Consider the following 272,305-nt stretch of genomic DNA (forward strand, 5'->3'; position numbering starts at 1 on the left):
CATATATTCTCAGAAAGCTGGCTGTCCAAAGGCATGGAGGTGGGTGGGAAATCACCACGAAAACCTCAACTTTATGAATCCGGATGGAATCACTCTTGTCAAGATGGTTCTTTCTTGATGCCCAGGGGCCTGAGTGTCTCAACAGTGGTAGTGTTTCCCTCATCCAGGTCAGCAAATCAGTCCAGTCATTAGACTACACAGCTCCGAGGACTGGTGGTGGCTTTATAGGAATCTCTGCAGAGAGGATGTTGCCAGAAGCAAAATGCTGAAGGCAGGCCGACCAGGTCAAATCCCCACCTGGGCCATGGTTTTCCTTCACGCCTCTGGGTCCCCATGTCCTCATCCCTGAAGTGGGGATCCTCGCCCGATCCTTGTCCACCTAATCTACTGCAAAGAGTGATGGTGATTAAATACACTGAAAATAGAGTCTCTGGCACATATTAGGTGCCATGGGACCGTCAGCTGTCACCTGGAAATTCATAATCAAATGGGGAGGTGCAGTCTTCCTGGTGCTCCCAGGAGCCACGTGGCCAGCTGTGAGCATCTCTGGTTCACCAGGCTGTTCATTACTTGTTGGGGCAACCATGCACAGGGGCAGAGAACACACAAGCCTCACGCATGAGGGCTTTCTAGGACAGAGAGGACTTGAAATCCCTGTTTCTGTATGCGAGACACACTCCTGCTCGGTCCCCCCAAACATCCAGGCTTGCTTCACAGCATCACATTCAATGGAAAGTATTTTCCCAAATATGGGCAAATGCCTGAAGTGAGAATCTGGTGCATCTTTAACCAGAAACCTCGTTGAAAACAAATATCAGACAGGAGAGCCTCTGGTATCCAAGAGCCTCGAGGTTGCTGGCTTTGAGAGTTTGTGGACACAGCGGACATGCAAGAGTGCAAGCCGGGGCCCTGAGCCCAGGAACCGGCATCTCTGACCCATGTGATGAGCAGAAAGGTGGATAGCGCCAGCCAGGGGTGTTTCAACACCTGTTTAAATGTTGGCTTCGAGCAAGATCCTTCAGCTTTTCCCCCTTGTAACAGTTCTGTGCTTTAGAAAACTGTTTCTGAGCCAGGGAGTCTGCGGTGACCCCAGCAGAGATGGGCAGGATCTCCCCTCCCTCCCCACCTGATATGTGTCCCTGTGTGTCCACATGGGGAGTACCCTACCCCCCGCACCTACTCAAACAGGAGCGCCCTTATCTGACATTTGGGCAATAGCCCCCTTGCCACTCTCAGCACCTGGATGAGCTGCTTTGTCTCAGAACCTTAGCCAAACTCCTCGGAGTTCCATTGCCCTCCCAGGGATTACGGAGTCAACTCAGATAAAGCATTAGTCTTTTGGTTGAAGGGCAATTGAATTCCCAACGTGATATATGGCCTAAGAAAGAACAATTCTGAGGGGCTTTAGTGATGTGTTTTGTGTTAAGCCCCAGTTACTCAGTGATGAGACCGGTCACTGGAACACTGAGAAATTCCACGGGGGTCAGGAGTAAGTAACGTGAAGGGTGAGGTATTAACCGAGGTGGAGAGGCAGGCGGGCTAAGTAGAGTGGGACTCCAGGGACATCACGTCCTCCAACCAAAACCAGCGTCAGGCGGAAGGAACTTCACAGGACCCAGTGCCCTTCATCATAGGAAAGGAGCGGTGATTAGCTTGTCCCCGTGTCTCTATTACACCCGCACTGTCTCTTCCACTCATCTGCACACTGGATGGAGACATTGCACTAAATATAATTGTGCCCAATGGACATGGACGCTTCCATCTGCAGGCTGAGCACCCACATTCCAGTGTTCCGTGCCCAAGAAAAACAGCTGTAATTTCCTGATGCCCAGCAAAGTAACAGTCGTTCAAGCCGGCTAGCCAATTGTGGCAAAAGAACTCAGGAAACTCATCAGTTCATAAAACGTTATTTACACAAGAATGCTAACAAAAATGAAGGTAAATATATTGCTTTGATTTTAATCATTAACTCAGGTTCAAAGGGCGAATATTAATTCCTTCTTAAACCATTTCAGGATGTTATTGTTTCTTTTGTTTCCTGAAATGCCTACACTTTCCTCATTCTCATCTCTTTCTTATAGATAACTAGGTGTCACTCTGGACCTGAGTCAGTCTCCTAACGTGGGAGTGACATAAAGAACAGTCCTTCATTACCGCTGTCCCTCCAAGAAGTAGGTCTGGGTGAAACAGGGTCGACGTGTGTTTCTCCCGCATGAAAGAGGAGTCCGGGAAGCCAGTAGGGGAGCTTGAGGGCTGCACAGGGTTACAGAGGCCCCTGCAATCTGAGTGCAACCCATCCTTGGACACAACACAGAGCCATCTTAGTGTCCAAGATCATCACTGGAGCTCCAGCCACTGCATCCACGTTCCAGCCAGCAGGAAGGAGGCAGACAGGAGCACACCCTCCTTCGAGGACACTCCCTGGAAGGAGAACTTGCCACCTGCGCTGACACTCCACCAGCCAGAACTGCTCTCCTGATCTCACCAAGCTTCACAGAAAACTGGGAAACAGTCTTTATTCAGGGTGGCCATAGGCCCAAATGGGAATAAAGATCAGGGTCCTGTTAGGAAGGAGGGAAGACAACTTGCTGGCTCCCCCATATTCGTTCTTCCTATGACAAGAGAAGAACATTTAAGTGACCACAAAGGTGACGTTTATCATGCGATTCAAGTTCCTTTCATGTTTCTGGTTACTGGAGCCAGGACTGGATACTTGCTTCCTGTTTTTCTGACACCTGAACTGTCCCCAAGAATACCACACCTTAGCATGCATTGAAGTCTCCATTCTCCCACAGGGGCTTCATCCAAATGCATTGTGAAAGTGCAACTAAAACTTTTGTCCAAAGGAGCATTGCCATTCCCACCTGGATTACACCGTCTAGCCGCCCCTTAGGAGTCCCCCTTTAGGAATAGGCTTCCGACCAGCTCCTGAGGAACTCCAGAATTGAAAGCCCACACCTCCACATCCCAGGGCTTCCTCAGCTCCGGAGAAGCCAGGAAGCTGACGAAGGCTGCACTCTGCTTGCTGTGCTATCCCGTGAGAAGGATGACCATCCGTATGTCAGGCGACGCTGAAGATCACTTCCCTTCAGGTACCGCTTTTGACAGTCCCCACTGTGACAGGTGTGTTGCTAAGGACTTTGCATCTTATGGATTATTTTTTCTTTGTATTAATTTACTTTTTAAACATTTAAAAAAATGTAACTTTTATTTTATATTGGAATATAGTTGATTAACACTGTTGTGTTAGTTTCAGGTGAACAGCAAAGTGATTCAGTTATACATATACGTGGATCTATTCTTTTTCAAACTCTTCTCTCATTTAGGTTATTATAGAGTATTGAGCAGAATTCCCTGTGCTATACAGTAGGTCCTTGTTGGTTATCCATTTTAAATATAGCAGTGTGTACATGTCAGTCCCAAACTCCCTAAAGATCCCTTCCACCCTTCCCCACTGGTAACCGTAAGTTCGTTCTCAAAGTCTGTGAGTCTGTTTGCTCTTTTGTAAGTAAGTTCATTTGTATCATTTCTTTTTAGATATCATATATTTCTCTTTCTCTGTCTGACTTACTTCACTCACTGTGACAATCTCTAGGTTATTTTTTTCTTGAGACTCTAGAAATAGACTTCTTACCCTAGCCTCATTTTCCAGGTGAGAAACTAAGGCTTGGAGAAGGAAAGTGACAGTCCCTGGTCCATGCAGGTTGATGAGTGAGGGAGCTTGGGCCAGGTGACCTCAGAGCCACAGTCCCACCCCCATTCTAGACACAGTCCACTGCAGCGTCCGGTTAGGCCAGGTGGGGCCTCACGCTCTATCTTTGAAATGTAGTTAAACGAAAATGCATTTTTAGATGAGTAGGCAGCAAATGCTGCAGACTTTGCTTGCACAAGATTCTCCGGAGACTAAGTCAAGCCAGTTTATCGTGGCTTCCAACCAAATTTAGTTGCCACTTTTCATTAGTATTGTTTCAAAGCCAATGATGGATTTGGTAATGTGATTTTTATATGTCTAGCTTCTCATCGGCTGCCTCCCCAGAGACGGATTTTTGTGTTGAGAGTCTCAGCACTCACATGTGTCTTTTATTGCCAGTGGTATTAACCAATACCTATTGATTTCCTGCTTATGGCCACTGGGACCCAGGTCTGGGAGCTGTCCCAGAACCAACTTGGCCCTCGCTGCTGTGATTCATTTTGTTAGGGTAAAACCTGTCATAATCCTGTGCTTTCTAAAAGAGCGATTGAGCCCTAGGCTGAAGCAAGCTGGTGGGTGAGATACCAACCACGTGGCTGAGCCTTTCCTGCTCTCTCTCTTTCTTCTTTCTGCCTGTTCCTAGACCATGTCCCTTGCCACATTATTTTCCATTATTGATAAAGCTCCATCTAGGAAAACGGTGATATAAAATTCCATGGTAGACCTAGAGAACACTGCAGTTATCAACAGCATTGTATTGAATCATTTAATAGCTTGTAGTGTGGTACAGTTTGACCTATATCATTTCATGATTTTCACAGTAAAGTGTAAAATGAGCAAAAAAAGGATTATTCTCACGTAGAGATTAGGATATTGGTTCAAAGCAATATGATTCACCCCAGTTCCTTTAGCTAGCTATTCAGAATTGCAAACTCACACCAAAGTCTTATCTCTACCCCGCTGCTTTCTCCATACATAACACAGCACTTTAGCTTATGAATTTGACCTTCATTTTATTTTATCAGCATGTCAGTTACTCAGTGCAGCCCAAAGTGGAAGTGGGAATATTTTTCCAAATGCTATCGATGGTGGGTTTTTTTTTAATGAGTGCAACTAATAAGTCTTTGAAGCTTTGATGACTGGAAGAGTAAATTCCAGTTGAAGTTGTAAACCACTTAAATAAGGAGTGAATAGTGCTCTAAGGAAAATCTTCACCAGTGGTTCCTGCCAAACCTGTGTGTAAAATATGAACAAATCTTGGAGTTGAAAAAAATAGAATCATTAAAATTAGCGATAGCTAGGAGGGGCTCTAGACTGACCACAAACAAAGAGTTAATACATTGAATAGTTGTGCTAAAGACTTTTCTTAAGATTAAGCCGAGTGGAAAAAAATATATAAAAAAAAAAAACAACAGAAAAGCAATAAACAGGAGCAGAAGCTAAATAGGAAGTAAAGAGATTACAAAATAAAATAGAAAAAGGAGTTAAGAGGTATGGAAGACAGATTGGAAGAACAGAACACATCTAAGTAGGACTTCCAGAAGAGGGCAGGATGACCCCCTGTCTGGAGGCAGGTCCCACCCTCACCCTACAGGCCTCCCCTGCCAACTGTCCCAGTGGTCCCAGTCCCTCCCCTGGTGCCCAGCTCACCCTCCCCCAGCTCCAGTGACTTAAGCTCCAGGCATGTCCCCCTCCGTCGCTGCCCTGCCTGCCCTCAGCCCCTCCCAGTTGCTTGTTCTCCTTGGGAACATTTTGCCAATTCGTGGGCTGTCACCTCAAACCTTCCCTGCCTCAACTCTGCCCTTCAGAAACACTTCCAAGTTTCTTGTCCATGATGGCATCTTTGTTTCGTTCCCAGGTGCCAGTGCCAATGCTGTTTTCTTCCCATTTTCCTTATCGCTTTTGTTATCTGGTAGAAATTCGGGAAGCAGCGATGGTGGGGCTCCTTCACATCTTTATGGTGAACCTGAATTGAAACACCAGTGGGAAAGATGTAGCAGACAATCAATCTTAGAGGCACATATGACTGTCTAATCAACACTTCATCTGTGGCAAGAGAGTTGATTGAAGCTGGAAAATGTGGATGCAAGTTAAATTACACCAGACAGAACTCAGGATCTGCTTGGAAATCTTGAAGGTACTGCTGGATGTTATATTGAGTACATTTAATACATCAAAGAAAAAACTTTTTGTTTTTCTTGTGTTGCTAAAAAAAGCAACCATTCTTTTTTTTTTTTTTTTTGTGGTATGCGGGCCTTTCATCGTCATGGCCTCTCCCGCCACGGAACATACGTTCTGGACGCGCAGGCCCAGCAGCCATAGGCTCACGGGCCTAGCCACTCCACAGCATGTGGGAGCCTCCCAGACCGGGGCACGAACCCGTGTCTCCTGCATCGGCAGGCGGGCTCTCAACCACTGCGCCACCAGGAAAGCCCAAAGCAATCATTCTTTATGTAACTAAGTAGTTGATTCATGAAAGAAAATGAAACAGTTACGTCTGGTATAAAGTCTAATTTTAAATCGATGTCTGGGAATATTTGTTAAATCCCTAAAACCCTTTATTTTCTGATTAAGTTTTGTTGCAAGCATTATAAGTTTGGTTATAAAAGTTCTCACTTGATATATTAAAATTCCTCATTAAGTATGTTTGTCGTTGTTGCTGTTTACTGAAAGAGTCTTTCTCCCCAGTAACCTTGAATAGAGACAATGGAACTCAACAAAGGTGATGAGAAGCACATGTTTGTTTTCTCCCTCAGGTAAGAGGATAGGAGAAGGATATGAGTTTTCATCACAAAGGCAGTGGAAGGTGAGGAGAGAGCTGAGGTCTGGCAATGTCCCTTGAAACACTGTCTTGGGCACAGGATAGGTGTCTGAGAACCAGAACATGTGCCTTTCCAAGTAGCTTTCTCCCACGGAAATTCTTCTCTTTATTTTTCATCTCTTCTTTTTTAGTTATCATGGAGATTCAAACTCTTTCTTCTACTGAATCATGATAAAATGAAATTAGAAGATCTGAGTTCAAGTGCTACATTTGCCACTCCCTAAAAAAATAAATTGATGCGCTCCAGTTTTGGATTTTTAAGTTTTCCTCTATGTGAAATGGGAAATAATAGCGACTGAACTGGATTGATATGCGATTTTTAAGAAATATCACTGGGAAATGGGAGTCTGAAATCTCTGGGAGGCCCTCATGTGCTGCTTGGATTTAAATCCAAGGTCTTATTTGTGCACAACAGCAAATGGTGGGATTGGACACCCTCTCCTCTACCCCTAGACCAATGGCCCAACCCTAGGTCCACTTCAGACCACATGCCAAGCTACAAGCTTTCCCCCATTCTTGCCAGCGGTTCCTGATGTGCTCAGAAACTCAACACAGGACAGGACAGCTGGTGACAAAGTGTGATCAAGAATGTTCATCCCTTTGCAGGGAGGTCCAGAAAACCACAGGCCAGGATCCTACAGAAAGCTTGTGTCTAACATCGAAAGACCAGCATCAGTGTTTGGACAGAGTACAGTAGAGGCAACAGGACTAATAACACATAACGAACACACACATGACTAGTGCATCTGGAAACCACTCACAACCCTTTTCATATATCAGCACATCCAATCCTAAAAGCAGTCCCATGAGCGGCACCATCATCAGCCTCCTTCTGGAGATGGGCACATTGTGCTGGGTGGTGGTGACTCACCCTATCTCTCGGGCAGTGGCTCTGGCGTCTGTGCTGTTGACCTCGCTCTCCACTGGACAGACATGTGCTTCCACTACTCTGGATTTAGGCACCCTCTGCTGAGAAAAAGAAAACATACAGTTTAGGACCTACCCTAAAAGAACAAGAATGTGAAAGGAAGCAGCCTGGCTAGAAAAGTTAAGAAAGGCTGTTGTAGTTGGCAATCAAGACAACCCGGGAGACATTCACAGAGAAGTTTCAGGAGGTCATTTGGGGGATGCAGCACGAGGAAGGGGACATGCTCAGGCTTTGGAGAGCAAAGAGAAAGACGTTATGACAGTAGTTTAAGCATGTGACAAATTCAGAAGATCCTCCTTATGGGAGGTGAGACCTGCGTGTGTTTTAGTTAAAGGAGCAGAGCCATGAAAGGGGAAGATGTGGGAGATTCAAAGCCGATGTAGATATTGATGGAGCGAGGGTCCGGAGGAAGCTGGGAGAGGAAGGGGATTGACTTGTAGAGCACAGATGGAAGAGATGGCATTGCCAAAGAGGAGGTCTGCTTGTCCGTCTAAGACGGAAGCTTGTGAGAGAAGCTTAGAACCCATGACACCACCGGCACCACCTCCCTGGTTCTGTCACGGATGTCACAGGTGTGCCCTGGGGTGTGCCTGTGCAGAGACATTTATACAAAGTTCACTGTGTTCATCAGTAAGGCAAGAGGACCGCTCCAGTAAACTGTGCTGCTGTATGAAAACATCCTCCTTGGCTTCATCAGCCCTGTAGTCTGGACAGTTCCACCGAGAGCTGCCACTGTACTTATTCCTGATATCCTGTGCTCAAAGAGAAAAGTTGAAAGATATCTCTCTGGATTATGTCAAGTCAGAGCATAGACAACCACTTTCCAAAAGCAACTTGTAGTCAAGGCTTGGTGTTAAAATCACCTGGCCAGATGTATGCCTCACTTGTAAGTATTAATGAGTGTCTTGTGTTTATTTTGCTTTGAAGTTGTTAAATGGAGAAGATCATTAGATTAACACATACTGTACAAATAGTCCCTTATCCTCCGAATCCCCCACTGAGGAAAAGAGGCATCTGCAAATCTAATCTGAAAGGTTAGTTTGAAGTAAAACTGTGGCAAACTTCCCAGAGGCTCATGGCTTTCTGGGTCCCTGACCCTGCATTTGTGTCCTGAAACCATCTCAGCAGTGTGAGCCCTGCCACCAACCTCAGGCCATTCCCCAAATACCCAAGAGGGAGGGAATTTAGTAAGCATAAATACTCACACCCACACCTGTAAAATAAACGTGCATTTCATGTGCAATCTACTTAATCAAAAAAGCCTCATGTGCTTGTACAGTAATCAACTTATAATTGTTTTTTCTAGGAGGTGCTAAAAATGAGGACGTGAAAATAAATACCAGGTGAAGGAAAGGTAGAAGGGTTTATCCTTTTTAGCTCTTTTATGACTTACTAATACTTTTGCATTTTGTGAAGTTTTCTTTAGAGATTCAGTACACTAGACGATTACTAATAAATCATTCATTTACAGGTCAAATGGTGAGTCTTGCAGACCAAATACACACATACTATTTACTTTGAGTTATCAGTCCCCCTGGGCCTGAGACACTTTATAATCACTCTCTTCTTCTCTGCTGCTCTCTCCTCTCTGCCACATCCCAAGGAAAATGTCTGTTGTGCTGTATTTTGGTGAACAAATATCATTGAATATTTATAATAAGCATTCAACAGTAGAGGATGTTGCAAAATACACAAAATTAAACAAGAAAGCATCCCTTTATTAAGGAGGTTAGTGAATTAGCTAAGTTAACAACCAAGACTCTATAGCAGGTCTCCAAAACAATAGAAATAAAAGCAAAAATAAATAAATGGGACCTAATCAGACTTATAAGCTTTTGCACAGCAAAGGAAACCAGAAATTAAACAAAAAGACAACCTACAGACTGGGAGAAAATAGTTGCAAATGATGCAACTGACGAGGGCTGAATTTCCAAAATATACAAACGGTTCATACAACTCAATAACAAAAAAACAAACAACCTAATAAAAAAATGGACATTTCTCCAAAGAAGACACATAGATGGCCAATAAGCACATGAAAAGATGCTCCACATTGCTAATTTTTAGAGAAATGCAAACCAAAACTACAATGAGGTATCACCTCACACTGGTCAGAATGGTCATTAACAAAATGTCTACAAATAATAAATGCTGGAGCGGGTGTGGCGAAAAGCAAACCCTCCTACACTGTTGATGGGAATGTAAATTGGTGCATCCACTATGGAAAACAGTATGGAGGTTTCTCAAAAAACTAAGAATAGAGCTACCATATGACCCAGCAATCCCACTCCTGGGCATATATCTGGAAAAGATGAAAGCTCTAATTCGAAAAGATACATGCATCCCAATGTTCATATTGGCAGTATTTATAATAGCCAAGATATGGAAGCAACCTAAATGTCCATTGACAAATAAATGAATGAAGAAGCTGTGATACATATATACAATGGAATATTATTCAGCCATAAAGAAAAGAATGAAATAATGCCATTTGCAGCAATATGGATGAACCTATAGAGATTATCATACTAAGTGAAGTAAGTTAGACAAAGACAAATATCCCATTATATCACTTATATGTGGAATTTTAAAAAAATGATACAAATTAACTTATTTACAAAACAGAAATAGACTCACAGACATAGAAAACAAACTTACAGTTACCAAAGAGGAAAGAGGGAGGGATACATTGGGCGTACAGGATTAACAGATGTACACTGCTATCTAAAATAGGTGAACACCAAGGGCTTACTGTAGAGCACAGGGAACTATATTCAGTATCTTGTAAAAAACTATAATGGAAAATATTTTTTTTTTAAAATATAGATGTATACATATGTGTATAACTGAATCATTTTGCTGTACACCTTAAACTAACACAATATTGTAAATCAACTGTTCTTCAATTAAAAAAAAAGAATTTATGGCAGGATAAGTGCCATGAGAAAAGAGGGTATATTAACCGTGACTTTTCATTTTCTGTATGTTTGGTGCTTTGACATTCAGGTCTTGCTAACCCTGGAGACACTGCCCCTTACAGGGCCAACCAATTCCAAGAGATAGTGACGGCACACCTGCAAGCAGGCCCTTCATATGCAAACCAACCCACTCAGAGCCCATGCCCCAGCTGCCCCCTGTATGGGGCACTTACACTTGGGATGCTTTTCCCTGCCCTAGACACACCAGGTACCAGATGACTACAAACAGAGCCCCCTGAACTTATTCAAATTAGCCCAATCCTAAAACTGCCTACAGAGCCTAGCTTGTTTCTTCCTGTGGAAACCACAATAAAGACTCTTGTCCACGTTGACCCCTCACTTCCTCTGCCTCCTGACTGACCCTGGTGTTTCCCCGTGTGGCCCCCCATCGTGTGTTGCGTCCTCCTCTCGGGATCTGTGAGTCACAAACTCTAATTACAATGACTGTCATCTCCTGATCTGTTGGCCTCGCCAACCACCCTTATCCGAATTCTCTAAAATCTTCTAACTGACAATGAGAGCGCCATGGACAGAAACCTGTTCTGTCTGGTTTACTCTTGTCCTGCAGCTTCCAGCACCATAATTGGTGCACAGTAAGCATGTAATAAATGTTTTTTTGGATGAATAAATAAGTGAATTATCCAAATGCACTCTTCAGTTCCCCATGCTTGAAAACAAGAACTGTTTATCTTCTAACAATGGCAGTTTCTCCAAATTCAAACAATAATAATACTGAAATTTCATGCAGGCATTTCATGGTCATTGTATCTTTTCTATCACGTCTCCTAATCCATGTTGCATTTTCAAAGCTGTAAGATACACGTGACATGAGCCTCACACATTGCTTCTACTCAAGCGGAAAGTGAGAATCAATGGATGAGAGGATGTGGAATAACAATCACCACTCCACCTCCACTGTGCTGCTTCTGCCTGGGAAATGGTCCACAGGCATCAGGGACTTGCTTGTTCTTTTTTTCAGGGGGGATTTGCCCTTTAGCTCAAACTGAATGCTTTAGGGTATAACTACGTATGGCTTCAGCGGAGTAAAGGGGTGACATATGGACACTTGCACTTAACAAAGAACACTTACTGTGCTCATTCCTTTAAAAGACACTGTGTCGTGTGGTTATTACCTTCCCAGGTCCTCTGTTCTGAGGCTGTGCTCACTAAGAACAATTCTGCAATGATCTTTGCCTCAAACCACTAGCCTTCTAGCATTGAGATAAGAACCCAGGTTTCATAGCCAAAGGTTTTTTTGGCTTTTTTTTTGGCTTTTGAGATGATATAAAAACGAACTAGGTGTTGACCAGGTGGAACAAATGACTGCTTAGCCTCTCATGAAGTTCAAAAAGAATTTTACCAAATCTGCCTTTGGACCATATCCAGTGTTTGACTTTTCAATTAGGGGAAGGATATCAATTATCGCTCTAGCTGTCAGGTGGGTAGAATGGAGCACAGAGTGAATTTTCTTTTCTGTATGTTCACCCAGGATGCTGTGAATTTCCTGAGGCAACTAATACTATTAGTTAGGTGAAGCCTCCCTACGTCAAAGAGCATATGTGCATTGGCTTTTCAACGCACCCAGGGCATGGACACATGAGCAATTGACTGATGTTAACAGCCATGGCTCTGAGGCTGTCAACCACATCCCTAGCCCTGGCTCTCTGAGTCTACTTGGGGTCCTTCATGCTGCCTCTTCCTTAACTTGTGGTCAAGGCTTGGGCTTTGCTTCCAAAAACACCTGGTGGAGCCCTTCAGTGACCGAAGGACTTGGATCCAGCTGGGTGTCTTGCTAGGTTTCTCTCCAGGATTATTTTTTTTTTCCCTCTGATCAAATTCTGCATTTTGGCTCAATAAAGGCTACAGAGAAAATTCCTCTATCACCTTAAACCCAGCCCCAGATTCCTAGAAACCAAGCTTAGTTCAGGTCAGTGCCCAAGTCTCACTTTCCTGGAAGAGGGAATTGCACCCAAAAGACGCACAGAGGAGACAAAATGTAACCAAAAAGAAGAGAGATCCAGGCCATACCAGGAAGTTTCTCGGTTCCAGGAGCAAATCATCCCCCATAAGAAGGAGCAGGACCCGTCTGTCCATAGACCAAGATTTACCTCTCATGACTTACTATACACAATTGTAGCTAAACTAAGGAAATAATAAATAATGTGAAACTTTTATTTAATAGTTAACTTTTATTTATTTTTTAAATTTTTTATTATTATTATTATTTTGCGGTACACGGGCCTCTCACTGTTGTGGCCTCTCTCGTTGCGGAGCACAGGCTCCGGACGCACAGGCTCTGTGGCCATGGCTCACGGGCCCAGCCGCTCCGTGGCATGTGGGATCTTCCCGGACCGGGGCATGAACTCGCATCCCCTGAATTGGCAAGCGGACTCTCAACCACTGCGCCCCCAAGGAAGCCCTATAGTTAACTTTTATTTAATTCCAGCTGATTATTTTGTGGGTTTAACAATCTGGGTTAAAGAAACCTTAATCATTGCTATCCTCAGATTTCCAGGCTGTTCGGGAAACTGAGTGCCGTTCCTTCAAATATGCTGCTTTCACAAGCTTACTTCTGTCTGGCAATGCTCCACATTAAAAAATGACACTGAGCTCACAATAATTTTAATTAGACGATTTGAAATGGTGTTAATTTTTTTAAAAAAAATGTATTCTCAGAGAAATCTGAAATTTATTGACTTATGCCAAATAATTAAATTTTTAAAACTACATTAAAGCTTAAAGTCTACAGCACAGTAATAATCTAGGGTAAATGTGTGATATTCCAATTTTGGAAACTAGTTTATTACATATATTCACTGAGCAATGTGAAGTTCTTTTTACTCTAGAACCAAAAGTAAAATTTTAAGACAGCTGGTAAGCTTGATACCAAAAAAAGCAATTCAAGAGGTAGAATTTATACAACAGAATCTCCCATATGGGACAGTTATAAACCCAGGGAAGCAGATCATGCTAGGAGGACTGCATTTTCTGGAAAGACATATAGACACCATTACAGAGGATACAGAGGATACAGAGGATAAAGGACAGCCATACTTTATATTTAACTCACTTGGCAAGCTAGGCACATGGCAGCAGAAGCATGCTGCAAAATTCTAGAAAAGATCTGTTGAAATATACCAAGTCTTAGTGAGAATGTTGTCCTTACCAATAATCCACAGTTCAGCCTACTGCAGAGATAAAAGAATCATAGAATTATATGCCGACTCTGCAAATTGTTGAAAGGGGAAGACCAGTACCCAAGGGCCAGGTCCCCAAGAAGAAAGGCATTTCCACAGATCATGTTTTCACAACCTCTCTTTACTGCACCAAAACGCAGAAAAGCATGTAATGTCCCAATGGGTGTCCTTGGGAACATTCCTTTTTCAAATATGTGCTCTGGGAAGTCAACAGAGATCAGAAATAGGAGATAAGATGGAAAAGGAGAGAAAGTCAGTGAGCAGCCAAACTGTGCACCTCCCCACCGTGTCTTTTAATACTCTACAGGTACAAAAGGACATTCCAGAGGAAAATGTCCAAAGGGGCCGTATAGACAACCACAGAGAGCATGGGCTCCACCAAGCGTCTGCTTGTCCAGTCCCAGGCCAGTAACAGAACAGGACTCTCTCCCTCTGACCCTGCCCTCGGGGGAGAGCACCCAGACTGGATGTCTGAAGGTCCTGAGATGGGGGCTCCAAGGGTGTCCAGGGGCTGTGTACCCACGGGTCAGCTGGACCTCTGCATAGCACGTTTAAAATGAACAGAAATAACCAAGATGTACAGAGGAAATGTGACTTTCTGGGTTTTTTTAGTATGTATTTACTCCATAAATTTTATTTTTCATATTTGTATTTCAGCAAAGTCACTAATTGTGTTGTTATACAATCAAGATATTCACATCAAGTAAGTTCTACATTTATTTTTTCACCTCCTTATTGGAGTATAATTGCTTTACAAAGTTGTGCTCATTTCTGCTGTACAACAAAGTGAATCAGCCATATGTATACATATATCCCCACATCCCCTCCCTCTTGAGCCTCCCTCCCACCCTCCCTACCCAACCCCTCTAGGATTTTTGTGTTTTTATTTAATTTTTATTGGAGTATAGTTGATTTACAGTGTTGTGTTAGTTTCAGGTATATAGGAAAGTGAATCAGTTATACATAAATATATACCTACTCTCTTTTAGATTATTTTCCCATATAGACCATTACAGAGTATTGAAGACCTACTGTGCTATATGGTAGGTCCTTATTACTTACCTATTTTACATAGAGTACTGTGTATATGTCAGTCCCAATCTCCCAGTTTATCCCTCCCCCCTTACCCCTTCGTAACCATAAATTCGTTTTCTACATCTATAACTCTATTTCTGTTTTGTAGATAAGTTCATTTGTACCCTTTTTAAGATTCCACATATAAGCAATATCATATGATATTTGTCTTTCTCTGTCTGACTTACTTCACTCAGTATGTGCCTTTCTTTTTTCTCTGAATCTGAGTTCACCTTCAGTACAAGCCCTCAGTTTCCCTGGTTAATAGCAAGGACAAAAGAAAACAAACACAAAACCAGAGTGAATTCTCGACCCGCATCGTAGGTGCCTTAGCAATGGAAGCTGGAAATAAGCCGCCGGCTCCTTTGGGGTCGCTCACTGTCTAGGGTGCCCCTCCCTCCTCCTGGGGTGGCATCTGCTCAGGAGTCTAGGAGCCACTGTGCAAGGCAGACCCCTCCCCGCACTGAGTTCCTGACGGAACCGGCAGGGAACCCCTTCTGCTCTGGAATCCTGGGCTTCTTGGGCACCCCTATTTCTCCTATGACCCTGGCAGCTTTGACTGCAAGGTGTCTCATAAAACCAGCCCAACTAGAGGTGAAGTTCCCTCCTGCCCCACCGGCCACTAGGCCACCCCCTCCGGCTTCCCCACTAACCAGGAAAGGTCCTTATCCCCTTCCAAGGTGTAGGAACTCTTCTTGATCAAATTCTGGATCCTCCCTGCTAGAGGCTTATAAGAAAGTCCAGGCTGAAGCCTCTATGTTCTGCTTTTAAATGATTACAGCCTAGGTTTCAGGTTCTGAGAAAAACCCTTTTCTCCCCCCAGAACTTGGCTCTCGCCTTTAACACAGGGGCTGGTGGCCACTGTCCCCAGAATGCCCTTTCAATGCTCACTCAAAACATCACTGCTCAGCGTGTGTGTCATGTTTCAGGTCCCAATGTGCGCGGTCCACCAAGCCGGCACTTTTCAGCTCCGAGGCCTGGATGGTCCCAACCAATTCGTTCAGAATTCCTGTGTCTGCCCACCGGGCCTGGAGGTGATCGGCAGAGGCTGACCACCAAAGTCCATCCCTGGTAAGGCTCTCAAATTCCTGCGGCTCCCAGCCAGTGCCACCAAGTTTTCCCTCAGGGGCCGGAGTCCAGACCTCAGGGGTGTGGCTGACCCTCCCTGGCTAGCCACCTCCTCCCCAGCCCCTCACCTCTTAGATCCCTCCTGGTGCTGATGCAGACAGCTTACAGAGAGCATGCTGGTGTGCTCTGTGCCCTCTTGGGGTTCCCTTTTCCAGAGTCGATTTCCTGTTCTGTCCCTTAGTGGGGTGGGCCCTGTCCCTGTTGGAGGGACAGAACAGCCTCTGAGGATGGCTGTGCGAGTGTGAGTATGTGTTGGACTCTCCATATAAGTAAGAATAAATCCTCACTGTGACCCCTCATCTGCACCCACCTACTCTGTAGAAAACCTAACTTTGGATCTCCAGCTGTCTCCCTCTGAGACCCAAGCTTGGGAGGAGAAAGGATGACCCAGGGGATGTTCCCCTAAAGTTCCAGGTTCCGTGTGGGGCCAACAGCACTCCGGTATGCAGACATCAGTGAGCAGCCCAGCGGGCCCCTGACCTCCTGTGAGCCCTGCGGGGACATGACTCAGCCTGTGCTGGCCTCACAGGTGTGCCCTTGGCTCTAACCCAGCGTGGGTCACATGCAGTACTGTCAGATGGCCCCGCCACCATCCTTTGCCTGAACAAGGCAGACAGGGAGTCTAAAGAAGCAGGTGTTGGGACGGGAATTACACTCCTTTAAAAAACACTTGTGGGGCTTCCCTGGTGGCACAGTGGTTGAGAGTCCACCTGCCGATGCAGGGGACACGGGTTCGTGCCCTGGTTCGGGAGGATCCCACATGCCGTGGAGTGGCTGGGTCCATAAGCCACGGCCACTGAGTCTGAGCATCTGGAGCCTGTGCACCACAACGGGAGAGGCCACAACGGTGAGAGGCCCGCATGCCGCAAAAAAAAAAAAAAAAAAAAAAAAAAAAAAAAAAAAAACACTTGTGCCCTGCTAAACCACAGGTAATACAAAGACTAAAGAAAACACATTTAGCACTCACGGCTTGTAGCAGGCTGAATAATGGCCCCAAAGATTTCTACTCCTAACCCCTGGAACCTGTGAATGTTACCTTGTAAGGATAAGGTCTTTGCAGATGTGATGAAGTTATGGATCTTGAAATGGGGAGATGATCCTGGATTATTCAGATGGGCCCTAAAGGCAAACACTGATGTCCTTAAAAGAGGGGGAAGTGAGGGATTTGACTAAACATGGAAGAAGAAAAGGCCATGCGACCAGAGGCCAACAGTGGAGGGATTTCAGTCCAGTGAACCTGACTTTGGATTTGTGGCCTCCAGAACTGTGAGAGAACGAATGTGTGTTGTTCTAGGTCACCCAGCTGGTCCTTTGTTACAGCAGCAACAGGAAACTTATCCACTGCTCTGATAGCTTGCCACCAGCCCAGAGAGGGACAGCTACTCTCCCATAGCCACAAATCCAGGAATCCCAGAGACAGGACCCCAGCCTGGCGGTCTGGTCCCTGAGCCTCCTGTCACCTGGTGTCTGGTGCAGGCATAGGTGAGGTACTGGGCAGGAGGCCCCAGCCTCCTTGTGAATGGCATTCAGTGCTACAGGAGCAAGCTGTGAGGACACTTACCTCCTATAAGGCCGTGACCCATCCATGGGCTCAAGAAACACACATACCCCTCCCTGCACCGGGACACGGTCTTCCACTGACTCTGGATTCACTGATCACTTCTGCACAGAGAAAGGCCTGGCACACAGTAAGGGCTCAGGAGATGCTGGTGAATGAATGAATCACAAATTGTTATACTTTCCGGCTTCCGCCTGCAGAGCCCCAGAATGTGGTGTCCCACACAGGCAGGTGGGAGACTGGGTGAGCGAACGCATCCACGGGAACTGGGGCCTCGTGCCATTATAGGGCCAGAGATGCAGCCTGGACAACACAGCAAACTCCCCGTCCCCCCAGGGCTGCAACCTCTCCTTCTCTGAGGAGGTTGGAACCCCAGCCTTGGGGGAAAAACCCCTTCCACGTTGCTCCTTCCTCGGCCCTAAGGTGCCACACGGAGTCCTCTTTACACCTGCAGCCACTCCATCAGGCTTCCACAGTTCCTTATATTACTCTCCTCCTGTTCAAATCACTGTGTGCTTTCCGTCTCATGATCGAATCCTGCCAGATAGGAAGGAAATCTAATTAAAGGGCTGCCTGACCTGCGTCAGAGTCCTTCTGGGGACAGTGGCCTCGGGGAGACCGGAGGAGAGATGGGGCACATCTGGAAATGGCTTCAAGCGGTGGACACAGACCTGTCCATTGCTCTCCAGGGGCAGCCACACCTCTGATGGCTGCCAGCCTCATCTGAAATCGACCAAATTGGGAGAACCAAAGCTGTGTGTTGCTGGGTAACCTGATGACCTATTCCTCGTATCTATAAGGAGGACAGGTGTGGACAAAACACACCCAGCTTCTCTCCACCCCTCCCTCTTCCTGCCCTGGGGAGGAGGGACAGCTCATCTACACGGTGACCTGGGGAGGAAACACTGCCATGGTCAAGCCACTGCTTCACGTCCTCGCCTGGGAAGCCACTCCCCGTGCTGCTCCTTGTGATAAGGATGGGGTGGGGAGGGGACGGGGCAGTGCCAGCGCTGCCCTCCTATGCCCGTCCCTGTGCAGAAAAATGATTCTCACATCCCTACTACAGCCACTGCAGTGATTTGCGTAGCCACCTCCCACTTGCAGGGGTTTTACGCAGCTCTGCATGTTAAAGAAGGTGCAGGCATTCTTGCTTGCAGGTGAGATAAAGAGAAAGAGCCTGGGGTGGGAGGGCTGCCATGGGAACTCCAGGAGGTGAGGGCTCACCTACAGACCTGGGCCACCTGGACTCCAGCACGTCAGGGAATTTGCCAGACAGCCCTGATCTATTGCACCATCTCTGCAGGCACACCTGGGGAGGACACTTCCTCTCCCTTGCCTTTGACTTCTGAGACCCGTTCTAGCAACTTGAATATTCATGAAAACCTGCGTGTCTGAGACCAGTGTGACCCTTCCCCAGGTCATGCTGTGAACAGTAGGACAATACATTGAGATTTGTCTAGAGTTCAAACTACTAGATGCCTTTCAGGCTAGATTGTGTCCCTGCTAATTCCTGAACCTGACCCCTGGCAGCGTCCACAGCCTCTGAGCCGCCCCCTTACCTGCCTCCCAAGATGCTCCAGAGACAAGGCAGTTCCTGCACCTCCGAGCTGGTGCAAGGGCAAGTACTGGGTGTTTCAAGTTTACACTTCCTGAGGCCCCTAGTCAGGCTTGTGCCAGAGAACACATCTGCAGTCCTGCAGGCTGTGGCAGGCAGGGCACGTGGCTAAATTTCAAGGCTGAGAGAGGGTGGAGGATGCAGGACTGAGTGGAGATGCAGGCCTGGAGCTAGGGGTGTCAGACGAGGGTGTCCTGTAGACCGCCGGCCACCTGGCACCACTGCAGAGGGTGCTCAGAGATCTGGCCACACATGTCCCCAGGACATGGCTGGAATGAAGCCCCTGAAGAATGGCGTGCCCTCTGGACATGAGTGATGTCATTGAGAAGTGAGGGACGCGGTTGTCAAGAACATGCATGAAGTTACTGCCTCTTGTGAGCTGTGCCCAAGGGAACTCCTCTGACCTGGACTGACCGGTCTGCTCTTCAATGTGTGGCCATCCTGTGGGGCCAGGTGGCAGCCTGCCTGCTCACTCCCGGGCAGTGGCAGGATCACCTGTAAAATGCACACCCAGTCTGGAAGGCTGCAGGGGGGCGAGGGAAAAATCAGGTCCCCATCTAAGCACCTTAGCTACTGTCAATAAATGGAATTGTTTTGATACAGAAAAGATCGCAACACTCATTGTTAAGTGGCATGAAGGAGAAACAATGGGGGGACAGGGGAGTTAAAGTCTCCGGGGTCAAGGGCATGCACTTTTTCCTCTGTCTCTTCAAGCTCACAAAATCAGATTACCTGGCATGCGGCTGGCGGGTGAGGGCTGGAATGAACCCAGGGGCCGAGAGGAGGTGCCTGGGGCTCAGGCAGGCTTGTGAGTCAGGCTGGACCTCATCATCTGGTAGTGATTGTTTGCGGGAGTCAGAGAGGACCTGGGCAGAGTGCAAAGAGAGGGATGAAGGAGGCTGTGTAGGGGCTGCTTCTGAGGATCCTGACCTGACCAGGGTCAGGAACCATGGGAGCCGGCTGAGAGTTAAGGCAGATGGCTTACACTTGAGCCTGGGAGTCACACGCAGGTCAGAAGCGTGGTATTTTGGATGGTGGCCATGTGTGCAGGGACTGGAGACCAATTAAAGGATCTGGGTGAGACCCCAGACACCCTTCACGCGTTGTTCTTCCAACTTCCTTCAGCTACGAGCTACGAGCTGCCATAACAGAGTTCAGTTTGGTAGGTTTCTCCCCCGTAAAGACAGTCTCTCTCTGTTTACTGCCTCTCTCTTAGCCCAAAGCTCATCACATGCACATTTCTTTCACTTTAGAGCAAACTCTAGGACATACAGAGGAACCTACTGTGCCTACTTTCCATGGGCTCCTAAGGAAGGTAAACCTGAACTGGCCGGGATAGCGTGACCAAGTACACGTCCAGATCCTTATAAACATAATGGGTTCACAGAACTGGGCAGGAATTCGTGACAACTGCACCCACGCTATTGTGTACTCTGTTATTCGGTGCCACATTTGTGGGTGAATCTAGGGAGGGAGATTTTATTATGGAATTGCAAACCTATCTTATTGTATGACTATGAGTCCCCAGCTTGTTGGCACTTGTATCAAAAAACGCACATGGGGGCTTCCCTGGTGGCGCAGTGGTTGAGAGTCCGCCTGCCGATGCAGGGGACACGGGTTCGTGCCCCGGTCCGGGAAGATCCCACATGCCGCGGAGCGGCTGGGCCCGTGAGCCATGGCCGCTGAGCCTGCGCGTCCGGAGCCTGTCCTCCACAACGGGAGAGGCCACAATGGTGAGAGGCCCGCGTGCCGCAAAAAAAACCTGCACATGGTGCTCAGATCAGGAGGCATACAACAGGAGGAGAAGTCACTAAGTGTAGAGGACGCCCAACTGCTGCTTCCTCAAAATCTCACAGCATCTCAAAGGGCAGAAACTCTCCCTTTCATAGCTATCATCTCCACCTGGCCACTGGGCTCTCTTGTTAAATCTGCCCTGTGCTCTGATCTTCCGATGGGCCTTTGCTCTTAGCATCTGCCTCTGTGCTCTTCGTTCCAGCCCTAGAGCCTGTCTTGGCTTTGCCAGGTTGCTCTGAATTGATCTGATGTCCGCGTGGCCCAGCTCTGAGTGCTGGTGTCCCCTTGCCAGGTGACCCCTGAGGTCTACCAGCCGCTGAGCCTCCCTGGTTTAGATCCTTTCCTGGAATCTGATCAACCTTTCTTCTCCTGTCTAGCCCGGAAGCATGACAAAGAAGAAGCCCAAATCTTTTAAAATATATGGGCAGATTTTGAATTGAGAGGCTTAAATCCGCTTCGTGTTCTAAAACACAAAGTTTCAGATTCTCCTCTCTGTGCTCGCTGCCGAGTGTATGGAGGAGAGAAAGGACACAGAGATTAAATGTCCACAGTTTATAAGCATTCCACCTGGGAAGACAACTTCTTCCATGCCAGCTGCTCTGTCTCTGGGCAGAAAAATAATGTCATTCTTCCAACAATTTGCATGCTGAAATATATACAGAAGGCTTGTACTTTCCGCCTATCACTGGGGCAGAGTTCGGAGTTTTTCAGGACAGGCTGGAAGATACCAGCTCTTCTTTGACTGTTCAGGAGGGAGAGAATAATGGGTTTTCCTGAGAACTATAAAAGGTAAAAGGAAACTTGAAAGTAGATCTGTTCCACCATCCAGGTAACTAACAGGCATTGAACCCTATGGCGTGCTTGGCCCCTCTGGGTGGGAGAGATAGCAGTGAGCATGGCATTCCAGAGGAAAGGTGATCAATAAGCAAGCCACCTGGCAAACAGAGGCTCTGGTACCAGGCGAAGGAAGAGGAAGAAGAGAATAAAGCCAGGTGAGCAGATAGGCCGTGATTATCTGTTCTGAGAAAGGTGTTTGTGAGCAAACCTTCTGACATGGAAAGCTAGGAAAACATGAGAACGGTGTTTCCCACAACTGATCAACAGTGCTTTTTTTCTACAAAGTGACTTTTCAGTGTCTAATCCCATGTTTGTCCCTGCTAAGAGGGGCCTGTCAAATGTTTGAGGCAGTTTGAAAAAGCACAATCTACATTTCCATTGATTTAACTGGGCTTAATTATTATATATTGAGTTTAATTTTGAATCCCAAATTGTGCTGAAGGATGCTATCAGATTTGTACGCTTATCACACTGGATGTGGCTTAAAGACATTTCAGAGACGTTAGCCAAATTCATCGGTCCTTTTGAGGAAACAGGTAGAGAAAGTTAGAGAGTGAGAAGCTTTCACTTGAATTACTAAGAAGTAACCATTGTAAACTCAAATTTCCCCAAAGATATTATTGTTTAGTTACTTTTGTGTCTTAGTGATTTTACAGACCCACAGCTAGTTTTGTTCATAAAAGCAACCTTAATAAAGTAATGATAAATACTCTGGTTTCTGTCTGTAAATTAGTGTCACGTGGTTACTGATTTGCAATTATGTAATTTGGGAACTTGGATTTTTTCATCTCGTGAAGATAGAATGAGACAACTGAAATAAAATTGCTCAATAACAGAATCATGATGTTAATTAGTTGTCCAAGGCATGGGTTCCCATTTGAATCTGACCCAGGGCATTAAGCACAGTACAAACTGTGGTGTTTGCAACATTGTAGATGAGATTCCTTTTCTCTGAAAATTATCCATACTTTTCTCTTTTGCAAAGATAAAAACTGGGTTCTCTTCGTCCGTAATTTGTGTGAGTTTGAGGGGCAGTTTTTCCAGTTATCCAAGTCTTTACAAATGAGATGTGATATGGGAAAAACAAATCCAATTTGTCACATCAGATTGGCTGTGCTGTTCTTGGTCTTGGGTCTGCAGAAACGCTGAACTCTATTCAAGAGATGCAATCTTTATTCTGGAAGGATCACTGCAACTATTTCCCATGTAAATCAACTGGATTTGGAAGCAAGACTTAAAGCAAAGGAAATGATATTCATGTTGAATTTGGTCTTTACTGATCTGATACTGCCAACTATTTTTTTCTTTTGTTTTATGTTTTTTTTCCAAAATAATATGCATTATTTTTCATTTGCATGCATTAAAATTCATTTAAATTAAAGTACTATTAAACTTACACATCAATTTCTACATTCCAGGCATTGTTCTAAGTTCTTTATAAATATTAACTTTGTCCTCATATCAACCTTCTGGAGTAGGTTCTGGTTTTATCATATCCATTACACAGATGGGAAAATAAAGTTTCATGTAGGATAGGAAACGCACTCTGGGATTCTCCATTTTATTATTCTTACCTGAAAAATATTTTAAGTTTATATTAATTTAATATTTAATTCATTATATCAATTTTCCTTTGCAGTATGTATGCACTTTTAAGAGCATGTGATTGAGTTTTCGGTCCATAACAAAATCTAAGATTTTGTTTTATAATAAGCAAATTTAATCTATTGTGTGTGTTGATATAATTTTTTTACATATTCTGTTGTCACACCTATATTTTCTTATTTTCATTTTTCTGTTGTTATTCTCTGGGTTTTTTTCCATGTTCTCAAAATCTCTTTACGTTTCTCTTCCCATGTATTCTCTTTATTTTTACCACCACTATTTACTTTTAACTTTTCAAAAGGATTTTAGCTTAATTCTCTGATATTCAAAGTCATGAAGAAAGCAGTATATGTTAATACTACCAGTAGAATAGAATTTTTATCCATCTTATTTTGTCAGACATACATATGCGGATACACTTTATTTTTCCATAATGGTCTTTGTCATTTTGTAATGTAAGCAGTTACCTAAGCTCTCTATTTACCTATTTTAATGGTAAACTCTACTCATGTAATATCATATCTCCCAAATAATAAATACATAAATATATAGATCTTTTCAAAGCTGAAAAAAATCTATACACTTATGATGTTCCAGGCAAAATTAATGACAAAATGCACAGCCAGCCACATCTTGAAAAAAACATAAGGACAAAGACGCGTGATGATTCTATGAGGATCCAGGCTGAAGAGCCCAACAGGTCACCAAGAAAATAAGACTGAATTTGCCTCTGGAACTCTCCTCTGCCAAGCAAATGCCAGATCACAGCGTGCCATGCTTGAAAGAAAAACTGCACCGTGGTTTGGACATTCTATCCAAGTCAACTTTGTCATAAGGTGGGGAACAGAAATACCTTGTCAAATGTGCACTATTTGCTCCTGGTATCCCTCCCCAAAGATAGTCTGACTTGAGTTCAATTCTTCTGTCGTCTTCCTTGAGGACACTTGCTCCGTGTTGTTTGCCTCCAGTCCTTGTGGTATCAGGGGGACAAAGAGGGGTGCAGGGATTCTGTGCCGTGTGTTTAGATTATTTCATGGAGCCCTCACACATATGCAAGCCGCTGCTGTCACTCTGGTTGCTATGTAAGAAAACTGAGTCCCAGAGAGCCGAGGTCAGCTGGAAAGAGGCTGAAGGAGCATCTTAACAGGCTGGTAAGGACAGAGGGCGATTCTCAGCATGGGAGGAAGGAATGGAGACAGCCCCTGTTAGGGCTGCAATCAGGAATTTACTGAAGGATCCCCAGCATGGTTAATATTGAAAGATAAAGGGAATGGCGGGGGGGGGAAGGAGGATGACATTAGAAAAGAATAAAACTGACTTTTACAGAAGGGAAACGAGCAAGAAGAGAGATAGGGTGGTGAGATGTTTGCTGCAGGTGCCTCACTCCAAGTGGCCCAGGTCAGGCACGGAGATGACAGACACGGGTCCATGGGTGGATCCTGGACCCCTCCCTAGCTGCACGGCGCACTTGGTATCTACTCCTCCTGTGCTGCTCTCCAGAACATTCAAGGGTGGCGGACTGATGTTCCCTGCTCTGTGATGCTGAAAATGCAGAGGTGGCAAGTGGCATCCAGGAGCCTTCAAAGCAATTCAGAGCCTTTTACTATCACTTGAATCAATGAATTTTAAAAAGGATTGGATACGGTATGTCTACTTCATTTCATTGCTCTAGTAATCCTTATATTTTTTATTAGAATATAAAATTTGTATTTGTGTGTCTGCTACAGTTTGAGAAGAGAAAAAGTGACTCATCACCTCATACTGTTTGAAAAGCCATGTTCTGGTTAACTTTCCTTTCTGTTTGTGTCTCCTCAAGACTCAGGTTGCTATGTTTTTTCCTAAATTTAATGGGAACGACCTCCCAGTTACTGTCATGCTTCATTGTCACAGTGACAGTCCACACACAGGGCATGTTAAACAACAAGAAATTCCTTGGAATAAGAGTAATTCTGAACTATATTCTCCTTCCCACACCTGTGAAAGGGGATACTCCTCTCCATCTCCTTCCACGTTGAGGGAAGCTCTGGGAAGCACAGCCTTCCTGACTCTCCACTCCCTCTGCACTCAATGCTTCCCAGGAGGAGGAGAGACATAGGTCTGGTGATTCTGGAAGAGCAGATGGGCGCCATAATCTCTCCCTTCCTCTTCCCTCTTGGGAGCTGCCAGACCTCCAAGGGCACGTGCCCTTAATTTTGTTTGTCCCCATGGCATTGTGTAGGTGCTGCCCCTTTCAAAAGGGCTGGAAGGCCAAAACTTTGGGGGGGGGGGGATAAATTTAATGTCTGGGAATGTTGACAATTACAAAATAGACCTCATTTGTGGGAGCAGTATATACTTGCAAGGAGGATTTGGGTGGACTTCGGGTTTGTATTATAATATTTGGTGGGTTTGGAGGCCTTTCAGGCTAGGCGGATGTTTTTGTGAGGCCATTCTATTTCTTCCACCAGTGCCAACTCATGTTTTACTGATCAAGTGAGAACAAGAGGTGCCAAGCTTCAGGCTCCTTCCTACTTAGAATTTGGGAGGTGGCTGCAGCTCTAGGGATATTTTTCCCAGATCCACAGAACATGAAAAGGAAGAGCTGAGCCGGAGGCAAAGGTGGGAGGTGCTGGGTCAAGGTGTAGACCCAGAATGTGTGCACCCTGCAAGGGCAGCCCTGCCTAGCAAACATGGCCAAGGCAAGAATTCTGTTCTAATTGTTTCTACCTCAGGAAGACTGGAGGGAAGATTCCAGGATGCAAACCAGGGAGATGCCTTCTGGAAGCAGGATCCAGGAGACCACTGAGAAGCACAGAGGCAGACCTGAGAGCCTTCATCAGTGATTCTTTTCCAGATGGAATTCATTCTAGTGTCTTTTCTTGCCTCCCAGATTCTCCTTGAACTTTATAGCCTCTGTCAAGTCAAAACACTACAGATATTCCCTTACTCAACACTTTCTGCTCATCATGATTTGATTTTTTTAAATTGTTTTACAGTCATGATGGTTAGTGGTGAATGAGAACAATCAGGTCAACATAATGGGCATTTCATTAAGTTAAAGTCATTCAATTTAGACAGAAGTCTTAATTCTGAGATAACACACTTACCGTATTTCATCTTACCTTAGGAAAATGAAAGGCTGGCAACCCCATGGTGGGTTTCTTTCAGAATTTTCATTTGGGAGTTTTACTAACCCATAAAATCTAACACTCTGCCCTACGTTCACTATTGTCTGTCCTATTCACAGAAGTTCTTACTTAAAATAACTTGATTACTCTCAACTTGTTTTCATTTGTGTGCATTGTCTAATTTCCAGCTTCTGCCAATCCTATTTCCTAAATAAACTTAACATCAGTCCATTTCTCCACAACCCCATTGTCACTGTGCTTGTCAAGGCCACCATCATTTCTCACCTGTTTTCTGATAAATTAGCCCATATTGGTCTCTCTCCACAGTGTTGGCATCTACCATCTATTTCCTGATTCTGATCCTGTGACTCTCTACGCAAACTCCTTCAAAAGTACACCATGACCCTTCTCATTCAGAGGGTCCATTCAGAAAAAGCAAACGAGCAGCATGCAGGAGGATGGTGTGAAGAAGAGGCTGGGACATGTGAGGTGAATTCCAGAGGCAGAGACGGAAAAGCCGGCAGCAGCAAAACATTGGGAATGAAAACTTTTATGTTCTAGAATGATTCAGAGTACTGGGGAGACATCACGGCAGTAAAGCAAAGGTACACTTGCTGAAAGCTTGTTAGAGGTGGGAGTCAGAGAAGAACCATCTGTACTTGTAGGAAGAGGATCACGGGTGACAGTGATGGCTAGAGGTGAGGGCACAGGTGATCCTATCAGCCTGGCCGCACACAACCCTGAGTGGCGGACAGCTCCCACTTGTGGATACACAGAGATCAAAGACATGACTGAAGCAGAACACAAAAGGCCCTGCACAGCAGTGGAAGGGAAACAGCATTTGGGAAACTCAGAGGTAGAGTGTCTATGTGGAAATAACCTCCCTTAGGAGTCAGAAGAAAGTTTCAACTCTAGTTGCCCCCTATCCAAGGGGAAACCTGCCTTCTCTGAAACAAAAACACAAAATCATGAAGAAATATGAGATCAACATGGAAGTAAAAGATATAGAGAATAATTTGCTCATTTAACAAATACTTATTGGTCATGAAAAAAAATTATGTAGTAATGAATCATAGACATAGCAAGTGGAACAAGTTAAAAGTCGAAGCAGCACCCTGAAAAAAATCAAAAAGTAAACTTTAACACATTTCACATAATACAGGAAATAGAAGAGAAAGATCAAATTGATGTCAGAAGATAGTCAACAAAGCATGTGGATGACTGGTTTGTGCATCAGATGGGACAGAATTGGGACTTGGAGGGGTGTCAGATAACCTCTGAGCTAGGATATCATGGGACCAGGAGTCCAACACTAATGATGGGAGAGAGGGTAAGGAGGAGGTTGGGAAGGTACTCTATAATGTTAAATATATGTTGAGGTGATAAGACACAATCCCAATTTAAGAAGCATGAAATTGGGAAAAATGGATTTCACAACTGAGGAAATGCAGATAAGAATAAAAAGTCTACTGATCAAAACTTGGGGGGAATTTAACCTACAAGCTTAGATAGGAAAAACCAATATATCTACCTTAACAGTATAATGATGTGTTGGCAAAATCATTCCAAAGAAGCCCACATTAATAGATGTACCCCTAAAAGATATCTCAAGCCTAAAATTACAGAAAAATAAGAGGTAACATCATCATTCACACAGCCTCTTTTACTTCTTCATAAAATGCAACCTCTCTTGAAAGTACTAGTTCAAAGTTTGTCTTTTCCCTGAGTTATAAGTTCAGTGAAGAAAGAAGCTCCATGATGGATTCTCAGCAAGTAGATAACTATTCACAACTAATCATGAGTAATGAGTGGCTAATTATAACAGGAAGGGGCAAAAGAAGCTATTCTAAAATGATTGAAAATCTTGATGAAGTTAACTATTTTCTAGGAACACATAAATTGAAAAATTGCTTCAAGAAGTAGGAGGAAAACAGAATAGTCCATGAACAATAAAACACATTTAATAATTAGGCAAAAGTTCCCTCCAGAACATAAATCAGACCCCAATAATTTTATAAGTGTGTATTTTCAGATCTTGGAGGCATGGATAATTGCTATTTACTTGAAATGCTCATTTGGAAATTTTTCTGGTTAATTTTACGAAGTTGCCAAAGACCAAACACTAAACCTGAAAAGGAGGTCTGCACATGTGCATTTCCTCACCTCCGCTTCGCTCCATCCCTGAGGGAGGGACTCCTGCCCCAGGGTTACAGGACAGCCAGACACAGGACGCCCAGCCTGGGCAGGTGAGATGGGCAGCATTTATCAGCCATTCCTACTCACAGCCCTGGGAGGAGGACACCACACACCACGTGGGGCCCCATCAGGAACAGAATCGACAATCAGGGCTGTGGGGAGGCAGGTGTCATAGTATCCACAGGGTGGGCTGTCCCCGGGTCCCAAGGGGGATCGTAATTGGATTGTTTGAATGAGTCATGCACTGGCCTGGAACTGAAACCCACTACTCAGGTAAGCAGGCCCCCTTCCTCCCCAGTGCCTCTGCTTCCCAAAGAGCTACAACCCACCCATTTTCTTTCTCTCTAGAATTTTTCTTAGAATTAAAGGTATCAAATAACAATATACACATTACTTGATAACTTACTTTAAATGATAGGTGGATGGATGAACATACACACACGCACGCACGCTCAAACCAGACTATCATTACACTCACAGACGTGTGCACACCCACTCTGGCTCACACACACATATAAAACATTTCTAGGTGGGATCACTTCCATGGCAGCAAGCTATCCCAGAGACTGGACACACCCTAGCCACACAGGCATCTCCCTCTGATGAACACTCGGGACTACCCCAGCTGTCGCCCTCCCATACCCCCTCCCTAGGGAGCAGGTGGTGAGATCCACCACCCTCGCTCCATCTCAGTCTGGGTTGCTTACAGAATCCTCTGGGAAGATTTTACAAACACAGATGTCCAGTCACCACCACACACCCATGATACTTCCCTGGTGGTGGGGCCTGGGAATCGAGGTCTGCAGCCTCTAGAGATTCTGTAGGCAGAGCAGATGGAGGACCACTGCCCTATGAGCCTTCGCAGGGCCAGGGTTCCATGGGCCTCCACAGAGAAGTCCACTGGGTGGGGAACACTGCAGGTGATGGGGAGAGCAGCAGGCTTGTTCCAGGTGGCATGAGATGGAAAGTCTTCCCTTGATGAGGGGCTAAACCTCTGTGTTCATAGGTCTCCTGGGTGCACAAGGAGGACAGTGGCAATCAGGTCCCCTCCCCAAGGTGGCACAGGGCAACTGAGAACTATCTCCCCCACGAGCTCAAAGATGTCCACCTGTGCCTCGCCCACTGTCCCGGACCCTCGGCTGAAAGGTCCCTGGTGGGATTCTTTGAGCTCCTCCAGCTGCTGGATTCAGTTGTTATCTTGTTACTTGGATCTTGCGATGGAAAGAGGGCCACGCCTGGATGCTCATGTTAGAATTTCAACTTGACATTCCTTCCTGGTCCATAGAGAACTTACTGATTGTACTAGTTCTGGGGCTGCTATTACAAAGCACACAGACTGGGCAGCTTAAACAGCAGAAACATATTGTCTCATGGTTATCAGGCCTGCAGTCCCAGATCTAGGTGTCCACAGGGTTGGTTCCTTCTGAGACTGTGAGGGAGATTACATTCCATGATCTTTCCCCTGGCTTCTGGTGGTTTTCTAGCCATCTTTGGCATTCCTTGGCATGTAAAGGTATCACCCAATCCTTGCCTTCCATGTTCACATGGCATCCTCCCTGTGTGTATGCCTGATCCACAATTCACTCAGCACTCATGAGCAAACCCAGCCAAGATCAGCAAGCCTGGTCTGCACCACCAGGTAACCAACCAGCATATAGTCCTTGAACAAAAAGAAATGGTTCTCATTTCAAGTTATGGGGTGTTTTCTTGTGCAGGGATAGCTAGCAGATATACCCACCTTCAACACTGATTTTCCCTGTGGAATCATTAGAAGCAAATATGTTTAGCAGAAGCCAGTGTAATTCTGGACCAGACGACACAAGGGAACAAATGCCGAGTCTTATTAATCAAGGTTTCCAAGTGATGGATCTTCTGGCACTGGTTACCTTACGAACAGCTTCAGCACTGGGGGGAATCAGGGGTCTCACTGCAGGAGGGGGTGTCAATTACCAACAATAGTAATAACAAACAGTTAATGAATACTAATGATTCTAATACATCTATCATATTATTTTAATACTAAGTGATTATATTTTATATAATGATAGAAAGTATTATTATTATTTGAGATAAATTTCTATGTGTTTAACGGGAAAGAGCTTACAAAAGCCACATTTTGAATTCAGGAATCCAGTATTGTTTGTCCTCCTTGGTTCCCAATTTTCCTTTCTTCCTTTTCCTAAGAAAAGTCAAGTCTCAACGTGGAGGAACCCAGGTTCTAGAGTGTAGCCAGGAACAGAACCAGCATCAGAATCAGTGAGCTGATTGCTGTCTGGTTAGGTCTGAGGCATCTGGGCCCACAGATTGAGGGCGTGTAACCCTGTTGGCCCTGGGAGCTGAGTGGCTCAGGTTCAGCCAGGACCATATGGGATGTCAAGGAAACACAGGGGCTGTGTTATGCCTAGCCAACAATTTCGGAAGAGCATTCTTCCAGGATGGCTTGATTCCTAAAGTTGTACTAAGTCAGGCTTCATGGCAAGTTCTAAGTTTCACATAATCCATAAGACACATTGCCCTGTCCTAACCTTTCCCTTTAGGAATTCAAATTTTCTTGCATCAAAAATTTCCTTTTTTTGTTTCTTAATATGCTATTTTTCACACTGTAGAGGTATTCTTTCCACTTTTAAGCCTGTCAACCACTTTTTGGGAAAGCGTTATGGGGCCTGGCCCAGTCTGACCTCCCATGGGTCAGGGAACGGTGCTCTTACCCCACTCACCTGGGAAGCCGAGGGCAAGTCCAGGTTGTCACCTGTGCCTATAAGCCACCAGCAATAGATGGGAGAGTCCTACAACCCCCTCCTTGGGTTACATTCATTTGATAGACTGGCTCACAGAACTCAGGGAAACATTTTACTTACCAGATTACTTATTACAGAAGGATATAACTCAGGAACAGCCATATGAAACAGATACTTAGGGCAGGTATGGGGAAGGGTGTGGGGTTTCCATGCCCTCTCCAGGCACCACTCTCCCCTAAACTCCACCTGTTCACCAACCCGGAAGCTCTGAGTCTGGTCCTTTTAGGTTTTTTATGGAGGTTTCATTACATAGGCCTGCTTGGTTAAATCATTGATCAACCTCCAACTGGTTCAACCTCCAGCCCCTCTTCCCTACCTGGAGGTCAGGGGATGGGAATGAAAGTTCCAACCCTCTAATAACACGGTTGAGTCCCTTGGCAACTGGTCTCAATTTTGGTGCAAAGTCAGCTCATTAACATAACAAAATACACCTTTATTGCTCTCTGCACTCAGGAAATTCCAAGTTTGGAGAGCTCTGTGCCAGAAATTGGAGGAAGACCAAATATATACATCTTATTATAAATCACAAATGGGTTCCACGTGTTCTATGGCCTTTATATACCTTGTCCACCAGTTTCCTTCACCTCAGCCCCCAACCTGGCCCCGGGGCTGGAGTTTGCCCTCTATCTGAGTCACTCAGAGCACTGAATTCAGTGAACAGCTAAAAAACTGGAAAACGTTCATCCCTGTAAAGGATATTGTTTCTTTCTTCACAATGGAAAGATTCATTTTGGTTGTATTCAAAAAGGGAAAAACATTCCTAAAAGTGAACCCTTTTATACCAGCTATCCTTCTTTCATTTCATCTGTTGAACTTATAAAAAGAGAGCCCCTGGGTGTCCTCATGTGATCGTAGGTAAGAGTTGGAAAATCTGATCCCCTTGCAGGCCACATTCAACACAATCAGCGATAATTAGAGACCCTCGTTTACCAAGCATGCAACGCCCTGAACTCAGGACACAAGGACCCTCTGCCTACTGCAGAACCTTTGCCAGCCTCCAGTCTGGCAGACACTAATCAGGAGCTGTGTGCCTGTGTGTGTGGAGCAGGGAGGGGGTTCTAAGGCCACACACACCCCCAGGCAAGCCTTTATGGAAAAATTTCTCCCACTTTTGAAGAGTGTTTTCAAGGCAACAAATATGACAGAGAGATGGAGCAGAAGGCCCTGCGCAGCCAGAGGGTCTCACTGTCCCTGCCCAGGCTGCCTGGCGCTGCAGGGCTGCCAGAAGCAAGCAGCACCTACAGGCTCAGGGCGAGCTGGGCAAAGGAGGCCTGAGACCGCTGCCACCAGTTTCCTCTCCATCCTTTACAAAATGTGCAAAACCGGCCAAGCTGGGCTAAACTGAATAGGAAGGACTCTGGAACCATGAAGCAGGAGCCCAGACTCCTCGGACCTGCAGGAGGGAAGAGGTCAAGGAGGCCAGGAACAGTCAGTGGAGCAGAGTGGTCTCAGGCGGGACACGTGCCTGAGAACACGCACTGGCACACGTGTGCACTCAAGCTCCAGCGCACACACATGCACGGGGGGGGGGACGTGCAAGCCGACACTGATGCGCATTCGCCTACACCCAGCTCGTGTCGCGCGTGCTCACACTGGAACGCGTGCACGTGCGTTCACACACACATGCTGTCAACAGGTGTAGAACACGAGCTGGGCTTGTAGCCGGGCCGGTGGACGCGCCTCTGCTGCGCCCTCAGACTCCTGGAGCTAGTAGCACAACGGCGCAGTCCCCGACCTGGGCCGGGACCAGCCGGCGACCGCAAAGCCTCCGCGATCGATGGCTACACCTAGGCCCCCAGAAGCCCCGGCACAGGCCAGTCAGCTGCTGCCCAGACCCCAGGGCCAGGAGCGCAGCTACATCCCAGGAGGACGAAGCTTCCTCGACCCCCCTCGTCTCCCATCACTTCACAGACTCGAGAGAAAAGCACATTCGTGTATACTCAGATCTGCGCATCCCTAAGGAAGTCCGGGCACCCCTGCTTCGCAGCTGATCTCCCCACGGGGCGGGAGGGCGGACCCAGCGGGACCCAGGCGCCGTTCTGCCGCATTCCGGCGGGCGGCAGGTGTCCGGCCATTGGATGCGCCGCTCCGGCCCTCGGGAGTGGGGATCGGGGCGCAGCGCGGCGAGGTGCCAGCCAGTGCAGCCGTGCGTGGACTGCAGGTCCGGAGAACAGAGCGGGTGGCCCGACCTGCTGACGCCGCCGCCCCGCGCTCGCGGTCCCCTCTCCACCCGCGTGCCCCCGGGACGGACGGCAAGGTGCCGACCGCGGGCCAGCGAACGCCCGGGTTCTCCCCGGTCCTCCTCCCCTCGCGCCTCACCCCGCCGCCCTCTCTCGCGTCTCTGTCGCCCCCCTCCTTTCTCCCCTCGCTTCGTCGCCCTCCCCTCCCCTGCCCTCGCCCTCCCCCTCCCCCGCTCTCCCACGGTGCGGGCGGGTTCTCCGCCACCGCCCCGCCGCCGCGGCCGCCACTCCGCCCCCAGCGCGGCGCGGAGCCGCAGTAATAACCCCGGCGCGGGCGGCGCAGTGACTGCGGGCATCGTCCTGCGCGCCGGTCGGGCTGGTCCTCGGTGCCCACTTGCACGGTCGCGGGGCTGGGTAGCATCCGCGGCCCCGGGCCCCTGCGAGCGCCCCTGGATGGAGCCGTGCGTCCTCCCCGCGGGGGCGCAGCGCCGGCTGCAGGCGCAGGGCGCGCGGGGCAGCCCGGCCATGCTGGCCCCCGGCTGCGCGGCGCTCTGCCTGCTGCTACTGGCGCAGGTGGGTGTGCAGGTGAGTCCCCGACTGCGGGGGCAGGGTCCCCCGAAGCTCCCCTCGCGCAGCCCCCGTCTCACCGAGGTGTCGCCGCTGTTTTCCAGCAGGCACCTGCGTGCGCCGTGGGACCCACAGCGGCCTCGCCGGGGAGCCCGAGCGTCCGGCGTCCTCCTGGCCCCGCGGAGTGGCCGGGCTGGGTGGAAAAGGGCGGTAAGTGCTGGAGGGGGGTTCGAATCCTTGCAGTGCAGCAGCTTGCAAACCCTCTAAGGCTAGTTTACCAGGCTTTGCAAATGTTCATAACTCTGGGAATTCTCTGTAAGGTGCTGTCGTGCTTCTTTCCAACCGTAAGAGCGAGCGCCTCTGAGTCAACTTTCACCAATATTTATATTGTTTCCCTGTAAAACAGAAATGGCTTACCAGCGTTATTACCATAAACATTAGGGAAGAAAGCAAGGGAATGTATTTATTTAAAAAACAAACACACACACACACACACAATTAAAGAAGGAGGAAATAATCTAGGAGTTGTATTAATGTATACACAGCAATTATAAAGAGCTTATTATGCCTTTCTCCATCCCCTCGTCCCCTCCCCCTCCTGTCACCCCTCTGGCCTTTTAAAATGAACATCCTTCACTGTCAGAGCACGGGACAAAAAGACAGTCATTTTGCTCAGTATTTCTCACCTTAGTTTCAAAAGGGAGGTCTTCAAGAGTTGGCAGAATGGGTAATTAGCGTTTTGTGACGTCACAAGCAATGTCCAAGTCCTGTGTCATGATTTGCCAAAAAACAAGTCTGATCTTTCTGCAGTGTGTGTTTTTCCTTTCACTGCTCACAAGCGGCATTTATCATTTCATGCCTCAGGGGATGGACCTCTCTGTTCTGAACTGCTTTTGGGTAAACCGGAAAGCAGGTGTGGAATGTCGGTAGCTACCGGGTTTTTAATCTGAACCCAGTCCACTGGCAGTTGCTAAATATGAGTACTTTGCATCAATTCCAACAATGCATTGCCATCTCAAATGTTATTAGTGACTTACAGAGGAAGAGCTAGGTTTTATTATCCCAACCTATTTTCAGAAAACCTAGAAAATTTGAGTTAATAATCAAGAATTTCTGAGTGTAGTTTCTTCATATTGATAAAATTCCATAAAGACAATCATTTAATATATGCATTAATTATTGAAATTCTCTCCTCCCGAGGGCTGTACGACGAGTCTATCAATAGCGATCAATCCGATGAACGCGGGAACATAGGAACTTTTCCGCGACCACCAGAGGGCGCTAGATGTAAATAATAGAAAACGTTTAAAAATTACTTGTCACTATGTATTTGCAAGAGAAAGTTATCTATTTAAAGCTCACTTCCTTGGTCTTGCCCTTGTCTTCTTTAATGTTTCTCTTACGACTCATTCTAGTATGTAGTTATTTATATTGTAGTTAGCTGTCTTCTTCCACTTAAAAAATTTTTTTTGTGAAAATTCTAGTTTTCTAAAATCATGAAAATTCCTGAAGGTCTCAGGAGAATTTTCAGAGTGTTTTCTAGTAGTTATGGGGTTTTCTGTGAGGTAAGAGCATTAGAGATAGAGAACCACTTCCAGGAGGAGAAGCCAAGACTTCCTGCCCGAGGGTGCCCTTCTCCTAGGGAGGAGCGTCCTGCAAGCTGGACCCCAGCCTGGCTGGCATGTGGCTGTAATCACCTGGCACCTCAGCTGGTGTCACAAGCCCAGCGTTCCCATGACAACCACTTAGCTCGCTTGGTCAGAACCTCAGGGGGAAGGTGGGAGCCATCATCATTGAGGTTCTCGCCTAGTGGACACACCACTCCCTCATCCCTCACGGTGCAGGTGTTTTAGGTCTTTAATTACAAAAGGCTAAGTTGAGAGAGTGGGTTTCAGTGGAAAGCTTTCACACGACCAGACAAAGACTCTTTATGCTTAGCAGTGTTACCTCTTTTGACCTAGGGTAGCAGATGTGGAATAGACTTTGTGTGATGCTGTGGTTAGTTTACTGTTGCATGTCTGGGTATCCCTTCACAACACAAAGGTGCCTTTGAAATAACTCTTTGGCCATAAAGTTTGTTTAACACATATTTCAACCTATATTGCCAATGTTCCTGGGAGTCTGGAGTAATTATGCAATAAGATAGGGAACTCCATGTATTCTGTGAGGCAACAATAGATAACTTCATTGAGGTCAATTCTATTTTCAGACCTTCAGTACACCCATTTCATTTTGGTGGATTCAACATAGCTTTTCCCTAATAGGAGCCTCGAATGCTTTCCCCACAAATTTACCTTTGTCATAATAATAGTGGGTCTTGTTAAGAGCAAACACATAGCACGAGTTTGTTAACTTTTAAAAATCTAGAGTGAATTAAGCTTCCAGGTCAAGAGTCAGAAGTTCTTTAGAACTTTGTTTCATTGGACATGAGAGATCTGTGTTTGTGTGTGTGAATCTAAAGTATATACTGATTTATATTCACACGTTCACGTGACTTGAGATGGGGCAGTTTGGCCCAGGGATCTGCTAGTAAATGTTTAACAACAGATTCTCCAGGCCTCTGATTTTGTAACATTTGCTGGTTCCCATGGGGTAAATACTCCCACCATGGCTGATTTCAAGCTGTGGATGTGAAGCCATTGAACACAGAGTTAGGACTTGATGTGCAAAATCTGTTCTCCGCAGCTGGTACCAGCAGACCTAGCATGCTCACAGGTGCTCCACACCTCATGCCCTCAGTTTGGAGCTGGAGTCTTCCTAGACTTGATGCTGTGGTCAAAACACCTTTTGAAATGAAGTAGATCAGGGTGCTGACTGAAGCAGCCATGTGTGAATCTCTCCTCCTTAGAAAAACCTGTGTAGGACCGAGGTCTTGTTTCAGGGATTCTCAAGGATCAGGAATCTCACTAAATTCTTTATTCTTGAAATCACAAGCCAGTAGTTTGGGGGATTACAATCTTAAAACATAAGCTCAAGAGTTAGTTTAAAATTGTCATTTTATAGCAATGATCTATTGCCTTCTGCATGGGGAGAAGCTATGCTTACTTTGTTCATTCATAGAATTCTTTAGCTATGACCCTTTTCACATTTATTTATACATAACCAACAGTGCATATCTGCACTAAGGACTGCTCTTTGATGAAATCAGGGTTTCTCTGCCTTGGCACTCTTGACCTTTTGTTATGGGAACCTGTTCTGTGCATGGAAGAATGTGTAACAGCCTCCCTGGATTCACCCACTACATTCCCAAAGCACCACTATCCCCTGCCCTTTCGTGAAAACCAAAATGTCTCCAGACATCCCAAGTGTCTCCTGTGGGCAGGGGTGTGGGGTAGCACTCCCGCTGAGAACCACTGGACTAAATTTTCACCCATGTGCACCCTCACTCTCAGAAGGGATCGTAACTGGTTACAAGAAGTGGCTTTGCAGCGGTTGGAGCTGGTGTTCTGGGCAGGCTCAGGGCAGTTCTCCAGAACTGATCATTACCTTGTCAGAAATTTTGTGAGCTGGTGTGCTGAAAATCAAAATAGGTAAACTTGGGTGAAATAAATAATATTAAAAGCAAGATTAAAACTCTGAAAACTCATCACTTCACAATTCTTTAAGTTTTGAGGTTACGTCTCCTCTTGAGGTTCTTCGTCTGTATTGCCTCTGTATGGTGGAAATACTTTATAATGGTGTGCTACCATGCAAACCTCTAAACTCCGTGTTCAGTGAGGTCACATGGTCATTGAAATTAGCCATGGTGGGAGTCTTTATACCAGGGAAACTGGCAAGTGCCTTCAACTAGGCTACCCCATGACCCCCACCCGTAGCTGGTTGTGAAAAATGTACCAGCACAACACGTGCGTTTCTGTACAACAGGCTTAAAAGTTGTCATTTTGAAAAATAGATATTATATGTCTCCCTACCAATAAAAGATAAAGAGTGTATGCCCTCCAAAGTAAAGGTCATAAAAATGGCCTTTTAATGGTAATCATCTTTTTATGTGCAATAAATCTGCTCACTAGCCAGTGTTTGGAACAGTCCACCTGCTTTGTCCTCATTCCACGGCCTCTGTTGGGATGGAAACAGGCTAGTGTGAGGTGCAGACACTCCCTGAGAGCCCGCAGGTCAAGAAGAAAGTTATTAACACGACCACGTCACACCAGCTTTTCCCCCGAGTCCGGAAGGCCGGGGATGAGGAAGGTGGTTTGGAAAAATGCAAACTAAATGAGCAAGTGCTTTTCACTTTTTTTTAGGAGTAGCTGGGAACAGACTGTGATCACATACTTGCACCAGGCACATTCATTCCTAATTTGTTTCCCCCTATGTTTTTTTTTATCATTGCATAGAATTTAAGCAAATTTATTTTACTTTCTCATTGTCCTAAGTAAAGTATGAAGTGATCCCAGTGTATTTTGCCTTGGCAGACACGAGTGCCCCACTTTGACATGTATTTCCAAGGCTGGTTGTCGAGTTGCCAGCCAGAACCTGCTTCCTGTCTAATCTGCATGGGCCACAGCTCACTAGGTACCTGCACTGGGCATGTGGGGCAGGCCTGTGGGCCCAGGAGGGGCCCTTTGACCTGAGGAAACAGGAAGCCTGGGCTCAAGCAGGCCATCGCTAAGCTTTTGGTTATCCTGCCGCCTGATGGGTTGGCAGCCGGGCCTCTGACTCTCACCTTGCCGTGGGCCTCAGCCCAGGGGACTCTGGACGGTGCCTTTCCATCCCTGGCTTTCTCTGTCTCTCCCAAAGCCAAACACATGCCTTTTAGGACCATACCTTGGCTGCCACCCTCTCTGTTCCAGTGTTACCTTTCAAATACCTGCCAGGATAGCCCAGGGACATGTGGGCAAGTACCTATACCAAAAGAGTTCTGGTTGTGAAGAAAACTTACTTTTTCCAGAAAAAAATAATTTACCTGAGGACAGTTCACTTATGACCAAATAGCACTTCTGTAGGACGCTGTTTTATTTTATCTCATAGCTCCAAGAAGCATGTCCAATTCATGCTAAAGGCCCGGTTATTAAGTATCTAACAGAAGAGTCTCCCAAAAGCATATATTGGCAATAAAAGGGGAATATATATAATTTCTTAGGATGTTAGAATCATGATGAGAATATGAGAATCAGGTCTTGTCATACACGTAAGAGGAAGTTGCATTTTGGATCGTTAGGGACTTTCCACCTCAGTGTAGGGCTAGCCCTCTGGGGCTTGGGTCTGACATCCATTTCAAAGACAGCTCAGAGGAAGCTTGGAGAAAGCCTGACATCCTATTCTGTTATTTTCTGGTGTTTAGACAAAATGCAGGCTAGGAAGCCGGCCCTCTCCAAAGGTCCATCGCTGGCATGCAGATGGAGACACTCACAAGATATGTTTAAATATTTGAAAGGTAGAAGCCAAGCTAAGAGATTGTTAACTAAAATATTTTGTAGCCTCTGCTTTGACAAATCTACCTTCGCATGATCTAAAAGTCCAGGTTCAAGTTTAGAACATGGCAGTGCAATAAGATCCTACCTCTGGCATAAAGCCCACCCCTAGGTCTCTAGTCCACGTCTGTCCTGCCCTCCCAGAAACAACCTCTCCCTGACCTCTGGATGGCAGAAATGATGTGTTAATGGTGGGAATGAAAGGAAGAATCCCTGTCAAAGCAATGAAAAATACATGATGCTAGAAGGGAAGACACCTCTTTGGAGAAGACAGTTATGATATTCGAGAAAGGCAGGTGAGGACCACCGCCCAGGATTCTGGTGGAGTTACAGTTGTTTTCTCCATACTTTGCACAGAGAAGGGAATGACACAAATGCTCCCCAAACTATAAGACAGTCTGTGACAGAAGCCTGGCAGATCATATGGGTGCCCCAAATCTGTTAGCTCCTTGGGATTTTCTTGACTTTTTAAAAATAAATCGTTTATTTGAATACATTTTTACCTGGTATAATACAAATTAGAATTGGAAGAAGAGTGTGGTGCATGTCTTTGAACAACCTTGAAGTGTGAAATGCCAAGAAGCCAGGCCAAAGGCTCAGCAGTGGTTTTCATTTGGAGAAAAGACACATCTGAGCATCTACCATACCTGCATTCTGCCTTTTCTGCTGTAATTCAATGATTTAATAATTAACTATTTAAAAATTAAATGCCAAAGAATGTCCATCGTATTTGTATTTTTAACTGTTTTCTGAAAAATGATCAGTATTTTTAAGCTAAACTTTCTTATCAATAGACTAAAGATGTTGGTAAAAGACAATATGACTAAAGGAATATTTAAAGCTATAAAAATAATGACATTATAATTACTCTACAGTAATTGCTCTGTAATCTGAAAAGCCCATTCTTAGTTTCATTTGCTCTGTAATATGTTTCTCCTTAGAAGTGTCATAGCATTTGCTGGTTTGGTAATAACACATTATAGGAACAACAGTGACTTTGCAAAAGGCCCCTTTTAAGATTTTGCCTTTTAACTCCGATTTTATTCTTTCTGTAGTTCGGATTTGAGGCTGGGTGGTCGTGGACGCTTCCTCCATCCTTTTTTCCTGGGTGAAAACACTATCCGGTAGTAAATGATATTCGAAGACTTCCTGATCCTTTTCAGAATCCTGAAATTACTCAGCCACACCCCCTCTCTCACTTTCAGAGTATGACCTGGTGTCTCCCTACGAGGTTGACCACAACGGAGACTACGTGTCCCACGAAATCATGCACCCCCAGAGGAGGAAAAGGGCGCTGGCCCAGCTCGGAGCTGACTCTCTGCACCTTCGGCTGAAAGGCTTCAGGCACGACTTCCACCTGGATCTGAAAACTTCCAGCAAGCTGGTGGCGCCTGGATTTCTCGTACAGACTTTGGGGAAGGGGGGCACTAAGTCGGTGCAGACTTTCCCACCCGAGGATTTCTGTTTTTATCAAGGCTCGTTACGATCCCACAAAAGTTCCTCAGTGGCTCTTTCGACCTGCCAAGGTTTGGTGAGTACTGTTGTTGCCGCCTGTTGTGAGGCCGTGGGGGCAGGGATGTAGGGAAGGGAGCAAGTGACAAGATTGGGCTCCTTCTCCCATTATTGCAGTACAGATTTCTTTGCTCTCTCAAAGCAGAAGGAAAATTGCCAAGCAATGCTTTCTAAGATATGCTGGGCGCTTCCTATCCCCAATTTGGAAACAGCATCCGGGTTCCGCCTTCTGTTGTCGTTGGTCTACAACGATTGTGGCAGAGCACTGCAGTTTGGAAACGGTGCGTGAGAACTTACGGACAAGTCTGAAGACTTTGACTTCTTTGGGGATGGTTTTACTCTGACTTACTGGCTACTCTAACTTGCTGGTCACTTACTAGCACTGAAGGAATGTTTTCATCTTGAATAGAACAACAGGTCAACTGATTGGCGATGTGCTTGAAAGCACTTTATTTCTGTCATCTGATGTTGATAATATATTTACAGATTAGAACATTCATTTCAGAAACAGTGGTGAATCCATGTCAGGGCAGTGCTGATCTTATGGGGCTAAAGAATCTATTAGTGCTTTCTTCATTTTCTTAATATCTGACTTAGACATTAAACATCCTTAGATGCTTCAGGTGGTCCCCTTTGCTTGGATCCTAGAGTGAGGAGCATCTGGCCAAGTTGAGAAGGTATCTAAATCCCTCAGGCTGACCTAAGCTGAAACTTTAATGGCTTACCTTTTACTTTTCTTAGAATATTTCCATAACTTTCGGGAAGGAAATCTTAGTAGATGCTTAGATTCTTGGACACAAATTGATTAGTCAGACACAGATGAGGGAGACATGACATAAGTAGCAGAGTAAAAAGGTGTGGTCCAAACAATAAGGTCTTGATCATGTTAAAGGTTTGGCAAATAGATTTTTGAACATTTGTTACATCTCCAGAAAATGATCTAAGCCTGTCTTATTCCTTTCCCTCGTTGAAAAGAGATAATTCAGACTCTACATCTCATAAGGATTTTGTGTACATGTATGTGAATACTGGATGCTGAAGGCACATTCATAACCAATTCCTTAAAATACTAAATATGTGGAAATGCTATGTCCTGTTATTTTTTTAAAAAATATTAACATTCTGCTTTTTAGGGGGAATTCAGTTTGGGCTGGGCTCATATCTACTTTCTTTGGAAAGACTTTTGTTTTGAGAATGGATACAATGGGGAATAGTCAAGGGTGGGGTGGTGGTTATTTGGCACACTTGTTAAGCATAAGGACAGTGTGGTTGATTTCTCCCATGCCGTCTCAACAAAAGTAGATCTTTCTTAATGAAAGAGCTAGAATTCTTCATGTAATGCACTAAAGGGAGATATCTCTTCCTTGGCTTTCTTCAACAAAGGCTTGCTCAGACCAGAAATGGAAGCCATCTGTGTGGTAAGGAGATGCGCCATGCCCTTCAGAGCACTCTTGGATTTGTGAAGACTGAGCAAGGTGCTTTCTTCCCATTAGCCCAGCAGGGGTGCAGGCTCGTGGATGCCCCTGGTCTCTGTGAGCCTAAGGCTTCCCAGTGATGGCGTGACAGCTGAGCTATGCCCTGGAGTCTGTCCCATGAATAGAGTTGGCTGACAGCAGCTTGAAATTTCTGGCTCTCTTTGAACTCAATGGGAGTTAACAGCGAAAGTTGTAAATGACAACTACATGAAAGATAAAGAAGTGAAAAGAACAGGAAAAAGACTCCTCTGGATAATAAACACTGGAATGTAATATTTTGGTGAATGCAATAGAAAGCTGTGTGCTTTCACCATTCATCTTCCAAATACATTAATTCCAACTAAAGTGATATTTTGTCTGTAGATGGTCACTACAAACATGACCTCAATTAGACTTATGAGTGTGAGATCCAGGGGCATTTGCCGTATGATAGGACAAATCAAAGGCATTCTAAAGAAGAAAAGGGGAGGATTAAGAAGTCCTCTCTCTTAGCCAGATAATAAAGTTATTGAATGGAAATGCCCCTCAAGTAGTTGCCAAGTCTGTTACTTATTTCCTGATTGATCGTTACCCCATCTGTCCTCTTTCAAATCTGTTAACACATGAAGAAAAGTAGCATACCTTTTGCATTAGATGACGGTTCCTTTTTTGTTATTTTGGTCCTTTCAGGTTCTAATTGAAGTTCCAGGTAGATCTCAGTTAAGCATTTTTTTAATTTGGTTTCTAGATGACTCAGCTATCTGATGGGAGTCAGGAGTGTGGTTCTAATTTATAGTAAATACATATTCTTAGTAAATACATATTCTTAAAGAAGAAAGACAAAACTAAAATGAGCATTGTACTTTGCATCTCTTGTGAATAATGAATGTCATGTGCTTCAGAAGTGTGTCTCACTGGAACCTGTCAAAGTTGCATCCAAGGAGTGTATTGTCTGATGAGACAAGCAGGGAATAGGCAATTTTACTGAAGAGTGATGAAATAAGGACAAATATGGGTGCTAGGAGAACTGAAATGAAGATGCCTCACCCTATCTTGGTGAGAGACAGCAGCATCGGGGTAGGTTTCTGGAGGAAATATTGTCCAAGACAAATCCTTATTGTAGGATTGGAATGTGATGCTCATGAATGGAAGAGTAACAAGCCATCTCAGGGAAGATGATGGAGACCCGTCAAGCTCATGGAATCCTTGATAACACCATCCATGACTGTTCAGAGATTAATATTTGTATGTGAAGCCCAAGTATAGTAAACTAAATAAGGTCTGTAAGCCCTAAAATGACTTCTAGAGTCACTCTGACATTGCCACCAAGTATATTGATTCAAGATATTTCTTATTTTGCTAAATAAGATTAATAAAAAAAAATAGTATCTGTTATACTTATGTCTCTACCAAAATGACATAACAAATCTGTTCTGATTACCAAACACAAGCACATAAACGTGTGTCACACAGCAGGTGCTTTTCAGTACTTGTTAAATAATGGATAGAATTACTGGGTGTCTTACAGTGTAAGAAACAATGATGACAATGACAGTAGCAGAGGGAACAGTAATAAGTTACTGAATGTTATTTGCCAAATACTTGCCTAATAGCTTCCCATTTGTTATCTCACTTAGCCTAATGATAACTCTAAGAGATAGGTACTATTTTTTTTAACAGCTTTATTAAGATATAATTTATATATCATAGAGTTTCACCCCTTGAAAATGTATAATTCAGTGTTTTTTTAGTCTATTCCCTGACTTCTGCAAACATCACCACAGTCTAATCTGAGACATTTACATCACCTCAAAAAAAAAAAAAAAAAAACCCAGTCCAGTCCGTCCCATTTCTCTCAAGCCCTCATCAGTCCTAGGCACCCATTAATCTGTCTTCTTTGCTTATAGATTTCCTAATCTGGCCATTTCTGATAAATGGAAGCATACGATACGTGGTCTTTTTTGACTAGCCTCTTTCACTTAGTATACTGTGTGTTTAAGGTTCACCCATGTTGTAACATGTTTAAAGATTTCATTATTTTTATTAGTAAATAATAATCCTTTGTATACATATGCCACTTTTTTTTTATTTTAATGCCTATCAATTGATAGACATTGTTTGTATTTTCTTTGGTTGTGTGAATAATGTTGCTATGAACATTTGTATACAAGTTTTTGTGTAGACATAAGTTTTCATTTTTCTTGAGTATTTACCTAGAAGTATAGTTAGTGGATCCTATGGAAACTCTAAGCTTAAACTTTTAGGAGATTCTAAACTGTTTTTCACAGTAGCTGCACCATTTTATGTCTACCCAGCAATGTATAAGGGTTCCAGTTTCTCCACATTCCAGACAACACTTGTTCTTGTCCACCTTTGTTTCTTATAGACATCCTAATGGACATAAAGTGGTATTTCACTGTGGTTTTTGTTTACCAGGTAGAGATTATTGGTTGGCAATTTTTCTTGTTGTTGTTGTTTTGTTTTGTTTTGTTTTTCCTTCAGCACTTTGAATATACCATCCTACTGCCTTCTGGTTTCCATTGTTTCTGATAAGAAGTCTGCTGTTTATCTCGTAGTTTTGTTATACTTAAAGCATCGTTTTCCTGTTGCTGTTTCCAATGTGTTATTGTCTTTCAACATTATTACTGTCAAGTGTATAGGTGTAAGTATCTTTGAATTTATCCTTCTTGGGATTATATGAGCATCCTGAATGTTCATATTAATATTTTTCCTCAATTTGAAAAGTACGTGACCATTGTTTCTTCAAATATATTTTTCTGCTCCTTTCTCTCTCTCCTCTCCTTTGGTACTCCCACTATTCATATGTCGGTGTGCTTAATGATGTAGCAGGTTTCTCTGAGGTTCCATTCATTTTTCTTCATTCTTTTTCCTCTGTGCTCTTTAGATTGTGTAATCTTGATTGATTGATCTGCAAGCTCACTGATTCTCTGCTGGCAGTTCAAATCTACTGTTAAGCTTCTGCAGTAAATTTTTCATTTCAGATATTGCACTTTTCAACTTCAATTTGGTTCTTTTTATAATTTCTCTTATTCTGTATTATATGAAATACTGCTATGAGGCCTTGCTTTAATTCTTTTGATATAGTTTCCTTTGGTTCTTTGAACATGTTTATAATAGTTGCTTTGCAACCTTCTCTTAATTGCTTGCAAGTAAGATACCCATTATTTTTGACAATACCATTAGACATGAACTTTCACACACTCTGTTCCAAATATAACCATTCATTTTAAGTGAGCTTCTTGTTCTTAGAGCTTGCTTCTTGCTTCTCTTCCTGGGAAAAATGTGTGTGCCACATTTTGGAGCTGGAACTAGTAGTATGCTTCTCCTCCCAAAGTGACACCCCTACTCTATGAGTGGAGCTCTGGGTGGAAATAGTAGCTCCTGGTCTTCTCTGCTTTTGCTTCCTGGCTTGAAATTTCTACCATACAAATGTTCCTGGTTGGGGATGTTCAAGGATCAATTATTCTCAACCTGCTGAGCCTGGAGTAGAGCTTCCATCTTATAAGCAGGGGCTGTTTAGCACAAGGGAAATCAGTTCTTATGGCCATGCCTGTCCAGAATAGAGCTTCTGCAATATAGAACTGAGGGGATAAGAGATGTTGGTGCCTTGTTTCTCCTGACTTGAAAATACAGCCCTAGAATGGGTGTTGGGCGGGATAGGGAGCCCTGGTCTTTTTAGAATATACCTAGAATAGAGCTCTGTCACATTGAGCAGGGGGAAAGGTGAGCATGTGACCATGCTCAAATGTCACCAAATTTTACCATTCTTTTACAGATTTACTAAATTTAATTAGATAGATGATTTTCCACTTTTTTTATTGGAATATGGGAGGGATAAATCAGAAGCTTTGGATGAACACACACACACTACTGTATATAAGATAGATAACCAAAAAGGACCTACTGTATAGCACAAGGAACTCTACACAATATTCTGTGATAACCTATACGAGAAAAGATTTTCCACTATTTATGCCCTTAGGACAATTTCCAGAGACTTCAAATGGGGTGTGTGTGTGTGTGTGTGTGTGTGTGTGTGTGTGCAATTTTCAGCAGGAAAATGGTTGTTTCACTTGAGAGAGGATCTTCCACATTCCTTACACTGCCATTCTGGAAGTCAGTCTCTGCTAAATGCTATTATTAACATATTTTGCAAATCACTGCCCAAAGCTATTTTATTATCCCCATTTTACAGATGATTCCCTAGGTAATTCTTGAAAGAGTGGGATTTTGACCTAAGTTGACTGACTTCAGAAACAACACTTTAAATCACAATACTATTTTGCTTCCCTTAATCATGAGGTCATTGCTGCACTATAGGGACCTACAAGATCATTTATGTGGATTTCCATTGCATCATCCTTGAATACTCTCTAAAGCCTAACGATGTTTGCATTTGGTTTCCACCTCAATACCACCTTCCTCAGTATCAAGCCCTCTCTGAACTTAGTAGGCCCATTTGTAATGTATCAGGCCCTTATATTAAAAAAAAACATGAATTCATTCCATAATCATTTATTTATAAGTTTGTTTTTTTATGCCAGACTGTGAGTTCTTGAAGAGACACTGTTTTATTCATCTTTGTATCCCCAAGTTCCTGTTAACACAGCCTAGTTCTCTTTTTTTTTGCAATGAATGATTGTATTTCAAATTAACAACCAAAAATACTACATCTTCTCAACCTCTATTTTGAGATATGAATAAACATAAAATTCATTTTATAATTCATTTCATATGATTTCCTTCTGTGACTAATGTCAAATAATCTAAATTGTCTTTTGAAGCACAGTTTATTCAGAAGTGGTCTAATCAATAAGATTTCTGACAAACTATTTTTAAAAACCCCCATTGTCAATACTTTAAATGAGGTTTCTTTGGAAATATTTTCTGTTACATGTAACAGGATTAGATTTTCTTAAAGGATTTCATGCACGTTCTGTACTTGGATTAGTACTTTACCAAAAAAATTAAATAAAGAACAGCATCAAATCTATCATCTGTCCTTGGCACAAAATCTGCCTGAATTTTAGCTCCTCTTGTGTAATTGTTAAGGCATTAATGCAAAGGATACATATCACTTCTCCTAAAATCTAATTATTCTCTTGCTTTCAATAGTGTTGGAAAACTTGTAAATGCCACAGTTCTCAGTTCAGTTTAAGAATTCCCTCATTTGGTTGCAGACTTACTTGTGGCCCTGGTTTGAATTGTACTAGGTTTTATTTCCAGATAAAAACTCCAGGGATTCTCTGGAAACTCTAGTCATTGAGAGTTTTCCTAAAGCACCCAATAAATCCTTGGAAACTGTCTGAAATGTTGCCAAGTTTTCAATGGACTTTGAAAAATGTTCTTGAGCCAGGAAAATAAAACAGGAGCAGAAAGGAAGAAGCAACACAGGAGATGGCTAGAAGGGCTAATATGAGTTTTAAAAGAAAAGTATCACTGTCTGAGGAGGCCAGTGATGGCATACCAGTTGAAAATACATCAGGCTTAGGAGACATGCAGGAAAATGGTAGAGAAAATAAGGTTTTTGGATAAAGTATCGCCAAAGTTATTGATTATTAGGAAATTTAAAAGGTGGGTGTGGGGAACTAATTGAAAGTACTGAATCATTACATGAATTTCTGCTAATTACTTAAGAATAAATATAGTATAACTCTTTAAATTGAAAAAATGGAATACAGTTCATTATTACAACTAGATCAAAGTAACATTTATGAGATAATATTTTGTACTTGTTATGACCAGATTTTCCTATTAGCTTACCATTAATTGTAAACAGAAATGAGATGATTAGAGAAATTTAAGTATAAAATGTATGGTTTTGTTCCATTTCCCTTATTTTTCAAGTGATGAACCTGAGAATCAAAGAGGTGGAGTGGCTTGGCCAATATTACAAAGTCAAGTAGAGTTTAGGAAGGTCTAAGGATGTATGTCTTTAGGTTCTCTGTCCTGCGATATTTTCACTGAAACAAACAGGATGCTATTACTTTTCATTATAGTGAGAGATCAGTTGAAGACTTTAAATGTTGGACTATGTGCCAGAGATTTTAAAGATAAAGCAAGGGAGTCCTTGCTCTGGAGGTGTGGGGCAGGTGGCAGTGGGAAAAGGACAGAGTGGCAGGCTTCCTTCTGGTTAGTGTTTAGTGTTCCTGATGCCCTTTGTTGGGAATCACATGTTTCCACTGTATGGCAGCTCTCGTATGGACAGTCTCTATGGCCAATAAAATATTTGCTGTGAGGGTCATCGGAATGGTGTTTATCTCCACAACCAGTATGACCAGGATTTTCTCCAAGGCCAAGATTAGCCTGAGAACAGCCATGTGATCCCCTTCGAGGGGCAAGAATGTGATTCCTGTGGCCAATTCCTCTGGGGGATTACTCAAGTCTAGGATTTTCCAAAGGACAAGGATACTGAAACCTACATTTTCGAGAGTGACTGTTTAAGAGAAAGTCCAGGCCAGAGAGAGTACAAGAGGAGCCCAGATGAAACCAGACTCTTAAAAGCACGGTCCTGCCTTTCCTGAGGCTCAACCAGAGCAGTCTGACTGTATCTGCTTAACACACAGGTAACATTTTTCTTCTTAAATATCACTTTCACCACGAGGACCTCCCTGATCCACCCCCATCTAAAATCACCTACTCTTCCCCCTCCACACATACTTCCTATCCCCTTCCCTATCATATCTGTATTAATCATAGCCCAGTTAGGAAACAGAAACTACACAAATTAATTGAAAAGAGAGAATTAATACAATGCATTAAGTAGGTATTAAAGAACTGAAACAAGAAAAAGAAAATACCCAGATATAACAGGGTAGCAAGTGCAGGAAGCTGCTACTGGACCTGGAGCTGAGGGACTGAGGGAAGAAGTTGGGAGTATTAAAATTTAAATGCTTGGAGCTGGGCTCAAACCCCTGAGTAGGAGGAGCTGGCCAACTGGTGCCAGGGCTGGGAGGGGCAACTTGCTGCTGGTTTTTTAAGTAACCTGTAAACTGCAGTCAGCGGTTGTTACTAGAATTAACTGCCACTGCCAGGATGAAGCCAGGCTGACAGGAACAGGAAGTAGACAGGAAGTCCATGTTGGGCACACAGGAAGTCCACAAGTCCACGGGGGCAAACAGGAAGTTCACAGGGTGAGGACAGGAAGTTCACAGGGTGCAGACAGGAAGTCCATAAATACCAGGCAGGAAGTCTATAAGGAGCAGATAGGAAGTGCACAAGTCCACAGGGGGCAGGCAGGAACAAGTTCTTCCACCTTCTTTGAAATCAGATTTGTAGAGTTCCAGACCCAGTATCTCAAAGCAGAGTTTAAAACGGGAGTTTAGAACTGAGAATGGTTTCCTAATACCAAGCAGGCTATCTATGCTAAATATTGAGAGTATAGCAGGGATTTATGTCTGACTTTTTCTTGCTTTGTCCCCAGCACTTTCAATAATGCCTGACACATATTAAAGCCTGCAATAAAAATGTATTCAATGAACAAATTATTTTTTTAATGGAGAAACTGGAATTCTGGTGCTTTGCAAAAATAATTTGCACAGCCACTGGTCTGAAGGAGTGGAAGGGAGGAGAAACGAAAAGCTGAAATAGTAGGGACATCCCAGCCCTAACTAGGGAAAGGGTTAGACCTCAAGAAATAGACCTCACCAGGCCTGGTGACAGGTTTATTCCTGTGAGGAGATAGAGCTGTCAGACCCATGAATGCAGACATTCCTCCCCTATGATGGACTATTCTTGCCCTTCTTCCTCCCTTGATTAAAATTAAGTCCCATGTGTAGCTTTCCTGGAGGGAGAAGCAGCACAGCATTTCCTCAGTAGGCTTGGAAGTGGTATTTCATGACTTATGACACAGGAATAAACTGGCATTCAGAGGCTCGTGTGTGCGTATGTGCGTGTGTTCAGTGTCTGTGAGTTTGGTTACTCTAAACCACTCCTGAAGGAGACATTGGAGTAGCATCATCTGTAGGCTGAGGCCAAGCTCTGTATCAGAGTGAAATTTTACACTCAGTGGATCTTCTCTTTGCTCATTCTGGATGACAGCCGTCCTCAGTAATCTCACCCCTACTCTTAGGTTCCCTGAGCCTCAAAACTCAACTGGAAGCCACTATTTGGATTTGCTCTTCTGTCTATATTCCAGTCCCCATTTATTCCAAGTATGTGTCATTTTTACTAATTTTGATTCCTTTGTCTAATGACAACATTCATCCTTTGTCCTCTATTGCACATATTTTTCACTGCTCAAGGATTTGTCTTTATTTTTTAAAGAAGAACAACATGTATTTTAAAGACATTAACTTAAGTAAATCCAGTATTTTTAATTAGTAGCAAAATCAGTGCTAATTTCATATTCTCTATTTCTGTGAAATTATAGGAAAACTAAATAAAATTATCTCCTTTGAAATTTTACAATCTAAAGAAATGTAGGCAGGATTCTTTTTTTTTTTTTTTTTTGTATAGTTAGTTTACAGTAAATAGGTGTATCTAGTAAGGCATGCACTGTCAATATATGAAAAGCTACCAGTTACAAAACAAAAATTAAACTGAGAACAACTAAAAACTACAACAACAAAAACTACACACTGTTACCAGATTTACAGTTACATTAAAATGATTGGTTGCGTTTAGCTTAAAAATGGTACTAAAATGATAGAAAACTTCAACAGGCAACGACAGATATCCAGTTCTTCCAGTTTTCTCTCATTGAATAGGTATATCTCCATCCCTTAAGACATTAGAAATTTGGAGTAAGACATGTAAAGTAACATGTAGTTTAGGTAATTGGTGATTTCTTTCAGTATGCAAAGCCTGAGAAAAATATTTGCCTTGATGACCTTAGGGTTATTTCATCATAGTTTCAATTTTCATGTGAATACATTGTATCTTTCTCTCTTAGATGAAAAAGCAGGAGCTATCCCTTAAACGTATTTAAGTTCATGCATGTTGGAGACACTTTGAAAGAAGATTCTTAGTTTTGATTGGGATTGCAGAAATAGCCAGGGCATCCATGCATGGTAGTTCAAGTTGGACCCTGGGAACTGTGAAGAGACATGGGGGAGGAGGGGGTCAGAGACTGTTCCATGAAAGGTGAGACCACCTACCTGCACTCCTACCCTTCTCCTGCTTCCCTCCAGAGAGCAGCCTCATTGGAGGTTGAAAAGCACAGTTCTGATGTTTTCATTTCCTTACTTGTCATGTGCCCATTGCACTCTGGGGAAAGTCCACATCTTCACTGTGGTTGATGATGCCCTTGGGGTCTGCCCTTGCTTGCAACGTCAGCCTCATGGAGGAAGCTCTCCAGGCTTGAGTGGCACCAACTCATTTCTTTCAAGATAAGGCTGAGCTCCTCACCCCCTCAAGGCCTTAGCAAATGCTGTTCCTTCTGCTGCCTGGAACACAATTCCCATCCTTCCTCCTCCAGTTATGCATCAGTTGGAAAGACACTCCCATGAGCCATACTTCTTTGCTGCTGCAGACTCCCTAACAATACACTCATGACTCACCTTAATTTTCTCTTTGAAAGGAATTATTCTTATTTTGGTTACTAGTTTAGTATTTACCCATTTCTCCCACTAGATAGTCAACATCCTAAGGGTAGCACTAAGGGTCAGGATCCCTTAAGGATCAGAGCACCCGCATTGTTCCTGGCCCTTGGAAGGAACAAGATAGATGAGTGGAGGGGTAGGTGGATGGATGGATGGATGGATGGATGGAGGATCCTAGTTTCAGACACTAGTTGGAGAAAGTTCCTGTTTCCAGAGAGAAGGTGCAGTGACTGAAAATCTCTGTCTAGAAATGGCTCTAAGTTGAGTTTGGACAGCATGCATTTCCAGGCACCACACAGATCCAAGCCTGTCTGTTAAGGCTCTGGGAGTGTATTTCCACAGCAAAGAAGAACAGAGCAAGTGCTGTTCACATTCAAGTAATTTCAGAAAAACCCATCTGCTAGTGAGCACTTTGCAATCCTAACCATATGAGTAATTTCTCTAATGACAGAGAGTATCTCTAAATAAATTCTAAATAAGAAACATTGCAACATACTTAGGCAAGAAGGTATGTATAATTTATATAAAGTACAATTTAAGAAACTAAATGGCATTCATCCACCTCTTAGCTTCTTATACCTTACTACACGAGCATAAAGACATAGTAATTTCTGTGTCTCAGTTTCTTGGAAATAATCTGTATTTATCAATCTTATGACCAGGATGGATTGCCTATTACACATGACAATTTCTGAGAAATGATACTCTTCCCTCCGTGAATCCTTCACAAAAGGTGATGCAGCAAGTCTTTTCTATACTAACTTTCAGCAATGTCAGAAAAGCTGACACTTCTCATAAAATAAGAAAAACATTTACTTTGTTTATTTAGTTAAGATACATTAAATATTAAGCAAATGTTTCATTTAGAAGCAAGCTGGTCAACAGCGTTTTAGAGCAGCTACAATTTAAGGGCTGTGATACTTTTCCAGACCAGCAAGGGGAGGGAAAAGCGTGAACTCTCCACATGTGAAGGAAGATACCTACTCAGACATTCAAATAAGAAACAGAGTAAAATGACTCCTTAAGATAAGCAAATGGGAAATTGAATGAAAAACATAGCCTTTGGAATCACACAAATCTTGTTCAAATCTAACTTCTCTTACTACTAGCCAAATTGTTCACTGCTATCTTTCAGTTTCCTTAGTTTGTAGATAACCTTGGCCTCACAAGGTCACATGAGGATTGGGTGAGCTGACATATATATGAAAGACCTTAGCACAGGACTCCTAGTAGGAGCTGAGCAAGTGTCTGTTCTCCTCAACAACCCCCATTACTAAACTATGAAATGTAGATTAAAACCTAACTAGAAGGTGACTGCACACATTGTCATGCAAGCAAATTCAAGTGAAGTTAAAGAACCCAGAGGTGGACTTCCCTGGTGGCACAGTGGTTAAGAATCCGCCTGCCAATGCAGGGGACCCGTGCACCGCAACAAAGAGTAGCCCCCGCTCACCACAACTAGAGAAAGCCGGCGCGCAACAACGAAGACCCAATGAAACCAAAAATAAATAAATAAATAAGTGATGTGTGATCACTACACGCTTATTAAAAAAAAAAAAAAAAAGAAGAAGAAGAACCCAGAGGTGGAGTTCCACTGACCTTCAGAGAAAGAAGACCTGCAGATGAGATGGCGATAGGATTAGAATACTTTGATATTTACACTAAAACCTTTTGGGTGATTTATTGAAAGCACTTAGGATGATTAAAATACATAGCATTTAATCAGGCAATTTAAAATGCGAGGGACTGTTTATGTACTTTTTAGAAGCATTGCTTATGCCCACACATTTGAAAGAAAGTTGTCCATTCCCAACACCTGGGAGATTACTTTGTGCTTACAAGGTATCATAAATGAGAAAAGTACCCAGAATAGCTGACATCTTGGCTTTGTATTCCCCCTGCAGCAGCCAAAGGAGCTATAAACCTTGTTTTATTTGCAGAGATTATCTCTAACTGAAGCTGGGGGAGTTTTGACTATTCCCTTTGCAGGTCATCATTAGGTAATAAAATAAAGGGTGATGGATTGCAGAATAATAAGCCAAAAGAGAAGCTAGGATATTTTATAGCACCAGTCTATGTCTAGATGAAATGTACAAGTATGTGTAGAAGACTTTGGAGAATAAACAGTAAATGTTTAAACATGTAAGGGCTGTGCTGTGTAAGCACGGCATATGTGGAAACAGAAGTCGTTATATGTTTCTTAAGAAGGTCAGTAATATAAGCTGGCCTTTTCTTAACCATTTAGTATCATTAGTCTGAATTTCTAATATTGACTTGACACATACCATAGTTATGTTTACCACTTCAATACATTTTTGTATTTAATATCAATCATAATTTCCTACCTCTGCCTCCAATAATCCAACATGCTGTCCACTGGAGAGTAGTTTATGGGCTATACATTCTAATAAAATTGAGCTTATTAATCCCCAACACTTTCAAATGTCCTGTTATTAACCCTCTGAAAAGATATAGCAATACGTGTGTCATACCTTCCAATCTACTGGAGGATTAAGAGATACTTTATTTATGAGAATTTTAGAGGAATGACTTATGCCCACATATTTGAAAGGGACCCACATCTAAAGTCTCAAAATGACTACAACCCCAAGCTGTGGTTGGTGCAGAGGCTTTATGGGACAACAGTTTTCTTTGAAAACAATGAAAATGCTCTCTACATTGATTTAAAACTTAAAGCAAAACAAGCCCCAGCTTCACTTCAGGCTTGCATTACACATGTGCACCAGCAGGGGGAGAATGGGCAAACCCAGCTTTCAGCCTCACCAGAAAGGCTGAGTGCCCCGGGAGCCCTGTGCCTCTCTATATGTATGAAGGAACACATGTGTTTGAAATGATTTGGCCACTTCTGTCTTAAAATGTGAAGTACACTAGGAAGAATAATTGACAGTTTCACAGATTGCAATTTTTTTTTAATTTTTTTATTTTATTTTATTTTTATTTATTTATTTTTGCCTGCATTGGGTCTTCGTTGCTGTGCATGGGCTTTCTCTAGTTGCGGCGAGGGGAGCTACTCTTTGTTGTGGTGCGCGGGCTTCTCATTGCGGTGGCTTTTCTTGTTGCAGAGCACAGACTGTAGGCGCACAGACTTCGGTAGTTGTGACTCACGGGCTCTAGAGCGCAGGCTCAGTAGTTGTGGCGTGTGGGCTTAGTTGCTCTGCGGCACCTGGTATCTTCCCGGACCAGGGCTCGAACCCATGTCCCCCGCATTGGCAGGCGGATTCTTAACCACTGCGCCACCAGGGAAGTCCCACAGATTGCAATCTAAATGTAAAAATCTCTTAAAATCCCATCATTTAAAATTCAACTGTTGAGTGGCAGTCTTCAGCCTTGTAGATCCTAGTATGTTACCTATATTCATATCCAGCTATGAAATCCAAGCACATTAATTACATTTTGACATTGTATCATGTTCCCCTGTATAGTTTGCAAATTAATGCTCTCATTTGGCAATTATTCACGGTTCAGATTTCTCCTTTATCTCGTATACTCTTTGTTTGATCTTGGTTTCAAAGTCAGCCCCAACCAACTTCTCCCTTCTCTGGTTTCAAGCCCTTTCATCTATGCTTTGTCAAAGGTGTGACTGCTCCAGGCTTTGTCAGGGCATGGAGTGGCCATGACACAGCTGTTGTAGAAACGATGCACATGTGGGTAAAGTTGTAGTATCCCTAAGCATAATAGGTAATGTATTCTTACATTTGCCAAACGTAGAGACAGCTGTATCAGAAAACTCTGGTCGCTATTGCCATCATGTTTAGTTGGATGCTGGTTGGAGAATTCCTTTCACGATGAGCTAACTTTCGAAATTCCTGTGGTGTTTTAATTATCTTCCATTCGCATGTTCTCCCTACTACATTTTTTTCATATTAATAATATCACATTCCACATTTCCAGCTCTTGCCCAGACGGGTAGCCCCTGGTAATATTGATACTTTTTCTATCATAGGAAAAGCAGACACATTGTTAGGCTTTGACCTGCTTCAATTTGGTGGTTCTTTGGAAATGGTGGTTCCACTCTTCCCTATAAACAGACAAATGGGGGTTGGGGGACCGTGATGCTTTCATGGAAAGGCTGTTTAACTCACTTTCTTCCTGTTTAACCTACCAAATGCTTTTCTCCAACTCCTAAACCAGAGCTTTGGAGAAAAAAATCTGAACATAATTCAATGTACCTGGGTACCAATGTGTCACCATTTTGAAAAGGCCTGCTTGCAACCTATGTTCCGTGTTTGGTTGTTATGGAACAAACATATGGTGAATTCTGCTTTTTTACCATAGGAACATGTACAATAAAGTACGTACCAATGATACAATTTAAATAGTTTCAAATAAAACATGAAAATGCACCATTATAGATAGGGAGGAATATTGATATTGAAGTGAGCACTTATTGTATACCAGGGCAGGCATTTCTGCACTCAGATTCATTGGTGCATTACTTTTGCATTTCATTATATCTACAATATAAGAAGAATCTTTATTTCCATTGTAAATAAGAGAAATATCAGGATCAGGAGGATTTTGTAGCCTGCCCAAATCTGCCATCCTACAAGGGACAGAGCCCAGATTCCAAGCCATGTCCACTGGAACCAAGAATAAATGGTGAGCTTCCCCACTAGCACTCTCCAAGGACATTCTTCCTCTGTCTTCTTGGAGTCTAACTGACTGTTTGGGCAGCACAAGAAGAACTTAGATATACAAAACCTGTGTCTTTAATCACTTTGATGTTTGCACGGGGGACAGCTGTACGATTATGCACGACCTCGCTCAGATGGCATGATTCCTCCAGAGAACTTTGGGGGGCTTCTGTGTCCTTTATGGCTCTAGTGGTTACCGGCTCACATGCTTATAAGATTTAGTGATGAAAGACCATAAAGACAGACAGACAGGCAGAGAACATATGTTTATAGCATTTTTAATCCAAAACTAATCAAGGAAGGCTACAGAGATTTCAAGTCATGAATAGTGGCTGGTCCCTGTAATTCAGCCTAATTCACAACTATTGGGCCCTGTGCCTTTCTTAAGGATGTGACAGCAGTGTTTCTAACAGCATTATTTCTTTCAGTGTGGTTGAGCTAAAAATGCATGTAGAGAATTGGCGAAAGGGCAGCCTGAGGGTGCACTGTGATCATAGCCGTAACAGGCTGATTGAGAGAAATGAATGTCTCACCTGGAAATAACTGAGAGAACTGGTCCTAGGCATTCTCTTTTTTAATTTCTTGTGTGAAGAAAAAAAAATACATAACTGGTCAGGAATCATCCTTGTCAATGCAATACACGCATACATACTCATATATACTGATTTCAAAAAAACTGTTCTTCCAGAAACGTTTTAACATTCTGGATTATATTTTTTGGTGGGTTGGGAGGTAACCTGAGCATGAATAACTTCACAGGTCCAAGAATTGCCCTATAGATACCAAGTCTATGATTTGACCAGAGTCATGGAGTTCTTGTGCACTGGTCATCTTCTATGTTTCATGCTCTTCCCTATATTTCTATCACAATATTTAATCATACTATTTGTGCAATATCTTACACTTCTGCAGAGCTTGACATGTGGATTTTGAGGACTCTCTTGGGGACCACACCCAAGGGTTTCAGTGTGCTGACCTGTAGAAGAGCTGGTTACTTGGGGTCAGGCCTCAGTCTTCAACAGTCATTGTTTTATGTGCATGACTTGTGTGAAAATGCCAGAAGTCAACAAGTCAGCAGATTCCATGGAGTCACTGGCTAATACATCCTTTAAGGCAGTTGGATGTTCCCCACCCTCCATTATCTGACAAACTCTTTAAGGGTACACCCATTCTAAAAAAATGTACAAAAAACAGATACATACTACTATATATAAAATAGATAACCAACAATGACCTACTATATAGCACAGGGAACTCTACTCAACACTCTGTAATGACCTATATGGGGAAAGAATCTGAAAAATGGGCTTCCCTGGTGAGGTAGTGGTTGAGAGTCCACCTGCCAATGCAGGGGACACGGGTTCGGTCCCTGGTCTGGGAGGATCCCACATGCTGCGGAGCAACTAAGCCCGTGCACCACAACTACTGAGCCTGTGTTCTAGAGCCCGCGAGCCACAACTACTGAAGCCAGTGAGTCACAGCTGCTGAGGCCCGCGCGCCTAGAGCCCGTGCTCTGCGGCGGGAGAGGCCACCACAATGAGAATCCCGTGCACAGCAACAAAGACCCAATGCAGCCAGAGATAAATAAATAAATAAATTTATTAAATAAAAAAAAAAAGAATCTGAAAAAGAGTGGATATATGTATATGTATAACTGATTCACTTTGTTGTACACATGAAACTAACACAACATTGTAAATTAACTATACTCCAATAAAAACTAAATTTAAAAAACACCAGTTTTTTTAATAAACAAGACTAAATTATGATGTATAGGCATGCACACTTGAATATTCAAAGTACAAGAAATTTTAAAAACTAGTTACTGTAAAAATAGTAGTAGTGGTTACTTCTATGGGGTCACTGGGGGTTCAGATTGAAACTGGGCACACAGGGGCTTGTGAGATGTATGGAAAATTTCTATTTCTTTGCCTGAGTGATAGTTGCTTTACCTTATAACTCATTATAAATGTATAATTTGTATGGGTTTTCTTTTCTATAGTTGTGTATTATTTTGCAATAAAATTTAAAAATATCAAAAAAAATAATAAAAAATGTACAAAAAATTCCCAGATAGATGAAAATCCAGCTGAGCCATGATACCCCTCTGCTGGGTTCTTACAGAAGGGACTCTGGAAGGATTTGAATCACAGTCAACAAATATTTATTTAACACAAACCATTATGGGAGAGATAATGTAGGTGAGCCTCATCTATTTGGGGGGCTCTTTGGAGGTTGAGAGAATTGAAATGGTAAGTCGTGGAGGAGGCTAAATCATCAGTAATGTCCAGTTAATGCAGAACAGTGTATCTGTGTGATCTAGAATAGCTGTCTGCCACTCTTAGGACCACAGGCTTAGTCCGTGTCGCTGGGCTGCTTTTGTGGCCATAGGAAAGGAGGATGGAGCTGATTCCAAGCTAATTTGGACTTGCTTTCTCTGAGCCATCATGGGAATTGAATCCTTTTCTCGCTGGTTGGCAAAGGTAACCTGCCATATGGTGGTTTAGAGAAACCAGCTGTGAATCACAGGAAGGAATCAGCCTTGGCCTGGATTCTTTTCCTTATTTGTTGTTTGTCTTGTTTTGGTTTATTTGTCTCTCTGGAAGTGATGGATCTGCCCATTTTCTGTAGTGAGCTGTCTCCTTGAGAAGATGCTATTTGGAAGACGCCTAGATTTGTATGGACTAATTTTGCCATAGTGTTTTCAATGCTCTATTTCTACCAAAAAAAAAAAAAAAAAAAAAAAAGAGGTGGTATTTGCCTAATATGTGCTTGATAACAGCTTATTAAGAAGGCATTCTATTTTGTTTTTACAAGTCATGGTGCTATTATTATTTATTTCCAATCTATAACGTAGGAATATGTAGCACGTATTTGTTCAATTCTATTATTCTTATGTGAACACTTAAAGTTTCTATTTGTATTTAAAATTCAAAACAGTGAAACAGAGTACAAACCACAAGGTGTAATATATTAGTTTGGTTAAGAGCAAATTCTATTTCATAGATGAAATGTTTTTACTAAATATGAATACTTTAAAATTGAAATGTATTTCTATTTTTAATGACTAACTGTTTCAAAACTAAAGAAGAAATCAAGAATTTTTTTTTTTAAAAAAGAAGGCATTCTAAAATAGACCATTTTGAATATGCATTGCCACATTACAATGATCATGCAATTTGAGCTAACAGTCTGGAAACAGGATTAGTCGTAACTTCCATAACCCCCTCGGGATTCTGACATGTGTATGAGAGTATATGCAGTCACATATATAACTAAGGCTGGAATCTGTGAATGGTCAAATTTGGTATCCATAGGGACGGATGTTTAAAGGAACTGCCTGGAAGGTTACATGTGTAACAGAAGTTGTGTCAAACACACAATGTTGGTACAAATGACCATTCCCCAGACCCCACGTTACAAAAGCCATTATGAGGCCATATTGATACTGGTGTCTGATGTCCACTTGCTTGAAAACAAGGAAACTTAGTTATAACAAACCTCACCCAAAGTTGAATTGTGTCTTAGCAAGCCATTCAATAAACGGTAAACATCTGACAAAACTGTATAACCCCACAGGGATCTTGCCTGTCCCATTCCCTGAGTGCAGGGCTGGAAAGGGAACGATGCCAGGTGAGCCCGGGGCCTTGGAGATACAGATGCTGGGTGCGTCTCCGTGTCAGGTCTGTGAATCTTATTAAACATGCACGACAAAACTGTATAACCCCACAGGGATCTTGCCTGTCCCATTCCCTGAGTGCAGGGCTGGAAAGGGAACGATGCCAGGTGAGCCCGGGGCCTTGGAGATACAGATGCTGGGTGCGTCTCTGTGTCAGGTCTGTGAATCTTATTAAATATGCACGACAAAACTGTATAACCCCACAGGGATCTTGCCTGTCCCATTCCCTGAGTGCAGGGCTGGAAAGGGAACGATGCCAGGTGAGCCCGGGGCCTTGGAGATACAGATGCTGGGTGCGTCTCCGTGTCAGGTCTGTGAATCTTATTAAACACGCACATTGTCACAGCCCCACCCAGACCCGCTGACTGAGCACTGAGCACTTCAGGATGGAGGAGGACAGCGTGGGTTTTGATGGACGGAAAGTTCTGAGGGTCATGGCTGGATATGCAGACTCCATAAGCAACACCCTCAACCTACCGGTCCCTCCTCAGGGAAAGTCCATGAAGTTCGTATTGTGTATCTACAGCAGGGAACCTGCAGATGAAAAGCTGGTGCCTCTCCCTGTGCTTTGCCTGGTCCAGGGGTAGTGGGGAGGAGACAGGTGAAGAACTGAATTCAGATGCTCATCACTTTTAGCAACAGCGTTAGTGAAAGTGGTTAAATGAAACGGGACAGATGCTTTGCATTCAGTTTTGCGATGTCCCACATGGATCTCTGGGAAAGCAGCTCCAGCACGTGCCGTGCTCCTGGCCCCTGAGCTGCCTGCAGTCTCTCGTCTTCATTGCCTGCCTCTGTGTTCTCTTATGAGGAATCTGACCCCTTAGAGGGCCCTGGAGTCCGGGCTATGCTTGTTCTTAGGCTGGTTGTTGCCGAGGGCACGTCTCTGAATGACTTCACCCCACTGTGCCCCCAGGAAGCCCCAAGGTGTGGAGGGAATGGCTAGCTGGGAGCCCAGCAGTCCTGGCTGCCACCCTTGTTCAGGTCACACTCCTGGAGCCTCAGGTTTGTTTAATTTTCTAAATACTTTACTGATGTATAATTCACAAAAGAAAACCTCACTGCTTCAAGTGGACAATTCAGTGATATTTTAGTTAACGTACGGCACTGTGCAACCATCTCCACGATCCAGTTTTAGACCATTCCCATCACCCCAGAGAGAACGCTTGTGCCCAGCAGTCACTCCCTGTTCCCACCCCAGCCTGGCAACAACTGCTCTGCTTCCTGCCTCTGTAGCTTAGCTTTCTCTGGACATTTCAGAGAAATGGAATCATACAAAATGATATGGCTTCCCTCACTCCACGTACTGTTTTTGGATCCATGCATGTTTATCCATACTGCATCCCTTTTAACTGCACAATGGTGTTCCATTGTAAGGATGTACCACATTTTGTTTATCCATTCACTCACTGATGGACGTTTGGGTTATGAGGGCCTCAGTTTCTTTATCTACAGAAATGTAGCTGCTGGTCCCTACCTTGCAATTCTGTTCTGAGGACTACTGGTAATCAGATGGTATCCAGTCCCTGGAACAGAGGCAGGGGCATGATAGGCAATCAGTAAATGAATGCCATCAATATTAATATGATTAACAGAAATAGGATGTCACAGTCCTAGAACCCGGAGCTTAAAGGACACTGTTGTGAGAGACTAGATATCAACACCAAAACCAGTGAGGAAGAGAAATATCCCCAGTGGCACAATTAAATAGCAAAAACAGCTGATTCATGAGCTAAGTGTGAACTTGATGAGCTCGTAACAGAATTCACCTAGAGCCAGCAGCTTGCCGACGCCGGGGGGACGGGTGCCTGAATCACCCACTGGGATGGATTGAGTGTGTGTGGAAAAACTTGCATGACTTCAGGAATGGCTAGTAGATGCAAATGACAGCACCTCAGGGAGCCATGGCCTCTGATGAGAAACACGTGTGCCCACCCCGCCTCGCGACGCTGGCCGACTTCTCTGCCCTGACCACGCGGCAATGGCTGTCCAGCTCTCCTGTGACCCTCCCGAGCTGCCGTTGGCCTTTTGGTCTTGGTTTCCCAACCTGCACAAAGTCCTGCACACACTTAACTTCCTCTCTCTGCAGATTTCCTTGTGCAGCCCTCAATCTCCAAAATATCTACTGGGCTCTTGATTGACATCATTAAAATATCTTTTTTTTTGCCACCTTTGAAGTGTATATATTTAATCTGCACCAGGTGACCTAGGAAACAGTGGTAGATTTTTTCCTCGATTTACAGAGACAGGAGCTAGGTCTCAGGACACATGCCCATGTGCACACACACATGCACTCACCCTCTGAAGAGAGGGAGAGTCAGGCCTTGAACCAGAGCTTTGGCCTCAGGAGCCATCACTGGCCATTGCATCGCTGCAGCACGTGTCACAAGGCTGGGTTTAACACCTGCTCTGCCCTTAAGAGCAACACAATGGCAAGCAAGTCCCCACACCTCACCCTGTCACTCCAAACGGAAAGGTAAAGGAGGAGCCAGGCCAGTGGAGGGCTGGGGGAGGTGTGCACAGGAAGCAGGACTAGTGGGCGCCAAGAGAGACCAAAGAGAGCCTGGGTGTTCCCGAGGCTGGAGGGTAGCAGAGGCATCCTGAGCGCCCCGGGGGGCGGCAGGAGCACAGCCCGGAAGGAAATTGAGGCAGGTCAGAGGGTAAGGCTCCAGGAATTGTGCTCTCAAATCAAGGGATGCAATTGCAGGGTTCTAAGTAGTTAGTGATCTGATTTATGCTTCTTTTTTCCTCCAAAAAAGTAGAGAAAACATTAGAAGGAGGGCGAGAGTGGAAGCGGCAGATAGTAAGCATAACCCTCTAGAGGAGAAGGTGGAGGTGGGATGCAAGGATAAGCCCAGAAGCTTCACGTGTCCCCTCTACCGGATGGGCTGGAAGAGATTTCCCAGAGCCTTTGCCCAATTTGAGCAAGGCCCTGCTGAATCAGTATTAATATTATTAGTAGGTGACTCTATCACAAGCGGATATTTTGCAGAGAACGTGTGAGCTGATGCCGTGTAGGGCCACAGGGCCACTGCCGTGGCTGTTCCCTCTGCCTAGCCCACAGCCTTCCCTCTGGAATCCACACAGCCAAATCCTCACCCATTTAGGGCTTTACTGAAATGCCACCTTCTCAATGAGGCCTAACTGTTTCCCTACCTAAAATTGAAACCCCCTTTCCTACACTCCCGGCGTCTTCATTCTGAGTTGTTTTTTTAATATAATTTATTTTTAGGGCATTTTTAGGAAAACACAGCAGAACTGGGTGTGGAAGTTTCCCATCTAGACCCTGCCCCCCCCACACGCACAGCCTTCCGCCACCAGACGGCACATATGTTACAACTAATGGACCTACACTGATACACCATAATCACCCAAAGCCCGTAGTTAGGGTTCACTCTTGGTGTTGTACACTCTATGGTTTTGAACAAATGTATAATGACATGCATTCATCATTATAATACCATATAAAATAGCTTCACCACCTTAAAAATCCTCTGTGCTCTGCCTATCCACACCTTCTGACCCCCTAACCCCCGGTAACCACTGTTTTTTTTTGTGGTTTCTTTTTCTTTTCTCCATAGTTTTGCCTTTTCCAGAATGTCATATCGTTCGCATCGTACAGTATGTAGCCTTTTCAGATTGGCATCTTTTACTTATTAATATGCATTTAAGCTTCCTCCCTGTCTTTGCATGGCTTGGTAGCTCATTTAGTGCTGAGTAATATTCCATTGCCCGTATACACCACAGTATTTATCCATTTACCTTCTGAAGGACGTCATGGTTGCATCCAAGTTTTAGCAACTATGAGGCTTCTATAAACATCCTTGTGCAGGTTTTGATGTGGATATAAAGTTTTCAACTCTTTTGGATAAATACCAAAGAGTACAATTGCTGGATCTTATAGTGAAAGTTTGTTTACTTTTATAATAAGCCTCCAAAATGTTTTCAGAAGTGGCTGCACCATTCTGGATTCCCACCAGCAATGAGTGCAAATTCCTGTTTCTCCACATGCTCACCAGTATTGCATGTTGTTGGTCTGGTAATTCTACTAGGTTTATAGTGGTATCTCATTGTTTTAACATATGATGACATATGATGTGGAACATCTTTTCATATGCTTATTTACCATCAGTCTATCGTCTTTGGTGAGAGACTGTTAATGACTTTGGCTTATTTTTTAACTGAGTTGTTTTCTTATTGCTGAGTTTTAAGAGTTCTTTGTGCATTTTGGATAGCAGTTCTTTATCAGGTGTGTCTTTTGCAATTTTTTTTTTTTCCCCAGTCTGTGGCTTGTCTTCTCATTCTCTTGACAGTGTCTTTCACAGAGCAGAAATTTTAAGTTTCAGTGAAGTCCAGCTTATCAATTCCTTCTTTCATGGATCCTCTGGTATTGTCTCCAAAAAGTCATTGCCAAACACAAGGTCATCTAGAGTTTCTCCTGTGTTATCTTCTAGGAGGTTATAGTTTGGCATTTTACATTTAGTTCTGTGATCCATTTTGAGTTAAATTTATGTGAAGCATGTAATGTCTGTGTCTAGATTTCATTTTTTCACATGTGGATGTCCAGTTGTTCCAGCACCATTTGTTGGAAAGACTATCTTTGCTCCATTGTCTTGCCTTTACTCCTTTGCCAAAGATCAGCTGACTGTATTTGTGTCTGTATCTCTTTCTGGACTGTCTATTCTCTTTGTCTCTTTGTTCTCCAGAACCACACTGTCTTGGTTACTGCAGATTTATAGCGAGTCAGGAAGTTTGGTAGTGTCAGTCCTAAGACTTTGTTCTTCTCTCTCAATATCGAGTTGGTTATTCTGGGACATTTGCCTCTCCCTATAAACTTTATAACCAGTTTGTTGATATTCACAAAATAATTTGCTAGAATTTTGATTGGGATTGCATTGAATCTATAGATAGAGTTGGAAAGAACTGACACACTGAATTTTAACTTTTTATGATTTACATATTATTACATCAATTGTTTACTACCTGTCCTCCACCCCCCAACTCCACAATGCAATTTAAGCTTCACAAGGGAAGCTGTGTTGTCTATTTTGTCCATTGTTGTATCTGGATTGACAAGAAGAGCACCCAGCTCATAATAGGCAGTTAATGAATATTCACTGAATACATGAATGAATGAACGAACATGCTACACATTCCCTGGATGAGAGGAACTGTGAATTTCCTCCACTATGGGATCAAATTCATGCCTAAATGTTACACAGCTCTGTAAATGAATCTATTGAGTATTAGAGTGTTTAATCCATGGTGTTCTGATTATATTAGGTAGCAGCAATATCTTCAATGCCTTGACTAGGTGACTGTTTGCTTAAACATTTCTCTTTGTGTCTTGGGAATGTGCAGAGAAATACAGGATCTGAGAATTTAAGTTCGAGCCGTTCCTAGTTCAGATAGTTTTGTGTCAACCAAAGGCAATCTTACTAAGCACTCAGTCTAGGACAACATGCTCTGATTATTTAGCTGGCGCAGTTTTATCAACATGCTAGTGGATGTGATTTATAAGAATGTTCGTAGGTGACATATACTATTTATTATGGACAAATACCACAGCCATGGATTTAGCAAACTAGTCTTAAGAGGTAAGCTCCCAAAGATTTGTTAGTTACCAGTTGTTCTAGAGCACTGTTCTTCCATAAAACTTTGTGCCATAATAGAAATATCTGTGCTGTCCAGTACGGGAGCAACTAGTCATGTGTGACTATTGAGCAATGTCAAGACTAAATTTTTTACTTTATTTGATACTAATTTAAACTTGAATCCCTGTGTGTGACTACTGAGCAGTTGGAGGACTGCATTCTTAATTTTCTTCAGTGTTAATTAAAATTAGTGGTCACCATTTTGAACAGCACACATCTAGAAGTTTTCCTCTAACAGAGATTTAAATCCTTGCCATAGATTGACCTGAAAGATGTCATAACATTGAAAAGCTCAAAAAAATTACTAATGAAAAATAAGAATACACACTGCAATATTTAAGCTCCGAGAGAAATTTGATCTCCCTTTATAAATAACAGCCATGTCCCATTAGGTTATCTATGTTCTTGACTTTTTTCACATTCATTGTTTTTTCATGAGGTATTCCCGTTTCAATCCAAAAACCAGATCTTGGCTTTATTAGAATTTTCAGCTTAATAAGCACATTCTTTTACTATTTACTGATTCATTTATTCTGAATTTATTTTTTAATAAGTCCTTTCTGGTTTCTAGGTGGTCATTCATGGCATTTTAAAAAACCTTTTGGGTTAATAGTTGGTTGGTTTGTTTTCTTTATTTTTTTTTAATTTCTCTAAGTGCAGTATGAGTACATCTCACCATTTTTAAAGAACCAGCTTTTGGTTTCTTTGTTTTTCCTCTATCGATTTCCTATTTTCTATTTTATTAATTTATACTCTAATTCTTATTATTTCTTTTCTTCTGCTTACATTACACTTAATTCAACCTTCTTTTTCTAGTTTCCTATGTTGGAAACTTAGATAATTGATTTTAGATCTGTCTTCTTTTCTAATATCTGCATTCAGTATTATAAATTACCCTCTTAGCATTCATTGCATCCTACAAATTTTGATAAGTTGTGTTTTCATTTTAATTTAGTCCAAAATATCTTAAAATTTCTATTGAATCTCTTTTTGACCCATGTGTTATTCAGAAGTGTGAATAATCTCTACTTATTTGGGGATTTTCCAGTTATCTTGTTTGTTATTGATTTCTAATGTAACTCTGTTGTAATCTGAGAGCAGACATTGTATAATTTCGATTCTTTCAAACTTGTTAAAGTGTGTTTTATGGCCCAGAATGTGGTCTGTTTGGATGAATGCCCTAAGCAAGCTTGAGAAAAAAGTGTATTCTACTACTGTTGGATGAAGTAATCTACAGATGTCAATTATATTCAGTTGACTGATGGCATTGTTGAGGTCATCTATGTCCTTAATGATTTTCTGCCTACTGAATCTGTCCATTTCTGAGAGAGGAGTGATGAAGTCTCCAACTACAACAGTGGATTCATCTGTTTCTCCTTTCAGTTCTATCAGACTTCACTTCATGCAGTTTGGCACTCTGTTGTTAGGTACATACGTGTTAAGAATTGTTGTGTCTTCTTAGAGCTCTGATCGTTATTTAATGCCTCTCAATCCCTGATAACTTTCCTTACTTTGACGTCTGCTCTATCTGAAATTAATATAGCTACTTTTGCTTTCTTTTGATTAGTGTTTTCATGGTATAGTTTTGTACCCATTTACTTTTAATTTATCTGTGCTTTATATTTAAAGTGGGTTTCTTGTAGACAGTGTATAGTTGGGTCATGTTTTCTGATCTATTACAATCTCTTTTAATTGGTGCATTGGACCACTGACATTCAAAGTTGATGTAATTGAATTAACATCTACTATATGTGTTACTGTATTTTATTTGTTGCCCTTGTTTGTTATTCCTGTTTTGGCCTTCTACTCTTTTTCTCCCTTTTGTGGTTTGAATTTAGCATTTTATATTGTTGTATTTTCTGTCCTTCTTTAGAATATCAGTTCTACTTCTTCTTTTCTTTTTTTCACCCAAGAGTTTACAATATACATTTACAACTAGTTCAAGTTCACTCTCAGCCCCCACCAGTATGGCAGTTATTTTCCAGGGTATACATGGTGGTAGAGAAATAACATGGTGTGCTGACAACAGTGTGTAAATCTGAGTAATTCTGAATTTTAATCTTAGCTACCCCACTTCCTAGCTCTACAATGTTGGGCAAATGTATGCATTTAATGTCCCATTACTTTAAATGGGAACATTAATTCCCACTTCATATGTTTGTTATTAGAATAAAAATAATAAATAGAGCAAAACACCTAGCATATTACCTGCCACATAGATGGTGCCCAAGACAAAGTAACTATAAAAGTTCTATAAAAGTTGCATCTGGGCTTCCCTGGTGGCGCAGTGGTTGAGAGTCCGCCTGCCAATGCAGGGGACGCGGGTTCGTGCCCCGGTCCGGGAAGATCCCACATGCCGCGGAGCGGCTGGGCCCGTGAGCCATGGCCGCTGGGCCTGCGCGTCCGGAGCCTGTGCTCCGCGGCGGGAGAAGCCACAGCATTGAGAGGCCCGCGTAACGCAAAAAAAAAAAAAAAAAAAAAAAAAAAGTTGCATCTGTCTTGTGTTTTAGAAACATCACTAAGGAGACTAGAATGAGTAGATTATTCCCAATACAAATCACACTTTTGGAGAAATGACAAAGAAGTACAGTAAAAATGAAATGAATTAAGAATTGAAATGCCTGTTTCTTCTAATGAGCTGGATCACTTTTTCACAGTGTTGATTGACACTTGTGGTGTCACCTGAGACAAGCTTGCAACCAGTTCAGTGAGGAATCCCTTATGCAGCAGGAAGGAATCTGATACACTGCCCAACCAGGCTCATCTCTTCCTAATTTACATTTTATATTTTGATTCATGCAACTTTTATAGACAGCCTTTCCAAATAGATATACATTAATAAAGATCTATCAGCATTTAAGTGTGAATAGCAACAAATATAATACAGTAAACATCCTACCTTCAACACTTTCTTACATTGCTCAGAACCAGCATTTTTTCTTTTTGTTTTCTTTTATTTTTTATCGAAGTATAGTTGCTGTCCAATATTATATGTTACAAGTGTACGGTATAGTGATTCACAATTTTTAAAAGTTATACTTCATTTATAGTTCTGGAATATTGGATACATTCCCCATGTTGTACAATATACCCTTGTAGCTTATTTTATACCTAACATCATAGTTTGTACCTCTTAATCCCCTAGCCCTTGATTTCTCCTCCCCCCTTTCCTCTCCCCACTGGTAAATACTACTTTGTTCTCTGTATCTGTGAGTCTGAGAAACAGCACTTTCTCATCACTGACAGGGCACCCACTCTTTCTCTCTTTATAAATGCAGTACAAGTGTTGAGTTTCCCAATGTCAAATGATTTACAGAACTGGCGACGAGAGATGCAGGTGTCTGGAGAGCTCCCCTGCAATGCCTGGGAGAAGCTGACCTTTTCTGAAGCTGGTTAATAATCCACCCAGCTTACCTCCCAGTGGTTACTGTGGGCAGGTGTACACCAGACATTTTATGAGCTACTAAGTAAATATTCTCGATTCAGTAAAGAAAAGCTCTGATAAAAAGAAAACATTAATCTTCCACAATTTACCTAATCATTTAAATAAGCTTGCAAACTAATAATACAGCAAGATTTATTGCAAGATTAATGCAGCAAGAAAAAAGGAGTAACTTTTTTCTTGTACTTTTCAGTATGTATTGATTATAGAGGAATATCAAAATATCAGTCTTATCAGTTATTGTGTCATTCTATGTAGTTAATGAAATAGGGGATTATTTAAATACAGAATACTGTAGCTCAGACTAAATTATAAATGAAACAAGCATAAACCCTTGACTACTGTGTTAGTGAAAATTCAGAAGTCCTCCAGAGGCAGTTCTCTCTTGCCTGCGGATCTGGTCCTCTGGGCCACCCAGGATGTAGCCTTAAACCCAGGGGAAAGCAGGAGATGGTTTTGAATCTGGAACAGCTGTCATAGAACACAAGTGTTTTAGGGGAGGAAGCCAGAAAGCTTGAGGCAGCAGGCCAGAAACAAAGATGTGTTTGGGGTGATGGTGTTGGGATATACCCACACACGGTCTTCAGAGGGATCTCGTACTGTAGAGTGAAAAATCCCCCAGAAACTCCTTGCATTACAGAAGGGAATCAGAGATCATCAGGGTGAAGTACGATATTTTACCCTCTTTGTTTCATTAATGCAGCAAATATTTTTGCTTAGGCCATGTATTTTGGAGGCCATGTATTTTAAATATATATTATTTGTTAAATCTTACAATCTCGTGGCAAGTAGCTGCCTTTGTATCCGCTCCCTAGAGGACAAAACAGCACAGAGGGGATGAGTAAATCATCCGAAGTCACAGAGATCATGTTAAAAAAAGGATAATAAATGCTGGGTGTCTGACCCATCAGTCTGTTCTCTGCGAGTCCACCCAGTTTTGCACCAGAGATACTGAACATCATCTACTCTAGAGCACCCACAGGAGCTTATCATCTTTTCAGGGTGATTTGAAAAGCAAGGGATTGTTTGCATGTCAGAAAAGATTTTTTTAAAAGCAAAAAATTACTATTTTATTTTTTTCAGTTTAACATTTCAACTAGTTACCTTAAGTAGTGTACAAAACCTCTCTGGGGAGTGTTATCACACAAGGTTGAACATATTCATGATTGCTCATGTGACTCCTGAGTTAGTTTAATTGCCAAAGGGATGAAACCCAACTAGCTTTAGCTATTATTTAATTTCATACTAGGCTCTTCCTTGATAGAACTGAAAACTTTAAAATATTGACTATCCTAGTTTAGTTGGTAGAGTTCTAGGACAAAAAGATTCCCAGGGCATCCATGGAGCTCACCAGTGAGAGCCCCCCACCTCCTCCACCTCAATCCAGAGCATAAATTCCAAGTATTTCACCTTTCCGCTGCTAGCTGGCATTTGGGCCCCGGGAGGTCTACACCCCATGGGGCTGATGGCTTCATTGATAGTTTACCAAGTTTACCTTCTCTTACCTCTTTCCCACCAGCAGGAACACCATGGCCAATGCTTAATCTCTGAATGTATGATAAGCCCGGTTGCCCCTCTCTTTTCTGTCTCCACCCCCAACCCTCCTGTCCCTGAGAGGTGTATTTGGCCCTTTCCCAAGATCTCAGAAGTGCTTCTCCATGTCTGTCATCCTGCACTGTGCAAATATTCAGACCCATGCAGGACAACTCAGTCCACCACAGAACTTTATTTGGTGTGCAGTGATGGGCCCTAAGCGCCCCCCAGATGAGAATCAGACTCAGGCATCTAAATCAGAGGCACTCTTAGAACAGGCAACCAAGCGTCAGTGTCTTTGAATACCCAATAAGGGTCTAATCAGTGCCCTAAATTATCAAAATAACTTGCAAAAAATCAGTACACATATAAATACTGTACTGGAGAGTTCTAAATTATAGCTGGATAATTCTGTAGGAGTAATTCTTTGTATTCTAAAATTATGAAGGTATTTTAAAACATTTAGAAGGATTTTAAAAATTAAACTGTAATCCCATGATCCAGCAATGCCATTGACACTTTTTTTTAAAGAAAGGATGCACACAGAGTTTAAAAACTTGAGTAGTGCCTAAAGATGTAAAAATGGAAGTGGAATCCCCCTCTTGCATCCCTCTTCCTCGATTTTCTTTCCCTGAACATAACCAGCATCAACAATTTCTCATCAGTCCTTCTTGGAAAATTCTTTAAGTGTAGATGCACACTTTTTAAAATGAACACATTTGGAATCCCACTATATACTTTATTATACACTTTTTTAAAATAACAACTTCTGGGACCCCTACAGTATAAGCCTTAAACTTACAGGTTTTTAATTTATTCTGATTTTGTTCCAATCCTCATACTTTGCTTCCCAGGTGACCTTGAAAATGTTGTTTTATCAGCCTGATTCTCTATTTCCTCATCCATAAAAGGAGGGGCATAACGATACCTACCTCACAGAATTGCTGTGAGTGATAAATAAGGTGTAATATAGAAAATGTTGGCCATAGTCTTGGGAGCTCACACACACACACACACACACACACACACACACACACACAATGTTTACTTAAGATTATTATCAGGACATAATTAGCTGGCCTTTTTAAATCATTATGTTCTTGCCAAATATGTAAATGTACTTTTAAAGATTACCTTGAATTAGTTGGTAAACATTTAAATTATTTCTTGTTTTGATTATTTTTTCATTTTGTTTGTATTTTTTATGCTATTACAAGCAAGGATTCAATTATACATTCACAAATACTTATCAATATTGGGGAAGTGCCTACAAGAAGTATTTGGCAAGAATTCCAAAAGGTTAAAGCAGAAACTAACACACCATTGTAAAGCAATTATACTCCAATAAAGATGTTTAAAAAAAAAAGAATTCCAAAAGGGTAAAATCCTAGAATTGAATTATACATTTTCAATGCTGATAGATGTGGCAGGTCTGGCCCCAGTCTACCCTTTCCCAGTGTCATTGCCTGTTTGTTCCCATTTCTCCTAACAGTTATCAAGTTTGAAAAATACTTGCCACTCTAAAAGGCAAGTCTCTCAATTTTCTCTCCTTTAAGATATTTTTGTCATTGTTTGTGCTTTCATTGTCTGTTATGCTGTACAGACATTTTTTGTGTTTTTATAATCAGTTCTTTCCTATTTCCCAAATACTTTGCTTAGAAAGACCTCCCTGATTGACTAAGAAATTCCTTGTGCTTTCTTCTGGATTAATTTTGTCAAGTTACACTTTTATAGAAAGTGTCACATTTTATTGAAGTCTGAATAGAATTTTGCTACTTACTATATTAGGATTATAATTTTACGTCTTTATTTGGGAACTCCCCTCACCACCTCCACCCATATTAATATCTAGGGTTGTGTGCTTTCTCCTCCAATTTTTGCTTTAAAGGACCTGACCTTAGTATGTTGTGCACTCTCTTTGCTCCTGGAGTCGAGTCAGGACACCTCCACACCAGTGTCTCTGCAAGGGTGTGGGTGGGGAAAGGGCTCAAGAGGGGGGCTGTCCCATCCCTAATTCTCAGCCCCCTGTGCGACCCCTTTCAACGTGTGCTCTCAGTGGCGGGAACAGCACGTTTGTGAGCAGATAACAAAACAGTGATGCACATTTCTTTCTCCCTCTCTATTTTGCAGTCAGGCATGATAAGAACCCAGGAAGCGGACTACTTCTTGAAGCCCCTCCCTGCACACCTGGCAGGGGCCCCCAAGGACTCTGCGGGGGCTGGGCCTCCCTCCCACATCCTGTACAAAAGATCCACCGAGCCTCGGGATCCAGGGTCTCACCAGGTCGCGATGATGAAGAGAAATTGGCGGCTGGAAAACCGCCACCTCTTCCACCACGAAGATCAACCCCCGCGCGGCGGCTCCAGTCTCAGGCAACCACAGAAGCTGCATTTCTGCGGAAGACGCAAGAAATGTATGTAAGGGCGATTCTTTTTAGTATTTAACGATTTGGACAATTCTGTAAGCCAACGGAGTATGTTTAATTTTCTTCAAAGTAGTCTGCCCTAGAGGTGAAATTTGTTGACTACCTTTGCTAAACTTAAGTGATGATTCCAAAGCAAACCCATCAACTGTATGTTCAGTTTAAAACATCTCTCCCTGGTAGGTGGATAGATAATGGTAGATGTTTTTCTTTTGTTTGTTTGTTTGTTGTTGTTGTTTTGTTTGTTTGTTTGCTTTTAAAGAGCTGTTCCCTGGGCAGATTAAATGACAAGGTGCTCAGAAATGCAGACTCCACCAGATGTCTTCAAAAGAACCCTGGCATGTCTGCCTGGTAATTCTGTACTTTTGAGGTCTAGATTTACTAAAGCTCACATGCTTTTCCTGCAGAGGTGATTTGTCCCTATGCAGGTTTTTATACTTCACTCACCACGTCAGAAGACAGAGTATGCATGACAAAATTTATCTGCAATTTATCACCAAGGCTCTATCGAAGTTCTTTTTGTTTGTGTCATGAACATTTAAGAATAGATGTGATATTTACATTTTATGAAGGAACGTCTCACAAACTCAGGAACAGGAGTTCAGTGTTTTCTGGACTTTTCCTCACTTCCTTCGGCTTTCCCCTCAAGCATTGCTTTATTTAGCAAACCTTCCCCAAGGAGCCTCTGGAAAGCCCATCCTTCTCTGCGGCTTGGTTTCTTTGGCTGCTAGACCCAGCACCCTCAAATAGAGGTGGGCATGTGCAGGGTCTCCGTAAATACTGTGGAGAAGAGAGGATGACCCAGAATCACTTGGCATCTTTGATAAAAGAACAAGTACCATTGACTGTCTGCACCTGTGCGTCATCTGAACTCATATCGTCCTGTAACTAAGTCTCAGGCTACATTCAAATGGACTTGAAAAACTCAAGCCAAATTACTAAGAGTGAGCTCAGCCTTAGGGGAGGCAGCGGGAAGGACAATGTTGAGCACAAGTAGAGGGAACGGGAGGCTGCGGAGGTCAGGGAAGCCAGACTGAGCGCGCATCGGAACAGGGCACACTGACCAGCAGCAGCTTCCTGAGTCTGCGCAGACAGGGAGAAGCTGGCGGAGGCGGCTGGGGGCGGGGCCAGGCAGAGGCGGGGCGGGGCAGAGCGGGACCGAGGAGAGGGACTCAGGCACAGACAAAGTCAGAGCCAGGATGGTGCTCACAGGGCTCCTGGTGAGGGTGTAGTCAGAGTAGGACAGATTCCGTGTGTTGGGGACAGAAAGATGACCAAGCACCTGGATCCAAGCAGGAAAGCTGGTCAGGGCTGTCTTCACCTCTTGGACAGGCCACACCAGGGCCTGAAGCACATGTTGCTCTGATCAATCCAGCAGTGCTGACCATTCTGGAGTGAATATGACCCTTTCATTCTTATCTGGAGGTGATCAGAGTCATTCAGGCCAGTAGCTCTAAGGCACAGTTGTGCATACAGGGCGGTACGATTACGCTGTTTGGTGGGGCTGTGTGTGCACGTGTGTGTGTGCATGTGTGCACATTTGTAGGTGTATTTGCTTCCACAGCCGTTTCAGAATCTCAGTAGATGGGGTTGGGTGGTGAGAGGCAGTTATTTGAAAAAGATACTAAACTGTACAATAAGGTTTGTGTTTGGAAAATGGAAAGAAGTAGCCACTGTTTTCATAATAAAACTAGGAAAAAAAAGCGCCACAAAACGCCACTTGCTGGTGGGCGACATCAGTGGTTGATCTGGTGCTGTTTGACTTGCCACCGTTTCTGTCCCCTCCTGTTGGGTACGTGGCAGTTCCTGAGGGACTGGGGGCACCTATCTAGCAGAACTGACACACAGCACCTCCAGGATCAGCATTTAATTCTCAGGACTCAGTTACTTGTGCAGGACAGTTCCATGTTGTCCATGAGGCTTGGGGCTTCCCTGGAGGAATCCTGGTCTTCTGTCTCAGTGGGGTTCACACTACAAAGATTTTTCTGTAGAGTTCAGAAAATGAGAGATTGTTCTGTGTGCTTAGGCATCTCTCTGTGGAAACGGGCAGACAAAAGCAGATTGCTTTGCTTAAAATCAAAAGTGATTCTGAACCTCAGACTTATGAGTTAGCTTGCTACTTCTAGCTGCAGGCTTCACGGGTGGGTTTTGAGCTGGGGTACACGTGTTTGGGAAAATGCTGCAGGACCATATTGAGGGGGGAGTGACTTGTTTTGAGGGACTTGTCAGAGCCCTGGCTAGTAAGATCACCGCCCCCCGGTGCTTCTGCCTCTGTTCCAATACTGGGGGCCTGGGAGGCTGCTATGCTCCTATACTGTGTCCATTTGCACCCTGTACCTATGGGAATTAAGACTAAGGGTTCTGGGACCACACTGCCAGATCTGAAATCCATTTCCAACACTTTCTAGGGAGGGATTGTGAGAAAGTTACATTCATTCCCCATGCCTTCGTGGCCTCACTCCTACCCATGGCTGGTGTAGAGAATGAATGGGTTATATATAGACATCTCTTAGGGTGGGGATCACATCTGTGTAAATTGCATCAATGTAAATGGTGCATGATGACTGCTTATTAACCTTTAGCCAGTGTAACAGGTATCCTCTGAGAGGTTCGTTTAGGTTTGGAAGTATTTTAGCAGAGAGATAAAATGCAACGGACATGGGAATCAGTCAAACAAAACAGCATCTTCTAGCAGTGTGTTCCATGAATAGAGCTGGCATAGCCTTTGAATTAGTGCCACCTAAATATGGGGATATTTTGAAGCCTACTTTCATCTGAAACCATTCTAACCACATTTTCTCAGGCATCCACTAAACCTAGTGATTTTTAACATAATGTTAATTTACTGATTATTAATGCCAAAACTTTTTTTTTTTTTTTGTGATACGCGGGCCTCTCACTGCTGTGGCCTCTCCCGTTGCAGAGCACAGGTTCCAGATGCGCAGGCTCAGCGGCCATGGCTCACGGGCCCAGCCGCTCCACAGCATGTGGGATCCTCCGGGACCGGGGCACGAATCTGTGTCCCCTGCATCGGCAGGCGGACTCTCAATCACTGCACCACCAGGGAAGCCCCAAAACTATTTTTAAATGGCTTACTCCAAGAGGACCGAGTACATTTTGTCTTTTCATTAAATTAGATAAATATTTGCAATACTTTCTAGGAAATTCAGTTCTGCAGTGAAGTGGATCTGTTTTGAGCAGTTTATAACCCATTGGAAATACTACAGACAAACCAGTTGTGTGTCTGGACATGGGAATCAACTTTAAAAACTATTAGGTCATTAAAAGTCTTCAAATAAGAACACAGTATAAGACAGCACTCCTTTTTGTAATTTTAGTTTCATTGTTTTATCAATAACTCCTTTGCAGAGCCCTGTTGAACAGATCTTTATGTTCATAGTCTTTGAACATCATGCTTTTAGATAATAAGAGCTCAGAGCCAAAGTGATCTTCTTTTTGCTTTAAATCAGGACAAATTTTTACAAAAGTCAATATAACAAGGAATTCCATGACATGTAGACTATGCACACTTTACTTAAATGTAGTGTTCCACCTTAACACATGTTTTGCATCACAGTTTTAAGGGTTTTATGATTCGTTTTATGAACATTCATTTTTAAAATCCATTTTCTTTAGCACGAGTTCCACCACTGGTTTTGTGTGACAACTTTACATTCATTTCCTCTCTGAACGCCCCCCTGTAGACATGCCCAAGCCTCCCAAGGAAGATCTTTTCATCTTGCCTGATGAGTATAAGTCGTGCAGAAGGCACAAGCGGTCCCTTCTGAAGTCTCATAGGAACGAAGAACTGAATGTGGAGACATTGGTGGTGGTTGACAAAAAGATGATGCAAAACCACGGTCATGAAAACATCACCACCTATGTACTGACAATACTCAATATGGTAGGAATGCCCTTCTTGTTGAAGTCATGTGTGTAATTCCACCTAATGGTGTGTGTGTGTGTGTGTGTGTGTGTGTATGTTTTGCGTCCTACTTTTATTTGTGGATTTATGTCTTGTACACAAGAAATATTTTACCTGTGATAACTCCTTCACTTTTACTATGCGCCAATAAGAAGATCCTTTTTCAATCCTTCAGAGAATAAAATTCAGAGGATGAATAATTTGCCTTTCTCTGTAAGCCAGTAACATATTTCAAGTTTACTGATGTCTTCATTTATCAGAAATCTATAAGAGGATGTGGAGACATCTGAGTGCAGTAAATCTGCCCATCAGCACTATATGTGAGATTTTAGATGGCTGTATAGAAATACCCATCTTTTTAGGGATAGGAGTGTTCAAATATTGAATATGCATCTTTCTATTGACAAGAACAAGGAACAGTACTCCCTTTAGAAGGTTGCTGCAGAGAAGATGTGACTGTGGCAGCTTTAGTCATTAATGGAGAGTGGAGCAAGGTGTCTAAGCCCCATTCCACCCAAGTGAGACCTGCATAACAGAAGACAAAGTATGGGGTCATCAAAGTGTATTTTAACATAGTTGTGATGACAATGTTTGAAAATGTTTTATGTCCTACCTCTATAAACAGAGTATCCCTAAATGTATTTCCACTTCCCATGAAGTGGTGTGGTTGCTATTACTGTCCTCATTTTTGGTGGCCAGACCCTCGTGGTTTATGATCTCCCAGGGAACTGAGGGAGGAGGTGACACTGCAGGTCTGTGACAGCCCCCACTGCAGGTCTCTGATGTGTGCAAGCATTGCCTCTGTTCTGCAGAGCTTTTCCAGCATTTCTACACCTCAGTGCCAAATTAGTTCCCTGCTGCTTCCCATGTCTGGTGACTTGTCCTCGCTCATCACCCCATATGCCACTCGGATCACTCATTTTTACACATGTGACCATCATCCCTAATGATGGTCACATATCCTTCCCTGATCACCTTCTCTCCACATTGTTTTCCTTCTCTTTCTTGTATCCTCTTGGTCTTTCCCCAAGAATTTCTCTTATTCTTCTGGAATATTTTGCTAGGACAGCTTCAGGAGGGCTCTGCTGTGTATCATCACTATGAGTTAAAAAATAAATTAAAAGAAACAAAAAGAAACCTCCTTATGTCTAATGAGGACACTTACCAACTAGGAGGCCTGATAAGAGGTGTTTGATAAGAGGTGGAACCTGCCTCCACAGACTTCATTATTTTACTTCCAGGCACCAACAGTAAGGATCCAACAATTGGTATAATTGGCTGTTGGATATTCCCATACCTGTGTGTCTAGCAATGTAAGAAACTTAACCTTGCTATGTCACTGGAGAACACAGGATTGGCCTTCGGCTGTGGACTCCAGGCTAAGGGCTGGGGGGAAAGGGTGCCGTGTATAGGGACTGATGTGGATTACCTGTCCTTTTCAGGTGTCTGCTTTATTCAAAGATGGAACAATAGGAGGAAACATCAACATTGCCATTGTAGGTCTGATTCTTCTGGAAGAAGAACAGGTATTCTTTGAAACCAGTAGTTTTTTTTCCCGAGAAAAATAAATTCAAAATAATGCTTTGTTTTCCTAAATATAATTGTTCTATGGATTCTTTACTTCTCTTTCCCTTGGGGACAAAAATGCTTTAATATCTTGTGTCTAATGCAATGAGTTTCTTGTCAGTTCCTGTAATGCTTATTTGTTTTTTTGTGTGTGTGATTTTTGTGCAAGAGTAGTAAGAAATAGTCATCTGATTGGCTAATAAGAAAATGGAATAGAAGAGTTACTTTAAATACCCTGTTGGAAATACACTAGGAATGCAAGGTGCAAAACTTGTCCTCAGCCACTGTGAGCTTTGAGGATGGAGATGAAGTGAGCCCTTTGGTCTTTCGCTAGAAGACTAACAATGCGCTGTAGCCCGGAAGTTAAATTGTACTGTGTGGCAGTGCATTGTTGTACTCTATTGTCTCCCAACTGCTGAGACTGACCTTCACCACCTTTGGTCTCGGGATTTTATTTGTATAGAGATTCTAGGATGTCAGGCACATTCCTCTCATTGCACACAAACCTCCAGATTATGCTGGATCTTGGGAGCAGTGGGCATAAGACTGTCTGTTGCCTTCATTTCAGAACCCTGTGTGAACACACAGAGGTACCCCTCCACTCACCATAAGGACTCGTGTGAATATTCCGTGGCAGAAGTAAGGGGGACGTCTTAGCCATAAAGGGCTCTCACTTGTATTTTGCCCCAAGCTGGTCATTGATTGGACCTGGGGGCGTAAACCCTGGGTCCTAGTCAGGCACCCTGCGTCCAATTTCACCCGGGCTGACATCTTCACAGAGTCTCCTGTTAGCCACAGTTGTCTTGTTTATGAAACAAATGATTTTTAGATGAAATCTGAGATCATTTATGAGATTTAAGATGCCTTCAGATTTTCAGTTTCTGGGGTGCTGCCCTCTTTCCCTGCAAGATGGGGCATGCACGGGCAGACCTGCTTCTAGCCTGAAGAGTCAGCAGGATACAACTCCATTGTCTTTTGTGTGAGTGTGTCTGCAGAGGGGGTGCTGAACTAGCAGGGCTTCTCAGGTGACAGGTTAATTATTCTTTGTATTAAAACGTTTCACCTTGGAACTCATCCAAGCGGCAAAGAATAAGCAAGGTTATCATTTGATCGTACACCTGTGTTAACTTTAATTAATGCAGTTTTCCTGGAAATCACCCGCTGAAGAATGTAAGGCATGTCCCAGGGTTGATGTACAACATTTAGCTTGGGTGCATTTGACTCTCTGGAAAGACACAATCAACATTTAAGGAGAAAACATAGTCAGTGACCGAGAGACGCAATTTCAAAGCAACACTCTGGTCATGAAAGCTTTAAACAAGTTCTTGTCCTGAAATTGAGGTTTTTAACCTGGTTTTCTCTGACCATCCTTAGAAAAATATATCATACCTATAAATAAGCTTTAAAGAACTCATCTGCCTGCCAGTTTGGGGAGATGTCCTTGCCACCCACCCCCCCACCCCCCCACCCCCAGTTCTTCATTTACCAGGACTTCGGGTAGCCTTCACTCTGATCTTTCACTGCTGATCTATTAGAACTTGGTATATATGGATAAGGTGAAATGCCATCTGTATAGTTTCCTTCTAGTTCCAGCCTATTTGCTAGAGATAAAGCTTTGTCAGTTGAGCTGCCTCTTCTCATAAACATGGTGCCTCTGCAGGAAAGTGACTTAATTTAACACTGTAATAATAGCTCTTAGAAGAGTTACACATTTGAAATCTTACTTTGCCCAACTTGGTTATGAAATAAACACAACACCATCTGGGTGTGTTTTTGTGTATGTGCAAAGTCTCGTATAAACGATTCTGTTGCCTTATATAATTTTTCAGTGTTTTATAAAGACTTTGAATGTGAACATTTCATGCACAGAAGTCATCTTTCTTGGGTCATTGAAATGTGTTCAGAGTCAGCAAATACATCCCAACTGTTTTGGTACAGAACTAGAGAAATAAACATGAGTGTCTACACTGAGTCTGTACAGGTTTTATATATGACACCCTCCTTTGGATTTTAACACATAAAATGGGTAAATTAGTTTCTGCCATCCAGATCCACCTGTGTAACTGAATCCAAGTTAGTGCTAGTTTTCTGTGATGACAGAGCCAGTAACAACTGCATGACAACATGTTTTCTTCCTGTTATCTCGGGCTCCTGGTCTGTCTCCTGCATAGCCAGGGCTAGTGATAAGCCATCATGCGGACCACACCTTGAGCAGCTTCTGCCAGTGGCAGTCTGGATTGATGGGGAAAGATGGGACTCGCCATGACCATGCCATCTTACTAACCGGCCTGGACATATGTTCCTGGAAGAATGAACCCTGTGATACTCTGGGTAAGACCCTCTGCCAGGGTTTTGAGAAACACATGTGTGCTGTGTGCCTTCAGTGGCCTAGGATATGGAGTATTTTTGCCCTCATTCCGAATCTGTAAGCTGTAGCTGCTGCTGGGTGGAATTGTGAGGAATAAACTCCCTTCCCTGTATAAACTGTGGCCAAACAGAAGAGTATGCATTTATTCACCAAAATCAGTTCTTTCACAAGAAAAGGTCTCTCACAGATTCAAGAGCTTCTATCTCTTCTAATTTAAGAAATAATTTCTTCCATTTCTTCTTCCAGTGGTGAGAATAGGGTCAACAGATTCAAGGGTGTCTCATTCTATGAAAAAATAATAATACATTTATGAATATATGTAGAGATACTACAACAATATTGGATCCCTGATTTTTCCATTTCTCTATGACTATCCCAATCTTAGCCATTTTTCAACATGTTTATTAGGCTGGGTGTATCTTGGTGGTGTTTTATAATATGATACAAGTTTTTTATACTTTTCCAAATAGTGTAAAGCACAGTGTGCTACTGAGCAAGGCTCTCCTGACCTTTTTTCCTAATTCTCCATTTCTTCCCAAGATCTTAGGGAAGAAGGGTCTTTATTACAAAAACATTCAGATAAGACTTGGTTTAATAGAGGTTAGTCCTGACTACTTGTTCCCAGAAAGCCCTGAGTGCGAGGTGGACCCTGGGCTGCCTCTGAGGACTTAGAATTCAGGAGGTTCCCACCCTGCACATGATAAGCTCACTGGGCCTAAATTGTACAAATAACGCGGTTTACACGGAAGACTTGCTTTCGTTCTGGGGGCCTGGAATTTTGGCCCACTCCAGGCGGGGGTGCTATGTGACCAGCCCCCAAACAAAGGCGAGGGCTTTGTGTCTCTAATGAGCACCCTGGTGGGCAGTATTCCCCTTGTTGGAGGAATTAAGTCTGTTTGTGCGACTCCACGGCGGGAGGAAGCCCTGGAAGCTCGTGCCTGGTTTCCCCGGGCTTCTCCCCAGGTGCTTGTCCCTTCCGCTGATTTTACTCTGTATACTTCCATCCCTATTAAATTACACCCAGGAGCATGACAGATGCTGAGTCCTCTGCACCCTCCTCGAAGGTCCTCCACCGTGGAGTGGCCTTGGGGACCACCTGACACCCACTCTCTACAGCACTTTTTCTCAGGCTTTTGAGAACACAGTTGTTTATAGAAAAAGGCTGAAATTCTCCATCTGCAGGGAATGCCCTCTTCAACTATGCCGCCGTTGTAACCTGTAACTTGAACATTACATAGAACCATGGATTGGGAAGGGAAAACAGACCCCCTTCTCCCACATAATTCAGGGCCCTTTATATGATTGTCCAAGGGTTTCCTGTTTCATATTTCACCTGACAAAATGAGAACCAAATTTCTCTAAAGGACAGAGGTAAATACACACACACGACACACCCTCTTTCTTTATTTTACTACAATATTGCTCCTATATGTTCTTTTGATCTTTATGTCCTGTAGGATTTGCACCCATAAGTGGAATGTGTAGTAAATATCGCAGCTGTACGATTAATGAAGATACAGGTCTTGGACTGGCTTTCACCATCGCCCACGAGTCTGGACACAAGTAAGTGCATCTCCCTGGGAGGATGGAGCCTGGGGTCCTCTGCGGACTGGAAGGTTGTCTAGAGATTCTGGTGCAGTAGCTCAAGCCTGTGAGGGGAATTCACACATTTGCAGCGAGAACGCCAGTAGGAAATGCTCACGTAGGCGCTTCTGTTTTATTTGAGTGTCTCGTCGCACACATTCTAAAGCTGTGGCAACACACATGTTTGCACTTTCCTCACTCCCTTCTTCCCTTCCTGCTCACACATGTGCATACAATCACAGACTACAGACTCTTCTGTCTCTGCTCCTTTGTCCTGGGTTTTGAACTTGGTCCTGTGAGCTCATCTCATTCCATGGTTAACTCCTATGGGAGGACTCCACGTGACTGAAGATGGTAACAAGCCCGCCCATTAGTAACTTACTATTCTCAAGTTTGCATTCTTATATCACTTTCAAAATTTGTAGAGATGGGTTTTGACTGGTGTGCAGAGTTTGGGGCATACAGGGAGGACAAGAGATGCAGCCTGGTGGGAGCTGGTTTGCTTCCCACATCCCTACGTTCCCACCATTGTCAGTTGTGAAATGGGGCAGCATCAGGGGGAGTGGGGAACACGGGGCTTTGGCACAGATGGATAGACACCGATGCAGGACAAGCTGCTCTCAGCAATGGGTGGCATGTCATTAGGATATCTTTTTAAGTGAGAAGCTTACCTTTATTCCTGTAGAATGAAACACTTCTGTCCATTACTTATAGTAGCTATTATTCTTAAATGAGATTTCTTAGTCTAATAATCTATAGGCTGCCTCACTTCGAGGCGCCATCTATTAAAAAAAAAGTTTTGCTCAGTGGGGCGCACTTGCTGATTTCCTGCAATTGCCCTGATTTAAATGAGCATCAGCAGTGGTAACGCAAGTGTTTTCCTGCTGGACTGAAACTGTACTTGAAACTTCTAGAAAATTCACAGCCAGGAATTACAGCTTTTCTATTTTCACTTTCATCCTCATTTTATTTGCAAATTACAAAACTTGCAGAAGGCAATGTTTGTGATTTGGCCTTTGCAAAGTCGATTTCTCCATCCCCTGTTAGAAATTGTACTGAGGCCACTCATGTCATCCCGACCTGTTCAAAGCATCTGTGTGTGTGTGTGTGTGTGTGTGTGTGTGTGTGTGTTTGTACACATGTGTGCCTGCCCTTAATGGGCTCTCACAGAGGCCCTGCAGACTTTGGCTCTGTGTGAACTGATGACCTGAAAGTGAAGCTTATATCTCATTACTGATCCCTTCATCATTACAGGTAATGATTGACTTTTTCAGTGCCTAGAAAATTGCACCTACACTTTACAAAGCTTTCAGTTAAGTCATAATTGTAAATAGGCTGCTAGAGTTAAAACTTCAAAAAAACTCATTATTTTAACGACATGGGGCTCTTGCTGTCCTCTGAACCATACCTGAATTTAATTAAACAATCAAAGTAAGAAATATTTAAGTCATCAAGGGCTGAACAAATCAGCATTAGATAAGCATTTGAGATTCAGGCCCCTGGTGCATCCAAGACGAGGCTCTCAGTCTTCCAGTCAACAAGTATTCGTGTTTGCTTTCATTTTTTTCTTAGAAGTCAACTATTAATATTTCCTTTCATCACTAGGGCTGGGTGTAGATGGAAAAAGAATTTCTTCCAAACAAGAGAAAAGTGTTTTTACTTGCAAGTGAGAATATAGATGGGAGGAAGGAAAGGAACTCTAGATTTGGATGCAGGCAAGTCCCACTCCTGATAGAACTGACCTCCAGGAAATGATCAGCTCCTTCTCCAGCACCTGCTGCTTAGAGAATATTGTACAAGAGTCAGGAGGACTGAGAGCTCTGAGTGTTTGACGTCACCAGTGAAATAGCTTCTGATCGTATTGAGGAAATAGAAAATACATGTGGGAGGTGTGCACATAAAAAGCACGTGCTAATTGCCAAAATAAGTGATCATAATAGTACTAATAGTAATAATAACGCTAATACGTGCTCTTTGTGGAGTAGTTTCACATGTAACTCTAAGCCTGGAAACCCCTGGGGATGATCTCTTATCTTCCCTTCACTAGCTGGGCAAGTAGCCTGGGCTGAACATTCAGCACAGGAGGCGTGGAGGGGCTGCAAGGGTCAGAGGTGAGCTGAAGGGGGCGTATTTCTAACACATTCTTATCTGTGGCAACTGCATCAAATGAGAGGGGCCACAGCAGGGAAGATTCAGCAACCCAGCTCTGTGCATTTCAGGTGAATTGAAAACAAACACCTTTATTCAGTTTATTCATTTAAGAACTATTATTACTTGGAGAAGGAATCATAAGTTTAATGCATGGATCAAACAGCATGCCTTCCTCTTATCCTTGGCAAAGAGCTCTAAGCAGTCAATTTCTGAGCCCTGTACCTTAAGAATTAAAAAATAATTTTATATTTATAAGTCATAGAACATCCTGTTTCACAGATGAATCTTACTTCTTCAGTTTGGTTTACATTCAGAGGACATTATTAAGGTGGAGGAGTACTTCTCTGTGCATTTCAGCCACAGGTTTCCTAACCTTTAACTCAAAGAAAGATGCAGTTCATGCCCAGCTAGTTTCTTCTACGAGGTTCAGTTCTTTTTATCCTAAGACATTTTGTGGTTTCTACTGGAGAATCTGACCTAAAAATAGGAATTGCTAAGAACCAGTGTTTGGATCTGTGTTGGGAAGGGGAAAAGAGGGTCTGGAGCTGAAAGTGAGGTTGTGTGCTTTCCCTTAGTGTGTGGGACTGAGCCAGGACTGGTGCAGGGCCAGTTTCCTGCTTGTATTAAATCATTTGTCACAGGATGTGTGGTTTCCTAGATGCAGGTGTTGAAGAATTTGCACAGACACACTGAGGGTTCAACTACACATTTTGAAGAGTATGCCATCTGGGCATGGATCCACTTGAAAAATTCTCACTTGCCAAAGGAAGTCATGCCATTAGATGGGTAGGGCCCTGGGACTTGTATTCTAGATACCCTGTGGTTCTCTGGCAGCCTGACAGTGACCAGGCTGCATCTCCTGATCTCCTCTTACGTGGGTTTCCATATGCAAAACCCGTAGAGCCTGTGAGAACTCAGCAGGCACGTGCAAGTGCAGTTTAAGTTGCATTGTTTGAGCTGAACATTCCTTGTATATAAAGTCAGCTTAAATACTTAATTTGCATGATCATTTCAGACCATCAAGACAATATTAAACATACTGTGCTCAGGAGTATTCATGATCCATCGTTCTGTCCCCTGTCTTTTCCATTACTTACTGACCCATTCACCAGGCACAATTTGCATTCTGCCAGCAAAGCACTGTGTAGCGTTCTATAAAATGACTAGTGATCCATGCCCTTCAAAGCCTAAAGAAAGATAATGTAGGCATGGCATGCAAGGGGTCAAGCAGTGAGGGCTGTAGGCATTTCAAGAGATGCAAGGAAAATCAGGGAAATCTTCTGGAAAGAAACAGAGTTGGTGTGCTGATACCATTCAGTTCAACCATATTCGGCTGGTGATGTTAGACTCCCTTTCAAGCATGTGATGGTGATGTGTGCACCTCACTGATTTATGACTGTGCTCTGTCATCAACCTGAGCCCCTACAGCTGGGTCAGGGAGGTGCTGGGTGATTTTAAGGGTTTGCAGAATATTAAAGCAAGTGGCTGCTTAAAGATCACCTGGTCTGGTGATTGTCAGACTGCCCCCTAGGGAGCTCCAGCAGGTTGGAGCATCATTTCTTACCAATTTTATTTACTGTCATTCCTCCTAAGATTTTTGTTTGTTTCTGTGTCCAAAAAGCATTTGAAAACCGTTGACCCTTGGCTGAACTGTCTCCTCACCCCCCCTACACACACACACACACACACACACACACACACACACACACACATGCACAAAATATGTATGCAAGTGATATCTGACATCTAGGTGTTGAGAGATTTGATCAAGACCACATTTGAATCTGGGAAAGATACATTTTGAATTTTCCTTTTTGACATGCATGGTGCCAGGTATTCTGAACAGTTTAAGAGGAAGGTTTTATTATCCCATTTTATAGGTGAGGAAACTGAGTCTCAGGGACTTGAGAAATTTGCCCCAAATCAACCCACTTGTGAATGGCAGGATCAAGACCTGATGGAGGTTCCCCCGCCTCCACAGCCTGTGTTCCCCCAGGTTAGCTGATCTGCCCTGGCCCTGAGAGTCCCACACGACTGCTGTCCCCATGTCCACTTCCCGTCTCTCGGGGAGGATGGGTTTGCTTCTTGAAAAGCCTGCATCAGGCTCTGGACAAGTAGATCCTACCTGTGGTGCTATCATCACCTCCAGGGTGTGATTTACCATCCAGATGACTTTGACCCATCCTTGCTTTGAAGGGTTTCTCCTTTCCTTGACCTACTGCTATCTGATCAGCTTAAAATATTGGTACAACCTCTAAAAAAGCTTGGCTGTTCATCATTCTGGGTATATCATTAGTAATAAAGAAATACTTGCTGATGTAATTGAATAACTCAAGAAAATTCTATAGAAGACGTTAAGAGCATCTGATACTGAATATAATTCTCAAGTCCAAGTTAATCTGAAATTATGTTTACATTTGGGTATTTGAGTTGGTGTTGTAGCTGGAAGGTTGTTCTTTATTCATTCAACAAACATCGGTGGAGCACCTGTCACGGACTAGTGAGTCCACTTGCACTCGGGCTCTGAGCATTGTTAAGAAGAGCCCCTGTAGATAAGGAAGAGAAAAAAGTGCCTTGTTTTAACATATAGGGTGGTAACCACTTTGAATAAAGTATTATGAGTCATGGAAGCAAAAAAAAAAAAAAAAAATGTCTGGTAATGTATAACTTGAATAGTAATTTTATTTCTTAGTTGTTAAATACCAACCTTATCTTCAAAATGTGCCCTATTCATTCTTCCATGACTTTATTAATGTTAATATCAACTGTGATTATCGTATGGTATTTTCATGCCACTGTGCTAACACCCACAACAGTGCAGACTATAGGATTTGTACTGCTTGGAAAAGCAACTCGAGACATAGTAGTGCTGAAGTTTGGGTGGGCATCAGAATCACGTTATTGTGTTAGGATTCACCCAAATGCCAGAGCCTAACCCCCAACTTACTAAATCAAAAATCTAACAGGGTGGGCTTTGGGGAGGCACATGTGTGGTGCATTTCCCAGATATTCTGATACTCAAAAAAGTCTGAGAATCACTGAAAATGCCTTAGATGAAAATGGTTAAGACCAAGGTGTCCCCAGACCTGGGATGTTGTGGCTTTGAATTCCTTAGAAATGTAGGCAGAAGTGGTAGCAAATTCATCTAGGGCACTCGCAGGACCCTAATTTGTCTTCTTTATATTCAGGTCAAAGGCTAACCAGGGGAGGGTACTTTGTTATTTCGTTTTTATCACTTTCTCCCCAAAGCAGCCTCTGCGTGAATCCTCTCCATCACCGTGGCACATTTCTCCGGCCATGTGGTTACCCTCACCTTGATTGATTGCTTCTAATAGAACTTCAGAGAATGGGTGGAGGCCGAAATGACCACAACTACATCACCCTTGGTACTGAGCTGGAATTTTGCAGAAATTCGACAATGTTTGTGCGCCAGATTTCCTTGGACACACCCTTCAATCACGCTCCGGTTACACTATTGCAGGGGTCCCGCCTGGTCTCTGACGTCAGAGTGTCGGGTTCCAGTCCGGAATCTGAGACCCTGGACAAGCCTGTCTCCAGCCCTCAGTCTTGCTGTCATTGTAGGCTTGTAGGCTTGTAGTAAGATTCGGGTTAGAAAATATAGGTAATGTGCTTAATATCTTGTCTGAAAAATAGTGCTTACAAATAGGAGTTGTCATTTTTACTGATATTATTAAACAGCTCTAAGTAAAAACAGTTAAGTCTTCAGCTTCGGACACAAGTGCAGATTCCCTGGCCCCCTTTTGAAGCCCACTTCCCCTGTGTTGTTGTCTCCTATCCCTGTGACCCTCCCTCCATTCATCCTGGGATTCTTGGTGGCAGAAAGCCCACAGATGCAGTAACCCACCTGTCCTTCTTTGCTTTCTCCCCTCTTGCTTTTTCCCTGCCTTCTGTATCCCACTCATTCAGAACTGCTCTCTGGGAATCCATACAGTGATCGGGTGGGTACCAGACATTAATGGCCAAAAATGGCTTGACTCTCCAAGGATGTATCTACCCTAATGGGAAGTCTTCAAGGTCACGGAGCTCCCAAATCCCTGAGGCTTTCTTCCCAAGGTAGTCAGTTGTGCTCTTCTGAGGTGGGTGAAGATGGTAACATGAGGCTATCCCACAGGGCTAGCTTTAGAAAGTTAAGAAGAAGAGCCTACTTGGTGGGGAGAGGTAGCAACTCAGTCAATGGGATTCTTATAGGTGCAAGGCTGCAGTTTTCTCGAGTGACAGTAAGGGGTTGCTGTTGGCATTGTGGGATTTGAACATCTGCAAAGGACCCTATTAAGAGGTCCTATAGCCACTGTAGCCTGAGGTGTTCCCATATACTAAGCTAGAGCTGGAGCCCCAAAGTGGTCTGGTTTCAGCCAAGAGTAACAGACGTACCTTCAAACAACGCCTGCAGATAAACACCACCACAGCTACTCACTGGAGTTCCATGGCGCCACTTCCTCCAAAGGGATGTAGGGAGTCTGGTCAAGTACTGGCCTGCTGTCACAGCCTCCAGCAGTGAAGACCTAGCATGCATGAGCTGGATCAGCACTGGGTGTAGGGACAAAATGTCAGCACCACCAAGAGGGGCGGTAGTGGTTTAGTAGTTCTTAAATTGTGTAAACATCACACTCCCCTGTGGAGCCTGCATTTGTGTTTCTTACAAACACCTGGAAATTCTGACCATGGCTGGTGAGCAGCAAAGAGTGTAGAGAGAGAAGAAAGCAGTAAGAACACATCAGCTCTTTCAAGATCAAATAAACTGCCCTCTACATCCCACTAGAAATGCTTTTTTATAATTAAAATGTCTGCCTTTGGCAGACATCTGGACATGTGCTGTTTTGATGTTGGTGTGAACTTTCAAACAGCTGGACAAATGGTAGGTCTCCAGGAAAGGTCTGTGACCTTATGGATATTCTCCCTTGTTTGGCTGTTAGGACTCTTTCTTCTGCCTGCCAGGCATACAGGAGAAGGGGGCCCTTCACATTGTTGACTTGTGTTTGTTAGAGTGTGTTAGACAGTTGAAACTGTTATTTGTTTTGAAAGACCCATTTCTTTCTCTCTCTCATAGCTTTGGCATGGTCCATGATGGAGAAGGGAACGTGTGCAAAAAGTCTGAGGGCAACATAATGTCCCCTACGTTGGCAGGACGCAACGGGGTGTTCTCCTGGTCACCCTGCAGCCGCCAGTACCTGCACAAATTTTTAAGGTATGAACCCCTAAAGCTGGTTGTGTATCTCTCTGTGCCTTTGATGTTCACTGCTGGGTCAGCCTAATCCTGTCCAAGAAGCCCCAGACCCAGGTGCCCCTTCCGCAGATGGTCCCCATTTAAAGGCATCTGGAGACATTCATTTGACCAAGGAGTTTGCCAAACACTTTCTTAGAGCCTCAATTTCTGCAAGCTTAATCTGACCTCGTTTGCCCTTTAGAGTCAAAAGAATCCCTTAAGATACTTAGCAAACCAAAGTATTTGTCACTACCATTTGTTTTTTTTTTTTTTAATTCTTACTTCTATAACCAGACATTTTCAGTCCATGATTTTTTTTTTTAATTTTTTAATGTTTAAATATTTTCTTGTAGTTTTATTGAGATATAATTGACATACCATGAATTATTATTATGTTTTTTTACAAAATACATTTCTCATTAGGAGGAAAAAAAGAAGAGTATATAAACCTTCACCTGGGTCTAAAATCCTATAATTTTAAGAATTATTTCTGGAAGGTTTCATCATAGCTCTAATTCATTTAGGGTATAGAACATTAAGGAGGTACAGTTTGACCCGCTGAAAAAGAGATAGTCAGTAGATTTTAAAATTTTAGAGAAATAAGGGACTTTAAGAAACATTTTTAGATCGCTAGTAAAGTGGATTATCCCCCTGGTTTCCTCTCTTTCTTTCTTATTTTTTCAGTAGAGCCCCTCTTCTTTTGTTTTCTACTGCACAAATTAACCCATCTTGTTTCTAGAACAGCATTTGGGCAGGGTCTCAGCCCTATTTCTGTTGGTTTTACTCACCACGTTCTGTTCATTACCCTATGGATGGTTCCCTGTGCTCACCTGGGGCAGTGAGTGCACAGCTGGTTTCTCTTTCTTGCTGCCTCTTCCATCACCTCCAGACCTCATAACACATCTTCTGAGCTGCATCCTGACTACCAGCCTTGGGGACTCCAGCCTGCAGCTGTGGTCCTTCCTCACAGCCTTTCTTTGAGACCTCAGCTGAGATAGTTTACCACTTAAAGGAATGATGGCTGCCTTCCATATTTTGTGCCACCCAGGAAGAGTGAGAATTTTGTAGATAATATCTGTACCCTGGTAACATAATACAAACCTATATTCTAGGAATATACACTTGATCATTTTTTTAATTTCTATTACCCAAAAGACAATGTTCACATGACACAATCGGTCCTTCCAACATTTGCTGTTCCCTGTATGGTGTTCTCTTGGAGTCAAGTTGGGAATTGTTAGCACTTGTTTTAGCTTTTTCATGCACCTGTTCAAATGTGTGTGTGTGTATGTGTGTGTGTGTGTGTGTGTGTGTGTGTGTCTTTGTGTGTGTGAAGGACTCTGCTTTCCCTAATAAAGAAGATAATTTGCTTTAGCTCACAATGCTCTTATTTGTATTAACAAGGAAATTTTTGAGTTTTCTATATCCCAAATCCTTTCTGTAAACTTCTACATTCTTTTCTTAAAATTTTACTTCTTTTTCATCTTAATGGCTATGATGAAGATATATAAACATTTTTAAATTTTTTGAAATATGCTCTGACAACTTGAAAATCCCAGGGATGCAAAGTATGGGCATGCAGTGAGAATCAGCATCATGAAAGAGTCCAGAAAAAGTTTTTAAACTGCCAAGAAATATAGGAAAACTCACAGAAAGGAAATAGTTATAGGCTTAGAGAATAATTATTTTGATGACATTAAATATGGGCTGTAATCTTCAAATCAGAATAATATCCTGAGAATACTTATTGAGATTCTGGAGTTCAAAGACATTTTGTCCAGTGATACTGGAATGGTTAAACATATGCTGAAGTATGCTCATTTGCTTTTGTGCCAATCAGTAAAACCCTTCTGTAGCCATGCAGTAACAAACATTTATTTTCAGGGACTTTACTGATTTTTTTGGACCACATAATAATAAAAATGCAAGATTTTACATGCTCCCAAATTTGATTTCTCAAAAGATTAAATTTTCCAAGATAGCCTTTCATTGTCAAATTCACTCTTAAGATTAATTGTACTTGAGATGTCTAGTTGTGAATTGGACGTGTCCCCAGTGCATCAATCCTGATTTTTCATTGGCTTAATGAACCTGAGACCATCTTTTTTATATGTTTGCTGACTTCCTGATTTGTAAGTAATCAAAATACTGTTATATTCTCCACCAATTAGTTGGCAATTTGGACATGATCCCAACAGTGAGTAAGGATAAACGGCCAACTTTACAAAGATGAATCTGTTCTCCTTTATGATCAGCCTAGCATTGGGTACACGGAAAAAATATATATAATAAGGGAACTCAATTAGCCTGAAGTTGTCAGCACAACTTTTCTCTATACTCGGTAGAGTCAAGAAGGACAGATATGTTTTTGCAGCAAATTCCTCAACCTCATCAATAAAGACATATGTCATTTCCTATGGGCAGACACAGACCTCATCACATTCACTCATGTCTGTATCCGGGAGGCCTAAGACTTAGGGAAATTTTAGCTCGTTATTTTAAACTTAATGACAACATGGACTCATCTTCAATTTGCTTCTTAAAAACCTGAATCATGCACTTCTGATCAGTGATCACACCTCCCCGCTTGTCATACGAATCTGCATCCATACATGAGAAAGGTCATCATAGGAAAGCAGGAATTTGAGGGATGCCCTGCCATACCCCAGACCACCCTGTCGATGGGAAAACTTGATTTGGCCTGAAAGAGTATGTTTGGGGGCATAATAGAAATAATACATTTCAGTTCACATCTTGCTCTGCTGTATAATGTTCGTCTTAAGAAAAATAAACCAGCGAGTCATGGCTGAGTGCAGTTTCTGTGAGACTGGAGAATGGGCACTGCCGTGTCGTTGATCAGCAAGGGAATCAGAGCTCATGTGCCGATCAGGTCTTCATCACTATGCCGGGGAAGGCCTTGGCCTTGGCAGCTAATATAACCTATAACCCATTGTCTCTCTTGGAAAAAGGGGGGATACAAGTAAAAGAACTCTCGAGCTCTTTAACGTTTTATGGTTCATGAATCAGAGTGGGAAGAGGACTTTGAAATATTGTTGCAGAACCTCTGGCCTTGCCTTACTTCCTTCATTGACATTGTATATGTAGTTAAACACATATATAGAAAAGTACAAAATTATGAGCATAAAACTCAGTAGCTTTTCACACAGTGAACATTTTAGTGTAACTTCTACCTAGATCATGATATGGAGCACGTTACAGTAGCCAAGTCATGGAAACGGTCTAAGTGTCCTTCAATGGATGAAAGAGTAAAGAAGGTGTGAGATGTATGATGTATATGTGGTATTTATATGTGTATATGCACTGTGTCTAATTATATCTATCTATCTACCTACCTGCCTACCTATCTACACACACACTGTCATATCATTCAACCATGAGAAAGAAGGAAATTCTGTCATTAGTGACAACATGGATGGTTTTTGAGGGCATTATGCTGAGTGAGATAAGTCAGAGAAAGACATATACTGCATGATCTCACTTACATGTGGAATGTTAAAAAGAAAATCAAACTCTTAGAAACAGAGAGTAGATTGGTAGTTTCCAAGGGCCAGGTGAGTGGGAGAGAGCTAATGCGTGAAAGTGGTCAAACTTCTAAAGATGAGGTGAATGAGTTTCTGGGACTGTCATGTACAGCACAGTGACTACAGTCAACAATACTGTATTTTATAGTTGAAGTTTACTGAGAGAGTAGATCTGAAAAGTTCCCACTACCAAATAAAAGTTCTAACTTTGTGAAGGGATGGATGTGTTAATGAACCTAAAAAAAACATGGAACACCGCTCTCCCCCCCAGAATACCCTTCCCCAATGCCGTCATCACCTCCCTCTTCCCCACAGACAACCATTCCTCTGACACAGACGCCACCGTAGACAGTTTTGTCTGGTTTTGAACTTACTATGAATGGAGTCATGAGTTATGTGCTATTTTGTGTCTGGGGTCTTTAGCTAAATATTTTGATTTTGAGATTCATCCTTGTTTCTGCATAAAAATATGATATTCATTTACTTATTTTTAATTGCGTGGATATGCTCCAACTTATTAATCCATCCTGTTAGTGATAGACATTTGCATTTCCAGTATTTGACTATTATAAGAAATGTCACTGTAAATATTCTTTTGGCTTACACATATATCTGTGAGTATACAGAGCAGAGAAACTTTGGGGTCGTAAATATATATGTACAGTGTCAGTAGACACTGCCAAATAGCTTTCCTAAGTGGCTGTGCAAAGCTACAATCCCACAAGCACTTATGAATATTCAGATGGTTCCACAATCTTGCCGACACTTGATCTCGCTGGTCTTTTTCATTGTGGCCAATCTTGTGGGTCTGTGGTGGTGGATCAAAGTGGTAATTAATGAGATTGAACACCTTGTCACATTTTAAAGGCTACTTTAAAAACCTCTTTAGTGAAGTGTCTGTTCAAATCTCCTGCACGTGTTTTTGAAATTAAACTCCTTTATTTTTCTTATCTCTTGTTGGGAGTACTTTATACATATTGAGTAGGAACACTTTGTGCATTACTGGAAATATGTATTGCAAATATCTTCTTTCACTCTATGACTTAGTATTTACACAGTATTTACACTTTTAGTGGTGTCTTTTGATAAACAGAAGAGTTTTCTTATGTTTTTAAGGGAGTCCAAATTATTCATATTTTTCCTTTAGGATTAGCACTTTCTGTACACCACTGGAAAAAAACTCTGCTTACCCCAGAGCCATGAATATATTCTTCCACAAGCTTTGTTGTTTTGCTTATCACATGTAGGCCACCTGACTTTTGTGTAGGGCATGCAGCAGAGTTCAAACATATTTTGTCCTGGTGGATATCAGGTGATTGTAAAATGGCTGCAATGCTTTTCCTTCATGCACCCACACCCTGTTGTATGCCTGTGCCCACCTCACTGACTCTGGGCTTAGCTGTGTGACCTGCTTTGGATGAGGGGCCAAGTGCAAACATGCCCAAGCATGAGCCCAGCCAGAAGGATCAGGGGTGGGATCTGCTCATGGCTCTTCAGATGCGATGCTGACCAGAGCCGACTTTCACATCACAGTGTTGACGTGTGTGTGTTGCTGTGTCTCCCCCTGCATGGGACCTTCCAGGCCCCTAGTCTGTGCACTAGACCAGATAGGCACCTCATCCTCAGGGCCATGTACAGATTCTCTGTGGCTCCTTTGAAAGTTTACATGTCTTTTGTTTTCAGGTTACTTTTGACATTTTTCTGTGATTTTGGTTTTCTGTAGAATTTCTTTCATGTACCCACGTGTATTTCTTTTTCTTTTTCCTGCTTGGGGTTTTAGAACGGCTTACATCTGTGGTTTATTGTCTTTCATCAGTTTTTGAAAATGTTCAGACATTTTATCTACAAATATTGATTCTGACCCTTTCATTCTGTCTTCTCCTTTTTGGATTCCTGTTGTGTAAATGTTAGAACTTTTCACAATTCCTCACATACATATTTTGTGTATATTCATTCTCTGGTGAAATTCTCTATGTTAACCTCTATTTTCTCAAAGCTAATAACCATAATAATGTTAAAGTCCATCTCTGACTACTCCAGTATCTGGATTCCTTATGAATCTGTGTCTATTGTTTGTGTATTCTCTTGGGTTTCAATATTTTGGTCTCATCTCCCAATACATTTGGTAATTTTGAACAAATGAAGGATATTGCTAATGAAAAAATTAAAGACAAGATAGAGCCCCGAATGATGTTATCTTTTCTTTCTAGCAGACGGGGCAGTTGCAGTTTATCAGTAAGTCACTTTGGGGTTGAGCTGATGTCACCCTGGCATTCGGTCTTCCTAAACCGGCCTTTCACGTTATTTCTTTACTCCTTCCGCAAAGACCTAGTATGGCTTCCGTGAAAATCTTGTTTACCAGGGTCGACCCACAATTTCAATCTTGATCTCCCAGCCCCACCAGATTGCCAACACCTTGCTCAACTTCTCAGCCTCGTAAGGACCACTTTCCACTCGGCCACTAGGCTTCTTAGCATCTTTATATGACTCATTAAATTCCGTGAGGAGAAAAATATTCCTGGGTGTTGGGTTCACGTCTCTACTTTCCTTTGCTCTGGAAATGTTCATCCCTCATGTTCTTTTTACTTTGATAGCCTTCTGATGCCTGTAGAACAATCAGTCTCATACGTGCTGGTCCACCGTAGTTAAAAGTGGAAGTCTTCTTTGAATTAAATTTTAAGGATGAATAAAAAATAATAGGTTACATTTGATCAAACTATAAAAAATCCTGAATCTGTGAACTTTAAAAAGTTTTTTGTTTTTCAATCTCTTGCTTGGGTTCATCGATGTAGCTGACTTTTCCTAGTTTCCTTTCTATGCAATGGGAATAGTATTGCCAACCCTGATGTAACTTTAGGGAGATAATGGGGAACATCTAACTAGTATATAGGAATCATTTGAGATCATTAGAGAGAGGTGCTATGGAATTCCAAAGTTGCCAAATCACTCCTGTCATGGAGTGTTAGTTATGCTTTTATTCATTTTTCTCTACTTATAGACCCTTACATCATGATCATTGTAGCAGTAATAGAAAGATCATCTATTCAACACTCACAGTGAGCAAGTCACTGTTCTTAGCACTTTCCTAGCCTTTGATTTGATCTATTAAAAGGCTTGTGACCTCCTTGCATGTATGTTTAATGTCCTGTCCACAGTGACTGGTGCCCTTCCTCATGTTTTATGTATGTGGATATTAATTAAGGGCACACATGCATCAGTGGGCTTCAAGGCAATAGAATCTGGGACCTGGGTCCTGGAGACTGGGGCCAGAAAGATTCCGATCAAGGTGGACAACCACACAAAGAAAAGTCTGGGGATGCTTAGGCAGATCTACTGTTGTTAAGTTTATTGTGATTACAGAGGTGTTTTGTTTTTGTCTGTTTTTAGTTTTTGCTTATTGAAATTTATAAATAATATTTAGTTGCTATTTGCAAAAACTTGTTTCCCCTCCCTCCAAATGCAAAATTTATACCAAAGCCTGTCTCTGGTAGGGAAGAGGATACCCTATTTGTAGAGGAAGAAATCTTTAGTTGGCCTTTAGCCCATCTTCTAGGGAACTTAAGGAGAATTAATTTTCTTCTTGACTTTGGAATCTAGTCAGAAATCAGCCTGTGTATAGAGCATTTCTGGTGGAAATCATTGCAATGCTCCACGTGGAAGCTGGAAGCTATTGTGCAGGAAAGGAAGGAAGGACGGAAGAAAGAAAGAAAATTCCAGCCTTTGAAATTGGCTGATTGTGTTTTGCTGTTTACAGTGCCCATTTCATCTTTTTATTGTTCCTGGCAAGAAGTGTACTTTTTAAGGTGTCTGTTATAGAAGCTCCTCACATCAAACATCTGGTTGTATTATCCCATTTCACTCTCCCCATGATAGGTTTCAGAAATCTGATGAAGAACAAATTGCCTCCCTGGAAAAGGTGAAACATATTATGAACAATTTCAGAAATGTGGCCTCTATCTTTTAAGAGAATTAAGATAAATGTTATATTGGACCTCAGGAGAAAAATGTCCCCTCTTCTTTATACAAGACATGTGGTAAAATTGCATGAGAAAGGAAAGGCATGATTGAATTACGTGTAATTACATGTAATTCAATCATTGAATTACGTGATTGAAGTTACATCTTTGGTAATTTCCGGCATCACCAGCAGTTCCTCTTTGTTTTAGCACTGCCCAAGCTACATGCCTTGCAGATCAGCCAAAGCCTGTGAAGGAATACAAGTATCCTGAGAAGCTGCCGGGAGAGTTATACGATGCAAACACACAGTGCAAGTGGCAATTTGGAGAGAAAGCCAAGCTCTGCATGCTGGATTTTAAAAAGGCAAGTGACTGTTGGCAGATGTTCAATGTAGAATTCTTCATAAAACCATTTTATTCAGTGAAGCTGACATTGATGTATTCTGCGTTTATTGGGTACCTACCAAATGTCAAATCCTGTATGTTAGGGCTGGTCCTATATAACAGGAAACACATGTTTTACTGGCAAAGAAAATGACAGTGGATACTGTTGTGGGGATCAGTTTCCTCTCAAGTACTGACTTGGCCTGTTGGGTCAGTTCTTTCTTCCTGATTTATCATGTGGGAGCTCAGCAAGAACGCTTGGTTGGTGTAAGATGGCAAATTAATACACTGCATTCCTTTCAATGGTATTTAAGAAACAACGTCCCCCCACCCCCCTTACCTTCCTCAGAAATAGACAAAATTTACTAGAAAGAAGTAGCCTATCTCGGACTTCTGATTATTAAATTCCTCAAATTAAGTGTTTCTAGAGAAGTCTTTCATAGAACTCCATTGACCCCAGGAACACCAGAAGACTGGTTTCCTCATATAAATTCCTCATATAACACAGAGACATGTGCTCTCGCTAGACAAGGGAAAATCGAGATTTCACAGCTTGCCCTACTAAACCACTAGGAAAGCTACCCATAAATTAAATGAAATTAACTATTTTTGAGGTTTCTTTTATTCTAGTTCATAAGGAAATCAAGAGGAAAAGAGACAAAAATATATAGTCTTCCAGAAACCTCCAACATTTCAGAATGCACTGAGAATATTCCCAATTTCAATCTAATGTGATAATCTTCTTTCTTCTAAACTAAAGTAGATCTCCCCCCAAAAGTCAATTACAGCCATGTGCCAGAACTGGATTCTTATCTCCTCAGCTAGGTAATCTCAGCTGGGAAAAAGAATAATAAACCAGTCAGCATCAGCATTTATTCCCAATGTTGCTTTTTCATTGGCAGAATATGAGAAATCCCTGAGAATTTTTTGCGTGTCACTCTCCTGTTTGCTAAGGAAAAGGAGCATAAAATTTTTCTTTCAAAGCTGGAATGTTCTACATCATACTGCTGGTTTTCACATTATTTTGCTGTGACCATGGAGTATCCTCCGTGGTAAACTAGTGCCGTTTGGAAAATACAGGAAATAAGAAGTTAAATGCAGCAGGTTTTTTATTACTGAGGAAATATTTACCTGCAGGGAAATGTATTTCTTATAGGTGTACAATTGGGTTTTAACAAATGTATTCCCCCATGTTACCAGCATAAATCTAGAATATTCCCTTTTGCCCCTTTCCATTCAATCCCCTTCCCACCCCAGTAAGCAACCATTGTTCTGATTTCTGTCACTGTACTTTCACATTACTTATTCTGGAACTTCATAATTGCCAAGTAAAGTTTCACATTTTGCCATTAAATATGATGCTTTCAGTTTTACATAGTTACCTATTATCAAGTTGAAAAAGTTCCCTCCTGGTCCTATATTGGTAAGAGATTTTATCACAAACTTATGCTGACTTTTATAATACTTTTTTTTTCTGCATCTATTGATATAAATGTATTTTTCTCCTTTATTCTGTTAATGTAGTGAATTGTACTGATGGGTTTAAAATTATTTTTCATTGATTTTTGAATGTTAAACCAACCTATATTCCTAGGATAGCTTTACTTGGTCATAATCTATTATTCATTTTTATATTTTGTTGATTTGATTTGAGAATATTTTGTTCAGGATTTTTATATCTGTGTTCTTTTTTTAATTAATTAATTTATTTATTAATTTATTTATTTTTGGCTGTGTTGGGTCTCCGTTTCTGTGCGAGGGCTTTTTCTAGTTGTGGCGAGCGGGGACCACTCTTCATCGCGGTGCGTGGGCCTCTCACTGTCGCAACCTCTCTAGTTGTGGAGCACAGGCTCCAGACGCGCAGGCTCAGCAGTTGTGGCTCATGGGCCCAGTTGCTCCGCGGCATGTGGGATCTTCCCAGACCAGGGCTCGAACCCGTGTCCCCTGCATTGGCAGGTAGATTCTCAGCCACTGTGTCTACGAGTAAGCCCTATATCTGTGTTCTTGAATAGTGTAATTTAGAAAATTTTTTTCTTAAAATTACCATTCAAGAATTTATATCAGGGTTATGCTGCCCTCAAAAAATGATTTGAAAGTGCTCCCTACTCCTTTGCTTTCTTGAAGAGCTTGTAATAAAATTGCTATTGTTTCTTCCTTAAAGTTTTATTAGAACTTACCAGTGAATCCTATCTGTGGGAAGGTTTTTGTAATCACTAATTCAACTACACTAACACATGTAGGGTTATGCAGAAGAAATTCCTAGCTAGACTGATCAGATTCATTGGAAAAAAAATTAAACATCAAAAAATGACACAGAAAGAGTCCTTTTCCAATGATTTTTTTTGTTTGTTTTACCTGTTTTTTTTTGGGGGGGGTGGGTTACCAAAATTTGTTTGTAATATTCTCATTTATCCCTTGAATGACTGAAAGGTCTATAGTGACATTTCTTCTTCCATTCCTAATAATGATAACATGTGTTTCTTTATCTCTTTTTCTTGGTCAATCTAGAAGTTTATCAGATGAATAGTCCTTTCAAAGCATCAGTATTTATCTTTATTAATTTTTAATGGAAATATTTGTTGGGTTCTTTTCTATTTCATTAATGTCTGTTTTGTCTTTATAACATACTAAGGCTTAATGTGACTTTCTTTTCCTTGCTGTTTATGGGATAAACTTGGATCACTTACTTAAAAATGTCTTCTTTTCTAATATAACCATTTAAATATAATTAAAGCTAGTAATTTCTTTTTCTCAGCAGCATTATTAACATATATCCTGAACATTTTTAGATGTTGAATCTTTAATATTATTAGCTATGAAATGTTTTCTAATTTAAGTGGTGATTTCTTCTTTAACCCATGCATTATTTAGGAGTATATTATTTAACTACCAAATAATTGGTGATTTTCTAGACAGCTTATTAATTTTGATTTCTAATTTTGTTCAATTTTATCAGAGAATATACCCTATAAGCATACTTTTGAAATTTATTGAAACATATTTCATAGCTCAGCATTTGGTCTACCCTGGTGAACATTTATGGCCACTTGAAAGAATTGTGAATTCTGCAGTGGTCAGGTATAGAGTTCTAGATATATCTAGTTTGTTAATTTGTCTGATAATATTGTTTATAGCTTCTATATCCTCTGCAATATTTGGTACTTGTTATGTAACAATTTAATAATTTAATAGATATGAGTGTTAAAGTCTCTAACAAAGATTATGTATATTTCTATTTCTCCCATTAGTTCTATTAGTTTTTGCTTTGTATATTTTGAAGCTGGGTATTTAGGTGCATACACATTTAGGAATTTTATGTCTTCCTGACTCTCTCATTAATATACAATAACTTTATTTTATTGTTGATAATGTTACTTTCCCTTGAATTGTACTTCATCTTATGTTAATATAACCACATCAGCTTATTTAGGAATACTCTTTGCATGATATCTTTCCCCACCCTTTTACTTTCCATTTCTCTGTGTTTTTATATAAAATATGTCTGTCATAGCATCCTTTAGTTTGGCATTGCTTTTCTATCCAGTTGAACAATCTATAGCCTTCCACTGGGATGTTTAATCCATTTATATTTAATGTAATTATTGACATAGTGGATTTAAGTCTACCATTTTGCTATTTGTTTCCTATTGTTCTCTTCCTTTTTGTTTGTTTTCTTTTGGATTAAACATGCTTTTAAAAATTCTATGTTTGCATCAATTTGCTTTTTAGCTATATTTTCTTGTATTTTTAGTGGTTACTCTAGAGATTACAGCTGCATCTTTAATTTACAACCTACATAGAATTAGCATCATATCACTTTATGCAAAATGCAGGAGGATCCTTACGACAAATAGGTCCATGTATCCCTCTTTCACAGTATGTACTATTGTCATCATGTATTTTATTTCTATGCATGCTGTAAACCACACAACACAATATTAAAATTTTTGTTTTAAAATAATGGGTTGCTTTAAAATAAAATAGGGTCATCTTTTATATTTACCCACATGTTTGCCATTTATTATTTATGCTTTCTTATAGATCAGTTTCAAATTATATCATTTCCTTAGGGGATGAGAAACTTCCTTTAACATTTCTTGTAACACAATCTGTGACCACAAAGAACGTCAGGTTTTCTCTATCTGAAAATGTCATTAACTCACCCTCAGTTTTGAAGAACATTTTTTCTGAGTACAGAATTCTAAATAGTTTATTCTTTTTTTTTCCTTTAGACACTTTAAAGATATAATTACATTTTCATCTGGACTCAGCTGTTTCTGATAAAGTGTTTGTGATCATTTGTATATTTCTTCTAACATTTCTAATCATTTGTTTAGACAATTCAGCAAGCTATGCATTTGGGTTATTTTAAGTTTCAGTTCCAGAATTACTATTTGGTTCTTTTTTTATAGTCTACATTTTTTTTAGGGAATGTCCCATTTTTTCACTTATTATGTCCATTTTTTAAATATATTTATAACATATTACATATGCTACAATTATATATTGTAACATATTGTTATTTTATGTTGCATGTATTTATATTATGTTATTATAATAGGTGAATCCTTTTGATCCCCTGAGGTTTGTTTTACTCTTCCTTAGGGCTCATCATTTCTGGTTTTTCCTTAGCCCTAGAGCATGGCCTGTACTCTAGTTTGTGGTTCTTACTCATGAGACATGGACGCCTGGGATGCTTACTGAAGTCTCTCCACTTTATGTGGCCAGAACACTGCTGTCTCCTAGCATTGTGCATCTCTGTCTTCTAGCCCTTATCAGCTTTCAGCCTAAAGCTGTTGCCCTCTTCCAGGCCACTTGGAGTCTCATCCTGTGCATCAACCATTCACCCACCAGATAAGGACCTGCAGGAAATCCTCATGGAGACCTCTGGTGCTCCCTACTCAATGCAGCTTTCTCCTTTCTAGTCCCATTCCCACAAATTCTAGCTACTTCTGCAGCCCCAACTCTGATCTATGCACCCTCCATTCAGTGAGACTGCTGTTGTCTTCATGGGAACTATGTCTTTGCACCATGGTCAGCAAAGTGTTCCCAGAGAGAGAGCTGGGCAAAGTTGATGCCCACCTTACAAATTCCCTTCTCTTGAGGACCATGTACTGTGTTGCTTGTTGCAAGAGTCTGAAACAACTGACCAATACATTTTGTCCAGTTTTATAGTTTTTGCATGTAGAAAAGTAAGTGTGGTACCAGTTACTTCACCATGAACAGTAGAGAAAATACCTTTTGAAAAATACCCATTAAAGTCAATATTGTGAGCTTATTCCCTTTTCTGACTGAAGAATATAAACTAATAAATAACAAGGAAACTACCCAATGCCTCAACCAGTACTTGGCACTTATGGCCCATTCAGTAAGACTTTGCTGGGAAGGGTGATAGATGGATGGATGATGTTTTAGAAAGGGTTGAACCTTTTTTAAGTACCATGTGCCATTTAGTTTGGAAAGTTAAGAGATAACGTGAATGCATATGCATTCTTCTTTTGGATAAATAGATGTGTATTTGGTGTATATGTGTGGGTGTTTACATACTTGTTTATAAATCCACACACATATATGGCCATGGCTTTCTCTGTCCACTGATGACTTGTTGATAATCAAAATTAGTGATAAAAGCACACCACTGCTTGAAAAACAAATAATTACAATAAATTATATATCCTATTATAACATCATTTGTATATACATTTTTAGTTTGTATTTTTGGAAAGTCTGATACTGACAGTTTGAGAAAACTAATCTGGTGGCATTCTATTCACAGTATGGAAATGCCACAATAAATCCAACACAGTCATCTGAAAATCTTTGTTTTATTTGGGGTATTAGGTTGCGATGTTAAACTTAACTAAGTCAGTATTATCAAAATAAGTCATTGTGAACGTAGCTCTTAAATTATGGGAAGGACTAACAAGTGAGAGAGTCTTCATTAAAGAGAGTACAGTATTCCTTAACAGCAAAGATAAAAGCAAGCGTGAACTCTGTATGTGGTTCTCAACTTTCTTCTTGTTAAGTCAAGTATTAGTTATTTTAAACATTGCGTCATTATCAAGTTCCTATTCTGCTTCGTCAACATTGCTTGGTGGCCTGACCCTGCAGTCTGAGATGCAAGTTGCCGGAATTACTTTGAAATTTGATCACCTTAGTGTCCTGGGTACTGTTGGTAAATTGGGAACCCACCCTCCAATCCAGCAGGTATTGCATTCCAACTTCTTGGCCCTAGAACCATGATTTAATAGGGTCATTGTTCCAAGAGGACCCTGAAGTTTTATTAAGAATGTAATGACGTACAACCATAAAGCAGAATTTAATACAACCATTGTACATTATGTGCAGAAGTTAGCAGTTAGATCAAAGTGTGATAAAACTGAGAGGAAGTAATAGTTTTTTGGTTGTTTATATAATAAAATAAACATTGTTTGAGGTACTAGAATTTTTATTTGTTTTCCAGAATGGAATGTCACATTTTTATTAAATGACCAGCAGTTACATCTATAGGGCACCAAGGTCTCAAATCCTTTTTGACATGTTGGAACACAGTAACATGAATTATATATTTCAAGGCTCTTGTAACTCTGATTTATTTCTGCCTGGAGGCCTGGAATTGGGAATTGAGCAGCTTCCAGAATGAGGCTGAAATACACAGATGGCATAAGCTGGGCACAGACTGAGTTACAGTCACATGCTTTAGTGGTGAGCTGTCACCAGTATCCTATACTTGAGAGCTTCTTACTTAGAAAACTTAAAAACTATTGCCTTCAATAGTATCTTCCATCCATATTTCTTTATTCTGAAAAATGTTCCCCCAGACTACAATGTAAGAATATTATGAAAATCCTTTGAATAGCAGTCTAGGTGTAGTGTTTTCATATCTTAATGTCACCCTCTTAAGTCATCTTAGAAGCTTTTATGATCACAATTCACTGATCACTATTCATTTCATTTTACACTAAAAATGTTCCTTCTCATTCTGTCCAAGGTTTCCATAGAAACAAACTAACAGATGTTCAACTCAGAAAGCATTTATTGAAAGCCAGCCAGGTACTAAACACTGTTCCAGGTATTGGTGACAAATACATAAAAATAATTTAGCGTTTTAAAACACCATTTATTTTATCATCTTGCATCATCCCTGAAACTGCCTCCAGACTTAGTACCACTGGTTCCCTCAGGCCACAGCCATGAACCCAGGCTGGGGACTGGGATTGAGCTCACATCTCCTCACACCTTGGAAGTGAGAAAGGACACTGACGTGAGTTTGGTGCCTGTTAGGTGCCAGGCCCTGAGTTGGGCACATTACCTACCTATGACGCTTCATTCAGTCCCCAGGACAAGTCGATGGGTGGTTGCATTCAGGGAGGATACCGGGACTCTGCCTGCCCAGGTTGGCCATGCCCAATTCACACCAGACAGGCTTACCTTCTCGGAAGCCCAGACCCTCCCCTGGAACACTGTGTCCATCCCCCGCTGACGCAACAACAGGAGCAGGTATCTCTGTCACATCCACCATTCACTTATCATTCACTCATCCATCCGTGTGTTCATCTGTTTGTGTGTGTGCACACCCAGCCACCTAAATCAGTAGGTCTCTGAACCAGCACTCACGGGCAGGTATGCCTACCCTGCACCACTGTCTGGATTCTGGCTTTGATCCACCATATTTCCACCCAGATATTAAGCTGGAGTCCACAAGTTCAGGTTTCAAGGGAACTTTATTTATATCCTGGTTTCTGTCACGATGTCATCTCGGGAAGCAAACAGAGCTTCCCAGTTGTCTCTTTGGAGACTTACAGATGCCCAGGCCCCTGCTTTTATGGATGCCTTGTGGTCCTCTTATGACTCGGATCTCTAACCACCGTTCTGGGCAAGAAGAGAGGTTCCCAGCACAGCATGCTAATTGATGTCATGAGAGCCAGGAAAGCACTAACCACCAGCGTGACACATTTGCCCCAGTAGCACTTAATGATTCTGGAGGACTCCCAAGAAAATGAAGTTTAGTGGTACAGTGATTGTAATCTTAAGAGGTTACTATGAATACCTTGAAATAAAAGCAATTAGTTGATATCACAATTAAAACATTGAGAGTTTGCTTCTTCACAGTCCATGCTCTGAAAAGCTGTCTTATTAGTGAGAGAGATACAAGTGGAAAAAAATATAAGGCAGTGCCTTTAACAAATTCCTTAACTTTTAAATATATAACAAGTACATTTATAAAGGAGATTTGAGAATTCGTTTTATGAAGGTAAAATTAATATGGATTATTAAAAGAGAAACCCTTCAAGAGTTCACTCACACAATGCAGAAGGTCTCCTGTGAGCACATCTCTAGCATCACTGAAACAGAAAATAAAGGCACAAGTGCCGTGAAATGCCATCTTTCAAGCAATATTAGGTGGAAGTTTTGCTGTGTTGCATTTTCTTTGTAACACAAAAACTCCAGTAGATGCAGCTATTAAATGACTTGGGAAATAGTGTAGCACTTGTTCAAATGTTCAGAACAGTTGTGCAGATAATTTAAGAAATGTTTCCGTCATGTGCAGTTGAAGCTACCACCAGCATTCCTGAAGGTCCCATCATTTCATGAGTCCCACTGCTGACTGCCCTTCACTAAGATGTTCCTTTGGGCTCAAAAGGATATAGAAGTCAAAATAATTCCTTATACTTGGAGAAGCCTTTATTGTGTATAAATCTCAGATCTTGTTTTATTTTATTGACAAAGCAGCCACGTGGGCTTTCCTTCCTCTGCACATGTCTTTCTTCTTTCTCATCTTCCTTTGCACGAACCCTTCATTCCTTTTCCCTTGAATGTGCCGTCCTTGAGCTCAATAGTTGGCTCAGATGTCCATCTTCTCTGACTTCTTCCCTGGGTCCTCCAGGCCAAGCGCTTTTCTCCTGGCAAGCCCACCCTGCACTGTGTTCTTCCCCTTGTAGGGGCACCTCTTCCCATGTGCACCACACAGTGATTTACAGCTAATCTATCCCGCTAAGACCATTCTTGAGAGGGTAGGTCTGGTCATATTTCTTATGGAACCTCCTGCCTAGTAAGATAACTGGCATATTCTAGGACTTCATTGAAGATTTGGGGATGGTGGATGAGTGGGTGTGTGGATGAATGGATAGCTGAATAGAGGAATGGACAAGGAGAAGTTAGTGAAAGGTAGGATGGAGAATGAATTATAAAATGTTAGGTTTTACTGGGTTTTTTAATTTTAATATTTCACAGTTTTCTTCAGTGCCTGGATTAAGCATATTTTACTTTTTAATTTAGAAAGTGTAATTTTGTTAAATGTATGATGAATAAATATAAATAAATAGAGCTTCAGGGATAGAATTAAGTTGAAGCAAGTCTAGAACATGAGTCTTCTAGATCCTCACTCTATCATATGCACCTACTCCTAAGTAGATGTCAGCTTTCAATTTATATCAGTTGTTTTTCCCTTAATTTTTTCAGTGATATTTTTCAGAGTTGTATGGATCATTTGTAATACTAATGACCTTTTTTTTCTCCTTTAGGATATCTGTAAAGCCCTGTGGTGCCACCGGATTGGGAGGAAATGTGAGACTAAATTTATGCCAGCGGCAGAAGGCACAACTTGTGGGCGTGACAGGGTAAGAAGCTAATCTTAGGTACATACGTCATATTCAAATGTCAGTCTTTCAACCATGCATCTTTCCTCTGCTTGCCTTGGTATTTTTTAAGCCCATCCTTCTGGTATATATGTCCATATCTATACCCATGTCAAAAGATTGTGTTTAATTTATATTAATTCTATGAAGAGGACTCCCCTTCATACTTTTCCAATCATATAATTGATGAGCTGCCTGGAATAAATAGACATAAATGTCAGGCAACAGGTGATGGCTGAATCTGTTTAATGAAGGAAAACGTTAAACTCTTGACCACCTTTTAATCAAATAAAGAACCAGCATTCAGCAGTTCTGTTAAAGCCTCAAAGCATCAGCTTGAAGACTGTGGAATAGATCCTTCTGACCTATTGTTGCTCTGTGAAAATGAGAGAGGTGCTCTAGTGGAGAAAAGAAGAAATTCATAAGACAGCAAGTTTATTACTAACTGGGGGGCAATGACAATTCTGTCATTACCACTTAAAAATAAATTATCTTAACAGTCAAGAGTAATCTTTTAACCCTTTTGACTTAAACTGTGATTGTATTTTTTTCAGAATATAAAAGACTACTGATAAAGATAGAAATATATTGGAACCAAATTGTCACTGTAACCATTTTCGTCCATATGTATCTGAACGTTTTCGTGATGCTAATGAGTACAAAATAGAAATCTATGCCTAAATATCATTGATCCAGGATGTTTGAAGTCCGAAGTAAGCCTATCACACCATAAACATGTTTAAATGTGAATACAAAGAGAAAGGATTTAAAGTATTAGGACACAGTGCTAACATAATGCTCTTGGGTTGAATTATTGCAAAGCTGACTGAGGAAATGAAGAGAAATGAAGTAAATTTGCTTAAGAATAGCACCCAGCGACCATCCATCCTACACATGTTAATATGCTTTATTTTCAGACTTTCCCAGGGTGAGACTGATATTTAAATCCTTCTAGGGGTGTAAGCAGCAGTAAATTAATCCATAACAAAAACGTCTAATTAAAATGCTTTCAGTTTCTTGAAAGGGAAAATAGATTTGCTTAGGTACTGCAATGTGGAAATACCAACCGTCACGGGATACCAGGGAATTTACCTGAACGTTAACTGCAGGTGATCACGATTCTTTGTACATAACTGATTAAAACTGACCAAGTTTTGCAAATCTGATAGTTTGCCAAATTATGCCTATTTATGGAAAGATTGGCAGCCCTTCCATTGTCGCCTTGGTGATGGTTCACACCGGTATGGTGTGGCTCTCCAGGTGTCCTACTTTCTTTAAAATCTACTATTTTCCTTGGATGAAGTTACAGCTGTGATGCCACCCATATATTCTTGTTACGTTCTATTTACCTTAAAAGCAATTAAATTGGTTTTCATTGGTATTTTAAAATATTTTTTTCCTGGTGTTTCTTCATATTGAAAAGAATTAAAGCACATTAAGCTGGACTGGATGCCTACAAATTACACAGCAGTGAGTGTTCTGCCCAGGAGTGAATGGCTGCCCAGTGGCCATGCTGGGACAAGCATCAGAAGTTCTTGTAAAAGCCCCCTTTCGTGTTAGTTGTGTCATCCTGTATCACTGGTCCACAAGTGTCCATGAGGTTTATTGGTTGAGAAGCATGCATTACCAAAAGTCAGTATCTCAGTACTTTGGAATATTCCAGAACAATGGATGGGCTGTAGATAACTGACAACAACTGTACTGCTTCTGTGCATCTTTCTCCTAGATGGGAACCTGTTTTCCTCCATCAGCTACCAATGCTGAGGCTCTGCATGGGTATGCATGCTGGTGAACCTGAGTGGTCAGTGCATCTTTCAGTGGCAAGCGCTGTACCGAGAACGTTATGTACATTGAATTGTCACAGGCACCCTGGACGGTGAGCCTAGGGCAGCCCCCCACTGTACACCAAAGAACCCTTCCAGGAAAAAGACACTCGGTTTCTCTGCTCTCATGCCATGAGAAATCCAGAACCGGAGTCAGGACCACAGCCTGTATGCATGCTGAAGCAGATTCCGGTTCTTTAATGATCCCTAGTAGAAAATTAAACCATCTCTCACTTTGTGATTACGTTGCAAATGGTCCGAGGCACTTGGCCTGTGTCATTGCATTGGGTCTTTGGAACAAGCCAGTCTGGTGGTTTCCCTCATCCCTGATGTTCACAGGAGGACGGACAGGCTCAGGGCACCTGAGTCAGTGCCCCAGGTCACACACCTGGTTGAAGTGATACGCGGGGCTCATTTTCACCTCAAGAATGGTGTACGTTCTTGTGCCTCATTATGCTGCTGCCCTGTCTGTACGGGGTTTAAGTGTAACAGTGGATCCCTTGAACAGTATCACAACAGGGTGTGAGCCTTATCATGACATCACACTGTCCAAGATAAAGCCTCTTTCATAAGCCACACTCTCCATCGGTAAAATGTAAACTTGTGATAAACATGGGATTGTTCTTAGAAATACAACTGGTGCTTCAGTATGTGTCCATTTTATGTGTCCATTTCACACAAGGGTCTTACCCCCGACCACCCCACTGACTGGCTCCACAGGTCTGTGACCTGCATGAAATTAGACCCAAATTGTATGTATGTATGTCCGTGTTTGTGTGTCTACGTGCACCTAGGCATTCCCCCCAACCTCCTTGGGAGAAGATGTAGTGCTTTCTCCTCAGAATCTCAAAAAGTTTTCTTAAATAATTTTTAAGGATAGTCACTTAAGGATACTCCTGGGCATATATCCAGAGAAAACCATAATTTGAAAAGATACATGCACCCCAATGTTCATAGCAGCACTATTCACAGTAGCCAGGACATGGAAGCCACCTAAATGTCCATCGAGAGATGAATGGGTAAAGATGTGGCACATGTATACAATGGAATACTACTCAGCCATGAAAAGAGAATGAAATAATGCCATTTGCAGCAATGTGAATGGACCTAGAGATTATCATACAAGTGCAGTAAACCAGAGAAAGATGAATATCATATGATATAACTTATATGTGGAATCTAAAAAAATGATACAGATGAACTTACTTATACACAAAACATAAATAGACCCACAGACATAGAAAACAAACTATGGTTAACAAAGGGAAAGAGGGGTGTAAATTAGGAGTTTAGGATTAACATATACACACTACTGGATGCAAAATAGATAACCAATAGGGACCTACTGTATAACACATGAAACTACACTCAATATTTCTTAATAACCTATAAGGGAAAATAATCTGAAAAAAATGGATATATATATATATATATATAAGTATAATTGAATCACTTTGCTGTACACCTGAAACTAACATAACATTGTAAATCAACTATACTTCAATTAAAAAAAGGATACTCTGGCAAAAACAAAAAAAAATGCATTTGTAAGACTGTTAATTACAGCAATAATTATCAAAGCAAAAGCCTGGAAATGATGCAAATGTCCATCAGAAGGGAACTGGTTGGAAATATACCTAATGGAGCGTTTTGTAACTGCAACAGAGGAAAGAGGGATGTGTCTATCTTCTTCTGTGGAATGAACTACAGAACATATTGTTAAATGAAAAAGCAGGATGGAAAAAGATGTGGATAATATGGGGTCATTTATGAAAGAAAAGGAAATGCCAGTCTATATATAATTACTTACATTAAAAAATAAAAGGATAAACTCTAAATTTAAAAAAAACATAAACATTTTCTGTAATTTTAAAACAAAACTAGACCAAATTTTATTAAAGTAATTCATAAACATCCCAAGCAAAATGAAACAATCTAACCTAAATAGGTTCCATTTAGGCTTTAAGTCAAGTTATTGGCTTAACTATGACCACAACAGAGGAATTATCCAAGTGACTTTAAAACCCAGCACTTGGTGCAGCTCAAGTAGAGTTCATCCAGTAGACACCAAGTACTGCAAGGAACCATAAACAGTTCAGCAATCGTATCGACATTGACAGGTTGGATTTGCTCTTCTGAAACTATTATTTTTATAGACTCCTACACAACGCTTTGCTGGCAGAATGTCAATTGTGCCCAGTGAATGGGTCCATCAGTGGGAAAACCAACACCATTGAATGCACGCTAGATCTTGTGTAGTTTTTGCATGTGGTGGAAGTGAAGAAACCATGTAGATTTTAGCAGAATTAACATTTATGAACGCTTCTCTGGAGAAAAGGGAGCTGATAACATCTCCAGCCTTGTAGGGACAGGAGGAGCCCTGTGTGGGTTATTTCGTGTCCTTAGAAAGCTGTGTGACCTCTGACATGGCTCCCAGCCCAGGTGCTTTGGAGCAAAAGCACAGAGCACCGGCCAGAAATGACAAGGTGTTGAGCCACATGGAACCTCCAACTGGATTTTTCTACCTGACAGTCAGTCTGTTCCGACAGTGAGAAGTGAAGAGCACATTGTTTCCAGGAAAGGTTAGAGCTCCTACACCTGAGAGGTGAACAATTGGACTGAGTGTTCCTGCAACACAACTTCACTACACGTGTTAGGTTCCAGCAGCTCAGACAGAAGTTTGAAAATGATTTTGCTCCGTACCTTCCCTTTATGTGGATTTATAGAACAAGGCTAGGTCTGGAAAGAAGAAAAGAAGCTGCATTAAATGTATTTTTATTATGTGCTACCTGAGGGTAGGGATACTGATGTCTGCCTATGTGACCAAACTCCCCTCGGTTCAGCATTGCAGTAGTGATGTACTACCCACAAGTCATATCACTGTTTTGTTTTGTTTTTAATTTTCAGTGGTGCCGCGGAGGGCAGTGTGTGAAATATGGTGACGAAGGCCCCAAGCCCACCCACGGCCACTGGTCAGACTGGTCTCCCTGGTCTCCTTGTTCCAGGACCTGCGGAGGAGGTGTGTCTCACAGGGACCGGCTCTGCACCAACCCCAGGTGAGCGCACTGGACCTCCCTCCTCATCAACACCCATCTCTCTGCTACGAACTTTCCAAACAGCATGTAGACATAAGCTCAGTGAAAGTAATTCTGTACTCCCCATATTACTGTAAAAGAACGCTAAGTCAGAAAGCCCTTTTACTCAAGCATTTATTGTACAACAATGTCTCTGTGGTATAATTTAAGGTGCTTATAACTACCTGACCACAGCAAAAGTAACGGAGCCAACAGTGATATTCAAGAACTGGATTTTAACCATGCTTACATGAAATACCAAGGTTCTGCCTAAAATAAGGAGATAAATCATAAGTATAGAGAACCCAAATCAATAGATAAGAATCAGTAAGAACAATCTTTTCATGTGAGAAAACCAAAGTCTTGGTTTTTCATCAAATATATTTCCCTTCACAACATGTGGTCTCAGTGTGTCTTCTGTAGACGATGAGAATGTTCAAAGCAGTCACCAATGCAGTGGAATGAAGGGGTCTTTCAGTTCTCCTTTTGCACCTATATGTGTTTAACTTATGTTAAGACTAAGTAAAATGATTTATTTCAGTCCTGTCTTTAACGCATGAGACCTGATTGGTCCCCTTCATCGACAGGGTGCTCTCGTGCTGGTGTGTCCACGTGAATTCTAAGGGGTGAGAGGGGTGTTTGCTGTCTCTTCCAACCAGTGGAAGACAAGTGCTTGTTCTGTCCCCATGCGGTGTCCTCGCCTTGTCGCAAGGAGGCTGGTAGGGGAAAGAAGTTGCCATCTGGACAGCAAAGTAGTTGAATTTCAGTCTCAGTTCTGCTTTTTCCCAGCTGCCCTCCTGTAGTCATCCCCTCCTTTATGGAATTCGGAGAACAACGATGCTCACCCTGCCCCCTACAGGGAGATGAGAAAATACGTGCAAACTCACTTCCCATATTCTAACCTGTTCTACCCATGTTGCAATTATTTGCAGACTCACTAGAAAAGGAAAATACTACCCATATCATTAATATGTAAGAAAATGCCAGTGCCTTCTTAGGAATGCACTTCTTTTAACTGGTGACGGTAAGTATCTTTACTTAATGGTCACCAGTTTCCTATGTTAAATCTTTAACATTATCTGCTCCATCTCCCTAATAAGCCTCATTTCAAGGGAGGGGTGAGTAGCTATTCAAAGGCAAGGTTTCTAACTGGACTCTATACATTCCAGACCATCGAATGGAGGGAAGTTTTGTGCGGGATCCACGCGAACTCTGAAGCTTTGCAACAGTCAGAAATGTCCCCATAACAGTGTCGACTTCCGTGCCCTGCAGTGCGCCGAGTACAATAGCAAACGGTTCCGAGGATGGTACTACAAGTGGAAGCCGTACACCCACGTAGAAGGTAAATCTCAAATCCCACTTTCTGGTGGCAGCCTCGGGCTTCTTTACTCTTTAAAGAACTATGTGATCGATAGCGTGCATCCGGATAGACCTAAATTGCTGTTAGGGCAACGTCACAGGTTCTTTCCCTGTTGCTGGTTTGATTCTGTCCGCCTGAAGGTCACTGGTATCTTATCTAAACTTGACCAGCTGTGGGCTCAGAATAAAAGCAAACAAGATAGAGAGCATGTGCAAAAGACCATGAAATCTTTAAAGAAGCGATAAAGCACTCAAAGTAGACGATTTATTGGTAATGAATCAATTCTTTTTTAATACAAATCATGGTAGTTGATGGTGATATGGTGTTGAGTATGTCACCCATTGAACACTCATCATTGCCAGAGAATGAAAGCAAATTCACGTCTTTTGGAAAATCAGATAATATACTACATATCTGGAAAGTCTCGATCTACAACTTATAAACCAGGAAGTTTATTTGTACCATATATAAGACTGTACTCTCCAGTTGAAGAGAAATATGTGTTGGCCTTCTGATCATAGTAACTTGAACTCAGTAGCTCAAGTAGCATAATTTGAAGATAAATTCAAAGAACACCTAAGCAACTCATTCTTTGAAAATGAGAGTACTGTGTTATCCAAGAAACACTCGAGAAATACGTAAGTTGAGCCATCTCATCTGGCACTTAACTTTTACCATCCCAATATATATAATGTTATCATGGTGAGAGTTTTATGGAATCAGCAAATTCTGGAAGGAAAATGTAAGCAGTTTCAAACAAAGCTTTTTTTGTTGGGTTTTTACTCCTAAAATTAAGTTAAGAAAAATTAAGCCAGTGAGAAACAAAGGCACAGGAGAAAATAGTAGAAAGAACTTCGAAATTGGGCTCAAAAAAATCTGTGTGCTATTTCTGGCTTTGCTAGTCTGCAGTAAAGAAATTCGTTAATCATGGAAACACATATTAAATTTGATTCTTAGAATTATTCAGTTGGGTTTCTTATCCTGCACTATAAAGAAGATACTTGTGCATGAGTCTCGGGCCTGTGAAAACTCCTAAGGCAGATAATTTTTTATTATCAACTGTTCTCTTCTTTACCAAGAAGAGAACAAAGGGGAAAAAAAAAAAGTTCCTACAAAAGTTCATGTTAGCCATATAAGTCATAAATCCTTGAAATGGATTACCGAGGGAGTATATGAACTTGATCTGCCAATCTGTAGTATATAATGAGACCTATATTCTCCATGTATCAGTGTTTTTTGACAATCCATTATATTTATTTAAAAAACAATGTTCTCTGGAGATTTCATCCAAAAGCTATTCTCTTTATCAGTTTAAAAATACTATGTATTTTAGTAAATGCATTAGCTATTAAGAAATTTTGTGATTATTATTTTATTACACTTTATTTGTAAGAACTTTGTGTATTGCTACAAAATAGTAGTGACTTTTTGCATTTCTAGAAAGAATAATTAACTATACTAGTAAAATAAGTGAACAGTAATGTAGTTCAAGTCAACAAATGTTTATTGAATGCCTACTATGTGCCAACCACTGTGTACGGAGCAAGGACCGATAAAGGACACAGTCGAAAAAAAATAATAGTGAAGCTTTAAAAAATATCTTAAAAAATTCAAGGGGAAAAACCAAGTCTGAAGAGGCAATTTATAAAAATGTCTTTGCAATGTATTATTGTGTGGGAGTTATTTTATGGGCAAAAAAGAAAAAAAATAGTCTATCTAAAATTTAGAGCAAAAAAATGATCAGAGCTTAAGTATCTTTCTTATTTGTGTTTGTGTGTGTATTTCTTTTTAAGATCAGGACTTATGCAAACTCTACTGTATCGCAGAAGGATTTGATTTCTTCTTTTCTTTGTCAAATAAAGTCAAAGATGGGACTCCATGCTCGGAGGATAGCCGTAATGTTTGTATAGATGGGATATGTGAGGTAATAATGATCATTCATTCATTCAACAAACATCTCCCAACAGTCTGCTTTATGCCAGGCATCCTGTAAGGGGCTAGAGAGACCAGACATTTAAAACACACCCCTCCCCTCCAAATCGCAGCCCAGAGGGAGAGAAAGCCAGATGAACATCTATGGAGACAGGCAGTGGCTTGTGGCAATGGAGGCGTGTGCAGAGAGCATGGCGGGGGGAAGGGTGGAGCTGATTCTCTCTTAGATGTGGACCTAAGAGATTTGTAGGGTTCCTCAGGGAAGGGAAAGGGAAGAGGGGTGTTGGGGAAGCAGGGAGGGGAACACAGAGATACAGGAAATCATGGGATGGTAGGAACCAGTTCAGGGGTCAGAGTACCCAGAGGCAGGCAGGAGCTGGGGGATGCTGAGGAGGTGAGTGAAGGGGAGAAGCTTGCAAAGGGCCATTTGCTGTGGGGACGAGGACTTGGGGTTTTTATCCACATGTCCCTGTGGAAGGCACTGGGACTGGGGACGCGTAGAGTCACCCAATCAGACGGCAGTAGCACCAGAGTAAATGAAGGCAGGGACAGCACAGAGACAGGGGCCGCTTCACTGCTGTCGAGGGGTTCTCGGGAAATCGGCAACCTCACTTCTGTTGGAGAGGGACTCAGGGCACAGGCTGGGAAAGATGGGCGGCTAAGTGAACGCAACGTTCTGAGCTTGTTACCAGGCACAGAAGTGAGATGTAGGAAGAATTTTATTATAAACAAAGGGAGGGTGTTACATGCAATGGTCAGATACACTGCATGTAAATAATGGGCTTTTCAGTGAAGAAGTTACTCAATATTCGTATTCAGTGGAGTCCAAAGACCTTGTGGTTCCAGGTCTGATTTTCTTTAAGGTGTAGACCATGACCACAGTAAAGTTGAATCATCCACTCAGACCCTCAGTGTAATCGTTTGAATGCATGAAGATTAGACTAAATGATTCTGTTCGGATCTCTTTCAGCCTTAAAATGCTCAACTGTCCACCCATTGTGTCTAATTATCAGTTGATTTGTTAAATATGTCATTGTTTTTATGTATTCTTAATGATACAGTATCACAATCCTTTATTTGTAATTCTGAAATCCAAAGATGTGTGAAATGGAAAGTTTATTTGACTGTAAAATATAAGCAGACCTGAATTTATTTGGTGGCAAAACTGTCTTGAATTGATACGACTATCTTCAGTTTTGTTTATCCCGCTCACTATAGAGATGTGCGCATTTTAGAAACATCATTGCTGTCCGGAGCCCTGCAGGGACTCTCACATCATATGTGTGTTAATTACCTTCCCACAACCCAAAAAACTCTTGAGTTCTGAAATGCATCTGGCCCTAGGATTTCAAACAAGGGATTGTGGACTATAGTTCATCCATCATTTCTGAATGGATTTTTTACATAGCTAGCCTATATTCTTTGCTAGGAAATGGAAAATTGGCAAGCATCACAGAATATATAAACAGCTGCTAAAATTCTAGACAGTAGCCAAATGTGCCTTTTACATAATTTACTGCTGGGAATAATCGCCCTGTGGCCTGTGTTCCTTCTTTGCCTCTGCACAAGGCGATTCAAAAAAGCACAAGGCGATTCAAAAAAGCACAAGGCGAATTCCAGTGGAAATTCATGAGGCCACATTGCTTGTCATTTGGGCTACGTGCTTTATATCGGTCTGAAATTTACCCACGTCTCCAGCATGACAACCCGATAGGTTTAATTCTGGGCTCAGTGTAGGACAGTCGTGTAAAAACGCCAAAGAGGACAGGGTATGTTTGCCATGCGAAGGTCTCCTCCTTTGGATGGAAGCGTAGTTGACAGTCTCGCAGTGCACATACTGGGTATCCAATAAATATTTGTTAACTCTCCCGTGTTGGTGAAACTTTCAACTCGACGGGAAAAGGTTTGTGACTTTGCCCCTGTTGTCTTGTCTTTCATGAATGACACGTGACCTCGTCGGTCCCACAGAGAGTGGGGTGTGACAATGTGCTGGGATCCGATGCTGTGGAAGACTCCTGCGGTGTGTGCCGGGGAAATAACTCCAGCTGCACAACGCACAAGGGCCTCTATGCCAAGCAGCACCGTGCCAACCGTGAGTCCACCCACCGGAGCTGCCTGCCTGGCTGATCAAAGGGCGGAAGGAACCACCTGGTGGGAAGGATGGGAGGTGTAGTGCAAACAGCAGACAGAGTCCTGAGATCCCTACACAGACTCCTTGCCTGCTTTGCTTCTCAAACCTTCTGTTTTGATTGGAAGTGGTTGCTAGGGTATTTGAATTCAAGTGGTTTTTAGACACAGTGAATATTACAATAGCTCTGCTCCAATTAAAAAAATAAAAAACTCATTTATAGGACTCATGCAACTGGATTGCCAAAACAGATCTCCAGTTTCCAAATTCTGATTCTCAGGGTTTGGTTATGGAGAACAGCAGGTGCTTAGGGATTTGCCTTGGCAGTACTGAGTGAAGCATCACATCCTCCCCCTTCCTGTCTCCTTTGCCCTAGAGTATTACCAGATGGTCATCATTCCTTCTGGAGCCCGGAGTATTCGCATCTATGAAATGAATGTATCTACCTCCTACATTTCTGTGCGAAATGCACTCAAAAAATACTACCTGAATGGACACTGGACAGTGGACTGGCCCGGCCAGTACAAGTTTTCAGGAACTGCCTTCAACTACAGACGGTCCTACAGGGAGCCCGAGAGCTTAACCTCCCCTGGGCCAACCAACGAGACATTGATCGTGGAGGTAGGTTCCAGCCTCTTGGTCTCAGGGCTTGGATTTGAGGTCTTAGGGTGTTTTTGTAGGTTCAAGGCTACTGGAAAAATATTACACCCACACAAAATTGTTTTCAATTAGATAGTGTCTCAGAAACAAAACTAATCAATACATAGACTAAATGGGCCAGTGGACTTGTTTTGATCGCCTTTCATTTCTAGGTGTGGGATGAGATTTGTAATTACGCAGATCATGCAGTCCCCATTTTTGCATCTTGATCAGTCGATTTTGACAAAAATCTGCTTCTCTCCTGTAAGCTCTGTGGCTCTGAGAAGCAGCCACTGTGGGTGGCTCTGTGTGTGCCTGTTTGGGTGGGACCAGCATTCTGCCGCGTTTTGTGGAAATGGGAGTGAGATGAGAACCCACCACCTGGGCCCAGTGCCTGGCAGGGGACTGCACACTCACCCCCTGCGCAAGCCCCTCTGTGCTCTACCCCAGATGGCAGAGGCTCACGACATACAAACGGGCATCTTCTAACAATGTAATTTGTCCTCATGGGACCGGGGAGGTGGTGGCGACAGGCAGTAGACATGCTAATTCCCTACTTTTTTTGTATTTTTGTGCACACTTAAAAAAAAGACTGGTTCAAAAGTTGCCCCCTCAGCCCACACCTATGGGTGCAGGTGTGAACCATCCACAGGCCCTCCACCTGCTCTCCAGGCCTGGCAGCCCCATCCCGGTGTCCTTGCATCTTCCCGGGAGACACCCCATCTCCACACATCCTACTGCCATCGCCCCTCCTGACCCGGAGCTGCTTCCTCCGCCCCTTTATAAACATGTTCACTGTGAATTTCTGCCTTGATTATTTCTCTCCCCCCATCTCAGGCTTTTAGCTTTAATGAGGAAAGAGAGATCGGTCAGGGTTGAAGGTAGTTGAGGCTTGTTGGGAACCTGTTTCCTATGCAAGAGGCTCAGGATGTCAGGCGGCAGAGTGGCTCAATGATCATACATTGAGGCCACCTGTCCAGGGCTCATACCTGTCCTGAAGCATCTTCTCCAACTAGACTCGAGCTATGTTGTCAGGGAGGGAACTGTGGGGCCAGGGAGTTTAGGGAAGCTCCAGTGACTTCATCCACTGGAACCTCCCATCAGGGACCAGTGAGACTCCAAACTTCAGAGATGGGATTTCTATTAACAGGCTAATGGTGAAGTTTCCAGAAAAGCCTCTCACCCAGGTCAAGGGATCAATACCTTTATAAAGGAAAAAGTAAGTGGTCCATGTGGTCGAGTTTCCAGCTAGGAGATGAAGAGTCCAAACGCAATTCCATGTGCTGAGCATTGCTCACAGGTGTACCCAAGCTGAGAGATCTTTACTAGTAAGATGTTTTTCTCCTGGAGCCATACAGTGCATGCCAGTAGGCCAAAGTCCTCTGCATCCCATCACAGGAGGAAGTACTCAGAGTTAGCCTTCATCCTGCATGGATGAGATCCATTCACCTGTTCTTGGTGGTTTGGAACTCACTAGGAATTGTGAAGGTGCTTTTTAGGTATCATTTTCTGATTTGCTCAGATGGAGAGCATTGGTGGGGCTCCCACGGTAACATGGAGGGAAAGAACCAAATGCTCTTGTTAGGTGGTAAAGGCTGTGGAAGAAACACTAAATGTAAGGCAAAAGAGTCAAATGTCCACATATTTTATAGATGTCCTTGTGTCTAGTTTAATTCCTGTTTAGAAAGTTACTGTAAAATTTGGAGGATGGACAGTGTTTATTACTGTAATCTTCTGATGGATATGTCTGGTGTTTCAAGTAGTTTAAAACAAATTAGCTTCTATTTATTGGTTCTAATTTAACTCATTATCTTTTTCCCTTTCTTTTTTTATAGCTTCTGTTTCAGGGAAGGAACCCGGGTGTTGCCTGGGAATATTCTGTGCCACGGTTGGGGGGTGAGAAGAAGCTCAGCACCCAGCCCAGCTACACGTGGGCCACCATCCGCTCCGAGTGCTCCGTCTCATGTGGAGGGGGTAGGTCACTTCCCACGGCTGTCCTGGTGATAGGCACAGAGGTGCCAGGTGCCTTAGGACCATGGGGCACACTGCCCTGGTCCTCATCACACTCCCCTCATCCTCATCACTCTGCCCTGGTCCTCATCACTCTGCCCTGGTCCTCATCACTCTGCCCTGGTCCTCATCACACTTCCCTCATCCTCATCACTCTGCCCTGGTCCTCATCATGCTGCCCTGGTCCTCATCACTCTGCCCTGGTCCTCATCACTCTGCCCTGGTCCTCATCACACTGCCCTGGTCCTCATCACACTTCCCTCATCCTCATCACTCTGCCCTGGTCCTCATCACGCTGCCCTGGTCCTCACCACACTGCTCTCGTCCTCATCACTCTGCCCTGGTCCTCATCACTCTGCCCTGGTCCTCATCACTCTGCCCTGGTCCTCATCACACTGCCCTGGTCCTCATCACGCTGCCCTGGTCCTCACCACACTGCTCTCATCCTCATCACTCTGCCCTGGTCCTCATCACTCTGCCCTGGTCCTCATCACACTGCCCTGGTCCTCATCATACTGTCCTGGTACTCATCACACTGCCCTGGTCCTCACCACACTGCTCTCATCCTCATCACTCTGCCCTGGTCCTCATCACACTGCCCTGGTCCTCACCACACTGCTCTCGTCCTCATCACTCTGCCCTGGTCCTCATCACACTGCCCTGGTCCTCATCACACTGCCCTGGTCCTCATCACTCTGCCCTGGTCCTCATCACACTGCCCTGGTCCTCATCACACTGCCCTGGTCCTCATCACTCTGCCCTGGTCCTCATCACTCTGCCCTGGTCCTCATCACACTGCCCTGGTCCTCATCACACTGCCCTGGTCCTTGTCACTCTGCCCTGGTCCTCATCAAACTGCCCTGGTCCTCATCACACTGCCCTGGTCCTTGTCACTCTGCCCTGGTCCTCATCAAACTGCCCTGGTCCTCATCACTCTGCCCTGGTCCTTATCACGCTGCCCTGGTCCTCACCACGCTGCCCTGGTCCTCATCACTCTGCCCTGGTCCTCATCACTCTGCCCTTGTCCTCATCACTCTGCCCTGGTCCTCATCACACTGCCCTGGTCCTCATCACTCTGCCCTGGTCCTCATCACTCTGCCCTGGTCCTCATCACACTGCCCTGGTCCTCATCACACTGCCCTGGTCCTCATCACTCTGCCCTGGTCCTCACCACACTGCTCTCATCCTCATCACTCTGCCCTGGTCCTCATCACACTGCCCTGGTCCTCATCATGCTGCCCTCGTCCTCATCATGTCCTGATTAGAGACCAGGGCTTCTGCCTGAGGGAGGTACTAACCTTTCTAGAGGCAGAGTAGAGAGCAGTGCTGCTGAGTGTTACTTGAAGACTTGAGCTGTTTTCTCTAATTCATCTATGTCAGCGTGTGGCCTTAAGGTTTAGTGAATTGGTTTCTGCTTTTCATCTAATTTAAGATTTTTGAAAGGGTAATCTTAATTGAGACTATTAAAATGGAATTCGCTCAAATTATTATACATTTCATGTTTATGATGAGAAATAGAAACTTGCATGGAAACTATAGTGATACAGAATGAGGTGTTTATCAAATGGTCTTGTTCAAAAAGTTTACTGGAAAAAATTTTGCTGTCAAGTCATATACTTAAATTCACTCAGAAAGTGTAAGAATTTTATGAAAGTTGCTGTGAAAATGACAAGAAACAACATGTCGAAAGAAGACTTTCACATGGTGATAGATGGGTTTATCATCTTAATACCATAAGAATTTTAAGCCCATGATTAATTGATAAAGCTAGTTCACTAGAGGGATATTTTTAGCTTAGAGCCAGTATGCACTAACTGGTAAAGGGTGTAGAATAAATACGTGCAAACTTAGAAACAAAATATTAAGTTCTCTCTGATTTTTAAGAAACAGACAAGTTTCCATTCGGACAAATGGATTTCAGCTTTGTGCATTCCAGTTTTTAATAATTAAGTAATTAATCCAGACAGTACTATATATTTAAGTATAATGGTACACAAATGAGAATAGTACAAATTTAGAATATAATGAATAAGGAAAAAATAAAAGTAAACTCATGCCTTCTTGATAGTTGCTCTAAATAACCGAGATGAAGAAAATAAAGGAAAACTGAATGATTAACCAAAAAATAAGTCCGAAAAGTTAACACTAGATACTTAATATATATTAATTCTTCTCATTATAAACTAAGAATAAAATATTTAAGTCATATTTAAATTCTGACATTAAGAGCTTTCTAAGGTGAAATAGAATCCCCTTCTGTACAGAAGGCTAGCAGCAAATGGCTCTAAAGGCAACTAGAGAAAAATGGGATGTCCTACATTGGTGATGGACCCACAGGAGTTGCTGTTTTCCTCCATTCAGAAAAAAAGTAGAACAGAGCCATACTCTGGGCATCTCTGTGTGTGACCTGGGAAAGTTAACCTACTTATTTCCCTTCCCTCTTTCTTATAACCATCCCCTACGACTCTCTTGCCCATATTGGGTATGCTTGATTTTATCTGCCCCTATTTAGGATTATCTAACAGTGTTTGATTAAAATAATAATTAAATCAGAAAGCCTTCCATTTGTGTAAGGACATTACGATTTTCATGTGGTGAAAGGAGTGTAATGAATCACGTGGCATCATCTGTAAAGATGTCTGGCCCACGAGAGTATTTCATTAGGACAGTTTCCCTCACATCTTCCCTTTGAGAGGCAGGCATGCAGAGGGACGCTCAGTTTCCTCAGCACCGACCAAATTACCCATCTCAATAGCCTGAAAAACACCGAGTGGATGATCAGCGTACTAGCAAATCTCCTAATTTTATCTAAGGACTAATTTTTACATTGAGGTTTCTAGAGGAAATCAACCCAAAACCCATTCCCTAATCATTTGCCTAAAGAAGTGTGTTATAGAGTCAGTGACTGGGTGTTTGTTTTTAATTTTGATGGAAAATTCATGGAAAATCAAGGTTTCTCAATTCAACAGCAAGAAGGACTGTGGGATACCCATCCTTTATCACCTTGTGTAGGCTGCGGCTCTTCCATTCAGTCCGCCGGTGGTAATGCCCATGCCATACCGCTCCCAGGACTCAGCACCTAATCAAAGCATCCCCTCCCAGGCCACATGTGAGCACTTGTGAAATCCCGTGGGCTTGAATTGAAGTGGACCCTCCCATATTTTCCTAAAAGGACAAAAGCACAACCTCACCCTCCCTTCTCTCTCTCTTTCCTCTCTTGTGTCCCCAGGTATTATCTTACTTTCTGTACAAACAGGAGGAAAATTAGAAACACGTCACTGTAGTTAACTGAGCACCTGCTATGTCTTGTCACTTACATGGCTTTGTGGAAACCCTCAACAGGGCTTAAAAGTTGAAAGAGTCCATGGAGGCTAGAGGCAGCCAAATCGGGTTCAGGTCTTGGCTTCATTTTATCTGCATGTTTTATATTTTGAAGATTTCTACTTGCATAGACCTCCCAATAACCTGGATTTGGAAACTTTGAAGCATCCTTTACTTAGCTATCTTCTTGTGACCTTAATGTCTGCAAGGGGGTCTTTAAAGGAACCAGTTAGGGAATTAATGAACTGGGAGAAGATACCTGGGAAATCCCCCACCACTTGTTTCATTCCAGAAACATTACCTGGCATCAGTAAAGGAAGGATAATCCCATTTCCTAATCTGTTCTAATGGACCTCTCTATAGAAAATAAGATTTCCTGACAGTGCCTCTCATCTTCTTTTCTGACAGCTTCCTCTGCTCTCTTTTTTCCCTTTCAACTCACTTTTACGACAGAACCATGGGATTTTATTTCAGTCATCCTGCTTAGTCGTGCCTCGGCCGGACTCTCATCGGGACATTGGTGATGTGCAAGGACTCATACAATGAGATGCTAAACCAAGAGTATCTGGGGGGATAGGAACCAGCTTAGCCGATTATGTCCTACTCTAAGATAAGGGCTTTTAGACATGGTGATGACTTCACCAGACTCTTGTTGACAGTGTAAAGGCATCAGAAATTTCTCAAAATTACATATGCTGCAATTTTTAAAAATCTACTTCTGTGATTTAATCGGTTCAATGCATTTCAAAGAGTAACAAATTTCAAACCTCTGATTTACTTACTCATGAAAAGGCTTATTCAGACGTGGCTTACAGTTATGTTTAATTTATCTGATATACATCATGCAATGTCTGGGGATTATCATCTTTCAAATGGAACTATTCATCTGTTTCACAATTAGAGTTCCTCAGACAAATCTTAAAACTGGCTTGTAAATCAGGCTCTTTCATACTTTCCCAGTAATGTTCTCTTCACCACCTACAGATATTTTTAGGGCTTAAACTTTAATTAGCTTAGTGGTTAGGTTTAGAAAATGGAATAAAGAAATAAAAATAAAATGGAATAAAATTAAGTATTAGCAACCTGGCCCTCGATTTGTTGACATGAAACCATTCATTCATTCATTCACTGTTCAGTCAGCAAACATTTGTGGGTGTCAGTCTGAACCTCAAACTTCTTGAAGCCACATGGGGAAAATGTAGAGACCTTTGCTAATTCTGTTTCTGAAGTGCATATGATGAAACACCAATGTAATTGTTACTTTATATGAAAAGTCTTTAGTGACTTATTAGCATTAAGGCTAATTGAAACATGGTACCTCTGTACAGCTCAACCAAGGCGTTGAGCACTTACATTCTTCCTTAAGTGTGCAAGGCACCACGCTGAGTTCTGAGTCTATAATGAGGAATCATACAGACCGGACCTGTCCTTCAAAACGTGCAATCTGGAGGGAGGAATTACCGCACACCCATACATAACATGCGAGATTATAAACTGTCGTATGTAGGCGTTCATGAGAACTCAGAGAGGACCCCAGAAATGTGGCACAGAGGGTGCTGGGTTAGCTGTATTTTGAGTATCTGTCGTAGTCAGAGGTGGAGAGCTGAGATGGCTTTTGAGCATCAGTCATTCATATTACTCATCTCACTGGCTAAAAATCACATCTTTTTCACGGGAATTACTTCAAATTAGACATCCCCCATCCTTATATTCAAAACGTCCTTACTTATTTTGAATGTTAGAGTAAATGTGCATTTTACTTTTTTAAACTTTACCTAAAGGCTTGGGCTTGTCCTTCTAGGTCTCAGAGATCAACTGAAATTATTCTGGCTTTTTCCTCCCTGCCTTGGGTCACCTTTGAGCCAAGTTCATGAAACCACTTCTCTGTCTTTATCCAAGGCCTGGATAAATTACAAAACACATCCCCACTTTAGCCGTCTTACCCCCCAGAAAAGCAGAGGAGAGGAAAACAAGTTCATCCCCTGGAGAGGGACCAACTTCCTCAGGAGGCCTGTGCGATGTTCACCCCATCCCTTTCTTCAAGAGCCCCCAAAGGTTCAGGGTAAGATGAAGAAGTCCATCTCGTCCACTCTTCCTGGGGAGCAGGAACCCTTCCCTGTCCCCAGAGCCCCACAGTCCTGCACACACACCCTCACTGGGGGCATTGGGACCCATCCTAGGCCCAGCCCCTCTCAGGCTCCTGTGGTGGTTACGTGGTCATGGATGGCTCCCCCTCCACCATCCTCCTGCATGGGGAGGGAGGTGCACATGTGGGTTTCAAGTCCTGCTGCCCCCTTCTCATTAACCAAACTTGGAACCTTAAAGATGGGTAACACCTGCCTATAGCAAAATGAAGGGCATGTCCTGCTGTCATTTCAGACAGGTCAGTGTGGTCAGGAAAATCAGATATCGGGCCAGCTTCTTGTTAAGCAGAACAGACACAAGGATGTCACGGGCCATCCATAAATGGCCATCATCACCACCCTCCAAGCTCTGGTGCCCGTTAGGGTGTCATCATGCCAGGAAAGCTGTCACTTAAGCACACCTGGGCATCATTTAGACTCTAGCAGCAGCTCCCAGGAGTTCACCCTCTCTGCTTTCCTGGAGTTATCTTCCTTCTTCCACTGTCAAGGCCCTTCAATGTGCAGGCATTCATGTCTGTGCTATATCTAGCGTTTACCACAGAGATGATGCATGCTTCTCGTGAAAACACATGCTTCGTTTATGGAATATTTTCCAGTTTCCTGTGTAGTTTTGCTTAAATGATGGGTTTCTTTTCCTTTATAAAAAAAAAAAATGATAAGGATTTTGTCAACAGCTGGAACTCATTCTATTGTTAGAATTACTGAAAACTTAGATATTCTTTGATATAATCACAGTCCTTTAGACTGAATACTCCTCGTCCAGATATTTTGGCAAAATGTGAAAATTTTAAAATGATTTCCAAAGATCTGGCAAGAGCTGGTTTCTGTAAAAAGATAAAGGTAGAGCTTCATCACATTGCTCGTTAAACTCACCACCTTCCATGGCTAGGGTTCAGCTTTGGGCTTTCCCCAGTTAAAGGATTATTCTCTCTTTTTTAATGTATTTTTCAAATTTTATACTCTTATTCTCTCTTATCTATTAACATGGATCATTTTAGAATATTGGCCAGCTTGATTCTAACATTCCTGTGGACTATGAGATTTTTCTTTCTGACAGATAGTTGAGAGATTGGAAGCACAGTTGAGAAATTGCTTTACAGATGTGCCCCCAGTCAGAGAAATGATACTTGTGTCTCCGTAAACATTCAGCCAGGTGGCTGAGGAGACCCCCAACCCACATGAAACTCGTCTGAAAGCATAATTATCTAAAATCTAGTGTAAAAATAGAGCCCAGAAACCCTAAATACCACTGGGCATATGGCTGTCTATATTTTTATTTTCCCAGAATATTCAGATGTTTGAAAACAAAGGAAGAAACATTTAAATTTGCCTTTAGAGTTTACTATTGTTTATATGGGGAAAGTAATTTTAAATTAAAACCTCGAGCATCCCTACCACCTACAAACAGATTTGACCTCCAAAATTCATCATCTCTTGGGGCACAGCTGAACTTTTAGATTCGTGACCATTTCAATGTGGGATAAAGTGGAGTGTCTAGTATCCCCAGGCTAAATCCCTGTGAAAATCTTGTCTTTTGGAAAATGCTGTGACTTGATCTGAGAGGCAGAGCCAGGAGTGTTTTCCGGCATCCTCATATCCATAGGCAACTAACTCCCAACCTAGTCAGGGCCTGCATTGATGCCTGAGGGTCTTCACCCTGGGATGGTGGGTGCCGGTGTGTGCCATCTCCTCTTTGATGTCTGAATGTCTCTAAGGACCCCTTCAATTAAGAGAATATGCAGTTGAGCCTGGCCATTTCGACTTTAGTAGTCCAGAATTTGGGCATCACTGGTCCATCCCGTAGGTACCTGGCATGTAATGTTTCATCCATTCACCTATTCCTGTCCATGTTGAGAGGGAATGCCTGCAGCCTGAGAAGCCCGGCCTGCAGGCTCCCAGCCTGTGGCTAGGAAGGATGCCGACCAACAACCGGCCTTGGCTTTATTTCTTCATTCTCGATTTGACTTAATCTCAGTGAAAATGTGCAGAGACATCGGAGGCAATTCTCCTTTTAAAAATGCAGAAATGGAGGTAAATGGCTATAGTATGACTGAAAGGATATTGTTTTCTATAGGCTCCCAGGTCAGTCTCTGCAGAAAGCCCGGGATCTGGGCATGCTGCATGGAAGTGAAAAAGTGTCCTGCAGAGGAAAGAATTTGTATTATGCATCCTCACATCTCATCATCCCTACATGCTATTGTGTTGAGCAATGACGGGATTTTTTTTTCCCCCTTTCTTTGGTTTTGATTTTTTTCTACACTGGTTTCAATTTTATAAGCTTTCTCAATGTTTTAAACTTCTCTTGGGTCTGTGGAAGTGCTTTTTGTAGGTTCAGTGTTCCCTGCGCCTCTGGTGTGCCTTTGCTGTGCTCTGCTCACCAATGGTCAGCTCGAGGAGGCCCTCAGGCAGCAAGCCGTGGTCCTCACCAACCCCAAGCAGCACCACCCTCAACTTTCCTGTCCGGATATTTGTCTTCATGGGTGACGTGTGTACATGTCACTGCATTCTCTCTGTGGTTTAGATTCTGTGACCGTGATGGGATGGTCTAGGGTGCTGGTTGGTTGGTGATGTTTGCTGTTTGTTATTAGCTGCTATGTGCTCAGGATCCAGCACATCCCAGGCATCAAGTATATACTTGTTGAATGAACAAATGCAAGATATCAACCGCTTTTCCATTTATAAATATGCGAAGGCCAGAGATGGAAATGGTGATGCAGGGTCAGCCCGCTGTCACCCCTCCATGGTGGCTTCCCCAGGGCTGCCCCTCAGGCTTCTCATCCTTCTGCTCCTGGATGTAAAGAAGGGAGCATATCTGAAAGTGAATTGAAATTCCCTAGAATCCAAATTCCCTTGCTTCTAGCCTTCTACTCAGCTCCCAGTGAAATAGAGTTAATTGTCCTCCAGTATATAAAGAGTTCTGAAACAGAATATATTATGAATCTCTTTCCTTCTCAAACAGGAGTCAAACAAAAGCTTAAAATTTCTACACGTGCATGTCACGTTGGATAGAAAGGCCAGGCCAGCAGGTGACCTGTCATGCCAAGGCTAGAACATGCAGTGTGGGGTTTTGGCCAGACTGTCAGGGATCGAGTCCTGGCCCAGCCTCTTTAAAACTCGTGAGCTCCTTAAGCCTTTTACGCCTCAGCAAGCCCATCTATAAAGTGAGGATAATAATGTAATCACCCGTATAGGGTTCCTTTATGGATTAGAGGAGAGAATACCTGTAAAGCTCTAACACTTAGTCTGGCCAAGTAAATGTCAGATTCTATTCTTTTCCATTAGTGTTATAGCTTTGCTTAAGAAATTGGACTGTTTAGGTTACTAAACTCTTAAAGCAAGAGGAAATTACACAATGATACTAGGCACGTGGCCCCAGGCAGGGGAGGTGAACACGTTCCTCCCTATTATGGATTGTGCTGCTGTCTTCAAGATCCTGTGTGTTTTTTGCACACTGGTGTGTTCAGGCATGTGTGGTGGACACACACACTTGGAGAGGGGCATGCAGCATGTCTCTGTGTGTCTCTGTGTGCCCATGGGGTGTGCAAGCTGGTAGCTGCCACAGTGAGTGGACAAAGCATGGCCTGCCCTTTTCCTACCAGGATGGGACAATGGCCAGTGGGCAGGACTTTGGGGCAGCTCAGGAGGAGGAGTGGGGAGAAGGGTACAGGAAGTACATCCTGGAAGCTGCAGTTTCCAGCATAACAGACGAGTTTACTCTCTTATGCAGCATTTAAAGGAGATGGAGAGAAATGATCCTGTGAAATGCTTTCTGGTTCCCCAGCCTCATGGATGGAGCGTGCCCTTCTTGGGAGGACTCAGGTCGCCACACGGAGTTCAGTCCAGCCCGTGGTGTGATAAGGCAGCATGTGGTCCTGTCCACAGGGGCAGCCCTGACCTTGCAGAGCCCTCGGCCCCCCACTGAATGCCCCAGACAGTTAGGCCACTGGTTCTGAAACCTGTCCTGTGGAGCTCCTATTTTCCCTTTCTCCACCCAGTCTGCTATCTTAGCATCTGACCTTGACAACATGCCAGCCTGTAACCTTTTCAGACTCACGAACTGAGAACTTTAGGTCCAGGTAAATGCTGAACCCAAGATCTTGAGTGTACAGAGTATATGCATATTGTGAGTGAAAGTCTCTGACTAAGGACCTAAGAAAAGCCCTTTGGTACACAGGCATAGACGTTGCACACAAGCATGAGGGCCGTTTCTTTTGCTTAATCTTTAGTTCACCATTTTTTCTTCAAGTGAGGTTATGGGATGGTTGAAATATAGGTAAGCACAATGTAATGAATAGACAACGGAAAAGCAGGAGTTTGAGAGAGATTTCAGAGGCAACTCATAAGGGAGAAATGATCTGATAAGAACCATACAGAAATTAAGAAACAAAATCAGGAATATGAAGAAAGAAATGCAGATGTTCTCAGCCACGACTGTGGGTTCAGATTTTCAGATTCTCAAGTGAAGCAAAGACCTTCTGTTCTCATGGAATTTTCTGCAGCCCTGGATAAACTGTGAAGAATGGTTTCTCAAAGCGTAACCAAAACCTTTACAAGCAGCCTGGCCATGTGATACCTGGGATGCTCCCTAAGAGCTCAGATGTAAGAGTCTGGGCACAGCCCAAGGAGCAGAGTCCTGATGTGGCGTCTGCCTTCCATCCACCCTCTACTGAAGAGGGAATGTGAACAGGCCCAGAACCCTTCCTTCTTCTTCAGTGCCTGTGTGGGTGTGTGCTTTATGGGGCCCCTGACGTACTTTCCAGTTTGACTTTCTGCGTCAATGGACAATTACCACGTGGATCAAAACAGAAACCAGGATGTCAGCTTCCCCTGCTCCCAGCTCCTCCCTCCCTGGTGCGTCTCTTAGGCTTTCGTTGCTGAGCTTTCTTGGGGGCAAAGAACAGGAAGGGGAAGGGGAGGCCCGAGCAGGTAGGCAGACAGGCTGCAGGCCAATATGAGGTCAGGTGAACATCACCTGAGAGGTCAGGCCCCTCCTGCCTCATCCTGCACTGCCAGGTGTCCTTGAGAAAAGACTGCCCAGGATGTCAGAAAGAAGGGATGTGCATTTTCATGAAGGCCCAAATCTGTACACGTTGGAATTATATTTCATTACAAATGTCACAAACATAGAAAATAGGGAAGACAAATCTTCCTCTGACCCAAGGTCACTGCAAACCTTTTAATAAGTCCTGTCCCATCTCTTCCTTATGTTCCAGCTTACGTGTGTGTGCTCTCTTTCAGAAGTTCGTTAATGATAAGCTTTTCCATGTTATCACATCACTTGTATCCTTCCTTTGCAGAGAGTTCCTCCTTACATATTAAATCAATAGCTCATTTTTAATATGGGAGTTCACATTCTTGAGCAAATACATTCAACCATTATTGATGCTTTTGTTGATCTAAAACAATAAAATAGCTAGTTATTTTACCGGCAAAATGGGTTTATCAGGGAACAGCAAAGAACTGCAATTCTGGACATGCAATTTATGTCAAACCACAGGCAAGTCCAGAGAATAAAGGAGAGGAACATTCTTTTATAGAGGAGAAAAGGAAGTTGTGATGGGCTGTTATAAATGAAAAGTCCATTGGAGGAAACTGGGAGTTTGAAGTATAGAGACTTTCCATTGGCTGAGCTGTGCAGTTTCTTACTGGCTGGACTGTTGCCAGACAAGGAGAAATTCTTCCTTCCTTCTGCTGGTAGTAAAGTCATAACCTTCCTCCTGTTGGAGATGCAAGGTACCTCTCTTCTTGTCAATAATGCAGTTGACATCGAGTGGTGGAGCATGAGAGCACCCCCTTCTAGACTTCCCGTTCCTTCTTCTGTTTTTCTTTTGAATGTAAGGGACCTGAATGACTCTTTTTTCTTTGAAAATAAAGAGTATTATTCTTATATAAATTTAAAAATGACCTCTCTGTATGTGGTTCTATACTACAGTTTTAGGTAAGGTGTCATCATTTAAAGTGTGAGAGTCTAGTAGCCAATAGTTTACCTTCACTAATTCAACCAATGTTTATTGAGTACCTCTTCATTTTGTGTGTCAAGTACTATGTGTTGAAGGGTTTACCATAAATACTCATGAATTTCACACTCTATGCATTAAAACTTTAGTATTATCAGAATATTTAATCATATTTTCTTATTAATTTTTTTGAAGACTATAGATTACTTTTTGAAAGTAAGAATATCTGTGCAACCCCTACCCATATAAAGAACTAGAACATTGTCGGCACCAAACCAATTGCATTTTATGTATGTATGTATGTATGTATGTATGTATTTCTGGCTGTGTTGGGTCTTTGTTGCTGCGCATGGGCTTTCTCTAGTTGCGGTAAGCGGGGGCTACTCTTCGTTGTGGTGCACAGGCTTCTCATTGCAGTGGCTTTTCTTGTTGTGGAGCCCGGGCTCTAGGCGTGTGGGCTTCAGTAATTGTGGCACATGGGCTCAGTAGTTTTGGCTCGTGGGCTCTAGAGCATAGGCTCAGTAGTTGTGGCGCAAGGGTTTAGTTGCTCAGTGGAATGTGGGATCTTCCTGGACCAGGGATTGAACCCACTTCCCCTGCATTGGCAGGCAGACTCTTAACCACTGTGCCACCAGGGAAGTCTCTCATTTCTTATTTTATGTATGTGTGCTTATTGTTTATTTTCTTCATTAAGTTAGTATGTCAGTGACAGTTTAGCCAGGAAAGCAGAAAACACACTAGGCATTTCAAGCAGGAAGGTTTTTAATATAAAGGATCATGTACTTACAGAATAGCTGAAGAAGTTGGAGGAGTAAAGGTCAGAGACAGACCCATGTAGCTCTCAGTTGCTCTGGCTATTAAAGAGGTGGAAGGTGTGGAACATTCCAGAAATTCCTGGTAAGGATTAGAGTTAAGCCAGCATTGGAGCAGGTGCTTCCCAGGAAAATGTCTGGAGACTACTGCAGACCTCACATCTGCCAAAGCCAGTGTTTATCCTCTCTGCCAGGGACATGATGCTGTGGCTCTGTCCACATCCTGTGCTCGTACTTCTCATTGGTGGGATCTCCCCGACAGCCTCATAGACAAGAGATGTAAAGACTGCAGTGTTGACATGGAGCCCCTGTAATTGAGGGAAGAGCAGGAAAGAGAGGAGTGAGCTGGGTTGTAGGTTGTTATGCTTGAGGGTAGCCCCCTCCCCCAAAACATCAGCTCCTGGATTCACCATTTTCTCTCCCCTAACATATTAACTTCTGCTTCACATTTTTGTCTGCATCCAAATATACTGATGTCTGTTCATTTTCTAATATATTGACTTTTGTTCCAATCTATATCAGTTCCTTCTTTCTGCTTCCTTGATCTATCCTTTCTTTTAGCGCTGTAATTAAGTATTGGCTTCATTTATTTCCATTCATACCTATTTTTATCAATATAAGTATTTAAGGCCATGAAAATACCCTCTGAATCTTACTTTTAGCTACACACCGTAAATTCTGTTTTATAGCATTTTTGCCATTTTCTTAAATGAATTTTGCTGTGAACCTGATGATCACTCTCCTGTTTTGTCCTACTTCCACTAATTGCTTAAAATTTCCAGGCAACACTCTACATTTTCCCTTTCTTCCTTATCTGCTTGTGGCCCATCAGTGTCCTCCACTGAAGACTGTACTGTCTTTCAGAAGGAGCATTTGGAAATGTGCTCAGGCATTTTAGTTGCCATGATGAGTGGGGGTGGGTTGCTTTCAGCATCTAGTGGGCAGATCCAGGGGTGCTAAAAGTCTTATGATATGACAACCATGCTGCACAAGTAATACTGGTACCTAAAATGTCAGTAGTGTCCCACTAAGAAAAATGAAAGGTCTCCAGTGTCACCAGCTGAAAGAATTAACTGACAGGGCTTCCCTGGTGGCGCAGTGGTTGAGAGTCCGCCTGCCGATACAGGGGACACGGGTTCGTGCCCCGGTACGGGAAGATCCCACATGCCGCGGAGCAGCTGGGCCCGTGAGCCATGGCCGCTGAGCCTGCGCGTCCAAAGCCTGTGCTCCACAACGGGCGAGGCCACAACAGTGAGAGGCCCGCGTACCGCAAAAAAATAAAAATAAAAATAACTGGCAGAGTCAGAACTTGGACATGCATTGGACAAATTCAGTGTTTTTCTTTGGGTTATATTTTTTCTATCACATTGTTACTAAATTATTCTATGAATGACTAGATCTAGATTTCCCTCTTATCCGATTAACTGGTAAAAGTTTGGGACTTGGCTGACACCAAGGTCAAACAAATGTCTCCACTAAGAAAGAAAAATGAATACATTAATAAAGTAAAGTTATGTTTCTATTTCAAAGAAAAACAATTTCCTATTTGCTTGATCGAGAGCCTGTACCTCACTCAGGACCATCAGTGTTCATTAAGGCCTGATTCTTTGTTAAGACTTGAGCATAAGCATTGAATTTCACAAGTCTTCAATCTCAAAACTGGAAACCAAACTGAAGACATTATTCATAGAGTCACACCTAAAAAGCCAGAAGATTTTGGTTAAAGAATTTTTTTAAAAATTGACTTTTAAATTGTCATATAAGTGGAGAGAAAAGATTAATTTTCCTTCTCTACTATTAGAACTGACAACCAGCAGTTTTAGAAAATGGTACTCTTGTTCAGTAGGTCCTCATGTAAATTGGGTCATTAAGATTATCTGGCTTAATTTCAAGGAGTTCGCAGGATTTAATTTAATGGAGTTCACAAGATTCCCTACAGAACAGCTTTAAAATGACATGTGTTTCTTTTTTTTAATTTAATAGTCTCTTATTCCCTGTTAGCAAGTGGAAAAGTAGACTCATAAAACATTGATTCAGATTTCGTCTCTGCATTGATACATGGGTCAGTCATCAAAACTGTGCCTAGTTCATCCTAAGTACTGTATAAAGAAGAGAATATACCCTTACTTGGATGATTCTTTTTGCCAAATATTATTAACTCACTACAGTCATCCTTCCCTGTTGGTTCCAGGAACCTGCATGGATACCAAAATCTGCAGATGCTCAAGTCCCTTATATAAAATGAGGTGGTATTTGCAAATAACCTATGCACATCCCCCCACGTACTTTAAATCATCTCTAGATGGCTTATAATACCTAATAGAATGTAAATGCTACCTAAATAGTTGTAAATACTTGGTAAATGCTAGGTAAATGGTTGCTGGCACAAGGAAAATTCAAGTTTGTTTTTTTAGAACTTTCTGGGATTGTTTTTCTGATTTTTTTCCATCTGTAGTTGGTTGAATCAGCAGATTCGGAACCCTTGGACCAGGAGAGCTGACTGTATTAACTTGCTGGGGCTTAGAAGTTACTGAATATAATGAAATTGGTCGATGGCTGAAAAACTGCCTAATAAGTGTGGGAGCAAATCAATCCAGGCAGGTTGTACTCTCCGCTCTCAGGAAATTTGATCTAAGGGATGACACATATATGTCCACTGAACTTTGACATTAGGTTCACCATATAATGTCTTACCCAAACCTGGATGCTACTGAGAGGGAAAAGGGTTGCTTACCATTTTTCTAGGACAAATGAGCACAAACCTGGGCTAGCCTGGCAGGAACTGTCTTTACTCACAACACTCCGGACACCAAATGTGTGGGTTTTGTCCACACCAACCAGCATTGTCAGATTTTCCAGCTTCCAACGGGGTGTCCTGCATTAATCTAACTCCGGTACTAACTACGTAGAGTCACCATCAGACCCCACAGGTGAAGGGCTCAGTCCCACAGCACTGCTCCCACTTCAGATGCCATTTGCATGCCATTTGCATGCCAGGGCACCCACACTTCTGTCTGACTTGGCTACAAAGCTGTGGGTTCTACACTCTCCTACCCACTCCCCCCCCGTTTCAGGTTCAGTAATTTGCTACACCAGCTCACAGACCTAATGAAGGCACTTTACTTACTTACTGTCACTGGTTTATTGTAAAAGACACCAGGGAACGGCGAGATGAAGAGATACACAGGGAGAGGTTGGGAAGGGTTCTGGACCCCATGAAGCCGGGGTGTGCCATCTTCCTGGAAGCTCTCTGAACACATTGTTTAGGGGTTTCCATGGAGATTTCATTACACAGGATTGATTAAATCATTGGTCATTGGTAACTGAACTAAATTTCCAGCCCCTTTCCCCTCCCCAGAGGCCCAGGATTGGGCTGAAACCCTCTAATCATGCCTTGATGCTTCTGGGGTCCAGCCCCGTCCATAAGCTGTGAAGGGACCCCGCCACCCGCCAGCTCAGCGGCACACAAAAGACACTCCAAAGGTTCTAGGAGCTGTGTGCCAAGAACCAGGGACAAAGACCAGGTATTTATTCTTTACTACGTGTATATCACGGCTCTGTGACCTGAGACATAAAAGTGGTGGCCTTGGATATTGCATAAAGCGCGGTTCTCAAAGTGTGGTCCACAGGGCAGCAGTGCCAGCAGCACCTGGGCATCGGTTAGAAATGTAAATCCACAGCCCCCACCCGACGCCTGCTGAATCCAAGGCTCTGAGGTGGCCAGGACTCTGTGTTTAAACTACCAGAGAATTCAGATGTGCTCTCAAGTCAGGGAGCATGGGAGTTCAGAGGCAGGGGGATGTGGGTCTGACTTAAAGGGATAAGAAGCCTTCTGCCGGGTGTGGCAGTGGGGGACCGTATTCCAGGTAGAGAAACAGCTGAGAGTCAGAGGACCAGGGGGGATGTCGGCATGACAGGGATGCAGCAGAGCTGGAGGACAAGGCTGGGAAGTCTCCAGCTTAAAAAGAGAAAAACAAACTTTTAACCTGGGAGTGGCATGAGCATGTGTGTGTGTGTGTGTGTGTGTGTGTGTGCGTGTGCGTGTGTGAAGGAAGTATCTGTGGTATCAGTCCAACAGCTGGACTTGAAGGAGGAATGCCTGGAGTAAGGCATGGGCGTGGGGGGCAGGGGACTACAAGACTGATCCCTTGAACACACAGAGACCCGGACAGGTGGGGCTGGAGGAAGCCTGCTTTGAAATGGATGTTTATGTATTTGTGCATCTGTTAGACAGCCAGGTCTGTGAGTCCAGGAGGCAGCCTAGGGACATAGGGGCTAAGAGCGGGTGCAGGGCAGGAGACGGGGGCAGGTCAGTAATCCATCGCCACGTGCAGTCAGGGTGATGCCCAGGAAAGCGCCTCCAGGAAAGTGGACGAGGGCGAACCTGTGCAAGGCTTGGAGTGTAGGACGTGAGGGACCTTCCTCCAGTGCCCATCACTGCGTGTTTGCGTCTGTTCTGTGTGTGACGTGGTGACAGGGCACACAGCTGGCTTGGTACCACATCAAGGACCCTGAAAGAGATGGATTTCCGATATGTGCTTCCTTCCACAGTGAAGCCCAGCAGGTGTCAGTGGGTTGCGTTGCCTGATGTGCCTCTTGGTTCCCCCCGTCCCCAGGAAAGCTGTGGCCACGAGGGCTCCATGGCCTTGCTACACAGGTCACCAAGCCCATCTTTGATTTTACTAAATCTATATATTAGAACAAATGCCACGGCTTCAGTCTTAGCAGAGCCTGGAAATATTCTTTTTTATTATCATTCTTCTGCCTCGTGGGACTGAGGTTCACCTTGACCTTCTTCCCGTTACTGCTCCGGGACACTTGCTGTATGTGACTTAAATCTTGTTCTTTCATAGAAATACTCACTTTCAAGTTTCTCAACATGTTTAAGTAAATTTTCTTAGATTTCTGCAGAAATATTCCATGACCTTTATCAAAGTCACTTTTAATATGCTGTTCCTGATGAGAGACCATTAAAATCAGGAAGATACAGTTGTGAAATCCTCACTGGGGTGCATCAAATAAAAACTGTTTAACTTGGTTAAAATATGATTGTGTCAAGTTGGCAGAGAGCTGAATAATCGCACAAAACCACAAGGGTCCTATGTCACCTCTGATGTCCTCCATCAGCGCCGACAGGGCCATACCCAAGGCAGGAAGTGGTCTGGGGCTCAGATGAATGAGATCTGTGCTTGGGACCCAGGAGGGCTCTTTTCCCTCTACTGATCAAGGAAACTGATTCTCTAGAGAAGGGAACTTTCCCCATCGACTTGCCTTATTCCTTTCGACAACGCAAAGCCAAATGTCAAACTTGTTTCCACATATATCTTAGAGACTTTTAGTGTTCTTTAAGTAAGGGACTCGGTTTCATAGAGAACCGAGCATTAGATGCTGTTGAGCATGGAGTTGCCAGCCTGTGGCTTTGGTCCTCTGAAACCATGTCTTGGGTCCCTTCCTTTATGAGACACCTCTGGTCATCTGCCTGTGGGGACCAAGTTGGATGCAGGTCATTCTGAGCAGTGCAGCCTTGACTGCAGAGGAAGTAAAACAGATGGGCCTCATGGACAGGAGGACTGCATCCATTTTCCAAGCACAGCAATAAAAATCATTTTAAATCTTAATATTAACTGTGCTAATTTTTAAAATTGACACTGGTTTCGTTCTTTTTCTTTCTTTTTTTGTGTTCCTTTTCACTGAATGAACTCCTTAACTTCATCCTTCAAGATATATATCTATTTACAGCCCTTTTGTATTGTGGTAAAATATATGATATATATTATATATGATATAAAGTGTACCATTTTAACCACTTTTGAACCATTTTAACCACAAATGTCACCACCATCCATCTCCAGATCTTTTCCATCTTCCCAAACTGAAACTCTGCCTATGAGACACCTCCCCAGCCCCTCATCCCCCATCCCCTGGCAACCACCCTTCTACTTTCTGTCTCTGTGATTCTGACTAGTCTAGGTACCCTGCTGTAAGTAATGGTTCCTTTTTAAAAAATTATTTATTTTTTGGCCATGCCCTATGGCACGTGGGATCTTAGTTCCCCAGCCAGGGAACAAACCTGCACCCCTTGCATTGGAAGGGCAGAATCTTAACCACTGGACTGCCAGGGAAGCCCCATTGGTACCTTTTTCAGTAAATTTAATGAATTGAAATATCGAACATATTGAGAGATGCTCAGAAAGCCTGAGTAGCCCTGGGGATATAAATGGAGCTGAGAATCAGACCAACTTTCATTTCCGTTGACCTCATTTGAGGCAACATCCGAGCCATTGTTGTGAAAAGGTCACCATCCGGCTGCAACCCTGGAGGTATTTTGCTCTGTGAATTCTCTGGTGGGGAAGCGCTTATCACTTTGTTGTCTGTATTTCTTTCTGGTTTATTACCGATCATTTCCTGTTGTGCCCTCTCACTGAGAAGCACAAGTGAGTGTACTTAATATGGGTTTGTTTTGAAAAAAATGTCCAGTGTTTCCAATTCCGGAAACAATAGAAAAGAACCAAAAGATTGTTTTGTCAAATATATGTTGGCACCCATAACAAGACACACGTTAGAAGATGTTAAAATGTAGGGGGAAGATACAAGCCATCCTAGAATTGATGCAATTCCCTGATAGAAATCACCAAGACAGGCCAGAAAAGTAGAATATTAGTAGTCAGCCAAAGGCCATTAATGCAAAGACGTGCCAATACAGTAAAGATTTTTTCAGGAGATTTCCTTAGCTCTTCGTCTGCCTTTTACCACAGGGCATGTTTGTGAGTCTTCACTGTGCACTCCACTCTCTCACAGGGCAGATGAGCACCAGAGCAGGCTGCTACAGAGACCTGAGGTTCCCGGTGAATGCATCACTCTGCAGCCCCGACACCCGGCCTGTCACAGGGGTCATGCCTTGCAAAGTGTCCGCCTGTCCCCCCAGGTAAGAACTGCCATGTTCCTCTGAATGGGTACCAGGGTTTGGCAGATATAATGCTGAGGCCTTGGTGCTCCTGAGTCTGGGGAACAGAAGTGCCAACCACTGCCACATAATCCGTGACAGCAGAGGCAAAAGGAACAAGAACTGCCTGAACAGGTGAGCCAAATAAAGTGCACCGGGGCTGGAAACAGCCTGCAAGGCCTTGTCAGTGGGAGCGAAGGTCTCGTAGTAGATGGCGCTTGTTCTGTCTTACTCAGTGCAGGCTGTGGGAGGGGTGGTGTGCTGTGGACGTAGGAACATTCTCCCTCGCAGCCTCTATCCCCTTCGCTGGCGTTTCCTTTTCTTACTGAGTGAAACCTGTTAGAAGAACCCGCTGGCGAGGCCTGTCCAGGCTGTAGAGGGAATGTGGACGCTGCACACTTGTGGGACGGGCCACAGAAAGCAGGGCTCTGTCATCCTACTCACCTGTCCCCAGTACTGCCGCCCCTCCACGTTTCCGAAGAAAGCTCAGGTTCCCTGACACGGGGGTTGGGAAGGACCCCTAGGAGGCAGCCGTGGTCCTCTGCCCTGCCCTCCTCAGCCATCACTCCCTGGGCTTGTCCGTAGTCTGTCTGCTCCTCACTTGCTTCATCTTCACAGAGGGGCTGTGGAAATCATCTGAGTAACATTTTTATGGGATGAAAGGCCCGCTAGACCCTTCAGACGGCGGAGGTACCCGCCACAACACATGTGATCTCATACGTCCTGATTTTAAAGATCCACAGGGGGTGGCTCTGTTTGAGCTGAGCCTCAAAAGCAGAAAGCTTGGGTGCCTCCCCCAGAGACAGTAAAACCCAGGAGGGAGGGAGGCACCGTCTCCCTTCTCTCTGAGTTTGTGGGTCCCTGGTCCCTCACTTAGGGTAGAGATGGCGGACACAGACCAGCATCTGAGAGGCCGGGACCTTGCCCCCCACCGCTGTGAGGGGAGCGGGGCCTCCTTGGGAAGATGTGTCCTCTCAGAGGGCCAGTGGCCCGACTCAGCCGGAATCCTCGGCTACCACGCCCCACAGCCTGGTAATGAGCCAGAGAGATGGGTCAGTATTTGCAAAAGGAATTTAGCGCCTGAGGCCCATCACCCACCGAGGCATTGGAGGCCCACCTGGGGGTTTTTCTGGGACCGAAGGAGCTCCTGGAACTGATACCCAACCTGGTCCTCGCTTCACCCGTCAGCGATCCTGCAGCCAGCCGGGTGCCCCCACGGTCTGCGCAGGGCTGGACGGCAGACAGAAGCTCAGCCACTGTGGGCTCCTTCTGTGCTTGAAGCGACACGCCAAGTGCACACCGTCCAGGATGGTTTACGAAATGAAGCCCCCGGTCAACCAAGGAAGATATAGCACAGCACCACTTCTGCAAAATGAACCTCCTGTCCGAAGGAAACAAGGGGCCAGACAGCCAGGGCTCCCAGGGTCCGCTGAGGTGTTGCACCAACTTGACCCCTTCTCCCCGGACAGCTGGTTCTGCACCTGTGTTCCAGGTAACACAGCGTGGACCTCACTGTGACCTCTGATCATACATCTCCAAGGAGCCTTGGGGAGAAGGATGTTAAGAGCACTGCTGCAGGCACTGGGGTTCTCTTTCCATAGTGCGCCGAGTTCTTGCTAAGTCAGAGGAATCCAGGGTGCCTCAAGGCAACTAGTTAACAGTGTTGAAAAGCCGAAAAACCTCACTAATTTAGACAAAGAGGGGTGTGTCTGTGCGTGTGACTTTTATGTGCAGGGGAAACTAAAGTTACTGGTGACTTGGGACTAAATCCATCAGAATGTTAAAGCTCAGGCTGATTGGGAATATTTAGTTCTTGCATGGAATCTCTCCCTGGGATCGTGTGAGTGGCTCATCCCCTTGTAGTCCAAGCTGCCCAGGTGGCTTTGGTGAAGCTCATTACAAGGGACTCAAGTGAACACTCACCCCAGCCCCGGGCTAAGTCACCCACTCCTCGGCTTCCAGCTTCGTGATTTTAAGCATCCCATAACTCAGATGCGAAGTGGTGGTTGGGACACCCTGAATAGGCCCCTCTGCATCTCCAAACCGTGCAGGACTCAGCCCAGGATGCAGGAATGGCCGGCAGCCCTGAGAGGGCAGGGGAAGCAGAGGCAGCCACGGTAGCCAGAAACTGATGCTTCTCCGAGGACGGCCTCCACCCCGTGGTGTGGGGAGAAAGCTGGGGGGTCCCCTCCCTCCCTCTCCTGGGCTTCCTCCTTGTACTGAACCCTTAGGGGAGGCATTTAAGTGATGCCCAGCTGCTGTCTGTTCAGTGTTACTCCAGATGGCAGGCTGCTTCTACCAGCGTCTGGTCCCGTGTAAGTGCGCCAGAAATATCACTTTCCACAAAGGTCACTTATGGGATTGGATTATTGGTTATTGGATTTCAGTGATAGAACTCTAGCATACCTTACGTGGTCAGGCAAAACTGTCCTTACTCTCAACCATTATCCATGACCATCATCATCATCTCTTGGGTCTGTTTAGATAAATCTTTGTTCCTGGTATAGAATTTTCGTGCTCATTGATTCCAGAAAATCTCTCCAGGGTCAGATGTTAGTTTTGTCTACTGTCGTATCCTGAGGGACAGGAGCTGCGCCTGTCTCTCAATAAATGCTTGTAGAATTCAGGGATGAACCAGGGTCCCATGGGCCAAGGCAAGAACTCCAGGCCTCTGGCATAGTCTCGGGAAAGTGGCTTCACCTCCTGGTGCCTCGGTTTCCTCAGCTGTGAGTTGACAAAGAGAAAACACACAGACGTATGCCCTAAGTACGAAGCTCTGTGACCCCACTCCCCCTTGGGGGGTCTTGTAGGTGAGCCCAGCCAGTCCTGTTTGTATGCTGCCATTGAGAAATAAGACGCTGCTTCGTCAACTCTCTCGTAATCTGTAATAAGCCTTATTTGTATTTTTACACGTGTCTCTCACGTAAAGTACCCGCCCTAGGACAGCCTCCTTCAAGATCTGCCCCAAGAGTGAGAGAGCTTGTATTATTCTTGATGAGCCATAGCTTTAAGGACTGAGGTCTCATCAGATGCTTTCGGTCACCAGAGCCGCCTGTGGCCATTAGCATCCATGTGAGTGATCGCGCTCCCTGACTCTCCAGTCCTGTCCCAGCCTCTCACTCCTGCCGTCAGCAAGGACTGCCAGGCAGCGCTCCTCCATGCACATTTCCTCTTTCTTGTCTTTGTTAATAGAACCCCAGACACACACACTCACACACCCATGCTCACACACATTCTCACACTCATGCACGGATGCCCTGGTGGACGTTCCCCATCCCCCTCCTAGATCATCGTCAGCCAATGGGATGCGAGCCGAAGAGATGCAGGTGCCTTTAAGGGAGTCCTGCAGAAGCTCTACTTCCTCCCCTCCTGTCCCCTCTCCTGAGCAGTAGCAGAGCTGGCCTTAGTCAGCTCCAGACCCGACAAAGCATGTGGAGTCACAAGACAGCATCCCTGATGACTCCCTGGGGCAGAGCTGCCCCCCTCCGCCCCATGTCTCCAGCCCAGCCCTCCGTGTGAAGGGGAAGTGCTCCCTCCCATGTTTGAGCTGTGCTTCCGTGATCTCTGTTGGGGCAGCTGAGCCCTCTCCTGCCTCCTACCTGCTGCCCCTGTGACACCTTGTTTCTAAACACCCTGCCCTGGCCATGACCTCTTTGTCTTTGCAGCTCCTGGGCTCCCAGATAGATCCATGCTCGAGGTGTCCTCCTGTCTCACCAGGTGTCCAGGCTTTAACCCCCTTGTCCAACTCCACTTGCCCAGAAAACCCAGCCTGGCGACACCTCTCTCATCACTCACTCTGCTGCCTGTGGAGCTCGGGAGCTTAATGCTGCCAGAAGATCACAAGCCCACGTTCTCACTCTGAATGTACGGTCACCGGCTTCCCTGGCCGTCCAGGATGGCAGGCAGTCCTCTCACCCTTCCCTGGGCATCTGGTCCCTCGCAGGACAGTGATATTACATCACCTCCTGTCTCCTCCAGCTTTCTTATTCTCCAGCCCACACTCTTGGCCCAGGACCTCAGACCTCAGAGATGGGCTCAGGCAATGGCCACCCCCTCCTCCCACCAATGCCACCTGAGACACCCCCATCACTCTGCCTTCCTTCCTTCACACTGGACCAGGGTCCTGCTTCTCCCCAGGAAGCTTCATAGTTATGTCTCTCCTTCTCCTTCATGCTGATGGATTCCTTCCAAGAAAGATTTTTAAATGGGTGTTGGGTTTCCTTAAGCAAGATTATAAATGTATGTATATTTGTATGCTACTAGTTTTTCCGGTAGGTCCCCTGTTCAGCCCACTGTTCCTCTCACTTGGCCTCCTCCCACCCCAGGGACCCAGAGCCAACAAGTTCTCTGGATTCTTCTATATCTTATATTCTGTACTTAACTCATTGGTGTAGAATTTTACAAGTAAACTCTGTCAAGAGCTTTGTGTGCAAAGAAAAGGCACAGCTCAGGAGCAACAGGATCAGTCTCGAGGAGGCTGGAAGTGGTGCATGGGAACGGCCTGTGGAGAACACAGTGAGGGCACCCAAATCACCCCAGAAAACCCAGAGGCCCCCACCTTATTGAGCTCTTTGATTTATACGTCTCATATTTTTTGATATTTATATTTCCTCTGAAAGAGAAAGCTTTGGGAGACAATAGAAAGCCTGGCAGTGAAACTAATGCCAAGTGTCCCTGCTGGGAGACCCCTGAGGAGGACAAGAGGGGCGCCTGCAGGGTTTCTGCTTCACCCCCAGCCAGTTGCAGGAGCCTGATGACAAGCCAGCCCGCAGGTGTCTATGGTCCGGGTGGGACAAAGTTTCCCAGTTCCCAGCCCACAGCTCTTCTGCATCCAAGTCCTTTGGTGGAGTGGACTTAGCATGCTAAGGGGCTAGAGCAGCATAGCCCATGCCTGCCAGCTCGCACCTGGTAGGAGGTGTGAGCTGAGCTGCCACCTTGGTACTCCCACCTGTACATAATCAGGGCAACACAAGGTCAGGATTTGTTGAGGGAATCCACGTAAAAGCTCTTAGCCCAGTACATGTTCTAAAACACTCAGTAAATCTTGGCTGTTTTATTTTTTGCTGCAAAAGGAGAAACAAGTTCACATTAGTTATTAGTCTGTGAAGCAAAACGATCAATGACAAACACAGAAGAATGAACCTGTATTATATGCCTCAGTCCTTGTGGATTGTCATTTTAACAGTTGAATTGGGAAAATAGATCTTAATTTTTTTTTTTTTTTTTTTTTTTTTGCGGTACGCGGGCCTCTCACTATTGTGGCCTCTCCCGTTGCGGAGCACAGGCTCGGACGCACAGGCCCAGCGGCCACGGCTCACAGGCCCAGCCGCTCCGCAGCATGTGGGATCTTCCCGGACCGGGGCACGAACCCGTGTACCCTGCATCGGCAGGCGGTCTCTCAACCACTGCGCCACCAGGGAAGCCCCTAGATCTTAATTTTAAAAGTTGTTTTGTTTTCCTCTGAAATGTGAGACACATTTCTCTCTTGCCCAGAATACCGATGATTTTTTGTCCCTGATTAAGTGGGCAGCAAACCCAAGCTTTATTTGTCCAAGCAGAACCCTTGCCTTTCTTACTAGACTGCTCCTGCGAGGCGGCCATCCATGACCCTCTCGAGCCGCGTGTCCACCTGCTTCTCCGCGGCCTCACAAAGCCACAGTGGCCACACTGCGTGGCTGCAGTCCTCAGCCTCCCACCTCTTCTATTGACTCGGGGCAGGGAGGATGCAGCAGGGTGCAATGTGCCGTCTCCAGCTCCACGTGAAGTGAAGGAGGCTCGCCAAAGGACCGCGAAGCGGAGACTTTAAAATAGGCTAATCCACAGTCCTTCTCCTTTGTAAGTTACAAGAACAGGAAAACTGCTCCGCTGGTGGGAACCCCTTGCCTCCCGAGCCCTCCCCAAGCACATGTGCGCGCAGCGCGTCGAAGGCGCGCACGCACGGTGTCGCGGATGGGGTCTCAGCTCGTAAATCTCCGCGAGGCAGAGACCTGGGAGTCCAGGAGCCTCCTAGCTGGAGGAGGAGGATCTCAAAACGTCTGCGAGGCTCCGGCCAGCAGGAGCGTCACGGCCAAATAATGGAGCGTCAGCACTTCGAGAGCTGCTCCCCTGGGGCTGAGCGAGGCCAGCGCCCTGCAAGGAGGAAGCCCTCTCACAGACGGCAGCGTGCGGCTCTCCCACGGCTCATTTGAGGGAGAATCAGGCATTTTTATAGCTTGCTTTTGAAACGTGAACTATAAATCACACGGCTATTTATTTCCTTTCTATTTCTCAGTTTATCTAAACGGAGTGGCTCTTCCTGTCATTTATCTTATCTCTCTAGTTTTCGAAGCACAGACACTAATTGTATGCCTTCCTGGACCATGGACTGAAGGTGGAACAAGAGGAAATACTTTCCAGATGGCAAACGAACACTTTTCCTCTCTCTTCAGTATTATTCTAGGAATGCAGAGTAAGCGTGTAGATAAAACATACTGTCATCGGATGCCCCCCGCCCCAGTACACATGTAGCCCCCTCTGTATTCCTCTCTGCTTGATATTTGGATGATCATATTGTTTTTGCTGATACTTTGCTGACCCTCTACAAACCTATCAGCAAAACTGCTTCTTTTACGACCAAGATACCGAAGCGGGTAACTGCATCCATTTGGTTGCATCCATTTGGTAGAAATGACAGAGAAGATGCACCAGGAGAACTTTATGACTAATGATCTTCTTATGGCAACACTGCCAGTGACAGGAAAGGGGGCAGTAACTTTTTTGTCTCATCTCTTAGATACAAGCCTTGAAAATATTAATGCCCAGTAGTGTAGAGGTTAGCAAGGGAATGAAAAGGTTCATGGTCACTGAGGTGATCCATATAAGTGAAATGGTTTAACTCCCAGGATGCTACAGAAATGAGTATTTCAGTTCGTTTAATTAGCAGAGTGATGGAATAAACAAGCCACAGGACTGGCTTCCTGGGTGTGTGACCTGCCTGTTCACCCAGGTCCCGGTGCTCAGAAGGTCCGCCTCTTGGTTTAATTCTCTGATGCAGCCAACTTGAAATCCCTCATGATTTTGCACCTTGCAGTGGATTCCGCAAGTTATACAGCCAGCCCTGCCCTGCAGCCCGACTTCTGTGTCAACATTCTTTTCTGGAATCTTTGGAAACTGTACTGGAATGTTTCTTCTTTTAGTAAATCAATTATACATTACTCGAGTTTGGAAGACAATGACTTCAACTCATGGATTTCTCTGGTGACACCACAGTGGCAGATGTGAAGGATGTACTTGGTACAATTATCTTTTCTTATTTTCTTTCCACTTACGGGCTGAGCGCCAATTTTGCTGGACTTAAGAATACTTGCAGATGCGTGAAGTAATGCTGAGGAGAGCTTTACAGAACCTGTGTCCTCTGGGTTCCCCAGCTTCTCTGTCCTGTTCTTCTTGTAACGAGCCTGCCTGTATCTAGGGCACCGGTGCTGCAGCTCAAGCCCACACACGCCATCTCCCTAAGGGGGCCTCACTTTTCTTGCGAAGCCTTGTCCTCCCTCCACCGCACCCCCTTTGAAAAGGCATCTAACCCTCTATGGTTAATCAGGGAAACCAGAAGTGTTATAGCATCTCTGTAATTGACACTCTTTGGAGAAGCATTCAGCTTAAGTGTGAAGTTGCCAGTTCAGGTGCTAGGGTCACGACTTGAAACTGTATAATCACCTCGATGTGACAATATCTCAATATAAAAGAGGATGTCTTACTCTATCTCCTCCAGGAAAGATGTCACTTAACCAAAACAATGAGGTTAAAATACATTCAGGCTGGTATATATATTTGTTACAATATATTCACAATGAAAATCAAGTTACAAATATGGACCAACTGGTCCTAAGCAAGACTGATTTGACTTATTTCCTCAGTTGCTGAGATATTAACATGGACACCGTTGCAGAAGCAGTGGGGATATAAAGATTATAGCTAACTTTTTAGATCTGGCTTCATCATTTCACACCTAAAACTCTGCCTTACATATTTCTGTAAAACAGTTTGGGTTTTGTTTTGTTTCATTTTTTGTCTGCTTATTTGTTTTGCTTTATTTGTTTTAGTGCATGCATGTGTGGCAGTATGTGTGTGTCTGTGTATTTTGTTGTTTATATATATATATATATTTATCTATGTGAGCAAAGGCAGAAAGGCACTTTAGGAATACTTCTATATTTCAGGGAACTTACTTGGAACTCACTTATAAAAGTTAAATAACACCTAAAATTTTCATAATACTTTTATTATTCTGGTCTTCAGACTTCAATATGAAGTCAAAACTAAAATTCATCAAGTCCCCTAATAATATACACTATGGCATATGCTTCAAATACAAAAATGAAAAACAAATCTACAGATAAATAAATAGAAGAGATAGATAGATGACAATTAGATAGGTAAGTAGGTAGATAGATAAATAGAATATATTTTACTACAAATCTATATGTATATCTGTATATTCACTGCAAGTATACTAACCAGGGCTTCTGAAAATATCTGAAGTTTCTCTCAGAATCATATCTTTTTTGGGAGAGAACACAGTATGTTGGTTTTTATGTAAGATTAGGCACCATTGTTTTATTCTCTGATCCGTGAATTATTTAGAATGATTGTTTTTTGCATTTCTAAATTTATTGAGGCTTCAGGGAAAATTTTTTGTTATTTCAGATGTTACTACATTGAGATCAAAGAAAGAGTTAAAAACGATATCATTTTTAGCATTTTCAAGACTTCCTTTATGTCTTAGGAATGGGAGTTTTTATAAATATTTTCTGCGGGAATGAAGGAATGTGTGTTTTGGGTTGTATTAGGGTTATTTATATGACAGGTCAAGCTCCTTATTTATTCAAATATGTTCTGACTCTTTGTCTATCTTGTGTGTCTGTTTCTGAGAGAAATACTTTAAAATCTCTCATTAAGATTGTTTATTTTTCAGTTTCTCCTATTAATTTTACTTTATAGTTAACATTAAAATTCCACTTTATGTTGTTAGGTAGGGTTTTCTGCACGTGTGGTTTCTGCATGAATTGTTCTTTATTATTAAATAATGTCCATCCTTATCCCTAATATTGCTTTTCAGTGGATGATCTATTTTTTTCAGAAATGAACATTATGTCATTAGCCTCCATTTACCTATTTTTGACCTGGCTTACATTTCTTCATTACCTTTATTTTTAAACGTCTGTATTATTAGGTTTCTCTGCACCTTGATTAAATAATTTTCTGTTGGATTTTGACTTTATCAAATCAAGAATATCTTTTACACACAAGCTTAGCCCATTTATATGAGGTATGGCTGCTCTTATACTAAATTTGGGTCTGGATTTAGGATTTGTGTCCTCCGTTTACCAGGGCTTGTCTTTGCATCTGATTGCTCCATGGCTTTACTCTTTTCTGATGAGTTTGTACAGTTCTCTTTATGCTCTTTTATGGCTTTCTCCTTCTTTCACACCACTGCTTTTTGATATAAATAAATAAACAACCATATAAATCAGTGTAACTTTTAAAATATACGAGATTACCCACACGTGATCATTATAAAACTCTCAGAAATAAGTAACTTATAGAAAAAAGCTAAGCGAACTGTGACAGAGCTTAAACTGGATTAAATCTCCTTACAGAGCAGTTATAGAGAACTGGCAAAATTGCTAGAGTTCTCTGTGTGCTTTCTTTGAGGAGGGTGAGAAGGCACTGGGTCAGGAGGCAGACAGCAGACAGAAGACACCTGCGGGAAAGAGAGAGGGAGTCCAAGCGTGCATCACCTTGGAGGCCAGGCCCACTCACATCTTGCTCCTCAAGTGTTGAGAACGTTTAGGAAGGTCAGGATCACCAGCGCCATGTGACCATTTCCAGTGGGGGTGGGAACAAAGGCATGGGGTTGAGAGAGAGAGAGATGAGAAAGCAGAGCACATGAGCACAGGCGTGTCCCCACGGAGTCTCACCGTACAGGGAAGCAAAGGGACAGAACCGCACCTGGAATGGCCATGAAGCCCAGGAGGGTTGGCTGCTGCGTCCCTCGTTTTCACATGAGAGCTGGTGCAGCGAGCACGTGCATCTTTGGAAATGATCAGGGAGGGGACTGAGAGCTCAGATGTGTCAGCAGCTGTGAGGGTGGCCCTAGGCGGGAGCAGGACAGGTGATGGCCAGACGCTGAGGAAGTTCGTTTTCCCAGTGAAGGAAGCCAAGTCCTTCTGTTACCAAATGCAGGTCCAGCTGAAAGCCAATACTCGAGAGACAGGTGTTGGTAGGATAGGAAAATGTGCTTTATTCTGGAGGCCGGCAACCTGGGGAGAAGGTGGACTTATATCCAAAGGCCAACTCCCCACTGCCAATCAGAGGGCAAGAGCTTTCAAAGGGGAGTTTCAGGCGTGCACAGGCAGAGGGAGGGTGCTACATGCAGAAACAGTTCAGTCAGCTCTGAAATCAAAATTAGTCATGCAGTGATCTGATCAGTAACATCTTGATTGTTGTAAGTACGGTTAATCTTCAGTTCCAGGGCTGGTTTGTTCCCATTTCCTTGAGGCCAAGTTCTCAGAATTGTGTAAGATGGTGCAGGTTTTGTCGTGGTTACAATCTGGTCATCATGTAGTTAAATTCTTCCACCTGGTGAAGGTATCAGTATCTACAAAAGAGCTTTAAGAACATGGCTCAGAATATAATCTACAGCCCTTGAGAAGGAACTAAAGGTCCTTGACTTTGTTGAATGGCTAAACTATTATTATTTTGTCTTGTTTGACTTTTTCTTTGCTTCTGCATCTTCTCACTTCTCTGAATAAGTTCATTCTTTGGCTAAAATTTTTCTACAACCAGGAGGCAGGAGGAGGACCTGGGAAGGCCCCGTAGGGTCCTGCTCCATTTCACTACCTAAGAGTGAGGGGAGGAGCAGCTGCTGCCTTGAGGGGAAGGGGCAATCAAGGTGGGTAGTGCCCTGACCAACCACGTAAGTCTCAGGTGGGCATCTCCCTGAGAGCCCACTTAGGCCTGCAGGTCCTAAGTTGAACCCTAATTACCCAGGTCATGGGTACAGATTTGGTGGGGAGATTTGGCTTAACCAGAATTAGGATAAAAAGAAAAAAAAATAGGTTATAATTCATCTCATTTCAGTGATTCACCAATAAAAATATGTGTATCCAAGAAACTCCTGGCGGTTAAGAGGGTTCACATTTTGGCAGACATGCATTTTGCCAAAATGCATGATTAGTATTTTTCAGATACTGATTAGTGCTCAATTAATGAAACGAGGAAAACAGGTAGATTCAATTCTGGAAAGGGGGGTGGCGTTCTGTTCTTCCCCCCAGGTGACCTCGTTTTTACCTCCATCTAACAGGGCTTAGTTTTTATCCAGTGTTTAAAGATGTGCGTTTTATTTCCCACCTGGACACCAAATGTGAATAAACTAGCAGTCAGTCTGTGGTTCAGTTCAGGAAGCAAGAACACCCACTGCAGGAGGCCACCCACATGGGCATCCCAAGGGCCTCCGCTGCCCCTTTCTGGAAGCATCTAGAAGCATGTGACTCTGCCCCGCAGGAAGTCTCCAGGCCCATGTCTGTGCTGAAAAGCTTCAGATGAACACCCAGGAGTGTGGGACGTGGGAGCACTCTGCACCCTGAGGAGCCATGTCTCAGGAAACATGACTTCAGAAACCAGAGAACCGGGTCGTTCGTTCAGTGGACTGAAATCATCCCCAATTTGTCGTTTCAGGCCAAGCTGGTTTGTTTTTCATGTTGTATTTTCCGGAGGGCAAGACCAGAGGGCAGGAAGGAGGATGGCTGTTTGAATATTGATTGAATATTGGCCAAGTATTTTGAACTATCTGTCAGTTCAAAATCAGTTATTGATATTGAACACTCTTCTCTAGGAACCTCCCTGAAAGAGATGTTGATTTGCAGACATCTCTTCTGTGCCCCGTGTGTGATGAGTATCTATATCCAGGGCCTGTGTGCAGCCTCCCTGCCAGGCAGACATGGGCTCAAGCTGCCAGGGTCTTTTTGGATTAGCCCTCTCCTGAGCCGGGCGTAAGATGTCAAATATTCTGAGCATCAGTCCTAGAAAAATCACGTATTCACCTGATGATTCGGCTTGTGAAACCAAAATCATATAACTTAAATATAGACAGTGAGGATCCAAAAAGAAGGAAAAAGCATTTCAGACTGCTAACAAGTCCACCTACCAGAATGTCACGTTACTGTCTTCCCCAACATAGTTGAATAATATACTCTCCATATTCAGTTTAACTATAAATCATCCTATCTTATTTAACAACACCCAGTGACTTTCATTCATGAGAGTGGCGTTTTTAAACAGGGTTTAGGTTTAATGAGAAGATTCACAAACTCTACCGTTTGTATACTTGGGGTGGGTCACACATGATAATTCAGGCCATCAGCCTGAATTTATGCTCAGAAACCAGGCATATTCTTTTTATGCTGGAAAACAGGTGACAAGTGTCCAGCTTGGCTCCTGGTACCTGACATGATATGACACTGTAATAAACTAGGTTTTTAGAGGAAGATACTTTAAGAAGACTGTCTCCCTTTGTTTTGTTTTGTTTTAATGTATGAGAAGTCCAAGGCCATAGTGTCAGACAAAGTTCCTGAACCTTCTCTTCAAAAGTAGCATGTGCCCTCCCCAGCTTTCCCAGATTCAGAAGTCAGCGTGAATATGGGAAGGGCAGGAGGGGACCCATCCTTTATTTCTTCCCTAAAGATGACCCCACAAGTCTGAAATGAGCAGGCCAAAGAGGAGGGGAGGGAAGGGCAGGGGATGGAAGAGGCCAAAGGTGGCTCTCCCTTTGCTGCATAGTGCCACAGTGGTAGCCCCTCAAAGGGCTGAGTTCCTCCACCATCTCAGAAATTCTGCATCCTATGCTGCTGGGATGCTCAGCCACGCATCTGTCTCCATAGCAACCTCTGCAAAAGTGGGCGCCTGACTTGTAGAGCCCCTAGAGGTTCCTTAAGGTTTCAGACCCAACTTACAAGGTGGTACCACGTGGTAAAGTATGAAATGGCTCCTTTTGGCTCCCTGAAAAGCTACCTGAGTCATTTTGGAAGGAAAAGTTACTTTTTTCCCACCATAATCTTTCTCCATTTTGTCTGCTTCCACACCCCCAGCACCTTAAAAAAAAACGTTTCACTAAATTAAAAAAAAAAAAAATCACTGACCTTACAGGACTAGGAAATTGAACAAATGAGTATAGTGAACTCATGTAACCTTGAAAGAGCTTTAGCTTAAGAGGGCGACCAAACTCATTGACTAGAATTTGATACGGGAATTTAATAATTTATTTTGCAAATCACATTAGAATTTGCTTGAGAATTCAGTTTAGTTCTGATTGACTTTTGATGTGTTGTCATCCCAAAGTCACCCATAAGCCATGGTTTCGCCATGCATATTCACCAGTTGTAGAGATCTTATAACATTATTGAGGTCTAGAAGGAAAATGAGATTTATGCATTAATTTTATCACATGGCTATGAGATTTTTTTGACAAGTATGAATATCATTACTGAAACTTAGATTTTTATCATCTGGTTTTTGGCAGTGTTTCTGCTTAAGCAGTCCTTATTTTATTTATAAAGTTTCCAATAAATATTACCTATGTTTCATTGCATCTTTGAAGGTATGCATGAATTTTTAAACAATATTCCCAGAACCAAAGAGATCCTCAAATTAATTTGTTTAGATAAGCTACATTTTCAAGTAAATACTACCTTCAAGACTAGACCCCATTTCAGCAAAGAAATGATGCTGCAGGATGAAATAGGACTGCATGACAGCATAAATTTTTTTGTGTTACTTGGTTTCTTTTCCTACAGGTCCCATATAAGTTCAGGGCAAAAGACCTAAAAGAGAGCAAATTCTTAATATGCTTCTGACTGTGGTCACCAGGAATGTAATTGTTGTAATGACCACAGTCTCCTAGAATGTTTAGATTTGACTGGATCCCACGCAAGACAAGAATCTACGCAAGTATCCCCCTTCTCCCTCCAGCTGCCACATTTTCGTAGCCTTATTTTACTCCTACGTCAAACAAAATTCCAACAAGAGGGATTTTTTTAAATTGTTTTGATGCATTTATTACATTTTTTAATGAAAAAGAGGACTGAAGAGAAGAATTCATTTAAATTCTCAAAATTCAACATTTACACTAAACCTAGGTTTTTGCTTCTTACCTCTATTATTTTAATAGATTTTTATTCTATTTAGTAACTCTGCAGATACTTTAAAAAGCCACTCTGTACTTTAAGGGTTACTTTGGGAAGTCACACTCGCTGCCCCACCTGCCCAGCCCACCCCCAACCTCACTGACCAGCAGGAGTAATTCAGTTACCTTGGGGTCTATTCCATGATTTCTAAAGACTCTGTGTAATTACCATTTTCCTATTTGTCGGTTTTGGAGATTACCCTTTTACCCATCACAGGAGAGGATGTAGCTCTTCTGCGTCACTTTGTATCACTCTCACATCACCAAGCCCTCTCTTTACACCAACTTCCTTTGCCTCCATCCTCTCAATAAGGGTATATCCCATTAGTATTCGGTGTTTACATCATTATTTATTATTCTCTGCTGTCTAGGTAGAATACACTGATGCTGTGTCCTTTTGTATATAAAATTGCGTTTTTCTAAAAGTGAATAATTGCCTGAATTTTGCCTGCTTAGGTTCTTTTTTTTTTTTTTTTTTACATAAACCCCCAAAAGATTCATGTTCATGGATTCATTTAACCAAAAGCCATTGAGAGTCTGCTCTGTGCCAGGCACTTGGCCAACATCAGTGAGCAACTAGATTAAAATCTGTGTTGTGGAGAACTTCCTGGGGGACAGACACAGTCAACAATAAGCATAGTGTACTTTTTAAATAACGGCATATTTAGGAGGTGATAAAAACCATGGATAAAAAGAAAAAAAAAATAGAGCAAGGCAGAGGAGACTGGAGCTGTGGAGGCAGGAGGTGCAGGGTGTTGGGCAGACCTCACTGAGCAAGTGTGGAGTGGACAGGATTTGGAGGAGGTGAGGTTGTCCCATGCCTGTCCCGGTGCTTCCCACACAGTTAAACGCGCCAGAGACCTCAGTTCCCTCTCCCCAGGGCATCTCATCCTGGTGCCACCATCTCTGCTCCAACCTGGGCCTGTCAATCTTGGGGCTTCCCTTGTTTCTCTAGGATGTGGACTAATGCTGTTTCCTGGTTGCCAGGACATTGTCTGTCTCGGTTGACACTGTATTTGGGAAATAGCCTCTTTCTGCTCTCTGAGAACGTGTCGGGGAGTTGAACTTTCTGAGCCTTTGGGGATGACAGAGAGTTTGAGAGAATTCAGGGGTGGAGTTCACTCTCCCTTGGAGTTTTATGGCCATGACATCACCATCTTCCTTCTCCTGCAGCTGATGCAAAGTCTGCTACTATTCAGATTCCCAATCCTTTATTTGGGAACTGTTTGGGTTTTTTCATAATCACCTCTCCCTTTGTGAAAGCGTTTGGGTCTTTTATTTATTCCCAGGTTTCTATTGTTCATTTGTTTGCGGAGCCCATAATGGGCCCTTTCAGTTTAGGGAAAAAGAAAAGTTTAATAACCTCCCCCTTCATTCTCTATATTCTTGCCTTCTGAACTCTTAATACATTAGACTCAGGTTTTAATGTGCTTATGTTTTCTTTTCAAATGTCCATCTCTTTATCTTTTTGTTCTAGGAGATTTTTAAAATTTTATCTTTGAGGTTTTCTACTGTCTCTGTTTTGATAATTTTTTTAATATCTGACAAATGCCTTTTTTTTTTTTAACTTTGTTCCCTCTCTTTTAAGACATCCTGGCCTCTCTTTCCTTTTTGAAACTCTATTGTTGCTCTTCCTTTATTTCTATCTTTTTTCTCTGTTTCCCTCTCCCTCCCTCCCTCCCTCTCTCTCCCTCTCTCTCTTCTCTCTCTCTCTCTCTCCCCCCACCCACCTCTTGCCCACAGATCCTTTTCCCTCCATATTCCTTTCCATATTGGGTGGTGGATGTTTCTCTTTGCCTTTCATGATGATGTCTTCCTCCAATACCTAGCAATCCTTCTCTATCTAGGCATACTGAGACTGAGGCATCTAGATGCTCATTAGACATTCTCTGGGCTGAAACAGGATCCTTCAACTGCTCTGTCACTTCCCGAATTTTCCCCCAGATTATCTGTTTCTCCAAAGAAGGGTCCTGTTATTAGTTGTCTGTGTTTGGGGGTGGGCCAGCATGTGTGCCCAGCACAGCAGATAAGGGGCCTGGGGCTGGGGGTCTCAGAACTTCCCATTTTAACAGCTCCCCTGGTTCTCCCAAGTTGGCCTCTTCAGTGGGAAACCTCCTTTCTGGCCCCCTTTAGCATTAAGGGAGGCAAAGAGATAAGCATGCATACTCAGTCCACCACATTTTACTAAAGGCATCTACCATTGTTACTTAGATTGACAGCTAAACAGTTGTAAGATGCTGCAACTGTGCCCATTGCTGTACCGTTAGCAGTGGTAAAGAGAAGCAAGGCGATTGAAATACGGAGGAAAATTATTGGAAGCTTTTACTCAAGTTTATGGTTACATCTGTTTGTATTGAGAAGAAAAGAATGTGTTACCCCTAGAGTGATCAACTCATCCCAAATGGCCCAGGACTGTCCTGATTTTAAAACTAAAAGTCCCATGTCTGGGAAACCCCCTCTGTTCCAAGTCAACCAGAGTGGCTGGTCACCCTGTCCTCTCCCTCACTGTGTGACACGAAGAATTGAATTATGGTAGAAGATGCTCGTCTACTTCTCTTATAACCGGTGATATTCACCATTGGATCACTTTCAAAAGAGGAGTGGAAATGGGGATCCAGGTACAATGACAGTGCAGGAATGTTAGTGATTAGGAGGTTATGTGGAGCCAATGAAGCTGGAGCTTTAAGGCTCCTGTCAATCTCATCTAATTTCCCAGTGTTGATTTTACTGTTCTTACAGGGGTTGTCCTAAATTACATAAGCTTCGGGTCTCACAAAACCTGGATCTCCCCACTGATGGTGAGGATGATAATGATAAAATAATAGTACGTGGCAAGAACCTAATGCTTGCTTAAGTGAGGGATTAAGTCATTCAATCCTCAGAATAACCCCAGTAAGTAGATACTATTTCTATCCCTAGGGTATAGACATGGAGACTGAGGCAGATGGGCATTGGAGAGTATATAGCAAGAAAATTATCAAGGAAATACTTAAACCAACCAGACAGTTGTTATATGTAAGTGAATCAGTATGAAATTGTATTCACAACTCATCTTTACTTTATTGGTTGTGTGTGTGAGTGTGTATAACATAGAAAAAAGAAGTCCCATACATTCCAATTTTCCCAGAACAGTTCCAGTTTATCCACAGTTATCCAATTCCTTCTGTCCCACTGCAAGTATAGTGCTCCTTTTACCCTCAAAAGTGTCCTAGTCTGGATGATAAACTACTTGGTTGCTCAACACATAACCCTTGCTCTCTAGATAATCATTCATGGAAATTTGTTGTAGGACCTTGTCAGACGCATTTCTTATAACTATTACATAATATTTTTTAATTAGTATGCAATAAAATTTATATTATTTTAGTAAAATCTTGTTTATATAACATCCTTAGAAAGTTTTTTTTATACTCTAATGTTATGAAATATTCATTCATACTCCAAACATTTTGGTTACTTTAAATATTTGACTTTGGTCAAAATAAGATTTATTTTGATATAAAGAATGAACTGAAGGGAACTACAATTTTTCTCCAATTCCCAGCAATCTGTCCCAGCACTATTTATTGAAAATTAATCTTCCACCCACTGAGTTGGAAGGCCAGCTTTTGTCTTAGATATGATATATCCCTGTATATAATTGATAGGATATCAATTTGGATACCAGTGACATGGATAGGATATATATCCATGGATATAATTGCTTGACCGGCCCTGCTGCCCTTCCCTGTTTCACTGGTTCATCCTTCTGTGCCAGAATCTTACTGTTTGATGACTGTAGCTCTTGACGAATGACTTGCTTTCCTGGAACTTTCCTGGCGCTTCTTGAATTCTTTTTTCCAGACGACCTTTATATTCATGTTGTCAAGTTAAAGAATGAAAAAGAACACTTTTGACATTTTAACTGGTATTACATTGCATTATCAGGTTAATTTAGACAATTGAAATCTTGAAAATATGGAAGCTACCTATCAGACAGCAATGTTTTCTTCCTCCTTATTCCATTTGGTCATTGGGTTTTTCAAGAACAGTTCATAGATTTATTTCCGTAAGTGAATGTATTTATATTTTTCCCTGAATATTTCATAACTTTATTACGAGTGAAATCTTTATGCCATCATATTTTAGTGAGTTATTATTTTCTAGAGTAAAATATTAATTTTGTAACCTGACACAAAAATTTTATACTTTCTAATATTTTCAGTAATAATCTTATATTTTTTATATCATAAACCAATAATGATAATTTTAGCTTCCTTTCCTAATGTTTATACCTCTTGTTTACCCCCACCCCCGGTCTAATCCCAATGACATATGCTTCTAGAATAATACTAAAATGGTTCTTCCTTTTTTGATGATCCCTATCGGAATACGCCTACATTTTCACAAGTAAGCTCTGGCTCTTCACATGATAGAAGCTACCCATTGCATTTTTATCTGTTTACCTTATGGAAATGCCACCCGTTTCTCAGGACTTACTGAATTTTAGCTGATGCTTTTTCTTCCTGACATAACAGTTTTGTGGTAGACATGGAGAGATTTTAAGAAAAGACGTTGACAAATCTGTTCTACGGAGTTTGTGAGGTCCTATACATACACAGGGTAGTGCCATGATCCTACCCCCACCCCACCTCGAAGGAAGCCCACAGGACACTGTCACCTCAGGATCTGGAGCTGTAGTACCTGGGTGAATATTCCTTTGATCAAGAATATTGGCCCTCTCTATACACACAGGTCTGTGGTCTTTACGGGCAAAAGATGGAAACTCACAGGAGCCAAGAGACCGCACACTGAGTGTTGACTGATGTTCTGAGGGTTTATGTAAGTGACACTGTGTCAGCCCCCAAGTCACTGGAAGACACTTGAACTAGGATGCATTTCCATCATTCAATCAAGTGAGCACTTGTGACATTAAATTTGTGAAGAAAAGAAAAGCACATCTCATTCTCCAGCCTGAGATGAATGAGACCTGGGATGTGTGGTTAATTGCACCATCCTTGCATTCCTATCATGAACCTCAGCAATCACTGTGTATTCTTTAATGCATTGGTAGCTTTAATTTTATAGTATTTCTTTGTGATTTTTATACATTTCGTAAGATCAGTCTGATTTTATTTGTGTGCTATTTTTTAATAGATAAAGTCTTGTAGTAATTATTTCATCTAAGTTTGTTTCCTATTTTTAGTTATTTAATGTTTCTCTACTGTTACTTTTCTAACTTTTGATTTATGGCTTTCTCTTTTTCACCCCACTGTTTATTTAGGAACAGTATATTTCTTAATCTACTTTAGTTACCTATACTATTTAAAATCATATACTTCAGCATTCTTTTCTGATTTATAAACTTCACAAATTAAAACTATTAAAAACCTTACTGGGTGAAATAAGATAATTAGTACATTTCTACTTCTTTGATTCTCTGCTCTTCACACTTCAGTTCATGCTCTAATCTTTGTTTTAATTGCTTGCATGTTTCTCATTTCAATTTAGCTTTAATGTTATTATTTTTTTATATCATGTATCTCTATCATTTCAGTAATGGTAGTTTGTTAATTCTGTGTTACAATCTTGACCACAGTTGTGGTCAAGCTTATTGGTTAAGCTAAATTGTCTGTTTAAATGGGTCCAGTGGTCTCACCTGTCTTTCCATGCAATAACTTTCTCATTCTTTAGTTTAATAGTTTAATTTTTTTCCTGGTTAGCAGGAGTGTGTCTCAAGGAGAGTTTTCAAGTCAGATAATTAAATCATGAATTTCCTCACTCCTTGCTTATCTGGAAGTGTCCTTCTGTTGCTTCTCTTCTAGCTGCCTTTCATGTCATCCTGTCATCTTATCTCTTCCTTGATGTCTTGCTTCATAGAATTCTTACTCACTTCTAATTTCCTGACAGTGTAATCTGTTTTGTAAAATTGTTTTTGATGAGTAAGTTTTCTTTCAGAATATTTCATTTCCTTAGTCTCTCTTTTGAGTGCTGTGTATCTCTTCTGCATGTGCATTTTGGTGGACAGAGGGTTGCTCTACAGTCTTCACATAGGTTCCAAGTAAGGTTCCTTTTTCTCAGTTCAGTTCTGATCAAGGCATTTGCACAAAAGTCTTTTATACACCAAAAATGGAGCTGATCTCCTTCCTCCCAGCCTTGTTCCTATGGTGTAGTTTTCCCAAGTGCTTTATGGAGCAAATCTGAATGATTTGTGATGTGAGTAATGCCTTTATTTTGATTCTTTTGATATGTTCACAGCTTCTCAGCCATTTATTTGTTCTGGGAAAGGAAAACAAATAAATGGCTGGGAAAAGGAATCTCTTTCTTGCCTCACGTCATCTTTCCCAAAATCTCCACCATGATTTTTTAATTAAAAAAAAGAGTTTCAGAGACATGTGCTGTTTTCAAAATAAAGCTTTCAAAGAGTTTTCACACCCGCCAAACGGTTGTGTGGCCTACCTGTGGCTATTAGAGACACTAACTCAGAATCTGGTCTATGGATCAGCAACAGCATTTTTTTTTACCTCTATAGACAATGCTACCATCCTGACCGCAGCAAAGGGTGTTTGCGAAATTTTCTTCAGAATTAGCAGTTCTCCACACTGCCCTAGAGGCCACTGTGACCCATATTTGTGACATACCTCCATTTGGCCTCTGAGTGGTGGGTCTCACTCACAACTCCAGGATCCTGGTTCCACCACCTGCTCCCGCATATCCTTGAGCACATGAGTTAGTATTTCTCCACCTCAGTTTCCCATCTCTGAAATGGGCATGAAAATCATAACTGCCATATAAATTTGTTGTGAGGATTAAAGAGTTAATATAGATAAAGCATCTCATTAAATACTAGCTGCCATTACTAGTATTATTGGAACTCAGTAGACTAGAGGGACCTCGGCCTTGGATTCATCAGTCCAGGTTGTCTGGCTATAGATTCCTCAGGACTTGGAATATATATTGGTTTCTCTAGGGCCATGAAAATTTGCACAGCCTGGCCGATGTCATTGCACACCTGTTAGACTGGGGTACACAATGAGCTGTCCACGGGCCTCAGCATTTTCTGATGCCTTTACTTGTTCTTCCTCAGGAGACCCTTTTCTTTAGTTCAAAGAAGTGAATTTTCCACCGATTTCTATCCCGTGTCTGTGGACACTAATGCAATTCTCTCATGGCTACTTGTGCATATGTAGACCTTACATCATACAGGCAGTTAAAGAAAGACGTCACTGTACTGTCTAAACGGCCCAGACATCGTTTCCATGTCCTGCATATGATATTTTGGAATAAATTATCATAAATGCTACACTGGTTGGCCGTTGTCCCAATTTGAGTCGTTTAAACTAGCTGAGTTAGAGAATGAAGTCTTTACATGTGGGGTTTCTCTCTGCATCGACTCATTGTAAGACTATTGAGCATATGTGAAACCTTTTAAATATAAAAGAGTGTTTTCTTATGTCTATATAGATAATGTAAATAGCATTGAGCTATTAGGCTCTTTTGCAGTATAGGCTAATCAAGCATGGTGATTGTAATACAGCAAGTATCATTAATGAGATACTGGGATAGTGCATGCCTTTTCATATTCCCTTAGTCTTTGTGCATCAGCGTTTTTAACGGGGTGGGGGGAGATGGATTGGGAGATGGGGGTTGACGTATATATACTACGATGTGTAAAACAGATAGCTAGTGGGAACCTGCTGTATAGCACAGTGAGCTCAGCTCCGTGCTCTGTGACGACCTAGGTGGGTGGGATGGGGCATGGGAAGGAGGTCCAACAGGGAGGGGATACGTGTATACGTAAAGCTGACTCACCTCATTGTACAGCAGAAACTAACAACATTGTAAAGCAACTATACTCCAAAAAAAAAAAAAAAAGAGCAGTGGATCAATATAATATTTACAACACAATTCATCTGATAAGTTTTGTGATGTTATATCTGAAGCTTTAGGAAGCTGATTCCAAAGGATAAATCAGTATTTAACTAAATAATTATTTAGTAAATAAATAGCAATATTATTTAACTAAATACTCTTTAAAGTGTTATAACCTTTCAGTATTTACAAATACGTAAGACCCACCTGATGGGAAACAATTCAACCAATGAGTGCCTAGGACTTAGTAAGAAAATAAGAAAGAACTGATCTGCAGTGTCTTGAAGAAGAATGAACACGACTCAAGAAGGTAGTTTCCCGGGGATGAGAGCCAGAAGGTTACATAAATATTGTTTTACATACTCTGTGTATTCATTTCCTGGATCTGATTAATCTCCTCAAAGCGCTACGGTGAGAAGTCCATTCCTGCAGAGGATGGAATGGTTCCCACCTTATGGAGAAAGAGGACCCCGACATCAAATATTACTCACATATTCTTGGCAGACGCCCGGCCTAATGGCACCCCATGGTCAGAAACATCATCACAGCATGGGTGCCTTCATACCTGGACCTCAGTTTAGAAGCTGTTTGACAGCTTAACAGATAAAACTTAGAGATTCTTTGAAATCATTGTCAAGTCAGATCCTGCCGTCTTCTTGTGGAAACTACAGTAAATATTCGTATGTCTGCTGTCATTTCTGTCTTTTACTTTTAAACTATTTACCAAAAAACCTCTCTATGTAGGTTGATGCCTCGTATTCCCCCATCATTCAGTTGTCATTACTGCTTTCATAAATTTAAAAAAAAAAAAAAAAAACAAGGAAGGAACTGACTTTACCAGTTTTGTTTAGTTTTAGCACACCAACCACTCAGAAAGCTCTGTGGCTACTTCGTGGACTTGGGCTGTGTGACCCTATGACCGTGACCTTCTTAGTGTCTCTTATTACCTTCCAGCAAAGAATGTGATCAAGACTCTGGACAGGATATTGACGTTGATTTCATCCATGGTGTCAGTTTGCTTGCGGATTTGCTCTGTGTAAAATATGGATTTGATCTGCTTCTTTGGTTTCTCTCTTAAAACCCAATGGATTTATGGCCATTCCTGGCAACCCTGGTACATAAACCCTCTGTTGATGGTAAGTGACCAATCCCACGTGACCCAGACCCCTGCAGCACCCCGCCCTGGTCAAGGGAAGAATCCTCGGGAACTGAGTGGCTGTGGTCTGGCTCAAACTGTCCAGATGTGCTGGACAAGGCCACCTGGAAAGCTTTCTTAGAAAATTGACTCCTGTGTTTGGAGAAGATCAAGAAACCCTACAGCAAAAACACCAGAAAAGCCTGAAACTGTAGGAGTGATGCCATCATTTTAAAATACTTCCATAAAAGGAAGAAGCCACAGTGGGGAGAGTTCAACTTCTGTATTAGAACAAGAAACTGACATTCCTTCCGAGGAAAACAAGGATCCGAGGAAAGTGAGTCGGCACCAAGTTCTTAATGAATCTTCCATGACTTAAATTGCATTTTGCACCTTGAGAGATGAATTTAACCATCTCCTATGGGAAGGTCATCCATTCTAAGAGAAAGAAAAATGAACCGAAGCCAGTTGTGAAATGTTTAAATCCATGTTAGGCACAGGCTTTCCCTAGAGCATCACTAATAGGTTTTCTTGAGAGGCAGGAAAAGATATTACAGTTGTTACAGAAAATCTGAATGTCGTGGTGGCTAAGGGAAGACCATGGACCTAACTGAATATTTTGACACTGATTCAATAGTGAATCATTACAGATGTCTCAAAGAACTGTTCTGTACGGTAATTAGCCATAAAGTAGAAATACACAATTTTACCAGAGTAGTGAATTCCACACTTACATGTGTGTGAAAGAAATACACAGAAAATTTGCAGCTATCCAATTAAGATATATAATGCCCCCCAAGTCCCTGAATATATGCATTTATCCTAGGATGGTTTATTGCTAAGCCACACTGGATAACTGTCTCATTGGATTTCCTCAGCTGAAAAGCCCACCTTGCTGAAGCCTTTACTCACTGAGCAGCAGTACAGAAGGACGGGTGGGAACACGGCTCTCTGCATGTTCCCCCGGCCTTGCGGCTTACCAGCTGTGTGACCTTGACCATCTAGGACCTGAGTGGCTGCATCAAAGGCTCTCACCATCTCTGGGCCTCGGTTTCCTCATCTGTAAAATGAGAATTCTGATGACACCTCCCTGTCGTTGTTAAATGTGTGGGTGTGTGAGTGTTTTAATCCGCATAAGCATTTGGAAGAGCTTGGGGCACAAAGCAGGCATCATGTCTGCGTAGAAAGGGACCCAGAGTGTGTCTAGGTCCTGAAGCTGGACTCTGGGCTCGAACCGTGGTCCACACCGCTTGTAAGACCTTCCTGAGCTTCACCTCCATCCTCTTGGAAATGGAAGAAAGAATAGCACACACCTCACTGGAGCTCGGAACAGCTAGGAGTTCACAGCTTTCCAGAGCCTGGCTTGGCTGTACCTTCGCTGAAGCACTGGCCGTCCACTTGCCCCTTCTTGCCGCATATGAAGCCATCTGCTTTTGGCCTCATTCTCTCTTTAAGATTTACAACTCTTTTGCTAGAACTTCAAGATTTAGTGTGTGCAGCTGGGTGTTTTTATTGTCAACTTCTGTCTCCTACAATATCCCACTCCTCCCAGTAATCTGCTTTGGCTGCACTCAAGCTAGGTCTAAACCTCCGACACACTGACTTTATAAAGCCATTCTGGCCATTGTAAAAATACCCACCGCTTCCTGGTTTCTGCAGATGCGTGCAATCCTATTCCTCCTAAGTGGAGCTGGTTAAGTTTGGGGTTGGCAAACTATGGCCCCGGGGCCACATGCAGCCCACCACCCGATTCTGTAAATAAGGTTTTATTGGAACACTTCTTGCCCGTTCATTTACATGCTGCCTCTGTCTGCCTTCTCCCTGCCAGGGCGAGGCTGAGAATTTAAAATCGTGTGGCCACCAGCCTAACATACATATCTGGCTCTTTAGTAAAACGTTTGCCAACTCCTGGGCTAGATGAAAGCATTTTTTCAGCAAAACAAGTGTCTTAATAGAAAATGATGTCTCTATTATCTGTCACCCTTTTTCAGGGCAAAATTAGTGTTAATGTTATCACAGCGACATAGTCCGACACCAGCATCTCACCTTGCAACCTCAGAAGCTTCCAGATGGGTTTCCACCACCCGTCTAGCTCCCCGTCTCTTGTCCATTCTGCAAGGGCCAGGATCTTTGTCAAATGCAAACTCGACATAGACACTCTGCTCCATCAAGCCTGCCATGCCCCTCTATTGCCGTGCACCTGGAACCCAGATCCCATCGTGTGGCCCCCGGATCCTCAGGGCCAGTCCCATTAAGTGCTCCGTCCTCTTGATCCCCGATCCTTGGTTACTAGGGCTTCTTGCCTTGCCTCCACCGACCCTCCCACCTTGGCTTTCTGCAGCATGTATCTTAATGCTCACCCCTCTTAGGGTGTGTGTGCCCATCCCTTTTCACAGTTATTCTTGAAGACCCACCAGATCCGGGATTGGGTCTGGTTGAACAACATGCCCATGTGCATGGCCCGTGGGCTGCATGTCCGTGTTTGTTAAAAGGTGACCTGCATTCACTGTGTCACTTCGGCAAAGGGAATGCATGGAGTGGTGTGAAAGTGGTCCACGCAACATGTGTCAGGGGAATGTGAAGCTGGGAAACCACAAGTGACCTTGTGAGTCTGCAGTCAGGCTCTGGAGAAGAAGCAGGACCTGAGGTCGATTTTCCTGGGATGTGAGAAAGTTGCCAAAAGATGCCTCTGAGGGGTCACAATGTCCTAGTCATGTTTCCTGTGTGAGGAGTATTTCCTGACATTGTTTGCTTGATGATGGCAGTGGACACATTCCTCGCTCAGTGAGGGGGAGACGTAACCTACAGACGCTTAGGAATTATTGCTTCTTATGGCTGTTTGGTCCCAATTTCCTCTCTCCTTTTCTTCACTCTTGTCCTTTGTATGAGGAGCAGAGGTTCAGGGGGAACACTCCTATCAGAACGAAGCCTACAGACCTTTCCTTCTTGCTACTTCCTCTTTATCGCAAAACAGTCTCTCTCATTCCTTTAAAATGTGGGATTCTCATTGAGATTTGATTCTTGCCCTCCTTGCATTGTGATTTCTCCTGTTGAGCCCTGTCAGAAAGGAGCTAACTGATGAGAAACACCAGGCTGGGAGAAGGCTTAATTAGTACCCTATACTTAGTGCTCTATACCTAGTACTCTGCACCTAATACCCTATACCCTAGAACTCTGTGATTAGTACTCTATACCTAGTACCCTGCACCTAGTACTCTGTGCCTAGTACTCTCTATACCTAGTACCCTGCACCTAGTACTCATACTTAGTACTCTGCACCTAGAACTCTATACCTGGTACTCTGCACCTAGTATTCTGAACAATCAGTATCTGGGGAGAAAGAGAAGGAGCCCAGCAATGCAGCAGGTTCACCTGGGTGGTGAACTGTGTATTCTAGGAAATGGAGCTGACAAGGACTTCAGATAGTGAAGGAAGCACATTCATGTGAGCAATGAAACTAATTGTTCCTAGTCTCAGAACGGAGATTGGCCTTTATCAGACCAAACCCAGGAGCAAGGGGCCAATGTAGAGCCCATTCAGATGAGAAATGACAAAAATCTTGTACTAGTCTGGGTCCTCAGAAAAACAGAACCAGTAGGGGGTGTGTGCCTGTGTGTGTGTGTGTGTGTGTGTGTGTGTGTATGTGTGTGGAGAGAGAAATTTTAAGAAATCAGCCGATGTAGTTGTGGAGGCTGGCATGTCCCAAATCTGGAGACCCAGCAAAGGGTCAGTGCCATGGTTCAAGTCCAAAGGTCGTCTGCTGGCAGAATGTTCTCTTATTCTGGGGAACCTCAGTCTTTTGCTATTAAGGACTTCAACTGATTGCGTGAGACCCACCCACGTTATGGAGAGCGATCTGCTTCACTCAAAGCCTACAGAGTTAAATGCTTACTTCATCTAAAAGACACCTCCCCAGAAACATCTAGAATAATGTTTGAGCAGATATCTGTGTTCCATTACCCGGTCAAGTTGACACATAAAATGAGCCATCATACACCTGGGTTTTGTCAGATGTGCAGGAGGGAGCAGTTTTGCTGGAGAAGAGGGAAGTAGAATCTGTGATTAGGGGAGACGCAGGAAGGGTGGAGGATGGAAGCCAGGAGGGGTTCCACCCCCTGAAAGGGCATGCAGGGCAGAGGAGTGAAGGTGGGGACTGTCGTCTCCGGGTGGCCATTGCACATCAGGTGGAGATGCTCTGTGGTGGAGATGCAGGGCTTTATATAGGTGAGGCACTTATGGGGGATTTGGGGGCTCTCACCAGAAGGAAGAGATGCTCTCCTTCAGCCCTCTGAAAAAAACAGTAAATTAAAGGAAACTTATTTTAAAATAACATACATACACATACACCTTGAACCTTTATTTTCACTTAAAATACATACATGTGCCCATTTGCTAATTTTTTTTTTGGCTGCCTTGGGTCTTCGTTGCTGCGTGCGGGCTTTCTCTAATTGCGGTGATCAGGGGTTACTTTTCGTTGCAGTGTGTGGGCTTCTCATTGCAGTGGCTTCTCTTGTTGTGGAGCACGGGCTCTAGGCTCGCCGGCTCAATAGTTGTGGCTCATGGGCTCTAGAGCACAGGCTCAGTAGTTGTGGCGCATGGGCTTAGTTGCTCCGCAGCATGTGGGATCTTCCCGGACCAGGGCTTGAACCCATGTCCCCTGCATTGACAGGCGGATTTCTTAACCACTGTACCACCAGGGAAGCCCCCTGCTAATTCTTTTAGTTATAGCCAAAGCTTATTTTGAGTAGGAAGATGCTTATTAAAGATCTAAGTTGATTACCTGCATAAAATATGCCCAATACCCATGATGTTCAGTTTGAGTTTCTTGACAGAAGGCTGAAACTCGTCCTATTCATCCAGGTGCAAAATCATCTTAAATCTTTCATTTTTTCTTCATAGTTTACTTTTCTCTCAGCCACACCTAAGCTGAGAGCAATTCCATTTAATGACTGATCTCTACTGAGTCATTCCAAAGATTCAACTCAGTTTTCATAGAAGCAAGTGTCTCATTTTCCATGCTCACGTTCCATCGAGCTACACCAAACTAATTATATTACACAATTCCTATAACAAGTTCAGCTGGCAGAGGCAGATTTGAGGGCAGGCTCAGCTGCTTCCCCGTGTGCCCACTGTCACCAGGTGGTAGCAGAAGGATGTTGACAATGTGGGCAAGGCTGGCTCTTCACCCCACCTGGCACTCAGCATGGTGTGGGCAGTGGCCTGGGGGTTTTGCCAATGGAGAGGCCCAAGAGTCTGACAGGTCAGTTCAGAGTAGAGAGCTGCTCCTGAGGCTGGAAATGAACCCATGGCAGGAAGGCATTCATCCAGGTGATGGTTCAGAGAAGAACAGATGTAGAGAATCCCTAGGACAGGCACTAATGGGGGAGAATCCCCCTGCTCTGTTCTCCTGGGGGCAGACATTGGAGGAGTCTCACATAGGAAGTTATATTGGTTCTTCCCAGTGGAAAACCAGTTGACTCCCTGGAGGGCAGGGTGGTAGAAGAGGGGTCTTTATAAACTAAATGGTGTCCCCAGCTATGAATGCAATCATTGTCACAACCTGCCATGCCCAAGTGAAATGTACATTTCCAAAGACCTTGCACTCCATGGAGCCATCCTTGGATAGGAACTACATCTTCCCAGCTGTCAAGCTGTGTTGTTTGGGAGGATTGGAAGAGTGTCAGCACTGGACATGTTTACCTTTACTTCTCAGAGCTCATCATTTTGAGGTTGGAAGGGCCAGCACAGGAGGAAGCAGCTCTGGTCCATCCCACCTCCTCAGCCACTTTGGTGCTGGGAGGGGGGGGGGCTTTCTTCCTGAAGGAGCCTAAGCCTGCATGACTTGCAATCCTGGAAGCTCGGTCGCTGGGTCTGGGGCCAGGCACCTGCTCCAGATCAGTCTTTAAAGCCAGGAGGGCTGCGCAGAGCAGGGGCGGCTGGACCAGGGGACTGCTGGGTGATGGGGTTGCCTGGGTGGGCTTTTCACATTTGCCCATGACAGGGAGTGAAGGATGATGCCTCCTGCAGAAGAACCCACTCACCAGGCTTTTCCTCTGATGTTTTAATGGCACATCTCAGTTCTTATAATCGTTAAAAATAACATCAGTACAACTTTAATACAAAGGAAGGAGCAAAGGCACTTACCACCTTCAAGAGCCAGAGCCCTGGACTCTCCTGAAGAACAGGTGTCCCATTTCTCAGAGTGTGTCCCCAACCCTGATGGTCATCTCGGCCACCAGGCTGGGGAAAGCGGGCTTTGTAAAAATTCAGATTTTTGACCCTCAACCCCAGATTTGTGATTCCTGCAGAATGGAGGAGAGGCCAGGGACGTGCAGTTGCTTGAGAGGCCCGCCATGCAGCTGTGGTTTGGGAAACATGGTCTCAGCCCCAGGCTAGGTCACATGGTCCTCTCAGCCCCTTGGTGCCATCCTTGGGCATGAGAATTGGAGATGTTAAACTTGTTAAAGTGGAGGGAGGTACCGCCTACCCAGTCATTACTCAATTTCAGTTGCAACTTGGCATAGATTGCTAACTCACCTACCTGTATGTAGTTACCACCTGAGTTTTTTTTTATCCCATAGCAGAGGGGTTTGTGATACAAAGAGTTGGGTACTGAGTGGATGTAAAAGAGGAGTGAGAGGGGGTTGCCTTCCCCATGTTGAACTCTGATGATGGGAAAGATGTTTATTCTTTCCAGAGCGGGGATGAATGAGTCCTGAGGACAGTGCTGTGGGGGTTCCCTGCATCCTCTTTGCATCTTCTACTAATCTTCCACTCCCTCTGTGACTGTCTTTGCTTCTTGGGCTGCCATTTCCCCATCCGTAAGACACAACCAGAAAAGCAGACCATTTCTGAAGTCCTTCCCAGCTCTACTGGTCAGCCTCTTTTTTTCCAATTTTCCATGGAAACCAGATGGAGGATCAGCCCCACAAAGAACCAGCCCTTCATTGTCACTCAGAATCTAAGGACTTCCCTTTCACCTTCTATGAGCTGAGGGTTTTCGTTTGAGCTAATAGGATGCACACACCCTCCATGGTCTGCAGAGAAGAACCTTCAGATGAAGGATTTTTGCTGAAACAGGGAATTATTAGGGCTGTCTGGAACAGCGAGGTAGGTTTCTTTCACCTGTGTGTCCCTCATAATTCCATTTCCCTGCCTCCCATGTGTAAATGAATCCTACTGATTCTTCTTAAGATAACATCTGATGACAGGACAATGAGACAGGACAATCTGGTAAAAAAAATAATAAAAACCTCCATGTCTTTGGCTTCTCACAGTCCATAAAGTTAACACCCACCACACCTCCTTTATGGGGAGCTTTTGATGTCCTGCAGTTTGGCTCGATGTGGGTCAGCAAAGAAATGCCGCATTTAAAGCCGAAAAAATACAGTCCTGTGTCTGGCTCGTTATAAATCTCTCCTTCAGTTTCACATCAAACAAAGTAGTTTAACTGTTGAGGCTGAACAAAATGAAGTCACTGTCAAGCTGCAGGCTTCCAAGTGCTGATGGCAAGAGCTTGGCTTCCCGATCCAGGTCCCCTGTTTCCTGAAGTCTGGCCCCATCCTTGCCAACCAGTGGTCAGCCATGGACTTTCCCTTCTGAGGTGATGGTGATGGCATTGCTTCTAGAAGAATGCATCCAGCAGACAGTCGGAGGGTTCAGAACATCCCTGCGAACAGGCTGTGGTGGAGGGAGATGCATGTGTGTCCAGCGGGTTGCTGTCACTTCTAATGCACTTATTAGTGGACCCCGGGAGGATTTGCTCCAGACGTTAGAGCGAAAGCACAGAGCGCAAGCTGTTTGTCCAGGAGCTCTGCCCCACCGACACCGTTCACTTACACATTTGGTTACCAAGATCGTTGGCCCTCTCAGAGCTGGATTTCTGCCCTGGAACTTGCCTGGAATGCAGCTGGCACCCTACGATACTGATGAAACATCCTTAGACATAGACCAATAATTCCCCAGTCAGCAGACGGACCAGGCCAGCTAATGGCCTGTGTGTGGCCTGCTGCCAGATGGGCTCAGGAATCAGCTTCTCTCCCTCCTCGTCCTCCCAAGACCTCTGACCCCGGCTGCTGCGCTTTCCGCTCACAGCCTGCCTGTCCTCTTTAAGTTAACTTCTTAGCTGGCTTTTTTTTTTTTTTTCCCCCTGTGGCTAAGGCAGATTTTTCAAACTGGTATCTGTTTATTGTTGGATGTGCACTGTTACCTTGGAAACAGTTCATTTAGATGAAAAGCGTGGTAAATCTCAAATCACCTATACGTGTGACGGGGCTGTAGTTTCATACAAAGACAAGGTCCTTCTGTCTTCAAATCCCACACGCTGCCCTGCCCGTAGGGCCGCAGTGGCATCTGTCACAGGCCCTGGGCCGCTGAGTGTGGAGCCTGTGAATGTCTGTGTTTATAGTCACAGAGGATTTTAAAGATGATGTCGGAAAGTAAAAGTGGGCGATTTGATTAAGTATAGCCTACTTGAAGGTTGAGCTGGATACACTAGCACGTGAAGGTCGTGACTGACCGACGTTGTCCTTCACCCTGTCCAGCTCGCACCTCCCTGGAACTAAATCCAGCTGTGAACGTGGCCTTCTCTAGGTTCAGGCTGTGACCCGGCTTCTGCCCCGTCATGACTCCTTGTGTTTATTGAGTTAATGAAAGACCACTCTGCAGAAGATCAGAAGTTATTCCTGAAAATGGAATTGGCTTAGTGCTTCATCTTGAAACTTTGAAGAGAACAGAAAAAGAAACTGAAACTGAATTCCAAACTGAAGGGAACAGTTCCTAATGCTGAATCCGTGACAGCCCTGGGCTGGCCGTGGGTGATGCTCCGCTGTGAGCGTCAGGCTCTGGTCCCCACCGAGGGTGGCCTCTGAGCCTGAGTGGCAGCTACAGCACCGTGCCTGCCTGGCGGGGGGCGGGGGGCATGGGGGGGTGGTGCTTCATGACAACGTATTTCACTAAACCAAATACCCTTGTTGGGAATTTGCATTTTCAAAGGAAACATTAAATAACCAAAACCAAAACGTTACTTTTTTTTTTTTTTTATGAGGAGGTGAAAGTCATTTTCTGAGAAACAAATAATTACTGTTGACAATTAGGGATGTTGAATATGGAACAGCTGATGCCAGGAAATTCTGCCCAAACTGTTGAGTGACAACCATAAATTCCACCACCTCTCCTGGCAACGCTGAGAGCTGTAAAGGTGAGCCCCAGGGGAGCCCTCAGCCAGAGCAAGTACTGTGGTGGCCGGGTAGCTGAGTCCTCCAGATCCTGCCGGGGAAACCTGACTGATTTGGGTTACACCATCCACCTGCTTTGTTCCAGATGGCAAACTTGAAAAAGCAGGACAAAGCAGGACAGGTATGGCCGCTGGTAGCTACCCAACACACCTTGTTCTGCTCATGGAACCCTCAGACGTCAGCACAGAAGCTTGCATGGATTTCCACTCTTTCATAAGCTGAAATCAAGACATTTCCCCAGAGCTCTGCCTGTGAAACAAAGCAGACACTTGGCATTTCCAGATGCTGTGTGAACAATCTTTGTTCAGGACCACTTCTTAATGATGTGCAGAAGAGAAGGGCAGAGGGTGGACCAACCCAGTTGGAACAGCTTAAGATGGTGGAGATAGAGGACTTAACTCAGGGGTGTGAAAAGCCTTGGAGGAGCCAAGACGCCTTTGCACACCATTTACAGTTTATGAGGCTGCGGGGTTGAGAGAGCAAACTTAAGAAGTGGGAGGAAACATAAAAACAACAGAAAAGCGATGGAGAAGCTCCAAATGCAGACTCATCACAGCCAGGAGGCCAAAGCCCATGTTTCATAAGGGTTAGGCATCATTTCCGTGGTTTAACATGATATTAAAGAACGCTAATCTTGTTGACAGTGAAAAATGGAAGCATTTCCACGGTTGATAGAGAACAGTTCCTACAAACCTGACATAGTTTATTATTATATGAGTAAAACTTTGCATTCTTTTTTAATAATTTTCTTAGAAATATAATAGAGTCTGTTCATGAGAAACACTTGGTATAAAATAGTTCAAGGCTTCTACAAACAAAAGTAAGTAAAAATATCATGGTACACCTCAGGCTAAAGGCACCAGGTGCTACTGCAGGGCTGCTGAGAGCCCAGGCATGGTGGGGGTGGATCATTTCCACTTCCCATCCAGGGGAACTTTCACAGGAGTCCAAAAACTGGCTCTAAAGTGATTTGGGTCACAGACCCCTTTGAGAACTTGAGGAAACATGCTGGTGGTTTGCTCAGCAATCTTGGAGGCATGGGCCACCTAGAACTTGTAGGATTTCAGGTGTCTGTGGATCCCCTGGTCCTTTATGCCTTTATTTCCTTATTTAGATATTCATATACTCAGTCTGGTACTGCAAAATATTACAGACTCTGAAAATATGTTCATGGAGGCTTTTCAGGGTAAGAAAAATGTTTGTTTTAGACATTGAGTTATAAAAATGCTGAATTTAAAAGTTGTTCATACTTCCCTCAATCACGTTAAAAAAATAACATATTTACACACACACACACACACACACACACACACACACACACACACACACAGAAAGCACCAGAATCAAAGGTGAGGAGCTAATGAGGAATCATTGTCCCCGGGAGGAGGGATGGTGAGTACTTTCCTCCTCTCTTGTGTTTCTCCCCACGTAAGCCAGTGCACACACTCTGTCCTCACAGAATCTCTTCTGTTGGGGCAGCATCTCTGAGAGGCCCCTAGTGAGCTCTCAGCCAGGCTTTCTGGACACTGCTTTGTGTCCTCAACCCAAGTGTGACTGTCCAGGCACCCTGTGTGGGGAGAGGATGGAGGCCACCAAGACAAAGGAGAACCGGGCATCTTTACAAATCCTGTCTTCCCTCCAGATTCAAGAGGAAATCTTGTTCTATCAGTTCACACTCAGAAATGCCGTGGAACAGGACACAAGCTTTCTGCTCGGGACCCTTGAGCCCTCCTCATAGACTTGGCTGAGGCAGAGCCTCATGACAGCTTCCTGGGCCCTGCTGTCCCTCGATGCCCCATCACGCTGACAGCTGGACACATCGCCGGACCCTGCTCCACCTGCAGGGGTCACGCTGCTCTGTCTGAGGGAAGGAGATCACGGCTTCTCCTTTCCGCTTGGGGATGATTTTCGACCACCACTGACACGGAGCCCCATGGGCCCCGAGTTTTCTGTAGAATTTTCCAATTTTGCTTATACGCCCTGAACAGGGAGACAAATATGAGTGGAAATCAAGTCCTCTTAGAGTCCAAATAGCAAATGGCCGTCTCCCTAGGACCCAAGGACCTCCATCCAAATGGGTACTCCTTACTGGACCACATCTCACCTCCCGGCTCTCCCGCCCCAGAGGGGCCCCACCCTGGCTGTGCCCTCAGCCCTCCTGCGGGTGGACTTGTGCAAAGCTTTGGGGACACATGCAGGCTTATCTGAGAGCAAATGGTGATGCCACGGGGCTGAGCTGGACCCAACCTCCCCACCTCCATCATCTGCCAACATGCCTATCGACAAAGAACGCTTTTACAGACAGAAGAGAGAGAAACAGGGCTGCTTCGAGAAACATCCTGGAGCGTCAGCAGCTGCTAACAAATTGAAAGAAAGATGAGCAGACATTATAGGCCTCCTGCTGGAAGTCATCACTTTTAAAGTAATCACACAAAACAAACAAAAAACCGGCTTCTGACAAAGGCATTAGATCCACCTAAATTACAGGAAGTGCAGAGGAGTATACTAAGTGATACCACAGAGATGTAACTTGCAAAGTCCTGAAATCAGCAAAAAAAAAAAAAAAAAAAAATGGAGACGCAGTAAGGTTTGCAATCTTTCTGTAACAGATAAATGGAATAGAAAAGTAAATGAGATTACAGAAGAACCTACAGACTAAAAGAGAAGAAAGACACATCAACCAATTGCAGACTATGAGCTTTATTTAGATTCTGACTGACTAGAGATGAAATTTTGACATTGACGACATACTTGGGAATGGAACACTGAGTATTTAATGACATTAAGGGATTATCGTTAAAAATTTTAGATGTCACAATGGTATTGTGGTTATGTTGAAAAATCTAAGACTCCTTATCTTTTAGAGATGTGAATTGAAATATTAATATGTCTAGAATTTGCTTCAAAATGCTATAGGGATGGGGGCATAAACTGATCATCTTTGGAGCTAAGTGGACACAGAGGGCCTTTATTTTTGTACAAGTATGAAATTTTCTTTAGAAAAAAGTTTTCTAAAGAAAAAACTTTCTTTAGAAAAAGGGGAACAGACACACTGTTGAGGGGAGTTATTTCCAAGTACAAGTGAACCTGAAAGCGAAGGGAGGGGAAGCATGACCACCAGGAATGCTAATCGTGGAAGTTAGAAGGGGTAGGGGCCCAGGGAGACTGCCCGGCGACTGAAAATAACTGTGCACCTATAGACAGTAGGTGGGAAATGATGCAGGTCGATGCCCGCACAGACGCGGCCCTCCGCTCTGGAGAGCTGGCACTGTCCCTCACTGTGGGTCTCTCTGTCCCCCAGGTGGTCCGTGGGGAACTGGAGCGCCTGCAGCCGGACGTGCAGTGGAGGCACCCAGAGCCGGCCCGTACAGTGCACGCGGCGGGCACACTACAAATCGGAGCGGGTCTCCGCCAGCCTGTGTCCGCAGCCTGTGCCCTCCAGCCGGCAGGCCTGCCAGCCTCAGAGCTGCCCACCCGCGTGGAGCGCTGGGCCCTGGGCGGAGGTAATGGGGCAGGGCCGGCGTACGGGGGCGGCGGGGCCCCTCCTAGGCAACGTGGGGCTGGAGTCTTACCAGGCCTTGCAGGAGCTGACGCGCTCTTCCCGTGCAGTGCTCTCGAACCTGCGGGAAGGGGTGGAGGAAGAGGTCCGTGGCCTGTAAGAGCACCAACCCCTCGTCCAGGGCACAGCTTCTGCCTGACGCTGTCTGCACCTCGGAGCCCAAGCCCAGGACTCAGGAGGCCTGTCTGCTCAGGCGCTGCCACAAGCACAAGAAGCTGCAGTGGCTTGTGTCCGCCTGGTCCCAGGTAGGTGCATTGGTCCCAGGTGGGTGCACTGGTCCCAGGTGGGTGCACTGGTCCCACTTGGGTGCACTGATCTCAGGTGGGTGCACTGATTCCAAGTAGGTGCACTAGCCCCAGATAAGTGCACCTGATTCCAGGTAGGTGCACCTGATTCCAGGTAGGTACACTGATCCCAGGTGAGTGCACTGATTCCAGGTAGGTGCACTAGCCCCAGATAGGTGCACCCAATTCCAGGTAGGTGCGCCGGGTCCCAGGTGGGTGTACCTGGTCCAAGGCAGGTGCACTAGTCCCAGGCAGGTGCACTAGTTTGAGGTAGGTGCACTGGTCCCAGGTTGCTGCACTGATCCCAGGTGGGTGCACTGGCCCCAGGTAAGTGCACTTGTCCCAGGTGGGTGTACCTGGTCCCAGGTACGTGCACTGATCCCAAGGGGTTGCACTAGTCCCAGGTAAGTGCACTGGTCCCAGGTAGCTGCACTGATCCCAGGTGGGTGTACCTGGTCCCAGGCAGGTGCACTAGTTCCAGGCAGGTGCATTAGTTCCAGGTACATACACTGGTCCCAGGTAGGTGCACTGGCCCCAGGTAGGTGCATTTGGTCCCAGGTGGGTGCACTGGCCCCAGTTGGGTTCACTGATCTCAGTTGGGTGCACTGATCCCAGGTAGGTGTGCCGGGTCCCAGGTGGGTGCACTGGTCCAGGTAGGTGCTCCAGGTCCCAGGTGGGTGCACCAGGTCCAGATGAAACTGGGTCGACCAGGACCTGCCTTGGGGCTGCCTCTCATCTGGCCCCTCTGCTTCCACTTCTCCTCTGCTTCTTCTTCCCCAGAGTCTCTGATCCCTGCCCATACCCCAGTATTCAGTCCTCCCTCCTGACACACACTCGTTGGAGTGTCCTTCGACTTTCTCATCACATCCCTGACGTACCTCACCCAGGTCATCCACGCGTTCATCACTCCCTCATGTTGAGCAGCGATTAAGTGGGTGAACGGGTGCAGGTGTGAGGGGAGGGGTGTTCATTGCGCTGACCAGGGGGTGGGGGCACCCACTGCACCCCAGAACACCTGCAGCCACTTCCCTGGCCATGCTTAGGTAGTAGAGCAGGTGGATGACCTCAGGAGACAGAGGACCCGTTCCCTGAGAGGAACGTGCATAGGCAGGCTTCTCATTTGGGGAAGAGACTGCTTGTGCTGGGTTTGCTCAATGCCTTGTGCTGCTGCAGGCTGGGAAGCCCCTCATCTGCACTGTCGGGGGACTGTCCCAGCCCTGCTTCTCTGAGACCAACATTTGGAAACACGAGTTTGGAGTGTTAAAGGTTTTGTGAATCGCTTTGGCCCAGGTGGGGGCCGGACACCCTGCTGGGAAGCAGACAGAGCTGCCCACCTCCGTGCCCGGGAGGGGACGTTGGGAGGCCATGCCAGCCCCCTGCCCGGGTGCAGTGAGCCCAGGGGCTGCCTGAGCGGCCCGTGAGAGGCTCCTTCAGAGAGGTGTGCATCACTCAGAGGCACGGGAGTCAGTAAAGCACAGCGGACATCAGAAAGCCAGCAACCCAGAGAGCAGCAGCCGCTGCCACCCTCGGGAGCTCGCCTGTGATCCCAGCTGCGGGGCTGCCTTTCCATAGCAGACATGAAGAAAAAGGCCCCAGCTCCCGGATCCCGCGCCCTCAGGGGCAGACTCAGGGCCGCAGCCCCCGTACCCACACCTCCAATGGCAACCTGCTCAGGAGGGAGGAATGAATCAATAAAGGGATGGTATGCCGAGCAGGGCATTTAACCCGGGCGAGACAACACGTCCGTTTGCCACTGAAAACTAAAAACATCATCACTCTTGGATAAAACCTGTTTCTGCTGAGGTAGAATTCCTGGTCCTCTGTCGCCTGGGACCTGGGAACATCAGAGTCTCTAGGACTGAATCGCGTTGTCGTTAGAAGACTTTTGTTTCTGTGCATATCCCCAGAGGCTAAGTCCTTAGGAAGGAAGCAACTTGGGCTGCATAGTGTCTGGGAGGTGTCCCCCTGGGAAGCCCTTGCACTGAATGTATAACACATACGGGTGCATACACACACACACACACACACACACACACACACACACACACACCCCAGAACTTCTCTCTTAGGCATGGCCCCAGCAAGGCCCTGGGAAGAGTCCTCCAGCTCATTCCTGGCATCAGGACACACTGAGCACACCTGTAAGCCAGGTCTGAACATGAGTGTGAGGCCAGAACCCAGGCATCTGGGCTCCTCCACTTACGTGATCTGCGGAAATGTCAGCCCAAGGCAGCAATGCCAGCCACTGGGACCTTCCCTGTGACCTCCGAGCTGACCTTTTGGTCTTCTCTGTCATCCCTCTGTGACAGGTGTCTGCAGCCTCTGCCGGGCCACAGATTTGCCCAGAGTCCCACCACCCATGCCAGAAGGTCTGGCTGCAGTGACAGCTCAGGCTCAGAGCACATCACCGTGGGACCGAATAGGTTTGCTGTCTGTGCTCGCTGTCTTCAGGGCAGCACTCGGCTTTCTGAGGATGATTATGAGCCCTGGGTTTCCCCTGCCTGCCCCTGCTTTAGGGGCCAGCATCACGCTGCAGTTGGGTGGTGTGAATCCGTGGAGCTACACATGGAGCTATTAAATTTCAGTGCATTCTGGTGTCAGTTACAGCCCAACATTTTAATTTCCCAGTGAAGCAGTAGCTCCAGAATTACTCTCTTCATGGTTTCTGATTGCCCTGCCCCAACTCATGCCCCCAAGTGCTAGACCACTGTGACCACAAGGTCTTCCTTTTTATGGCAGATACTGTAACACCTTTTTAACATGCCAAGGTCCCATATATTCCACTGACCATTTATACTTAGGAAAACAGTCAAGCTGATATAATCAGAAGGCTTCTTGACTCAATGATTTTGTAGAAGAGACAGCCACCACAGGAGAAATACCTTTCACTCGCATCCTTTGTTGTCTTTTCTTTTCAGTGCTCTGTTACGTGTGAAAGAGGAACACAGAAAAGATTCTTCAAATGTGCTGAGAAGTACAGTTCTGGGAAGTACCGCGAGCTGGCCCCGAAGAAGTGCTTGCACCTACCGCAGCCCCACCTGGAGCTGGAACGAATCTGCGCCCCATTTCCCTGCCCTAAGCACCCCCTGTTCACGGCTGCAGGCTCCCCACAGGCCGACTGGTTTGCCTCGCCCTGGTCTCAGGTAGGGGTGAAGGGAGGGCGAGCAGAGCCCCTGCTCAGTGTTGGTGGCTGGCCTCGGTGGAGAGGTTCCGGCTGGATGTGAGCTGCTCGAAAGCAGATAGTCACAAAACAACCATCCCGACTGGTATTTACCCAGAGATCACTTTGTGGCAAGTGTCCTGCTAAGTGTTTTACTGTGTGTATCCTACACACTGACAGGTGGGTAGATACATACATACATACATATATGTACATTTTATATATACAGTCCCCAGTGCCCACCAGGGCACCGAGCCCATACAGAGTATTCACAGAATATTTGCTAAATATGGAATTCTAAATGAAAAACAAATTCAATGAGTGACTCAGGGGGGCTTCTCTGGTGGTGTAGTGGTTAAGAATCCACCTGCAAATTCAGGGGACACGGGTTCGAGCCCTGGCCTGGGAAGATCCCACATGCCGCAGAGCAAATAAGCCCGTGTGCCACAACTACTAAGCCTGCACTCTAGAGCCCGCGAGTCACAACTACTGAGCCCACGAGCCGCAACTACTGAAGCCCGCGCGCCTAGAGCCCATGCTCTACAGCAAGAGAAGCCACCGCAAGGAGAAGCCCGTACACATGTGTTTCTAGTCACTGAGGATCTCCCCAAGTCTGTGTACCTGAAGGGATGAGAGAGGAAAGCTCCCAGAGGAAGCATTGGGAACGTGGCCAGACCAGCTCCTAAAGAAGCAGTCTGCTGGGTCCCCAGCTCCACAGAAATGTGTAACCAGTGTTGATCTGGGTAAGCTTTACTAAGAACTGAACAATTACTGTTATCGATCTGCCAGTGGGGCAGGCCACATCCCAGGCAAGACACGCTCGTCTACACCACCTGTCCTGGAAAGGACATCAGTGTTCTGTGTGGAAATCAGTGCCAGCCAGGGGCCGGGCAGGAGGAGTGACTGGTGCAACCACAGTGCTTAGCCAGACGGGACCAGTGGTGCCAGACTTTGACCAGCTCTCCCTCCATCTGAGTCTCCTCACGTATTTCCTGGCCTCCGGGACCCGTCTTCAATCCCTCCTGATGCAAAATCCCTTTCCTGAGGCCCCTGCGCCATGACAGCCGCTGTGCGTGGCTCCTTTCAGAAGGGACACCACACCCTGCCTCCTGGGTATGTCCTGTGTCTTGTCCTGTGTCTTGCCGTGAACAGTGTCCCCAAAACTCATGTCCACCCAGGACCTCAAAATGTGATCTTATTCAGAAATAGGAAGTTTGCAGGTTTAATTAGCTAAGATGAGGTCATTCTGGATTTGGGCGAACCCTATAAGGACCAATGTCCTTATAGGACACACAGGGGAAAGGTCATGTGATAATAGAGGCTGAGGTCACATTGATGCAGCTATGGGCCCAAGAACACCCAGGATTGCCGGCAGCCGCCGGACTCTGGAAGAGGATGAGCAGATCCCCCCTTAGGACCTCCAGAAGAGATGGAACTTGCACCTTCTGCCAATGTCTTGACTTTATACTTCTGGCCTCCTGAACTGAGAGAGTTGTTTCTGCTGTTTCAAGCCTCCCAGCTTGTGCTCATTTGTTCCAGCAGCCCTGAGCATCTAACATGGTGGTTATTGGCGTTACTGAATCTAACCTGGGTCTGCTTGCCCAATGCACAGCAAAGCCAATCTACTGACACCATTTTGTGGTGAAGGAAGGTACAGTGTTTACTGCAGGCACCAAGCAAGGAGAACAGCCTCAAAAAGACCTAAACTCCCTGACAGCTTTCAGGAAAGGGTTTTTAGAGACTGAGGGAGAGGGTTACGGGGCACATGATCAGCTTGTTCGCAGTTCTCTGATTGGTTGATGGTGAGGTAACAGGGTGGTATTTCAGGAATCTCAGTTGCTGATTTTCTGGCCCCAACCGGTATGGGCTCTATGTGCTGGTCGGCGGTCAGCATGCAGTTGACTTTCTCTGGTGGGGTTTCGTTGTCTGCAAAACAACACAAGGACATGGCTCAGGATGTTATCTGTAGCCCTTGAGGGGGAATCAAAGGTCCTTGACTTTGTTTTATGGCTAAACTATTATTATTTTGTATTACTGGACTGTTTTCCTTTGTTCCTGCATTTTTTAACTTCTCTGATTAAATTTTAATTTTTGGAACTTGGGGAAGGCCTAGGAGGTTAAAGCTTTTCAACAAACAAGAGGTGGGGGACCCTGGGGGTGTCTGTCCCCAGGAAGGCCCCACAGGATGCAGCTCATTTCCAGTTGTGTCCTTGTCCCATCATGTTTCCTCCTGACCCCCCAAGGGTGACTCCCAGCAGCAAGGGCTGTGTCTTAAGTTCCTTCACCTTCCTCTTAGCCCAGCTTGGAGTCTAAGGACAGTGGGCATGTGAGCTACAGCAGCTGAATCCGACAATACCATGGTGTCCGCCAGCACAGGGGTTTCTCCAGAAGGAGGAACATGAATCTCAGAGGGGAGACCTCAAGGCTCTGTGACCCAGAGTCCCCTGATCCAGGAATGGCCAAGAGGTGACAGGCGGTGGGCTCTTTCGCTCTCAGCTCTCCTGATTCCCCACAGACCGGGGTCCCCAAGCATGGCACCCACCCTCCCTCATGTGTGCCCGCCACCAACAATTCTGTTGAACAATCTTCTGATGTAAACTCAACCCTGAATGCAAACCTGAAATGAACAAGTTTGACAGAGCAAAAATCACACAGAATTATTATTTTTATCTAAGGCCAAAGGAAACAAACGGAAATATATATTGGAACCAAATTAAGCCACCACGGAATTTTTTTCAGTATTAGCTAAAATTTTACTAGAATAAAACCAGTTCAAAATCCCCCCAAATGAAGGCCCAATTCATTCTGTTGGAGCTCTGCTGTGTATGTGAGCCCAGGATTGGCTGGTAATCAATAATCTTCTCTAGAAATCACAACATCCCAGCCCGGCCATTGCCGTCCCTCTGGTGCCTCTGCCATATCCCTGGTCCCAAACTCTGAGCTCTGAAGAAGGAAACCATCCCTCAGTCCTTGGAGAGGAAGAGGCAGAAAGACCTTCCACCCACTGTATGCACTGCCCTCTAGCTGTGTTCTTGCTTCGCTTGGTTCCTCTTATCTTCACACTTGATGTTGCTTTTTCATTTACAAATATATGAACTCCTCCCCAAATGGTATTTAAATTAGAATTTGTTTAATTTAGAATATTGGACCAGGGGACCTTTGAACCACATCCTTTTCAAGCATTTGCTATTTTTAAGTAGGTCAAAAGTATCACTTGCTACACACGTTTCCCTTCTATTTTCCTCTGAGTGCGCGGGCTTTCCAGCAAGGTGAGGGGATGGATGAGCTAAGAAGCTGAGTCGAGTTGTTTCTCAGGCAGATGCTTCGCTTTCTCTGTCTTTTTGAGAATGTGAGTCAGAGACAAGTACAGGTGGTTCCCAAGACCATGGTCCGTCTGTCCTTGGGGAGACTGAGGCTCCTGAGACTGAATCAGGCCAGTATTCACTCTGCTCAATTCAGAGACTTCAGGCAAATTTAGAAAAAGAAAAACAAGGTTTATCCTTATTTACTTTAAACCAAAACCTAAAACCTAAAAATACATCCTGCATAGTTTTCACCAGCCTGAAATATTCAATCTGTCTGTCTAATAAGTCATTTTTATCATAAGCTGCTTGAAGATCTTATCCAGTGTGACTCATCTATTACATTCCGAGTCCATAACTTTTGGGAGTAATAACTCAAAGGCGATGTTTGCCATGAGCTCTTGGACCCAAAGCTCTGCGCCCTGCAATCGTGGGAAATTGTGGGACGGAAATGCGTGGCCAGTGCCTGGCTCAGCTTTGCCCCCAGACAGGTTATTCCTGTAACAGCAGGAAGATGGCGGGTTCTGTTATTTGATCAGGAGAGTTTCTGTTGGTCTCAATGGCCCGGCTTATCATTTTGGTTAGGAGTGCATGGTCTGGCAGGACTGACTTCATTCATTTGGGTCGTTTGGGTTTAGCCTCCAGTGGATCACACGCTAACCTGGTCTTGGAAAGGCTTAAGTACAAACACCTGCTGGACTGTGTCTGCCTCTACATGACAGAGACTGGGTGTGTTCTCAGTGCTGGAGTGCCGGGGCCCTGTCTCGTTCCGGGGTTCCTCACCAGGACTGTGCACAAGTTGATGTGGAGACCCTTGGGCTTTCAGGGGCAAAGAGCCATGTCCCAGACGTCATCGATAGGGTTTTCCATCTTGGCAACTATGACTGCAACAATGTATCAAACACACACACACATACACAGACTCACACATATGGGCATACACGTGAACACACACACACGGGCCCACACAGAACATGTGGAGACTTCAGCAGGCTTGGTCTGGATGAGTGTGGTCAGTCCATCACAGAGGGCTGCCCTGCACCCTGGACCCATTCGCCCACCTCTAATAATTTGCTCTCATCCTCTTCTAATTATGAGGGTGCACAGGAAAACAGGAACCGTTTTGTTGACATTGATGGATAAGGTCGCCTGAGCTGGAGGGAGTCTGCCTGTAACCAACTGAATCCGTACAAAAATACACAGCCCCGTCTATGTTTAGAGCAGAAATTGTGTGTGTTGTCCCATCCTGACTGAGTAGACATTTGGTCTCTGGGAGAAGTTATGGTGGCTGAAGCTCCAGACTTGGAGAGGTCCACGAAGGTGATAAACAAGGGAAGAAACCGCCCCCCTCCCGCCTCTGTAGAGGCTTCACAGAAGGAAGATGAAGGTGTGAGGCCTCTGGCTGTCTGCAGTTAACATGCCTTTGTTGACTACGTGTCCATGCATTTGAGAGATGAACTTTGCCCTGGAAGAAGCCCCGTGGTTTTACAGGTTCCTGTGAATGTGACAGGTGGGCAGTTACCTTAGACTAAGACCACGTAGAACATCAATCAGGACTTAGAGCTCTCAGACATCGCCTTCCACTAGCATTTTCCCATGAAGACCAATAACATAAACAAGAGTAGTCGCTCTAATTTAAAACAAACCTGGAGGCAAATGTTATTATTTAAAAATGTATCTTTGTTTTTTTTTTTTTTGATAATGACTAAGAGTAATCATCAATTCCCCCATTCCTCCAGTCAGAGGATAGCCGTGCCTCTTATACAGGGGTGGCCAATCCTCCTAGGAACACGGGGATCGCCGAGGGGACAGGGCACACAGAGGACATCCGAAGGGAGAGGTCTTTCAGCATTTCAATGTCCGTAGAGTCTGTCTGAGTGGATGTCTGCCGAGACTCCCTGGAAGGGGGCAGGACTGGTCAACCTACAGGGGCCCTTTCAGAGCAGAGTGTGCTCGTCTGCATGGGGTCCAGGGGAGAACGGGCATGCGTCACCCTCCAGAAGGCCGTTTAATTCTAGAATGACAAGAAGACCCTCATTGCTAGACCTCAGGGGGCCGTCCCACGGAATCCTGCCTCGACGTTTTTCTCCATCTGGTTCCTTGGTTCTTGGACGGAGCCCTGGTCTCAGGCCCTGTCACCAGCAGCAGCATGTAGGGGTGAAGGGCCAGAGGCAACGGGAGGAGGCTTAAGGCCCCGGGGCCCCAGCAGTGGGGTGAGCAGCCCATGCCTCCCACCCACAGAGTGGGAGTCATCCACATTTTCTGGCTCCGGGACATTCAGACCGAGGCCCTGGAAGGTGAGCAGAAGTGAGCAGGGTGCAGTGGGGAGAGTCCATGGACTGAAGATGATCGTGACCACCAGGGCCACGCGGGGGAAAGTCTCAGGTGCTCATTTAACTGTTTGCAGTCGAGCTGCAGGTCAGCTTGACGTGCTGGTTTTGTTAGATTGAATGTGACTGAAGTCAGTTCTGAAAATAGAAGAGGGCGGTGCTCTTGCCGGTGTGGTTCCGGTCACTCAATGGAGAGCAGTTCTCCGGGTGTGTCCCGACCCGTAGCAGCGTGGCTACACATGCAGGTTCTCGGGCCCAGCCCAGACCTGCTGGAGCTCAAGCTTTGGGCCTGGGCCCCAGCATTCTGCTTTGCTGAGACCTGTGGTTCATTCGGACACGGATTCGAGCTTGAGAGCCACTGGCGTGGAGGGTGTCTCCTGCAGCAGGGGGTCTGGACAGAGGGCGACAGCAGCTGTCACTCTGCAGGTCAGAGAGCAGGTACAGGACACCGTCAGCGCCCGGCACGGCGGCCGCCTCTCCTGCCATCAGTACGAGGAATGGCCTGAGACGCTCAGGCTAAACCCCGTGAAGCTGAGGAAGAAGACTTAGCCTTTGACTTCAGATCTGAGCTCCGGTCTCTCTTTCCACCGAGTATTCCCAGCAGTGTTGTGTCCTGTGACTTGTCCTCCACACCTGCTGCTCCTGCAGCCCCAGCCGCTCGCTCTCCACCCTGGGAGTCTGCACAGAGACTCTTAGGATCAACCCATCTGCAAATCCAGTGGAAAATCTGGAATGTGATTTCTAAACCCCATGCTGAGTTTGAGGCCGTTATGTTTATGATATAGCTGAACCACTTGCATAGCTTTTCCTTCCTGGGGAAAACAAACGCAAAAAAGTGAATAAACTTTTTCAGATTCCTTCTTTTTCTTCCCTCTCCTGCTCTATCTCTGGTTCTATCAATGTGAAGTATTTTCAAAGTCTGCAGCCAAACATCTTAGTTCTTTCTGTTTACATGAAGAAACACAGAAGTTGAGCAATTTGGAGGCTTTTTTCCTAAAAATATGTCTCTCACAGGGAGTTTAAAATCTCTCTAGACCACTTCTTCTCACACTGGGTGTTCTTATGGATCATCGGGGAGTTGCGCAGATTCTGAGGCAGCGTCCGGAGGTGGGAGGCAAGGATGTTGACAGACTCCCAGCTGTTGCCAGGGCTGCTTGTCCAGAAACCAAGCTTTGAGTAGCGGCTTTAGAAAGTGCCCCGAGGAAGGGCGAGCTGCTTGCTCAGCAGTAGTGTCTGGAGCCTAGAACAGTGCCTGGTAAGAGGAGGAGGATGAGCCCTCTTTGTGAATAAACTAACCAATGACGAAAAAAGAATCAAACCACTTGGTGCTGTTTAAGTGATGCAACATGCTGGCCAGATCTCTTGATTTCTAATTGAGGCCTAACATCTTTAGCAAGAGTGGAATTCTGCCTCTGCTGCTGTTGATGAAAGAAACTCAACTCACAAGGCAGAGACATTCAGCACCCACAGAGGAAGATGTGACCGAAGAGACCCTAGGAACCCTGGGGCAGTGCAGCCCTGTAAGTTCTCAGCCCACGATGATAGCTGAGGGAGGGTCTGGAACCAGAGTGCAAAGCGCCAAGGCCAGAATTGCGGCTCTGCCGGAATGTTCAGAAAGATGTTATAGGCAGTGGGAAACACCTAGCTCTATCGCGGATGAGCCTCATGGTTCAGGAATCAGACATGAGTCTGCCCACAACACTGCTGTTTTCCTGGCTGCCATAGTCATATACTGAAACTGAACTATTGATGACTTTCGCTGAAATTGGTTTTGAAGAGAAGGGGTAAGCCTCACAGAATGTTCCAAACCCACATGCTTATGAGCTAAAGTCCTGGATTTTCTCTCCAGGGGCCCAGCCATCCTTTCCCTAAAGAGAAAAAAAAAGAAGCAGGAACAATTCCTTCGGCTTATGAGTTTTCAGGACTCTCTGTTTCCAACTTTTCTCCCCCCGAGGGGCAGAGAGAGATGTTTTACTTACTCCATCGCGGAGTCCCTATCCCAGGGGATGCTAAAGCCACTTCTCCAGGCTCTGTTTGCAACGGGTCCTGAACATCCGGCTGCAGGCAAGCGTCTGGCTGCGGGCTGTTTCTGCTGTGGAAGACCAGCCCCAGGGCTGCTCCAATGGGGTCCTGGCACACGGACCTGTACATTCTGGCAGCAGCCTGAGTTATGTGTATCCCTAAATCTGCACGGCTTTAGCCTCGTGTTTTAAAGCAACCATTTAGCTTATCCACAGGATATCCAAAACGTTCTCTGACCCCGAGTTTTTGCAGGTGCTCCTTTAATTGCTTACATTCTTAACTGTCTTGAACTCACAGCCTTGTCTGAGCACAATTCACATGCTTCTGTCTAGACCTCGAGTCGCCTTCTTTTGGGGCATATTCACTGCTACACGTTTAGGCCCCTCCGTCTCTCTGATCACCCACGTCCCTCCTGGTTTATTGCCGGCAGTTGACCTCAGACGGACCCGCTGCTGTGGTCTGTGGGGTGTGCGCCCGGCCAGCTGGTGAGAGATGGTCTGATCCAGCCTCTCCTTCCTATTCTGGCCCCTCTGTGCTCTGTGCCTTAGAGCACGGGGGCCTCAGCGTCGGGAAACAAAGTTCCCGGAAGCACGCAAACGAGCCCGGGGAACCTCCAGACATGCAGAGTCCCTGCGCTTGGGGTCTGGAAGGGGCTGAGTGTCAACTCCTGGGGAGTTGGCCTGTCAAGCTTTTCCAGGTCAGAGGCACCAGAAGGGCTGGCTTGGTGATGGCGTTTCATGAGAGACCCATAGCCTGCATCCCCAGATGCGTGCCACTTTTTGGTGTCCATCAGACCCTTGATGACTCAAGGACATTCAGGCTTCTGGGCACTTCTCCCCAGTGTCCATACCTGGGGAAAATCCAGAATCTGCTCAGCCACCCACAGTGGTTGGTTGAGGCAGACCACTGTGAGGAGCCTGTTGGGGGGCGGGGGTGAAGCTTGCGAGAGCAGCTGACCCAAGGACCTGGTGGCCCCGGTGACTCTTGCTTGTGCTTCCCGCAGTGCACGGCCAGCTGTGGAGGCGGCATGCAGACGAGGTCCGTGCAGTGCCTGGCGGGGCGCCGGCCAGCCGTGGGCTGCTCCGCGCACCAGAAGCCCGCGGCCTCCCAGGCCTGCAACACCCGCTTCTGCCCCATCGCACAGAAGAAAGGTGAGTGTCGGAGCCCCTCGGCTTGACCTTGGCGTTTCGGGGGGGCTGTCCCGTTTCCGGAGTGTCTCCTAAGAGGGTTGAGCAGGTGCTGGGTGCCCGCTAGGTCGAGGGGTTGGTGTTGGCTCCCCGGTTCTCTCTCCATCTCCTCCCCCAGCTTTCCCATGACATAGCCCACAAAGCAGACCCCTCGCTTCTCACGCCTCCCCAGAAATGACACAGACGGCTGGGAAATCAGATTGTTCCTGTTTCACTGCTGCTCTTTATATTCAGAAGAAGCCGATTTTAAGTAGAGCAGCCTTTTCCGCCCGAGGTAAAGGAGAACCCAGATTATTCCTTGGATGTGCTCTAAACGCCATCCCTGTGCACACGCCCTCGGTGCCTCAGGTATTTGCGGGGACCATGCCCTGTGTATCTGTTGAGGTTTCTGGAAGAGAAAATGGGGCCGGAGGAGAATGAGCGGTCTGACTCAATCAGGGACTCAGCAATTGGAGTCCAGTCCACAGAAGCCCCATCGCCTTGGGTGGATGAGTGGTTATGTGGATGGGTTTATCACAAAAAGCAGAAAATTTCAACTTTGCGGGAAGCTTCCAAGAAAGGTCTTGTGAAAGCAGTACAACCCACATGGCCCATTTGACCTGAGGAGCTGCCCTCCTTCAGCAGTTTCAGGGCAATGACAGATTTACCTTGATTTTCTGGAGTTATTGGCAGTGGCAGCAGACACGGGGTGCTGGAACGGTGACTAACTCTGGACTGTTCACTTTCAGATGCCTTCTGCGAGGACCGCTTCCACTGGTGCACCCTGGTGCCCCAGCACGGGATGTGCAGCCACCACTTCTATGGCCAGCAGTGCTGCAAGATGTGCTCCACATCCAACCTGTGAGCTGACAGGGCACAGGAGGTACCTGTTTCCAGCACCAGCGAGCACCGGGGTGCTTCTGAGGAAGATGGAAGCTGGGAGAAGAAAAAACATCTGGGGCTCTTATATATGATTCTGTGCATGCCTGTGTGTGTGTGTGTGTGTGTGTGTGTGTGTGAGCACGTGAGCGTGTGTGTGACTCGTGTGTGTGAGCGCATCCCCCGGCACGTGGACATGCTCTCGGGGAGGTGGGGATGTCGAGTCAGGCCACAGGGTGCACTGTGCAGCAGGGTACGTGCTCACCTAGAACTGCAGAGCTTTGTCAAGGAAGGCAGGCCAGGAAATGAGGGAGAAATACAGAACACCTGCCTCTAAGGCTGCCGGCCCAGCCCCCACCTGGAGGTCCCTTCCGACAGCGGGATCAACTTTGGGCTGAGTCCCCAGGCCCATCCTGCCCCAAGAGCAGTTTCTCTGCACAGGGACCTGGGGCCCGGACAGGAGAGCTGGTCTCCATCCTGATTGGGGACCTCGCCTCTGGAAACGGGAAGATGAAATCCCTGCTAGGGTGCTCCTGTCCCTTTCAGACTCGTGTGCTGGAGGAGAGAATTTTCTTATTTTATGTTTTATCTTTCTCAGTTATTTACAAGTGAGTGTTCCTATTTAAACCCGTTTCTTACTGCTTTTCTATTTCAAGTGACAGAATTACAGGTTGTATCTGAATTAGAGACTTACCGGTTACGCCGAATCCCCACCGTCCTACTGAGGACTAGTGGTGGGTCCACTTGGGCAGATGTCAAGTGATGACCTTGGAGCCCTGTGTTTCATTTTTGTATTTTGCGGGGTTTTCAAAAAAAATGTTTCCGTAAATTTTGGTTGTTTTTGTAACACCTATTCAGAAGGAAGGCCTATTTCCTGGTGAAAAGCTGCGCGGCTGGCCTCTGACATCCTCTCGTCAGTATCCGTGCGGCTTTTAATCCTTTCCTGTGGTGCGATCTCCATTCCAAATGGCACCTGGATATTTATATTTGCTGAAGTTTTATAATAAATTTTATATTGTGAACTGCTCGTGAGTCTCCAGGACGTCTGCTCTTAGATGCGAGGGCTGGCACAGAGACCGGGAAATTGGCCTCAAAGAGAAATGGGGCTCCAGAACCTGGTAGAAAGTGCTGGAATCAGTCTGAGGAGAAAATGCCCCCAAATGAGGAGGCTTCAGGGAAGACGGTTGGTGATGGTGGCAGCCTGTGCAGGGGGGTACTTCTGCAGGGTCATCCCGCCCAGGGACCAGGTTTGCTACGGCTTCACCTGCAACCTGCACAGGACAGGTGCAGCCTCTCTAGAGATGACACGATTAATTGAAAGGTGACCCCTGACCCTGTTATCCCTGCTGTATTAGTCAGCATTCTCTAGAGACACAGGCACAATATATTTATAGAGGGGGTGGGTGTTTTAAGGGATTGACTCACACGATCGTGGGAGCTGGCAAGTCCAAAACCTGTACGCCAGGCAGCAGTCCAGAAGTTCGGGTTAGAGTCGATGCTGCAGCCTTGAGCCTGCAGAGGTTCTGCAGAGCAGCTGGCTGGAAACTCAGGCAGTTTTTTGTTTTTTTTTTTTGAAATTGAAATTGAAATCAAAAATCCTCCAACAAACAAAAGCCCGGGACTAGATGGCTTCACAGGTCAATTCCATCAACATTCAGAGAAGAGCCAACATCCATCCTTCTCAAACTCTTCCAAAATATTGCAGAGGAAGGAACACTCCCAAACTCACTCCATGAAGCCACCATCACCGTGATACCCTACTTTTTTCTCCTGTAGTAGAGAATGGAACCACCATTTACTGACTTTGCATTGAACATGAATCTCAGAATTCCTGGTTGCCCACTGGTTAAAACTTGGTGCTTTCACTGCCATGGGTTTGATTTCGATCCCTGGTCTGGGAACTAAGATCCCACTGGCTGGATCATACTCATCGGCGTGGCCGTCCCAGCAGAGTCTGTGGGTGAATATGGGACTGGGGCACAGAGGCCCCTCCAGGCCCCGAGACAGAGTCAGGCCAGATGGTGCCCACACCTAGCCTCAGACCCTTCTCAGAACAGCAGACACAGCACCCTCCTGGCTCTCTTTACCTCGGGCCGGCCCAAGGTACCAAAGCTCCCCACCAGCGAACAGATCCCTCAGGCAGGGTTTCTATGTTACAGTCTTGAGGCCGAATTCCTTCTTCTCAGGGAAACATAAGTCTTTGCTCTTGGGACCTTCAACTGATTGGACGAGGCCCACCCCACTGTGATGGGTAATTGGCTTTACTCAAAGTCCACTGATTTAAATGTTAAATGTTAATCAGGTCTATGCATGCACCCCAGTGTTCATAGCAGCACTATTCACAATAGCCAAGACATGGAAGCAACCTAAATGTCCGTCAACAGGCAAATGGATAGGGACTTCCCTGGTGGTGCAGTGGTTAAGAATCGGCCTACCAATGCAGGGGACACAAGTTCAAGCCCTGGTCCGGGAAGATCCCACATGCCTCAGAGCAACTAAGCCCACACACCACAGCTACTGAGCCTGCACTCTAGAGTCCGCGAGCCACAACTACTGAAGCCCATGTGCCTAGAGCACATGCTCCACCACAAGAGAAGCCACCGCAGTGAGAAGCCCCCATGCCGCAAATAAGAGCAGACCCCGCTCACTGCAACTAGAGAGAGCCCGTGTGCAGCAACGAAGACCCAACGCAGCCAAAAATAAATTAATTAAATTTTTTAAACACTTAAAAAAAAACATGAATGGATAAAGAAGATGTGGCACATATATACAATGGAATATTAGCCATAAAACAGAATGAAATATTGCCATTTGCAGCAACATGGATGGACCTAGAGATTATCAAACTAGGTGAGGTGAGCCAGACAGAGAAAGACAAACATCATATGATATCAGTTATATGTGGAACCTAAAAAAATATACAAATGAACTTATTTACAAAACAGAAACAAATTCACAGACATAGAAAGCAAACTTACGGTTACCAAAAGGGATAGTGGGGTGGGTGAGATAAATTATGAGTGAGGGATTAGCAGGTGCCCACTGCCATATATAGAATAGGTGAACGACAAGGTCCTACTGTGTAGCACGGGGAATGGTATTGAATATCACGTAACAAACTATCAATATAGTGGAAAAGACTTTGCAAAAGAATATGTATATATGTATATGTGTATGTGTGTGTGTATATATGTATATATATATATATATATACACACACACACATATATATATGGAATCACTTTGCTGTACACCAGAAACAAACATAACATCGTAAATCAGCTAAACTTCAATAATTTTTGTTTTAATTTTTAAAATGTTAATCACATCTAAAATACACCTTCACAGCAATGTTAGTCTGGTGTTTGACCAAGCAAGTGGACCTCAGAGCCCAGCCTAGTTGATATGTACAATTAACCATCACACCAATCCCCCTCGGACTGGATTATGCCAGCCCTAACTGGGGACCCAGAAGACCTGCAGCAGCACCTGGGATTACAATGGACACCTGCCCTCCCAAACACCAGCTGCCCCAAGTGCAGCTCCTGGTGTGGCCAGCCCCACTCACCCTGTGCACCTCCCTGGCTTGCGATAGCACCTGCACCATCTCAGTGAGCCCCTGGGCCCAAAGTGCAGGAGATGGTCCGAATCCCATTTCACTGGCCTGACTCTGTGAAGGATGCAAAGTGGCCCCTCACATGGTCCCGTCTTCAAGGACTTGTTTCATCAGGAAAGTAACATCGGGCCCCAAAGCGCCGTATTACAAGAATAGGGAGGCGCAGAGGAGGGGGAGATTCGCTCCCACTGGGAGAGCAGTGATAGACCAGAAGGGCAGGCTGCCCTCCAGACACTAATGTAGGGAAAAAAGAATGACAAGAGGTAGCTGCAGAATGAAACTGCCCCATCTGCCCTCAGCTCTGTGCTGGAGGAAGATGAATGATAAAGGGCCTCACTGGGCAAAGTTTTGCAAAATCCTTTGCAAGACAGTATTATAGCAAGAGACTGAAATTACAGGCCAAATATAAAGAAAGCTGTGTTTTAATATGTAATTCAGATGCCACTGTGTGGGTGCCAGAAGCCGGGGCCCTGTGTGAGTGGTCTGGTTCCTGCCATCCTGAAGGGGGCTCAGTTCCAGCTTGAGGATGCTTGCCCACTTCAGGCACATTTTTTCTGCTAAAAGAGTATCACTGATTTCAGCATCAAAATTACAGTTCAAAATTAAAAAATAGTCATTCTGCATTTTCCACATACTAAGTTTGCCGTTCCTTTTTTTAAAAAAAATTATTGAAACATAGTTGATTTACGCTGTTGTGTTAGTTTCAGGTATACAGCAAAGTGATTCAGTTATATATATATATGTATATATATAACTATCTATAGATATATAACCATCTACATATTATTTTTTAGATTCTTTTCCCTTATAGAGTATTACAAGACATTGAGTATAGTTCCCTGTGCTGTACAGTAGGTCCTTGTCAATTATGTATTTTATATATAGTAGTGTGTATCTGTTAATCCCAAACTCCTAATTTATCCCTCCCCTGCTTCCCCTTTGGTAACCATAAGCTTGTTTTCTATGTCTGTGAGTCTATTTTCTGTTTTGTAAGTAAGTTCATTTGTATCATTTTTTTAAAATTCTACATATAAGTGATATCGTAGGATATTTGTCTTTGTCTGAATTAATTCACTTAGTATGATAATCTCTAGGTCCATCTATGTTGCTGCAAATGGCATTACTTCATTCTTTTTCATGGCTGAGTAGTATTCCATTTTGTGTGTTTGTGTGTGTGTGTGTGTGTGTATGTGTATATACACACATATATATAGACATATATATACCACATCTTCTTTATCCATTCCTCTGTTGATGGACATTTAGGTTGCGTCCATGCCTTGGCTGTTGTAAACAGTGCTGCTATGAACATTGGGGTGCACGTGTCTTTTCAAATTAGAGTTTTCTCTGGCTATATGCCCAGGAGTTGGATTACAGGATGGTAGCTCTGTTTTTTTTTTTTATCCATAAAACCTAAAACCTAAAAAGCATTGTAATAGGCTCTAATTTTCTCTGCTGAATCCTAAAACTGACTATCACATCATCTGGGCCGCAAAATTCATCCCTCTTTTTCCCCTGTACTAGATTCCTGCTCTTTAAAAGTCAGGTTTGTAAAGACATTAGAAGGTTGGATTATAGTGAAACTCAACTTATGAATGGCAGCCCTCCAACAAGGTCATAAATTCAGAGTCTTTAAAGTAAGTCCCTTTGAGCAGAGCAGCCGTTCCAGAAAACGGTTCTCCTGCCGCTCGCAGAGGACAGGTCGGGGATGACAACTTTAGCCTGGTCACCGGCTGGTGAGGGGTCATCAAAGGCCAGGCCCCAACTAACCTAGCTGGTTTCTTGCCTTGGCCTACTGTCTGATGCTGATTTCCCCGGTTGCTCTGTAATCATCCACCTTCCTGGTGTCATGACACCCAACACTCAGAGACTCAGCGTGAAGCCTGCTGTCCACTGGGGGAAGCTCTTGACCTGCCCAGGTTGCTGCTTCTCTCAGGTGAGCAGAGTCACTGGATCAACGGGAGATGCCACAGGGATGATGCTTTGCCCCAGAACCAAACCCAGCTTTTCTCTGTCCCTTAGACGTGGAGAAAGCGTGCTGAGATGAGGGACTGGAAACACAAATCTGTCAAGTCAGAGTCCTGTTTTCTCTCTACACAGATATTGACATGCACATGCAGAATGCAGGGATGGGCATGTATTTGAAGCCAGGTTTTGTTCCTCATAATTAATTTTGACTTTTTACAACTCAAAAAAAGCTTTTGGCTTGCACACTTCAGCAAGTCCTATTTGCTAATTTCCAGGTGGAAACAGGATCACTTTGGAGAGTACAAGCGGACACAATTAATATGCCCGCCAGGACGCCAGGGCCAGACACAGGAGTCTCACCTGCACACACGACAGACCACTTCACTCACTCACGCTACTTGTATTCTCCTCCAGGTGAGAAAATGGCTTTACTTACCACACTTACCAGATGCCCCAAGGCTGCCAGAAGTGAAGGCAGCTGGGATCATGCCCTCGATGGGTCCCGATAGCTGAGGCCTGCAGTTTGCACCAGCTTTGCAAAGTGCAAGGGACCGGCAGCTTGGCCCAGGCTAGTTTCTAACACAACACGGCCCAGCCATCACGGTGAGCCCGCCCAGGCCCAGACTCCTCTGGCTCAGCCTCGCTTATCACACCACCAGCCTGGAAGAAGCCATGGCCGCAAATGAGCACGGTGTCTAGAGGCACTGAAAGAAAATGGATTACTCACCTTGTCATTTATGCCACCGTGAGTTCCACATGTAGTCACCCCACACCAACTCTGTCGGTCAGCTTGGTGGCTGCAAGGACAACCCCAAGGTCACGGAGGCTTAAAAGAACAAATGTTTATCTCTGCCTCTGTGGCTGTCCATTGCCTGCAGGACTGTTCTGGGTGTTTTTTTCAATCCCGAGTCCAGGGTGAAAGGCAGCCCCCCACCCAGTCCATACCGTTTGGATGGCAGAGAGAGGCAGGTCAGCAGCTGCTGGTCACGGTCACTGCCTGTTACTGCTTCTGCCCAGAACAGGCCCCGGGTCACGTGTACTCACACCCTGCCGTCCAGAGCAAAGCGCACTCAAAACCAGGGTGAATGGGGCGGGGATCTGAACTCCTCCCACAGGGAGGCCCTTGTGGCAGACTGCGTGGTGAGGTGTGCACTGCATGTACCAGGAAGGGCTTGGCTCTCAGACCAGCCAAATCATCCATCACACCTACTATGTGCCAGGCATAGCGCTGCTTCTACACTCACTCACGTGAGAATAAATAGAGCCCCTTCCCTTAAAGCTGCTGCAGTGTGATGGTCCTGGACGAGCCATTTCCCCTCCCTTGCTGTTGGATGTATTGCCTATAAAATAAAGCAATTAGATCTTTCAGATTCCTCAAAAATTCCACGATGCTATCCCTTCCATTTTATTTATTTTTAAACTAACCCTTGACTGGAAGTCATGAATTAACCCTGAGCACAGAATCTCGTATCATGCAATCCAGCCAGATGGAGGGGAGGGTCCCGCTCTGCGTAAGAAGCAGATAAAGAGGTTAAAGTGGTGCGTTTTGGTGGTGCCTATTGAAATCCTTACACCTACACTCATACACTCACAGGCTCCAGAAATGAGCAGAGCAGAGCCCACCTGTAATTCTCCAAGAGGCCAGGGGGGTCGAGTCCAGACCAGGGTGTTCAGGGCTACCTGCCCACCGGCAATGGAGGGAACCAAAGGCAGTGCCGAGGCTCCTTCTGCTGGGGTCTCCAACAGGAACTGTCCCCGGGCCCACGTGCCTGCTGGACTCGCCCTGACAGCGGCCTGGCTGCCGTCCATGGTCTCGGGCCTGAGCCAAGACGCCCAAGGCTCCCACCTGGGTCACGTGCAGCCATGGGTCACAGCGGCTGCGGTTTCTTCTGACCTCAGGTTTGATGGCTGACCCCGGCAGCTGACACCCCAGCTGGGGTTCTGCGGTGGGCTTACAAAGCATGAAAGCTTGAATCTGAAGTCCGGCAGAGACCCTGTGGCACCCGTGTACCCTGTGGCTGAGAGACGAGGCACCCTGCCCCCCAGGTGGAGCGTGAGGTGTGGGTGAGCACATTTTACTGCTTTGCTTCGACATCTGTCCATCACCATCTGCTCAGGGGCTGAGGAAGGATGCCAACCTCTCCAGGAAAACCAGGCTCAAACCAGGAGATGAATGTGCAGGCCACCCGTCTCCATGATTTCCCCAACACCTCCTCCTCCTGTTGCAAGGCATGACTCTGCACCACAGGGCACCTCTCGCCCCCCCTATCACCTCCAAGCAGAAAACCACACCTTCCCACGGGGATTGGAAGGCCACAGAGCTGCCCGCACCAGAGGTCTCCTCCTGCAAATGCGGATGGGACCCTTTGGCTTGTCTGCTGCAGCCGGGAGCACCTAAATGTCCCGTCACAACCCTCAGACCCACTGCCTGATGGGGAAATAGGCCAAATGCTTGTGCAGCTTTAACTCTCTCTCCTCGTTTTTGAGTGAGAGCAATAGTCCTGGAAGGTGCTGCACTTTGTCACACTTCTGTACCCTTCAAGGCCACTCCCAGACCCTGGAGTACCCTAAAACCCCTCCTCCAGCACACTGTTGGCTATGGATTCAATGCTGAAGCCCTAACCCCCAAAGTGGTTGTATTTGGAGATGGAGCCTGAGCGGGGGTAATTAAGGTTAGATGAGGTCATAAGGTAGGGCCCTGATCCCATAGGACTGGTGTCCTTATGAGAAAAGGAAGAGGCACCAGAGATTCATTCCTTCTCTCTCTCTCTCACACACACACACACTCACCTGTGCGTGTTGGGATAGGTGACAGGAGAACATTATAAGATTCGCAAAAACCAGCTAAGTTATTTTTGACTCTTCCCTTACTCTCAGAAAACAGGTAAGAATAGTTTTCTTATTCTTTCTTCCACTTTTGTTTTTTTTAATGAGTGCTATACATCCACCTACACCTCAAATCAACTCTTAGAAAATTTAAATAAAGAGAGACAGCAGGAAGTAAAAAGAAAGCGTGTGATATCTTTAGAGATTCATGGTCAGGTTAAGGTTCTAGGCACAACCACTCATGTTGGAAGTTTCATCAGGATGGAGCAGCCTGCATGAACAATTTGAAAGCAAACAAACACAGCTGTTTCTTTATTATATTAACTGAGGGTACGGCATGTGACAAGTAGCGTTCTCTTCAATTTTGAGAGACAATACTGTGTAAAAGCACAGTAAATGAACACGAAGGCTCATCTCAGCATCATTCCTTCTCTGGTCCTTCTCTCCACAGCAGGAGAGCATTCCTGCCACAGTGGTCATTAGTTTTACATTAGTCCCTTTCTTCCGTCTGTACCTGGAGGTCAGCATCCCCTCTCGCGTGGCATGAGGACAATGCATTCCGGGTTTTCTGGTGAGTTCCAACCTCAGACACTAATTTGTCAGCCTTTCCTGTATGCTCACGGCTCTCCCAGCCATAGGGTTGAGATGCAGATCAGGGGCAGAAGGGTGAAAAGGCTGCATGTGGAAAAGTCACCCCTTGTGTTTGGTGGGCCATGGGGCAGGAGGACCTCTGTGTGCAGGTGCCATTCAAGGGGCTGCAAGAGGCGCCATCAATGGCCCGGGTGGCTTCCAGGTCTTTGTGAAGGACAAGGCCCCTTCTTAGACTCTGACTTAGAGGAATGATCTTTCTACAATGTCCCCTAAATAATTTACCAACATGTTTTCCACATTTTCACCATGGCAACAATAGTGATTTTGAAAGCTGAGCTCACCTTAATATTTTTGCCCAGGTTAGGTCCAACTGAGTCAGAGATATAGGAAAACAAACCCTCCATTCTGATTCCAAGTGGCTTCTCCCTGAATGTCCTCCCCACCTCGTTTGCCCGGCAGCAGGATCCCCTGCAGCTCTGCTGTCCTCAGTGGGCCCCTTCTCTGGAAGCCGCGGCCCCTTCCACAGGCCCTGCTTGGTCTTCAGCCTCAGAATCTTTTTCCCTCTAGGCTCTTTCAACTGGCCCCTGTCTGAGTCCATTCAGGCTGCCATCCCAGGACACGACAGACCGAACAGGGGGTTTAAACAACAAACAATTCTATCTCATACTTCAGGATGCTGGGAAGTCCATGATCAAAGTGCAGGCAGATCTGGTGTTGCTGAGAGCTCTCCTCCCGGCTTGCAGGTGACCTCTCATGGCAGGTAGAGAGGGCATCCAGCTCGTCCTCTTCTTAAAAGAGCAGTGACTTCACCATGGGAGTTCCATCCTCATAACCTCATCCACATCTAGTCGCTTCCCAAAGCTCCCCCCCACCTCACAAATACCATCACAAAGAGGATTTAGGCTTCAGCATATGAATTTGGAGGGGACACAAATTGTCTATCCACAGCAGCCTCTGAGATGTGTCCCTTCAGGGGCCCTGGGAGAATCATCAATGCATCACGTCCAAATACGAGCCCCCTCCAAGCTCCGCTGCTTCTCTCTGCAGATACCTCCCACCTTGGTCACCGTCCTCCCATCTCCATTCACTGCATGGTACCTCTGAGGACCGCCACACATCCTCTCCTTCACCACCACCCACTACGCCTTCGATCGGAATAGCCTGAGGCCTGACTGACACAGACATGTACCCACTTATGCAGAAAGTGGTTTTCATGTGGACAAAGCCCCTTCCTCAGTAGAAGCACTTTTTTTTTTTAACCAAAGCTGAAAGGACCAGAAACTTCTTCACATGTTCCACAAACATTATAAATGAACAAATATGTCACGAGTAGAAGAACAAAGATTCTCTTCCAAATAGATTCTAATTTTCTTGCAAGTTCTCTTGGTGGGGAAGGGAGTTGGGGAGTCACCAAGGAGAGAAGAAATGCGTGTGTCTGGGGCATATTGTTTTGCCAGTGAAACAGCAAATGCAAGGTGGGTAGTAAACACTAACTATTTAATAAAGATTTGCCGAAATGAAATGGAATCGCCCAAATTATGAATTTGCGCACAGAACCACGTAAGGAGAAGACTGTGTGCTGGGTCCGGCTTCCTCTTAAAAAGCAAATGTGTGAAAGATATAAAAATGCTTTGAAAAGTCGAAGCCCTATAAAAGGTAAGATATTGTTAGGATAGAGTCACCATAACCCAGGATTAATCACCATTTAAACAGTGGTCTTTGTGTGCAGAGCTCAGATCTCTTTAAAGCCCTCCTCAGGGGCTGTCTCCCGACAAAGGAAAGCACAGCCCATCACTGGGGGTGCCTTTTCTTTTCACCTCTTCAACCCTAACATCTTACTAACTAGAGTTCACTGCACAGTGAGTGTGAGAAGGAGACACTGACAAAACGTTCTTTCTAACACAGAGAGAACCTTCAAGTAAAGAAGAAGCCTACTTTCCCCATAGTTTGCTTTCAGCCACTGTGTGCCAGGAATCTCCTCCCGAGGTCATGCTTTGAGTTTGATCACATGGGACATTCTCTGTGAATGTTCTCAGATCACGGCCCTTGCAGCGAATGTGCTCAGCAACCCGTCCTTAATGCCAGGACCATCAGCTTGTGGTTTCTAGGGTCACAAAGCTCAAGAAAACTTTTCCTTCCAGGAATCTCCCCCAATTCTTCCTTCTCTCTGTTCTCCTCCCTTTCATCCCGTGCTACCCACCCAAAGTCCTGTAAGACCTCAAGGTGTCAGACATCCAATAACACCATGAGGATAGACAACGTTGCTCCCAAAATCACAAAGGCTAAAAATAGCAGCAGTTCAGTGAGCTTGTAGATAAATCCATTCAGTTCATCACTGACTCCATCTGGGCTCCCACCGGTGTATGACCCAACCCTGTCCTGAGCTGATTTCTGCACTTATCGTGGAATAAGTGTCACAAACGTGAAGCAGGGAGCACCTGGCATCAGAACAGGAATAGAAATGCTGCAATGAACATGTTCAGGTTAAAACTGTGGTGTCAGTGTTGAGGCTGGGGTGAGGGTGGAAGAAGACCACATATCAGATCAAGGGGATGGGCTGGGGTCCAAAGGAAAAGGTAGAGACCCTCCAGGCAGATGCCACAATGTGAGCAAAATATCAAAAGTGCACAAAACCACGGAAAGCAGGCACAGGGCCGTGTGCAGAGGGGGCATCTCCTCCCTGGAGACCCCTGTGAATGGAGGCAGGGCTGGAACTGCCTCCAGAAGCAAAGTCCAGCCCTGGCCCATCACTGAGCAAAGGGGCAGACGGTTCAGCTTGCTGAGTCCCATGACTTGGGTGGGCCAGCCAGGGGGAGTCCATCCTCAACACGGTGTAGCACTCGTAGGAACCGGCCATCAGCTAGGAAGTGGGGAGTAAGTTAGTGGGTGTGGAGGGGGCACGGAGGATGCGAGGCACCTCCAACCACCGCTGAGCGCCTGGGAAGACACTGCCAGAGGCGGTGGAGGGCAGCCGGGGGTGTTCCGGCAGCTCCACTCAGCATCACAGAGGACCCAGGACTGCACTGGATGGACCACTGATCTGACTTTGTCTTCTGGAATCCTAATTCTCCTGCACTGATCATGTGACTCATGGTTTCTCAAGAAGTACTAAATGCAATATCTGGGACTTTTCTTTAACCTGGTAATGAGGTTTTTTAGTTGTTTGTTTGTTTGATGTTTTAGGAGTTAGTGTTGCCCAAAGTAGGCAACACTGCATGGGGGGCAGGATAAACCTGCACCATGAATTATTGTCCTGCCCACCGAGAGATGGTTAGTGCCATGTGCCCTGGCCCCAGATGAACGCCAGCCGTGCCCTGCATCAGTCCTGACAAACAAGACCACACCACGCTTTCCCAGTGCTCCCCGGTCGGGGCATCGTTCTGCGAAAGGGATTTGTACCCACGGCTAACGTGAGTGCAGCCTAAGCCCAAGGGCCCACTTCCAGCCCGAGTGGCTCAGTTTCATCTGCTCAGAGAAAAGGCGAGAGGAGGGCAGGGATGTAAATAAGTAATTGCACTTCAGTAATGGAGGCGTGTAAAATACCAAGTCCAGAAGCCCCAGGGGTGACACAGAAGCCCTGGGACAGCTTCCCCCCCAGGAAGACAGACTGGAACTGAGTTTTAAATGGCAAAGAGGAGGCCAGAGCATTTCAGGAGTGGTACAACATGAGAAGGGCATAGGGTTTGTAAATTATATATTTTCTTACACAGGACACACTGGAGAAATGTTTTTAAGCGCTCAGCTTTTGTGCCTGTTTCAAATCATTTTGAACGTGGCAGTTAAAATCACCACAAATTTTAAGAGATATTGTCCAGTGAAAACCATCAGAAATGACTCTAATGGAACTCTGAAATTAGAGAAAAATGTAAGTCAGATAGTACATTTCAACTTTTTATTTACAATAAAACTTCAGTTAAGACACTTTAATGGAAAAAGAGCAGGCTTCTCAACAAACGCTGATGTGACATGTGGATTTCCACATGCAGAAGAATGAGGACCCCTGCTTCACACTATACACAAAATTAACTCCAAATGGATCAAACACACCTAAACGTAAGAGCTAAAACTATAAAACTGTTAGAAGATATAAATCTGTATGATTGCGAATTTGGCAATCATTTCTTGGATATGACCAAAGGGAAAAAATAAAATCAGATGCCATCAAAATTATAAACATTTGTACATCAGAGAACACTATCAAGAAAATGAAAAAAAAAAACAACCCAAAGAATGGGAGAAAGTATTTTCAATTCATATAGTGATAAAGATCTGATATTTAGCGTATATAAGGAACTCTTGGCAATTCAACTACTTAACAATAAAAAGACAAATAATTCAACTTAAAAATTGGTAAAGAATTTGAAAAGACTCCAAACAAAACATATGAATGGCCAATAAGCCCAGAAAAAGATGTTAAGCGTCAGTAGTCATTAGGGAAATGAGAATCAAAAACCAGAATGAGAGAGTCCATCGTATTCACTGGGATGGCTACGATGAAAGAAAGAAAGGAAGGAAGGAAGGAAGAGAAAGAAAGGGACACAAAATAACCAGGTTGGTGAGGATGTTGAGAAATTAGAACCCTCAGATCTTGCTGGTGGGAATGTCAAGCGTCCCAGCCACTGAGGAAAACCCTTCGGCGGCTCCTCAAAAAGTTGAACATAGAACTGCCATGCAATCCAGAAGCTCCACTTCTAGGTGTATACCTAAGAGAACTGGAAATGTGTTCACACAAAAACATGCACGCCGTGTTCATAGTGGCATTATTCATAATAGCTAAGCCCAGACAGGAGGGTCACCAAGACACTAGACTTTGTGAGGGGAAATTTTAGTTCTCTCCTCGTAGAGCAATCTATTAAGAACCTAATAATCATCACCCTTTTAGAAGTCAAGAAAGAATCAATTTCATCAGGCAGAGAAAGCCAGGGGCCATTAGAACTGGGGCCAGTCTTTCACCATCAGGCTCCCAGGGCTGCACCAGTAAGCGGGTGCCCATCAAACTGCTGCTCTCCCCCCACCTCTCGGGTTTCCATGACTCCCACTGGCTTAGATCTCAGTAGTAGGAGAAGCTCTCTCACAGCCCAGGGAGAGCTGTGCACCCACGCTCCCTCCTTGATTTGGCAAGCCCAGGACCTGGAAGAAGCTGGTCCAATTCCCCCCTTCACTTTCCCTGGGACATTTCTGTAAGCCACTTCCCAGAGCTGAGTTTAGAACTCAAGGGCAAGCTCACCACCACGTCGCTTTCTTTCCTTCTCAAAAACACTAAACCATCTCTAGAGCAGGGCCTTTTTGTTTTAATTACTGTGTTTTACAATTAACCCCCAACACTTCAGACACTTTGCTCTAGGAATATTTAGTTCTTCCTTCATGGTACTCATGCTACAGGGTATTCCCACGCAGAAGTCTCTACCAACTCCTTTACCTCTATTATTCTTTTCTCATAACTTAGATTTCTTTCTACTTATAGTGAACAAATCATGCCTCCTAATACTGTAAACTCTTTGAGGCTGAAATTCATTTCTGATTCATCTATCTCATAACCCACCTTACATAATTTCTAGCATCTATTATGTCCTCAATAAATCTTCAGTGAATTAAGTTTAAAAATAATAATAATAGCCCCCAACTCTTCAGGGTGTCTAAACAGTCCAATTTTATGGAACAGTTTTCATGTTGCCTCTTCTATTTGTATTAATACAATTTGTAGGAAAGTAGATTAAGTTTGGCAGCTTCATCTTGGGACTTTCCTCTCTCCTAAAAGGATTTGAGGCCAGAAGAAAAATGCACGGGTCACCAGAGAACCAAATCCTTGACGTGGGAGGTGAGGGACGTGGGCAGGACCTCAAGAGCAAATAACCAGTCCACTGAGGGAAAGTTAATAGTGATGCAACACTGCAAGGGCGTTGTAATTAGCGATGAGGGAATCCCAGAAAAGCTGGTCCTAAACATCAGTGTACTTTTCCCAGACCTCCCAGCACATTCTGTCCCAGGGGCTGGCCTGGCCTCCCTGCGTTTGTGGAAGCCTCTATACATTTGTTTCCTCTCAGTATTACTCATCTCACGGTGACTCAGCTTCCACAGGGCATGGGACTCCCTCACAGCTCCCTACGGCCAACAGATCACCTTTGCCTTTCTTTTGCTCTTAATGGATTCTGAATGATTTATCTTCAAGCATCTGAGAAATCCACTGCAGATGGAACTACAACTTCCCTACAGCCTGTGTGGGAGCTCATCAGACCCAGATGCCGGCAAGGGGTCCCGCACTGTGCTCACAGAAACAGGGCCTTCCGTCCCTTTAAACATATTTAGTCCTTCAGATTGACCGGGGAGTTTCTTTCAAGGAATGCTAGCCATTCTACAGAACCGGAAACAGAAGTTCACATCTCAGAGCAACGTTATGAATCCATGGACCACAGACTCTCCCTGCGACTCTAAGACCTACTAGAGAATGGACTTGACGATACGGGGAGGGGGAAGGGTAAGCTGGGACAAAATGAGAGAATGGCATGGACATATATACAGTACCAAATGTAAAATAGAGAGCTAGTGGGAAGCAGCCGCATAGCACAGAGAGATCAGCTCCGTGGTTTGTGACCACCTAGAGGGATGGGATAGGGAGGGTGGGAGGGAGGGAGACGCAAGAGGGAAGAGATATGGGAACATATGTATACGTATAACTGATTCACTTTGTTATAAAGCAGAAACTAACACACCATTGTAAAGCAGTTATACTCCAATAAAGAAGTTAAAAAAAATAAATAAATAAAATAAAGAGCCCTACTTATAGAGTACATTTGTTTAAAAATAAAAAATTAAAATTAAAAACCAGCCCATTAGAGAAGATGCCACCTCAAAGTTCCTTAGAAAATGGATGTAGAGAAATTCTGTATAATCCTTTGAAAATGGTATGTCAAGAAATTAACAAATGAAAATAAATTTAAAAAAAGAATCTTTGCAGCGAAAGGAATGGCAGAATCATGCCAAAACCCCCTCCCACAACATATGCATAAAAAGAGGGGCCAACTGCAGTCAAGGGGCCCTGCTAATGGATGGGTTTTGTACCACGGGGGGAGGGGGAAGGTGCCCGGAGGAGAAGAGGGCAGGCTGAGGCTCCCCTGTCTGCTGCTTGATTGGTCAAAGGCTGAGGTTGAGCAGTAGGTCCAGGACCCCCAGCCGGGGCTGGATCTGGAGCTCACAGCTGGATAAGGCTCTGTGGTCTTGGGCTTGGACCCCAGGGGGAGAGCTGGGTCAGGCCCATTGCTCACTCCATTCCCTGCCTCACAGGATGTATCATCCACCAACCCACTGGTTCAGCTGAGCCATATACAGCAGCCCATCACCCATAACACCCCAAAAATGTTTATCTATATTTCTGGCTGAAATAATTGATGATCCAAAGCTTTGACCTTTAAATACGACTCCCACTGTCTCGTTTACAGATGGCTCATGTATGCACTATGCCTTCTTCCTCTTTGCTTCCTTTTAAAACATTAAGACATAACTTACATATGATAAAATGTATCCTTTTAAAGTGTACAGTTCAGTGGTTTTTAGTATATTCTCACAGCTGTGCAACCATCACTGCTGTATAATTCCAGAACATTTTTATCATCCCCAAAGAAACTCCATACTATTCAGTCAGGTCCTCAGCCCCTGGCAACCACTAATCTACTTTCTGTCTTTATGACTTTGACTCTACTTCATATAAAAAGACTCCTACATATGTGGCCATTGTGTCTGACTGCTTTTACTCAGCATCGTGTTTTCAAATTCATCCTCATTGTAACATACATCGATGCTCCATTCCTTTTTGTTGCAGTTAATAGAAATACCAGCTTTTGTTTATCCATTCATCAGTTGACGGGGATCTGGGTTGTTTCCATTTCTTTATTATTATGAATAACACTACTATGAACAATTGTGAGCAAGTTTTTGTGTGGATGTTTGCTTTGTTTTCTCTCGGGTTTAGAGCTAGGAGTAGAAGAGCTGGGTGACCCTACATCTAACGTTCTGAGGAACTGCCAAACTGTTTTCCAAAGAAACTGCACCATTTTACAAGCCCACCAGCAATGTATAAGTGTTCTATTTTCTCCACATCCTCACCAGCACTTGTTAATTTCTATCTTTTTATGTTAGCTGTACTAATGGATGTGTAGTGGTTTCTTATTGTGGTTTTCATTTGCATTTTCTGATGGCTAATGATATTAAGCATCTTTGAATATGCCAGTGGAACATTTGTATATTTTATATGGATAAATGGATACAAGTCCTTTGCCCATTTTTAATTGGGCTATTTGTCTTTTTATTGTTGAGTTGTAAGAGTTCTATATATATTGTGGTACTAGTTTCTTATCAGATATATAATTTACAAATATTTTATCCTATTATGTGGGTTGTCTTTTCACTTTCTCCATAGTGTCCTTTGAAGAACAAAAGTTAATTTTGATAAAGTCCAATTTATCTAATTTTTTTTATTTTGTTTTTCGTGCTTTTGGTATCATACCTAAGAAACGAATGTCGAGCAAAGGTCATGAAAATGTATGCTTATGTTTTCTTCCAAGAGTTTAATTTTCTTTTGCTTCTGATGACTCCAGTGATGATTTGCACTTTTCAAACAGGGAAAGAAAAGGAGGAAAAGTACTACAGAAAAGATGAGTCAGTTCATTTTATTATTTCCTAAGTAATCCCAAGAGATTAATTCCTGACATGATAGAGAAGACCAGTACCCAAGACAAAATGGAAATAACTTCCTTGTGTATTTCAGGGAAACTCCTGGTCCTTCCTACAGTGTCTCTTCCTTATGTAGCACCTGTCTTCTTAGGATTTGCATTGTGTGTGTGTGATTTAGTTGAGTGTGGCTGTAGGTCAAGGGCAGTGGAGACTCTGAGACTTTTGATGCCTGTCTCCTGCCAATCATTCTTCTGCAGTTGAACTTCCTCCTTCTCCCTTTTTCCAGCAACACCACTTCTTGCTGAATCCATTGTAATTTGACCTGATGACTGGCCCTTGTCCAGTGCATGGCTGAGCTGTGACATGCAATGCAAGATTCAGAGTCAAAGCACACTAAAGACGGTCCTTTTATTCTGCATGTTACACTCTGAATTCGAAATCTTCTGAAGGAAGTAATCCATCTTTTTGGAGCCATTATTTTTTTTTTTAATTTAAGTATAGTTGATTAACAATGTGTTAATTTCTGCTGTACAGCAAAGTGATTCAGTTATACATATAGATACATTTTCTAAAATATTCTTTTCCACTTCAGTTTATCATAGGATATTGAATATAGTTCCCTGTGCTATACAGTAAGACCTTGTTGTTTATCCATTTTATAGATGAAAGCTTACATCTGCTAACTCCAGCCTCCCAATTTAGCCCTCCCCCATCCCCCTCCCCCTTGGCAACCACAAGTCTGTTCTCTATGTCTATGAGTCTGTTTCTATTTCATAGATAATTCATTTGTGTCATATTTTAGATTCCACATATAAGCAGTATCTTATGATATTTGTCTTTCTCTGTCTGACTTCACTTAGTATGGTCATCTCTAGGTCCACCCATGTTGCTGCAAATGGCATTATTTCACTCCTTTTCATGGCTGTGTAGTATTCCATTGTATGTATGTACCACATCTTCTTTATCCGTTTCTTTGTTGATGGACATTTAGGTTGTTTCTGTGTCTTGGCTACTGTAAACAGTGCTGCAATGAACATTGGTGTGCGTGTATCTTTTTGAATTAGAGTTTTGTCTGAATATATGCCCAGGAGTGGGATTGCTAAATCACATGGTAATGGAGTCTTTCTTAAATCATCCCACATCCACACCTGAGCCCCTCAAGGCCCTCCCTTCTTAGTTTGAACTGCAGAACAAAAGGCCTCCCAGTGTAGGGCCAGCCCTGCTTGCAAAGGGAAAGCATTTTCCAGCCACCTGCACATGACATGTCAAGTGGCCTCTAGGCCCTCAGTGTGGAGCTAACCCGTCCTTCCCTCACTCCCAGACAGGGAACCCAGCTCAGCTCCACAAATGGCCTCCCTGAACCGTCCACCTTCTCTCCATTCTGTAATTCCCTGAGAGCTTATGTGCATGACTGCAGCTCTCCCTCCAACCCCGGGCCTTCAGGGCTCACAACTGTTGCCTACATATTCAGGAAATTAAGAAAAAATCAAATAAAAAGCCATTCAACCCACACATCCTGCCCTGGAAAACCCCAAGACTTATTCTCTCCTGGGCAACATCCTTAAAGTCCCTCAGTGTGACAGATTTGACCACGTCAGCCCCTGGAGGCTGGAGTTTCTCCTTAATACACAAGGATTCCTGGAGTGGGTTTGGTTTGATTTTCTGTGGCCAAGCTGGGGGGTTGGCAGTTAAAGCCAAATCTTGGTGTTTAATCACACTTTACATTTCACCCATCCATCCCCCTCCATCACTTTTACCAACTGATGTTTAACGGGAAAGAGAAAAAACTCCTTTTAAACAGACACATACACCATAGTGGTAGCAATATGTCAAATATATTCAGCTAAAGGATTAGAAATTATCATCAGAATGCGTGTTAATTTGTAATCACTGCATATTTCATATTGCTTATTTAATGTCAAAAAATTAGACATTCCTTAGCTAATGCCCTACCTCTACCCCTGATGCTCCTCTCTGACCGACACTGTCAAGCTTTGCTTAACAGATTTCAGATAACTCAAGTGATCAACCTCTCCCTGGATACATCCATGTTCTCCACACTCTGAAATATGATGAAAATCAATCAAACAGTTTACAGGTAAAATGTACCATGTGAGTTTTCTTCAAGGTAGAGAGTAATTGTGTCTACTCAGAATATGATAGTAGAAAATATCAAGTCTCCAAAATATTTGAAGAAAAACTGTCCCCAGCCCCTTTGGGAAATAAAGAACTAACGGAATGCATCATCCAAATATTCTTCCCTAGTTTGGACAGTAGTCTTTATTTTGTTTTGATGTTTAGGACACAGAAATCATCCGAGGAATTTTAAATTGCTAATAATGTATTTAATAACAGACCTCTGTGAGCCAGGCAAAATGTTAAGTGTTTATAAACAGGAACCCAAATTGTATAAAATAGTATTAGTGTCTTCATTGACAATACAGTAAAATCAAATTATTTTTGAGGAGCTAACTCGAGGTCATACAGGTGATAAGTGGAAGACGGAAGGCATTACAAGCAAGTCCACCCACCATCTTCCCAGCCGGCTTCTTCATCAGTGGAGGGGGTCTCAAGTCCCAACCCATGTGACCCTCAGGCTAAGACCCTGCCTGGAACAGAACACAGAAAAACTGGAGCTGAGTTGGTGCGGACCAGGTGCTGAATAAAAGCAGCACAGGGTGTCCCCAAGACAGAGCTTAAAGGCAAACAAGTCAAGGTAAACACACACACACACACACACACGCAACTTACATTTTACAAAGTAAATTGTGCTGTGTATGTGTGTGTACTGTGGGTGTGGGTATGCGTGAGGGTGGTGTAAGAATGTGCACATATGTGAGAGTGTGTTCATAGATTTGTATGCACGTGTGTATTGTGTGTGGTGTGTGTGACAGTGTGTGTAAAAGCATAAGAAAGGGGACTGAGCTAGCCTGACTCGGTCTGAATTTAGTAAAATAGAACAGCTGCGCTCCAGGTACCTATAACTTGGAGCTTTTTGCCGCTCAGGGCCACACTAGAAGCTCAGGTGACAGAAATGTTACTCATGGAGGCTTTCCTTCCTTAGAGCAGCCCCTCCGGCTTGCCACCTTGGTTCAGCGACACCGGGAGGAAAGAGCAGAGCAGCCTTCTTGCATCTTTCTTGTTGCTTCCTCACCTGCAGACACGGTGCTCTGGTCCTGCTGCAGGGGACATGCTATGCCTTTGCCCCCGGAAGCATCACACAGGTCCCTGCCCCAGGCACCAGGGAGAAATCACCTCTCAGCTACTGGAACATGCGTAGCTTTCTGAACATCTGACTTATTTTCTTATTTTTATGGGCACTGTAACTAGTACCCATGCATGGTCTTGTCTGCTAATTTTTCTACCAAATAAAATCAGGGACTTAGTCTCGCGGACCATGGCTCACTGTCATTTCACAGACCTGGTTCCACTGCTTTTTATGCTCATTGTTCTTTTCCCCAGATGCCCTTACGTGTTAATTCTGTTACCTTGTATTTATTGTTATAAAAGTCCTCAGAGTCTTTGCTGATCTAACTAGACTTCACGTAAAGAGTTATTTATTGTAGAAAATAAACGATTATTAATTTTCTAGAGTTTCTGAGACAAAGGTATGCATCCCAGAGGTATTCTAGAAGATTCCAAGTAGTGTGTGAAGAAACATTTTAATTTCAATGTTTTAGAATGTACTTTAATATATTTTAGTACACAGACACATACACACACATGTATTTTATTAAACCTATGACCTCATAGGTATTGATATTATTAATTAGGACAGGTAATTAGGACTTAAGTAGGTAGCACCTATTTAAGTTTTTAAATATTGAGTCAATTTTAATATCATTTATTATTGTTTTAATTATCAGTTTAATTATATTATTATTACATAATATTAAAGAGGTTTGAAGGGAGGCAAAAATCATGAAGGACTTACTTGCACGACATGAACTCAGGAAATATGAGTACCCCAACACAATGAAAACTCTCTATAACTAGACAGAAGCTGTCAGAGATCTTTTTTTTATTTTTTTTTGCGGTACGCGGGCCTCTCACTGTTGTGGCCTCTCCCGTTGCGGAGCACAGGCTCCGGACGCGCAGGCTCAGCGGCCATGGCTCACGGGCCCAGCCGCTCTGCGGCATGTGGGATCTTCCCGGACCGGAGCACGAACCCGTGCCCCCTCTATCGGCAGGCGGACTCTCAACCACTGCGCCACCAGGGAAGCCCTCAGAGATCATTCTTAACTTAGAAAACCTGGCTATATGCTGTTACACGTGACGCGTCTATAAAATCAAAAAGTTGCATAAAACCTGCAAGAAGAAAAAAGGGAAAAAAACAGTACAAAGAAAATACTAGTGCCATTATGCTACAGCAGAGCCAGCTATGCTAGTGTCAACCTCTAAGGCAGGAAGCACTCAGGGTAAAGAAGGTAACACGTCAGCAGAAGTGGAAGAATAAGAAGAGACATGCTTGTAAATGTGTACATACCTAGTAACAGAGCCTCAAAACAGATTAACCAAAAAGGCCCAAAGAACTAGCTGGACATCCACATCACAGTGGCAGATGTTGTCAAGAGAGAGAAAGGCGACTTCTGTCACAGCCAGCAAGCGCCACATGCCTGCTGCCCGGGCCTGCAGGGGGCGGGGAGCCGTGAATACCAGGGGGTGTCCGAGGAGTTCTAAGCACTCACACGTGGGTCCGAGGCTACTGCTGGGGAGGTACAGAGGATTAGGCTGCGCCCGACACCGCAAAGGGCTGGGAAGGTAGGTAGGCGGCTTGAACTTCATCCCCGAGGGGCTGAGAACTCACTGTTCATGTAGGCTGTGGGAGGGTGTGGTATGATCCGATTGTTTGGGGAGAATTGGTTTATAAGCGTGGGATTACTAACTGCACCCCTTCCAAGCATTTAAGCAGAAAGGGAACTACCCCAGTGGTCAGAGTCGCTGCAGCCCGAGGCCAGGTGGAAATTATAGCAGCTGTTTACTAAAGGCCTGCCCCACTCTCTGAGCCCAGGATCCTGCATTTGGAGTAGTCCGGACTTTTTATTTCTTAGCTCAGATATTATCCTGCCGCTGGACTGAGCAGCTGTGGGCCAGGTAGCACAGCCTGCCTCCACATGTTCCTTAGTGAGGACTCAATGTGCATCCCCTGCTTCTAAGTCCAGAAATCCTTCTCTTTGGAGGGATAGGGTAGGCTGAGTAATGACCACTGAAGGTATCAGGCCCTAATCCCCAGAGCTGGAAATATCGTCTTCTATGAGGCAAAAGAGACTTTGCAGATGTGACTGATGGTGCTGAGATGGGGAGACCCTCCTGGATTATCTGTAGGTCTGTAATCACAAGTCTCCTAGGAGAGGAGCAGAGAGAGATTTGACCACAGAAGGGGGCAATGGTGAAGACAGGACACAGAGAGATTTGAAAAGGCTGACCTTGAAGATTCCAGTGATGCAGCCATAAGCCAAGGAATACCTGCAGCCACCAGAAACTGGAGGAGGCAAGGGACGAATTTTCCCCTAGAACCTCCAGAGGGAGCACAGCTCTGCCAAGAGCACCTCAATTCTTCCCCGAGATGCTGATTTCAGACGTCTGGCCTCCAGAACTGTGAAGGGATACACGTGTGTGATTTTAAGCCATGAAGTCAAGTCTGGGGTCATTTGTCACAGCAGCCCTAGGAAACTAACAAGAGGTCTCCATTGTAGGGCACCTGGCATGATGGCGGGGAGGTGGAGGGGGAACTAGCCCTAAGAGATGGATGACCAAATGAGCCAGCACTTCCTTAGAGGCTACTGGGAGCCTGGCCTGTCTAGGTGCAGTGTGAAAACACAGGTGACCAACACTCAAGCCTGAGCGACCCCAGCCCAAAGCACTGTGTTCTAAGTTTTAGAGCATCCATCTGCATGAGTCCTGATAGAGAGGGAGCATGGGGGAAAGATGGGAACAGACACGGGGAAATGGGAAGAAATCCTAAAATGTCCCTGTTAAAAAAGCTTAGTGTTAGAGAAAAGTTTTCATTTCTCTAAACGCGTTCTTCCCCAGGAGTTGCTTTCCAAGAAGCAGTCTCTTCCCTGCATCCCCTCACCTTGCAGAAGAGACGTGTTTTCTGTGAGCTTCCCGGCTGGTCTCCAGCAGGAAGCCCTATCAGTTCCTGCATTTCTGGGTGCTGCAGGTGATGAAGGGGGGATGCTGCGTTTCTTCCTCCCATGCCCCGTGGCACTCTGAGCTGCTTGCCTCGAATACCCGTTCCAGGAGAGGCGGGGATGCTCAACAGGGGCTTAGGGAGCCCAGAGTGGAGCCCTGTCGGAGTGGAGCGCATGACAGTAACACACAGCCTAGCAGAGGAATCTGCTTGAACGGAACAGGGGTCTGTACCCACTGCACTGAAAGAAATAGGCTCAGTTCCATTTCCAAGGTAGCATCCTTATGCCGAAAGTCTTCATCTCAATTCTGTAACCAAAAAAAGGAACGAATATCTTCTACTTGACTAGCTCGTATGACCTGAAAGGGTGTCATTCTGCACATATGCCTCTAAAAGTGGTACAGTGATTGACGATTGAAGCTTAAGTCTATTTATTGGTTAGGGCCTGCAAGTAGCAAATGGGTAGTTCGCCTCTGTGTCTCGGAACTCGCAAATCACTGGCTCCAGGGCCAAGACTCATGCGCAGAGAGCTTTTGTTTGGCCCACGGTTGTGCTCTTCTCATGAGTGCCTTTCTGTACGATGTGCGCATTCTGATTGGCCAGCTTCTCCAGGTGCCAATTCTCTCACACTCTGCCACTCTGTGGATGATGCTCTTACCTGTATAAGTGCTTGAGTGTGAAACCCTTATTTCACATGCCTGTTCACATCAGAATGATTACTTTTTTGTTAAAGAAGGCTGGGAGCAAGAATAAATGCAGTCATAATTTATAAACTGCCTCTACAGAATCATCAGTGTTGGAACAATCCATTATTTGCCGATCTTTGGTGACCTTTACATAATGGTTGAGCTTGACCTGAGGTAGCTAAGTTTAACGATATACATAGGTTTGTTTTTGTTTGGTTTTGAAATTTAGATGTGTTTACTTGGAAAAAAAAAACCTTAAAGATGTCTGAAAAGTCCTCTGGAAATTTCTGTTTATGGAGTAATCTAAAATGAAGAACAAAACCAGATTAAGACTTTATTTTTAAAATTTTCATAGTTGGAAGAGACTTTGGTGAGCATCTGATTTTCCTTTTGAAAGAACTGAGGGCTGGAAGAGGAGTTTGGACACAACCAAAATGCTTGACTTCTTGTTTGATTGGGGTTTCTTTTTGTTTATTTTCTTTATTTCGTTTTGGGATTTTTTTTTTTTTTGATTTTTTTTTGGGGGTGGTAATCTTTCCCTTTGAATATATTGTAAGAGGCCAGTCCCACCTCTACTCTGCTGAGAAGGTATTTCCTGGAACACTGTGCTGGTGCTACAGGCAAACTGGATGTACCTTCAGTGTATGCAAATGATGTAAGTGCAGTCATTTGTGAATAGATGAGCCTGCATTGTATGCAAATATGTAGATGCAATCATTTATGCTGATAGAAAGAGAAAGATGACTCATCACCTGGTCTCAAGCACCAAGATTCAGCTGAAGAATAGGTAACGTGACCACCAGAAAATGTGAATGGAAAAAGAGATCTGGCAGAAGATGGGGGTCGCCAAGGGAACCTGAGATTCCCTGGAGAACGTCAGCTGTTTGAACAGTCAAGAAATAGAGTAGGAACAAGGAAACCAACCTTGATTACACTGTGTCTGTGATTATAAAATGCTCAACTGTAAAAGTCCCTATCAATTATCAACAACTTTGCTGAGGAGATGACTGAGGTGGAGATGTTAGCCAGAAGAAACTAAAATGTGTACATTAATAATAATTAAAAAACAGAGGAACAGTCACTTGCTGTCTTTCTTTAGCATCACAAAGTTTGAATCTAAACCTTTTCATATTCAGCCCAGAGATGCTTGTGAATCCGTTTTGTTTTGTTTTGCTTTGTTTTGTTTTTTTGCGTTGGTAGCTATCCCAGCAGAAATGATCAGGTAATGGGAAGTGACCTCTTTACCCTTTGGATTTACTCCTTTAGGTTGGACACTACCATGACCTTGATTCTGTTCCAGGGGCTGAATGCATAGGGGTGAACAGGGCAGCTAAACTTCCTCCCATTCTAGTAGGGGGTTAAGACTGTAAGTAGCAAATTACAAAAACACCCTGTCATGGGCTGAATTGTGTCTTCTCAAATTCGTTAAGTCCTACCCCAGTACATCAGAATATGACCTTATTTGGAAATAGATTCTTTGTAGATGCAATTATGTTAATATGAGATCGTTAGGGTAGATCTGGATAAAAAGGATGTCCTTACAGGAAGAAGCAATTTGGAACACAGAGATATGTACTCAGGGAGAAGGTCAGGAGCATGAAGGCAGGTATCAGAGTGATTTTACTACAAGCCAAGGGATGCCAAAAATTGTCAGCAAGCCACTAGAAGCCAGAGGAGAGGCCAGGACCAGGTTCCTTCCTGCAACCTCAGAATATATAGGAGCCAGCGCACGCGCGCGCACGCACACACACACACAGACACCTGCACGATATGTCAAAGTCTTGAATGTTCTGGAGTGCAAGTGCAGAGATGCACTGGGATCTGGGCTGATGGAGGGCAGGTTGCCACTGTATAGGGAAGCCTCTTCTTTATTTAGGGACACCTGAAATCTGAAAGAAGGAGGAGGGAGCCATACATGCATACAGAGAAGAGCACACTGGTCAGAGGGACAGCAGAATCATGCCTAGAGAGGCTGAGAAATGCCAAGGAGGCAGGGAGGTGGGAGTGGGAGCTGGGTCAGTGATAACAGGCACCATACTGTGGGACCCTCCTAGACCACCACGTTCACGTGTCTGAGTGAGCCGGGTGCAGGGCAGGAGGGTGGGGTGATGGGTGAGGAGAGCTGCAACTGGTAAAATCATTCTGGCTGCTCTAAGCAGACGAAGTAAAAAGGCAGGAAGGCAGAGACAGAGGGACCAACTAAAAGGCAATGGCAGCTGTCCAGGTGGCAGGTGCTAGAGGTTGAGACAGAGGCCAAACCTGGACACGTTCTGCAGATGGAGATCAGGAGACTTGATGATGGATGGGATGTAGGTGTGAGCGGAGAGAGGGACCAAGGATGCTGCCAAGGTTCAGGCTCACACAGCTGCAAGGATGGGCCTGGGGTCCCCACGGTGACTGAACAGGGATAAAGGCAGAGCCAAAAGTCTCTGCCACGAGGCAGAACCAGTGCGGCAGCAGGACAAGGTAAGTATTGAAGAGGATTAGGTTTTCATCTATATTTTCTATTTGGTTAAACGTTTTCCTCCTTAAACTGTGTATTGTTGCAGGCTAAACAGCAGCTCTTGGATGCCAGCCTGAAGATTCTGACAGGTAAACACTGGCTTCTAACACCCTCACCTGCCCCTAGAAGTTGAGCAGCCCTCACTGCCTTCCACTGCTTTGACTGTCAGTGGACTGGTGACCACCTGGGCGCACACAACTTTTCATCTTCTGGTTGTATCACGTCAGCCTCCTAAGGGCTGACTCTCCTGCCTTGATGCCCCTTTATCCACCGAGACCCATCTGTGGTCCATGGGTCAACTCATGGTGGGCCATGCAGCTTCAACCCTTCGAAGGGACAGCTAGAGAAGAAGTATTGAGAGACATTTAGAATGAAAAATGTGTATAGGGCAGTTCTGGTGTAAGGAGGAGTTTGAAAGAGGGAAGTCCCTTATTGGGACTTGGAGTCTTTCCTGGGGCTCGCGGGCACCTTCAGCTGCGTGAACTCTAGAGTCTGGGAATGAGAACTCTGCAGTTTGGGAGTAAGGGTGAGAGATGAGTGGAGGCATAGGACGTGGAGGAAGAATGATAGCAGACTCCAGGGCACCCATGAGGGAAGGATTCTTTGAGGTTTCCTGGCATCTCAGAGCAATGATTAATTTTTCCCAAGCTTTGCTTGATGGTGGCCTTTGTGTTTCCAGGGGAAATACTGCCTAAATGATTGTGTCAGAACAGCCCACAGTTGTCTTCAAGGCAGGGTTATTGCTTTTTTTTTTTTTTTTTTTTTTAATTGATGCCCATGATTCGGTTCCCAACCTTGTAAACTTTCTCAGGCACTTTGTTCTAAGATCCTAGCGACAAGCTATGGCAATTGTCAAATGAGTGACAAATGGACCTTCCAAGCTAACATGATATTTATGGATCAGCACTAAATACCTCTGTCTGAGCTATAAATGTCTTAGGGCTCTTTCATCCTACCGAGTAATGTAAACAGCGCTTGTGTGCTTGTCTGCCCCCTCCTCAGTGCTGCAGATTCCAGGCTGGCAAGCTGAGTCTGGGCAGGGGATGGGGCCGCCAGAGCCATGGGATGCTTTGGTTGCCCTTCTCCTCTGCGGCTCCCGCGGGACTTCCAGTGACTCATCTCACTCTGGAGCCAAGGGGATCTGTCACCTGGATGGGGAGCTGCTGTGCCTCTGGGGACTATGCCCTCCGCAGACAGATATCCAAGGCCTCCCTCTGCAGATTCCTTGGTGCAGATTTGCCAGGTGGGCCCCCTTTGGTTCTAACACTTTGGGGACTCAAAGATGCACGTGTCCACTTTGCTCCTATGGGAGCTCCTCCTGGGGAAATCTCCTTACAGAGTTAAGTGGAAAGCAAATTGTCTCAAAATTCATCAATGACTTTTAAATTTTTCTGTTAATTTTAACCATCATCTAAAAGGCCTTGCAAATAGAGGAGAACCTAGTGTTTTTTAAAGTATCAGCCTTTCTCTCTACTGGCTTTCTAGTTCTCCCAGCAGTGGCTCTTTTTCCTCACCTGACAGCTCCCGATGTTCCGGCCGCTCTCGCCCCTGCACCCGGGGTCTCTGGCTCCCCACAAGCGGCTGGTTTTCGAAGCCTGAGGAGCTCAGTCCTCTTTGCTCCTGCTTTTGCTTCTTTCTCTTCCACTCATTTTTTTTTTTTAATTTTAACTGTGAGATTTTCCAAACTTGTAGAAAATGACCTGAAGCTACCCGCGTACTCACATCCAGTGCATCGGAGGAGAGGATGCCACCCACTCAGTCCCAGAAGACCCCAGCCAGCTCGCCCCAAGGTGACTCCCATTCTGTTCCCTCCAGGCAGGCCCCTCCCTCCTGAGAGCTCATCCAGGAAGAGCATCTCCCTGCAGCTGCACCCCTGCTTCGGTTGAGGCACACAGGACCTGCCACATTTTCACGGAGACACTTCCCAGCAGGGGTGGTGTAGGCAGAGGGCCAGGTGAGAGCTGTGCCATGTGCAACCATCGTCTGAACACAGAAGAGTCCAAGAAACAGCAGGAACAGGCCCTTTTTACTTAAAATCCATATTTTTAACCTCAGGACTCAAACTCATCCTTAAACCCTCTCAGACCTCTCCCCAGTGGGGGGCTAGCTGCCCCCTCTGCTCCACCTCAAGCCACCATCCATGCCACGTGTGGTGCATGGTTACAGCGCCAAAAGCAGCCATGCGGTCAAACCCCAATTTCATTTTTGGCTCACTTCATGGTTCTGGCTACACATTAGCAAATCATTCCTTGGTGCTCCCCATTTCTTCCCATTCTCCCCAAATGGAGTCACTGACTAGTTGCCTTTCACTATAGAATCAGCCTCTCCTTTTCTTTCAGCCGTGACTCAGATTGCCTCTCTTCCTATGGTCATGACTGCCCATTGAGCAAGGTCCACGATCACGGTTGGTCGAGGGGCTACTTGCTGTGCCTGCAGTGGGGCCCATGTTCCCTCCCCGCCAGCAATTCACACCAGTGCTGTTCTGGGGAAGGAGGGTGAAACCTCCAATGGCCCCTTTCAAGTGCAGATGTTGAATTAACCACCCCGGAGGCTCATTCTTGCACAGCATAGTGACCTGGTGAGGGGGGATGGTCTTTGTCCATCAGGACCTACCCCGGCACGATTCCACGCCATGGAAAGGGGTGAGTTCTCCAAAGGAAATCAGGGTTCACTTGATGGAAGGAGCAGGAAGGAAATGCTAAAGGCAGGAGAGGCACCAAAAACATGAGATTTACACTTGGCTTTAGTTTCCCCTTCACAAAGCTGTAGTTTGGAAGAAATCATGATGTGAAATGTGAACACACTTTAAATCTCCTTTGGACCCCTGCCAGCAGTTGATCATATCCAAAGTATTACACTTGTGGTCGAAGAATGCCACCTGCCATATCAGTAAACAAAGGTTGTGGGGACCATCCAGCCATCAGCCACTGTAGCCGCCCCCAACTGTGCACCCTGAAGGGATTCAGGATGGAGAAAAAGAGGACACTGGCCCCAGATAGCTGAGGTGCGTTATCAGAGGAATGATTCTAACGACCCCAGACTCTTGCATCTTCCCATACATAGAAAAGCACTGAATTAATTAATTTGAGATGTCTGGTTATTTTCTTTAATTAGCAGTCATCTTTTGATGTTCAACTACCTGTTTTATGTGTTTGTTTTTTGTTTTTTGGGTTGTTTTTGCAAAAACTCCTATAAATCCTGGCTCCCCCCTTACCTCTTCAGAACAGTCCCTTAGACCTGAGAGACTGTTTCCCAGGCTTATGTCTGCCAAATAAAACAAAATTCTCGACTTTTAGGTTGTTCATTTTTTCTCAGTCATCATACCTTAGTGACTCTCATAACCTCTTATGAAGTTTCCTCAGCTTTTAAAACTTTATTTCACTTGTCTTACATCCGTGCTCATGAAGGGTTTTCACATCCCTAGACCCGTCTCTTCACTCACCCTAAATGTGAACCTCAATCTGATGTTAACCCCAATAATAATCACTGCAACTAATGCTTTCCCTTAATGATGAGTCTAAGAAATTTACATCATTTCATCTTTTCAAAACTTCCTCAGATTCTCTTCTCTCTTTTATTTTTGTTCTAAGACTAAAGCTTTAAATACCTAATCTTATTTTAAATAGAACGTGATATTTTGATTTATAATAAGGAGTATATATTTGGACTTCATCCTGTTCCTCTCACAGAGCTCCTAAAAACCCTTGGAATCGCCTAAGTGATGAGAGTAATAAATGTGCCTTCTGTATGTCAATGAGGTGACTTTTGGAAAGCCCCTAAGTAACCTAAGGCTGGGGGCTGGTTGTCAGGGGGACCCAACCAAGTGATTAAAGGGTTGGAACTTTCATCCCCACCCTCCTGACCTCTGGGGAAGGGAGAGGAGCTAGAGATTGAATCCATCACCAATGGTCAATGATTTAATCAGTCCGGCCTACATAATGAAGGCTCCATAAAAACCCAAAAGCACAAAGTTCGGAGAGTGTCCAGGTGGGTGATCACATGGAAACCGTGGAGAATGGTGCCAGAAGAGAGTATGGGAGCTCCAAATCCTTCCCCATACCTTCCCTATGCATCTCTTCTGTCTGGCTTTTCCTGAGTTATATCCTTTTATAATAATCTGGTAAATTATTAACCAAACTGTTTCTCTGAGTTCCATGAGCTGCTCTAGCAAGTAAATTGAACCCAAGGAGGGAGTCATTGGAACCTCCAATCTATAACCATCAGTCAGAATCACAGTTGACATCTTGGACTTGTGATTGGCATCTGAAGTGTAGGGGGAAATCCTGCAGGACTGAGCCCTTGACATGTGGGATTTGATGCTGCCTCCAAGTAGACAGTATCAGAAAAGAGTTGAATTGTAGGACACTCAGCTGATGTCAGAGAATTGCTTGAACACTCAACACAATCCCAACAGTGTCATGCTAGGCTACTGTTGTGGCTTAATTGTTGAAATACACAGATTTTGCTAAAGGATTTAACCCTTTCCCTTCAAATCATAAGGGATTTCACATCCTCTTATGAACTACTTCTAACTATAAAAGGATGTTCATTACACAGCATACCACAGTGGCCACCACCAGCTGTCAGGGTGACACCAACATGGCAGCTTCTAATCACACCTGCCAACTTAGCCACAGACCAGCAGTTGAGAAAAAGGACCAGGGACCATGTGTCTGACAGTGAGGGAACATGCCAGTGTGATATTCCCTGACCACAGAGAAACTAACCATAGATTTATGTGGGTCACTTTCAACAGAATTGGAAACTGGCTATTTAAAGTGGCCCCAGCTCCTTAGTCAGTGGTAACTGAGGCATGTGATACAGTTTCTCCTCCAGTTTCAGGAAAGCAAGGAGGAGCTGGTGAAGTCAGTTACTAATTGGACTGTAAAGAGTCTGGCATCAACCACGGTCATGGTTACACTGATCGTGTTACATGACGGAAGGCAGATCAGGCTTTGATCGTCATGTGTGGAGGAGACTTGAACCAGATCTGCACCACAGTGCACTTACTCTGGTGCCGAAGCAGTTCCCACACAGCTTGGGGTGGGGGACAAGGACCATTTCTCATACTGAAAAGGCAGAGTGGGCAGGCCACACGTGGCATGCAGAGAGTTCTGTGCTGAACTTGTGTATGGGTACATGTGTGTAGCTGTGTGTATACATGTTTGGATGTGTGTCTTGGTCATGTGTAGATAAAAGAGTGCAAGTTGAAGACAAGCTGGGACCAGCCATGCAGACCCGGCCTTTTGTTACTTGCTGATTTGATGTGAAACTTCCTTGCTGGCTGTACCTGCACATCTAAAGTCCTTAGGTTTAAACTCTGTTGGTCCAATGAATGCCAAGAAAACGAGTTTCCTCTGATATCCAGTGGTTTGGGCATTAGGGAGATACAGTCATAGAAACATTAGACGTGTTGGTACTAGTTCCATTTCATTTATTTGGAAAACACCTGCCCGCTGGATTCTAAGGAAATCAAGACACTTGCATGGAGGGAGAGCCAGGGTTCACTTGCTCTCCCCAGGCACAGCAAACGTCCTCTTTGATAAACTGATAAAATGTCCAAAAACCAACAGTGCATTCTGGAGAGTTGTTGAATTGGAAGACCACAGATGCACCAGGAGGTCTCTCAAAGTACATTAAAAATCCACACTTTAGTATCAAGCGTAGAGATAAGCGTTTCATGAGTTCCAATTCATTCAGCCGTGCATTTGCCATTGCCAGCGCACATGGATTTCAAAACACTTAAAGAATTACTTTACCCACTTTGGCTTATTTGATCCTCAGAGAAACCAGATGACATGGCAAGGACAGGATGCCCCTCCCTCTTCTACAGGTAAGAAGCAGGCTCGGGGAGTGCAGTGACGTGTCCTGTGAGCAGTAAGATGAGATCGGCCCCCAGCCCCCTTGTGGGGACTTGTTTCCAGGACTGCCCTTGCTCAGGCCTTTTCACAGAAAGGTGCCACCAGCTTGGAATACAAAACACGCAGCTTCATAACCATTTCACTTAGGTGTCTCTTCCTTTCCGATACACTCTCTCTCTTGCTCTCTCTCTCCCACACACACCTACTACAATAAATACGAAACAAAGTCTCCTTAAAAAATAATTGTTATCAAAACATCTTAACTGTGTTAGTGAGATGCAAATGTGATTATGCATGGATACAGAATTCACAGTTCACTCAACAGAAAAACAAGAGCTAACATCATCTTTCCTTGAAGACGTTTTCATTGGTTACCACTTAGGAAAATTACTCCTTGGAGAATCTTTAATGTAAAATTCTCATTTGTTGAGAGCAATGCTGAACCACCGTTAACAGCCGCAATCCCACTGGGAGGCCTATCTGCCCAGCAGCACCAGCCTGGAGTGGCCATGCCTCTCCCTCTGGTTCGCCACACGAAGACAGTCTGCCAAAAACTGAAGCCCACTTCACTTTCTCCCTGATTAGGAAATTCTCTCATAGTCACTGTAGGGGGGTTAGAAAGTACTGGAGAAAATTAAAAGAGAAAGGAAGGAAGGAGGAAGATCACTGATCCCACCAGCTGGAAATAATCACTATGAGACTTTTTTGTATATTTCCTTCCAGCCTTTTTAGAAGTATTTTGTGATTGCAACTTTGTGGTTGTTAAGATTCCTACTCCATTCAAAAATAAACTTGCAGAATTGGTATTGGATGTACAGAATCTCACAATGGAAGAGTGAAGGGGTAAGAAAGAATATGTGTGTGTGTATATATATGCATATATATATATATATATATATACACACACACACAGACATAACTGAATCACTTCGCTGTACAGCAGAAGTTCACACAACGCTGTAGATCAACTATACTTCAATTAAAAAAAAAAAGAGTGAGGAGACCAATAGCTCCAGAAAGGTATTCCCTTGCCCAGGACTTGTCTTGGGAGGGTCTGGGGGCTGTAAGTGTGTATCGACCAGGGGCTGCTGGCTTCAGTCTAACCCATTTGCCTGCTCTACCCACTGGGTTTCCGTGTGTGCTTATGTTTTGAAAGTAGCGTGGTTTAAAATGCTGCCTGCTTCTTTCTGTAAAGGACAGAATCACACTTTCTCATGTTGTTTTCACGGTGTACCCACCACCATCTAGTCCAACCCATTTCCACTCCAGGGACACGCCTGCCAAGCCCTCGAGCTGTGTCTCAAGGTCAAGCATCTGACAGCATGAGAGAGACACTTCCTAGCTTCCTAGTAATTTAATTTTGTGGAAAGCATGTTCTTCCTGAATTTCAGATATTCTCAAGCGTGCTGCTAAAGCATCTGGGTGAGTATGTAGGGGATGAGAAATTTACAGTACAGCTCATATTTTCAAGAATAGATATGGCCTCTTGATTTTTTATTTTTTTATTTATTTCTTTTTCTGGCCACGCCATGAGGCACTCAGGACCTTCGTTCCCCGACCAGAGATCAAACCCATGCCCGGTGCACTGGAAGTACAGAGTCTTAACCACTGGACAACCAGGGAAGTCCCCAGCCTCTTGATTTCTTTATACTGAACTGAAATCATTCAAGTGCCTATTATACTGCTGACGGCAGAGAAAACTTGAGTTGGCTGGTGAACCATCAACTTCTCTCGCTGCTGCCTTTCTGATGAAAGTGTTTGGTCATGTTAGAGCTCACAGCCTCTGCCAGAGACACTCTCTCTTCCAAGGGGGCCCCAAGGGCCTTTCTTCCAAAGGTGGTCGCCCAGGATCCAGGGCTCCTCTCCACCTAGGAGCTCCCTGCCCTGCTGTGCGCATCCTTTGGTGTCCTCAGCTAGAGGGCCTCGTGGCCTGAGAGTGTCTGGTCAGAACCATCCCTGTAGGAATGTATTGGTCTATCACCGTGGTTTTACTTGGCTCTTCCCTGGTGTCTGATGATGTTGAGCTCTTTTCTATGTACTTAATTGACACCTGCTTATTTTCTTTTCACATCTTTTGCATACTTTTACTGTATTGTTTGTTTTCTGATTATTGAGTTTTGATTATTTGGTATAGGAGCCCTTTATCAGATGTGGGTTTTGCAAATATTTTCTATCTGTGGCCTGTCTTTTCATTCTCTTGACATCTTTCCCAGAGCAGGCTCTTGCCATTTTGATGAAGTCCAATTATTTAATTTTTTTAATTTTATGGATTGTGATTTTGGTGTTGTATGTGAGAGGTCTTTGCCTAATCCAAGGTCACAGATATTTTCTCTTATATTTCCTCATGGAAGTTTTATTGAACTAGGTATTCTTTTTGGGTCTATGATCCACTCTGAGATACTTTTTGTATAAGATGTGAGGACCACTTTTTGGCATATGGAGGTCCAAAGGTTCCAGCACCGTTTGTTGAAAAACCTTTATTTTTCATATTACATGTTACAGCTACACAGCCCCGGACAGAGGGTTTAAGTGAACGTCTTTATTTAATCTTCAAAACAATCCTGTGAGCAAGGGGGGGTGGGGTTATCCATCATCTCTGTCTGTGACAGACAGGGAAACCAAGGCGGGGAGGGGACGAGTGTTTGCCCAGGATCGCCCAAGCCGTAAAAGGCAGCGTTTGACCCAGATGGTGTCTCACTGGCCCCCAGCCCAGGACCCCCTTGGCGAGGAGACTAGTGGGCCAGCCTAAGGCAGCTTCTTGGGCTTTTGGGCAGAAGACCTACCCCATGTGCCCCAAGGCTCCTGCAGGTCTGGGAAAGCAGATCTCATGGCCAACTCGCTATGGGGCCAACAATGGTTGGCCAACCCAAACTTTGGCCAACCCAAAGTTTCATGGCATACTTATTAACCTGTCCTACCCCAGCCCCCAGGACTGGCCTGGGAACCCCTTCCTCCACCACATAGCACCCTGGCCGGGTGAGTGAAAGGACGGGTAGTCAGGAGACACGGGCCCCTACAGGCCAACCAACATCTTCTAGGAGGAAAAGGGATTGACTGCTTCAGAACAAAAGGGATGGCCCTCCCCTAGTGCCAGGCTTTGCTTCAAAAGACAGGAAACGGGATCCCACCCGGGATAAACATCTTAATGTGGTCCCACCCGGGATAAACATCTTAATGAAAAAGCCAAGGGGCTTGTATTTTGTTGCATTTTTGGGCTTCCTTTATCCTATTCTAAACATTGGTTTTGGACGGCATGCTAAAGCCCCACTCCCATTTGATCTTATCCTTTGTAAAATCATGACCATCCCAATGGTCTTATACTTCTTTTAAGTTTTCAGTAAATAAACACAGTCCAGCACAGTTGCCCTCCACGGGGTGATAAATCAGTGTCCAGAACGTGTCTCGCCAATCATAGGGTGGCAATACCCCACTGCTTTTAAAAGGGTTGTTTAATTGTGCATGTTCCTGATATTTCTTTATTTAAGAAAATCATGGACTCGGCTCTTTAAAAATTATGTTTCATCTTAGATTACTCAAGAGAAATTCTTGCCCAGTGAAGCCCAGAAATACGTGAGCCCTGTAATTTTAGATCTTTGATTCATTGAAAGGAATCATAATCTGTCATAAACCACTAATATTATGCTCTGTTGGATTCAAGTGTGCATTTAACATTGGACTTAGCCCACAGACTGATTTGTTCTTTTCTCTTAAAAGAGTAAATTGCTTCATCTGATTGCTAAAGTTTGTTTGTAATGTTAGCAGCACTGATTGGGTCAATGAGTCAGTTTGTTCTATGGCTGATCTCTGTCCTGACTGCAACCATCACCAGCTGTGTCTAGGTCTGTGTAACTGTCTCAAATGCCACCATCATCAGGAAGCACTGGTTCCTCCATGGCCAGTCTGGCCACGACAGGGGCACAGGTTGATCCTGCTGACCCACTGCAGGCCCCAGTGATTGCAAAGTGGTCCTCCACACCCCAGAGGGACTGAGAAACCACCAGTGATTCGGGGCAGACACCCACCTTCTTTCCAGATCGTGCTCCAACTGCAAGAGTCAAACTGTCAAGAAGCACTGTTGTGAGAAGCTGCTGGGTTACTCCAGCCTCAGTCCCTGGGCTACTACAACAAATCACCATAGCCCAGCTGCTTAAACAGCAAACGGGAATTCCTCTGGAGGCTGGAAATCCGAGATCAGAGTCCCAGCAAGGTGGATTCTGGGCAGAGCTCTCTTCCTGGTCTACAGAGGGCCAACTTCTTGCTGCATCTTCACACATCACAGGAGGAGCCAGGTGCCCTCTTCCTCTTCTTTGAAGGGCACCAACCACATCATGGGGGTCCCACCCTCATGACAGCATCTAATGCTAATGACCTCCCAAAGGCCCCACTTCAAAATGCCATCCCACTGAGAGGAGGGCTTCAACATGTGAATTGAGAGGTACAAGCATGCAGTCCATTGTACTTCTATTTCCATAGTAGTTCTAAAGGCTCTGATCACAGGCACAGTCTTGGCTTCAAATACTCTCCAACGTTCCCACCATTCGTCTAACGCTATATTCTCTCTAACTCTTGAAAATGAATGAATGCTGACCTGAGAGGAGGAATGAAGTTGAGATAAAGGCGATATGTGTCAAGCTACATAATTCTCTGCATTATTTCCCACAACAGAAGGAGAACCCAACTCATGACCTTTTGAAAATAAATACATGCATGAATGATGGATGGATGAGTGAATGGGTGGATGGATGATTGTATCCTTAAAACTTGATATTGCTGGCAAATCAACTTTATTTTGTTTAGTATGGCCAAAATATTTGGGAGTGAAGGTCACAGGGGTTTAAATTACTCAATTATCAGAAATTTGAGGCCTCGAATTATATTTTATTTTTCTATGAAAATCATTTCACCAAATTCCACAATCATTCCTGTAATAATGAATTAAAGTTCAGTGTTACTAAATTCTGGAAAATATGCCATTCCTTACTTAGGCATTGTCAATTATTTGTAAGGTCTCTGAATTAGATGTGCATTAAAAAAATAAAAACCCAATTCTTCAACAATGAAGTAGGAACCATAGTTATGAATATACTTGTACATGTTTGTGTGTGTGTTCTCTTAGAAACAACTTTTGATCATAATATCTAATATTTAGTTCTTTATAGAATACAAAACGTAATCATCCATCATGTCCATCAAGCTCACAGATCTGAGACATTTACCTTCAGGAAGATGCAATTTTTGCTAACTTTGTCATCTCCTGGGGATGTCAACCAAAGAAAACTAATAATTTTATTTTCTTCCTCAAGATGAGGCCATAAATATTATTGGACAAAGAGGATGGTGTTTTTAGAAACCTGGAGTGAACTCTACTCAGTGAAATTCTTTAGAATGTAAACAGCCTCCGGTAATGGCACAGAGGTTCACTTTTGGACAGGAAATAGTCCCACACCTAAAAGCAAAATAAACCAGCCCAAATACACAAACATAAAGCACAGCATCACCAAGGAGGCACTAAGAGATTTCTTATCTTGCTGCAGGTCATGAAAGAAATAGACTAGTGAACAGAACCCACAGAATCAGCAGTTGGAGCAGCCCTGTGCAGCTGGGATGCAGGTCCTGGGATGCAGCAGGTCAGTGCAAAGACAGAGAGACGGCTTGGAAAACGAATCAAGATGTCTAGTCAGTACAAAACATTTTGATTACCCTGACTGATGCAGTAATTTCTTTCAAGTCATAACGAGATGAAATGCCCACATCCTCTGATGTTCCATGGAGGAAATATAGGAAGGAAATGCTACGAAATGGATATTTCAGATTTTGGTGTTTTGGGCTGCCTTTTTACAAACTTTAGTTTGGCTCTTCAGGTCAGCTGTAGCAGTGAAATCACTTTGTATGATCAGATGCAACCTGGACTGATGTCCTTATAATAGTGATGAGCAGGTTCCTGTCGTACTAGAGAGAGGAATTAAAATAGTAGGTGGGAGAAAACTTTGTCTCATGACTTTGCCAAATATACTCTCCTGTCTTTCCTTGTACAAATGTGTTTATTCTTTTTTTTTTTTTTTAATTTATTTGGCTGCACCAGGTCTTAGTTGTGGCAAGCGGGCTCCTTAGTTGTGACATGTGAACTCTTAGTTGCAGCATGCATGTGGGATCTAGTACCCTGACCAGGGATCGAACCCAGGCCCCCTCTTTGGGTGCACGGATTCTTAACAACTGAGCCACCAAGGAAGTCCCAAATGTGTTTATTCTGTGAGTACCTATAGTTCCAGAAGACAAACAAGACAAACATGTTACTTATATGTCTTGTTCCATTGAGGTTGATCTAACAGAATACCGTAGGCTTATAAACAAAAGAAATGCATTCCTCGTAGTTCTAGAGGCTGGAAGCCCAAGGTCAGGTGCCAGCAGATTTGGTGCCTGGTGAGAGCCCCTTTCCTGGTTCATAGATGACTATCTTCTCATTGTGTCCTCAAGGGGCAGAAGGGGTGACAGAGCTCTCTGGGGTCCTTTTTTGGAAGTTTATTTTATTTATTTATTTTTTGAAGTATAGTTGATCTACAATGTTTCAGGTGTACAGAAAAGTGACTCAGTTATGTATATATATTATTATTATTTATTATATATATTAATATATATATATTATTATTATTCCATTATAGGTTATTACAAGATATTGACTATAGTTCCCTGTGTTGTACAGTAGGTCCTTGTTGTTTATCTATTTTACATATAGTAGTGTATATCTGTTAATCCCAAATTCCTAATGTATTCCTCCCCCCCTTTCCCCTTTGGTAACCATAGGTTTGTTTTCTACGTCTGTGAGTATATTTCTGTTTTGTAAATAAGTTCATTTGTACCACTTTTTTAGATTCCACATATAAGTGATATCATATGATATTTGTCTTTCTCTGTCTGACTTACTTCACTTTGTAGGATAATCCTAGGTACATCCATGTTGCTGAAAATGGCATTATTTTATTTTTTACGACTAAGTAATATTCCATTGTGTATATCCCAACATCTTTATCCATCCTTCTCTTGATGGGCACTTAGGTTGCTTCCATGTCTTGGCTATTGTGAATAGTGCTGCTATGAACACTGGGGTGAATGTATTTTTTCAAATTAGATTTTTTTGTCTTTTCTGGATATCTGCCCAGGAGTGGGATTGCTGGATCATATGGTAGGTCTATTTTTAGTTTTTTAAGGAATCTCCACTGGGGTCTCTTTTACAAGAGCACTAATCCCATCATGAAGGCTCCACCCTCATGACCTAATCACCTCCCAAAGGCTCTAATACCATCACATTCGGGTTTAGGACTTCAGTATGTGAATTTTGAGGGGACATAAGCATTCAGTCTATGGAAGTACCCTTCCATACATTTCCTACACACAGAATTCACTGGGAGAAACTATTCTGGTCTTGACAGAGGAGAACAAAGATCAGGTTGGAAACTGTAACTGACAGACTGTCCAGGCTGTGAGCCCACTCTGGACAGCTGATTAGAGCCGGCCCTCTCCTTTCTCTTCTAGTCTTCTCCTACCTCTTTGGTTTGGTATATGGATCCAGTACCCTGGGTTTTGGATTTGATAAGGCAGCAAACACTCCCAAAGTGTGTCTCTACTGGCTTTCGTCAGGCCCTTATGCCCTGCCTGGCTGAGAGCTTGCCAAGGCCTGGGATTAACCAGCAATCCCACTCTAACACTTCAGAACCAAAACCTGAAATAAGCCCATAAGCAAACATCACCACTCATGCCCTCATACACCACATGTTTCTCCTGGAATGGATTTCAATCTTTTGTTCTAAGTAACAGAAATCACTGAAGAAAGCAGAGAGGCTGGGAAGAGAGTAGACTACGAAGTTCTGACAAGAGGGCTCCCACTTCAGCAAACCCAGGATGGGTGCACATCATCCGTCCAGCAACACCATCTGCCGACACCTCACTCCTGTAAAATGTCAGAGACACACCCACAGTGTTCATACAAAGGAGGGTTTTCTGGTATGCTGTGGCTTTTTTACTGCTGAAATTGTTTTCAAGAACCATTAGTAGATTTTGACCTGAAAAGTCTTCTTGTTGTTGTTTCCATCGTTGCTTTCTTTTTATCATTTTTAAATAAGATTGGCTTTTGAGGAGACTCCATAGAAAAACTTTGGAAATGCCACAGTTTTGTGCCAGGAGATACCTGTCTAAATGTTTGTATAGTCAAACATGTTCCTAAGAGTCAACCATTTATTAAGTGTTTAGTGCCAAGTGTGACCAAGTAATTGCATCCATGGTCTCAGCACAAACTTAGGAGTATGTGGTACTCTCTCCAGTTTACAGATGCAGAAAGACCAAAGTGGAAAAACCTTGTCCAAGCCGCTCAGTGATCAAGTAGAAGATGGAGCCACAGTTCAAAATTAGGGACTTCTGGTCAACCCAGCAGGCTTCATTGTTTGCTGCCAGAGAAAGATTTCCAGTGAGGCTGGTAAAGCTTTGCTCTCCGAGTCCGAATTGTAACCCTAGGCTACTCTGGGCAGGAAAGGGAGCAGCCTGCCATCAGGGACCTGTACCAAGGAAACCTTTCTGATAAATCCCTCCACCAGATCTTGGAAGAAACTGATCTGAACCACCAAGACTCCCCAGTCTTTTGCTTGGCTTTCTTTACTCATTCTAAATGAATGCCACTATCATACCTAATTTTGTATTATTTCTTCCTACAGAGGGCCCCTGCAGTTGTAAAGCTTGAGGCCCCCCAAAACCTGGATCTGCCCCTATCATCCTCTAAGTTATAACCTTATAGTGGATTCCTTTAGTGGATTCTTTGGGAAAGAGCAATGTCCTAAAGTAAAGGGATGTGGGACAAGCATGCTTTGGATGGTGTGGAAGGAGGCAGAGGTTCAGGCCTCCAAGGACACACTCTGGGCCTGGGAGAGGGACCTATTTGTGGATATCTGTGGCAAAAAGAAGTGGACAGAGAAAGCAAAGCAAGAGGAAGGGAGGGCAAAGGAAGGGCTGGGAAGGGCCCCACTTTAGGGATGGCCCTGTTCTCCCTCCCCAAGGCACATCCACTGGGGGACAGAGAGGGACCTGGCTTCGTAAAGGGAGCAGCCACAAACTCAGATCAGCAGTAGAAGGCTGAGGTGTGCAGGGTACGCATGGGCTGTGAACCACCTTGGAGGAGACAGATGGTTACGGATGGAAGGCAGAGGGTGGGGCTCAGGGTGTGGGAGTGTTTTAAGTGCACCTGTTTAATTGCAGGCAGCAGAAACAATCCGGCCGGTTTTGCTGCAATTTGGTACTTTATAGTTGGCTGATATAATTTCACTAAGAACTGTAAATCTCTAAATTTCATGTATTCTTGCTGAATGAATCCTGTATTCATGAGCATGCCTTGCTGAAAGCATGCCTTCTCCAGGGCTGCATCTCATTCTGCAGAACATGAAGAGAAGAGAGGTCTGGTGAGTCTTCCCGTGTGGGATGCTACGGGCTTTTAAGAGTCAGGCTCAGGACAGCTGTTGTATTGGATGGAAAATTACCAATGGAATGAAGAAATGTCAGACAACAACCACCCCTTGCCCAACATCTCTGTATGAGGTCTATAGAAAGCATAATGTCTAGATTTAGAAGTTTAAAGCACTACTTCATTAAATGAATAGTTTCTGCAGTTTTGCCTAAATAAAGGATAAGTATTTGAGCAGATTCTGAAAGTGAAATGCAGAAAGTTAATGCAATAACAAGACAAGAAGTGAAAGGCTTTTTTTTCTAATCTAACCCAAAGAAATATGAGGTGTTTGTTAGAAGGTGCTATCCTCTGTGAACTTTGAATACACAAGGCTCTTTCCATCTATGCAGGAGACAAAATCATCTCCAGAGACACCAGACAGGTTTGGCAAACAGAGCTGGCTGGATACAAAAGATGCAGTCCCATAAATCTTAATTTCTCTTCATCTGTCTGGAAGAGGTAGGATAAATGTCTATGTCAGGGATGTTCACCTGGAAAATGGTGGCAAACGTGGGCAGATATCCCAAGGCTGAGATGTGAAAGCAGGTGATGAAGGGCGTTAGCAGGGAGGGCGGGGTCTTAACACCTGTCCGGTCCTGCTCTCATCACACCCATCATGGACAGGCTCAGATTCCAGGGCTCCTGGTAAAGAAAGGGCCGCCATCAAGAGGGCATTCATTTATGAATTTGAGCTCAAAGAGAGATTCACCAAAGGAGCTCCACATACGTGAAGCCACTGACTTTGTCCCTGACGTCGTATAAAAAATGATGAATAACACATCCCAACTGAATGGGGAACTGACTTCGTTTTGGTGTTTTGGGGTTGGTTCTGTTCTGTACATTGTTTTATGTAATGGTCTCAGATGATGGTTGCTTTCAGTAGTAAAAGAAAAAAAATATTTAAATCGCCTTAAATTAAAAAAAAAAGATTAAAATGACCACTTTATTTTTTTTTTTTTTACATCTTTATTGGAGTATAATTGCTTTACAATGGTGTGTTAGTTTCTGGTTTATAACAAAGTGAATCAGTTATACATATGCATATGTTCCCATATCTCTTCCCTCTTGCATCTCCCTCCCTCCCACCCTCCCTATCCTACCCCTCCAGGCGGTCACAAAGCACCGAGCTGATCTCCCTGCGCTATGCGGCTGCTTCCCACTAGCTATCTACCTTACGTTTGGTAGTGTATATATGTCCATGCCTCTCTCTCGCTTTTTCACGGCTTACTCTTCCCCCTCCCCATATCCTCAAGTCCATTCTCTAGTAGGTCTGAGTGTTTACTCCTGTTTTACCCCTAGGTTCTTCATGACATTCTTTTTTCTTAGTTTCCATATATATGTGTTAGCATACGGTATTTGTCTCTCTCTTTCTGACTTACTTCACTCTGTATGACAGACTCTAGGTCTATCCACCTCATTACAAATAGCTCAATTTCGTTTCTTTTTATGGCTGAATAATACTGCATTGTATATATGTGCCACATCTTCTTTATCCATTCATTTGTTGATGGACACTTAGGTTGCTGTCTATTGTAAATAGAGCTGCAATGAACATTTTGGTACATGACCCTTTTTGAATTATGGTTTTCTCAGGGTATATGCCCAGTAGTGGGATTACTGGGTCATATGGTAGTTCTATTTGTATTTTTTTAAGGAACCTCCATACTGTTCTCCACAGTGGCTGTATCAATTTACATTCCCACCAACAGTGCAAGAGGGTTCCCTTTTCTCCACACCCTCTCGAGCATTTATTGTTTCTAGATTTTTGGATGATGGCCATTCTGACTGGTGTGAGAAGATATCTCATTATAGTTTGGATTTGGATTAATGAAGTTGAGCATTCTTTCATGTGTTTGTTGGCAGTCTGTATATCTTCTTTGGAGAAATGTCTATTTAGGTCTTCTGCCCATTTTTGGATTGGGTTGTTTGTTTTTTTGTTATTAAGCTGCATAGGCTGCTTCTAAATTTTGAAGATTTATCCCTTGTCAGTTGCTTCATTTGCAAACATTTTCTCCCATTCTGAGGGTTGTCTTTTGGTTTTGTTTATGGTTTCCTTTGCTGTGCAAAAGCTTTAAGTTTCATTAGGTTCCATTTGTTTACTTTTGTTTTTATTTCCATTTCTCTAGGAGGTGGGTCAAAAAGGATCTTGCTGTGATTTATCACATAGAGTGTTCTGCCTGTTTTCCTCTAAGAGTTTGATAGTTTCTGGACTTACATTTAGGTCCTTAATCCATTTTGAGCTTATTTTTGTGTATGGTGTTAGGGAGTGATTTAATCTCATACTTTTACATGTACCTGTCCAGTTTTCCCAGCACCACTTATTGAAGAGGCTGTCCTTTCTCCACTGTACATTCCTGCCTCCTTTATCAAAGATAAGGTGACCATATGTGTGTGGGTTTCTCTCTGGGCTTTCTATCCTGTTCCATTGATCTATATTTCTGTTTTTGTGCCAGTACCATACTGTCTTGATTACTGTAGCTTTGTAGTATAGTCTGAAGTCAGGGAGCCTGATTCCTCCAGCTCCGTTTTTTGTGCTGTTGCTATTTGGGGTCTTTTGTGTTTCCATACAAATTGTGAAATTTTTGTTCTAGTTCTGTGAAAAATACCAGTGGTAGTTTGATAGGGATTGCATTGAATCTGTAGATTGCTTTGGGTAATATAGTCATTTTCACAATGTTGATTCTTCCAATCCAAGAACATGGTATATCTCTCCATCTATTTGTATCATCTTTACTTTCTTTCATCAGTGTCTTATAATTTTCTGCATACACATCTTTTGTCTCCTTAGATAGGTTTATTCCTAGATATTATATTGTTTTTGTTGCAATGGTAAATGGGAGTGTTTTCTTGATTTCACTTTCAGAATTTTCATCATTAGTGTATAGGAATGCCAGAGATTCCTGTGCATTAATTTTGTATCCTGCTACTTTACCAAAATCATTGATTAGCTCTAGTAGTTTTCTGGTAGCATCTTTAGGATTCTCTGTATAGCATCATGTCATCTGCAAACAGTGACAGCTTTACTTCTTCTTTTCCAATTTGGATTCCTTTTATTTCCTTTTCTTCTCTGATTGTTGTGGCTAAAACTTCCAAAACTATGTTGAATAAGAGTGGTGAGAGTGGGCAACCTAGTCTTTTTCCTGATCTTAGTGGAAATGCTTTCTGTTTTTCAACATTGAGGACGATGTTGGCTATGGGTTTGTCATATATGGCCTTTATCATGTTGAGGAAACTGCCCTCTATGCCTACTTTCTTAGAGTTTTTTATCATAAATGGGTGTTGAATTTTGTCGAAAGATTTCTCTGCATCTGTTGAGATGATCTTATGTTTTTTCTCCTTCAATATGTTAATATGGTTTATCACATCAATTGTTTTGCATAATTGAAGAATCCTTGCATTCCTGGAATAAACCCCACTTGATCATGGTGCATGATCCTTTTAATGTGCTGTTGGATTCTGTTTGCTAGTATTTTGCTGAGGATTTTTGCATCTATGTCCATCAGTGATATTGGCCTGTAGTTTTCTTTCTTTGTGACATCCTTTTCTGGTTTTGGTATCAAGGTGATGGTGGCCTCATAGAATGAGTTTCAGAGTGTTCCTCCCTCTGGTATATTTTGGAAGAGTTTGAGAAGGATAGGTATTAGCTCTTCTCTAAATGTTTGATAGAATTCGCCTGTGAATCCATCTGGTCCTGGGCTTCTGTTTGTTGGAAGATTTTTAATCACAGTTTCAATTTCAGTGCTTGTGATTAGTCTGTTCATATTTTCTATTTCTTCCTGATTCAGTCTTGGCAGGTTGTGCACTTCTAAGAATTTGTCCATTTCTTCCAGATTGTCCATTTTATTGGCATAGAGTTGCTTGTAGTAATCTCTCATGATTTTTTTTTTTATTTCTGCAGTGTCAGTTGTTACTTCTCCTTTCTCATTTCTAATTCTATTGATTTGAGTCTTCTCCCTTTTTTTCTTGATGAGTCTGGCTAGTGGTTTATCTATTTTGTTTATCTTCTCAAAGAACCAGCTTTTAGTTTTATTGATCTTTGCTATCATTTCCTTCATTTCTTTTTCATTTATTTCTGATCTGATTTTTATGATTTCTTTCCTTCTGCTAGCTTTGGGGCTTTTTTGTTCTTCTTTCTCTAATTGCTTGAGGTGCAAGGTTAGGTTGTTTATTCGAGATGTTTCCTGCTTCTTAAGGTGGGCTTGTATTGCTATAAACTTCCCCCTTAGAACTGCTTTTGCTGCATCCCATAGGTTTTGGGTCGTCGTGTCTCCATTGTCATTTGTTTCTAGGTATTTTTTTTATTTCCTCTTTGATTTCTTCAGTGATCACTTCATTATTAAGTAGTGTATTGTTTAGCCTCCATGTGTTTGTATATTTTACAGATCTTTTCCTGTAATTAATATCTAGTCTCATGGCGTTGTGGTCAGAAAAGATACTTGATACAATTTCAATTTTCTTCAATTTACCAAGACTTGATTTGTGACCCAAGATATGATCTATCCTGGAGAATGTTCCATGAGCATTTGAGAAAAATGTGTATTCTGTTGTTTTTGGATGGAGTGTCCTATAAATATCAATTAAGTCCATCTTGTTTAATGTATCGTTTAAAGCTTGTGTTTCCTTATTTATTTTCATTTTGGATGATCTGTCCATGGGTGAAAGTGGGGTGTTAAAGTCCCCTACTATGAATGTGTTACTGTCAATTTCCCCTTTTATGGCTGTTAGTATTTGCCTTATGTATTGAGGTGCTCCTATGTTGGGTGCATAAATATTTACAATTGTTATATCTTCTTCTTGGATTGATCTCTTGATCATTATGTAGTGTCCTTATTTGTCTCTTCTAATAGTCTTTATTTTAAAGTCTATATTGTCTGATATGAGAATTGCTACTCCAGCTTTCTTTTGGTTTCCATTTGCATGGAATATCTTTTTCCGTTCTCTCACTTTCAGTCTGTATGTGTCTCTAGGTCTGAAGTGGGCCTCTTTTAGGCAGCAAATATATCAGTCTTGTTTTTGTATCCATTCAGCCAATCTGTGTCTTTTGATGGGAGCATTTAGTCCATTTACACTTAAGGTAACTATCGCTATGTATGTTCCTATTCCCATTTTCTTAATTGTTTTGTGTTCGTTATTGTAGGTCTTTTCCTTCTCTTGTGTTCCTTGCCTAGAGAAATTCCTCTAGCATTTGTTGTAAAGCTGGTTTGGTGGTGCTGAACTCTCTCAGCTTTTGCTTGTCTGTAAAGTTTTAATTTCTCCATCAAATCTGAATGAGATCCTTGCTGGGTAGAGTAATCTTGGTTGCAAATTTTTCTCCTTCATCACTTTAAATGTCCTGCCAGTCCCTTCTGGCCTGCAGCGTTTCTGCTGAAAGGTCAGTTGTTTACCTTATGAGGATTCCCTTGTGTGTTATTTGTTGTTTTTCCCTTGCTGCTTTAAATCTGTTTTCTTTGCATTTAATTTTTGACAGTTTGATTAATAGGTGTCTTGGCATATTTCTCCTTGGATTTGTCCTGTATGGGACTCTCTGTGCTTCCTGGAATTGACTATTTCCTTTCCCATATTAGGGAAATTTTCAACTATAATCTCTTCAAATATTTTCTCAGTCCCTTTCTTATTCTCTTCTTCTTCTGGAGCCCCTATAATTAAAATGTTGATGTGTTTAATATTGTCCCAGAGGTCTCTGAGACTGTCCTCAGTTCTTTTCATTCTTTTTTTCTTTATTCTGCTCTGCAGAAGTTATTTCCACTATTTTATCTTCCAGGTCACTTATCCATTCTTCTGCCTCAGTTATACTGCTATTGATCCCATCTAGAGTATTTTTAATTTCATTTATTGTGCTGTTCATCGCTGTTTGTTTCATCTTCAGTTCTTCTAGGTCCTTGTTAAATGTTTCTTGCATTTTGTCCATTCTATTTCCAAGATTTTGGATCATCTTTAATATCATTATTCTGAATTCTTTTTCAGGTAGACTGCCTATTTCCTCTTCATTTGTTAGGTCTGGTGGGTTTTTCTCTTACTCCTTCATCTGCTGTGTGTTTTTCTGTCTTCTCATTTTGCTTATCTTACTGTGTTTGGAGTCTCCTTTTTGCAGGCTGCAGGTTCATATTTCCTGTTTTTTGGTGTCTGTCCCCAGTGGCTAAGGTTGGTTCAGTGGGTTGTGTAGGCTTCCTGGTAGAGGGGACTAGTGCCTGTGTTCTGGTGGATGAGGCTGGATCTTGTCTTTCTGGTGGGCAGGTCTATGTCTGGTGGTGTGTTTTGGGGTGTCTGTGGACTTATTATGATTTTAGGCAGTCTCTCTGCTAATGGGTATGTTTGTGTTCCTGTCTTGCTAGTTGTTTGGCATAGGGTGTCCAGCACTGTAGCTTGCTGGTTGTTGAGTGAAGCTGGGTGCTGGTGTTGAGACAGAGATCTCTGGGAGATTTTCACCATTTGATATTATGCGGAGCTGGGTGGTGTCTTGTGGACCAGTGTCCTGAATTTGGCTCTCCCACCTCAGAGGCACAGCACTGACTTCTGGCTGCAGCACCAAGAGCCTTTCATCCACACGGCTCAGAATAAAAGGGGAAAAAGTAGAAAGAAAGAATTAGTAGAAGAAGAAAGAAAAAGAAAAAAGAAAGAAAGAAAGAAAGAAAGAAAGAAAGAAAGAAAGAAAGAAAGAAAGAAAGAAAGAAGGAAAGAAGGAAAGAGAAAGAAAGAAAGAAAGAGAGAGAAAGAAAGAAAGAAAGAAGGGAGGGAGGGAGGGAGGAAGGAAGGAAGGAAGGAGGGAAGGAAGGAAAAAAGAAAGAAAGAAAGAAAGAAAGAAAGAAGATAAAATAAAATAAAATAAAGTAAGATAAAATATATTAAACTTATTAAAATAAAAAAAAAATTAAGAAAATAAAAAAAACTGAAGGATAGAACACTAAGACAAATAGTGGAAGCAAAGCTATACAGACAAAATCTCACACAGAAGCATATACATACACACTCACAAAAAGATGAAAAGGGGAAAAAATAATAAATCTTGCTCTCAACGTCCACCTCCTCAATTTGGGATGATTCATTGTCTATTCGTGTATTCCACAGATGCAGGGAACATCAAATTGATTGTGGAGCTTTAATCCACTGCTTCTGAGGCTGCTGGGAGAGATTTCCCTTTCTCTTCTTTGTTCTCACAGTTCCCAGGGGCTCAGCTTTAGATATGGCCCCGCCTCTGCGTGAAGGTCGCCGGAGGGCGTCTGTTCTTCGCTCAGACTGGACAGGGTTAAAGGGGGCCTCTGACTCACTCAGGCCGGCGGGGGGGGGTGGGGGGGGGAGGGAGGGGCACGGTGTGCGGGGCGGGCCTGCGGCAGCAGAGGCCAGCATGACATTGCACCAGCATGAGGCGCGCCGTGCGTTCTCCCGGGGGAGTTGTCCCTGGATCCTGGGACCCTGGCAGTGGCGGCCTGCACAGGCTCCCTGAAAGGGGGATGTGGATAGTAACGTGTGCTCGCACACAGGCTTCTTGGTGGTGGCAGCAGCAGCCTTAGCGTCTCATGCCCATCTCTGGGGTCCGCGCTTTTAGCCGTGGCTCGCGCCCGTCTCTGGAGCTCCTTTAAGCAGCACTCTTACTCCCCTCTCCTCTGGCACCAGGAAACAAAGAGGGAAGAAAAAGTCTCTTGCCTCTTCTGCAGGTCCAGACTTTTCCCCGGACTCCCTCCCGGCTAGCCGTGGTGCACTAACCCCCTGCAGGCTGTGTTCATGACGCCAACCCCAGTCCCCTCCCTGTGCTCCGACTGAAGCCCGAGCCTCAGCTCCCAGCCCCGCCTGCCCCAGCGGGTGAGCACACAAGCCTCTCGGCCTGGTCAGTGCCGGTCGGCACCGATCTTCTGTGCTGGAATCTCTCCGCTTTGCCCTCCGCCCCTCTGTTGCTGCGCTCTCCTCCAGGGCTCCGAAGCCTTCCCCCTCCGCCACCCACAATCTCCGCCCACGAAGGGGCTTCCTAGTGTGTGGAAACCTTTCCTCCTTCACAGCTCCCTCCCACTGGTGCAGGTCCCGGCCTTATCCTTTTGTCTCTGTTTTTTCTTTTGCCCTACCCAGGTACGTGGGGGGTTTCTTGCCTTTTGGGAGGTCTGAGGTCTTCTGCCAGTGTTCTGTAGGAGTTGTTCCATGTGTAGATGTATTTCTGGTGTATCTGTGGGGAGGAAGTTGATCTCCGCGTCTTACTCTTCTGCCATCTTCCTGGAAGCCTCCCACTTTATTTTCTTAATCTTTGAATTTTATTTTATTTATTTTTTATACAGCAGGTTCTTATTAGTTATCCATTTTATACATATTAGTGTATATATGTCAATCCCAATCTCCCAATTCATCCCACCACCACCACCCCTGCTGCTTTCCCCCTTTGGTGTCCATATGTTTGTTCTCTACTTCTGTGAAAATGACCACTGTATTATAACTCCCTTTATGTAAAGGTAATATTGAGACTAGTTAGGTTTTACCTGAAAAGAATGTATAATTTACATTCACTCTGCGTACAAGGCAAGTGATTTATTTAAAGATGTTTACAAATAGAACTGCATGAAGGGCTTGAAGCTCTAGTTACTGGAATCTAGACACAGAAACGTTGTTTTTGGCTTTATTTTTCCCAGTTTTCAGTCCTTTCTGGGACTTATAATATTAAATGTATAATAATTATTATTTATGTACTTTTATGCTTATTTATAATTATAATAATAATTTATAATAAATTAACGTTCTCTAGCTTATTGAAAAGTTTCATTTGCAAAATGGGTTCACAGATTCAATAGCTGCTTTGTTCTTGGAGAAAACTAAGGCTTTGCAACTCTTTTGCCTCATAAAACTATTTCCCTCTTTTTGAGGCAGGGTTTTGCCCACTGCAAACAAAACTGTTTCATCCAACACGTTATATTTTAGGAAAGTACTACTGAATAGTGCCTCCAAATAGTCACATTTTCTTGCAGGTCTTTTCTATATTCTCATTAAGTTCTGCCTGAGGAGTTCTCTGTTTCCCAGGGTAGTGTGGGTGGGTGACAAGCGGGCTCCATTACAGTTGAGACGGGGATTTTAATCACATTCCGCTTAACATCTCTCTTTGACACCAGGAACAAGGCCTCCATTGCTCAATGAGGAAAACAAGGGGTTTGGGATTGTAGATTCTCTGGGGTCTCTTTCAGCTTGAATTGACGTACGTGTGCACCTCTAATTTTTCTCAGTTTCTCATTCGGGCTTTAAACTTTCCTGCTATAGTCATTCAGAGGGTCAGTTCTTCATTCCTCTTATCCCTAAACCTCTGGTTTTGGCCCCAGAGTCAGAGGTGAGTCTGGGGACCCTTGACCCACCAAAGGCCGCCTGGCCTGAGCCCTGGGCACACTCACGCTGCCAGTCTGCCCAATGCAGATCCTGCCCTCCCCACGGGGTGACTTAGGGTTTCAGTCCCTCCATCCTGGGGTGAGACTGGCCCTAGGGCCTTCCTCCTCTGGCGTGGGTCCAGGCAGAGGGAATGACTTGAAAAAAAAGATGTAGAAATTAGTTTTCAGAAATCAGAGAATATTCTGTAGACCAGAGTCAGCTTAAAGGGAAAATTCTTGTTCAGGCAAAAGTGGAGGGTCCCTGAGAGAATTAGGCGGGAGCTTGTGGGAAGTTTCCGACACCCCCTCTAACGTTGGGGGGTTCCTCTCCCAAAGAGTGAGGAGCCTGGGGCGGCCGAGGGGATCAGTTGAGGGCTACTGCTTCAGGTTTATTTCATGTTATTTACGTAGCTTTTATTTTGGTAAAATTCACATAACATAACATTCACCATATTACTTTCAAGCGTGGAATTCAGTGGCATTCAGTACATTCACTGTTTTATTTTAGTGTATGAGCCTGCTCTAAATTGTATAATAACTAGTTTTATTTTGAACTCAACTCAAATCTGGACATAAACACCGTGCTTGGCTTTTATTCAGATCAGAAAGGACAGGAAAGAAGTAGCTAATTCCATCGTATATATGTACCACATCTTCTTTATCAATAACTTTAAATGGAGTATAGTCTATAAAAATATTGAATTGCTATATTGTACACCTAAAACTAATATAATATTGTAAATCAACTATACTTCAATTAAAAAAATATTAACTAAAAGAAATTAGAAGCTGTGGAACTCTCTACTCCCGTGGCAGGAGATGAAGTCGCAGTCACTCCTTATAAAATGTGTTCTTACCTCTCGTTGTCACCGTTTAGCTTCTTCCATCCTAAATTTATGTGGTGCTCTTTCCATGGCCTCTCAATAAGAGTGATATAAGGAGAAGTGTTCCTCAGCAGGGAAGGACCAGCCCAGGGTGGTTCTGGAGAGGAGAGCAGGTGGGCATGTGGTTAGAATCCTGCTCTCTGGGAAAAGCAAGGCCAGTTGTCTGATAACCTGCAAAGGTGCTCTGAAGAAGTAGAAGAAAATGTGAAATTTTTCTTGAACTAGAGTTAACCTCCAGCTATAATCCATTACTCACCACTAACATGCTTAGTGATGGAAAAATATGTATATTCGTAAAAGAAGAAACAGCAGGGGCATGAATGATGGGGCTAAGAAAAGAGGATTCTTGGACCTAACTTGTCCTGAAATAAGTGAGCTTGGAAGGCCCTTGTGTGTACGTGTGAGTATGTGTGCTTAGAACGTTCTCTCTGCAAGGGGGTCTTGTGAGTGAAGAAATGATTTTTCACATCATATATATATGACTTCATCTCCCTGAGCCTATTCCTTTATCAGTCAATAAAGATAGTAATAAGATTATTATATATAATATATGTGTATTATATGTATATTACATGTATTATATATGTGTTTTACATATATTATAATACACATATATTATGTGTAGAATAGTTATATTAATATCCTCATTGGCTGATAAAGGAATAGTCTCAGGGAGGTGAAGTCATAATCCTAGGTGCACTGCTGGCAAGGCTGGGTTTAGAATTTAGGGTCTCAGCCACCTCCAGTGTCCTCCCCACAAGCCTAAGTAAATGTTTCTTTCTTCCCTGACCATACCTGTCAAACTAAGATATTAGTTCTCTACAAAAAGAATGAAATAAAGTACAGAGACAGGCAAATGCTTTGCCATCGTCCTCCCTGGCCAGTGACCCAGCCTGTGTCCAGCTGCTCTGGCAGCCGGGCCCGCTGAGCCATCCGCACCATGCCCGAGACCTGGGTCCTGCCATCTCTCTCTTTCCCCTCCTCCTTCCCCCTCTCCTTCTCTTTCCTGCCACTTTTGAGTGACCACTGGGACTCTGTTGTTGATTGAAGGTTACAAGGAGAGTGCACACACTCACAGTCACACACACATACACACACATGCTCGTACACACTGAATACACATGAGCACATACACACATACACCGTGCACATATACACACTCATATACACTCACACATGCACATACACATATACACACATATACACATACACACTCACACATACACACAAGGGCCTTCCAAGCTCACTTATTTCAGGACAAGTTAGGTCCAAGAATCCTCTTTTCTTAGCCCCATCATTCATGCCCCTGCTGTTTCTTCTTTTACGAATATACATATTTTTCCAGCACTAAGCATGTTAGTGGTGAGTAATGGATTATAGCTGGAGGTTAACTCTAGTTCAAGAAAAACTTCACATTTTCTTCTACTTCTTCAGAGCACCTTTTGCAGGTTATCAGACAACTGGCCTTGCTTTTCCCAGAGAGCGGGATTCTAACCACATGCCCACCTGCTCTCCTCTCCAGAACCACCCTGGGCTGGTCCTTCCCTGCTGAGGAACACTTCTCCTTATATCACTCTTATTGAGAGGCCATGGAAAGAGCACCACATAAATTTAGGATGGAAGAAGCTAAACGGTGACAACGAGAGGTAAGAACACATTTTATAAGGAGTGACTGCGACTTCATCTCCTGCCAAGGGAGTAGAGAGTTCCACAACTTCTAATTTCTTTTAGTTAATTTTTTTTAATTGAAATATAGTTGATTTACAATATTATATTAGTTTTAGGTGTACAATATAGCAATTCAATATTTTTATAGACTATACTCCATTTAAAATTATTGATAAAGAAGATGTGGTACATATATACGATGGACTATTACTCAGCCCTTAAAAAGAGTGAAACAATGCCATCTGCAGCCATATGGATGGACCTGGATGTTATCATACTAAGTGAAGTAAGTCAGACAGAGAAAGACAAATATATGATATCGCTTATATGTGGAATCTTAAAAAAAATGGTACAAATTGGGGGCTTCCCTGGTGGCGCAGTGGTTGGGAATCCGCCTGCTGATGCAGAGGACGCGGGTTCGTGCCCTGGTCCGGGAAGATCCCACATGCCGCTCCGCAACGGGAGAGGCCACAACAGTGAGAGGCCCGCGTGCCGCCAAAAAAAAAAAAAAAAAAAAAAAAAAAAAAAAAAAAAATGGTACAAATGAACTTATTTACAAAACAGAAACAGACTCACAGACCTAGAGAATGAATTTATGGTTACCGGGGGAAGGGTGGGGTGGAGGGATAGATTGGGAGTTTGGGATTGACATGTACACTCTGCTATATTTAAAATAGATAACCAACAAGGACCTACTGTATAGCACAGGGAACTCTGCTCAATACTCTATAATAACCTAAATGGGAAAATAATTTGAAAAAGAATAGATACATGTATATGCATAACTGAATCCCTTTGCTGTACACCTGAAACTAACACAACATTGTTAACCAACTATACTTTTTTAAAATAAATGAAAAGTCATTACAAAATAATGGCTATATCTCCCAGTGCTGGACAGTATATTGCTTCTGTTTTATGCATAGTAGTCTGTACATCTTAATCCCCTACCCCTGTATTGTCCATCCCCCATCCCCTCTCCCCACTGGCAAACACTAGCTTCTTCTCTCACAGCTTCTAATTTCTGACCTTGACTTTGGTCTTTGCTACTCAGGCCTTGAGAAGCCTTCTCTGAGATCTGCATTCAAGTTCCATAGAAATGAGTGTCTGATGGTGGATGAGGCGGGGTCCTGAGCCCCTCCCACCCCACTGAGAGAGCCCTGCCCCTTGACCGAGTTGGTAAAGAACTTCCTACTCCCATCACAGCCTGTATTAGTCAGGAGAGGTGTCAGGGGCAGAGGGTCAGGGAGATCAGGGTACACTGGAGAGAGGATGGGGAGCTCCTTGGCCCAACGCCTTTCCCCTCAGTCCAGTGAGGAAGGCAGCCTCGCCCTCCGACATGGGCCACAGTGGACTACAGCATGGGTGGCTGTGGAACCCACGATCCCACAGGTGCCAAAGACAAAGATGAGATGGACCCTAATCCCCAACGCTCCAGTGGCCCCTAGCTTCCCGAAAGGTGCCGTTGACAAAGGGAAGCACAGCCCTGTGCTTGTGAGCTCAGGGCTGATGGGCCCCCCACCCATTCCAGACCCTCACGGTTTGCAGACCTCCACCCAGTGGTGTCTGTGCCCTGGTTCAGGCCAGAGCCTGCGGCATCTCTCCTGAACACCCATATGCACCCTGAAATGTGTGAGGACTTCCCCACTCTGAATGGGGACATGGCCTCAGCCTGAGCCTGGCACCCCCTCTCTCTGACACTGTGCCTGCCAGAACCCGGACGGTGAGCAGGGGGACAGACAAGGCAATCTGGGAGCACATGCGTGCCAGTCTCCTTACCCGGGCCCTTCCGCAGGAAATCCCTGCCCTTCAGAGGGAAGTCCGACATGCCCCACAAGTCCTTGTCTGTTGCTGGATCCATAAAGGAATGGATCCTGCGTGTCATTTTGCAGTAAGGTTGAGCAAACCTCTTCAAATTAGATAAGTCCCGTTTGATGTGATTTTGAATAAACAGATAACAAGAAAAAGAAAATAGAAAATGAGAAATCTTCTGATCAATGTACCTACATTTACAACAAGGCACAATCATTTGACTGGCTCCCCCCAAGTTTACAGGGAGTGATAGAAATGGATTAAAACCTGGCTCCTTGAGCAATTGACATTCCATTGGAAATGAAAGCTGGAAATGAGATGTAGCCCAGCTGCTGTCACACTGTAGTGGACACGGAACCACCCAAGGGCTTGTTAACACACCCAGAGCTCTGAGTTGGCAGGTCTGAGTGGGACCTGATCGTTTGCATTTCTCAGGTTCCCAGGTGGTGCTGCTGCTGGCCCAGGGACCCCACTTCAGGAACCACTGAAGTTGTCCCTTTAGCTTGGCCACATGGCAATGACACAGTCCCCAACTCTAGATGTTACCACGAGGGAAAAATTACGCATGCAGGAGTGGCTAATGTAGTCACGAGGAGCTCAAGGATTTTCAGATATATGCTGATCCAATTATTGTCCACTTAAAAATGAGGATCACTGAAATCTTGGGGTCTAATTCACTGGATTTTTTCATTCTTTCTCTTACCCTTGGGGCTTTAGTTCTTAGCTGTGGTTTCCGTGAATTGATGTCAGCTAATATTGAGCAGAATTACATCCTCTAAATCACTCTTGAAGGCCTTGTGGTATTTAAAGTATCTTTTGCTTCCAACATCCTGGAATACTTAAGTAACTCTTTTCCAGATCAAATAATGTCCCCTGTGTTTTGGTTTATTTACAGTTTTTCTGAGGCTGCAGGAGAGCCAGGCCTTACTGTTGGCATGCAGCTGGGCTGTTTTCACCCTCTGCTACCTGTGGGTTAATTGAAACAAAAGTCCTGGAAAAGAGAAATTCGCCAAACAGGGGACCCAAGAGTACAAGCCCTCAGGCCGGGCCTGCTACCGCATTGCTGAATTCAAACAGCAAACCCCGAAACTGAAAAAGCTCCCACTGCCCAGGCAGGTCTGGGTTTTCTTCCTTAGGGATAGATTGCACCACTTTTGCTGTGGTTTTTAACATTTTATTGGGAAATATTTTCGAAATTAGAGAAAAAGTTTTAAAAAATCAAGCAAGAACACTCATATACCCTTTCCTCAGCATCACATATTATTTCCTTTTTCCCCATCTGCTTTTGCATTTGTTCTCTCTCTGTCTATATGTGTGTGTGCGTGTATATAATGTTTTCTGAACCGTTTGAGAATAGCTTGTGTGGGTCGTGGCACTTTACTCCTAGAAGTGGGTCTGCTTTTGCATAACCGTAGTACCATTATCAACTAGAGTGAATTTAACCTTGGTGCAATTGCTTCATCTAGCCCACTATCTATATTTCAATTTTGACAACTGACCCAGTAATGTCCTTTATGGCATTTCCCCTCCAGTAAATGAGCTGGTCTAGGACCATTTCCTTCATCTGGTTATCCCATCTTTGAATCCCCTTTCACATGAAACGGTTCAGAATCCTGCCCTGTATTCTCAGTGTGGGTCTGTCAGTGTTTGCTCATCTAGAGCTGGTCCATGCCATGCGTGAGGGATACTACGCATCGAGCATCACACCCAGAGCACAGGCTGTGGTCTGCCCTCGTTGCTGAGGCAGATTTTGATCGTCCAGTCACTGTGTGATACAACGTCTCCACTCTGTAGTTACTAGTTTTCCCCTAATTTCTAATAAGAAATCTGTGGGGAGGCACATTAAGACATGTCAACATCCTGCTCCTCATCCAAATCTATTGTTGCCCCCGAATGGACTGAGCGTTCACTGATGATTCTTGCCTAAACCACTTTGTACAGCGATGGTTGCCAAATGGAGCTTTTTCGACCCAGCTCACCCTCCACTTTATCAGCTGAACGAGGCATTCCACAGTAGGCAAGAGCCCGCTCTTCTCCCCCACTTATTTTGTGTATCTACTTATTGTCAACAAGGAGGCAGGAATTTTTGCAAAACTTCATTACCATCCTCAATGATGCTGAAATGAAAATTGACCCAGATGTGGCTGCTGTCCTTCCAGTGGCAACTGTGATCTGTGTCCTCATGACAAGACCCTGTCTTTTTTTTTTTTTTTTTTTTTTACCATATTCTTACTTTCTGACACAATAAGATGTTCCAAGTTCATCTTCTACTTTCTCTCTCCCAACCCTGGGATCTGCCATTTTTATATCTAAAACAAGATAGTTGACTTCTTCTTGGTTTACTTTGATGCTACAAAGAGAGTTTTCTTTAATAAGTACTTAGAGTCTAAATTGAAGTTTCCTAGTTAAATAGGACTCCTTTGGTGACAAGAAACAGAAAACTTGACTTGAATGAGCCTAAACAAACACCATTAAATTGGTCGACAGAATCCAAGGAAAGGTTGAACAACCAACCTCTGGAAGCAGAGTGGTGCTTCTGAACCCCAGGGGGCACTGACCCCCAGATATAGATGGTGTCAGGCTTCCTTAGTTTCAGGACCTGGTCTTTCCTTCTCTCAGGGGGTCCACCGTGAGCCCAGACCCTTCCTCCAAAGGGCAGGAAACAAGACACCCGGAGTGCCCTTGGCTCCTGTGGTTCAGTTTCCACATTGGGGAATGCCTGTTCAAAAACCCTGGGGAGAGACTCAGTGTTTCCTAGAGGATCAGGTTTCCATCCCCGGATTAATCAAGAAGGCCATGGAGAAGGTCTCGGAAAAGAAGAGGGCAGCTTCCGAGCTGGCGGACTGGAGGCAGAGGCGGCGGCCCTGGGAGCACTAAGCAGATCCCCGCACACACACCTGCTCAGACACCGTCATGGTTGGTTGATTTCCGCTCACTGTGCTCAGGTGCTGGAAATGAGTTATTCTTTTCTTCTAAGAGACGCTGGAATGTAAAGTTTCCAACAACCACAAAACCATGCCATGTCCCCGACAGAGATTCACAGTTGACAGCAGGGAAGTACTTAGAGGAGCAGCCAGTGCACCCCTTGCCTTACACTCACCTGTCTGCCCTGTGACATTAAAAAAAAAAATTGGGAAAAGGCCACTGGAAGGGAAGGGGACTTGGAGACAGGTCCCACAGCTCTGTGACCTTAGGCAACTGGTCAACCTCGTGAATCTTAGACTAGCTTGAAAGTCAGTTTCTGCTCTAATGTCCCATGACTGTGTGGTCTGTGTTCAAGCTGAGTTATTATTTTGACCACTCTGGCCTTGCCTCCACATAGACCTCAGCCAGCCATGACTGCTGGTGACCACAGACAGACAGAGAGTCCAGTCCTGGACTAGCCCCTTCCCCTCCCTATTACCTAATCCTCAAATCCCTTCTGGCATGCCTTGGACATTTTTCTGGTTTGGACCCAATCTCTGGGTCCTGTTTCACCCATCAAATTCCAAATTAGGTGTGTCTAGTGCCATAACAAGGTGTGGCCAGAAATAAACCAGCATGCCAGGCTCCTCTACCCTGAAGTGGCAGGCGCTGCCCTCATCATCCTAAGAACTGCCTCACTGCACTCAGCTGACCACGTATCCCCAGACTTCACCATCATCATCCACGGTGGTCGTAACACAGCCACTCCCACCACCAGCTAGAAAGGTCTTTTCAATGAGTCCAGGGCTCCCACCACGGTCACAGAACTTGCAGGAAGACACTGGAAGTGGATGTTAGGTTACAGGTCTAGGTGACTCATGTTTTGGCTTTATTATGAATGTGTCACATTTCTAGGACTGTGAGCATGCCTGCAAAGTGGATATGAGACTAAACTATCAGTTCCACCATGAGGGATGGGATTAGTGGTTCCGGGGCCCTGCCAGAAGCGCAGCTGTATAGACAAGCCACAGTGACCTAATCTCCCAAACTATGAGCTGGTCCCGGCCAGCTGCAATGGGGGAGTGCTAACTGGGGAGTGTGGAGGGAGCCTGAGTGAAGTGGGAAGGTATGTGAGTGTTTGTGGATAGGGGAGGTGGGGGCAGAGGACTGTATGAAAGAGAAAGAGAAAGATTTCAGGGAGAGGCCATATGAGCAGATGTGAGCAGTCCTGTACTCGGGGAGGAGTGAAGACATGACAGCTAAACAAAATGAAAAGAAGCCAGTGCCCTTGGGAGGAGCAAAAAACAGCAGAAGAAGGGATGGACTGCTTTTGTCCAGAAGAAGTGAGTCATATTTCATTCCCAGAAAAAAAAGCCTAATAAAAAGAAATTGTTGGGAAAATAAGTGAGTTTTAAAATACTTGGTTACTTGCAAGAAGGGACTGGTGAGCCGTTGAGTCCTCACCTTGACAAGGTTTTCCCTGGAGATAAGTGTACACAGGTTCACATCTCTCCACCATGTGACTCCCTGAGGCTTAATGAGTAGGCATCTGGTGGGGATTCCTTCCATCCCCTTAGTCGATGTCTACTGAGCTCTTACTGTGTGCTATACTCTGTAGAAGGTGCAGGGGAAACACGGAGGAGGAGGCTTTGCAGCCCAGCCTGGAAGAAGAACAGAGATGCGGACAGGTGAGAAGAGGGTAGCAGGGCACATGTTGCACACGGGCGTATGGGTGACAGCAGGTCAGTTCCGTTCGCTCTGGGGACACCAGGGTGATGATCCCCAGGAGAGAAGCAGCTGAATCTCACTGGGGAATCAGGGGACATGCAGGACCAGAACATCACTCCAGCACATACAGGATGGTGTCACATGGGGCTGGTGGACAAGACCAGGATCCCAGCTGATTCCTGTATGGATCCTGACAAACATCAGGGTCAATGCAGAGCAGATACAAACATGATGAAGGCTCTTCCCTGGCCTGGGATGCCCATCTCACCCACTTCACCTGTTGAATCCTTCATTCCCCTGTGATCAGCTCAAACACACCCCCTAAAAGACAGGTACCTGCCCTGAGTCAGCTCACCCCAGGCTGCTCCAAAGTCCCAAGGTTTTACATACAGTCTCCCAAAGTAACTGAATTCTTACTTGACCCTCAAATGAACAAGCTCTTATTTTATGTTTCCATCATAGCAAAGCTAGCCTTAATGGAAATTTCCTTTAAGTCTAAAAATGACAGGACCATCTCAGTTCATTCAAAAGCGAGTAATTTAAATTCCAGCTACAAGTTGGAATGAACCCACATGTTTGACAAGAAAGAACATTGTGGTTTTTTGTGCCCATCAATCTGTTAGTACTAAATAGCATTTTCGAAAGCAAGGAATTTCAAAGCAGTGACAAGTCTATCCTCCAAAGGGACACTGGATGTAGGTGCCTAAGGCTCCAATCGTTTGAGAACCCAAGAAAAGGGGTGGGGGATGCTTAGAGCCAACGGGGGTGCTTAGACTTGGAGCCTAGTCACCCCTGTCCTTACCACACACACCGAAAGGGGAGCTGCTGCCCTGGGACACAGTCCAGCTACCATCCAGTGAAGTCACAAGTTCAACTGAGGGGAGTCGTGACCAATTGGCGTGACGGGATACGTGATAAAATTATTGAGAAGTTAAGTGCTTCAATGTCACTGTCACTTGTTTGAGCATCCGAACATTCTCTCCAGCTACGTGTTTGTCCACTTGTCATGTTGGTGCTGACACACACATCTGCTTCCTTGAGACACTGAATCGAGTTTCTGCTTAGTACTTGAATTCCAAGGTAGGAATGCGGTACTCAGGGTCCCCGTGACGTTGCCGATAGTTGTCCAGACAAGAGATCGGGGGTTACTCAACTGGCCCCCAGATTTGCCGACCTTGAAATAAAAACCAATCCTCTCTCCTGTCAGTTTTCAGTTTCTCAGTAAAGGTAAAAGTTGGTTTTCCTGGTTAAATATGCGAAAACAAGAACAACCTGAGGGTTGGTAATGAACAGCAGAGGGCCAGCTCACTCACGCTGAGGTGATGGAAGCTGATGGCAAACCAGTTGGAAATAAGGTGACTTCAGTCTCAGTGTGTTCTCCCAAGCAAGCAGGAACGGTTTGGAAAGAGACTTGCAAGCCTTAACACAGATTCTACCGAGATGTATTCGAGGCATTTTCCCTGGTTTTGCTGCGTGATGATAACTTGCCTCATAGGTGAACTTTTACAAAGCGAAAAGGCAGACTTAAGGAAAGAAAAAGACTGCTTGTCCAGAGTGAGGTCAAATCTGAAACTGGATTCCATCCAATTGGTGTTATTAATTCAAAGGACCCACTGGACTCTGAGGCTGGAATTGCTCAGGCTGCTCTATTTCCATCCCTTTCTCTCTCACACCACAGTTCAGGGTCTTAAGAAGACGCCAAGTTCAATAGGGACAGACATTTAAGAAGAAAAACTCATTTTATTTAAAACTTCATTTTATTAAACTCAAGGAATTTGTGTCTAGGTTTAAAGAGAGTTGATCCGATGACTCAAAGTTTTCGTGTTGGCCTCCTCTGAGGGCTTGGGAAAGCCTCACATACCCACAGAGGATGCAGCTGACAAAACAGACGGTTGCTGACCCTGACATCAATGGGTACTTTCAGTTGATTCAGATGGGTTAGAAATGCCCCATTTGCGTTGAGTTCTCCAGGGCAGGAAAACAGAGAGGAGAGGCATCACGCGCGTCCGAGGCCAGGAACAGTGTTCTGCCTTTTCAACAGCTCCATCTATGACTGTTTCTAAATTTGAGAATATTGTCCAGCTGCTGATGTGTCCAGATCTCCGACCATACCTTCCTGCAGTGTCAATGCCACAGACGGATGACAGTAATGGATGCCGTGCATGGACAGAATAGATCACCGGCAGAGCACAGCTTCAGCAAAAGGCAAAGCCTCGTGCAGAAAGGCAGTCACGCCCACCCCCAGGCATGGCCCACGCAGTCCCCAAACATGAGCTTCAGTGGGTAGCTTGTCTGGCAGCCGTGTGTTTGTGATCGTCAGGAGAAACACGCTCCGCGCCGCAAACACTGAAAACTGCCGTGTATGTGCAGAACAATGGAGTACAGATGTTGACCCTTGTAGGAGATGTTTTACAACGGATTCAATTATTGAACATTTTTGTCATTCTTAATCCCATAAACCATCCTCAAAGAGCATATAGGCCTCCTTTCAACCCAGAAAATGCTGAGTGATGCCTGGATTAGAGGTACAGTTGAGACCGTATGCCTCTGTTCAATGGGGAAAAGAAGATGTCTTTCTCCCTAAAAAGACCCTATAAGAGTGACTGGAGGTCATTTTCTTAGAAAGTTTAGTGTGAAACGAGACAAAATATATTTTCCCAACACACACACACACGCAAATGTGCATGCAACCCATGCAAATATCTGTGTCTTTAATTATCATAAGTAATTAGGAGAGTAGATTTTACTCAGAAGAGCTTAGTTGAGACATTAGTTTGTAATGAGCTTTTCACCCTCTACAGAGTTAGAAATATCACTGTAAATGTGCTGGTTAACAATGTCTATCTCCAGCTCAGGAAGTGTTGACACAGATGTTTGGCTAATCATTGAGAGCAAACAGCTATTCCCATAAAGGCAAAGATTAGTCGGAATTGGCATGCATTTCTTTCTTCTGTGAGCCTCATTTGATTACAGATGCTGTTTTGTTAGAGTGTATCCATGCAACCTCATAAATGATGTAAAACCCAAGAAAACAGGAACCCTGTGCCAAAACCAAATTAAATATGCGTCCGAAAAATGTAAGCTTGATTCGGGTTCAGGTACCATGAAGCTTGCCTCAATCTATTGTTGCTAAAACCTCCAGGGAAACTATAAAAAGTAACCCTGATATTAATATCAATTTAAAGTTGGTATCGCTGCCAACATTTATTCCATATGAAGCCCAGCTGGCTGTATCATCTCGAGCACAACATAGAGTGGCAACATTGCAGCCTCCAAAAGGCTATGAAAAATGGTCCACACAGATTGGGTGAGGAGAAGCCCTCTTATCTGTGTAAATGCACTGCAACTGTCCCGCTTTTCCTTGTGAGCAGCAGAGGTGGCCTGGGATTTGGATGCAGAGCTTGGTCTCTGGGTAAAGCAGCTTCAGAGTCTCCGAGCTGTGTCATGCCCCTTCCTCCTTCCATCAAGAAGTACAAGAATCCCAAGAAGTACACTCAGATGGCTGCCTCTCCTTTGCCACCCATCTCACAGAGGTCCCTGGAAAGCCACACAGAATTACCATACGGTTACTTCCAGAGCATCTTGGGAAATCTAAAGTCCTCTGTCTTATTTCTCTCCTACTCACCACCATGGGATGGGGTTCAGGGGAACCAGAACAAGTCCAGAGTTCAGCTGAGTACTGGGTGGCTTTCCTTCATGTACCATTTTAAAAGGCACCCATTCCCAGGTGAAATGCCTGCTTTCAGGAAGAACCCTGCCAGGTGCCGTGGAGGAAAGGAAGACCGGGATGCGAAAGAGTTGCATAAACTTTGACCTGGAACTGAAACATGGACTCCGGGAAGCAAAGTCATAGAGGAAGGAAGATGGTTGGTTTGGGATAGTTGAAACCCCTGCATATCTGGCAGGAAAGTCACTGACATCAGGTGTGCAAGGAGAAGGCTGAACAAGCTTCCCCAGCAGGGTAGTAATGTCTTGTGTCCTCGGAGGACCCGCACTTGTGCATGGACCTGTTCCATGGCTCATCGCAAGGGAGCTCCCTCGGTAGCAGGTATGGACTCTGACCATCCTCGTGGCCTTACACTGAGGCTTTTTATTCGCATGACATACAGCACCTCACACAGTCTTCTGCTCTTTCTTCCATTTCACAAATGCTAGTTCAGCTTCTTCTATGCAGAGTGACTTATCCCAAACGCCCATTGCTACTGTGATAAACCTCTACACAGATCCTCCTCAACTTACTATGGGGTCACCTCCTGGTAAACCCTGGTAAATTGAAAATGTAGTATGTCAAAAATGCATTTAATATACCTAAGCTACCAAATGTGGCTTATCCCAGCCTGCCTTAAACGTGCACAGAACACTTACATTAAAAGACAGTTGGGGGGATTCCCTGGTGGTGCAGTGGTTAAGAATCTGCCTGCCAATGCAGGGGACACGTGTTTGAGCCCTGGTCCTAGAAGATCCCACATGCGACGGAACAAATAAGCCCATGCACCACAACTACTGAGTTTGTGCTCTAGAGCCTGACAGCCACAACTACTGAGCCCGCATGCCACAACTACGGAGCCCGCTTGCCTAGAGCCCATGCTCTGCAACAAGAGAAGCCACCACAGTGAGAAGCCTGCACACCACAACGAAGAGTAGCCCCCGCTCGCCGAAACTAGAGAAAGCCCGTGCACAGCAATGAAGACCCAACACAACCAAAAATAAATAAATAAATAAATAGACAAATAAAATTTAAAGATTGTTGGGAAAAACCATCTAACACAAAACCTATTTTATAATAAAGTATTGAATGTCTCACATAATTGATTGAATACTGTGCTGAAAGTCGTGTGGGCACAGGATGGTTGTCAAGGTATCAGTTGTCAACCCTCATGATTTTGGGGCTGACTGGGAGCTACAGCTCGCGACTGCTGCCCAGCATCAGGAGAGAGTATTGTGATACATATCACTAGTCCGGAAAGAGATCAAAGTTCAAAATTCAAAGTACGGTTTCTACTGAATGTAGAGACATTTTGTGCCATCATAAAGTCAAAAAATCATAAGTCAATATTTCTTTCTCTGTCTGACTTACTTCACTCAGTATGACAAATTCTAGGTCCATCCATGTTGCTGCAAGTGGCATTATTTCATTCTTTTTAATGGCTGTGTAATATTCCATTGTGTATATGTACTGCATCTTCTTTATCCATTCATCTGTTGGTGGATGCTTCCATGTCTTGGCTATTGTAAACAGTGCTGCAATGAACATTGGGGTGCATGTATCCTTTCAGACCATGTTTTTCTCTGGATATGTGTCCAGGAGTGGGATTACAGGATCATGCAGTAGCTCTATTTTTAGTTTTTTTAAGGAAACTCCATACTGTTCTCCATAATAGCTGTACCAATTTACATGCCCACCAACAGTGTAGGAGGGTTCCCTTCTCTCCACACCCTCAAAAGAAATGATACAAATGAACTTATTTACAAAACAGAAACAGACTCACAGACTTAGAGAATGAATTTATGGTTACCAGGAGGGAAGAGTGTGGGGAGGGATAGTTAGAGAGTTTGGGATTGACATGTACATGCTGCTATATTTAAAATGGATAATCAACAAGGACCTATTATATAGCAGAGGGAACTCTGCTCAATATTATGTAACAACCTAAATGGGAAAATAATTTGAACAAGAATAGATACATATATATGTATACTGAATCACTTTGCTGTACCCCTGAAGCTATCACAACATTGTTAATCACCTATACTCCGATATAATATAAAAACTTAAAGTGAAAAAAAAATTGCATGTAGAACCATCGTAAATCAGGGACCATCTGTATATGTCAGTCTCGCCAAAAACAAAGTTGTCATGTTCTTTCTTGTTAAGTGAAATGAATAAGGAAGTGGGGAGAGGATGCAGGGCAAGCAAACACACTCTTGGGGTGTTACAACTCCTCCTAAGGTCTTCAGATATTTATATTTACTTTCAGGATAGTCGGTAGGGTCAGCCCCACATTTCCACACTCAACTCTACCTGATGGCTCCTGTTCATGCTTGAAAAAGCTCAGAGTCATCAAGGGCAGGGCTTCTGTGCTAAGTCCTCAGCACCTATGCAAACATCTACCAGAACTAATTAGCTGGCATTTACCCATCTGTCCTTCCCCAGTAGACTCTGAATTTCTTTTCTTTTCTTTTTTTTTTTTGCAGTACACGGGCCTCTCACTGTTGTGGCCTCTCCCATTGCAGAGCACAGGCTCCAGACATGCAGGCTCAGCGGCCATGGCTCAGGGGCCCAGTCGCTCCGCAGCATGTGGGATCTTCCCGGACCGGGGCACGAACCCGTGTCCCCTGCATCGGCAGGGGGACTCTCAACCACTGCACCACCAGGGAAGCCCGACTCTGAATTTCTTGAAGAGGAATTCTCTTTCTCTTCTTACAAGAGCACTGATCCCATCATGGGGGCCCCAACTTCGTGACCTCATCTAAACATAGTCACCTCCTAAAGGGCCCACCTCCAAATACCATCACAGTGGGTGAGGACTTCAACATATGAATTTGGGGAGACAAGGGTTCAGCCCTCTCCCCCCAACACTGGCTGAAAATGTGGACAAGAACATTTATTCTACTATAGGTAACCACTAGCCACATGTGACTATGGAGCCCTCAAAATGTGCATAGTGTGACTGAGGAACTGAATATTTAATTGTATTTTATGCTAATTAATTTAAATATATATTTCAATAGCCAGATACTGGGGGTGGCGCTCTCAGCTGTCTGCTGGGAGAAGCGACCTGGCCAGAAGGAGAGGCAGAAGAGGCCATCCTGTCATTGGATCTGAGGACACGAGAGACCCACACACACTTCCAAGGGTGAGTTCTGCGGAGAGGGGGAGCTACCAACTGAGAAGGGAGAGGTTCCAGGGATGCTCAGGTCGGCTCGGGGAAGACATGTGTGCAATGCCTATGGGACCTCTACGTGGGCATCTCAAGGATAAAACAAGCAGGGAAGAGCCTGTGATGACCGACTCCAGAGCCATCACACTGTTCTCTGAAATATGAAGTCTGTCAACAGGACAAGACACTGCATTAGAGGCGGTCCAGCAACGTGTCTGTTTTCTCTCTCAGAGAGGACCAGACAAGCCCTACAGGTCCTGGTCAGCCACTCAGCTCGGATACAAACAGCCTGTCATGGGGCTGGAACATTTATGTAGGGGCAAGGGGATGGCTGAAGCCCCTTAAATCACCCCCACGCTCTATTTCCCACATACCAAGCTGTTAGATAAAGTTGTTGAGAAATCCTGGAATGCCCCCCAGATTTCCTTAAACTTTATTTCTCACAGTGAACTCTCAGCAACGAGATAAATTTAGATCCCTCCCCCCGTTCAGCAAGCCCCGCACTCTGGTGATTGTACAGGATGATGTTTTCGATTACACGTTTATTATCTCGTGTTTCTCTTCCAACTGAGAATCCCACTTTCTCATCACTCTCCAGTTCCTCCTGATCTGTATTCCTTTCTCCTCCTCACAAGACCATCAAGAAACTGCTTCAATCACCAGTATATGGTGGAAAGAATGAATGAGTTTGGCTTTAAACGCTCCTAAGTAGACAGTTGGGAAGTGGTTGAAAATTAAAACCAGGCAGCTTAATGACATTAGTGAGGCCTGCTTGAGAAGATGAGCCTGACCTCCAGCCTCTGGGCTCATTGTACCGATGACATCAGAGCTCCGATCGGGTGGCTGAGGCCAGGAGCCCTGGAGCAGAGGAAACCGTGCAGTAGAGCTTGTATCTTCTGTCCCACAGGAGCCCAGCTTGTCTCACGTTGAAGTAGGAAATCACAACTTCCTCCCATCGAGGAGGGGAGCTGAGGGTTCCTGCAGAGAGGAGCTTGGCGTGGAGGCAAAGGGGGGATAATCATTTAGCATCTCCCCAGGGTTCAGCCCTCTCCCCCCAACACTGGCTGAAAATGTGGAGCTGCAACCATCCAATTGCCGACCCCAGGGAGCCTGGTTTGACTAGATGTTTTCACTTGCTAGATTTCACTAAAAACTTTACAAAGTGACTTTACAAACTTGTGATCCAAAACTCAGAAAGGGAGATTAGGTGTAGCTTGGGGAAAACAACGGGTAGGAGCATGTGATGCTTTCCATATTAACAAGTCTCAGTTTGGGGGTTTGGGATGGGGGGTTTCTTTGGATGTATCATTGAGAGCAAATGAAACATGAATTGTCGTGGCACCCCATAAAGAACATCAGTGCCACGATTGTTAATTATCTGTCTCAAATATATTGAGCATTTTATCAACCACAAGCAACAATGAAGCTTAAAATAGACTCTTATTAAAATATTCATTAAAAGGCAACCATGGAACCACCACACAGATTCTTTCAATCCCCAGTACAGCAAGCCAGGCAGCAGTGGGGAAAGTGATGTTGCCACAGACATGGAAAGAACTTTGCCAGGTCATCAGCGTCAACCTCTTGGGAGCCTCTCTGCATTTCCCATGCATTCTACTTCCCCTAACCAAGATCAAATCTCTTCTGACTCATTTTTATTTTCCCAATCACACAAGGAACATCTCAGTAGCACAGAAAATATCTAAAGCCAGTGCAATCCTGGTGCCCCCAGCAAAAAGACAGTGAGTGTGGAGGCAGTTCTAAGACAGCCCCCAGATTCCCACCATGGCCCCTCAACCCCATGGTGTACACACTGGCTCCCAGTCTCTCAATCAAACACTGATCTAGGTACTGCTGTTATGGGATCTTGTTGTTGGGATTAAGGTCCAAAATATTGAATACATTGACTTCAAGTTTGGGAGATTACCCTGGGTGAGCCTGACCTAATCAGGTGAGTCTACACACGGGATCAGACTCTTCCTGAAGAAAGAAACTGGAAGACTGAGAGCGAGTCAACATGAGGGGGTTCCTCTGTTGCTGACTTTGAACATGGTGGGGGATGACTCACGTGGCAAGGAATGTGGACGGCCTCTGGGACCTGGAGTCCTCAGTCCTACAACCATGAGGAAATGAATTCCAACAACAACATGCGTGACTTTGGAAGCAGAATCTCTCCCTGAGCCCCTGGAAAGGAAGGAAACCCAGCGAACACCCCATTTTCACCGTGTGGGACCCTGAGCAGAGAACCCAGCCTCACTGTGCCTGGCCTTCTGACCTGCAGAACGATGAGCTAATAAATGGCTGTTTGTTTACACTGTTAAGTTCTGTGACTTTACACAGCAAAGGAAAACTAACAAAATCTGCTGTGCAGTCAACAGATACAGACTCTTGAGCAGAGTCCCCCATCGCACAGCCGCAGGACGTCAGTGTTCTCAGCAAAGAGGGCTGTCCTCCAGCCCTCACGGGGGAATGGGGAGGGCTGCCCAGAAAATGTACAGAAGAGTAGAAACTGACTCCAAGATAGCGTGCATCCTGTTGTCTTATCAGTGCTCATCGTTAATTACACCTGTTTTCTTTTTCACTAAGAGAGATATTTTGTCTTTTTCACAATTTTGCTCGAAAAAGCATAGTATCAGGGAAATAGCGTTTCCTGGGCTGCAGAGCTTAGAAAGCTGGTATTCACAGGGATACCACCAGGGAAGTCCTTGTTTTTAACTTTTTAAAAATGATACTTTGGGGCTTCCCTGGCGGTGCAGTGGTTAAGAATCTGCCTGCCGATGCAGCGGACACGGGTTCGATCCCTGGTCCGGGAAGATCCCACATGCCGCGGGGCAACTAAGCCCATGTGCCACAACTACTGAGCCTGCACTCTAGAGCCCGTGAGCCACAACTACTGAGCCTGCATGCTGCAACTACTGAAGCCCACACACCTAGAGCCCATGCTCCACAACAAGAGAAGCCACCGCAGTGAGAAGCCCGTGCACCACAACGAAGAGTAGCCCCCGCTCACCGCAACCAGAGAAAAGCCCGCGCACAGCAACGAAGACCCACCACAGCCAAAAATAAAATAAAATAAAATAAATTAAATTAAAAAAATTATACTTTGACAGAAATTTGGCAAAAGGATATTAAAGTTCTCAAATGGATGTTTCTTCTCTGCAACAGTAATTTAGCATCAAGGAATTTCCCCTCTGGATATAATTGGATAGATGTGGGAAGACAGCTATAAGGAAGTTTGGGCAACTTTGTTTAATGAGAGCCAAAAGAAAAAAAAAAACACAACATCCATCACTGGTTCTCAACCCAGGGGGATTCTGCCTCCAAGAGATGCTTGGCCGTGTCTGAAGACAGTTTTAATTGTCATAGCTGAAAGGGGCTGCTACTGGCATCTAGTGGGCAGAGGCCAGAGATGCTACTCAACATTCTGCCGTGCCCAGGACACACCCACCACAGAAGATGACCCAGCCCAAAATGCTAAAAGTGCCAAGGCCAAGAAACCCTGACCAAAATGTACAACTGCAGGGGTTAGGTTGAATCAATTAAAGTGCAATGTTTTGCAAGCATAAGAGAAAACTATGGTATTGTAGGTCTAGATTAATATTTATGTTTAGAACTCATTGCTAAGTGAAAAAAATGATTATAAATTTATCCTTGAAATTGTCATATGGCTGTAAAAAACATAATAAAAAACATATATTTATAAAATATTATACCTCATGTTTCCCATGGAGAGACTAATTATATGTGGCTGTAGAAAGTAGCATATGAATGAAATATATATTATATACATACATATTATCATATTTATTCTTCTGTATCTTTTGTCAATTGATTTATATATCAATTTACTTCCCTTGTAGTGTGATGATGCCTGAGGTTCCTTCACTAAGCAGTCCTGTCTCTAAGTGAAGACACAGTTAAAGCTGTTATAATGTGGCACATCTATACAATGGAATATTACTCAGCCATAAAAAGGAACAAAACTGAGTTATCTGTAGTGAGGTGGATAGACCTAGAGACTGTCATACAGAGTGAAGTAAGTCAGAAAGAGAAAAACAAATACCGTATGCTAACACATATATATGGAATCAAAAAAGAAAAAACAAATGGTCAGAAGAACCTCGGGGCAAGATGAGAATAAAGACGCAGACCTACTAGAGAATGGACTTGAGGATATGGGGAGGGGGAAGGGTAAGCTGAGACAAAGTGAGAGAGTGGCATGGACATATATACACTACCAAACGTAAAATAGATAGCTAGTGGGAAGCAGCCGCATAGCACAGGGAGATCAGCGCGGTCTCTAGATCACCTAGAGGGGTGGGATAGGGAGGGTGGGAGGGAGGGAGATGCAAGAGGGAAGAGATATGGGAACATATGTATATGTATAACTGATTCACTTTGTTATAAAGCAGAAACTAACACACCATTGTAAAGCAATTATACTCCAATAAAGATGGTAAAAAACAAAAAAGCTGTTATAATGCATGTGCCTGGAGAGATAGCACATAGACCCCTTATGAACATATACCCTGCCTAGGAAGCTATTGATTAAATCGGGTGGCCTGCCTGTCACTCAGTTGAGGAACAGACAGCTTTGGTGCTGAGCTACAGGACTACTCCTAAGAAGGGTGGACCTCTGAACAGCCCAGGAAAGGGATGCAGATGGGGTGGACACAGGTCCTGCCGCTTTCCCTTAGGCCAGCCCTATTCCTCCACTCACTGAGTCAGCCTGAGAGCAGCAGACCCAAAGAGATAGGGACACGCAGGACTGTCCATCCCAAAACTGGCCTCCAGCCCTGGCTCTGCCTATGACTCCAGGTTCCTCGTCTGTGAAGTGAGCGTGTTAACCAGCGGTCTCCAGGAGTTTTGCAGCGCTCTGATCCTCTGGATTCCCCATCATGTATCTGTCCCTGCGATTTTGCAATGAATGGTCTCCACAATGACCACTGATGTGCCTGTTGAAATCTTTCTCTTGGCTTGACAACTTTCTTCTATTACTTTCAAATGATCACAGACTCCAGGGAGGAGTTTAAGTAAACCTCTTTCCAAGTTCTGGGCCCCAAAAGTCCCCCTAAAATTTCTTCCTACAAAACATTCTCAATCAGGGATGTGTAACTGTGAAAATCCAGAGGGTCAGCCAGCCCTGCTGCTCCCCTGGGAAGGAGGCTGGCCGTGTCCTGCGTTTTCTAATTTTTGGTTGGTTCCAATCCTTCACTTGATAACATAATTTTCCCCTTTTTCCTTAAAGCCCAATAAATATCCCACTCTCCAGTGCTTTATTCTGGGAGTAATATAATTTCTGCCTGATCTGTGAGTGCATTTGAATATCTACTCAAGATTGTCATGTGATTTAAGGAGTGTTGAATTCCGTAGATGCCTTGAAACCAGGTGACTTTTGCTCTTTATTTCTATTGGGTTGAGCTGTGCGGTGTGATTGAGAGAGAAAGGACCAGCTTTGTGAATAAACAAAATCCCCACAGTATCCTCAGCTTCACTATCCTGTGTGAGGATGAGCCCGGGGGTCCTCAGCCTGGGCGCTATTGATGTTTGAGGCTGGACAATCGGTGTGTGAGGGTCTGTCCTGTGTGTTGTAGGATGTGTCACAGCTTCCTAGGTTCCACCTACTGATGCCAGTAGCCCTCCCTCAATCCAGACAGTGTGACAACCAGAGTGTCACATCACAGGCCACATGGGGCTCCAGTTACCTCCACTGTTAGGTGGGGAAGGAGCTCCAGAAGCTTCTCTCTCTCCAGTGAGGAAGGAAGGCTGCTCTCTGTGCCCCACAGGAATGTGGTCAGTCCCAGACCACGTTTCTGAAGAGTCATCTGTCATGTTGAGCAGTCAAATACCATCAAAGTAAATCATGACTAAAGAAGCTGGGATGATACAAAACACTGGGTCCAACACATACATTTAAATGTTATAAGTGATCATCTCTTCATGGTAGAACTAATGATAATTAGGACCTATTTTATTTTATTTTTTGTATTTATTTATTTAACCTAGATTTTCCTTTTTTTAAATAATCATTAAATTACTCATTTTTTTATTATTTTTATATATATTTTGTCGAAGTATAGTTGATTTACAATGTTGTGTTCATCACAGGTGTACAACAAAGTGATTCAGTTATACATATACTTATATTCATTCTTTTGTAGATTCCTTTCTCATACAGGCTATCACAGAATATCGAGTACAGTTCCCTGTGCTATATAGTAGGTCCTTGTTGCTTATCTATCTTATATATAGTAGTATGTGTATGTTCATCCCAAACTCCTGATTTATGTGTCCCCCTAATGTTTCCCCTTTGATAACCACAAGTATGTTTTCAATATCTGTAAGTTTGTTTCTGTTTTGTAAATAGGTTTAATTGTATCATTTTTTAAAATTAGATTCCACATATGAGAGATACCATATGATATTTGTCTTTGTCTGACTTACTTCACTTAGTATGATAATCTCTATATGTATTCCTTTTGAAAATTCTGAATGCTTAGGAAATAGAAGAATGCATACAAATGTTTAATATACACTTAGGTGATGTAGTGGACACACCCTCAGTTGACTCCAACCCAGTGATTTATGTCCTATGTCATCTCCTCCTCTTGAGTGTGAGTGGGGTTTGTGACTTACATTTGAATGACAGAATATGGCAAAGGTGATGGGTTGTCATGTCTATGGTTATATATCATGTAAGACTCTACCTTGGCAGGCTAGAGGAAGAGAGAATATCCCTTGCTGACTTTGAAGAAGTGAGCTGCCATCTCTTGGGACCACCTGCAAGAGGGCCATGTGGCAGGGAAGCACAGGGCAGCCTATAGGAACTGAGAGTGGTCCCCCACTGACAGCTGGCAACACAAGATAACCTCCATAAGAGGTTTATAATCTCCATCAGAGATTTCATAAAATAAAAATAAAATTCAGAGCAACTTGTAGCCAGTTAAGTCATCTACCTGTCAGCGTTTACTGTCATCACTGATGTTAGGAATGAACTAATGGGCTAAAAAAGGAAGCTAATGAGCTTCAAAGTCTTCATATAGCAAAGAATCAGTCAATATACTATATTTATATAGTGTATATACTATGCATTTTATGTGGATATAACAATTACTGTATAGTATAACACAGGAAATTGTAGTGTGTATTTTGGCAAGGTATGGCCATAAAAGGAGGAAGGGAAGAGGATTTTATCATGACCATCACTTGCCCAAACATTCTGGTAGTTTAGGAACGTGCTATACTAAACAGAAACAGTGGGTGGGTTCTTAACCTTGGTTCCACCCATCATTTCCCAACTAAATTCTCTGAAATGGTGACAACAAACTGTACCTAAATCTTCAGGCAAGAGGGCCCTCTGTGACTGCTTTGGGGTGTTCACACATTCCAAGGATTCCCTGAGACCAGCCTGCCCCATAGCCTGTGCTTCTGGGCTGCAGTGGACACTCATCCTCCCTGCTGCCAGGTCTGTGTCACCTCTCAGCTGTCCAAACGTTGGTCAACCACCCCGATCCAGCTGCTCAAACTGTCCCCACGCCTTTCCTCCACTGCCCTATATGCTAGTGACTGGTGACTCATGAGGTTTCCAGTTCTGGCTGCTTGCTGTGCCAAGACTGGCCCGATCATTGTTCTGTGTCTCTGTTGCAGGCAGTGCTTGGAGGAGGCTCAGAACTACTCATTGTCAGAAGAAAAAAAAGGTACACAGGGCAGGAGCCTGCCACACCTGGAAAGAGGAGGGCTGTACCCCTTCACAGAGGTGCATCTTTCCAGGTGGGTAGCCAACCAGGCCAGGGCTGCCTTTAGAGTTAAGGGAAGATGTTCCCAATGATGACTCCAAACCACATGTTCAGTAAAGATTTTTAAATGCTGGCTGTTCCTACAGTGATGGGAAGCTGCTCTCTTATTAAGGGGAAAGGAGATGGGTCTTTTTACAGCACCATGTGAAAACAGAATTCTGGAAAGCTGCTTTGGAGAATGTCGTTTTTAAATTAAATATTTTAAGTAATTAGGACAAAGAAGTCTAGCCAGGAATAATTTTTTTAACACCTTTATTGGAGTATAATTGCTTTACTATCGTGTGTTAGTTTCTGCTGTACAACAAAGTGAATCAGCTATACATATACATATATCCCCATATCCCCTCCCTCTTGCATCTCCATCCCACCCTCCCTATCCCACCCCTCTAGGTAGACACAAAGCACCGAGCTGATCTCCCTGTGCTATGCAGCTCCTTCCCACTATCTATTTTACATTTGGTAGTACATATATATGTCCATGCCACTCTCTCACTTCGTCCCAGCTTACCCTTCCCCTTCCCCTTCCCCATGTCCTCAAGTCCATTCTCTACATCTGTGTCTTTATCCCTGTCCTGCCCTTAGGTTCTTCAGAACCATTTTATTTTTTTTAAGATTCCATATATGTGTGTTAGCATAGGTATTTCTTTTTCTCTTTCTGACTTACTTCACTCTGTATGACAGTCTCTAGGTCCATCCACTTCACTACAAATAACTCAGTTTCATTTCTTTTTATGGCTGAGTAATATTCCATTGGATATATGTGCCACATCTTCTTTATCCATTCATCTGTTGATGGACACTTAGGTTGCTTCCATGTCCTTAGCCAGAAATAATTTAGATCTTCAGAAAATTTATCAGAATTTTCCAAAACTAAGGAAAAGGTATATGATCAAAAATAAGATTATATAGAAATGGCTCATTATAAAAGATTTGGTAAATAACTTTCAAAGAAAGAGAACATTTTGACAGAAAAAATATAGCAATAAAAGCCCATGGTTCCATGCGTCCTCAGCTATTATTTATAACCATTATCATGTTTGAGATACATTTGAGAAAACTGGTGTTACACTGAAGTTATATAAAGCACAGAAAATTTGAGCTGAACCATTGGGATTGACCAGTATAACCTTGCAAATGGCCATTGTCTTCATACTGATGGGCAACCAAGGCTAAGATCGCTATTTAGCGAACGTCCTATGATCCTCATTGGTGTGTGGGGCAGAAGAAGTACACTGACTTCAACAAGCCTAGCTGCATTCATTATGTGTGTATTCCTCTCTCTAGCAAACCTCCCTCTGATAAGAATACCTGAGACTACATTTAGAGCCCTCCTGGATAATCAAGAAAAATCTTCTCACCCCAAGATCCTTAACCTAAACACATCTGCAAATCCCTTTTGCCATACAAAGTAACAGGGATGGGATGTACATAAATGTAGGAGCCATTACTCAGCCCACCACACCAAAATGATACCAAGAGCCTGGGTGCTTGGCCAGGATGACAGTGCAGCCACCCTGCATGTGGCCCCTGGTGGTCCTCAGAGACACACATCTCCAACACAGGACACAGAGCAGTGAGACGACAGGAAGGACCTGGGCATTGAGGCACCCATGCTGCTGAATGTTGGCTCCCTGAAAGTCCCACCCATGCAGGCTGATGACAGAGCAAAGCTGAGTTTGTTGCTCACTAAGGTACAGGCAAGCACTACCTTGATTATCTTAGATTTGCCTTGGACGGGGTGAGGCAAAGTCGGGATATTTATGAGATTTCTGGTGTCTGGTTTGAGGCTGGTCTTTCAAAGTGGAGTGGGGTGGGATTAGGATTGCTTAAAGCTCATGATATAATAGTTTAGGAGAGGCAGACTCAGCATGTCTTGAGGGCATATAATCGTCCACCATTATCCATTGCAAATCGAGTAGACTAATGTCCATTTAAATTAATATTGAGGAAGCTCCTGAAATTAGCAATAAAGTTATTTGCAAGTTTTATCCTCCTGGGCAAGAGTTATCTGGAAAGGTGAAGTCAGGTTGGTTTAGACAGTGGAATGGTAAACCGATGTTAATGTAGACAGTCAGTTATGTGGGTAGACTTTTAGGTTCTCAACACTCAGCCCACCAAAAATTCCTAAAGGAATCAGATTCAAGCAGAGCATGATTCTGGGAGGTCCCCACTTGATAGAAAACCCAGAAGGCACCCACAGGAACTGAGACAATCAGACCAATGGTGAGGGCAGGACGCCATGCCCTGGGTAATTTGCAAAGAGACAGCTGTCAGAGAGGAACATTCTCTACGCATGATTTCCAAAACCCACGCCCCGGATGATTTCCAAGGGTGTGTTCAAATGACAGAAAATGTGGACATGGAGATGGGAAGGGGGGAGAATGCCTTAAGTGACAGCCGCATGTGTTGCAAGTGACCAGCACACAGCTGGATGCCCTAACCAACCACATGGGATGTGTTTCTGCTCCGAGGAGTGGGTGGGTCAGTGTCCCACACCGGGGTGAATTCTGGATGCAGGCAAAGTGTGAGCCTTTTTTTTTGAATTCAAATAAAACAACACGGTGTTAACCACATAGACCTGCTTCCAATGAGAGGTCACCTGTGGCAACGGAGAAGAAAGGTAACAAGCACTGAATTTATGAACACGAGTTGTCTCCATATTGTAACATCTGCCTCTTACTAAGCACCTACGGGTCGCTCAGATATTATATATGCAACTAACTTGACAAAGGAAAGTCTCATTGCCCCATCTTACAGATGTGAGAATAAAGACCCTCTCAGAGATCAAGGGTCCAGCCAAGGCTTCACAGTGAGCGGCTATGTCCTAGGGCTGGATGTCTTTGCATGATCCCACACTGCCCCCTGGCATTTGTAGGAAGCTGCTGATGCGTTTGCTGTTGACTCAGCAGGGTTTGCACAATACATATGACTAATGTGCACACCTGCACCTATACGGCTTAACATCAATCATCCATAGTACTGTGTGTATTTTTATGTCTGTCCTTCAGTAAAGAGAAGAAATCCATCCGAGAAACTTGTCTTCCTTGGAGGTCCAGCTTGTTAGACAAAACCCTTCTCTTCTCTGACTTTCCACAAAATACAGTGTCCTTGGGGCCCAAACTCCTTTTCTGGAGCTTAAAGACCACCCACAACCCACCTTGTTTTCAGTCTTCCCTCACTTTGCCCTACACAGCCTTCCTTCTGGCCACATGCCATTACTCACCTGCCCTCGGTAAGCCAGTACTTTTATGCCCAGTGACTTTGCCAAAGCTACTTCCTCCCCTGGGAATGTTCTGGCCCTAATGGCTCTGTTCTTGGCAAAATCCTTTCTTAATGTGCGGCTCAGAATTCCAAGCTCATCTCCTCTGTGAAGGTCCCTGAATATCTAGTAAAATTCCTGCCACCCCACACACTTACCTCTCTGCTCCTCTAGCATAGTCCTCGGGGCAGAGCATCACAGCACCGGAAGTGCTCACCTGGCCGGGTAGTGTCCCTCGGCCAGCTCCACACCCAGAGCAGGGCCCAGCCTGGAGCAGACGCTCAGTCCACACGTGATCAATAAACAAAAGTGGAACAAACGTGCTGATTTCTAACACGGACCCTCATTTTTCAGGGGAGACTTTAGATGAGGAAATAATGCATCCTACTCCTTTAACAAATGGGAGTTTCATCAAACCTAGTGCGAAAAAGAACTCCCCTTAAAAAGGAATAAGAGGGACTTTTTGGATAAGGGAATTAAAAACATATACTCTGGTAAGAGCAAGGTTGTTTTTTTTTTTTGCCTTTTTCTTTGCCAAATTAGTACCATTTAGTTCAAAGACAATCGATCATATTTGTCAAGTTTAAAATTTATTGGATTCCTTTTATTTTTCTCAAATTTCAGATCTATGACTTGAACATATTTCATAAAGGAAATGACACCGTCCTCTTCTTGTTGCTATTTATCAATGAGAAACAATACCCCCATTTTGGGGACAGAAAACTTAAAACACACATGAAAAAAATGTTCTAAGCACACAAGAAATGCATGCCCGTGTTGCTATTAGAACGTAAAGTATTTAACACCACCCTCCAAGGTTGATGGTAGGAGTTATACTTCCCCATCCATTATTCTCAAGTGTTCATTTCAGTTGCATGATTATGGAGTAAATCTTGCTTTATGAATGGATTTGTGATACTCATTGTGGAAGGTGGCAATAACACAAGTTTCTAAGCAGAAGCTCAGGCTTAAACAACAGCAACACAAAGCAGTGTGGGATTTAGTGCATAGCTCAGTTGTATTCTAAATCCTGTAGGAGTTCATAGGACAAAGCAATTATCCCGAGCTAGATAAATTAGGGGTTTGTTATGGAGAATGTGGGCTTGGGCAGGATATCAAAGGTGGCAACATTTGGGTGGATGAAGTTATGGGCAGGCAGTTCTCTCCGTGACAGAGATGCTTGGAATGCGGGCACAAGGTGAGGTGACCCAAGGAGTGACTGGGAGACCCAGGGTGGATTAAATATACTAATTGGTAATAAAGCTTCAGAGGTGCAGGAAACGTGGAGGGAGGGGTGAGGCAGGAGGATGTTAACCCCATTCTATGGCATCTGGGCTTTTTCTTGTAGGTTACCTTAGTGACAGAGATTTTAGGGAAAGAGAATAACTTGTTTTTTTAAAAACTGATTTGATTTAAGAGAACAAATGTGTCGATGCTATTAAAGACAAGTGGAATGAGATGTCTGAGGCTGTGTGGGTCAGCAGCAGTCTGGGTGTAAACGGGCAGTGATGGAGCCAGCCTGAGCCAAGCGGGAGGGAGTAAGGATGGGGAGAAGAAGAGGGAGTAGGGTGGAAGCAAGTGAACTGCGAGCCGGTGGGGAGACTGAGGGGTCTTTGAGGGAAACAAGGGAGATGGGCAGAGGAACTAGCTTAGGGATCAAGAGTTCAGGTGTAGTTTGCATTCCTGCCTCCAAAGCCAATACGCGTGCTAACAAGCCAGACGCAGGCATCACTAGGTAGTTTAAACAAAAAGGGATTTAGTGCAAGGGATTGTGTGCTTCCAGCAGGGTCAAAAGGAGGAGGGGTCTGTACACCCACTGGGCTCGGGGAATAATTCCGGAAGTCCTTTCTGGTTGTACTTCCTCTATAAAGAGGAAGGTGGAGAATCATGGTGGAACCGGTGGCTTCAGGAACACACAGCCCTCGCTGTGTTCCAGGTACCAGAAAACTGTCCCTGGAGGTGCAGGAAGTGAGGGCCCAGACAGTGGAGCACGATTACAGGAGCCCGACATCTTTGTTCTACGAATCAGCTGAAATGGCCAAGGTGGCAGCAAGGTAAGCACTGCTGCCCTTCTGTCTGGCAACTGTCCTGGGAGGGTATCTGCTTCTCAGAAGTTAATTCCCATCCAGACCAAAACTGGAAAGGAATGAGAGAAACACCGTCTCAACCTTGGCTCTCTGGGAAGACACATCAAGAGTTCGGAATGGACGTTGAGAGCTGCCACTCCAAATGTGCCACAGGAACACCCCACACTGAATCTTCCAAACCACTAGAAGGGCAACCAAGCTCCTGTCCAACATAATAGGTTTATTCTTCATACAAATAAAAAGTAACTCCACCTTCTCCGCATAAGGGGAGAGATCCCAAGTCTTGTCCGTCCGTGTGTCCATCACTGGACCATTTCCTCTGAAGCTACAATGTCACCTTCTGCAACCTAAAGACTAAATTAAGAAGCTACCCATGGCCAGCAAACCATGTGTAAAATAAAAAGAGAAAAGTAAAGACTGGAAAAAGGAACTCGGCTAAGCTATCTTTACAGAATAGGAAAGAAACCTTTGTAGTTACGTCCTCACTCCCACAAGTGGTCACAAAGCCATAGATATTATTTAGATTTATGTAATTACTTACAAATTACTTCCTTTTCTCCACTCAGAGAATACTTTGGCTATTTACCTGGTAAATTGAACCTTTATTGTTAGCAGACTTGAGCCCTTTAGGGTCCTGTCTCTGTTGGATGATTGAATCTTCCATTAGCCTTTGCCACTGGTTGGGAAGTTCTAAGAGCTGTCCCTGAGGATAACCTGGGTTTCAGCATCTCTTACCTGGGAACTAAAGCCTTTAAACAAGTAAACCTCAAAGTTGAGGACATGGAAGTAAATTTTGTGTGATGGTCACTAGGGGTAATAACAACAGGAGCCAACCCTACTTCCAAGGGTCTGGGGTCCAGGTATTTCAGCCACTGGGAAAATAGCACCAAATATTGGTCACCATTTCAAAGCATATACTGCATTCTATAGGACATCACCCACCCTCATGTGATGTCTCCTGATGGATGTCTTGTCTGGGTACCCAATAGATCATTCCAATATTTTGAAACTCCAGCTGTCTCTGGATGTTGGGGAAGAAAGAAAGACTGCAGAATCCAGAGGTGTATGTCTTTGCCACACTACTCTTTCCATAAAATGTGTACTTTGGTTAGAAGCAAGGGTAGATGTGCCACCATGATAATAAATAGCACTCCTTCAATGGTAGTGTAGGCAGAAGCTTTTCATACCCAAAGTATCTATTCCAGAGAGGACAAATCATGGTCCCTGTCAAAATGGAAGGGTCCGTTGTAATTACCTTCCTCTGGGTGTTCGTCTGACACCTGTCGACTGTAAAAAGAAATGAGCAACCTAAAAGTTGAGAGTTATGTTTTATTTGGTGGACATTCATAGGACTTCAAGCCTGGGAGACAGAATCTCAACTCTGACAGACTGCTCCAAGGAGGTGAGAGGGGAGCTAGGATCTACAGAAGTTTTGCAACAAAGGGCAGGTAGTTGGAACATCAAAAGATTATTGTTAATTAAATAAAACCAGATATCTCAAGTTCAGGAATGTAGCGCTTTTCTATGTATGAGAAGATGCAAGAGTCTGGGCTCACTGAAATCATTCCTTTGTTATGCACCTCAGCCATCTGGGGCCAGTATCCTGTGCTTTCTCATCCTGAGTTTCCTCTAGCTGCACCGCTGGGGTGGCTGCAGTGTGATGATGGCTAGATGGCCGGCCGGCATTCCTTGTTTCCATCGTGAGTTCCCTCAGCCCTATGGGGTGGCTGCAATCACCGATGGCTGTTACATCCTCTGTTTACTGATATGGCAGACAATATTTTCTCACTCCCCATGGAATGACACCATATCTGACACTTGGTACTGTTAGCTCTTGGCAGGCTGAGCCCATGGCAGGCTGACAGATCAGCTATGTGAGAGAAAGCAGTGCTGTTGTCCCACCTTCATCTTCACCATGGCCATCTTGCTCGTGGAAAACCAAGGTGTTGTGGGGAAAGGCTGACTGACTGTCACAGGTAGACCATCTGGTCCACCTGGTTGCTGCAAATGTCTCTGAGGTTGGTGCCCTTTGGAGAGCACCTGTAGGAAATAAATTCCCTTATACTCTGTGTCTGTGCCTCTGCTCCAGACCCCTTGTCACCAACCCTCCAACCTTATTCCTTCCAAGTCCCTAAGCAACCAAACTCCGTCAATTTCCCATGGATCAGTTAAGGTCTGCACCTCCGGCCATAGCTCCTTCCAATAAAAATGAGACATTACATGAACTGCTCGATTTCTGCCTCGGAGAGAAACTTCTTTCACTACTCAGCTACAAGGACAAACCCAAGAAGAGCTGTAATTCTGCAGAAATCTATCCTGGCCTGTTACCAGCATACCATGCAGGACCCTCTGTGAACTAGGCTTAATGTTTCCCTCCTTTGCCAGCTGGGCATAGGACCTTTCCATGAAGCCCGTCAGGAAAGGAGCAGTGAAGCGTTAGTGGGGACGCCAAGAGGGGGAGCCTCTTCTTTAAGTGATTTTAATTGACCTTCAAGACCTGCTGATGCTCAGGCTCACCTATGTCACTTCCCTTTGACCAGGTGTTATTATGGAAGCCACACTTCATGACCCAGTCAGTTAGCTCATAAGGATACACAATG

General features: G+C 44.0%; 1 protein-coding gene across 1 annotated transcript; it reads left to right on the forward strand.

Annotated features, from left to right (window-relative positions):
* The first annotated feature begins 34,032 nt into the window (after nucleotides 1-34,032).
* Nucleotides 34,033-189,008, forward strand: ADAMTS16 (ADAM metallopeptidase with thrombospondin type 1 motif 16). Its single transcript, XM_065874064.1, has 23 exons — nucleotides 34,033-34,092; nucleotides 34,179-34,284; nucleotides 40,691-41,016; nucleotides 73,105-73,387; nucleotides 77,101-77,300; nucleotides 78,764-78,847; nucleotides 81,059-81,218; nucleotides 82,713-82,818; nucleotides 90,059-90,196; nucleotides 97,923-98,076; nucleotides 107,621-107,716; nucleotides 112,465-112,613; nucleotides 113,801-113,973; nucleotides 115,785-115,915; nucleotides 117,892-118,015; nucleotides 118,428-118,672; nucleotides 120,526-120,664; nucleotides 139,733-139,859; nucleotides 175,622-175,823; nucleotides 175,930-176,124; nucleotides 179,082-179,306; nucleotides 187,981-188,128; nucleotides 188,893-189,008. Exons 1-23 carry the CDS (start codon nucleotides 34,033-34,035, stop codon nucleotides 189,006-189,008), a joined length of 3,687 nt encoding a protein of 1,228 aa, XP_065730136.1.
* The last annotated feature ends 83,297 nt before the right edge of the window (nucleotides 189,009-272,305 follow it).

Source organism: Phocoena phocoena, chromosome 3, assembly GCF_963924675.1.
Source record: "Phocoena phocoena chromosome 3, mPhoPho1.1, whole genome shotgun sequence".
Classification (NCBI taxonomy): domain Eukaryota; kingdom Metazoa; phylum Chordata; class Mammalia; order Artiodactyla; family Phocoenidae; genus Phocoena; species Phocoena phocoena.

Excerpts from the sequence above, each read along its gene's own strand:
- ADAMTS16 (XM_065874064.1), top strand. The coding sequence starts at position 34,033 with ATGCTGGCCCCCGGCTGCGCGGCGCTCTGCCTGCTGCTACTGGCGCAG. Across the intron at positions 73,388-77,100 it reads CTGCGGAAGACGCAAGAAAT|ACATGCCCAAGCCTCCCAAG; the intron begins GTATGTAAGGGC and ends GCCCCCCTGTAG. Across the intron at positions 77,301-78,763 it reads TACTGACAATACTCAATATG|GTGTCTGCTTTATTCAAAGA; the intron begins GTAGGAATGCCC and ends TGTCCTTTTCAG.